General features: G+C 38.1%; 5 protein-coding genes across 7 annotated transcripts; all 5 read left to right on the top strand.

The window, feature by feature from the left end:
- Positions 1-64,896: 64,896 nt before the first annotated feature.
- On the top strand, positions 64,897-103,748 carry kcng1 (potassium voltage-gated channel, subfamily G, member 1). Its single transcript, XM_036592503.1, has 3 exons — positions 64,897-65,049; positions 94,258-95,096; positions 102,019-103,748. The coding sequence occupies exons 2-3, from the start codon at positions 94,320-94,322 to the stop codon at positions 102,796-102,798; spliced, it is 1,557 nt and encodes a 518-aa protein (XP_036448396.1). The 5' UTR covers positions 64,897-65,049; positions 94,258-94,319; the 3' UTR covers positions 102,799-103,748.
- An 8,285-nt stretch (positions 103,749-112,033) lies between these two features.
- Positions 112,034-177,175, top strand: src (v-src avian sarcoma (Schmidt-Ruppin A-2) viral oncogene homolog). Its single transcript, XM_036591038.1, has 12 exons — positions 112,034-112,469; positions 149,994-150,258; positions 150,873-150,972; positions 158,712-158,810; positions 161,778-161,881; positions 165,080-165,229; positions 167,758-167,913; positions 169,420-169,599; positions 170,075-170,151; positions 170,355-170,508; positions 171,011-171,142; positions 173,205-177,175. The coding sequence occupies exons 2-12, from the start codon at positions 150,003-150,005 to the stop codon at positions 173,411-173,413; spliced, it is 1,617 nt and encodes a 538-aa protein (XP_036446931.1). The 5' UTR covers positions 112,034-112,469; positions 149,994-150,002; the 3' UTR covers positions 173,414-177,175.
- Positions 177,176-189,879: 12,704 nt separating this feature from the next.
- On the top strand, positions 189,880-225,506 carry mical1 (microtubule associated monooxygenase, calponin and LIM domain containing 1). The gene is given in 26 exon segments (XM_036591037.1): positions 189,880-190,074; positions 193,640-193,747; positions 200,725-201,027; positions 201,108-201,315; positions 202,406-202,519; positions 202,603-202,622; positions 202,624-202,699; positions 202,941-203,096; positions 203,252-203,352; positions 204,090-204,347; positions 204,431-204,546; positions 205,023-205,149; positions 205,259-205,331; positions 206,269-206,416; positions 207,476-207,672; positions 211,623-211,717; positions 212,060-212,125; positions 213,099-213,282; positions 214,173-214,264; positions 216,236-217,145; positions 217,262-217,380; positions 217,636-217,743; positions 218,018-218,111; positions 222,192-222,285; positions 222,808-222,881; positions 224,171-225,506. Coding segments are annotated over 24 exon segments (3,891 nt in total). The 5' UTR covers positions 189,880-190,074; positions 193,640-193,747; positions 200,725-200,766; the 3' UTR covers positions 224,371-225,506.
- Positions 225,507-236,664: 11,158 nt separating this feature from the next.
- Positions 236,665-249,584, top strand: LOC118822546 (calcium/calmodulin-dependent protein kinase type 1G-like). Its single transcript, XM_036591664.1, has 10 exons — positions 236,665-236,895; positions 237,020-237,131; positions 240,330-240,452; positions 240,713-240,787; positions 241,314-241,452; positions 241,535-241,658; positions 241,823-241,898; positions 243,572-243,684; positions 243,830-243,908; positions 248,652-249,584. The coding sequence occupies exons 1-10, from the start codon at positions 236,853-236,855 to the stop codon at positions 248,815-248,817; spliced, it is 1,050 nt and encodes a 349-aa protein (XP_036447557.1). The 5' UTR covers positions 236,665-236,852; the 3' UTR covers positions 248,818-249,584.
- Positions 249,585-270,489: 20,905 nt separating this feature from the next.
- Positions 270,490-287,066, top strand: LOC118822545 (calcium/calmodulin-dependent protein kinase type 1D-like). Of its 3 annotated transcripts, none has more exons than XM_036591662.1 (13): positions 270,490-270,732; positions 273,965-274,076; positions 281,494-281,619; positions 281,707-281,781; positions 281,864-282,002; positions 282,118-282,241; positions 282,641-282,716; positions 283,206-283,318; positions 283,463-283,541; positions 283,948-284,035; positions 284,772-285,115; positions 285,465-285,566; positions 286,457-287,066. In XM_036591662.1, the coding sequence occupies exons 1-12, from the start codon at positions 270,609-270,611 to the stop codon at positions 285,529-285,531; spliced, it is 1,467 nt and encodes a 488-aa protein (XP_036447555.1). In that variant the 5' UTR covers positions 270,490-270,608; the 3' UTR covers positions 285,532-285,566; positions 286,457-287,066. The 3 variants fall into 3 exon arrangements, with proteins under 3 accessions (XP_036447555.1, XP_036447554.1, XP_036447556.1); XM_036591661.1 differs by lacking the exon at positions 270,490-270,732 and adding an exon at positions 270,741-271,109; XM_036591663.1 differs by lacking the exon at positions 270,490-270,732 and adding an exon at positions 273,647-273,855.
- The last annotated feature ends 1,292 nt before the right edge of the window (positions 287,067-288,358 follow it).

Here is a 288,358-nt window from a genome sequence, read left to right as displayed (position 1 = left end):
TGAATGAGAGCCTTCCAGTTCACTTGCCAAACCACTTCCATGTGTTTAATTAATACAACATATTGGAAGTAAATTCATTATGAACTACTACAAATACTTTGCTTTAAAAGGACAAAGTTGTCACACAGTGAAAAAAAGAAATCCTGTATAGAAAAAAAGATGCATCAAGATGCATCGATAATCGTTTTATAATTGCATCACAGCCCTCTGAATCGTAATCGAATCGAATCGTGAGGTGCCTAGAGATTCCCACCCCTAACAGAAACTAAAAGCAAGCAGTGGACACAATAGGACAATATGGTCTCTCTACAGTCTGTTTTACAAAGAAAATCACAGTATGAACATGTATACCTCGCTATTCTATGCAGTCAAACAGAGTAAAGTGGGCATAGACAGACTTTGTTAGCAAATGTCGTTCTTTTTCGCTTTGTTATGCTGGCCTACGCGTCACCACCTATAGATATACATACCTATGCTGCGTTGCCTGTTGTTCTCTATCTGAGGCGATACGTCTGCGCGGTCAAGATCTGCTTGTGAACAAATTCAAATGTATTGAGAGATGATGAGTTCTCAGGATTAAATCAGTCACAACTTCCTTACCACTCAGTCGTTTTTCACCAAATTTGTTTTGTTATATTCCTCAGACATAGATTAATCTAGGTTGCATGGGCTGCTCTTGGTAACTTTTATTTCTTTAATAACTTTTTGAGTTTAGCATGAGCTCCGGTAGCAACATCTTACAATCAGCAAATCCATCAATGTGTAAATCACTTCTAATCTTAATACACAGAAAAATGAAATAAACCTCCCAAAACACAGTAAAAAGGACCAAAAACCATAAAACCAGAGGAAAAACAATCACATCAACAGGGTTCTTTGTGCATCATCAACCATACGGCCATATCTACACATAAACATCACACAGACAATACACATCACACAAACATCAGCGTGGATCGCTGCATTCCAATCCTATCCCACTTTCTGAGTGCAAAATTCTTGAAATAGCATAATTTTGGACAGTATCTTAACTGTCGCTCTGTAATTGTACTGTATGAAGTCCAGCAGCGATGTTGACCGCCCAGGCGCCACTGATGTGCCTGGCTGGACCCAACGCGGCATCTAGTTATGTATATCTATGTCTCCACGTGTATTGTAGAAGTGGTTATGACTGTGATTTTAAAACAAGCTAAATTTACACAGTGCACTCCTGGTGGTAAATACTGAGGCAGAACGTTTAAAGTGACTTTTACCTTTGTGTTAGACTGTCACAGAGTCAGTGACACTCTCTGTGTGAGCGGAGCCTCCTTCACTATATTTGTTCATTAGCGTGGTACTCGTCTTATGATGGCATTGACACATTTTTATGAGTAAATGAGTATGGTATTGGCCCATACTCACTACCAGCATTGTATTCATGCATCTGTAGTACTCTTAATAGATATCTCTGGCACCTTTCTCCAGTAATCTATTCAGCATCATAGCTTATGTGGTAACCACACTACCTTCTGTGCCTCCTTAAACCAGAGAAAATAAACATGCTCTCTCATCAGAAACTTGTCATTTTGTTTTTGGTGTGGTTCGGTGTTTTTGGCTAAACGTTTAATAAAACTGTGTGTTCACAGCCTTCAAACTGCTTCTTGTTAAAATAAAACAGCTGAAGCTTAACTATGTGAAAAAGCCTCTTGGCTTGACTGTAGCTATGTGTTGCCTTTTTAATAAGTGCTGTTTTTAACAACTGATATAATCACAACATAAAAATCTTTTAAGTCCCCATTCATGTTTCTGGGCATTTTACTGTATATTTTACTGTATAACAAGCATGACAACAGGGGAAAAAAAGATCTACCTCGCTGTGCTATAAAATGTTCTAAAGCCAGGCAACACATTAGGGCTGATTCAGGACATGGATTAATGTAACACATTGAAAGAAAAGTCATTGTAAGAAAACGGACAGCGTGTTTTCAAACATTTAAATCATCAAACGATTGACAATCGCAATAGAACAGAATACAATCGCCGATCGACTCTAGCCTAAGCCCTAAATAATGTAAAAACTCTACATTTCTTTTGATATTTCACAACATATCGTGAACATTCTAAAATGAAACGTTCACTCACAAGTCCATACAGTTCACAGTAAAGAAATTAAGCGTAAATTAAACTTTTGGAGACTACTGTTTTTGTGATGTCACATATACATCTACATATACAGCGGTTTAGCCCTGTCTATTCACGGTGAAGTTATAAGGAATGTTTTAGCTGGGACTGCTTTCTGAATGAGGCATAAATCAGGGAAGCCAATACATTAAGACTGTTTTTGGTACACCAACACACATATACACCTTATAAGTGAACCTCAAGGAAAAAATAAATAAATAAATATATATATATACATACATATATGTATATATATATATATATATATATATATATATATATATATATATATATATACGTTAGCAATATTAGTTTATTCCCCTTGACATGAAAAGACGCAATAACACTGCCTTACTTGTAATGTAAGTGATATAAGTGGAATGTTAGGTTATTATATGCATGGAAATGGACAGCTAGAGTGCTGCTCCTCTAAATAGCAACCTGGGATCAAACTGAGATATCATTATACTTTGCACTCTGTAATCATCTACTACGTCATAATGATAGGTGAACGTAATTGGCAAAAACCTTAGCAATTGGATTACTGAATGAACCACTCATGCCTTCACGCAAATCTGATATACTGGCATATACAGAAATGGATCATAAGGCTTAGGCACATATTTCAAAACATATACATATATACATACATATATGTACTATTGAATATATATATACATAATATGTAAATCATACATATATGTCTGATACATGGTTAAATACATATCAGTGCAGTTGTAATTCTTACTATATCTAAATATTGTGCTAAATTATTGAAATCTGTCAGGAAACAATATTTTCATTCATTTCATATTTTAATGCTTTTACTACATAACTTATAATGTGCATGTATTTAGAGTTTAGTTTAGAGTTTAGGCTAGTATACAAATGTTCACTTCATTAAGACATACGTGGAAGAAACAAAGAAGATGCATACAACACAATTATTATCATACATTTGAAAACCATATATTGCCATATATCGTATTTCTGTATGGGAGCCGATGGCATTTTTAGCACTTAGAGCCTCCTAACCAATCAGATAGCAGGCAAATACACAATGACACCAGACTATGAGAGAGAAATCTGCCTCAAGCTAAAAAAAAAAGAAGCAGCTGAGAATGAGATGATGCCCCCTGGTGGACTCAGCATATTCATCTGCCACTGTCAGTGTAATTACTACTGTTGCCATTCAGTCATTCCCCACTTCTAAACACCACTGTTCAGCATCAGCACTCTTTCTCTAGTGTTAATGAAAGCCTGGCTACACTGGAAAAAGGCAGAGGGTGGCCGTGAAAAGAAAGATACAAGGATTTGTGCTCTGTTTTATGGCACAAAATGAATGGAGCATTATTACTCACCCATTCCACTGTGTTTCTCTGACAAAATAAATATGTGCTCTTCTTGCTGCTAGCAAGATCACCCCATGCTGTGAGCATGTGGACAAAACTGTCCAATTAGTCCCCAAGAGAGAGGAAGTAGAGAAAGCCTTGTATTCACCCAATTCAAAAGCAGCCTGTAATATCTGTAAAGGCTCCAGCTGAGTTATTCATGTCATAGTCTTTTCACTGGGTTAAAAGAGTTGCGAACCTTACTGATCTATGTAATACACAAGTTTAAGTTAGGTTTTGTAAATGTTTCTGGAATGTACAAATTTGGCCAGTGGAATCACAATTAGAACCTTTATTTACCAAGGACAGATGTACAAGGATTCTAGTATGAGCAGCTACATTATAGATACATGCATGTATATACAGTACTGTGCATGAGAGGTAGGCACCTGATCACATTGTTTAAGCCATTTATCTGGGCAATAAGTGTGTGTTTGCTTGTACAGTCCCCATATGTCATTAAAATAAATAAAACAATCACAAACATTTTTTAAATAAAACTTTCTCAGGTGCTGTGAACTTTTGCACAGTAATGTTTGTGTCTAAATTTGCATTATAAATAGTATACGCTTGGAATTGTGTATACAGTCGCAGGACTGGCACCAGCTATAGAAGGTGTAGGTAATTGTGCTTCAAAGAAAAGAGTAGATAGGTATTCATTTTCTTATAGGATATGGTTGGTTAGGATATGGATTGGTTGGTTATTATTGGGCCCCCCTCCTAATGTATGAAGAGATCTTGTAGGCCTACATAGAGCGTTTGCAAGCAAGTCAACAGATGTTCATGAGATCCTGCTGGTATGGGCTTTCTCTATTTCAATAATCCACACAAGGCCTACTTTAGCCTAAGTCACTTCTGGAGTTACTTTGTTCACCTTATGGGCCCAGAACATAATAAGAAAGGGACTTTTTTGTACATGCTTAAGCAAGACAGGCAATTAGGTACGATGTGGATGAGCGTATGTGGCCAAATAATGCACAACAGGTAAAATACACATTTATAGTATATGTGACTTTTTTCTTTGCTAGATAATGTAGAATACTGGATTTTTCAGTTTCTTTTATTTTCCTATGCAATAGAAATAGATCATTCCATATAATAATATACACAGTCGAGTCACATTATTATGACCACTTCATGTCCGCAAGCTGGTTTTGGCAGTGTTATGGTCTGGGGAATGTTTTTGTGGCATTCTCTGGGCCCAGTCATCCATGTGGAAGGCACTCTCAACTGATTTGGGAATGAATCCATCCTTGCAGATCACGTACACCCAGCCCGTCTAGCTGCTGTCCATGCTGCACACGACGGTTACCCTGGATATTAGCTGGTGATCATAATAATGTGACTATGTATATCTATATAAATATATATTTCTGATGTAATGCTTTTTCTTTATTAAATGTAAAAAACGGTTTGTCAGTTCAAAAATGTTCATGTGGTTACAAGCAATTTAAGTGGTTTAATTCAACTCAAATAAATACAGTACTTTCAATTAAACAATGCAAAGCAAAATTTTAGTTTAGATGAACAAAATGAATATTGTATGTCAATTTAAACCTCAAAAACACTTCAAATCAACTTCTATCCTCTTCCACTTTTTACACTGCGCAAATAAATCTTTACTATTCATATATTTACATACAGCAGTGGATCTACCTTAATGCCAACAATTATCAGTCATGCTAATATTTAATGGGTTTTTGTGCACGTTTGGAGAGAATGAGACAACACAATTACAGGTACAGCTGGACACTACGTGTGAACTGGAGGTTCTCATGAACTCAGATAGACATCCTTCTTTTTGTATATAAAAATGAATACACACATATATGAACAGAATGAAGTTGTGCTTTTTAAGAACTTCCTAGGTTGTCATCACCAGTGGCCTCTGCTGTCACTGTGGTAGACAAGATGAGTAACGTGAGAAAAGAAGGTCACAGAGGTGTTTAGAAGACATTAAACATATAACGACAGACCTTATGACACTTCATATTGATCTTTCTGTAGCCTACCTCCTGCAATCCCTGGAAATCGGAAAGATAATAAATATAATTTGGCAGTAAAAGGTGTTCCTGCAGCAATCCACCATGCTCTATGTGCAACTGTGTTTAGGCTCTGGTTTGTAGTAATTTGATTGGCCTGCTTTCTCTTGAAGCATCATAGATGAGCTCTGAATGGATCTGTCAGCATAGTTGTCCTGGCATTTTGCCTGTACGGATTATAATTTAAACTTTATGCTTTTAAAAAAATGTGTGCAAATCTTTGTTGCCATCATTTTTTACCATATTAGCAAAAATATTTCAAACGTAAAAACAAAAAATACATAGTTCCTCACCAGGGATCAATGAAATGAACGTTTTTGAGGCCTATATGGCCTGGGGAAAAAAGCTTTGAAAGGTTGGTCCAAGTCTTCAGGTCTCTCACTGTTAGGCTCCACTGAGAGGGAACCATGTGACTGTTAGCATGACTTTATCATGACATTCAAATATACCACAAACATATAGACCAGAAAGGAGACGCTCTGTGTTCTGATCAATAGTGTAAACATTTCAGACTCTTGGGAGAGGAGAACTGGCGATCTTTACACACTTTCCATGTGCTGCCATGCCAGAGCCATCTGTGCTGTCATCACCAAACCCTACCACCCACCTCCAGAGCCACACGCACTCATTTGGATGATGAATTTCTATTAAGTCATTCGAAAATGTGAGATCATTTGAAATTCATACAAAGTTGTGAGAATGAACTAAAACCAAACTCCCTCTGATAGAACGATGTTTTTGAATGTACTGATCAGAATCAGAATCAGGCTTGACAATGAATTTGTCTTAGGTAACGTAGTTGCTCAGGTTTACACAGTAACTGACAATAGAATTATCTCACTGATAGTAACACAGACATCCATACATCCATACCTGATACCACACAAACACTGTCACACATACATACATGCATTTATATGTAAATGTGTGTGGTGACTGTACATATAAACACATACATGTGTATGTATGTAAATACATGTGTGTGTATATGTATATATATAGAGAGAGAGAGAGAGAGAGAGAGAGAGAGAAAGCAAATTAGAGAAAGCATAATAATAAGTACAATGTTCAGTAATTGTTTAAATAAATCAAGTTACCTTATTTAAACAATACAATTATGCAGGCCAATGGGGCTCGAGCCGAGGCACCACGCAGTCGTCGTTCAGTGTTGGCAAAGGAACAGTAGAGGATAAATCTGTATTGTCCATAGATTTGTTTGATAATTCATTTTATAATTGTGACATGGTATGTGTCACAAACTACCTTTTACTGGGCCACCACCCACTCCTCGACTATACACACCTGTGGTTCATAATAGGACTAATTAGTACTGCAATTTATATCCCTTTCATTTACCTGTTTGTGGTAAAGTCTCTGTGTTTCTAAACTGTGTTATGTGTAGTTTTTTTCCCTTAAATTGCCTGCCTGTATGGTCAGTCAGTACTGGACGGCCTTGCCCATTGAAGCCTGCCCTCAAGGCCCCGCCCAGTGCTACGGAGAGCACTATCCCATTGATGCCTGCCCGAAAGGCTCTGCCCAGTGCAGGGATGGGGGAGTAGCTAAGTGGCGCGCTACTTTTGTAGCTAACTACAAACCTTTGTAGCTAATAGCTGTAGCCACTACAGTTTTATAAAATGTAGCTAATAGCTGTATCGCCTACAAATTTTTATGTAGCTATAGTGATAGTTTTTGCTTCAATTTCGCTACAGACTTCAGGAAATCCACACAAAATTTGAACCATGGAACACAGTCGTTAACTGGGCTACTGCCGATTGTGCAATCCTGACTGAGCCGCAGACAGTTCAAGTGAACGGTCACGCGCCTGCCCCACTTTCTACTAGTAGGCTTTGCTCAGGGCTCGGCAATCGAAATGTTAAGAAAAGCCATTCTGTTCTTTTAACAAAAGTGAGACCGCCTTTGGAGCCACAACATTTTGTGTCTGTTTGACCATCTTGGCTGTAAATATGTCCCAGTATGTGCTGATGTACTAGAATAGGCTAAAAATATAAACGAGAATGCAGACTAACTTTGCTCTGCTTTAACCTTTAGGTCAACTATAGCCGTTTCTCTTGCATCTCAGTCAAGAAACTTTTCTGCAGAAATAGCTAGAGTTTCTTGTGAAATGTCTCTCAACGCTTGACTTTTTATGACGCTGAAGTCACTTCTCATTCGCCCGCTTCTTGTTCAAATGTTCAAATTCGAACAAGAAGCTGGCAAATGAGGAAATCTCTCTCTTTGCATTTTTATTAGCTACAAACTAGGCGAGATTGTTATTATCTTCATTTTGATGTGACCAGCAGTCTGCACGTTAAGCAGCTTCAGCATTGAAGATTGGTGAATTAGACGTTATGTGTTAACTCTGGCGTTTAAGAACATTTGTCTTTTAAAATGTGTTAGAACTGTGTGTTATAACAATCAGCAGAGCTTTATTTTACAGCAAAGAAGGATTATGTTACTTTACCTAAAAATCTAGTTCTGCTGTGGAGCCGCATCAGGGCAGTAAAACAGCCGTGTGTTGCCGACCCCTGGCTTAGCTAAAGCGGAAAAAACATTTTCGTAATAGGCTATTACTAATAGTACTGCTCAGAGCCAGGGTCACTGACGAGAATTTTGAGGCTAAAGTGTTGCTGAAGTTTAACAAAGGACTCTGAATGTCATGTCTGTACACATCTTTGCCTTTACTTAGTCTAAATTTTTGTTGGATATCACGCCTTTGGTTGTGTAGGTTTGATTGTTGGTTACACTTAAGCTTACTTTTTGGTGATCTTTTTGTATATTTGCAGCTTTTCAATTGTATGTTTCCTTCTGGCACATGATTAAATGCAGTGTCTTGTTCACACTATCAGTTGAGCTTGTTTGATGTGTCAGGTGGAGATACACAAACATTCTGACAATCATGCTTTGAAAATAGCTAAAACGTTGTGCACTACTTTTTAAAAAGTAGCTAAAAAGTAAGTTTTCTGGAAAAGTAACTAAATTTCAGTACCAGTGGTGTCTTCCTGAGCTGCTTCTCCTCCTGTGGTGGGCCCCTGTGCAGCTCCTGTGCCGGCTCCCTGTCATTTTCCGGAACCAGCTTCCTGAGCTCTTCCCAAGCCTGCTTCCAGTACTGCTCCCCTGCCGGCTGTTAGGACTGCTCCTTCTGTGCTGACTCTTAGGGCTGCTCCTTCTGTTCCAGCCCTACAGACGACTCCACAGCCAGCTTCCCAGTACCCCTCTCAGCCAGCCAACAATGTTGGTCCTGTCCCCTCTGTTGACTGGGTTGATGAACTGCTCTCCCTTCTGGACTTTCTGCTTGTTTTAGCTGTGCCTCCTCATGGTCCGAGCCTGCGCTGTCATGTGCTTCTGGAGCCGTACCTTAAGGGGGGGTCCTTCGGTAGTGCACATGGCTAGGCTATGTGCTTCAGTTTTTCTTTTCCAAAAACCCATTCCTCTACTACACACATCTGTGACCCATTCCTCTACTACACACATCTGTGACCCATTCCTCCACTACACACATCTGTGACCCATTCCTCCACTACACACATCTGTGACCCATTCCTCCACTACACACATCTGTGACCCATTCTAGGACTATTTAAGACTGCCACATATACCCCTTTGTTTTACCTGTTAGTGGCAAAGTCTCTGTGTTGACAGTGAATATTGGATTGCCCAGAATAAAGCCATTTCACACTTACAACTGACCTAGCTATGCTGCCAGTGTTACAATATGTCCAATGCTATGTCTTCAATGAATCCTTCTCCAGCTAGGTCTAAATTATTACAAGCATAGTTATTAACATAGTTAATGCATGCTAGTACATGCTAATAGTGGTGGTATTATAGCTTCCAAGCTACCTAAAGTTACCTTGGTGCACAAATGTACCTTACAAAAGGAATAATTCTAAAAATAGTGATCGACACATTTAAATATAGTTTTGGTTAACATTTTGGTGCACTTATTGATCATGTACTGTTGCTTGGTGACTATTCTCTCCTGGAACAATAAAAACAATAAAAATCTGTTGGGCTTTCTTTGTGATGGAGTTGATGTTGGTGTTCCACTACAGGTCCCAAGTGATTGTTGTTCCTAAGAAGTTGAAGGACTCCACAGGCGTCACAGTCTTGTCGCTGCGGGGGACTACTCCTGAAGTCCTCTGTCATCTCCATGTTCTAAGTGTGTTCAGCCCCAAGTTGTTGTGACTGCTCCAGAGAACCAGCTGTTAAGCAACTTCCTATGATGGTATTATTATAAGATTGTGGAGTACAGACAGATGCACACTGATATTTGAGGCTTCATGTGGACTGAAGGTCATGCAGCTGCACTGAGATGCCCAAATCATATGTTGTCATGCTGTTCAAATTGTGCTCTGTCCCCAGTCATCTACAGTTCTGGACCTTTTACAGCTACCAGTGAACACACACAGACACTGATTAGACTCAGTTAAGTAAGATGGAACCTTAATTACACACTCCCTTATCTCAATTTTTTACTCGCTTCTTTAATGTGTATATTTAGTGGTGTCCCAAATCATTTGGAGCTGGTCTCTCAGTAGCCCACAATCAATAAGCTCTTAATAAGTAAAGATGCAGAATACCAGGAAGGCGAAAATGAATTATGTTTTTAAAAGGACCTCTAAATATTTCATAGACGGCATATCAAGTACATATTATTGACCAGACCCAGGTATCATATATCTTCACTTGCTAAACCGTAGAGCTCAGAATCAATATTTCTTCACCAATTAAATACAAGACACATTGAGATAAATATAAGATACATCACTATTATTGTGCAGTATGTCTGAAATGTTCACAAATAATATGTATTTTTCTCATTAGTTGTCAGTTTAGTAGACACACCCCAACCTTCACGCAAACTGTACACACCAACAAATCATGTGTTGTGTGTCGTATAGCATCAGTTAGTATTTATCTGATAGTTTGGGTGGAACAAAATACCTTGGTGGCTCTGAGCATAGTATAAATGTTCCTCCAAATGTTCCTGCCATCTTGAGGTGTAGGAGTGATTTGGAAAATAAGGGTGACGCTTTAATGCTGGGGGGTCTGGGAGCAAGGTATGTGTGGGATATAGTAGTTGATTGCTCTATTTTGAGTAATTTTGGTTGAACAGTTTATTCAAGGATTAAAAATGAACTGTTTGACATGTGCGTTCAATTTATAGAGTGCTTTAGTTACAGCACCAATTTAATTACAGAAACAGAACTTTTCTTTTTTATTAGGCAAATTAGGGAAGTACTAATAAATGAACAATCTGCAGTGTACAATATCTTGAAAACAGCTTATGTTTATCCAACTAAATGCTAATTGCCTGCTCTACTGACAGCAGTAAGCCCAATAGCTGCTAGAGGAAAAAGGGTTTTGAAGTTTAGTCACAGGTCACAGTTTAGTCAAACTCTGCTTCTGTGGTGCAAAGGGCCTGGCATGTGGCAAACTCTACTACCACAGTGAGAAGAGACCTGGCCCACAGCATAGTCAAACTGTGAAAAGTGTCCTGGCTCAAGACCTAATCAAATTCTGCTACCATGCTTTGCTTTGCTGTGCTTTGGAAATTGGTCTATTGCCTTTTTTGTTGTTGCTAACTGTGTAACTGTTATTTTGGTAACTAGTAAGGTAGCACATGCAAACCTTGTAATGCGAAATGTTTTTTGAGAAGTCTGAACGTAATGTACATAAATTTTGTATTTAATTGCTTTGCCTTAAAAGAGGGTGTAATGCCTTATTTTTTTGTTGTTGCTAGCTATGTAGCCATAGCTTGCTAACAATTAAGCTAGCATATGTAAATTTTATATAAAATGTCTGAACATAATGTACATAACTATTGTGATTAACTGCTTTGTCTGCCTATAATCTTTGCTTTAGAAGTGGGTGTAATGCCTTGTTTTTGTTGTTGCTAGCTGCACAGCCATCATGATAATTATCAAGCTAGCATATCGCTGCTAGTTTTTGACATAATTTGAAAATGCCTGTTGTCCTTTACATTGTGTATGAATTTCATAAGGAATGGACCAAAAGAAACAGCCCAAAATGATTTGGAAAATCATCGTTTTTTCCTTCTCCTTCAAAGTTCTCATTTCTGAGATATGAGGTTTTCTTCCGACAGCGATGCCTTTAAAACTATGGTGTATTACCTTATTTTTTTTGTTGCTAGCTGTGTAGCCATTAGTAAAGAATGTATCAGTAGTCTTGTATAACAGGTTTGCTACCTAGTCTAAACATAGCAAATTGAATATGAAAGTTTTGAAATATTAAGCACTTTAAAGTATTAAGTATTTTACTGCCATTTTTTTCTCAGATTTAAAGAGGGAAGAACATCAGGTTTCAATAACTTCTGCTGTTCTGCTGCCAAAGTACTCATCTAGTGAACTTCACATGTGCTAATATAGTAATGGAACAGTCCTTAAGATGGTATCTGAGCTTCCACTGAAGGGCACATGATGAGGCCAAGCTGACAAAAGCTTAGTAAATATATAACAAAATGGCTGGCAAATAGATGTACTAATAAAACAGCTACTGAGGGTTTTCAAATATAGCCAAGAACTAGAGATCAGAGATGATCCGGTTCACGTTAACGCCAATGCTCAGAATTTAGTCTTGGTATTCTCAGTGGAGCCCTTTGTTACAGGTCAGTTCTTCAGAGCCTCTGACTACAGCATGGAGATGCTTTACCCTTTCACTCTCATCTTCATCAATCATTCTTCCAAATTTGGCTCAGCTCTTGGAGTCTGTCTGTGATCCCTACTTTATTAGAAAGGAGAAAACGTCTATCTGCCAAGTCCAATGTGGCTATCAGTGGCTCTTTGTTTTTCAAGGCTCCTGACAAACTCACGTCAAGAAGATGCAATTTACTCAGAGGAAATGGCATGTTTTTGTGTTTGTGTGTGAGAAGGAGAGGTGGACAGAGGAAGACAGAGAAGGAATTGAGCAAATAACCTTGGATATTATGGATAATAAGGTTTTAATGATGATCTACTTTTTTTTTCTTTCTCTCTGTCTATCTCTAGCTATCTACAGCATCCTCAGTGCTTGTTTCTCAGTGGGAGATCTGTCAATCACGGATGATAACTTGCCAAAGAAGGCCATTAGTTCTAAAGAAGGAACCTGGCGCCGATTGACTCATTATGCTAGGCATCACTGCCATGATTTGTTATGTGATAATCAAGCTGCTGTCTGATATGATTATGACAGGTTACAGTATGCTTTGAGTGTCTGTGTCAGTATAACTCTGTACTAGGAACATTGCAGCACTGTTTTTGCATAGAAATCTGGACAAGAAACAAAGGCAGTTCCCATAATGCAGTTGTTGTACTGCCAAGAAAGCGGTTGCTCACATTTAAGCTGGCATTCGCAATGAGCTTCAGGAGCCAGTGAAAGTTGGTTCTGAGCTGCCACACTTTTCTGGCTTTAGTTTGTGGTCTGGGAGAGAATGCGCAGATTGCTCAAGGGGAGGGGAAGATTGCATACCAATGACCAGCCATACTGATCAACAGACTGTGTGCTCTCTCTCTCTCTTTCTCTCTCTCAGTCTCTCTCTTTTCTGAAGGCAAATTTTGATGATCATCCAGGCTTGTCATAGCAGGGCTGCACAAACATGAGGTAACTGATGCATTTCTACATTAATTATCAATGTTCGTTCAAGTGCAAGGCTGACAACTATGGAAGACGGATGAGCTTAGATTGAACTAAGAACTACAGATAAATGTCAAGAGCCCTACTTTTTTCATAGGTGCCAATAAAGTTGGAAAAATATGGTTCAATGTATTATTTAATATATGTTAAGTGTTTCCTATAGTTTCGAAATATACTTTGGTGCTGAAGTGGAGAAACATTGACTATAAAGAATAAATAAATGAAAAAATTCACACTAATAGCACATTTTTAACACTAATGTCTTATACTTGAATATCGACGACTGAAATGACCAAAGTGGGCTTCTCTAAGATATAGCCATTTCTGCTAACTGTATTTCATTAAGGTTTAAGCTAGCATAATGACTGCAAACCAACGTGAATGTGCATACATCAGGGCACCTGAGCTATGAGTGTCTTCTCCTACTCCTGTGACTTCTTGTTGAAATATTTCTTAGTATTTATCTGTTAAATGAATTTTGAGTCAGTAGTGTAACCGCAACTAGGCATTCTTTCAAACAAAGAGAAAACACATTCTAGCCAGGACAACTTTACTAGTTACATTTAATAGCTAGCTTATGCTCTTACTTATTCTCTCCCTCCCCTGACCCGAGCTGTGTTCATTTAGATTAGATTTTACATTGTTTTTACATTGTTTTTTCAAAACTGAATAATTAAAAATGCTAAACATTTTTTTTTTTAATTGTTGAAATCTTCTTCAGTGCATGTCCATACGCATGTGTGGGAGTTCCATTGTAATGAAACTGGCAAAATAGTTTTCTCTTGCTATCCATATCTATCTCACAACTAGCTGATGAATTCAGATGTAATTAAGAAGATCTTTCATACAATATTAGCTAGCTAACAAGACACAGCCTGACTGACAGCTTGATTAAAACACTGAAGGCCTAATGCTGTTTGAAAACCTAGAAAATAGTCTGTAGAAACAGGTCAAAAACAGCTACCTTAAAATAAAAGCTTTATGAATAAAACACAAGCTTACAAATTTGTTCTTGGCTTGTGTGGGTTAGCTTGGGGGATGCTTTTTCCATGTGCATCAAATTAGCATGCTTTGACATTCAGTGGTGGGAAGTTGCTGTCCGCGTTTGTTCTACGCTGGTCGCTCTCCATAATTGCAAGTATCTCCATTATCTCTGTTTTTCATTTTTTGATATCATTTGAGAAAAACAGCTGCCCTGTACATTGGTTGAAATTTTCATGATGAATGGACTGGCAGGAAAAACCCCTTAAGAGAATAAGGATGAAACACTGAGAGGAACCAAAAACTCAAAAGGACAACCCATTCATCTGTGTGCTAATAAATGCCTTTAGCCTAAATATAGAGAGTAGGCAAAGACATGTTTGGACACACTGTTACCTCTAACAAATGAGAATAATACATGGCATAGCTAAAAACAATGAAGTTGTCTGTACATTTTAATAGACAGTATCAATCATATCAAGTCTTAAATATTCCACACAGTTTGAATTAAGTGTGTGATGATTAAAGCATGCAGTCTACACAATGCTAAAGGGTGAGTATAAGGTTCCATTACCTGTTAGCTTTGATAGCCTCATAACTCCAGTACAAAACTAAAGAGGAAAACGTGAGACAAACATGTCTTGGTTGATTAACTGGCTTTGGGGTAAGTGGGAAAATTGTGTACATTTCTTTCCCCAGTATATGGCTTTAAATCTGCACTATGTTCAATTTTTGGTTAAAATTGAAAGAAGTGAGAACATCCTGAAATATTGTGTCTATGCGCTGCTGCGAGTCACAGTGTAAAGCTTTCAATCTTTCTCATCATCTAAGCCGCTTATCCTCCTGCTCGCAGGCGGTGCTGGAGCCTATCCCAGTGCTCATAGGGTAGAAGGCTGGACACATCCTGGTCAGATTGCCAGTGCACCACAGGGCAGAAGTGTAAAGCTTGAAATAGTAATTTAAGTCAGAAATGTGGGGTTGGAGTTAGTGGGAGTTTTTGGACCACGTCATACTCTTTACATATTTACACACACAGGCTTAAAAAGAATGTTAAGCTTTGAAAAGCCAAAGTAATATTACATATTGATATGATGACAACAGTAGATCATTTACTTACATCACTGGAAGACATGTTGTTCACCGTGTTTTGACGGAGTTCTCTTTGAATACTTGCAATCGTCAGCTCAGGAAAGGGATCAATGGTACAAAATGTGCTTTCCTATATGCATGTAATTACACTTTTCACCATAGAGGTCTCCAAATCCCCAAAACTCTCACAGTTCAGTTGCAAATAGTACAAGTTTAAGAGTAAGGTTAAAGTGACACCCAGCTCAAACAGAAGAAAATTAATAAAGTTAAAAGTCCATGACAAAAGTGTCAGATCTGCAGATCTGCTACTGATTGTGCCAGACAAACCATATTGGGGCTCCCAAGTGACACAGTCATCAAAGCCACCAATCTTATCCACGAAGGGCTGGCGTGGCACAACTCATATTACTAACCAGTTGTTTGAAAACTGAGACCTACTGATTACTGAAGTGGAATCAGGTATTGATTGCTTGATTGAACTGAAAACCTGCAGCCACACTAGCCCTTTGTGGATAAGATTGATCTCTGGTCTAATGCTGCCTTCAGGTCACATCAGAAACATCATATTTATGACATAAGCGCACATGAATGTCACCACAGTGTAGTAATAACTAGTGAGAAACTAGTTGGCGGTATGTGAAAAAAAAAGCTGCTCATTTTTTTTATTGTAAACTTGGAGTACTTTAGTTATTCAGCAGCCACACATGCAGGCTAAAACCTCACCAGGCTAAAAGACTTACTCTCATCCACATGTGAAAAATGGATTTGAGACTATGCCATGCCATACTTCTAACTAGACAAAACGTTACTCATCTAATGTGCATCATTTGGTCTTTATTTTGTTGCAGTAACTTATAATAAACTTACTCTTTTTGATAACAGAAAAACAAAAGTAAACAAAAAAGCATTTTTTCCAGCACATCCATCTTGTTTTAGAAGGAAGCCATGACTTCAGAAACGAGGAACTTCTGCGGAGCACTTGAAAGCAGGCTCTGGGTTTCTCTCTGCCCCATCTATTAGAGCTATACTAGCCAATGTGGGCATCTGATAGCTGACATAATAGAATGTACAGTTAGCATTCTCCTCCAAGCGTGTTGAGCTGTCTAATAACGCTGCATTAACTGGTATTTGAAATGATGTGGTGGTGCTTCACAAGAATCAGAGGAAGCCCATGCTAGCCTTTACCTTCATCTTGGTAGCATTGTGTGACAGGGGAAGACCTACTGGTGATTGGCCATGACTAAAAAGGGGGAAAAACTGAAAAAAAAAAAGTTAATTAACCCCTTAAATGGCCAGGGCCCACCGGCAGGCCCACCATTTTATTACACACTTCTATAATCTATGCCTAGCTCTGCCAGTTTGCACTGAGGTCCCTGTAGTTACTGAATAATAAGCCTTAGTATATACTAAGCCTAGGATTTTGAGGGGTTAAGGAAGTTTTGTCTTAGAAGTGACATTCTGAAATTTAAACTGAAGCTTTAATTGAATCCTAGTAAAAAATTCAGCCAAAATTAAAGTGTCTAGTGTAATACAGGAGGTCAGAGCAAAACAGCAGCCTGGTGAGAAGGAAGTGGACAACTGTAATTATGCTAGTGATGGACACAGCTGTGCAAGTGGGAGATTCCAGTGCAGATTTAGAAGCAGAGGGATGTACATCTCATTCTCAAGCTATCATTCCTATCATCACACCAGAACTACATTTACTACCCCACAACTACTCAGAAGCCTAAAAGATTCTACATACATGTACATACCTTCAGATCAGTATTACTCAGTGCAAGTTGTAAAAGAAACAGCTTTTCTACTAGTGAGAGCTGCTTTCCACTGATATGGAGTCATGCGGTCTTGTGGCTTTGGACATTTCACAGATAGCAATATTGCTGGGAGGGGTGATTGTGGGTATGATACTGTAATCAGATGGACCACAGCTTGAGACTCATTTTGCAAGTGTCAAACGCATGTGCCGTACAAAGTCCGTACCACATGCCACATGATTTTTCCACTCTCTCTGTCACATAGCAACAATCCTGTGTCCATAGAAACGGTGTTAAACTTAAAACAGAGTGTATTTATATCCGTTTCCTTGCTAAGCCAAACAACAATTCTCTAATTAAGAATCGAAGACCTTTTTATATCTGTTATGTCTTGTAGTGTGTGTGCATGCAGTCCCTTCACTGTAGCATGTAACTGAAAAAATATAGCTTTTCAGTGGACCCATCATTTGAAACATCAGCATTTGTCAATATAGCCCATATGAAAACTGAAGATGCAATATTGCAATTTTCTGCATATATTTACAAGGTAATAAATTATTCTGTAATAATATATATATAATATTTCAGTATTAACAGCAATAAAGAATTAAGCCACAAGAGGCTGTGTGTTATATTAATTTTACAATAGTTACTCCAATTTAAGTCACATTTGACCATTTAATACCTTGTTAGTTCATATCCTTGGTTGTATAAAGAGGATTAATCATATCACTTTAAATGCAAAATTCTTGTAACTTCCATAACCTTGAATCAAAAATTTCCCAATCTCTGAAACAACCTCTGATGTCACCATGCGCCAGTGGGTGGGTAAAAATGAATAATAATTTTATAATATCATGTTCCACTTCACACTCCCACCACCATGCCTACCCTTGGGAAAATTCTAGTGAAATACCAGTTGGTAAATCATATTGGTTCCAGTAGGGACCAGCTGACTCATACCAGTAGAAAATTGAACTGTTGCCAGAAATTTAAACATTTCTACTTTTACTGGTGTAGCAATTCCAGTAGACACCAGTCAGGTCCAACTGAAAATGAAAATTCAACTGTTTTTTTTTTTACCTGTAAATTGGAATGTATCTACTGGTGACATATCCTGGTTTCACCTGTATTTGATAAGTGGTGTTAGATCAAAAAGAATTTCCTGTAGTGATTCACCACTGGAATTGCAGTTTAAGCCAATACTAGGGTTAATCCATGTGTGGTAAACTTTATTTATATTGTTATTATTACTAAACACAATCACAATGAACAGTTCTTTATTCAAGCAGTATACTTAAGTGGTCCATGGTTCCCAACCAATATAATAACTTTGCATTAATACAGAGTTCAATTGTGCAGCGTATCAATTGTGTCTTTAGTAAGTATTTTAGAATAGCTTTGAATGTGGCTCAGCCAATCAGATTTTAGAACTATCAATTTTAAAACTACATTTTTGAATGTCATTTTTGAATTCCTCAGCATTTGCCACAAATAAAACCTGGTCACTATTAGGCCTGGGCAATAGGGCGATGTAATTGGATATTGCCGATGATGGACGAGTAACCTGATGACGACGTGTAAATTATTATTTTTAGATATCACCCAGGCCTAGTCACTAAAGCATTCCTTATAATTATATAATAATGTAATGGCATGTTTTAATAACATGCCAATGCACAAGGCAGCTGATAAATAAATCGAGTGTCCAAGCTGACATATTACACCACTGTCCTCTGTAACTCCACTATGGAAACTCTGTTGGTAAAATTACATTTGCCTTGCAATTTGACTCCAGGCTGTTCAATTTATCTTTTTTGTCCTCAGAACCAAGACAAAATCCACCCAGCATCAGTGGTGCATCTATAGGGACACCCACCGTAGTCTTTATGATCCCCCCTTCTGTCTCAATTAGATATCAGAATGAAAACATATTGCCCGTTATGGACGCATTACCTCTTCTAGATTCCTTTTATAACCTCCACTAATTATAAATTTTTTCTGCATAAATACCACACATCACTTAAAGAGAGATTTCATATAAATGAGTTTCATAAGCCATTTCCTCCTGAATAGTGTTATTCATGACTGTGGTACATTTTCAGTTTTCTTTGACCATAGTACCAGAGTAATTGATCCTGGCAGTAGTAACTCTAAAACAGAGGGTGGTCTTATCTGCTGCAGTCTACGGGTCTAATAGAAACTCATCCACCTAATCAAAGTCTTCATATAGTCAGGTGTGTTTGATTAGATTGGAATTGTATAGTAGGAGGAATGGGGGCATAACCTATTTCATTTTGGTTGCTGCTTTTTGTTAAATCATTTTTTTTAATATTTGAGTAAAACTAATGCTCTTTTATACAAGCTATACATTTTTGCTAAACAAATGGAAACATCATTTATTTAGTTATGGATCACCCTCCTTGATTATTTGTAACAGCGTGTTAAACTAGTGGTGATACTAGAATTTTATTTTTTTCTTTTTGGTAGGGCTGTTCAGGGGCCATAGAAATGCTTTCAAATTCAAAGAACTCCATATTGATCTTGTTGTAAAGAGAACACTATGATTCTTCAACCACGCCATATTGTTGTAGCTCATTCTATGTATTATTCAGTGTGTTTTACATTCAGATTTAGATATGTTTGTGAAATTTGATAGTCAATCGCCTTTGAAACCTTTCATCAACAATTATTATAAACAGAGGCCTTTTAAAAAAAATCCAATCATTTGTGTTCTACATGCTGAAATGTTCATATTAAATCCATAAGCTGTGAGGTGCTTGGACCCCAATGATTGCCACTTGCAGTGTAATTTGTGGTCACTTCACTGTCATAAAAGTTACAAAGTCGAGGTGCTGTACATTAATTTCAGACAAAAATGGTCATATGATTGGTTATAAACACTGACAATTTACACATATAAGTCTTTTTGTGCCTATCGTTCAAAAGTTGCTGAATATATGCTGAAACCAACTTCAACCTCTTGGTATTTTGCTTTCTTTTTATGTTTCACATCCTGTGTATTCCTCAAAGCTTTTAGTTAAGGCACCAAATTCCAGTAACTTTAGCTATTAAGCCTTAGCAGCAGTCCTGAAACTTTTAAATGTGTACAATTTTATGAAAAATAAATAAATAAATAAAATACTATTAATTTGTATATACATGACCATGACCTGCTGGTGGGGAAAGGGAGGTCTGTCCTCAGAATTAGCCCTTTTAGCAGTAGCTTGCGATTAATGACATATCCCTCAATTAAACTGGTGAATTTCGCCTACAGACGAGAATCTTGCCTCATATATCAGTCAATAATGTATGTGCTCAGTGACAGGAGAGGAGCACTTAATGGGCCAATCAGATTTTTACTGGGGCCAGAGCCCCAAAGGACCAAACCCTAGATCAGCCCCTGGTTAAAACTAGGCCCACCATGTGACGGCTGAACTGTAGTCTGGCTAGCTCTCACAGGCTGTGTTTATATTCAAAGTTTTTTTGACAATCCAATTTAATGCATTCCAATTATAGATTAAGACAGAGGTGTTTATATTCACACTCTCCTGAACTATCTGATGGAAAGTGTATGTTTACATGAACACTACAAGTAATCCAAAATTATGCGCATGCGCAGAGCACCACTTAGTGTAGACTTTACCAAGACAAAGAGCACCGCCTGAGTCCAGTCAGCGTGAGATGAGTAGCAGTGTGTTACAGAGTTTTCAGCTGGCATGCTTGTGTTTCTAATGACTGTAAATTTATGGCAGACTCAGGAAAACATACTTCACATGTATTTATTAAAGAATGGGCAGAGGAAGACGTCATATTCTGATACACATGAGCAGTCCCACCACTGTCTTTTAAAGTTTAAAGCTATAAACTTTGTCTCCTCTGCAGACCAGTTTTCGCTATGACATGAATGCACATCCGCAGAAGGTACTTATACTTTCTAATTGGGAGTGTAATCAGGTACAGGTGTTTACATGGTTATTATTCTTCTATTTAACAGATTATTTACTCACCTTGTTCAATCAGATAGAAATTGTATACAATTGGCCTCAATTGGACCAGACTATTCCGACTGAGGTGTTTACATGGACGTATTCTATTCTGATTGAGCTATTAACTACATTATTAAAGGATTACCAGGCTGCATGTAAACGTGGTTACTGTGAGAAGCCTATGTGCTTTAAAATGATGTTATAATAACAGCTACCAGGAACATGATTAATGTAATATAGGTGTGAATTCTGTGACTTCTGTGAAAACTGCTATATAAATAATTGTGTTTAACTATTTTTTTCATTGTTTTCAGCAATTAAAGTAGCCAGATTAGCTGAATAGCTACCTTGCTTCCTAGCTGACATTACTTAGTAGCTCCCAACTGATGGCCGACACAACCTGAGCTCAAATAAACAAACATTACTCACTGCTGCCCTCTAACTGTGTTAAATATATAATAAAATAACAATAAAAATTTGACCTTTTGTTGTGTTCATAAGACCCCTGCCATGTCTCAATAAACATGTTTTCTGTTTTCCTTAATTTATATGTATTTCTTTTATCCCAACTGATGAAAATGCACCTAGTTTACATTCTGTTTGTTACAATGCAAACATATGATTGTGAAAGCCATCAACTAAGGAAAATAAGCCTGAATAATTGGGATTGGCGCAAATAAATGTGATTAGACCATAATTACGACCTAATATGGCCTAATTTTACTCAGTGTAAGGTTGCATTAGGTGCATTTGATTAGACTGGAATTGTATAGCGTAAGAGATATTTTGTTTGGCTACCACTGAGAAATTTAGTCCATATTTAAAGTGAGTTTTCTCAGCGAGCCTTTACCACAGCCCTGTCAGAACCTGTTCCCTGCAGTGCAATCAGCCGTGTTGACGAGGCTTTCACAACAGGCGCAAGCACAGAATCACAGATGTGCTCAGCTGTGACTGAACCATTGTCTGTCTCACCTGTGAAGCCCCAAACAGAACATTCTCAGGCTTTCTTACACACTCTCTCTATGTCTCTCTCTCTCTCTCTCTCTCCTCTCTCTCTCCTCTCTCTCTCTCTCTGTCTCTTTGAGAAAAAAATTCTCTTGTTGGATGGCGCCATCATCCATCTCCACAGGAGAACAAAACCCCTGATTCCCTCAGTGGGCAGCGGAGATGACCCCAATAAAAAGGTGAGGCTCAGAGTGCCAGAGAAAGGCCATCGGAGTGACCTCAAACCACAACCGACAAACCAAGACTTTAAAAACCCCTCAGAAACCCTGCAGAGTCTTGAGCTTCACAGTAGTACCTTTTTTAACACCTGTAGCCTGGCATGTGTTTGCTGTTCCTTTACGGAGGTTGAAATCTATAAACTGTCTTTACTTTCTCAACATCAAGTGAGGTGTGAGCTGTGTGTGAAGAAGTAGCACTGCTGGTCATTTCTTAAAGCATGTAGCTGTCAAAAATGAGATTGATGTGGTGGATTGAACTTCAAGAGTGTAAAGCTAGCTAGCCAGCAAATTGATCATTTACCAACCACTCTCCAGACACAACAGCTAAAGCGATAATAATGTGTTATGTGAAATAATGAATGTAAGCATCAGGGTCAGATACTGAGCTAGCTAATAGTTTGAAGAGCAACTTTGTGGCTATTTTTCTGCTTGCTAGGAGTGGCAAATCTTTACTGTTAGAGTTAGGCCTTTAGTTCGGGTTGTAAATGTCAAAACTCTGTGGAAAAAAAGGAAAAAAATCACCTATAAAATAGTGACAATTTCTGCTAGCACCCCATTGGAATCTAGTAGTATTTAGTATCACAATACTTGAAGGCATTGTCATGATAGATGATACAGAGCTTGATAAGTTGGAGCAGGCAAAATAGAAGCAGTAGTGCTACATTTAAAAATACTGTAAAATTGCAAATCAGTACCCAGTAATTGACTGTAAAATTAAATATTAAAAAACACTCAATTTTACTCAATTTTATATTACATATTATGTATTATATTTATACTGTGTTTTGCACCATATATGCACAGAATATGTCAAGTTTGAATTTTTACATTTATAAACAAAATTTTAGACAGCTTATCTTTGGTTGTACTTTCCACAAACATGAACAAAAAATCTTGCCAATATCAATAAACACCAACATTCATAACAGTCAACACCTCAGAGTTCCAACAAAAAGTTTTAAAAGTTATTAAAACACCAACATCTGAATAGTCACAATACATAAATGTTGTTATTTATGTTTGTATTAATGTTTTATTCAGTTGCTGTCATGTCCCATAATGCTGTGTGGTACAGCTGAATGTCAACCTCACAGTGAATTTCTGTTATTACAGATAATCTCTGAATATCTGAATGATGAATACACTGTTCTCCTGTGGAGAGTGTTAAATATTGTGAAATCTTTAATAATAAGTTACAGTGATCTTTTTGTAATGAAGCATGTGGTCGTTCAGTGTTCTTTAAGGACTGACGATATCCACAATATGTTTATTGAAAACATATTGTGATCTCATTTATCAGGGTGCTGTAAAATATTTTCACGTTACCCAGCCCTATCTTTATTGGGTAACTATCTTCCGGATGTTCTAGTGATGAGTAATTTTGTTTTGTGTCACTGATTATGAAGGGGATTGGCACATGCTCACTGCATGGCTAATGATGGATTTGGTGGATTTCTTTTGGCATTTGTGGTTCGGAATTTACTGAACTTCTGTCCACAAAGAATTGCATGCATGCAGACACAGCTCTCTGCAGCATCATCTGGTAAACTGCAAGCTTCCTCAGCACAATTAATCCCAACATAATTGAATATTATGACTTCTTGAAAGAACATCTGGAATCAGACTTTAATTACATAACGCCATCTCTACAGTTAGGATTTGGTAGCAGTTGTTAAGCTCACAAGAGAAAAAAATGTTTTGTGGAGGTTGGGTCTTAACAGCATATCAGTTTGCTAATATTAGCATACTGGCTGTGAGGAGGAGAGTAGCGAGGTCAACCTGCTATTGTTTCTCCAGGGGCACAGTGAGGAAGAGACTGGCCACCAGTCCATAGCAACAACACAATTAACAACTCTGGGTAGAAAATAGAATCAGCTCATGCTTCTTTCTCAGCATATCCCTACTAGCTGCCTGCAGTTGAGACATGGCTAGCAAAGGAATATGCATTTCAGTACACAGTGCGCTGTTTTACATTGTTGAAAACAAGTTATATTAATTATCATCTATGCTATTACAGTAAAGAGTGATGTAAGCTAAAATATATCGTCTAAACTAGGTTTTGGCTCAGCTGCATGTAGGCTGACCACTGCATGCAGAGTATTGTGAACAGTTTGCAGTGAGACTGGTGCATCTATGCACAGTAACATCGTTAGTATGCCAACTAGTAATATTCCAGATTGGGGCCACCAATAATTGACCATCTGCACATTTCTGACAATTTCTGCCTCCATTACTTACTGTTTCTACCAAATGAGTTCAAACAGTAGTACCATAGTAAATAAGACTATTTAAAAAAAAAAAAAGTATTCGGACGTTAGATATTTACAAGGATTATCTGTTTAGACCCATTAGTACTCTCTGTTGGGAGGTGGCTCTCTTTGCATTTTCATCTTTTTCATCTCTTATTTATTATTTAATTATGTTCATGTCATTAAAAGTGACATAATCATGACAGTCAATATGCTACAAACTAATGCCAGCTAAGTAAGGTAAGGTCAGTATTTCTCTGCTCCTCCTTCTCATTAAGTAACTTTTTTATTCTTGTCTTCTCTATGCCACCTTTTTTTCTGCTGCTGCTGTCCATCTTCACATGATTCACATTTGAAAATTACTACATCAGTAATGGAGCAAATGAGTACCGCCTGTTCATGTGCCTGTGTCACCCGGTACCAGATTCACAATGTCACACTGAATCTGATATGATGATCTCTCAAGGTTCATGTAAGATTCTTATTTGAATTTCTGTTCCATCCCTAAATAGTGCAGCAGTTACCTGCTAGCACCTGTGCAGGTGTCTGAATGTAACTGCGAAAACATGGGAAATGAGAATAAGAAGCTAAAATCTAATCTCTATTCACTGTATGAGACTCATTTACAGTCAGCAAACCGGGGATGAACCACTTGAGGTGGGTGTCACTGGTTTACTGGTGTCACCCTAAATTATTAGATATGCACTTAGATGTGACATTTTTAGCTTGTCTGAGCATTCTTGTGCTTATATGTGTGAAGTTATACATTAGCCCACAGTAACACCGCCTCAAAATGCCTTTGGCCCACCGAGAATACTCCAGAGTCTCCCGATTACCCATTCCAGCATTGAAAATGGCCACCACTGCCAACCTTTGACTTTTATAAAGATTTATTTACAGCATTTCAGATGGTTTTTCTCCTGATTGTTGGAAGTTGATGTAAAGAACCACCATGAGAGATGTAGCAACAGAAAAGAAGCGACACGATAGATTTCCGAGATTCCTCTGAAAACCCAGAGGACCACAGCATGTGCTATTTATGTTCATTTCACCAAACCACCATATCGATGAGCCATCACAATCTCACTGTTCAATGAGATTACATCAAACAGATTTTCAAACTGATTACATTACGGGAAGTGTATAACCCATTTTTTTCATTTTGGCCCCTGGAGGAAAAAAAAGAAACCCTGTCTGACTATTTTTCGACTTGTTTCTCCAAAATCAATCTCCTTGCAAAAGAAAAAAAATGGCAGCCTTACAGCAGGTTGTAATTACGACCTTCCAATCTGTGATTGCTATAGCCTCGGAGCGCTAATTGATTCTGACACGCCATTTTGTTCTGTTAAAATCCTCTCTGAATATCAAGTGTGCTCTCAGCTTTGGAATTCAACAGATGCTACATACGCTCATCCACAGACAACTTTTCAATACTAGATGTTTTCCTGTTGTCCATGTTTTCATTTCATTTTCATGTGCAAAGTTGTATCTTTGGCAACAGAGTAAACATGGCAAACAAGGCAAGAAGCCACATCCCCTATTTCTCAGTGCTTTATAGGGTTCAAAAGGTGACTAAAAGCATGAAATGTTTTATGCTCCAGTGCATCAGTAAATGTTTGACATGACTAGTTGTTTACATTCATACTGAAAGTGATTACCTCTCATTAAAATCTTTATGCATAAATTACTGAAAAATAAAGCCAGAGGATATGTTACATTCAAATATCACTTCACGCTTTCAGTAACATACAGTGGATGTTTGCTTTTAAGGCTGAAATTAGTATTCTGGAAGGGTTTCGTGCTGTGATTGACTTTCTATAAACTGCATTTAGAGTCCAAACACTGGTACTGCCATTAGCATGAAAATGACAAGTGACTTCACAAAGGATTGAGTGCAGTAACAGAAAGTGTAGCTTTTCTCTTTTCATTCCCAGAAGTCCAATGAAATGCTCTCAACTTTTAAGAATCACAAGCTTTTTTATACAAGTACAGACTTTCTAACCTTGCATGATAGTGTTCAAAATAGGGCCACTGCAAAAATAGCTAGCCTTCTCCATTAGCTGGAGATGCATTTCTGACCTGTATCTGCTGGAGGATAACAGATACATGATGACAGAAAATGTGTCTGTATCTGACAGATTTGTTCAAGGAAGGCTATGCTGAACCGGTCAGAATGAATTCTCTTAAAAATTAAAGTTTCTTTAATTTTTGGCAGAAAACTTTTTTGTTTGGACTTCATATATATATATATATATATATATATATATATATATATATATATATATATATACACACATCGATCAGGCACAACATTATGACCGCCTACTTGTTTCTATGCTCATTGTCCATTTTATCAGCTCCACTTACTATATAGGTGCACTTTGAAGTTCCTGTTATATATATTTGAAGGGATATATCTGTCTTAAAAGCACAGTAACAAAAACAGCCTGTTTAATTCTAAGGTATAAAAAAAGAGGTTGGAAAATGGCCTGTATGACTGTTTTTGGTACATAAAAACCAACACAAGGGGCTCCCAAGTGGCGCAACCATCTAAGCGTTGGCCCTATCATCAGGAGATGGCGAGTTCGGTCCCTGGTGATGCTACAGCCATCCGTAGCCGGGAGTCCAAGAGAGCACAATTGGCCTCGCTCTCTCTGGGTGGGTAGGATGGCCCCTCCTTCTCCCCCCATCACTTAACGCGATGCTAGTCAGTGCAGCTGACGTAACAGATCTGGCGGTTGGCGCTTTCCTCTGAGCGTGTTCAGCTGTCCAATGACGTTGTGTGAGCAGCAGTTCGAAAAGATGCTCTTCACAGGTCTCGGAGGAAGCCTGTACTAGCCTTCGCCCTCCTAGCCTTGATGGTATCGTGCAATTGGGGGAGTCCTAACTAGCAGATGGAATTGGAGACACCTAAATTTGGGGAGAAAATTGGGTAAAAATCCTAAACATTGTAAGTGGACCTTATCTATTTACAGCCATTTCATGTATAAAGTTGTATAATACTAGCATTGTAACAAACAGGGCTGAAGTGGGAACTAAATTTGAGCACTGCACTTTTGTCTAGACCAGCCCACTACAACCACAGTGACCCACCCCCAACATGACCCCCTAAAACTGCAATGAGACTAAGCTTGCTATAGTTATAGTGAGTGGACCCATATTTTCGAACAATAAACATGGTTTATATCTATAAAATATATAATCATGAACATATCAGAGACATTCCAGAAACATGCTAATGGAATAAAATAATTTCACCAGATAAAATGACTGAAAACAAATACCATTTACCATTTAAGTGCGGCCAGTAGCTAGCTAGATACCTTTTTCATTGTTTCACTGATGTAGCTAGGAAAAGGCTCTCAAATGTGGTGCTACAGTGAGAATGTGAGTTATTGATCAGTGTTGTTTTTATCCATCCCAACCAATATTATGACCAGCCGTCACTGTTATGAGACGTCTGTAAGAATGTAACAAGAATGTTCAACTTATTTTAAGAAGCAATCTAAAATTATCTGCCAATAGAATAAGATACAATTATTGAAAACATATACAAAATATCTAGAAATAGGTTGAAGAGGCTTACAATGGTCTTGCAACAGTCTCCTAATGAGACATATTACATACAGTCATATGCAAAAGTTCAGATACCCCTGGTCAAATGATGTTTCTTTTTTTTTTTAAGTAAAAACATTTTAATATGTCTTCTACAGCAAACAAACTTAAATGCGGCATTTTTGTGCAAATTATAGAGCACGATTTCTGTTTATTTGCTGCAAGTTACATATTGGAAACATATTAAATGTGTCATTCATTTTGCACAGGATATTTTTTTTTCTAATTTGTTAAATTTAGCAAAAAAAACAGTAATTGTGCATTAAAATGTACAGAAGTGTTTTCTCTGTAGAGAATGTTTACTTATTTCCACTTGAACACAGGGAGCCCAAACCGTTGCATATGACTGTACATTGACTATATTTAAGATGCTTTCACTTGCTGAGATATCATTTTTGTAGTGCACACGTTTTTCCCATTTTTCCTATTATCCATTCCTGGTAGTCACCCCATCTTACAATAATGCACAATGTGATTATATCAACACACACACACACACACACACATACACACACACACACACACACACACACACCTCCTAAGGGCTTCCTCTCTTCTGCTACAAAATACACTAATGTGAACTCTAATCTAATAGCATGCATTCTCTCCCCTTTGGCAGAAGTCATTGTAAAACTCCTCCCTGGGCAGCTAACTAGCTCCTGCAAGCAAAACAGCCCTCCTCATTTAGGCCTGTCATACAAAGTTGCAGCCTCTTTGTTTGTCTTTAAATGTGCGAATCATGTCTTTAAACATGCCATCAGGAGTACTCTTAAAAGAAGGAACATAGAGAACACATTGCCTCAGTCTAATTTTGATGCAGAAGTGAACATGTCAATATCCCGCTTTGAAAGCGCTCAGCGAAATTATTTCCACATCAGCCTCTCTCAGTCAGTCCTGATCAATAGTGAGAGATGTGCTGAGACACAGCCTGCCCTGTCTCACCGCACATGCAATCGTTTATCATTTTAGGGCCCATTAAACACAATCGTATTTCCCAAGTCATCATTGGGCTAAGCTGTAGGGGTTTTGTTTATTCCTATTCTGCTTGCATGAACCAACAATGAAAACAAGGGCGCAAAAGTTGAATTGATGGGAACTTAATGGCTTAATCTGTTCTCCACACTGTAAAATGTAAAATTCACCACGTGAGGAACATTTCAGTCCTGCTGGAGATGTTCACTCTTGGCTTACTAAGCCTTTTGTGGCAGTTTCAGGTACAAATCGAGTCACTGTGTTATGTAGGAAACTGGCGCACAAGCCTAAACGTGCTGTTCATGGGTCATGTGCATGGAAAAATTTTAAATGTGCTTCTTTTCCTCATGCATACGCATTTGAGGGTGGGCTGTGAACAACGTGGGAGAATTGTTTAAAAAGTGGGTGGAGATATTACAAATGTGGCTGGCTGATTACGTATTCCACTCAATCTACTAAAATTTGATCAACTCATGGCAGTTTTGTGTTGTTTTTATATCTTTTGAAACCAGGTGTATACTTGATTTATGTCTCAAAAACGTGTTGTAGAAAAATTTCCTTGAACAATTGCAAAACACAGTGGTCAGAAGGAGGCATGAGCCTCAAACAGGTGCTGAAAGAATGTTTACCATCAGAATGAAACAGTTCAAACTCAAGACTAGATAAACGTATGTAGGACGATGCTAATGTTGTAATCAAGACTTCTAGACGCGCGTCAGCGTCAAAACCAAGGCCTGGACACATTGAATCCGAGTCAAGACCAAGACCAGGACAACATGTTTTATATAAACATGTAGAGCAAGGACTGATTTATTCTAAGGTGTTGTTAATATTCAATAATGATAGCAAACAAATCCAAACCAATCACCTCAGAGAGAGGCACTGTACTTGGGTGGTCTCTGAAACAGTTTCTGAGTCTAGCTTACCCTGAAATGAACTCGTAACACTTTACAATACTACTACTACTAATACTACTACTACAGGGAGATTCACTTGAAAGAGGCCCCGAATATTCTGTTGTAACTCCTATTAGGACAAAGCAATCTGAACCAAAAAATACGCTGCATGCCTTGACGTATGTGTAATCGATTGCATTACATGTGATGCTAAAAGTGATCTCTGTTTTCTGCAAGAAGTTGCGGAGTGATGGAGGTTAAATGTTGCGACAGCTGTCCAGCGCCTACCTCATCGCTCCAACGTAGGGGCATCCCAGCTTGTTCAACGCTCCATATACTGAGGAGCACATTGCACGTTATTTCCTAATTTGCAGGAAAATCAATGGCTTGTATGCAACAATATATCGTTGTTGAACAAAGGTTTTTGGTTTGGGTTTATTTTTAGTTTTATTTTTTATTTATTCAAAAAAATGCAGTATTAAAAAACAAAAAATTACATGACAAGGGCTGAGCTCAGTTTCAAGATATTGCAGTGATGTTGATTTACTTATTCAGTAAGGATATGCCAGGAAAAATATGCTTACAAATAGCTTTTTCCCAAAAGCATCCAAATGTTGAGATCATCTTAACTGGTAGAAAGAGTGTTCAGTGTGATGCTCGCTTTAACATTTAAGAATCATCTTTGTTCTAAGATTCTTGTAGTAAAAATCCAGCTCTGCTCAGTAAGTGAGTTGAGTTGAAGTGGGTGTATTAGATCAGGAGAAAGACCGAAATGTGCAGGGTTGGAGAACTCCAGAACCAGTTACAACATTGATCACCAACCCTCCTCCTGGAGATCTACTTTCCTGCAGAATTTAGTTCCAATCTGCAACCAACATGCTGCTCCTCCTTACCTTACACTAATGTAGTTGATCCAGCCAATCAAGAACTTCTGAAGAAGTGGAGGGTGGTGGCTGATTGTGTGGCTGATTGTGGTTGAAACTAGACTCTGAAGGAAGGTAGATCTCCAGGAACAGGGTTGGTGTCCACTGCTTTAAAAGAGCTTGAAAATTGTGCTTTTCAAAATTTCTACTGATCCATGCATCATGAAAAATGTAAAGGGCAAAAAAAAAGGTCTTCTTACAGCAATGATAACATAAAATATAACAAGCAACACTATGATAACAAAGTGCTGTGTAGACTCTCTGGTGGAAATTGCACACAACGTGCAAAAGAACATTTTGTAATGATGCTTGTGCTTTGGATCTCTTCCTCTAGGCCATGGGTCACAGCCCAAAATGTTAAAAAGAGCCATTTTGTCCTTCTAACAAAAATCAAACCATCTTGGGAGCCACAACATTTTATGTCCATTTTACCGTCTTAGCTGTAAATATGTCTCAGTATGTGTTCATGTACTAGTATAGGCTAAAAATATAATAGAAACGAAAACACAGACTTTACTTTGCTCTGCTTTAAGCTTTAGCTCAGCTATAGCTGCTTTTCTCACATCTCCAGCAGGACATTTTTCTGCAAATGTAGAACAGTTTCTTGTAAAACGTCCCTCAACATTCGACTTTTTACGAGGCTGAATCAGCTTCTTTTTTTAATTTTCCCATTCCACTTTAAATGGTGCCCAAGGGGCCAGACTGTAACTGCTGTACCATTTAAGGTGGAACGGGAAAATTTGAACAAGGAGCTGGCAAACGAGAAGCTGACTTCAGCTTTGCAACTTTTTAGTGTTTGACAGTTTCTCGTTGCAGATTAAACGTATTAAGTAACCAGCTGGAGTGATTATAAATGCAAAAATATCTGTTTGTCTCCAAATTATTGATGTTTGTCTTACATTTCTCTCTTTGCCGTTTTGTTAGCTATTAGCTAGGTGAGATTGTTGTCTGCATTGCTATGGTGACCAGCAGTCTGTGCACCAACCTTCAGGGTTAAATGGTGAATGAGCAGTTATACATTAACTCCAACGTTTAAGAACGTTTATTGTTAAAACTGTGTTAGAATGATCAGCAGAGCTTTATTTTACTACAAAGGAGGATTATTTTATTTTTACCTAAAATCTAATTCTGCTGTGGAGCTGCAACAGGGCAGTAAAAGAGCTGCATGCTGCCAACCCCTGTTCAAACAGTCAAAGCTTAGTCAAAACTTAATGAAGGACTATGATTGTAAGTGAATTATGTTCTATTGTCATCATATCTTCATCAGTATAATGTCGAATTTGGATTTGAGACCTAAACATTGAGTTGGATATTCTTTCTGAGCCTGTTCATGTCATTAATATGTAAAGACATATGATGTGGTCCTTTATTATGGTCCTCCCATCAAATCTGGCCTGACATCTGTGGCTTTAAAATTACTATTTTAACTCGTAGTAGTTCACAAACACCATATTTTATTATATTTTTCATTTTTGTCTCATGACTCAGTAATACTACTTCTTTCAGTTTTACCAAAAAAATCTTAGAAGTGCAGCTTTAAAGACATTGAAATGAAAAATAATGTTCTTTGGCTGAGGCTGTGCACAAGAGTACATGATGTTGACTTTAATCAACCAGCAACCCCCACTATGCACACCTGTTGTACCCTCTGAGCAATTTTACAAAATAACACGCTGTTACATAATCAAGGCTAATCAATGAAGGATCAGAAGAATGACATTTACAACAGATAGCTGCGTGTGCAATAATCTAGAAACTTCCCTACACAAGTGTGAATGTCTCTGTTGAAACCATCTATTATCTATTAGATCTATTATCTTAATAAACACTGCAAAACAAGTCCTGCGGAAATACCCTGCAATAACAAAATAACAGATGATCCGTTTAATCTAGTGTTGTGGGAAATGGTCAGTGTTTTGGAAACCGTACATCTGCCTTCTCTCAGCGATAGTGCCCAAGTGGTGACACCCCAATGGTTTCAGGGTTGTAAACAGTAATGACAGCACTTCCAAACAGTTCATGCACATCACAATGACCACTAATGTCCCAACCTTATTACAATGTCCTTACTATTGGTCTCGGTAGAGTTCATTTATTGTCACTGTTGATGTACAGGGGACCTAATTGTCCATAAAGATTTACCACAGGTAACAAACATACTGTACTGATGTTAGAATATGCTTTGCATTCTCTTAAATGTAAAAACTGCTGTACTCTTCTCTTATTTTTTCTTCTCCCCTTTCCCTCAAATAAAAGTAAGAGTAAAATAAGCAATGTAAGAGTAGTTGGAATCATGATAGAGGTAAAGGGCCTTGAAGAGAAGTGTCAAATTAAGTCAAATTTGTCAAGTTTAAATGAAAGAAAGTGTATATTTCATCCATTATGCATGAGGGACTTGGCAACCAGTCATCTTCAGCAGTGTTTAAAAATGAAATATGAGAGTCTTCGTTAACAGGCTGTGACCACCAGAAATAAATACATTCAGTGGATATGATTTTATGGTGCCTTTTACGTTCAGCTCAGCTTTTAGGAGGTTGTAGATATGGTCTGAGGAGAGTGCTTTTGAGGAAGGATTTCATCTTGGTATGAATAAAATGTTGTGTATAAAGAATGCTTTTGCATTTACAAATCATAGGTGATGATGTTTCACTATATGGCAAACATATATTTAAAACCAGAAGGGTGGACAAGGTTGAAAGAGTACAGAAAATCCCCTTTAGTAAAGGCATTTTCACACTCAATATTTGAGTCTGCACTCAGGACCAATTTGGGCTTGTTTGGGGGAGGGGTGCATTATTGCTGGTTTGCAGAATTCTATCTGAACCATGGACTGATTACACAATTCCATATGTCATTTCTCTGCACACAGGTTTGTCACATAGTAGGCACTAGCTTCACTAGCTCAGTAGGCATTCCATCTCCTCCGCTGTCCACAACAATCCTTTCTCTACCATCACGAATATGCTCTCCTCGAAAAACTCCAGTATCTACAGTTACCATCCAAAACCTAGTTTGTTATCAGTCCCTTATTATACTAAATCAGGTAATGCTGATGGAATTTAACAAATCCATAAAGTGGCTGGAAAGCACAGAACAGTAAAGAACTATGTTCTTCTAACTGTATTCTTCTAACTGTATATATCTAGTAAATAACTGACAAACACCACATTCTTTTTACTGTATTTTACTGTATTTATGTTTATTTACAAAATATTTAACATTAGAGGCTGGTGGGTGTGGTGGCACACCTTGAGAGCATCAACTTCATAAATGAAGAAACATGCAAGTTACATTGTCCCTTTTTTATTAATTAATTTTCATATGGGGGGTCCTATTAATAGAGCCCATTAGATTCTAGTTACTCCACTGCCTATTGTGCTAATTATTCTAAAACAACAAATTAAAAAGAAAATATCAAAAGAACGTAATAGTTACCTAGCTAAGATTAGTTAGCCAGTGGTTCTATAATCCATTACAAATTACAAAATTCTAGCCAGACCAGATAATATTGGGATACTCTCTCCTTCATCACGGGGATTTTTAGCATATTAGCATGGGGGTAATTAGCACATTAGCATTATCATGACACTACCATCGACAGATTGCTCATTGAGTTTAACACTATGAGCTAGCCGCATGAGAGAGATCTGAATTTATCACATTCCACCTCTGAGGGTGGGAGACATGTTCCTGTGCTGTTGTTTCAAACATCCTTTGGATATGTAGTATAAAAGTATGCTTCAAGCCTCTTTGTTGCTTTCCTATTTGGTGTGATTTGTACGCTTTGGAATATCTTGGCCTTGTTGTGGAATGAGCTGTAATGAGAAACACTGAGGATACACTGGAGTGGAGAAGCATTACTATTGTTAGACACCATCAGTGTGGGAGACACATGACGCGGTGGGGTTTTTTCACGGACAATTCCTTAAATGGCCCCCTCTGACAGGCACACACAATAAGCCTGTCATGTGCAGCATGAATAAATTGAGTTTGCCTCTATTCATGTTCCCACTTTGAGCCATCATTTCCTGAGATGGAATATCAACAGGGTTGATGACAGGGGCAGCAGAAGAGAGGGCATATGTATGGTGGTCTTTTCACTGGGCTTCAATTGCCTTATGTATTTGTCTATGGTGAAAAGTGTGGACATATCCTTCTTTTTTGTGTTTGTGTGTTTTGTATGTTTTCCCAGTACAATGCAGGTCAGAGACTATACTTTTGTTTACTTAATCTCCAATGAAAATCAGGAAAAAGCTGAAAACAAATACATGACAGAAAATGACACAGGAGCCTCAACATCGACATATCGCTTTTTTCAGTATGTAGTGTGTTCACCCTTGTTACAGCTTCCATTGTTTTCAGACAACTTGCTTTCAGTTAAAGAAACCTGCATGGATTTTTTTCACTCCAAAGTTCAGTCCTACAAGTTGGTTGCATTTTCTGCTTCACATGATCCAAATAATCCCAAACACATTTAATGATGTTAAAGCCTGGACACTGGGGTGGCCAGTCCACTGTTCTAAGAACACCAGCAGTTTCTTTATTTGATAAAGTACTTCTTAATATTCTCAGCAGTGTGCTTGGGGTCGTTATCTTGCTGTAGAATGTATTTTATGTCAATTCTGGAGAGTATTACATGATGTAATACATATATTTTTTGTACTTGTCAGCATTTATCACCATCTCCAGATAATGTTATACATACCTGAACGTCCACTGATCCTCCTCCATGCTTAACTGATAGCTGTGGACATAGTTTAAAGAGTCTTTCATCGTATTGACAGCATGCTTACTTATTACATGTTGCTTTCAGTTACTTCAAGAGATTTTGAATTTAGACTCATCAGTCCATAAAACCTTACTCCCAGTCTAGTCATGTTTAGTTTTGGTGCTCTAGTGCATTTCTTTCAGTGCTAAGTCTGTCAAAAATGAAAGCTTTGAGTACTGTTTATCTGATGGTGTCAGTTTTGATGGTCTACCAAGTTTTGCATGGTCAGGAGTCCAATTTCAATTTACTGCTTTCAGTAGGTTTTTTAACTCCAGTTCTTTATAGCTAAGTTGTGTTTGTATAGCTTGTGTAGTTTTGTATAGCTTTGTATAGCTTGTCTGAATGTTAGGAACACCTTTAAGAACCGCTTTTATTGAGAGGACACAGGTGTAACTCATTGGATTTAAGACTAGGAAGATGGAAGAGTTAAAGATGCAGCAGCGTGCACAAAAGTAAAGAGTGGACAAATTAAATGTTGAGAGATTTGATACTTTGATACTTATACTTAGTGTTGGAGGCTTTGTAGAATAATTTCCATTACTATTTCATCTTTATTGCTATTATAATTTCCCAATAATGTAATAACCCCAACAATGCAGTAAAAAATTGCACTTAATTTGGTGAGAATTGTAATAAAACCAAATAATTTAACTTGCCCAATAATGTAATACAGTGTCCTTGCTGATGTGTTATTACATTATTAAGGTTACTGTTCCATTTTCAGTTTGACCGTGTTTAATACTCCTTATACATTATTGGAAATGCGTTATATTTGTAAGTTAATATTTTTTTTCCTCAAGTTTGTTTTTAAAATGGGTGATTTAATACTTTTAAGAGCAGGTGCCAAAGGGTTCCCACCATGCTTTTGTGCTGTACTCAGTGGCCAATCCAGCCCTGAATGAGCATCAATGAGACAGCGTTAGAAGAGTTCAGTCTTCCTTCAGAAAGGGCCTCCAGTTTTAAGACTTCTTGTAAGACTAGTTCTGCTGTGTAACTAGTGTAACTTCTCTAGTCTGAACAAAGTAATGTAGTCTTATTAAAATCATTTGTGATAGAGAAAAACAGTAAATCAGTCAAATGAACACAACCAGATGGCTAACAGTGGAACCTTCTGTTCTTCTCCATAATGTAATAAGGTATTACATATGGTCAACCTGAAAATGAAATAAACTCCCAGTATTGTAATAAGGTATGACCTTATTATTATTACATAGTATTACATTTTCAGTTAAAACACTGTACTACGTGTACTAAGTGCAAAATCTTCTTACATTTCTGGAAGTTGTTACATTATTGGGGAATTACTGAATTATTGGGTTCCACAGCTTTTTTGTAATGTCTTGTAATAATTTGAATACTTGAATAATCATCCATTATGTTGTTTCTTGCTTTCTTGTTTAATATTTGGGAGCTTCCTTTTTTGTTACCACTCTAAGCCCAACAATAATTCTAGAACACTCTTTTTCAGAGTCGTAGGCTTATTTATCACTGGCTCAAAACATTTTCTCATAAATTAGGAAAACAATGGTACTTACTTAACAATGTATGTGATATTAGACTATGAAAAAAAATAGCTGATCCTCAATCCTAAAAAGAAATTTATGTTCGCCTATCAGGTATTTCATCTGTTTGTGCTATTAAAAGCTGGAACATTTAAACACAATGACCATACTTAACATTATGGTTGACTATGAAATATTACATATTGTTCTTATGGGTAGGATTGAAAATGAGTATTTGAGTACTCATTCAGAAACACCAACAAGTATTCAAAGGCTGTAAATTGCTGCTTCAACCAGATCTACATATGTTTTCTTTTTTGCCACTGAGAAGTGATTAAATTGATCTTTATGGCAATTTTGAGTGGAAACGCAATAAACGAATAGGTGGTCTGACTTTTGCACAGTGCTGCATAATAAAATGTGTGTATACGTGTGTGTATATGTGATTTTCATTAGACATGAACGGCAGCAAATGCTGTCCGCCTGGGCCGCATGTGGTCGGCAGTGGAGAGAGCACTTGATGGAATGACCCTGTTGCGCTGGGAGAGTGGTGGTGCTCTGCCATCTCATCTCCACTGACATTTCGAGCATGCTAAAATAAAGAGCGCACAGGGAACTTGGCCTCTGTAATAATGTCATTTGGTCCTCTGCCAAAGGCATAGTCATCATTAGGTCACTCAGAGCGTGATTTGAGAGCTCCCTTTGAGAACACTACGGCCCTTTGTTCTCAGCCCATCAGAGGGTGGACATCAGTGTTTCCTCACTATACAGTGTTCAGATGATTGTGACCTAAATTGGACATTTATGTTTGAAATACATCGAGAAGTCATAACACATAACGCTGGAATGGTAACATCACTGGCTGTCATTTATCAATACAGAATTTATCAATACAGCTTGTATTGTAATTTTTATCCATGCTTTTTAAACGGCTCTTGACTAATTTGTAAACATGCTGCAAAAACAGACAAACAAACATCGAGCTGTGTTTGTAAATAGGGCCGTCAGTATTGAGTGCATTAATAATAATTATTATTAATGATTATTAATAATTAAAGACTTTGAGCTTTTGAGCTAAAGCCACAAAACTTTGCAGGACTGTAGAGCTTATGCGGAATTAGTGCACTTGTCCTTTTGGGACCGATCACATGTGCGGTTGTGGTACAACATTCATTCAAATGATTTTTTTCACTATGATAAATGCACACATATAAGCAACCACCTGGGTTTCCATGGCAATGGCCTAGCAACAGCTTAGCAACTACCTGGGATACCATAACAAAGGCCTAACAACACCTAGCACCAACATGGGCTAACATAGTAACAGCCGAGCAGCACCTTATCAACCACCTGGAATTCCATAGCAATGGCCCAGCAACACCTTAGCAACCACCTAGGATTGTATAGCAATGGCCCAGCAACACCTTAGCAACCACCTGGGATTCCATAGAAATGGCTCCACAACACCTTAGAAACCACCTGGGATTCCATAGAAATGGCTCCACAACACCTTGGCAACCACCTAGGATTTCATAACGGCAAACCAACTTTCCCCTTCTAGTTACCTTCAGTAACTTAATGACATTACTTTTATAGCGTGAATGCATAAAATACAGTGAATGGTTCCAAGTCCTCATGATTGTAGCCATGTAGTCTGAGCAGCCTAAATGAATAATGTTTTTCTGAAAAAAAAACATTGTAATTTTTAAAAAATGTTAAAATATGTTGTGTCTGAAAGTTTGCTTTCAGCAATAGCTGTATTGATGTAATATTTTATTGATGTGGAAACCATTGACAGAATTAGTGATGTACAGAATAAAAAACAATGCAACACTTCTTACATTATTTAAATATAGCAACACTATTTTATTTTTTTTCAAGCAGCGTGCCACCCCAATAAAATGAAAAAGCTACTTAACATATACACACATATATATAATATATATATACATATATATATATATATATATATATATAATATGCTTTATCAATATGGAGCTTAATAATTAAATGTTCAAAATCATGATTCATTGAAAAGGTACATTTTAATCTTTTTTATTTGAATTTAACTGAGCTATCATGACAGCCCTAAAACAGCACCTAAAACAGCACCTAAATTGAGGCAGTACTTTCTACTTTTAAAAGTAATGACCACTTCCTTCACCTTGTGAATATGACATGCATTTCATTCCATTCAATTATTCTGACAGCAGTTCATTCAGCTCTTTATAGTCTCAGAGAGCTGATCTGCCGTGCAGCCTGAAACCTCCAGCAGCTCCATTGATTTCTTCCCGAAAAGCCCATCAAAGGGAGCGCGTGGCTGTGCTCTCTGCAGGACGATGTCTGTCACATGCCGAATATCTGCAGCCACAGCTTGCTTCACTGCCAGAGGGGAAGAGCAACCTCTGCACCCTGCAGCCGCACATACCAGCAGTGAGAAAGCCCCGCGCTCAGTCTCAATATTTACAAGCCAAATCAGCGCTGGTGTCGTTTTTCACAAGTGTGTTGAGGAGATTTTTAAACAGACAATTTCTTTCCAGCACTGATAAAGTAAATATTGGGAGAGGTACATATTAGGGGATGTGTTGAAGGGTTAGGAGTGGACTGTGAAGTAAATAGATAGTACACTCTGAAAGAGGACTTCCACCAATTTTTAAAAATTAAAATAGATAAGATATAAGCAACGTCTTCGAGGTCCCTCACATCAATAGCATACTTAGTAGCAAATGGACCATTCTATTGAATTAGTTCAAATTGCAGGTGTCACAGGAAAAAAAAGCCATTATGTATTCAGACCAAGTTTTTAAATGAGATAGTAACAAGCTAAATATACAATGTTATCATTAGAGGATACTTTCTATTGGGAGGTAGATGTCCTATACCCTAACCCCTAAATTTTTTGTGAAGATCTATTGATTTCTTTTAAAGTGAAGCTTTACTGAAACACAAATAGTTTTAGTTGCATTTTAGAGCAGGAAGTGAGACTGCATCCCTGTCCCTCATAGCCACATGGTAAGCAATTAGATCTCATTGTTTTGAAGTAAATGTGTCCCAAAGTCTGGAAATTGGTGTGTGACCTTAAGAATTGTCACTACAGAAACATATTTCTGCAATTAAATAAACCTTTTTGAGTTTTAATGAAAAATATTATGATTTTATGTGTGCACAACTGTTCAAAGCTATGCTTGCTAGTCATGTACTGACAAACATTATTGAGTTCTGCTCAAAATCGGCTTAAATTGTCACTACTGAAAAAGTCACTACTGAAACAGTTTCAGTAGTGTTATGATTGTTTTGGTAGTGACAAATTTATTTCTTAACACACTGAAGTGAAATTAACTGTCAACTTAAGAGTATTATGTAGAAGTACACTTTAAAGCAAAGACCTTTAAGATATGCTTTAATACATTGTAGTGGCATCTTAGTAGCAATATAACCCAAACTCAAATGTAATAGAGTTTGTTTGTTAACTCCAGTGCAGTATATGTACTAAATTGTTCCAGTTTAGAGCAGAAAAGCATTTGTAAGCGAAGAAAATGTACAACCTCATTTCCAAGAAAGCTGGAACGCTGTGCAAAATGTAAATAAAAGCAAAATGCAATGATGTGCAAATCATTTAAACTCTATATTTCATTGAAAATAGTACAAAGACAACAACTCAAATGTTGAAACTGAGAAACTTTGATGCCAACAACACGTTTCAAAAAAGTTGGGACAGGGCAACAAAAGCCTGGTAAAGTTGTGTAATGCTAAAAAAACACCTGTGTGGTTGATTGGCAACAGGTCAGTAACATGATTGGGTATAAAATGAGCATCCCAGAGATGCTGAGCATCCCAGAGGGGCTGCACTGCATTAAAATCGGACATGATTCTGTAGAGGAAATCACTGCATGGGCTCAGAAACACTTCTGAAAAACGCTGTCTGTGAACACAGTTCATCACTGCATCCACAAATGCAAATTAAAACTCTAAAACACACTGTATCCTCTGGGCTAAAGACCACTCAGCTTGTTATCAGTGCACAGTTCGAAAGCCAGTATTCATGATGGTTTAGGGGTGCATTAGTGCACATTGCATTGGTGACCTGTACATCTGTGAAGGCTCCATTAATGCTAAACAATATATGCATGTTTTGGCAACATACGCTGCCATCCAGACTACATCTTTTTCAGGGAAGGCCTTGCTTTTTTCATCAAGACAATGTCAAACCACATTCTGCATGCATTACAACAGCACGGGTCCATGTAAAAAGAGTCCGGGTGCTAAACTGACCTGCCTGCAGTCCAGACCTGTCACTATTGATAACATTTGTGAAATGAAAATACAATAAAGGAGACCCCGAACTGCTGAGCAGCTGAAATCCTGTATCAAACAAGAACAGGAAAACATTTCACTTTCAAAACTACAGGAGTGTCTCCTCAGTTCCCAAACACTTACAGAGTGTTGTTAAAAGAACAGGTGATGAAACACAGTGGTAAACATGCCCCCATCCCACCTTTTTTGGAACATTTTGTTGGCATCAAATTAAAAATGGGCACATATTTTTCAAAAAACAAAAACATTTCTCAGTTTCAACATTTGATATGTTGTCTTTGTAGAATTTTCCTTTAAAAATATGGCTTACATGATTTGCATATCATTGCTTTCTGTTTTTATTCATATTTTTATTCATATGCACAGCATCCCAACTTTTTTGGAAATGGGGTTGTACTTCAACATCACATGAATATAATTTAAGTATATGCAAGCTGTAGGTAGATATTCATAATAATATATTTAAGCATATATTTAATGACATTTTCTAAATGTAAATGTAATAGAATTTAAAATGCATTGAAATGCACTCTAGGTGCAGTATAACTCAGAAAGTACCTGCATATGATATTGTCCAAGTAACAGCTAACAGTTATTTCTATAAATTACATACTTAAATCATTACGAACACTGCATATAAAAACACAGAAGACACATGTCAGTAAGTTTCTCTACAATTAACCATTTCATATCAAACCTCCTCGACTAACTGTTTACGTTTCAACGACTGAATAATGCAGACATGTGGAATTCTTCTTTAAACGTGCCAAACATGGTTCTTTGGAGTGATGACATTAAAGAGCCATTTTTGATGGACTTTCTTGGATCCTTAAGGAACTACATTTGTAAATCAGATGTGCACAAGTGAAGAACCTCTTTGAAGTCCAGAGAACCTCCCCACAATGTAAAGCTTCTATACCTATTAAGTGTTTTTCCTAGAACTGTACATCCAAGTCAAGATCCATTTAGAAATCTTTATTTTTAGAAATTTACAATTAAATGACACTTCCTAATTTCATTACTCTTGCGGCAGTGAAATTCACCGTGTATTTTATTCAAAAATGTTTTCTCGAGTAAAAGCTTTCCTACATTCATGCATTCAACTCAGAAAGTGAAAACAATTTACGGATTGTTTGCTGGTGCCTCTGTGGTGCCAGGTTTGTTAAGCCCACATTATGATAATTTCTGTTTTGGTCTTGTTTCAAAATAGCAGTTTACCATGTTTGAAAGGAGGCCCAGAGCTGGAGGGCTGTCATGCATAATGCATAAGCCCAGTAATAGCACTTTTTTCCTGGGCAAAACAGCAGCTATTCACTCAACGATGTAATGTAAAGTATGTCTATAGAGTGTCTGAAATTAATAAAACAGTGCAAATATGTTATAGGCTATACATTCACACAGCACCCGCCACCATGTTGGTATCACTGCTGTGTGTTCTTTTTTCATGTCTTTGTTATTTAGTCATAGTTAAAGTCAGGACAGAGCTTGACTAGATTAGTTGAGGACAGTGCTTGACTAGACTAGTTAGGGTCAGGGCTGGACTAGACTAGTTGAGGACAGTGCTTGACTAGACTAGTTGAAGACAGTGCTTGACTAGACTAGTTGAGGACAGTTCTTGACTAGACTAGTTGAGGACAGTGCTTGACTAGACTAGTTGAGGAGAGTGCTTGGCTAGACTAGTTAGGGACAGGACTGGACTAGACTAGTTGAGGACAGTGCTTGAGTAGGCTTGTTGGGGAGAGTGCTTGACTAGACTAGTTAAGGACAGGGCTTGACTAGACTAGTTGAGGAAAGGGCTGGACTAGACTAGTTAAGGAAAGGGCTGGACTATACTAGTTGTGGAGGGTGCTTCATTTTTTTGCAAATGCACAAGGAGATCTCGCTAACTTGCTACCCACAGCTTCAAATAAAATTCAGCAATGATTCCTTAAAAGAGAAAAAGTTAAATCTTTTCAGGTTTAGCAGCTACGCCTATATCTCAATCTGAAATGTTTGTTGGTATGTAGAGATGCAACTGCTTACTATTAGCATTTAGCTTAATGAACAGTTGATTGTTTTCCATCTGACTGATAAAACTAGTGCACAGAAGTGCAGACAGACAGAGCTGGTTTAAATTGTCTGTGAGAAATGAGATTTTAAGAGCTGTGGTGATTTTAGTGTACAGGTTAAATGAGTCTCTAGAACTGAGGCTGAAACTGACAAAAATAGAACAGAATACTCCCTTATTAATAAGCTACTAACAAAATACTTTCACTGATGTCCTTTACAGTGATGCACTTTTTAAGTATGGTAAAGAAGACTTTTTTGAATGAGTATTTGACTGGTAAAAATGAATAGTTAAGCAATTCCTAATATTGTATGGCAAAAAATGAAGAAAAATATATTTTTATTTTAAACAAAATGACAATGCATATATAGTACTTTCTTTTTTTTTTACATGTTCTTGTTAGAATCTGGATGACAATAAGAGTGGCCTCGAACTAATCCACATGAGACAAAGTTGAGATGACATTAACATGAATGCTGTAGTGAATGTACGGCAGGGCTATAACCAGGATCAAAGTTTTAGAGGTTCATTTTGCAGAAAAGTGACCTGCACTGCATAGTGGATAAACTGTTACAACAACAGTAAATTTTTCCTTTAGGTTTTTCACCAATACATTGCTGCCTTGTTTCCCATCCATTATTGTGTACCTCTTCCTTTCATTTGTTCATTTTCAATCTCTCAATTCTTATGTAAACTGCTATCACTGTTTCAGAAACTGATTCATAAACTGATTTTTTGCTAAAATTGGATTTACTGATATAATAAATGCTAGCATGAAAATACTATTGTACTGATATGATAACTCATATATATATATATATACATATATATATGTATATATGTATATATATATATGTATATATATATATATATATATATATATATATATATATATATATATATATGTGTGTGTGTGTGTGTGTTTGTGTGTATATTAAGATTAATTGACCCTTATTAGTCCCACAATGAGGAAATTTCACCTCTGCATTCTAACCCATGCATGAAGTGAAACACAACACATACACACTAGTGAACACACACACTAGGGTGCAGTGAGCACATTTGCCCGGAGTGGTGGGCAGCCCTATCCACGGCACCCAGGGAGCAGTTGGGGGTGAGGTGCCTTGCTCAAGGGCACCTCAGTCACATACTGTCCTCTCTGGGAATCGAATCTGGTCACAAGGCTGGTTCCCTAACCTCCAGCCCATGTATGTATATATACAGTTTATTAAACATCCAAACTTGCACTACATCTCATTTGTATTTTCCTGGGGCAATTGACTCATGGGGTCCCTAGGCAGTTGCCTACATTTGCCTAGTGCAGACCACCCCTCTTCACATACATTGAGAGTTCCATAAATGTTTAATAAATGTGATATTTAGATAAGGCACTGGTTCCCAACCCTGCTCCTGCCCTGCACACTTACATTTTCTTGCTCTAAAAACACACTTCAATCAAAGAAGGGCTTGTTAATTATCTGGTTAGTCAGATCAGGTATGCTGGGAAAATGTTAAAGTGTGCAGGGCAGGGGCACTCCAGGACCAGGGCTGGGGAAAAAAAATGATGAGCTGTTATATTCTCAGAAGAAGAACATTTTAATAACATGGGATATTTTTAGTAATTTATATATAAGCATTAATATCTACAACTTGTCAAACCCAATTGAAAGGACTGACCATTGTTGGATCTCTGACTAGTGTTAATTCACCCTCCTTTATCACTTAAGAAGAGTTTTACTCTAACTGTGTGCACCATCCATTAAAAATATTTCAGATTCAGGTTGGAATTCTTGTGATGATATTAGATTCATATATTTTTGTATATCTCCAAAAGTTGTTTAATAGCTATTGCAATTTCTTTCCCGTGGCTGTATGTGAAGGTCCTGTACAACCCCTCCAATATTCATCCCAAAGTTATGCCCTTGCTTATGGCCATGATGTACAGTAAGACTTACCCTATGTTTCTTGTGGCCTTGACTGCTAACGCTGTGCTGGTATAGTGGTACGAAGAGTGGTGGCGACAAAACAAGATTTACTGGATTTCATCACAAACAGAACTTGAACCAATCCCTAACGTAATCTAGCAAGCAATTGCTGCATTTTCATTCAGTGCTGCACTCAGGCATAGACATCAATCAATACCTGAAGGCCGTCATTTCATCCTCTCCAACATTGCTGTCCAACAGCACACCATATTACCTGCATTTCAGTGAACCTTTTAATGATGGGAACTGAAGCGTTTAATGAACGCCGTTTTCTTTTTACTGCAAAATGAAAGGTGTGAAATTAGAATGGGGTGGGGAGGACATGCTGAAGTGTGATGCCCATGAACAGCTTCAAAGCTTTACTTTGTTCTCCTTAACAAGTTTAGACTTCCAAAGTGTATTTGTGGTGTTCAGAAGGGGCCTGAATGAGAAATGCCAAAGCTGGCTAGCCCAGACAGCTGTTTCTCCACCTCCCCCAACTTCAGATCCTCCTGGAATTGGCAGTCACATTCCTCTCCACCATGCCAATGTGCTCCCTCGTAGTTGAGATTTGGCACCACCCTGTTTATGAAGCCACAGCAGAGGTTTCCATTGCCTGCTAATCGCATCATTAAAACTGCAGCTAGGAGGAAGCAGGAGGCGGCCAAAGTACAGATAAATCACAAACGCAGCCTTTCATCCCAACACGCCAGTAATAGATCTGATGTGTTTCGATCTCATTTTATAGTTTGAGAATATGGCTCAAGACAGCATGAAGCCTATTTTTGTTTGCAAGCCCATGGCAGTCAAAACAGCAGCCTAAGGAAGAAGTTATTGGGTTCAAAAAGAATGAACTTAACCCCTTACATGGCCAAGGTTTTATTACACACTGCTGTAATCTAAGAACAGCTCAACAACCAGTTTGCACTGAAGTCCCTGTAGTTACTGAATAATAAGCCTTAGTATGTAATAAGCCTGGGATTTTAAGGGGTTAACAGAATCTAAATTCAGCTAATAATAATTGTAGTCATTATTTTATATGATCTATATTTCAAGCTGCATGTCGTCACTGTCATGATAAAACCTATGCAGTTTACAAACTATTTATACTGGTCCCTTCATCACAATGCAAAGGCAACGATATGCGAAAGCCTGTACTTCTAGCAAAAGTCTCTCCAACTGCATAGATTTATTCATTGTGGTCACTACTGAGGCTTTCGTACACCATATCCTACAAATTATTGACATGCGTAATGAGTTAATAAATGTAATTTCCTAAATGAATCATTTCCTAATGTCATTTAGATGAAACTGCTCAGAATGCTTTGGCCACAGAGTTGACTCTTAGGCCATAACAGTTATTACTCTCAGAGTGTGCATTTATTCAGGAGAGCTAATATTTTGAAGCTGCCCTCCAGTAAGTGCACACAACAGATGGGTTATTTAATGCAGTTTGCCAGGAACCAGTTTGAAGTTGCGCTGGAGTGGGCTGCTTTACGGCCATCCAGGTGAATGGCTTATGGTGATTAATAAGGTGTGACAACTGCTGTGTGGAATACCAAATCCACCTGAATGGCTCATTTAAATAGATAAATTCTGTGGTATTTCATATGTTATGTAAACGTACATTACTGTGGAAAAGTCAGACAATCCTTCATTTATTTTATTTCCAGTCAAAATGGCTGTTAAGTACAGTAAGTTATTCATTTTTCAGCATCAAAGAAGAAAAGCAGAGAACATATATTAAACAGAAAATGACATAGAAGAGTCAACATAGAACAGTCAATATAAATTTTTTACTAAGTAATCTGTCCACTCTTTACCTTCATTACAGCTTCCATTCTTTTCAGGAGACTTGCTTTCAGTGTTCCTGCAGGGATTCCAAAGTTCAGTCCTAGATGTTGGTTGCATTATCTGCCTCTCACAATCCAAATAATCCCAAACACAATAAGTGATTTTGAGGTCTGGACTTGTGGATTTGTTCAGATCTGAAGAAAGAATAGAGCTTAAGTTTCTCCTCTCTCTCAAAGATGAAAGCTTTATGGACTGTTCTTTCACTTTAAGCTCCTGTTTTTTCCCTTCTCTTAATTTTCATTGGACTTTCCCCTTCTTTATGCAAGTGGATTCTCTTATCTCATCAGAAACATCTCCTGAAAAATTAATATCATTATGGTGTTATGACAGAAAATGAAATAAATAAAGGTGGTCCATGACTTTTGTACAGTACTTTATGTATGTCAGTATGTATGTGTAATATAAAACAATAGGTCATGAGAGGCTGTGTGTTATAGTGATTTTACCAGTGTTAAGGGGTATTGTCGATTAAAAATGATTAAAAGTTAGTATATAAAGTATTATACAACAGCTTTAAACATGGCTCAGCCAAATTGGATTTTAGTACTGGGACTATCTATTGTATAATTGGAATATATAAAAATTAAAGCGCTTGAATGATCTCCTGTTAAAACATTTTGTCATTTTTGTCCAACATCTGTAATTTACAAAAGTCTTTAGTTCTTAGCAATGTATTCATTCTGTCATATGTATAAAATGGATACACTGAATGTGTAGAAAACTTCCCGAGGGAAGCATTCCAGTGTATAATTGTTCATCATATTAAACTAATTGTTTTCTCAGCAATCGTTATTTTACTAACATTTGCTCCCTGGACAGAAAAATCTTTATCCTTGATCTGTCATGCTTTAATGCAGAATAATTTGCATACAGATTTGCAAACCTGCTTTTCAACCTCATTTTACATTGAGAGTCATGTGGAAAAGCAGTTATTATACAGCCTTCTGGGAAGTTTGTCATTGCTGTGGTCATTGCTGTCCTCTGAGGAATATGTCTGACTGTAATACAAACTGACTTTCATACACCGTGAGATCATGTTGCAGCAATTTTTTAATTAACTGCTGTCAGTCTCAGATTATATGCTTTTAAAAGTCCATTACACATATTGATTACAGCGGGGAAAAAATAGCAAATTTTAATCTTACACTGAGATCTAAACTGACTCAGTGTCTCCAGTGGGAGTTCTCTGACTAGGCTGTGGTTTTGAACTTTGTGCCATTTATGGATTGTCACTCTTCATGTTTCTCATGCTTATTACATACAATGGAGGAATGCTCCTTTAATGTAATGGCCTGACCCTGAGTAGGAGCATCCTTGTAATGACCCACTTAATGGGAGCCCTCTGGAGGCACACTGCAAAGCAATGGAAGCCAATTGCATAAAGATTCAGAGGAGGGAAACTAGAGACCTGCATATACTTTTAGTCTTGGCATGTACAGTCAAAGTTTCGGGCACCCCTGTTTTGTTGATTTTCTAAGTAAAAATGAGTTAATGCACAATTAAAGTTTACTGAATTCAACATATTGAAAAAAACATGCTCGGCTCGGTGCTAGGTCCTATTTTCTCTTTATACTCACTCTCTTGGTGAAGCAATACCCTCTCATGGCTTCTCCTACCACTGCTATGCTGATGACACTTGACTAATCCTTTCCTTTCCACCTTCTGACACTCAGGTTTCCAGTCGCATTTCGGCATGTCTGGCTGACTTCTCTCCTTGAATGACAGACCGCGCTGCTATACATTCTTGGATCTACAGGTCCTCACCTTGATCCATGATTCAAGAATTCCTTGGTCATTCCTTCTGAAGATACACTAAGCCTTGGTGTGATTCTGGATTCAGTTATTATTCTCGACTCATAATACAAACCTGACTTGGTCATGCAGGTTTCTCCTCTACAACTTCTGGAGGATTCGACCCTTTCTTTCGAGAGAGGCTACTCAGGTGCTTGTTCTCTTGTAATCTCAAGGCTCAGCTTGTCTTCAGTCTTCCTAAGCTCACTCATGTCACTCCACTGATGCATTCCCTTTACTGGCTTCTGGTAGCTGGGGCAAAGTTCCACTGGTTGTCCGAACGTTAGAGTCCCTGACATATTCATTACAGTGGGGAAAGTTCTATCAACTGAAGATCCATCTCTTTATGAAGCATTTAAAAAAACACTAATCTAACTGATTGAAATGTCTTTTACTGCACTTATGTCTTAGTTCTTCATTCTATATCTTTCCTCTTGCTATCTATGCTGAGTGTTGTTTTTGGCCTCCTATTTGCAACAAAGCACTTTTGTAAGTTGTTCTGAAAAAGAGCATCTGCTAAACACTGTAAATGTCAATTTAAATAACAAAAGGCACATTTATGATTCATGTTTTCATTTTTTTCAATATGTTAAGCTCAGCAAATAAATAGAAATTGTGCATTAAAGCGCCTGTTTATCCTATTATCAACAAAACATGTCATTTGATCGAAGGGGTTCAAACTTTTGCATACGACTGTAGCCTATAGCATTAGCATTACAGTCTGAAGTATTAGGTGTACTATGACTAGCTGACCGGGCTTAGCTAGCTACATTAATGAGTTATAGGTATTTATGTAGCTAGCTAAGCCAGCTCAGCTTGTCTTTTTTACATGTGACCAGGTCAGCTATAGTATATGCTCTTTATAGACTCTAATGTAAGTACTTTTACTAAGGTATCAATTGACATTTATTATGGGGCAAATTTAGCTACAGCCTACAAGGCTAGGTAAAACTTCTATTACTAGCTAACATTAACATTAACTTACCAGGTTCCATGAGGGGCATGTAAGCATACGAACGAGTGTCTCGTGCATAGATTTTCTCAGAACTGTGGTGGAGAGAGAACATGTTTTTTCTGAGCATTTTTTCCCTGAATCTTTTTCATGATAAGGTGACCACAATTCTAAATGGCTGTTGGCAAAACCATTGTAATGCTTGCAACCACTTTGACAAGGAGTGATGGGGAATTTTATTTAGATGGCTGTTCAAGATTGGGATCTCTACACTGGACCTCTCTATCACTATTAGCGCCTTCACTGTCCATCCTTCATGCAGGGCTAAAAACCTCTGGTGGCAACATCTGCCATCATATCCTACCGATTTCTACTTCACAATATCAGAAGAATATGACTGTTCCTGGCTGCAGAGACTGTTAAAGTTCTTGTTTGCTCCTGTTTGTTTGTCATTTCCTGACATTGACTACTGCAATTCCCTCCGTGCAGGCCTTGCATCATATGCCATTACTCTTCTACAAAGCATTCAAAATGCTGCGGCTTGTCTAGTCCATAATCTCCCAGAGTTCTCCTATGTGACTCCTCTGCTGATATTGCTTATCTAGCTTCCTGTGGAAGCAAGAATCAGATATAAAACTCTGGTTCTCACATTCCAGGTTTCAAAATATTCAGGTCCTCACTAACTTGGTTCACAACACACCTGCAAGCCAGCTTAGGTGTTCGACTTCAGGGCTCTTGACACATCCATCTTTAAAGGAATAGTTTGCTGAAAAATCAGATTTCCACAATTTTCCACTTGCCCCAAATGTAGTCGATCAGCTAAGATATGTTTGGTTTGGTATGTTCAGTGCCAACAAACACTTGAAGTCAGTGGCCACCCTAACTGGTTCCACACATACATGCCAAAATCCAAATAATTTAATAAAATGGCATGGATAGACCTTATATATAAATTTAAGCTAAAATTGTAACTACAATATAATCGGCATGATTATACAGCTTTCCTGTACTTTTCTGCCTTCAGACTCTGGGGGGCTGCAGCACAGGAGCATGTTGTAAAATGTCACTATGCAGGCACAGAGCATTAGCATAAAGCTTACTTACTGTATAAGAGTTTGAAGTTGCAATCAAATAATGAGAAACCTACGAAAATTAGGTTTTGCCTTCTATTCCAACAGAGAATGGAAATCTATGGAAAGTCTGGTACATTACCACTGACTTCCTACTGATGCAGACACATGCGTTACTCTACCCTACCTTACCCTACAGTGCAGTGAATTCCCTTAGTCCAGTCTTTGGTCATCTTGCATGGAATGACACCAGATTGATCTCAAGAAGCAATTCCAGTTATCCAAAATGGCTGCCCCTTCTTTTAGCTACACAAACCTACACATTTATTTTCATTTTTATAGTTCATAGTGAGTCATACTGTGTTGCAAACTAGAATGACTGTCCTGTGCGAACTGAATTAAGACCTGGACATGGTTTGAGCAAGTTGAGGGATGTTTTGGGCTTATATTTACAGAAACAGTTAGGGTGACTACTGACTTCCTGTGTTTGTTAGCAACATTAGCCTTTAAGTCACTTAATTAATTCCACTTAGTTAATTCCACTGTGGTCTGAGGACTTACCTCTGGAGGAAGTAGGTCAGTTCTCTTCAGTCTTTTAGACTTTGTCTAAGTGTTTTATTATTTTATTAAAAATGTAATTAATTGTCCTCAGTGTCTACTTATATTTATCTATTTAACTTTATCAAGCCGTGTTATGGCTTGTGTCTCTTAGGTAAATTCATGCAGTATCCTTAGGTATTTAGCACTGCTTTGGCCTCTGTGGTTTGCACGTTTTGTCGGTCACTCTAGATAAGATGATCTGCGAAATAACTATAAATACATCCCATAGTTTTCTTCATTTGAGCAAATATTTGACATACAGTGGTAGTGACGGCCAAATATGTCACTCTCTTATGTATTATTGTGTTTTTTTTTTAAGCGTGTTTATGCAAAATGCTTTCCTAGTGGGTGTACAGTGTATACCAATGTATCATGTAGATAACACCTGGCATTATGTTTAGTTTGACTATTCAATGAAGCATGTATATCAGGCTAGGTTCTCCACCTATGTGACATAGTTAAGAGTGCAATAAGCTGAGAGAGAAAACCTTACATTTTCTGATATAGTAAAGTTGTACAGCACTTGAAGGTTTGCGTATACAGTATATCCCAACTGAATAATGCCATGGCAGTTTTTGTCGACTGATTCTGTAGATGTGCTTCATTAGCAGAAAATGTGGAGCTGCCATTGAAAGGCTCCCTATAACAACAGCTTTATTAAACATTAATGATATACTGCAACATGTAACACTGAGGAAAACTCAGACACAGGTAGGATCCACCCACACAATAGAGATCCAGATGGCACCAACAAGAATACACAAAGCTGGTACCAACAAGGATACACAAAGACGGTGACTGACGTAAATCACAGAACACTCAACAAGACAATGACTAGGAATGCAAGTTAACATGCAAGCCTTCACAAAAAGACAATAAGCAAACACCAGGCCTATATCCAGGTAATGATTAATGGGAAAACAAGACACAGATGCCTAATGTCAAGGAGAGGCAGAGCCAGGGACAATAACGTGGTAACCATGACACAATAGCTGTGTCTTATATCAAGTAATTGACGTCTGGAAAATTATGAATGACACACCTCTCAGCCAATCACAGTTGTCTCTAAACACTACAGTGTCAATGAAAAAGTATTTGCCCCCACCCAATTTCTTCTATTTTTGCTAATTTGTCACATTTAAATGTTCACAGTTAAATGATCATCCAACTGATTTTAATAAAAGATAAAGACAACACATTTAAATGCAAAATGCAGGTTTTAAATGATAATTCCATTTATTGAAAATAGAGATTTATTCAAAACTTATATCATCCATCTGAAAAAGTAATTGCCCCTAAGCCTAATAACTGGTTGTGCCACCCTTGGCAGTTACAACTGCAATCAGACGTTTGAGATAACTTGCAATTAATTTTACATCACTGTGGAGGAATTTTGGCCCACTCTTCTTTGCAATGTTAGTGTACATTGGGGGTTTTTCGAGCACACACTGCCTGTTTAAGGTCTTGCCACAGCATCTCAATGGGATTTAAGTCAGGACTTTGACTCGGCCACTCAAAACCCTAATTTTATTTCTTTTAAGCCATTCAGAAGTGGACTTGCTTGTGCACTTGAGATCAATGTCCTGCTGCATAATCTAACTGCGCTTCAGCCTTAGGTTACAAATTGACGGACAGACTTTGGCCCTAAGGATTTTCTGATAGCACAATTCATGGTTCCATCAATTATGACAAGACGTCCAGGTCCTGCAGAAGCAAAGCAGCCCCAGACTATCACACTACCACCACCATGTTTGACTGTTGGTATGATGTTCTTCCAAAAAGTTCCCCCTTTGACACATCAGTCCACAGACAATTATCCCAAAACCCTTGGGGCTCATCTAGAGTGGTTTGCGCCTTGAATCTCTCTCATGGATGCTATTTTTGCCCAGTGTCTTTCTTATTGTCTGACACATGTGGTTGTGCTGTTTTTATTTTGTTTCATTACTGAAGCTGAAACATTTTGGATTAAAGAAGACTTTTAGTCTGTTAGCCTGTTAGCCTGACCTGAAAGTTTAATAGATGTGGCAGCGATAACTATGAGAGGTGTAACTTGTACATTTTGTAAATGGTCAGTTCTGCAGTGTACTGTTAATACCTGGATAATGTACTACAATAAATGAAAAATGTGGCACACTTTTTTGCACCCAGTGGCTACAGGCTGGCATACCTAGTTTCAGGGGCTGCTGCACTTGTAAATGTTCAACACATTAGCAGTGCTTGGATTGCAAATATGGTTCTAGACCAAATCTAATTGATATAGACCTTAAAGCTTTAAAACTTTATTTTTAAGAGTATAGTTTAGGAGCTCTGAAAGTAGAAGGTGGTACACAGGCCATTTAAGTGTGTAGCAACGAAAGGATATGCTGCATGGTAATTTGTCAGTTGTGTTTAGTGCACAATGTTAGTGTCTGATTTGAGATGATGCTACTCTACAAAAGACAGATGACTAAATAGTACATAGTATGTAGAATGAGAATATAGTGCACACAGAGAATGCTTCTCAATTTTTACGGTATAAAGCCTGAAATTTAGAGACATTCTTACAACCTTGCAAACAACAAAATCAAAGAAAAAAACAAATAGATAATTCTTTGAAAAAAAAATAGGAATAAAAACCTGCCTTATCTTTGCTGCATAAGTGTGCACAGCCTTTAAAAACAGGGACTGTAGCTGTGCTCAAAATTAAAAAACAAATTTACAATTCATTTTTAAAAATAAGCAGCGCACACCTGCCATTAACTTACATGGTCAGGGCCTGTCGGCAGGCCCAAAGTTTTAGAACACACTTCTATAACATAAGAATAGCTTAGCCAGCTTGCACTAAAGATCTGGTGGTTAATGAATAATAAGACTTAATATCTAATAAGCCTGGGATTTTAAGGGGTTAATGAAAGTAATTCTGATAAACACTTAAATAAAAAACAGCAGTTCCAGTTTTTATGATTGCAGTCCTATCCTGGGATAGCTATGGCCCATCAGGAGCATTCACAGAATCTTACTTTTAGGAGGTACAGGTCAGAAGAGTGGTATTAGAGAATACACAGTGGATCAACTAAAGACCACCATACCTACTGTGAAGCATGGTGGTGGCAGCATCAGGTTTTGCTTCTCTTCAGCAGAGATTCTAGTCAGGATACATGGAATACTGGCTCCAGATATCAAGATATTTTGGCACACAACCTGCTGGCCACTTTCAAAAAGCTGAAGATGAAGAACGGTTTACCCTTCCAACACAGAAATGATCAAAAGCCCACATCCAAGTCAAAAAAGAGACCAGTTTCTTAGGGCCCAAAACTAAATCTTATAGAAAACTTGTGAAATAACCTAAATCAGCCTGTGCACAGATCACCCTGCAGTTTGAATGAGCTTCAAGGAAGAGGGGGAAGTCCAGGTATAAAGACTTATTTGCTTAAAGATTTATTGCTTTAATAAATGCAAAAAGGTGCTTTAACCGACAAAGACTTTAACATTTATTTGGTTTTCTCTTGAATTTTGTTGGTTGCAAGGTTACAATAAAGATGGATTAAAGATGGAAAAATGACATGATTTGTCTCTCTGGCTTTACCTGAAATGTCTACTTTATGTTCACCTTATATTCCTGGTTTAACATTGTTGATTATATTTAGAAAAGGCTTGATTATTCATTGACGAGCTGTGTTATTACAGGGAAAATATTCAACTCAGCAGTGCAGGGAAGCACCAGGACTGAGATTGAGAGCCATTGTTGTAGAGTAGGGTCCTCCAAATCCAGCCCTACAGAGCACCATGGTCCATTTACCCTGCTCACACATGCCTGATTCACCTCATCAGCAAATTATCAAGCTCTTCATAGAGTTGAATCAGGTGTTTTAGAGCAGGAACTCTAAATTAAGCTCTGCGGTGCTGTAGCTCTTCAGGGCTAGAATTGGAGTACTTTAGACTTTCATCCGAAACATTATCCTGGCTCTGCATAATATGCAGATTTTCATATTTACTAGTCTGAAAAATGAAATCATAAAAAAACGAAGCACCCGTTGTACCCAAGCTTTCCCAGCAAAGTGTCTGACTTGAAAATGTATTGGCCATAATGTGCAGTCATAAACACTAAGAAAGACAAATGGGAGCATTATTTGCTGAACAACTGGTTCTTGTTCCACATTATGAGTAATTTTTTGTCTTTGCATCCAAAACGTAGGAGCAGTGATGAATTTTTAGATGTCTGCCTCATGAGGCCAATCAAAGCTCTCTGATTTGCTGGAGTCATATCAGCCGTGCAGGCTGCTAGCAGAGAAGAGAACAACTGCTTGTGAAGCAATCAATTAGAAAAGGGCATGACATTTACGTGGAATCAGTGGCTGGATGATGACGAGATCTTGCTTTTGCGTCCTCGAGATCCTCTTGCAGCGTTGGTCCTAATTTCAGGCCTTGGGGGGGCGACGGACACTTGTCAGCGTGTCCCTTTCACTTCAGCATCACATTTTCGCTCAGGGACAGCATGCTGTGCGGGAACAGAAGGTATTTGAAGCACTGAAATTGTGATTCAATTGAGGTCACTCTTCTCATTTTGCTAAGCATACTGTGCATGCTAGGAATTCAGAATTAGCAGGGTCACATCATTCTAGTTGTCCACGTGTGAAATCATGGTCTTTTAACATAAGCCAAGGAGCTTCATTAGCCTGTGGCAGGAAATCCAGATCTATCCTGCACTAACAGTACATGTGCAAAAGTTTCAGGCACCTGAGAAAAGTAGCTCTTTGTCTAAACAGTAAGCATTTATGTGTTCAGAAAAACAATAATATTAGAATTAAGACAAATTACATTGATACAGTAAGTAGAGATTCATTTCCGAACTTCTTCTCATTGAAGCCCAGTGTAAACTGTGATTATTGCCCAATATCTGATTTGGCTAATCAATGCTTCATTATGTTAAATCAAGTGTGCTGGTAATGGAATTTCATAAATCCATGTGATGGTGAGGGACATCAAAGAGGACCAATTTTGTTCTTCAAACTAGCTTATTTCCATCTATTCTAATAATATCTGGTGTTTCTATAAGCACACTATTTACTGCCAAGATAGATGGTTTTAAACAATGTGCTTAGATGCCCTTTGCTCCGTTCTGTATATCCTTAATATGGAGACTTTATGATCCCCATTCTGTTGCATCAACATAGAGATGTCTGACATGTTAGACTTTGAAAAAGTATTCAAGGCTAAATGCTACAATGGGCTATATTCAATTAAAGGGAAATTTTGCCAATTATTAAAAATTTCTGCAATATTAAATTTTTGAGATACAACCAAAGTCACTCAGTGTGATTTGATTTGAAAGCTATTACATAAAATGGTTCTGAATACGCTGCCTGATGTCTGAGCCATTATTTTTCTAGTAAAGTTTGGACCAAAATAATTTATTAAAACACTTTCATGGTGAAGAGGTACATAAGGGACATTGTGAGGCAAAATAGTCTCCAAAAGCCTTTTTTCATATTTACCACTATTTTGCCAACTTATAAAAACTAAAAAGACAGGTAGGTGCACTAGTGGTTTTGGACAGTAAATGAAACGGCTATATTCCACCACTGTGAAGAAATCTGAATCAGTAGGTCTCTCTACAATGAACCATTACACATCAAACCACTCTGTATGACTTCTCTCAACCAGTCAATTATGCAGAAATGTTGAAAAATCAGTGAAATTCCCCTTTAAAGCACACAAAAGAGTAACTCATTCATGTAAAGTATATTTAGAGTACATTTATGTTGCATTTTTATATTCTGTATCATCATTCCTGAACCATTCTTCCGTATTACTGGTTAATTTTTCTTTCTACAATTATTCTGCATATATGTTTAATGAAAAGAATGCATATCATTTGCATAAAGTTTTAAAGCTCTCATTACCTGCTTAGTTTTGCTGCTCTTTCTGCAATCCTCTACTCAGGACTGCCACTGTCTCCACACTAGAACATGGAAAAGGCTTCAGTATTTGATTGTTTAGTGTAGATCAGGAGTCACTAATCTTCTCCAAAATTGGCTGGTGTGTCCACAGTGTTTCATTCCAATCAAGCAGAAGCTCACCTGATTCCACTTGTAATCAGTTGATCTCAGTCTTGGAACAATTGATTAGTTATATGAGGTGTACTCCTCTTTCACTGGAATGAACATAGCCTCCCCTTTCTGGAGTAGGCCTTCTGATTTCTGTGAAATCAAAAAATACACGTCTATAATTTTAGTTTATTTTATTTTAATATAATGATGTGTTTAAATTGAAGTATTGTAGTAATACTCTTATTTCACTTTAAGGTTTTGTTGGCAATAAAAGAAAATTTAAATGACCAGTGGAAAATGATCCAATCAGTGTTTGTTTTTTCTGTGCTATGTAGCTGGATATATCCAAGTAAGCTTTCTTATTGGTTAGACCTTCGGAAGCTGAACTGAAGTCACCATAACAGATTAACCACTAACATAATTAGGAACTTACAGTGGAATCAGCCAATGATGTTTTGATGTAAAGTGGGTGGGACCAACTTTGTGAGAATTAATTTCACCTAAGATCTTCTGCAAGTCATAGATGTGTCAAATCATAGCCCAATGCATATCAGTCAGTTGTTAAAAATGGAAAAGAGCAGAAGCTCAGTGCCAGGGGCTCCTTATTGAACTGCTACAAGGTAAAACTGTATGTTAATATGTCTGTTACAAGTTTGAGATGTGAAATGTCTTCTACAAGCTTCATATCACTAACATATGCTAACATATCACTAGAATATCATAGGGATATAGGGACACTAGTAGCAATTTTCACATCTACTACAAGATGTAACATTTATGGCTGAAAGTCTTAGTTTTAATAGTCATGGTTCGCTGAAGACTGTTGAGCACTGGTTTAGATCATTTGTTATTGTCCAGTAAAAGTCAAGAAAACTTTGAGCAAACAGAAAGCACTGTGGAGAAACACCATGATGTTAAAAGAATGCAGGAAAGCTGAATGTAAGTAGAGAAAAACAAGTTCAAATTCACTATCCACTAGACAGCTACATTTCTCTAAAATTATTAACAAGAACATCAATAACACCTGCACTCTATTTGTCATGTTTGATAAGCTTACAAGCTTCCCAAAACAGATGCTTTTCTCAGAGAAATGTAATGAATTTCACTGCTATTTTAGTGAATAAAATCTGTACTATTAGACTGACCATCAACACCACACAGTCAAATAATAAACCTATGCTGTCTCTATGACCACCTACGAATAACTTGATTATCTTGTTTCTTACATCTTAAATCATTGATATGTTGTCTCGACACACTGCGTTCACCTTCACCAGCCATATCAAAGCAATCACCAAAACAGCCTTTTATCATCTTAATATTATAGCCAGATTCAAGTGTTTGGTGTCCGCATGCTTTTATCTCCAGTAGTGTGGACTACTGTAATGTTCTTTTAACCAGACTTCCCTAAAAGACCGTTAAACAGCTGCAGCTCATTCAGAATGCTGCTGCTAGAGTTTTAACCAGGACCAAGAGAACAGAACACATTACTCCAGTTGTAAAAGCACCGAATGGTTTAGGCCCAGAATAAATCTCTAACATGTTTAAAGAATTTAAACTGAGTAGCCCCCCTACATCCATGGACTCAGGTCAGCCAGTAGAGCCCAGAGTCCAAACTAAACATGGTGAAGCAGCATGTAGCTGTTATGCTGCATATACCTGAAACTAACTCCCCAAAGGTCTTAGATGTACGTAAAATGTAGCAATTTTTAAATCCAGGTTTAAAACATTTCCCCTTCCATGTGCTAATTTTAATCTGTCTTTGGTCTGTTTTGCGTTCATATTTCAAACGAACTGCAGAGTTTGTAGAGAAGTGGACCGAGACTGACCTCCTCAGGGGGTCTTGGTCCACTTTCGGCGCACACCAGGGTTCACATGGCAGTGTTCTCACTTCTAGCGAACCACAATAACATTTGCACCAGGGTTATCATAGACCGCATACAGATGCTTCATTTTTGTATTCTGAATCGACTTCTGAAGTCGTACATTATTCTGCAGTCAGCATCATGCCCATGGCAAAAATGAATGGGATTTTTGAAAACTGCTGCTATCTTGCCTGTGTGGTACACTAACATGATATGTTTTCCATTGATTGTCACTGGATCCTCTGAATTGTGAGATGATTAAGAAGTCAAAATGTGAACATTGCTACATCTGTGCAATGATTACATTGTAGGTTGCTCTGGATAAAAGCATCTGTCAAAATGCTGTAAATGTCATGAAAATGTCATAATAGCAAGCTACCACTCCTTTGCACTGAATTGCATGAAAGCAAGTCTACTATTAAACTTTTGACACTACTATGTGATAACACCAGCTACTCCTAATGTACTTTACTACTGCCAAAGCATCTTAACTACCATACTCGACAAAGTTTGGTGGTTTGTTTGGGGTATTTTTGTGTACTTGCCTGTCTTTTGATGCCAGAAGAAATTTAGGAGAATTCAATGATAGTGTGTCCCTGCTTGCAGAGAGTGGCATGAATGGTTACATCCGAAATGGTGTGGAATGAACCAATCAGTCATAAACAATCAGAGGAGAAGTACTCTTAACTTTATTGTCTTTATTTTACAAGAGAATTATCCTAAACGGCCCAGAGGATTGGACTGTAACAGAATATAATATAATATAATATAATAATAGCCGTACAAATGACCACTGAAGTCGTGTCGTCTTTCTGCAGTCAGCGTCATGCCCATATTAGAGTCTGTGTTCTCTTCGACTCCTTAATAACCTTGAAATTCAGACACAGCAGTGCTGCTGGAGTTTTTAAACACTGTGTCCACTGACTATCCTCTCTTTTAGACACATCTATCTCTTTGGTGCACCTTGTAGATGTAAAGTTAGAGACGATAGCTCATCTGCTGCTGCACAGTATGTGTTGGTCATCCTCTAGTCCTTCATCAGTGGTCACAGGACGCTGCCCACAGGACGTTGTTGGCTGGATATTTTTGTTTGGTGGACTATTCTCAGTCCAGTAGTGACACTGAGGTGTTTAAAAACTCCACCAGCACTGCTTTGTCTGATCCATTCGTACCAGCACAACATACACTAACACACTGCCATTACGTCAGCGTCACTGCAGTGCTGAGAACGATCCACCATCCAAATAATCTCAAATAATCTGTGGTGTTTTGGATCTAACCATTTAAGCCACTCTCTGCAGATTTAACACACTTTTTTCTTGATACAGCCACATGGACTTCAATGAGGGGAAGTGAAATTCTATGTGTGAAACTGGATGCCCTATGTGTGAAATTCTCTAATGGAGGATGTTGTAGACTGCTGAGTGATGGTAAACCTTTGGCCTCTTCATGAACTTTGTGGAGTTACAGCTACCACAGCAAAGGGTTGATGTCAGTGACAGTTCACCACCAGAGATGCATTTAGAGTAGAGAGAGTGCAGACCACTAGCTTGATTGTCCTTGATGCATCTTCATTCAGGAAACCCTTGGGATCACGCTTCTCCACATCAATGGTAGAAAAGCAAACTGCATCAGCTCTGCATATCAACAACTGCGGATTAACTTTAGAGAGCCAGACTCAAAGAGAGAGCTAAAGCCTCAGATGGTACAGAATAACAAGTAGCTGGAAACAATTAGAATGATCAGAACATCTCTCTTTAGCTCTCCCCTTTCCCTTTGTCAAGACAGATATCTCAACAGGTTCTGCCACTGTTTCCATTTCATTCCATGATGGACTACACTGTAGGCTATTGATCAGGGTAAAACCTCCTTAGTGTCACTGCTAAATGATAATGTTCAGAAGATAGATATTGATCAAATTACTGTTAGTTTTAAAGGCAATTGCACTGAGATTTACAAAGTAAGGAATGATTGATGTGTATGTTCAGTCCAGTATAGTGTAGTATATTTGAATGTGAAATGTTTCTGTTTGATTTTTATTGCTTTATGTGATCTGATGCACTGATTTCTTAAAAGCACTGTAAAAAGTGCCACATAAAATGGTTAAAAAGTCATTTTTAAAGAACTTACTTTTTATTAATACAAGTAAATTCTGCTTTAGAATTATTAACACCCTTGTTAATGAGGGGGAAGAAGTCATATAAAATGTCTTATTGGTACAAACCTTTATCAAAAATATTTTTAACTAAACTATGTGTATCACAATCACATAACATCCAGATCTTTATTTAAAATCTCCTGGTATGTCATGGAGTCCATGGTGGCATGCATTTCAAAAGGCACCCACAGCACTTGGAAAAAAAAAAAACAGCCACACAAAACCTGACAGATATTCCACAGTACCACTTTATTTTATTTATTTATTTAGTTATTTATTAATTTATTTGTTGCCAAAAGCTCATTTTTTTGTCTCACCTAATCATAGAACCCAGTTCCAGTTGGATGTAGCAAACTTCAGGCATTTACTTGAGGCTTTCTCCTGGCATGCTTTCAAAATAGTTTGTTGGCATGGAGGTGGCATTTAATTGTAGTTTTGGAGACTTATGACCTAAAATACTGCCATCCTTAGCAAATCTCCTACCGTGATCCTTGGAGAAATCTTTGTTTCTCTAACTGAATTCCTCACTGCATGCTACGGTGAAATAAACACAGTCATTGAAACATATTCATTTTTGCCCCAACAGTGGATATGAATATTTCCAGGCATCTGACTATAGCCATTGCCTGAGTTATGAATGTCAGCACACTTTTGTGTTCATTTATCTATGCAGTAGGGATGCCAGATGATATTGGAAATAATTGCTTAAAAAATTTACATTGGACAGATGTTTAGATTTGACCAAAATCTCACATTTAGGCAGCATTGTTTAACCTTTTAGAAATAAATGTTATATGCATCTACCTTGATCTGTAGGCAGATCAAAGTGGTATCAATCTCTACATTTTAGAAATGTTTCTGTACCAGCATTGGAAGATATGGACATGAAAAATACTGGATATTGGCATCAGCTCATAACTTCTATTGGTATTGTGTGTTCTGTTGTCTTACCTGTGTTTTTGAATGAATTAGGGAATTTAGCCTCTGTCATGGATGACTGCTTAGAAGCTACTGAACACTTAAGTGGACTTACAAAACTGAAACATAAATGGGATCATCTGTGTTTGTGTTTTCTTAAATATAATTTATTGCATTTAAAGGTTACATTTTTCTCTTTTTTCAGTGTGTGATCACCTATTTATGTCCATCTCTGAGCTTGCCTGAGCACAAATCTAAAGAAATTTAAAAAAAAAAACTTTTTTAATAAATTAAAGCTGCACTATGTAAGTTTTGGGGATGTGGTGACCTCTCTGGTGGAAATGTATAATTACACACAATGAACATTTTGTAACATCATTTGTACTTCAGACCCCTTCCTTGAGGGGATGAGCCTGTTGAAAGAGCATTCAAAGAGAACCTCAAACCTTGGAGAAGGATGTGTCTTCTGAGTAAGTAAATTATCTAATATTGTCATCATATCTTCATCAGTATAATGTTTATTTTGCACTTAAGACCTGAGCACTGAGCTGGAACTTTCTTTTTGAGCCTGTGTCTTTAACATGGTTTGAAAAACATAATAAAAATCAAGTGAGTACTATAAGATGCTCATCTTAAGTATAATTATTCAAAGGTTCATCACTGGACCAATCAGAACATCCTCATGATTTTGAATGTAGTATAAGACATAAATAGGTTAAACACTGTATTTAGTTAAAACTATGATGTTTTGTCCCACATGCATAGCCTTCATCAGGTGCAGCAGATGAAACTAGTTCTGCAAGTCTGTTTGCCCTGCATCAGCACACACTGAATTGCCTTTGGTCTGGTATTACAATTAATGACTAACAGTGTAATAAATTTAAACACTGCCGTTAGTACTGTGGAGGTATTTATCTTGAAGTCCAGTGCAGACATTTTACCAATCAGCACAATGGCCAGAGGCAAGCAAAGTTAGGCTTGCATAACTCACTGCAATATATTGACTCAAAACTAAGCTTTTTCCTTCTCGAACTGGCCGTCACCCAGCTATCGCACCTTTCCTCGTCTTTATTCTTGACAGGAGACATTTGTGGGCAAAACTACTATGTGTGTGTTTTTATGGTCTGCCACTGAAAGACTTGTTAGCCCTGAAGTAAATGTAATTGGTGCCAATTGACTTTCCAAGTCCACAGTCTGTAGGCACACAAATACTGTTTAAGGCAGGTGAATCAATAGGAAATAATGGCAGCTAATGCAGACGGCACTGTATTCGGGAGATAATGCCTGGTGGCAAATCACTGTACGTGCTGAGCATACTAAAGATCATTAAGCTACAAGTGCTAGTGTGTCGTCCTTCTGTCATTTTGTCAGGCAAAGCAAGCTGAGCTCTAAAGATAAAGATAAACTTATGTGCAAATTTGTTGCGTTCAGCTCATCTTCAACGTGATATGAGTGAAAAATCACTGCCAGGCAAAATAATTGAAAGGATAATGTTTATTTTGATCAGAAATTATGCAGAAATGATGCAAAGACTTTTCAGAAAAAGCATTGTAAACCACAGATTGTCTTTCAGATTCCTGTTTACATTCCTGTTTAATTGTGTCACACTTGAATCAGTGCACTACTTTTTCAGTGTACATCAAACATATCTAACATCTCACATGTTAAGCTATACTTGATGGAGATCTCTGGTAGTAAGTAAAGGTTTTTTTTTGTTTTTTTTTTTTAATTAAGTGTTTCTCCCTTTCCAGTACAACAAATCAAACCTCATTCAGCTTCCTCTGCCATCCTGCTGCAGTCTAATTCTGGATGGAAATGGATGGTGATGAACTGAAATGGTGGAGAAACATAAGGAAACATCTCATCGAGCTAGAAGAAAACAATCCGTATGGCAACATATACCAACCTGCTGTTCACAGCAGTGATTATTCCCATTTGAAGGAGGGGAATCCACCTCTCGCTACAGGCTGGTTGCTATGGATTTTTCTCAAAAGCTCTTAGAATAATGGCACATCCCACCTCTGATGTCACAGCTTGGAGCTGTGTATGTGTGTCTGTGAGTGAGGGAGTGAGGGAGGGAGGGCTGTAGCCTGTTGCTCATGTTCATCAAATGTGCCGCTAGCACTCCACAAGCGCTTGCTTTGCTCACAGATGAGGCAGAGTTGGAGTGAAGAACAGATCGTACTTCTCTTGCTCTTCTACTGACTTCAGTTTTTTCTCATCCTTCCACAGCAGCCTCTACTACCTTTTTCTGAACATCATGAATGCACTCAGCTGTGGATGAACTGAATCCAAACTGCGGTAAGTAAATCAAACTATTGTGTTTTTCTTTTGCGGGTCTTTAATTTCAAAAATCACAAGTGCACTCTGTGGTGTAAACATACTACTCTACAGAATCTGAGATAGGCATAGATGTGTTGCTCATCTTCACAGTATGCTGTAAAGTGCTGTTTATAATGTGTCCATGAGTGCAAAAGAGCTGCAGTATTAATAGTGTGACCACTTGACCCTTTCATTACACCCCACACGAGCGCCACAACGAACTTCACCTGATGCCAAATATGAACATACAATTATCTGCCAACTGAATTCACCCTTATAATTATGATCCTTCATGTACTAATCAATGTGAAGTGCAAACTCTTTCTGTATAGAAATGAGCTTTGCATATTTGAACATTATACATCATCTAAGACTACTGACTTAGTCATCTAATATAAGAAAATGTGCTTGTTTTAGAAATCTTAAGACATTAGGAGATGTTATGATATGAAATCTCAAGGCTTCCGAAGTGACATAAATCTTACGTATCAGGTGTATTTATTGATTTTCTACTCCACATTGTAGTAATGTAATATAACATATACAACATGTCATAACTGTCGGGACACAACCTTGTATCTCAATTTTTGTTTTTTTGGTTTTTTTTTTCTAAAAATTGAAAACACCAGCTGTCCTTTACAGTGTGTGAACATTTCATGATGAATGGACCAAAATAACATATTGGCCTACTTTAATCCCATGGATATTAGTAGATCAGCAAATACACATGGGATTAGCATAACATATGCCACATATTGTCATATATATATATATATATATATATATATATATATACATATATATATATATATATATATATATATATATATATATATATAGTTCAAATATATCAAAAATGGACACTTTACATGACACTTTACACTTTACAAATGTTCTTTAGTTTTAATGTAAGTTTATGTAGAGTTCAAATCACTTTAGGATATATTGGTTCAATTTTCACAAAATGTAAAGGCTGCTTTGCTCAAATGATGACACACATATATATATATATATACACACACACACACACACACCACACACACACACACACATATATATATATATATATATATATATATATATATATATATATATATATATATAAATATGTATATACACCCATATACATCATGATAAGTCCCATATAACACAAGGTATATATATTTGATGCATATTGCAAATAATATTCTGTGTTCTTGTTCAATAACCACTTTGCATTTCCAAATAATACAGAAACACCATAAGAGTGTGATTAATAGCAGACATTTGTTGCAACTGCTTATGTAGATTCTCTCTATTACATCATTATGACTCACATTTTTTGTTCATTGATTTCATAAAAACACTCAGGACTGAAATGGAGACAGTGCTAGTGATTTATGAGTATAATTTTGGCTGGTATTTTGGATATTTCTGCGTGATGTAGCTAATCTTGTTGACAAAAGACAAATACACTGCTACTACTACCACTGACAGCAGTGATAATATGAACCAACAATGGATCAATAACTATCAGACCGCTTTGTTGTTTGATACATTACTATAGTTCATGGTGTTATGTGACAAGTTTACAGAGAATAGAAAATCACTAACTTTTCAACAGTTTAGCATCATATACCACTGTTCTCAAACAAGAGGTGCTAGCATCATTTTTCCTGTCACATGCAGTTGTAGTGCTTTCTGTCTAGAACAGTCCCTTTGATCAGTTGAAAAGAGGAACCGAGTCAGGCTTGTTCAGTGAAAGTTCCAGAACAGCACTGAGTTAGCATTCTTTAACATTGTTCTATTTGCAAATAAATGGTTTTCTCTGGTGTCATGCATATTTATTACCTATTTTGCATATTTTGACATATGCGGTATACAAATTTTCATCTAATCATGGTCTTTCTGAGTTACTGAATGTTAAAGTAAAATGAAATCTAATGTCTGTCCGTCGCAAACAGTCAATTAGCACAGACATTAATTAGTACAAACAATAAATCTGTACTTAGAAAAGAGCAAAAAAGCAGATGATTTAAGACACATTCATAATAGAAACCAATGGGCAGATGCTTCCATTACAGAAATGTTCGAAGTCGACATTTTTTCTGTTCTTGGAATTCCTTGTCCATGGTAATCGACTGTAATCTACAGATGTATAAGATCCGTATCCCTTTAATTTTATGCTGAGTCTGATTGAGCCAAATGTAGTTTATATAAATGTCACCACAGGTGGCTCAGAATATTCGGCCTACATGTCATAATAAACATTATGAGTTGCTTTTATTAAATAGCACCATGTCATTACTATTTTTCGGGCAGCGGCAGGTTTAAAGTCTGTGTCTCAACTGTGAGGAAGTATATGTCGTCAGCAGGTTTTCTACCTGGGTGGGCAGGGTTGTATACATCAGTGAGAGAGACATCGTCTGTCAATGTTGCTCTTGCTTTACATTTGTCTGAAGAGGGAGAGAACTTTGGGGGCATCAATCTGAAAGCCCCTTGAGTGCAATATTGCCATAATATGGCTATAGCTCTAATGGCTAGCTTGAGGTTAGGAAAGCTTCACATTTGCATGTCATGAATTTCAAGTATGGAAATAAGTGAGATGAAAATGAGGCTAGCCAAAATGGATGAGAGTGATTCATGGTATCGATAGCAGTATGTGCAAACTTTCTCTTTCAACTGAGTCACTGGCATGGAGAGAAGTGCTATCAGTCTGTCAGTGTACTGATCATAGATCACAGAAGCAGAACAGGTAAAGCTGGACATTTGTTAGTATTTGGCACATGCATACAGCACCAGTCATCTTCTGTAGCCATATGGACTCTATCATCACCTAAAGATAGAAACCAGCATTCAAAATTGTAGTCTAGTATACTGTGCAGCTTCACAGGTCTGAAATAATGAGGAAGAAGAAGAAGTAAAACAAACAAACAAATCAATCAAACAAACAAACAAACAAATCAATCAATCAATCAATCAATAAAGGATGTGTCCAGAATGATGACCAGAGCTAGAGACGTCTTTAAAAGGCCTGAGAATGCTGTATAACTTCAAGAAAGTATGCATGTATGAATATATACAGTAAGTATATATATATAACTAAAAGTATGCAGCATGCTTTGTATTTCAAAATTGGTGAGCAGGTCAACTAGACAGATAACTTGACAAAATTACTGTACATTAGATCAAATTAAATAATACAATTATAAATAAATGTCATGAAATTAAGCATATCAAAAAATAAAATCACAGTATATTATTCATCATTTAACATAAGTTATAATATAAGTCATATCGTTTAATATAAGTTATTATTGTATATAAAGTAACAAAAATGATTAATATGACAGGATGGGAAAGGATTCCAAACATTTTAGTGGTACACTGTAAACCTGCCTATGTTGGCAGAGCTCAAAATAACTAATGTAATCAGTTTCCTTAAACAGGTTTAGGGTTAATTACACACATGTTTTAATTGCATAATTACTTCAATTACTGTGTAAGGCAAACATTTTCACTAGATGCAACTCAAAATATCTATTCCCATCTCTAAATGTAATAACATTACATTGACTGTAATTAAATCTTCAAAGTAGTTATAACTCAAAATTGCATGAGTGACTACTTAAGTACTTCATGGCAGCTAATTGCCTCAGATGATAAGTCATGAATGGAAATACAGCAGCTATTCAAAACAGTTAAGCTACATTGACTTTCTGCAAGCACATTTGATAATAGCACTATGTGAACATCGGTATCAAAGATAATTTATGAATGGATTACTCCATAAAGTAACAAAATGACTTGACCAAAATGCTTTCAAAATGACCAGAATCACCTGTTTCAGGGGACTATTGATTTTGTGTACTTGTGCCAGTCTAATCAGAAGCTGTTCTGACTTTTAGCATGAAGATTACATGATAACCGAAACCAACAAATTCACTACAAATGCTGGAAAACGCTGCCTTCCAATTGGCTTCACGTCTGCTAATATGACATCAGACATAATGTCAGTCGTGTCAGTGAATCTATCGCAGGCAGCTTCAAACTCCACTAAATCACTTTCACCAGCTTAGAAAGACGAATCCATTGAACTCATTCAGTATGTTTATAACTGGGGAATATATTTTAAGTGTTTTCTACTCAATCCAATGAATTAACTTCAACACTGGGACTTGTGTAGTATTATCATCAGAGAAAGTGGTACTGGCTCTTGCATCTTGCTCTTGATCTTTGTACTATGACACTTTTGAAAAACTCCCTGGATCCATACCCTAGATCTTTTAATGGCCATTTTCAGCCAGAAGATGATTTTGGTTTTCAATCAATAATGACCAACTCATTTGTGCTTTTACTGCAAGCTTTCAAAGGTCTATCTCCACAGGAGTGATGTAAGCTGATTATTAGGCCATGGCATTCTTTTCAAGAACAGTGTGAGGGCCAGCTTTAATGAGTTTAGTTAATTACTTTTTATACATTTATGTCCAGTGTAATAGTGTGCAGTAGAGCATGGGAGTAATTATTGCTCAGCATTCCCAGTCGTCTTAGATCTTCACAGCTCATCATGGGGGGTCTTGACATCCTGTTCAAATAGTGCATTGACCTGCAGTTAAAAAATGCTCAATTATACCTTAGCGGTTCACTGTTTCCAAGTGTTTGGGCACACTTTTCCACATTATGTTGACTTAGTCAAGTTTAATATTTCACAAAACCACCAATTTTCTTCAGTTGTATGCTCTAAAAACTGAAAACACACATTGTGTGATTGTTTAACACGTCTATGTGTCTAGAAACAATGCATTTTATTTTATTTTTAACATAACCAGTGTGTTATTTCCATTAACACAGGCTTTTTTACTTTGGCATGTAAATTCATGACATCTAACTGGCCAATGTTTGCTAACTAGCTAGCCTAGAGCACTCAGGCTAGGATGGTCACAACTCACAACAACACTGCTTTCCTCGCGAACATTTGCTGACAACTTGACACTCTTGTGATATATTTTTCAACAGTTATCAACAAAACAGCCAATTTTTTCACTAGCTAGCTAGTTGGCTAGTAAAACTAGTTAACTAGTTAGCTATGTAGTGTAATTTTGAACAAAAATATAAGAGCCAGGATTGTGTTAACTTTACCACAGGTTAATCCCTTAAATGGCCAGGGCACACCGGCAGGCCCAAAGTTTTATTACACATTTTTATAACCTAAGAATAGCTCAACCAGTTTGCACTGATGTCCTTGCAGTTACTGAATAATAAGCCTAAGTATGTAATAAGCCTGGGATTATAAGGGGTTATAGTCAACTTTTGAGGGAATATCTACCTTTATTGTCTCAATGCACAGCAAACATAAATTATAAACCTACAAAGTTATTGCAGGACAAGCCACAGCAAACCTTTTGAGAGAAGAAAATGTACTGATGTGTGACTTTAACCTGAGATAAATTCATCTACAGCCTTGTTTAACAGAAATCATAGTAATCTCTTGACATCACACAATCAGAAGAAAAGTTGGAAGTGCAATTGGATTGAAGATGTTCAGTTAAGTCCAATTAATTGTGTAACTGACAATGTCATTAAGTATGTAATGCAATGCAATTACACTGAATAGTAAAACCACCGTAATACCTCTTGACTTTAAGGGTTAAGTGAAGCAAAGCAGACATATGGGAGAGGAATACATGTCGCTATTTTGTGTGCTGTTATGTCACTGATGCATTACCTTTTCAGGCATAATGCTTTAGCTCCTAGTGAATGGTCAGTGAAATAAGATTGATTTATTAAATATGTTTGGCTGTGCATAAGCCCATGGCAGGGCGGGAAGACTGCATAAATGCCTCTGCAGGTTTGCAGTGGTAACAAATCCATCACCTTGCCTCTCACTCAAAACATTAGCTGTTCACCACTCACAAAGCACTCACCCATTCTTCACCCGTTTGAAGTTTGGCCATTTTAATCCATCCTATCAACTAAAGTACCCTTCTGTCTTCTTAAAGGTCACTGACACTATCCAATAATGTGGATGCTGCCCTCCTGTACACCCCACCCAAACCCAGAGTCTTCTCAGAACCTGCCTTCTGTTTTTTTTTGATGTTCTATCCATTTCTATACCACATTACTCCATCCCACAGATGCCTGTTGGGGGGTGGGTGGGGGTTATGGGCTGTTGGGAAGTTCCATTCAAACACTCTGTCAGTGTCAACGGCAACTCTCAAGGCAGTGTTTTCCACCACAGACTGCTAGAGTCTCAATTCCTGGAAATGCTTTGCCATAATGGAGCCTCTCCGCACAGAAAGCAATGAGCTCACTGTGCCTGTGCCTGTTGTACAATGGAGATGGACGCTAACTGGATAATAACGTGCGGTAATGCATACAGTCTTATGGAGCCTTATGTAATCCTTATGTAATTCAAGTTAAGACCAGGGTGAGTGCAACCTTATGATCTAGATTTGAAAATTATGCAGAATCAGCACAGAGAGAGAGAATGAGAGAGAGAGACAGACAGAGAGAGAGAGGGAGAGAGAGAGAGAGAGAGAGAGAGAGAGAGGACAAGTCATGCTTAATAAAATGCCATTGAGTCATTAATATATATGCCCTCCACAAATATTGGCACCCCTGGTAGTCGTGAGCAAAATGAGCTTACTTGTTCTTTTTTGATAGTTTAAGTAAAATATTACCAACAATCTAACATTTATTTAAAGAATGATTGAAAAAAACTAAACCTTGTAATTAAAAAATCTTTTTCTTAAATTGTGCACCACAATTATTAACACCCCTAGAAATTCTTATACGTGAAATGTAATTGAGGTATATTCCCACTTATATTTTATATATGTATTTAAGTTCACCTGATTTATTAGGAACACTTAAATGGTCAGCCATGACATCCTGTTTCACTGGGGAATATAAATGAAATGAAACACAGGCCAAATTCCCTCATCCATCACTATGAGAAAGACCGGAGATACAGCAAAGATGTACAACAAAAGGTTGTTGAGGTGCAGAAATCAGGAAATGGCTGCAAGAAAATAACAGTAGAAAATGCCTATTTACACTCTCAGGGCAATAATTAAGAAGTTTAAAACAACATGAAGAAGATGTATGTCTATACTGACCCCATACACAGTGAGGTGGATAGTTCAAGTGGACAAAGAATCTCCAAGGATCACAGATGGGGAACTGTAGACATTAGTTATGTCTTGGGGTCAGAACATCTCCCAAACTTCAATCAGACACCACCTATATATCTACAAGTTGTTTGGGTGGGGGTAACCAGAAGAAAGCCTCTGTTATCAAGGACTGACAAACTCAGGCTCCTACAGTTTGCCAGACATTACCGGAACTTCAGTGGGACCGTGTCCTAGGGTCAGATGAGACCAAAATAGAGGTTTCTGAGAACAACAAACAACAGAAGTGAGTTTGGCATGTACACAAAGACAGCCATGCAGAAAAGTGCTTCATCCCCACTGTGAAGTATGGTGGTGGATCTGTGATACTGTGGAGCTGTTCTTCACAGGCCCTGGACAATGTATTTGGATACATGGTATCACAGACTCCATCAAGTACCAGCAGAAATAAAATCAAAACTTGCCTGTCTCAGCCAGGAAGCTCAAACCGGGCCGTAGTTTGGATCTTCCTGCAGGACAATGATCCAAAGCATGCTTCAAAATCAACACAAAAATAGTTCACTGACAACAGAATTAAGGTTTTGCCATGGCCACCCCAGTCCCCTAACCTAAACCCCATAGAAAACCTTTGGGATGAGCTGAAGAGGAGAGTCCTCAGAATCTGATGGATCTGGAGAGGTTCTGTATTGAGGAGAGGTCTCAGATTCTTTGCGGTGTGTTCTCCAGTCATATTAAGCATTATAGGAGAAGACTCAGAGTTGTTATCTTTGTAAAGGGAGACTGCACCAAGTTTTAAATGAAGAGGTGCCAACAATTACGGCACACACGGATTTGAGAAAAATATTTATGTCCTGATAAAATTTAGTTTTTCTCAATCATTGTACGATAAAAATGGTTTAATTGTTGTTAATATTTTGAATGGAAGATCAAAAGGATGAGCAATAATGAATGTTTTTGCTCATGTTTACCAGGGGTGCCAATATTTGTGGAGGGCACTTTATACATGGCAGCAGTGTTGCTGGAGTTTTTAAACACTATGTCCACTGACTGTCCACTCTATTAGACACACCTACCTTGTTGGTCCACCTTATAGATGTAAAGTCAGAGACAATAGCTCATCTGTTTCTGCATAGTTTGCGTCAGTCATCTTCTGGTCCTTCATGGTCACAGGACACTGCCCACCGAACGCTGTTGGCTGGATAGTTTTGTTTGGTGCACTATTCTCAGTCCAGCAGTGACACTGAAGTTTAAAACCTCCAGCAGCACTGCTGTGTCTGATCCACTCGTACCAGCACAACAAACATTAACACGCCACTACCACATCAGTGTCACTGCAGTGCTGAGAATGATCCAACACCCAAATAAAACCTGCTCTGTGGTGGTCCTGTGGGGGTCCTGACCCCTGAAAAATAGGGAAGAAGGGGCAAACAAATTATGCAGAGAAATAGTTGGACTACAGTCTGTAACTGTAGAACTACAATAAATATATTATGTTGCTAGTTTATTAGGCAACCTTGTAGCTATACTCTTTGGCCATTTCATCAGATACACCTATAATACAAATGCAAATGCAACTGTGCTGAATGTTGTTTCACATCCAAATTCCTTAAATCATTTCTCTAATATTTACGTCCTGCACTCACGCTTACATCTCCGAGCATCAGTTTCTGCTGGAGTTTAGTAAATATTACAGTTATTCATGATGGCCACGAGACAGAAATGCACCGCAAGTCTAGCCCAGCCATCAGGCTACTATGCTTAAGGCTAAACCAAGGCTAAAGGCTTTCATTACCCCGGCAGTTCCTTCTATATGTCTCTCTAACATCTCTCAATTACAACCTAACTAACTGGACTAACATTATCTCAGACTGTAAGTGACTACATAGCAGGAGCTAAGTGATTACTGAAAAAAATCTGGTGCAGCCATTCAAGTAATTTTAAAGGGCTCCCATTAGCATGTTGTACACTATTTGTACATTGTTAACTGGCTTATTTGCAGAGTACCGGTGAAACTAATACCCTAGGAAGAATTCCAACTGGTCTGTCGCCCACTATTACTGCCTTCCCAGGAAATTTGGCCAAGAGCATTTTTACTGCTGCTTGTCAACCCACACCGCCGACATTGCTAAGTACCGTCTGCTGGTGCACATGCACATGTCAGTGCACATGCACGTCAGAAATTGCTTTGTGGTGTCAGTCATAGGTATTAGTTTCCCCATCATCAGTACCAATTCTGTGTTTAAGTGTGAGTATCGGCGCCGATATCAATGCAGTATTGGTGCAACACTAAATAAATGATTCAAACATCTATCTTGCGTATATTAGATTGCAGTATATTCTAGTAACTATAAATTCATCTGTTTGGTATAAATACATGCTGGTGAGCAACAGCAAACAACCTGGCGCAAGGAATACTTTCTGAAAACAAAACAAAAAAACCTGTTGAACAGTTCAAGAACGCTATTCAGGATGTAGGCTTAGATGTGTCAAAGGATACTATAAAGAGAAGAAAACACCAACACGACCTCAGAGGGTTTACTAGAAGATGCATTCCACTGGTAAGCCTCAAGAATAGAAAAGTCAGGTTACAGCTTGCAAAAAAACATACAAAAACCCTGCAGAGCTCCAGAACTAAGTCTTATGAACAGATGAGATGTCGATTAACCAGTGTCAGAAAGAGTAAAAATATAGTAAAGCACCTGTAGAGTTTTGGAGCTCTTTAAGGCTAAAAAGTGGAGAGTTCCTGACTGGTCAAGTCGATCACCCAACCTGTATGCCACTGAGCTTTTCACTCATGGAAGGCAAGACTATAAAGCACTTTAAAAGAAGCAGGTGCTGAGACATGGCCTGGAGTTCAAGCCTGGGAGAACTTCACTATGGAAGATATCCAGCTTCTGATGATGTTTGTGAGTTGCGGCTTTCAGGCAGTCATATAAAGTAATGACTAAGTAATTGTCCAATTACTTATGGACCCATGAAATAGCTGTATATGTAAACTCCTGTGATTCGTACCTGGTTTGCACAGTATGGTTATACATACCAGTAGAAGTTTTTTGAACCCTTAACATCATTGTCATTGTTTCATTGTAAGTGTGCTAGACTACAGAGCCATATCTGCTCCATACTGCACTATATATAAACTTTTTTATATTGAGTTTTTTGAATGAAGCAGAATATCTATTTATAATTTGCTAATATTACATTACTAGATTTATAATAACTCATTTATCTAGCACTTTTCATTTTAGTTTTAAAATCTCAAAGGGAAGCAAAATATTGATAAGACTAAACAGTTATACTATAGAAAACAAATAGAGAGCCAATACACTAGCCATAGACTACAAATGTGTTTTAATCTGGATTTTAGAAACTATGAAACTCACATTTCAAATTTCTACCAGGTGGGAGGTGGTCCTAGGAATTTACAAATATTGCAATTATAAATGTGTCAATCAAAACATGTCATTTGACCAGGGGTGTTTAAACTTTTGCACATGATTGTTGTTCCAGCGTGAGGCCCAGCTACTCTCACACTGTACATTGCAATGATGAGAAGCCATGATTGTAGCTCTCTCATTCAAATATAGCTTTTAAATGACTTCTAAAGCTATACCTTTGGCAGACTATGCCAGACAGTGCTTGCTGGAACTATGAATACATCAGTGGGCAACAAACTAACAAAAGCAACATTTAAATGGAAAGCTAGAGTTCCCTTGGAGGGCCTCCATCATAACAGGAATCCATGAACTACATGAACTATATAAGAGCGAAAGGCTACAATCATGGAGGAGTTTAATATGACTTAAATATGAAATACAGTTCTTTTCAAAATTTTGAGCCACAATTACTTTTTTAAGTTAATCAAATATAAAGTAACTGTGCATTAACATTTGCAGAAAACTGTACTGCAGAGGTTTGTATTTACTTCTTTGAACTTCAAAAACCAACAAAATATGTAATCTGGCCAGGGGTACTCAAACTTTTGCATACAACTGTTTATGAAATATACACTCATTGGTTGGAACATGCAGCCACTGTTGCTCTCACTGGACATCAGTGAAGAAATTTAGAAACTGATATTCATGTTTGGTTCATGTGAACCCTGCGTTCACACGATAATAATAATGTTATCATTATTTAATGCTGTTGAAAGTAATAAACTTATTTTGTCCACTCATGTAACTACTGAAAATGCACTGCTTTTAAAATATAAACGTATTTCTTTAGGGTTCAATCTGAGCAAATAACAATACAAAAATGCAGTTAATCACATTTCAACCTAATAAAAAAACGTATGATTAATTATTTTAATTGACAGCCCTGATATATTAGTATAACATATAATATAAAATAAGTCAATTAAACCATTCTGCATGTCAATCTTGGAATGTTAGCTAATCAGTGCATGCTGATAAACTGGGTAGCGCAGGAGACGTATGACCATACACAGAAACTCAGCAGTGTGCTTCCTCTGTGGATGATTCAGTCTGAAGTCAGCCTGGAACACATGCAGCACTGTGGCAAAGGTTAAGCACAGTTTGGAGAGGAACACAACTCCAAAGAATCTCAACTACTTCTTCATCTCTGATGGACCATGGTGATGCCTGGAATGCAATTATAGCCCCGATAGCATGTTTCTTGTTTCAATATATTCAGTGATTTATTAAATCCACCCACAAACATCCAAAAAAAGTGTTTGTTTTTTTATTTTTCTTTCTCTCCTCCCTGCCGGAGCTAGTACAAGCAAAGGTCTTACGACGCGATGTTGCCTGCAGGCCTTTTTGCCCTGAACGTTTTCACGTTTGAAAGTTGTTTCGACATGTATTGTGTATATATAGAGAATAAAAGAGTATAAGAGGAGAAATAGCTGAAGAGATGTCAGTGCCCTGAAGTCCAGTTCTGAAAATGCTCCTTGCGTATTTGACGTGTCTTAGTTGTAGATGGGCTCTGAAGGACTGCGCTTTTGTTATCAGCAGAGTAGATGGAGAGTAATTGTACTGTCTAGTGGTTTTCTATTCCCTTGTGAGCTATTGCTTCCATCTTGTTTGTATTGCAGAGGTTAATTAAACAATTCATTTTTAGGTTTCATTGCATTTGTGGTGATTTTGCAGAATGATAGCATAAGAAGACCTGCATCTATCATGCTGCCCCAACATAAATCTAACATAATGCATCTGATCCACATACACCATGTGGCCAAAAGTATGTGGACACCCCTCCTAATTATAGAGTTCAGGCATTTTAGTCACACCCATTGCTAAAAAGTGTATAAAATCACATCATCATGTAACTTTCCTAGACAAACATTGGCAGTAAAAAGGGTTGTACAGAAGAGCTCAGTGACTTTAAAGGTAACACTGTGATAGGGTGCCACAAGTTAAGATGTTAAATTTCTTCCCTGCTAGATCTGCTGTCAACTGCAAAGGCTATTATTGTGAAATGGAAGCATCTAGGAACAACAACAGCTCAGCCACCAGTGTTGGGAGGGTTTTTAAAAGTTGTAATTGTAACCTAATAGAAAGGATTACTATATTAAAGTAATGTAATCTGATTACTTTGGATTAAACGTAACTTTTAATTTAATTTCTACAAGACGTCTTAACAAGAATTTTACTTAATACATGGCAAACACAAAAACTGCACTGTTTTATGAAACAGAATGATAACTTAAATATTATGCCTCACAGAAACAGTCACTGATCTCACTTTTACCAAAATGGTCAAATCTATTTGGAGCAATATATGTAAATATTTAAAACATGAAGATGACACATTTGTATAACAGTATAATTAGTTTGAGTTTAGATATCTATACTCAAACCGTTAAGTTCAGAAATCAAGCGTTGCTCCCCAGGAAAAAATTAGTGATTTTAACAGAAAAATAATTTAAAAATTGGTACACTAAATAATAATCTGTTGTTTAACATGGAAAAATCAAAAGATCAATCTGGTAGAAACCTTCTTTTGAGACATCTCATTGACAAAAATCGTAAGGAGAGGTATGTGTGTTCTATCTGGCTCATGAGGCTTTGTGTTTGGTGCGTCATGCTTAAACTTTGATGATGGTAATTTGTAGACATGCCCTGATTTTTTAGCCATTAAAGACATTAATTTCGCACGAATACTAAGAGGGAGCTGATCATTTACACAAAATAACATTTTGTACCCATCATTCTAAAACTATCAGATAAAGAACTCATATATGGGAAAACAAAACAAACTTTGCGCTTACAAGACTTAATTCACTCTCAGGTTAAGGTTAGCAAGAGTTTGATTCATATCCAGTCAAACAAGAGGATTTTACGGAGCAAGAAATGAGGATAAAGAGTTCACTGCCTGATCAGATCAGATCTGTCTGCTGTTGTAGAATCTGGTGATGTGGAAAATCAGAGTAATCACCTGATTCAGATTCAGGAAGACAGGAAAACACTGCAGATCTCAGTTCTGACAATAAAAAAATACTTAGTAAGATTTCTATGGACTAGTTGAATAAAAAAAACAGGTACTGCTGCTTTTTAGGGGGATTTTTCAGAAATCTCTCCTGGCAGCAGCCCACCGACACTGATCTCTCATATATATCTATACAGCTATATATATCTATACAGCTATATATATATATGTGACCATTACAAAATAAGATATATTTGTGGTGCCAACTGTCCAAAAGGGTAAATCTGATGAAAAGTACTTATAGGGATGACAGACTCCAGTACACAGTCCAGCATGTGGAAAAGGCAAAGTCCTCCAGCAAGAGCCCCCAGAGGACATGCTAGAGGGGAAGAGTGCCTGGGTGGGTGGGAGAGCAAAGAGCAGAAGTCATGCAAAGAGAAGAAATAAAAGATCCAGGATGCAAACAAGGCATGTAGACGGATGGGTGGGAGGCACCCGATGAGAGCATGAGATGCGTGGGAGGGGGTGGACAAGGGTTGCCAAGCGTTCACACCGAGCAGAAACAGGAGGGTGCTTTCATCGTCGCCAAACGGATTGAGTTTCAGCCTCAAATATGGCAACTAAAACAGTACATTAGACATAAAAGATGGTTTGGATTGCAGTGTCTAACTCAATAAGCTAATGCATGATTTGAGTTGAAGGCTCAATTTATCTGGGGATGCTGTGTGGAAAGTATTGTTTTCAGAGAAGATGTTATGTGCTTTAGATACTTTAATATGCCTTAGAGCTGGATAATCTGCAATACATATAAATCAGTCAGAAGTGATTCCACATATCATCCATAGCTGTAACTAGCTGCATCATATGGCCCTGTACTGTAGACATAAGGCCAAACATGGGTGTGCAGATGCACATTTCTGATGGAATTTGAGTGATCATAAACATTTGGTGCAATTCCAGTATAACAATATATTAGTCAAATTAATATGCATTGATATTAACCAAACAGTATGTTGGTTTGTTATGAATTATTCATCCTGCATGTTACTACCTTAGAGCATTCGTCCTGTTCATTAGAATATGTTTAGCATTCAGAGAATCAGAGAACATAGTACGCTCTGAATTCTACTGAAACAGGTTTTACTTCACCATGCATACAACGACAAAGCTAGTGGGCAAGCAAACCAAGCAACTGCTTGTAGCTGCAGTCAAAGGGAGCCCCAAGGCAACAGACATCAAACTAAGAATGTTGTTTATAATTAATTTGCATTGATGAATCTTATCATACACTCTTAACATTGTGGTTCTTCAGGGTTTAGTAAAGACAATTAAACAGAGCCATGACAAAGAACTATTTGAATGCTTAAATGGTTCTTGACAGTTTAAAAAAGTTATGGTTATGATGATGAGTGATTGTTATATTGTCTATTGCACCAACTTAATATCATACGAATCATAAAAAGAACCTTTTAAGCATGGTCCAGTATAATCATTGCTTTTAGTAAAGAAGCCCGTAAGAATGCATTGTATACATTGTATGAAAATTTCATGATAGTGGACCAATAAAAATCCTCCAAAATTGTTTGGAATAAAATCTCTTTGCATTAACTTACATTAAAAGTAACAGCAGCAATATACACAGCACTGTGTAAACGTTAAAGACCACTCTTTATTTATTTAATTTCCAGTCAAAACAGATATTAAGAACAATATATTTATTTTTCAGGTGATATTTCTGAAAAGATTAGATATAAGATAATATATTTGTGTAAGAAAGAGGAAAGTCAAAGGAAAACAAGTGAAAAATCAGGAGTTTCCAAATGTAAGAGTTCAAACCAGGGCTGTGAGGAGCAGAGATTGCAACCAACTTCTAAGACTGAATTTTGGAGGCATGGAAAAGTATCCCAGGCAAAGGGTGGACACGCTAAGTACATATTGTAGCGACCCGATACTGGCTGGCGCTGGCTACGAGAGACTCGGGAGGCGTGGTCATGTGAGCTGCCATGCATGGAGGCTCATGGTGGATGTGTGCCCTCCTAAAAAGGGGCTTATTGTTGTCGTTAATGTTGTTGTTTATTAGTCTAGAGTGTGTAAATGGTTTGTTTGGTGTCAGGATGTAAGTTTAGTTAATGCGGGTTGTTTGTGTTGTGGATTGGTCACCATAAGGGTGAATCCTGTGGCTAGTTGTAACTTCCCCCACGAGAGGCTTAGTATGCGCCTTTCTGCCCTGGTTTTAAATAAAGAGCACTTCTTGTAGTGGAATCATGGCCTCCCCTGTATCTTACGCTACATCGATGTTACAATATGTATACTGCAATTACATTTCACTGATGAGGCTTCCATGTAATTTTCGTTTAAATATATTTTAATATGTTTTATATGTTTTATATATGACTTTAGTCAACTACTCTATAGGACTGTGATATGAGTTTACAACAAGATGGGTAAGAGCAGGAAAGGTGGAGCTGAGGGGAGAGAATAGGAAACAGGAAAACTCTTGAGGAAGAAGCTGCAATGTGCTCAGAAATTACTGATATTTTTAGTAAAGGAGCAGTAGGTCAGTAAGAAAAAAAATTATTAAAAAATTATTCTCTCATGATCACTCTGACATACGGCTAGCTAACTACGGCTGTAGGCTATTTCCCTCTGTCAGGAAGCATCAAATAAATCCACTACCAATGGGGGACCCAAAAGGCCTGCAAAAGTTAGATTCATGGGTAAATCACATGATCCTTAACGAATTTCTAACAACACTGACATTTTCATCCCTGCAGAGTTACAAAACAAATCTAGCTGATGATCAATTATGCCTGTAACCACTTCATCCTCTTCTCGCTGAATGTCAAAATGCTAGACCTCCAAAAACTCGCACTGGCCAGTCTACATTTACATATGATTGGAATATTGACCAGATTGGACTGTGGGAAGCTACAGCTTCTCGGAATATTTTTTACAGCGGCTGCTAAAGCTGCAGCTTTCAATAACCACACATTTTGGAAAGCAGCAGTTGCTGTAAATAACCTGGAGCATGTTTGAGGTGGTACCACGAATCCTTGAGGTACATGTGTGCTTTATAGAGTATCAGAAGTTAGCGGTGTTGGGTTGGAAGGTATGTTTGTCCTGCTTCTGACAGAATCTGAGTTCTCTGAGTCATAGGCAATCTGGAGAATAAGCCCTGGAGCAAAGCTGTGATCACACTGTTGCAGAGAGAGCCATAGAGAGGTCTTCAATCTGCGTCAGAAACATCTATCCATAGCTTGTGCTTTTACCAACGCCCTCGAAATTACCTCATAGCCTACTCAAGCCACATGAAGGATGTATCATACAAAATGTGTAAGCAATATCAAAATAACCAGTGGTACAGCTGACACAGTATCACACACAGTACTGATATTAAGTGTAGCATCACAAAGCTTGATACTAGAACCAGAAACACAGCACCAAATTTTAGTCCCTCGGCACAGTAATGTGCCTAGCCCCCCCCCCCCTTCCTTTGGCACCTTAGGTTCACCTCTTTTCTGAAAGAAATGGATCAGAATTTGCATGCCCTCTTTTTTTGCCTTCTGATTTTGGTTTCATTTTAAACACGTCAGAACTTAGAAACAGCCACAAACTGACATCTAGAGCCAACAACATACAAGTCACACAAAAGATGCATGCCAGAGATTCAAACCACTTTTATTTCTGAGGTGGAGGGTGAGGGGGATAAGAGAAAAAGGTAGATCAATTTATTTCCCAGCCTTTTGGAGGGCCCCCTATTCCCTGGTTAGTCAGGTCTATCATAACCCATGGTCCAATGCCCCTGACCAGAACAATACTATGACAAAATATTAAAAGCACTTGTCATTGTCTCAACACCTAATATTTACTGGATTAAACACCAATACCGACATTAAACACAATATCGCAGAAATGCAGATTGGTAGTTAAAGTGTGTTGAGCTATCCATTGACATCAGTTTAGCTACAGTTTGATTGATTTGATAGTGCTTCACATTTCTCAGAGGAAGCACAAGCTAGCCTTCACCCACCCAGCATGGTAGCATTGTGTGGTGTGTATATATATATATATATATATATATATATATATATATACAAACAAAAAAACAAACACACAATATGCCCCCCACAAATATTGGCATCCCTGGTAATCATGTGTGGAATGAGCTGTAAAAAATTCTTAATTATTCTTTTTAATTCTGTTAAATCTATCTAAAAATTCTTAGAAGTGAAATGTAACTGGCGTATATTCCCATTCATGTTTTATGATTTTAAGTTTACCTGAGCAATTACGGACACTTAAATGGTCAGCCATGACTTCCTGTTTCACTGGGGAATAAATATGAGATGAAACACAGACAAAATTCCCTCAGTCATCCATCACTATGAGAAAGACCAGAGATACAGCAATGATGTACAACAAAAGGTTGTTGAGCTGTACAATTTAGGAAATGGCTACAAGAAAATATCTAAACAGTAGAAAATGCCCACTTCCTCTGTCAGGGCAACAATTAAACAATTAAAAGCAACTGGAGATGTTAAGAATCTGCTGGGAAGAGCACATATGTCTATACTGACCCCATGCATGGTGAGGAGAATGGTTCGAGTGGACAAAAAATCTCCAAGGATCACAGATGGGGAATTGCTGACATTAGTGATCAAACTGTAAGTCGTAAGTAACTCTGGATAAGAGTGTCTGCCAAATGCCACAAATGTAGTGGTTTTTGGTAACAAACACCAGAAGTGAGTTTGGCATGGACACAAAGACAGCCATGCAGAAAAGTACCTCATCCCCACTGTGAAGTATAGTGGTGGATCTGTAAAACTGTGGGGCCGTGAACAATTTATTCAGATACATGGTATCACAGATTCCATCAAGTACCAGCAGAAATAAAATCAAAACCTGACTGTCTCAGCCGGTCAGCTTAAACTGGGCTGTAGTTTGGATCTTTCAGCAGGACAATGATCCAAAGCAGACCTCAAAATCAACACAAATTTGGTTCACTGACCCCAGAATTAAGGTTTTGCCATGGCCACCCCAGTCCCCAGACCTAAACCCCTTTGAAAACCTGTGGGATGAGCTGGAGAGTCCACAGTGTGGACCTCAGAATATGAAGGATCTGGAGAGTACCTGTATGGAGGAACAGTCTCAGATCCTTTGCCATGTGTTCTCCAATCTCATTAAGTATTATAGGAGAAGACTCAGAGCTGTTATCTTTGCAAAGGGAGGCTACAAAAGGATTTAATGAAGGGACACCAACAATTGTGACAAACACAGATTTGAGAAAAATATTTATTTCCTGATTTTTTTAAAATAAAATTAAAAAACAAATAAATAAATAAAAATAAAAAAAGTTAAGTTCACTTAAAGTGAAGCTGAAAGATTTAGATTTATCAAAAGATTAATTTAAATAAAAAAAAACTTCATTCAAAAAAAAAAATACTGTCCCACATTTTCATGTCATAGGTGGAGATTTATTTTAACCACACCCCTGAATTTTAGAGCAGGAAGTGAGAGTGCATTTCAGTCCCTCATGTGTCTGCAAATCAGTGTTTAACACATATGTTCTGCAATTAAGTAAACTTGCTATTATGATGTTATGATACTGTTTAAAGCTGTGTTTGTTAGTCATGTACTAGCAAGCGTTTTTGAGTTCTGCTCAAATTTTGCTAATATCGTCACTACCAAAACTTCACCAAATGTTATGATTGTTTCATTAGTGACAAAATGGAATGTTCAATTATGTAATAAACATAATTAATGTATAGGGTCACTCTAAGCAAAAGGATTTTAGTTTCAAGTCCAAGTCATGTAAAGTCTGTATTGTGTTTTGAACTGACTTTGAACCAATTCTGTAGGATGATCCACATACCAATTATACAGCTGTTGCCCTGAGAGTCATTTTCTGTTTTATTGTATTTATGATGTGCTCACAATGTGGGTGTTGGCATACTGATTTACAGTGCTTAAAACTAGTAATAGGACAGTCTCTGAATACAATGTAAGTATACAATACAAGGTATGTGTTTGTTCATTATCCTCCGAAATAAATGTATCATTTATTCATTTGTGTGCGTCAGAAAAGTTAGGACAACCAGCAATAACAACCAGATTTATTAACTGAAACTCAAAATGATCCTAATAACTGAAAACTTAAGTAGGGCAAGTAAAAGTATGCAAACATCAGGGTCTCTTTTCTTTTGTGTAGCTCAGTAATTGGTATTTTATTTAAGTCAGATTTTTGTTGCATATCTCTTCTTTTGAATGGCAGATTAAAGTCTTCTAGGCTTGTAGTGCATGACAACGGATGCCAGGCCAGGCTTGTTGGATTTTCTCTTTTGAATAGTCAGAGTGTGACACGTTCTGTCTGCAACTTTAGCACATTTTTCTCTCTTGATTTTGGAATTATCAGCATATCTGTCATCTTTCTCACAGACATTTTATTACTAAGAGGCAATTATTTTTTGTCAGTTTAATTCAACTCAACATTAATTTAGTTTTTTTTTAATGTAGAGTCTGGTGTGCTGGATGGTGCATTGGAGATCTCTGGTTTCAACATGTGCGCATTTGGACTAGTGTCCCAACATTTTGTTTCGAAGTAGAATGTGGGGTTAGTTGAAAGTTTTCTAGTTTGTCATTTTTCAATTGGACCCAAAGCATTGACTGATAAGCTATTATATAGCTGAAATTATGTACTTCTGAATATTTCCACAATTTCCACAGTACATTAGCAAATCAAATCATTCTAAAAACACAAATGATGATAGAAGTGTCCCAAAACAAAAAAAGACATCACCACATGTAAGAAACAAGCCAAGTCATGAATGCATTACTCAGTGCCAGAATTTGAAAAGAGCTGTGGTGTAATAATTTTTGCACATAACAATTTGTGTGCATAATTAATGCCAGTTTTGATGCATTATCAAATATACATTTACTCCTCGATCTCAAAGGACACTTTTTGTTCTGTCAGCTCATTGCAGAACACAACCAGACTCCTCCCTCTCTCTCTTTCTCTCTCTCTCTCTCTCTCTCTCTCTCTCTCTCTCTCTCTCTCTCTCTCTGACTGCCTTTGGCTATGTTTAACTGTGTGAGCAAGACTGTTTAGCTGTTTAACTTTGGTTCTGTAATTAGTACTTAGTATGATTACCAGAGGAATATCAGTAAAGAAAATCAAAACAGGTTAAATCGCTGCTGTTGCTGCTAATGATTTTAACCTTAAACATGTACTATATGTGTATCAGTGAATTTATATAGTTTGAAGGCTGTAAACATGAAGGTTGCTTGCTCTAAAGGTTGACACCAATGCGAATAGAAAACGGTAGCTTAATATGAGCTTATTTAAATATAGAATTAAGGGTATTGAAAGTTACAGTATTGAATTGTTCACCATGTGTTATTGAAAAAACACTGAACTTTCAATAAATCATACAAGAGTAGCCAGCAGCAGTACATGTGTTAGCTTCATCAACGTCTAGGCTATTTTGGTTCTCTTAATCAAGATGCCAAAGGAGATCCTCCACTGAGACCTCCTTCTAGGCTAATTCTCGGCATGCCGCTCTGCTGTGTATCATGACCACTGTGTTTTTGTGCCTCCTTCCCATCTAATTATTCTTGTCTCATCGCCATGCACATGTACAACCCTCCGTAGGACGGAAGCTAGTGCAAGCAGTGAGCAGTGGGGGCTGATTGAGCCAGCAGACCCTCCCCAACAGCGTGGGGCTTAATTTGACAGGCCGGAAACAAAAGGCCAAGTGTAATCATTATCTGCTACTGACTGACAGCGCAGGTGCCTAATAAGCATCTGGTGACGCACTTGCACCCTGGCTTTAGCCAGCTGAAGGCCCCTATCTTAATCCCTGATTGGAGCGCGCTGGAGCGCAGACACTAATTTGCGACTTGTGATCCTACTGCGTCCTAATCACAGTAATTGATTTAATTAGTTTGGACACAGGCCATAGAAATCGTGGAGCTACCGGGGTGTGAAATGGCTTTTCTTCTTTTGCTGGTCAAATGTTGAGGACGTGTAGGCCTGCACATTAATTTGAATCTGTTTATGATTAGCACGAGAGCCTGATTTCTGTTGTGGTGCCAAGAAAGGCATGCATGTAAACAGAAATAGCGCATAGCAATTAATTACAATTGCAGAAATATTATTTAAATATAATCTAAATTAAACACAAACCTCAGATCCCTAGCTACATGAAACCTCACCCCTCCCCTCTGCAGCTTTTTCATTTAAGTAGGAAAAAGGCCCAATAAAACAAAACTTATTTAATTAAGTTTAATTAAGTTTTAAATATTTTGACAGTTTTATACTATTATGGCCATTGCTGGGTCGTTAATAGAGACGTGCATGGGTAATAGAGTACTAGGTCAACCATGCTGGTGCCAGTATTTGATTACTGAAAGAGAACATATACAGACAACAAATCCGTGAAACACGATGGTTTATGTTATTTTATACTTTGCTACTCATAAACATGAGTACCTGAACATGACTACATTGCCAAGGATGTATTGTTAAGTAAGTGGCTGAGAGGGCAGAGATAGTGAGGCTATCACTAACTAGGCTAGCTACTCTAGCTTATGTTAGTTAGGTCAAAAACGAAAAAAAAAAGTGAAAACATATTTCTCTGACAAATAACACTGTGGTACATTGTCCACTGAGGAGGAAATACCTGTAGAAGACAGCAAGTCCTCATTAGCATATGACAGTTAGCAAGTTAGCTCTGTTAGCTCATTAGCCCATCTGAAGAGGCAGTCTCCATTACTCAACATGAAAACCTACCAATGTGCCTTGGCTGTGTTTGATTAAGAAAATTTGTTCCTCTGTGTGGTGCTATATTTTTGTTTGTTTTTTGTAACTCCAGTGTTGTCACCTAAAAAACTACAGCTCTACATTATCTTCGGTAACTGGATATGCCTTCATGAACTCTTACAGATACTCGAATAGGCACATCCTTAGCCGCTAACGACTGAAGGTATGTAAGAACAGTTGGGGAAACACCCATGCGTTCAAGAGTTTTAGCTTGTTTTGCTAGCAGCACCACATTTGCTAGTTATTAGCAAATCACTTTCTAAAAGGAAAAGCTCCAGAGCTTTCTTCTCGTCAATACTGAAATGATAGCTAACTAGCACAACTGACTGACTTTGTGAACCCCCAAGGAAAAAGATGACGCAGTGTGCCTTGCATTTTTCTGCCTTTAGAGAAAAAACTCGGGCTGCAACGAATATTCAATAAAATGTGCTGATTAACATATTCATAAGAAGTGAATAACTAGTTCTTTTATCCACTTCATGAGTTCACTTCCGTGCACCGTTATCAGTCAGATGGGTAACAAACTTTTGGTTATCAAGCTAAATGCTAGCAAATCACCAGTAAGGCACAATAGCAGCACATCTTCAAGAGAACAAGAGAAAAGTTGCTGTTTTCTCCCCTGAATCTAATTGCTGACACATTCAATCAGCTTCAGCAGCCTGTTCAGTGTTGCCAGATTGGGCATAATACATCTGATTAGCATTTTAGAATATTTGCTGTGTCAAAAATTGTGTATCTGTTTTTTTTTGCAATGTGAACCATGCCCTGAGTCACTGCATCTGAGCCAACACTTCAGTTCTGCACACAACTACATAACTAGCATATTAGTTTCATTGCAATTATTATTTTACTAAATGGTTCACATTTCAAAATGCAGATATTACCATGTTCAGTGCTTCATGTAAGGCCTGGTCTTGATAGTGTCATGATCCTGATAACTGTAACACTGAAACACTTTCTTCTTGTTAGGAACTACTCCCTGTGGAACACAACCAGCAAGCACAGCTAACAACACTACTCTATAAGTGTGTGAGTGCACACACCTTTATATGAGAGAGACAAGGGGGGGTTCTTGAAATAGAGGAAATTGTTTTCTGGCTGATCTCGAACTGAGTCACCTCATCATCCTCTTTGTAAGCCTTGTGGCAACAACTGATACAGTAAACACTCTCACAACATGTTGACCTGCTGGCTCATTGGGCATAACCTCTAAAAGCTAATAGTCATAAAATAATAATCAAAATACCAGTGAACCGAGGAAACACCCAAAAAAAGAGAAAAGATCAAGGTTGTTCTAGTCTGAGGACTAGTCGGTAGAACTGCTGAGTCACAGTCCACTCCCCAAAAAAGCCATCAGCGTCTCTGTTGGTAAGTTGAAGGGCAGTGGCGCCCATTAGAGAAGTGTTTCTTGGTGCATTACCGAGGAAGCGGTTCACTACATTAGTGGAGCAGCCAGTCGTCTGGGGCCAAGCACTCATTGTAATACCATTAGGTGTTTGTTCCACAGGCTCTTTTGGGTGGGTAATTAACGTTTCAATGGCCAAGTAAGACAGCTGCACTCATTCCTCTGCAATGGAAATGTATTGGGTGACTGTTGCAAACCTCAAAATGTCAATAGTCCTTTAAAGATCTTATGTATAAGGACATTATACATTATATAAAGTTCTGTCTTGGCTATGAACTAAAGAGGAATTCCACTAAATCTTGCCTAATCGAATGGTTAGGATGCAAACAGAGTCATTCAGAACAGTTTGATGTGAAATGCAAATGAGAATTGTTCACAGTGATTGTGACAGAAACCTCCTCTACTGCCTCAAAGACAGTTTTTACATGAAATGGCTATGCATATGCTGACTGATGCCTGAGACAACATGAGTTTTAGGAATGTTTTGGCATAAAAGTTATTTTTTTAATTAATTCATGGTAGAGAGGCACATGCAGGGCATTTTCCACTATTTTACGATTATAAACATTACATGTTACAAACTTTAGATGACACATGTAGACTCACTGGTCATTTAGGATAGATTAAAAAGGTTGTATTTGCAGTGGCGATATTGCGACTTCCTGTTCCAATCACTGGCTTCGTTTCTCAAAACCATTTTAATGAAAAGATGATCCTTAAATGGAAGCGCAAGCCTCTTCAAGCTTATATGATCTTAACACTAAGATGCTTTTGGGAAACTGGGACTTGAATGATGTTTACAACTCAATGATTAAATAATGCAGAAATTTTTAACAAATGTGATGGAATTCCCCTTTAACATCCGATTTAATCATGATTTGGTCCAGACACTCAATCTGAAGATGTCCCTGGGCAATGGGGAAATCTTTAAATTCAAGCAAGTTAAAGTATCATAAAACTTTATCCTATATCTGAATGTATTCCAAACCAGCACTGGCATGGCTAACCTTGCCCTGCATATTTTGTTTTCCCTGGTTTAACCAATCTGACCCAACTTCTCAGCTAATTAACAAGCCTGAGGTGAAGTGCATGTTAGACTATGTTCACCTTACCAGGTTGAAGTGGCACTAAAGATGGGAATCAATCCCAAAAAGTGAATTTTACGATTCCAGGCATTTGGGAATTGAGGTCAACTCATGTTTGCACACACATGGAGTATGAGATTATCTACTGTACTGTCTAATCATCCTGTCTAAAAAATGCATCCTTCTACAACACACATCTATAGATTGGACATGTTTTACTTTAGACCAACTGGATAACCAACTAAAAATTCAAATTTTTAACTGAATGTGGTCAGTTTTGCTGGTCAAGCTGGTCATTTTTGAACAGTAGCACGCACACTCAAGAGGCAGATTTTGTCGCTTCTCTTTAGTGGTATGCCGCAGTACAGAATCATGTACTTCTGTAAAAACAAAAGCGTTATAGAAACAATGGTCCTTGGTCATCAAAGTTGCGTAAACAGAGTACAGTCTGACTGTCTGTAATAACGTATGAACTGCTCTGGGTCTGATTCATGAAATTTTCATATAATGCGAAAACAAACAGAGATTTAAACGCAAATGATGAATCAGCTTCAGTGCATGAAATCAAGCGCCAGCCTACCAGCACCTCATTTACATGTCATTTACATTAAGCATGCCCTAATTCATGTAGATGTTTCAGGAGTGAGCCAATAAAACGTCAGCCTTCAGCGGCTCATGAGCGGCCAATAGCTGTACATGTAGGCGGAGTTTGAGGTCCCATTTGCTTCCCGTAGTGACCAAACTTTACAGTGTTAATATTACAAAGACTATAAGGAATAAAATGTGTAATAAACAAAACCTCTTCTTTTTTTAAGACCTTAGAGTGATGTTATTGTGAGAGTAATATTTTCCTTAAATAACATTTTTAAATGCTGTATTATTATGGTATATGAGATGCTTCTGCACCAGCTTTGTCTGTACTGTTTATTTTTTATGGGTGGGGTCAACAGTATGAAACAAAAGCACAATGTAATATGTCTTTAAATGCAATATAGAATAGTTGTTTATACCAGTGTTCATATAAAATAAGTACATCCACTTTTGTACTGGATTGCCACGTGCAGAAATTATTAGTAGTATTATTGTTATTTCTATTTTATTCTTATTATTGGTATTACAGATAATATTGTTAATAGTTTTGGTTAGTTAACTGCAAATCATGGATTTTTTTTCAGGTTGTTAAACATTTATGCTGCAATTTACATGCATTCCTATGGGATGTGAGTTTGATCATACAGATAGGCCAAAGATAAAATGATAAATACAAAATGTCAGTGAAATTTGCGTTTACTTATTTTACAATCAGATTTCACCATAAGCAATTAATGAATAAGGGACAAAGAGCTTTGCTAGCCATTTTCTTGCTTCTGTTTACACATGATCCCTCCCATTAATTCTGTGGTAAATATAGCAGGTCTTGTGCAGATAAACTGTTACATTAATCTTACCAGGATTTCAACTCTCGCATATGTTTACACTTAACCCCTTCCTGTTCAATTGCCACTTCATGGTCACATGAGAATGCAAAAGTGCAATAGAAATGCTTTTTTATTTAAAAGTCAGTGAAATTATTGTATGGAAACCATTCTTAAGATCGACTCCATTAATTCCCATGACTTTGAATCAGAATTGGAGTCAACTCCACAATGTTTGGAATCAAACAGATCTGATTGTTTGTGTTAATATGACAGTGTTCTGCTGTTGTCATGTAAAAATCAGATCTTCTCAAATCTGTACATGCACATATTCCATCATCAACCTGTGTTTAAAGGCTTGGCAGTAGCATGAGTTTCTCAGAGCTAACAATGTCTGTTATGAAGGCTTGTGATGCCATAGGTCATTCATTTGTTTGTTTTTGATTCATGAACATTAATCAGTCATGTGATGTTATTTATTAGGAACAGTTATCTCAGGTTTTCTGTACAAGCTTTAATTTTGTAATACATCCTAACCCCTAAGCCATAACTCTAGCCCCCCTAACACTCTAACCTTAAACCCTAACCCTAAACCCCAACTTCCTAAATGAACTTGAGCCAGAGCAGCAAAAGACCTACATATCTGTTACATATCACAGTATAGTATAGTGTAGTGTTAGGATATCTTATGAACTGTTATGCTCAGGACAAACAGATATAATCGCATGGTCACACATACATCTTCTTTTCATATTAGTTAAAATAAAATGCCTTCACCTGCTGGCAAACAGGCAGTGGCTCATTCAGAAGTTCTTTCTAAGTTCAGCTATAAAAATAGAAAAATGAATGAATTCCACACATGATGAATTGCTACTGAGTAATCATTAATTGGTCATTCACATGAATCACTTTGATTTCATACCAACCAGAAACACATCTCTCTATTCTATAACCAAAAAATGTGTTCTTTTATCTTGCAGCTCTTTTCACACTCATACTTTGATGTTAAGCGAAAGTAGGCTAATGGAGTCAGTTCTATAGCTGTAAGCAAATGTGTAACTCTAACACACACAATGCCACTGAACCACTTTCATACAGCACCCTTTGTGCTTTAGTTTTCTCATACTTTTACTTATCTTGCATGGCAGACAGACCACCATTCTACCAAATTAGCTCAAACTGCGGCCCCTCAGTATAAATAAAATAAACTATTTTAAAAAAATCAAGTACTCCAACATTACATAATTACTAAGATTGTTATGAGCTATTTAAACCCAATGCATTATTTGAGATTTTAATAAGCTAAATATATGCAAAATCATCATACACAGCAGGGGTGGGAACCTGAGAGCCAGAGTTCAGCACAGTTTAGTGATTTCCATTCTATAGCACAGCAAAAAATGCTGGTAATTAGCTGATGAGTTAAGTCAGATGTGCTTCAGTAGGAAAATCACTGAACTGTATAGGAATCCAGCCCTACAGGACTGGAGAACTTTCTATATAAATATATTTTTAAAAAAACCTTAAGGATAGTAACGATTTTAAAGTAAACTTGAAAGATTTAGATTTACCATTTTTTATTTTCCATTTTTTATATTTACGAATTTTCATTTCTAAATAAGAAAAACTTAATTGAGAAAACGCTGTTCCATGTTTTCATGTCAATACAGAAACACAAAAAGTTTTAGTCCATGGGGGAGGCTTACTGTAACCACACCCCTGCATTTTAGAGCAGGAAGTATAAGACTGCATCCCTGTCCCTCATGGCCACATGGTGAGCAGTTAGATCCCACTGTTTTGAAGTAAATGTGTCCCAAAGAAAATCAGAAAATCAGCTGTTCAAAGCTGTGTTTACCAGAAATGTACTGGCTAAAGTCTTTTAGTTATCTTCTCAGTGATTACTTCCCAGTGATATTGCATGTTCCTTCTAAGCTAAAACAGAGCAGCTGCATGAATGATGATGCACTACACACACACACACAACGGTGTGCTTCAGCTAGCTTAACAGCTAACCCCACCTTTTACTTCTATCAACATTTCTTATTAAATGTCTAGCTGTGCTACAAAACGTCTGTGTTTGGAGCGCTGGTTTGTCAGTAAAGGCTGTTCATATCAGAAGGCATTTCTGCCTCTCATTGCCTTTATTCATCACTTTATTCAGAATGTTGTCGAATGTTTAAATACACACAACAAAACTCGAATTAAGGCCAAACAAAAATAGTTGTGGTTTGGTTTCATTGTAGTCAGCAATGTCCTGTTTCTCTATGCTTTCCATCATTTCTTTTTCAGACTCTTTTTTTTACATGGCTTATTTTTTTACAGTGGTGGTGGTGGAAATCAGGGGTCACAATGTCTGCAATACAAATTTGTCATTTTATTTACAATCCAAAATGACCAGTTAATCCGAGTTTTTATGTCATGTTGATAATGCTAAAAAGAGGTAAATCTGGAAAAATACGTTTTCTTTGGGGACTGTTTTACCTTACAATACCCTGCTTGTACCTCTCTACCATGAATTTATGTAAAATCATCTATGTTTAAAGACAAAACTTTCGCTCAAATCTATCATAAAACAATGCCTCAGGCACTGTGCAATGTACTTTGGTGATGCACCTTTTTGAGGCATTACATGTTTGGTTCTTATCACCTCCAGTTTCTCTGGAGTGGTGCATTTCACATCAGATCATTCTGAATGATTATGATTACATCTTATCCAAGTAAATGTGCAAAAGTTAAGAAAAATCTGTGTACTTTCTTACCTAGTTCCACGTTCGAATGGCTGTCTTTAGGCTTTAGCCTCCCAAAGTCCCCCCACCCCCGACTTGTTAACCCAGGGCCCCAGAATGCCTTTAATACAGCTCTGTTCATGAGGTATTTCACATCTAAAAACGTAAAAGCTTTCTATCTTTCCGCTCACAGCATTCTCCTGACTGTCATCACTCATGAAATTCTTGTTGCGCAGGTGAGGGCCAGCGAGCGAGTGCCAGCCTCCAGGCATGTGAGCCGGAGCTGGCCGGGTGAAAGATGACTTTGCTGGCTGGGGATGGCTCCGACTATGACTACAGTGCCCTGAGCTGCGCCTCAGACACCTCCCTGAACCCGCCGCCTGTCCAGGAGCGTGAAGCCCTCAAGGGTGTTTACTACAAGCGGGCCCAGTGTCTCCTCTCGCCTGATACTGCCGATGTTGCGGCCTGTCCGGCCGATGGCCAGCGGCTACACGTCATCATCAACGTGGGTGGCTTGCGCTACCAGCTGCCGTGGACCACGCTGGAGGACTTCCCGTTGTCGCGCTTGGGCCAGCTGCGCCTGTGCAGCAGCTTCGACGAGATCATGCGCGTGTGCGACGACTACGACGTGGCGCGCAATGAGTTCTTCTTTGACCGCAGCCCATGCGCCTTCCGCACTATCCTGACCTTCCTACGTGCCGGCAAGCTTCGTTCACTGCGAGAGATGTGCGCCCTCTCCTTCCGCGAGGAGCTCCTCTACTGGGGTGTGCCAGAGGAGAGCCTGGAGTGGTGCTGCCGGAGGCGCCTGCTGCAGCGCGCTGAGGAGTGTGATGAGCTGGAAAGGGCGGCCGAAGAAGAGGAGGAAGAGGACGAGGACGATGAGGAGAGTGAAGGTGGCCTGGCGGGACAGTCCCGGCTGGGCCGCTGCATGGGCAAGCTGAGGGACATGGTGGAGAAGCCCCACTCGGGACTTCCTGGCAAAATATTCGCCTGTCTCTCGGTGCTTTTTGTCACCATCACGGCCATCAACCTGTCCATAAGCACCATGCCTGCTATGAGAGAGGAGGAGGAGGATGTGAGTGCCCAAATTTTTGTTCTAACGGTGCATTCAGCTGGTCCTTAAACTCGTACACTCATGAAATTCTGAGTTTGCCAAAAGGTACAGAATGACCTGCAAAGTTGTAAGGTGGTAAACACAGGCAAATTCCATGCTACTTGAGTTTAGATGAGTTGGGACATTACCAGTTTGTACGTTAACTCACTACATGAACACAACAGACCAAGCTGGCAGCAGTCCATTCTGGATTACTAGATGAATCATGATTCTTAAGGAATCAAAGATTCTGAATCTGTTGACAGAACAAAAGGTTTCAACTGCTGTAAAAGAAACCCAAAATTACCACAAAACACAAACCTGGTTCATCAAGGGTTCTTTAGTAAAGACAGAGGTTCTATATAGAGCCATGAACAAAGAATCATTTGCATGCTTAAATGGTCCTTTGCGTGGAGTAATTGTTCTTCAGATTAAGGGAGAATATGTTAATTATGGTTCTATATAGAACCTTTTTTAGAAAGCGTTCTCGTTTTGTTGACAAGCTTGACATCATAACAATAGCAGGCCTATTTTGAAACCATATGCAACACATTCTCTATCAATCAGAAAAAACCCTTTCTCCATGCAAAGACCCATTTAAGCATGCAAATGATTCTTTGAATGTTCATTGTTCTATATAGAACCATTGTCTTTACTAAAGAACACTTGAAGAACCACCTTGTTTAAGAGTGTAGGCTATTTTAGCACAGAACAGCTTGGAGGATGAAAGAAAACGCAAGATCTCTCTATTGCACACATGTTTGCTGTCACAAATTCACATGCTTTCTAAAGAGAAGAAACAGCCATGAATGGAGAGGTGAAATAGTTTTTATCTAAACACACCATAATGCACCATGTCCACCCCCAGTCGTGGAGGGCCTTTAGCGAATTCACGTCCAAAACTGGAATTGGACACTCTGATTAAACATCTGCTTCAGTCTGACCTCAGAAAACTCAAAGCATAGTTTCTACTTTAGGTGATTTTTGTGTATTTCATATGTAAGCCAGTGAGATTTGATCCACAGTCGAGATCAAATTAAAGGCACTTCATGCCGTCAGCTTTAAACTATGCAAACAAAGATAATACAATGTATTAATACAAAGAAGACTTATATCATGATTTGCACAGTACAGAACACAATGGTTTTCCAGGCATGCTTCTACAGGGCAGGTGATCTAAAACCAGAAATAATCAATTTCAGTTACACACTGACTCACTCATTTAGAAACCTCTTTTGCTAATTGAATTAAAGCGCTTGTTATCCAGTCTGGCATCAGTCGGAGGAGTAATTAACATGGCTGCCCTCAGCGAAGAAAGAGAAGCGGGACATGTAATTTTCAATTATGAATTACAGCAGCATTGTAGTGCCTTAAAAGAACCTCTTTACATTTTACAACATAAAATATGAGCTCTTTGTCTACATCAAAGTCTGCCTGTGTGCAGCAACATATCCAAGCCACTGCTTTATCATTCAGATATGGATTCTGATGCACACTTCTTAAGATGTAGCTTAGCAGGGATTTGAATGCTAATTGCTACTATCCACACTCCACCTTGTATCCACACTCACTGTCCATTTTATCAGCTCCACTTAACATATAGGTGCACTTTGTTAGTTCTACAATTACAGACTGTAGTCCAGGTGTGTCCAATCTTATCCACAAAGGGTTGCCATGGTGTGGCTGCAGATTTTCATTCCAGCAAAGCAGGAGGTCGATCAACTGTTTGAAGACTGAAACCAACTGATTAAAAAAGTAGAATCAGGTGTGCTCCAGCTTGTTTGGAATTGAAAATGTGCAGTCACACCGGCCCTTTGTGGATAAGATTGGACGCCCCTGCTGTAGTCCATCGGTTTCTTTGCATAATTTGTTGCCTCACCTTTACCTCGTTCCTCAATGGTCAGGAGCAGGTATTATTTGGGTGGTGGATCATTCTCAGCACTGCAGTGACACTGAAATGTTGGTGGCGTGTAGTGTGTGTTGTGCTAGTACAAATATTTCAGACACAGCAGTGCTGCTGGAGTTTTTAAACACTGTGTCCACTCACTGTCCAGTCTGACACACCTACCTTGTTAGTCCACCTTATAGATGTAAAGTCATAGGTGATAGCTCATCTGTTGCTGCACAGTTTGTGCTAGTCATCCTCTGTTCCTTCTTCAGTGGTCACAGGATGCTGGCCACAAGACACTGTTGCCTGGATATTTTTGGTTGGTGGACTATTCTCAGTTCAGCAGTGACACTGAGGTGTTTAAACACTACAGCAGCACTGCTGTGTCTGATCCACTCGTACCAGTGCAACACACCTTAACACTCCACCACCACATCAGTGTCACTGCAGAGCTGAGAATGATCCACCTCCCAAATAATACCTACTCTGAGGTGGTCCTGTGGGGGTCCTGACCATTGATGAATGAGGTAAAAGTGGGATAACCAATTGGACTACAGAAAAGAAATGGACAATCTGTAATTGTAGAACTACAAAGTGCACCTATATGGTAAGTGATGCTGATAATATGGACAGTGAGGTGTACCTAATAAAGTGCTCAGTGAGTGTATAACCAGCACTAAGTTTGGACAACTGATTGAAAGCATGGTTTTCATAATCTTAAAGAAAGTTTACTCTAAATGCTTATGCTTAAATGCTTGAAATTTGTCCAAGACCATTATAAACAGCGATATTGATACCAACAGATGGGTGACAAAGGAAAGACCTGAATAAATAAATGGAGAAAAATAACACATGCAAATGCGTCCAGACAGGTGTGCTCCATGATACCTTAAAGCAATTAACATACTACAACGCTCCATGGCATGTATAAATGTGAATTTCCCCGTTGTGGTACTAATTAAGGAGTATCTTATCTTATTTACCCGCTGAACAGGCCCAGTTGACCTTGATTTTGGATCAAGATGGCAAAAGATCTTAATCACTTTGAAAGAGTGTTCATTGCTGAGGTGTAAGGCATTAGCAAATAGGGCCGTAAATTGTGGCCGAAAGCACACATTCAATGACCGTGATGCTCCTGTATTGGTGTGATTTGTAAGGAAAAACAGAAGAGCAACTGTTCCTCAGGTAACCAAGAGTGTCAATGCAGGATATAATTAGACTATGTGATGAGAACAGTCTGTCCACAACAACATAGAGAGGGATATTATAGTAGGGTTGCTGTGCAAAAACCCCTCATTACAAGAGACGAATGCATATTTGAGAGTTCACTCTCAATGGGCCTCATTCACCAGCTATTCTTAAGAAGAAATTTCTTCTTAAAATGCACTTATGCAGTTTTCCTGAAGATTCTGACATTCACCAATGTTTCTTATTTGGGGTTTGTTCTTAGCTAAAAAAGAATCTATACACACTCAAAAGCACAAAGATGCAAACAATTCTGTGGTTTAAGAAAACATCATGAATCTGACGTAGATTTTTTCTTGGGACGTTTCTCAAGTCAAATTTAAGAAAAAAACTTAGGAAGATATTGGTGAATGAGATCCATTATTCTTAACTTGATCTTAATTGTGTGTAAAGGATTTCCAAACAGCTAATTGTTTTTCTTTTCTTTCAAAATAACGCAATTTTGTTGATCCAACATATTTTACTCAAATTGATTAAAATTTAATCTGCTATCACATTTACAATCAACTCATTTGCATTCATAAGTGAAGTGCATTCATTGCACCTCACTTATTGTTGATTTAACTTATGTGGGTCCAACATACTAGAATAGGTTTAAAAGTGGTCACTGTGCTGCCCAGTCAGTTTAGAACTCCACTGAACAATAGAGAAAATGGTAATGCACCAGTGTAACAAAGTTAGGCGATTAACCAAAAAATAGAATGTACAGGAAAATGGCCTAGAAGGAAAGACAACACAGAAATGGCAAGTAAAACAAAGGACATGTCCAATATGCAAATAGATGGAGTCAGCAGCCAATAAAATCTTGCCTCCTGTGCCAGTCTCTCCAGCTGTTAATGGCAACAGACTAAACAAAATTTAATACACAGATTCAAATCCAAGATCCCATTTGAATACATGAAATATGAAATAGTTGTAGCTGTTCTGGTGGCCCAACACCTTACAAAGCCACTTTATCTGGCTTTTTATTTTCATTTGTCACCCAATTGTATGTATTAATGCATTTCCAAAACTCCAAAAAGTAAGGAGTATTAGTTTCCACCTGCCACTTACTGCTCCTAGTAAGTGGAAATTTCTTCAAGACTGCTGAAAAAGCATGAAAAGCATCCCACTTGGTTTCTGGAGTTGAAGGTGGTTGAGAGAATGCTAATACTGTGCGAAGCTGCATCAAAGCAAAAGAGATGAAAATAATGGAAAATCTAAAATGTTTTAACTTGTTTAACACTTTGGTCAGTGCATAATTCCATATTTGTTATTGCAAAGATTTAATGTCTTCAACATTATTCTAAAATGTGGAATGTAGTACAAATAAGGAAAACCCTTCTATGAGAACTTTTGACTGGGACTACATGAACGCATTTATTATATGCGTACAGTATAAATTATGTTTAAAATGTGGGCGTAAAATGCACAACTCTGGGCTCCAGAAGAACATTTGACCCAGAGTTTTATATTTGCTTGCAGCCACTGAAACTTGCAGACCATTTATCCAATATTTTCAAACATGTCCTAGAATGTTCAATGCCTGTGTAATTTTGTGCTTGATCTTTCCACAGCTATTCTGACAAATGCATGTAATTTATGCATAACTCTGTCACTTCAGGACCACTTAAGCTATTTCCACCTTTGTGGGTGTTTGTTTCATAATACTGAGGGTTTTGTCTGTAGAGGAAATAAAAGGCAGTGCTGGAACATAGTGGCTTTGTCGAGGTAGGCTAGTCGCAATGCACTGCAGGACAGGGAGGCCAATGGATCAGCATGGTCTGTTTTGGCCTGAAGGCATGTAATAACAACACTCACCTTCGGAAACCTTGTTAGAATTTCAATATGCATTCTCATTGCAAACTTTTGCAAAGCAATAACAATCACATTTTCAGTCGCTGAAATAAATCAACACGTTTGTTAACGCTTTCTTGATAAGCAGGATTTTTGGTGGCAGTCTGCAACGTGCAATAGCATTTAATGAGAATGTAGATAAAAAGTGAGCATGGTGATGGACCCTGAGGGGAATACAGTTAGCACTGGTTCAGACAAATGGAGAGAGCACTTTGAAATTGAATTTGAAGTCAGTAAGAGGTAGATTGTGGGTTGCTGTATTCACATTTGGTAGCTCATGCTTCCCCCTACTGTTCTCTGGTTAGCACTGCAACTGAAGACATTCAAGGTCAAGGGTGTCAAACATATGGCCCAATTATGCTTTTTAGCCGGCCCATCAGATGAATTTAGTATTTGTGTTTATATTAAAATCATCTTGTTGACTGTAATTTATCACAAAATAATGATTGATACGATGTTCAACCGATCACTGCTTAGCAACTGCCTCTAAACATTACTTCTTCTGACAAGTCAATGAAAAACTCAGAGCTAACCTGCAGTGAGAATAGTGATGTAAGTAAACATATTCAAGCTTTAACAACTATATTCACTAACATTCGCCATTTACTACAGTGTCTAAGAATACATAACCTTTCAAAACAATGTCATTTTGCAAGCTAATTTAGTTTTGCTTAGTATGTGTAACTTCTTTTGCATTGTTTGAGTTTTGCTACAAGATCTTGTGTAAAAGATTATATATTTTTTGCATCTAATGTTTCACCAACTAGTTTCAGTTTGACCATCTAATCAGTTTTGTAAATTATATTTAATGTGATAAACACAATTATTTTGTGATGTGTAATGGGCCTACTAAACTTTTTTTTAAAATGTGTAATGATACCTGATCCAGCATTTCAGCTAAATATTTACTCCTAAGTTGTGTCAGGTGTGTTGGGTGACTGGACCCCAAGGATTGGAGTTGAGGACCCCTGCCAAAAAGCTCCACAGTGTGAGAGTGTTGATCTACAACAGTGGTCATCAGTTCTGACCTGGCCAGCACAGTTTGATGATTTCTATCATGTTACACACCAACTAAACATGGTAATTAACTGATGACTTGAATCAGGTATTGTTGAGCAAGTACAGTCGCTAATCTGCACTGAACTCCAGCAGGACTGGACTAGATGAACATATGCTTTTCTCTTTAGCTCGTTGAATTACAAGGATGTAAAGCCAAGATCAACAGTTTTACTTTGAGAAGGTTGAAGGAGAATGATTCTCTGATTCAAAATTTCAACATAATTTAGTCAACAAGATGTAAGCAGTGTGGTTTAATGTGAAATGGTTTATTACAGAGAAACTTACCAGCTTGGATCAAGGCAAATATCGACATTTTATTAACTGTACAAAATGACTAGTTAACCTACATGTAACCTACGAGTTTTATATGTAATGTTAATAATGGTAAAATAGTGGTGAATCTGAAAAAATGTTTTCTTTGGGTAATATTTTGCTGCATGTACTTCTCAACCTTGCATGTATTTAAAAAATGCTTCGGGCCACAACCTCTCAAAACTAATCCCTCTCGTAAAACAATGTCTCAGGAATGAGGCAACATATCCATAACCATTTCATGAATTAACTTTCTTAACTTTCTAATGTATGGTTTGTATCACCACCACTATGAACAATTCTGACTTGGTAAATTTCTCAAGAATGGTGCGTTTCACATCCAACTGGTCTGAATTACTTTGTTCAATGATTCTTAATGATTGAATTATACAGAAAGTTTGAAAAATTCCCCTTGAATGCATTCTAGTGTCTATGATACTGTGATTTATGAGGATCACTTAAAATGTTTGTGGTATGTTTGTGTATGCATTGAGAAACTGATGAGCATAGCCTATGGTAACTTGCTGTCTTAAAGTAATGTGCTAATCATCTTGTATGTCTTAGGGTAAGTGCTCTCAGATGTGCTACAACATCTTCATCGTGGAGACAGTGTGCGTGGCCTGGTTCTCCCTGGAGTTCACACTGCGCTTCATCCAGGACCGAAGCAAGCTGGCCTTCCTCCGTCGCCCACTCAACCTCATTGACGTCGTGGCCATTCTTCCCTACTACATCACGCTTGTGGTGGACAGCACCTCCGCAGGAGAGAAGCGTCTAGGCTCTGGTAGCACTTACCTGGACAAAGTGGGCCTCGTGCTGCGCGTCCTTCGTGCCCTGCGCATCCTCTATGTGATGCGGCTGGCCAGGCACTCGCTTGGCCTCCAGACTCTGGGCCTGACAGCTCGCAGGTGCACGCGCGAGTTTGGCCTTCTGCTGCTCTTCCTTTGTGTGGCCATTGCGCTCTTCTCACCACTCCTCTACCTTATTGAGAACGAGGTGGCTGCCACGCAGGAGTTCAGCAGCATCCCTGCCACTTACTGGTGGGCAGTCATCACCATGACCACTGTAGGTTATGGTGACATGGTTCCACGCAGCATTCCTGGCCAGGTGGTGGCGCTCAGCAGCATCCTCAGCGGTATCCTGCTCATGGCCTTCCCCGTCACGTCCATCTTCCACACATTTTCACGCTCATACGTTGAACTGAAGCAGGAGCAGCAGCGACTGCTCCAGCGGCGGACTCACTTCTTGCTGCGCAGCCGAATGGCGGGCCTGGGCAGCAACATGTCACTGGAGAGCGACGTCCTCTTCCCCAGCGCCTCGTCTGATCCGAGAGACACGGACGACTGAAATGGAAATTACATGGCTGAGGTTAGCTATGTCAGTCGGGAGACACTGTTTCCAGTCTAAATTGGGTCATCCCTTCTGAAGCTTGATGCATCACGACATTAGCTCAGGAGCTGGAGATCAGCTAAAGTCCCAACCAGCAGGGGGACACAAGAGCAGATAGTCTTTTTCCTATGAAAGCTAGCTAGCTGGTTATAAAACCCAGCTAGTTAGACAATTATTGCCGTTTGCTGCATTGGCTAAGTATTCTTGGGCAGGAACATGTCCCTGGAGAGCAACATCCTCCTCCTCAGTGCCACATCTGATCTGCGAAACCCTGATGCCTGAAATGAAAATACTGTGGGCAAGTTTAGAGACGTTGTTTACCAGTTTAAATTGGGTCATCCCTTTTGAGACTTGACTCATCAGGACATTATGAAAGTGTGCTCAGTCTTTTCAGTGCTCACTTCAGAAGGCCGTTCAGTGAAGCAGAACTCACTCACCATAATGCATGTTCTATACAATGGCACTTTGTGTCTCCTTTACTACCCTTTGTAATTCCAGTGGTACAAAAAGAAAGAGGGTCCCATCTTAAAGTATTGATAAAACTAAACATTTCTTAAGTGGTTACATCACAGAAGTTGTAATGAAATCCAAAATGTATGTATGTTTTCATTCAACAGCATATTTTTGAATGATGATGCATGAGTTGAAATGGAACACCTGATCTAGACTATATCTGAGCACAAGACACTTCACATTAAGCACATCTGACATGTAAAGGCCCAGAACATTGTAAGTCTTTTGTATTACGTTTCCAAAATGTCGTAATTCACAACATTTTGTACAATGACTTGAAGATATCTTGAATGTCTCTTGTGCCCGTAATTATGTGTTGCCACACTCTTTTAGAATTATTTCTTAAGTACACATTAAACATGCGGTGAATGGATAATAAATTTGTTTTGATTATCCTTGCTGTTTTCCATGTATTTTAGTTATTACAAGCAAAAACATGTTTTGTATGTCAGAAACAACAAACATTTTATTAGGAACACCTGCTCAGTCATGCAATTATCCAGTCAGCCAATCATGTGGCAGCAGCACAGTGAATAAAACCATGCAGCAAGTGCTTCAGTGTTTCAGTTAATGTTTACATCAAACATCAGAATGGCTGTGAGCTAAGTGACTTTGACCATGGCTTGGTTGTTGGTGCCATACGTCAAACTAGATAGATGAAGATTGGAAAAAAACATTGCCTTGTCTGATGAATGTCGATTTCTGTTGGTAGGGTCTGAGTTTGGCATAAACAGCAAGAATTCAGGAACCTAACCTTCCTTGTATCAACAGTTCAAGCTAGTAGTGGTGGGGTAATGGTATGGGTAATGCTTCACAGCACACATGGGCCATGTAATAACAAATGTAGCATCGTTTAAATGCCACCACCTGTCTGAGCATTGTTGCTGACCATGGGCATCTCTTTTTACCCACAATTAATTAATCTCCTAATGGCTATTTCCAGCGTAATAAAGCACCTTGTCATGTGTAGTACCCCTGAAGCGCACCTTTGCAATGTGGTAGAGCAGGAAATTTGCAGCATAAATGTGCAACTGACAAATCTGCAGCAATTACGCAATGCAGTCATGTCAACACAGACCACAATCTCCCAAGAAATGTTTCCAGCACCTTGTGGAATCTATAACATAAAGTATTCAGACTGAGAGCAGTTTTAGAATGATGTTCCGAATAAAGTGTCCATTGTGGCTAAAGTTTATAAAATCTCAAAATAGCTTAAGCAACATTTTATAGCTTCTGTGTTCCAAGATCACGGTCCAAGCAGTCGAATGCAAAAGTTTGGCTTCCCCCTGGTTCAAAATAATCTTTTACGAAAGCCCTGGAGGCTCTTATAATCACTTGTACAAAAAAACTAAGCAAAAAAAAATCTCCCTCACATTCCAACAACTGTATGAAATATATACATACACCGATCAGGCATTACATTATGACCACCTCCTTGTTTCTACGCTCATTGTCCATTTTATCAGCTCCACTTACCATATAGGTGCACTTTGTAGTTCTACAATTACAGTCTGTAGTCCATCTGTTTCTCTGCATACTTTGTTAGCCCCCTTTTACCCTGTTCTTAAGTGGTCAGGCCCCCAATGGACCCTCACAGAGCAGGTACTATTTGGATGGTGGATCATTCTCAGCACTGCAGTAACACTGATGTGGTGGTGGTGGTGTGTTAGTGTGTGTTGCACTGGTCTGAGTGGATCAGACACAGCAGTGCTGCTGGAGTTTTTAAATACCTCAGTGTCGCTGCTGGACTGAGAATAGTTCACCAACCAAAAATATCCAGGCAACAGCGTCCTGTGGCAGCATCCTGTGACCACTGATGAAGGACTAGAGGATGACCAACACTGTGCAGTGTGCAGATGAGCTATCGTCTCTGACTTTACATCTACAAGGTGGACTGACAAGGTAGGAGTGTAATAGAGTGGACAGTGAGTGGAAACAGTGTTTAAAAACTCCAGCAGCACTGCGGTGTCTGATCCACTCGTATTAGCACAACACACACTAACACACCACCACCACGTCAGTAGAAACAAGGATGTGGTCATAATGTCGGTGTCTATATTTGCTATATCACACTACAGCTTTGACTAACAGGGGGCGGCTGTTTTTTTTTCCTTAACCTTCAGGGACCAGGTAAAAAAAATACTTAGCATTAGTATGCTAACTGTTAGCTCCCCAGTATTTTTTTTAAAGTAAGACACTTTATGAGAAGGGTCAAACTTTACTTTGTAAGTCAAGTTAATTTCATTTAGCTTCTTTAAACAGCAGGGGGCAGCACAGTGATACATTTTGCTGTAGTACTGCTTTCATTGACCTCTAAGGCATTTTACGTTTGACAGAATCACAAAGAGGCTCCAGAAAAGTGGTGTTTTTCAATCCAGTCCCTAATCCCTATCTGCTGCATCTGTAGCAGGCAATCAATTACCACAGGCAGTAATTACAGTCCATCATTCTGTACTTAAAAAAAAGAACAGAAATCCTATTTGCTCAAAAAACACTTATAATACCTTATAATTACCATCGGCTTCTATTATAAAATGCATTTCAAGTCTATAAGTTTTCTAGTCTTTTGCCAATTACTAGTAATTGATTGTGTGCTACAGATGCAGCAGATAGAGAGCAGATTTTAAAATGCTGGGAAAAAATGCTGGAATATTTCTTTAACTTTTAATTTCTTTTATTTGAACTGGTGAAGTGCATATTCTACACTGCATTTGTAGTGGGTCTTTCCAGTTCTAGAGAACCAGACTGAGAAGACAAGACACTGGATCATCTTCATTTTTCTACTACACAAAAGGAATATTACAATGAAATGTCAAAGTCCTTTCATAACTACATAAGACGTCTTTAACAGACCTTTATCTCTACAAACAAATTTCTCTCTAAATTTCAAAGCAGGTGGTGAAGGATATCACTGAACTTCAGCTTATTCTTCTGAATCCCATGGATATACTTCTGTTTAGGCCAGAAGCAGAGTGATATTTCCCCCATCACATTCCTTGTTTTTCTTTCCACTCTCCTTCCCCGCTATATACACTCCAGGGAATTCATCCGCACTGTGTGCCTGGGAGATAAAGGCCTGAACAGCTGAAGTATCATATGAGTGGTGAATATCGACAGCTCCTGCTGTGTATGCAGGGCCAGACGCGGCGGCATGCAGACTAGAAAGATAATGAACATGATCTGGTCTGCTGGTCTGATGTGTGTAGACAGAATGAGCTGGAAAAGGCTGAGACTGGAGGTACATACTCACTCTAATGAATGAAAGCTCTGCCGTCAACCTGCTGACATTTCTATCCCATCATTCTTAGAATAATATAAAGGGACTCCATCATGGCTTTGGTATGCCTTGTAGCCAAGAGAAACCAGAAATATAAAGCGCTGCGCATAAAATGTACGTAAAAGGAATGACGTATCAGCAGAATGATTCATTTCGATAGAGATTAGAGACATTAATTTATTCATGAATAATAAAACGCATGTAAAATTAAACTCATTTAACATGAGGAGGCTATATTTAATGTTACCTTTGTCTTTGGATAGTCAGCATTACGTTAGAGTGCCCCAGTTACATCAATAGGTGGCCCAGTTACCTTAAATTTCTGCTGGAGTCATGGATGTTTCATCCAAAGCCACCGTTTAACAGACTGTCCTTGCTCACCAAAGAGAGGACAGACGGTGTCCTCCAGCAGCTGCTCTAGATCTGGTCCCTATCAGCAGGGGGAGTGAGAGCAAATAGTCTCTTTCCTATGAAGGCTACATTATGTCCAAAACTTTGCAGACACCTGTTCATCCTACATTTCTTCTGAAATCAATGGCATTAATAGGGAATTGGTTCCCATTTACTGTATTAACAGCCTCTATTCTTCTGAGAAGACTTTCCATTAGATGTTGGAACATTGCTGTGAGGATCTCTGTCACTCCAAAGAATGCAGCTCCACTGCTCCACAGCAGTTTTGTACCAAAGTCCTTTGGGAAAGTCTGTCCACTCAACAGGCATCCTGGCAAAGCACCCAGGCAGTTTTTAGAGTCATACAAAACCTGACTCCTGTCTCTTGGAATGAAGAGAGACTTGTAAACCTGAAACTGAAAGCCACATTAACATTTCAAAAATATATTAAAATATATGAGCATATATCTTTACATACTGGCTCTTTTTATTGAAGGGAGGGACTTTCCCAATAAACACACACCATTTTCCCATTTGTTTATCAATCAGTGAACTGTCTCCTCCTCCTTTGCAATAAGTGTTTCAACCCCTATAGCTGATGCTTGGTATTGGGCATGGTGACCAATACTTTTCTATGGAAATTATACAAGTTGCTTGTGCACAACTGAACACAGTAAGCAGTAGGTGCACCTTAAAGTAGCTGAATTCACTAGCCACGACACTACAGCAATCGATGCCATACTGTCATTAGGTTTGCTATTTCTGACTTTTTCATTTGCATGAAAAACAACAGGTATGATCAAGCTAGCTAAGCATTTTGTCAAATTTATGTCTCAGACTGCTCAGCATGTTCAAATCACATTCTTTTGAACAGTCTTCACCTTCAAAAGGGCAGTTTACAGTAGTCTGTTGCTCATTCTACCTTCCAACAACCTCTCACCTTAATTCTGGAGGCAATGGAGCAACTGTTCTCTATCCTATGAGAAGCAGCCAGGGCTTTGTTTGATCTGTGTTAGCCAAATACACATTGACCAGTTGTAGGAGAAACATACCGTCATCTGAGATAGGCAAACATCTGTGGCCCTGGTTCCTGATCCTGGTCCTGGATAACAAACTCTTCCTGACTTGGACCATGTGTAAGAACAGAAAAAACAATAAAATGTATAGGTCTGGATTAGTAACCACTGATCTGTGGAGACAAAGACCTTGACGTTACTGGAAGATAGTAAAGGTCAATGGACCAGTGATATTTCTTTTGTGCTTTTGTTACTAGCCATCAGTTAATGACCTAAACCACAGCTGACTGAAAAGCTGGCTCATTTGCACTGACCTGCCTGATAGAGTCCAGCTGTTCCAGCACCATCTGTCAGTAAGGGTCAGTATAGTACAACCCCATTTCCAAAGAAGTTGGGATGCCGTGCAGAATGTAAATAAAAAAAGAATGTAGTGATGTGCAAATAATAAAAAATATATGCCCATTTTGAATTTGATACCAACAAAACATTCCAAAAAAGTTGGGACGGGGCATGTTTACCACTGTGTTTCATCACTCACAATCCTCTGTAAGCATTTGGGAACTCAAGAGATACTGCTGTAGTTCTGGAAGTGAATTGTTTTCTTGTTCTTGTTTGATATAGGATTTCAGCTGCTCAACAGTTTGGGGCTCATTTGTTGTATTTTTCATTTCATAACCCTCCAAATGTTTTCAGTTGTGACAGGTCTGGACTGCAGGCAGGTCAGTTTAGCACCCAGACTCTTTTAATACGGAGCAATGCTGTTGTAATACATGCAGAATGTGGTTTGACGTTGTCTTGCTGAAATAAGCAAGGCCTTCCCTAAAAAAGACGTCATCTGGATGGCAGCATATGTTGCCTAAACATGTATATATCGTTCAGCATTAATGGAGCCTTCACAGATGTGCACGTCACCCATGCCATGTGCACTAATGCACCCCTATCCCATCATGAATACTGGCTTTCGAACTGTGCCCTGATAAGAAGCTGAGTGGCCTTTAGCCGGAGAACACAGTGTCCATGATTTCCAAAAAGAATTTCAAATGTTGATTCGTCAGACCACAGGACATTTTTCGATTTCCCCTCAGTCCATTTTAAATGAGCTTGGGCCCAGAGAAGGTGGCAGCATTTCCGGATCATGTACGTTTATGATTTCTTCTTTGCATTTTAGAGTTTTAACTTGCATTTGTGGATGCAGTGATGAACTGTTTTCACAGACAGTGGTTTTCAGAAGTGTTTCTGAGCCCATGCAGTGATTTCCACAACAGAATCATGTCTGTTTTTCATGCAGTGCCGCCTGAGGGCCCAAAGATCATGCCCAGCATATACTGTTTTTTGGCCTTATCCCTTGCATACAGAGATGTCTCCAGATTCTCTGAATCTTTTGATGATATTATGTACCATAGATAATGAAAAGCAAGAGTTATTTGCTATTTTACATTAAGAAACGTTATTCTTGAATTGTAGCACCATTTGATCATGTAGTCTTTCATAGAGTGGTAAACCCCTCCCCATCTTTACTTCTGAAAGACTCAGCCTCTCTGGGACACTCTTTTTATACCCAATCATGTTATTGACCTGTTGCAAATCAACTACTAGTGGTTTTTTTTTAGCATTAGACAACTTTACCAGATTTCAAATTTCTCAGTTTGAACATTTGACATGTTGTCTTTGTACTATTTTCAATCAAATATAGGGTTTAAATGATTTGCACATTGTTGCATTTAGTTTTCATTTATATTTTGCACAGCGTCCCAACTTTTTTGGAAATGGGGTTGTAGTTAAAAAAGGCTCAGCAAACAAGTGCACAAATCTGTGGTTACTTGCATAAAACATCTTAAGTGAAATTTGGCCTTAAGTTTCCCTTTACCTTAAGTGAGCTGCATAAAATCTCGTTAGTGAAATGTTTAATTGGAAATTGTCTAAATCTACGTTTCACCGCTCAGGTTTTTGACTGCAAGAAATTTGAACACCTGTATTACGCAAGTGGCCAATGGACTCAATGGACAATGACCATTTGTATATATCTCATACACAGACAGTATATGAAAGCCCATTTCTGCCACAAAAAAGCCATTTAGTAAGTCATAATAATGAGCAAATTCCCCATAATTATAACTTCATATCTCCTAATTATGACATAGCATCTCACAATTATGACTTGCTAACTCATAATAATAAGATATCTCATAATAATGAGATATCTCATTATTAAGACTCAGTATCTTATAATTAATTAAGATAATTATAATGTCTTATAATTGTGCCTATGATCTTATAATAACGCCCTGTGATGGACTGGCGATCTGTCCAGGGTGTTTCCTGCCCCACCCCCATCGACCCAGAAGGATAAGCGGTTTAGATAATGTGTGTGTGTGTGTGTGTGCGCGCGCGTGCGTGTGTGTGTGTGTGTGTTTTATAATAACGAGACCTCATAATATGGACAAAGTTCCCCATATTTCTGACTTAGTATCTCACAATTATGACTTACTATGCCAGAATTGTGACTTAGTATCTCTTAATAATAACTTACTATCTCATAATGAGATACTAAATCGTAAGTAAGAAGTAGGAAGTCACAATTATGATACAGTACATTATTGTCTGAAACGTAATAAACACTGCCTACTCAGTCGGTATTCTGAAGCAGGAAGGCACAGGATGTCGGTTAAGAGAACTGCAGTTGATAAAAACCTTCATTCGGAACGTCCTACAGCGTTATAATCGAACACGCATCTTTACGAGACCTGCAATGACTGATGGGTCAGCTTTCCTACAGCTTCCTCTGAAGTGATGGAAAGGTGGAAGAAAGAGACTGATTTATGCACAAATACAGTGTTTTTTTTTTACTTTGGTTATAAAAAGTTAAACATGCTGGCCTTCTTAAAATACTTTTTCCTAGGTAAAAGTTGCTAGCGTCTAACGCTAACAGCTAGCAGTAAGCTATCGTATTTTGCCAACGGCGTGACGTATCACTGCCTTCGAAGCGCGTATCAAACGCGTTCCGGTTGCAGATACCTTGATCACCATAAGGCACCGAGGCAGCTGCCTTCAGTTTCGGACACAGCCAAAGTCATTATTCTGACTTACTTCATATGCATGACTTCCCTGCTAAAAACGCACCATTAGAACCATAAGGATTAAAACCTTATGGTTTTGGCTAATGGCAATTACTATTAGAGACCACTAGTTTTCTGTACAACACCTTTAGATTCCATTAGGAAACCATCAGATGCGTCTGGAATCAGTCCCAGAACGAACACAAGTTAAACCACTAGAGTCCTTTACACTGGGATATCAACCCTTCAGGAAAACACAGAACACCATTACTGATTGGACACCACCAGGAACCAACAGAAACTTTTATTGGTTTCTATGATTTTTTTTTCTTCAGCAGTTAGTATCTCAAAATTATTACCTAGAATCTCAAAGATAGTCATTATTATGAGCTCTTAAGTATCATGAGATAGTAAGTCATAATTTTATGAGAAACTTGAGGCTTCCATGACTGAAACGGTAATGAAAAAAAAAAAAGTTTACTGAAAACGGCTTTAGAAAAGGCTATTAAATATGTGGCCTTGAATGAACCCCAGATGGCTCCCTTTTCGACTATAGTGCACCAGTTTCTGTGTAGTAACGTACTGCACTATCTGAGTAGTAGGGATGGGATTCAGCCACTAACATGTTAGAATTAAAGAAAAAATTAAAGAAACTAGCGACAGGATTAAACCTCGTCTGTTTCATTTCACTCAGCTTCCAGTACATTCAGCACCTTCCAGACCAGAACACAGTTACAGAAAGTAATCTCAAAAGTGGCACAGATTGAACATCCTATCGCTCCTCTCTGGTGGTGCTCGTGCGCCCCCTGCTGGGAGCTGTCAGGAGCACCCGCCGGTCGGCGAACACACCAATGGGCTCCGAGCCTTCTCTCTGTTCTGTTCATGTCAAGGCACCAAACACACCCTCCTCCCCTCTTCTCCTTCCTTTCAGTTTCCTCACAGCCAGTGTGGCTTTCATTCCCAGTCGCCTCAATGTTGTTTCTCAGCAACGGAGGCGAGGCGAGGCAGCTGCGCTCAGACCCCTCACTGTAACAGCAGGCGACGTTTATTCACACTGTGTGTTGTGGTCAGGCCGGCTAACCCTTCGTTACAGATATTTTAGTCGCATTCAGGGATGGTTCCTCCTGCTGCTGCTGCTGCTGCTGCGCGGATTCTCAGGCAATCCCCGTCATGACCTCACTAACTAACTAACCCGCCCCTCCGGAACGCTGAATGGATTTCTCTCTCACAGCCTCGCTAACCCTCCTGTGAGATCGCTGTTTAATAGCTGCTGTCGGTGTACATTTTTTGACAATGGGAATCTGAGTTCGGCTCGTTTTTTTTTCTCTCGGCTCGGCACTGAAACGACAAACCAGTTCTACAAAGGAGAAGCGCAGGGTGAGTACACTGAGCAGACGCTGCTGCCCTCGCTGTTTTGGGTCGTGGAAGTGCTGTTTTGGCTCTTTTGGTATTTTAGTGGTGGGGCGTCGAGATTGTTTGGCTTTTTTCAAAATAGCGGCTGAAATTTCTGACTGAAACGGCTGACTGTATTACTTTTTATTTCCTCACTGTCCTCCCGAAGGAGAACTAGGTTACTCTCGACTCAGTCACTCCTCGTGTTTCAGGCTTTCGTGAGAAAATCACAGCGTTCATGCTGATGCTAACGTCTGCACCAGAAGGCTGCGTGTCTGTCTGCTTCATATTTACATTAATATACAGAAGGGAACGGGTATAGTTTGGTTCACTCGTGTGGCTCCTCAGCCTTAACTGAGATAGTATTCTTACTGAGGAGTTGTGTGGCTCTTCACGCTTTCAGTAAGTCTGTCAGCCTCCTCCTCAGTCTCAGGCTCCTCGGTCAACTTCTCTGCATTGTTGGTGTGTCACATGCTCAGGATTACAGGTCTCCCACTCAGAATGACTCAAAACACTAAATATTGCTCTTGCACGAGGCGTTAGCCTGACTTCTTTGTTTTAAACATCCTTAAAAGCTAAACATAAGGGAATATGCATCTGTTTATGTCACCAACCAACACTTTAGGTTTTGCCTGAGACTTAAGGACAAGATATATTGGTTCAGAAAGGCTTTTTATGGCTACATAATCAGGCGTTTCGTACACTTTTGTATTTAATGAGCAGGAGCTGCTCTGAAGGGTTAAGGAAAACACCTTGAATGACTTCACTGGGCTTTTTTAGTACACCTTCATTACTGAGGGATTTTCCGCCATGCACAGCTTTATATCCACACTGAAACACCTTAGTTAGTCATTGGTTTGAGTGAACAGTTGGTTTGGTTTGTCTTGATTTGTTAAGCTGGTCATTTAATTAAATCATGATGTTTTTAGACTCGCCTGTACCGCAGCTGGAGAGTTTTTTAAGTGCTGGTGGATACAATTAATGCTAATTACAGCATTTAGAACACACTTTAATGTGTTACCTTTAAATGACGAGGTCAGCTGCATAACCGCTCTTTTCATTTTCTGTCATCTTTCTGAACCTGGGGAACTTTGCACGCAGCTGTGTACTGTCATAGATCAGATGTTTATCTTTGGTTATTATTATTCAGGATATTCTCCCTGTGTCTCCTTTTCACAGCTCTCTCTCTCTCTCTCTCTCTCTCTCTCTCTCTCTCTCTCTCTCTGTCTTTAAGAGACAGTTTTATTATTGGTCAGCCTAAAATGGCAATATACATTAGCTGGAAAAGCAAGGTGGCCGAAGTACAGACTGCGAGGCTTACAATAATGACTCTCTCTAGACTGATGAGATGAAGAAAGTGATTATAATTTTTATTGGAGAATGAAAGACCTGGACTCTTTTAAAGAAATATGGTGCTATGAGGAGGCAGTGTGCTCTGTAACTGATAATAAGCTTTGCACCAGAGTTCAGTTAATATACACCGTTGAACTAAAGGCTTGTATGTTGTATTTACTCATATCGCTGTCGTTGTCAGAAGCAAACCTTGTATCTCCATTTTTGACGTTTTTCAGTTCATGACATAATTTGAAAATACCTGTTACCTTTTATATTGTGTGTAAATTTCATGATGAATGGACTAAAAGAAATGACCCAAAATGCCTTGGGGGTGGGGGTGGGGGGGGGGCGGGTCTGGTTCCATTGACTTGCAATAAAGTAGATTTTTTCCTTGTCTTATACAGTTACCATTTTGGAGATGCGAGGTTTTCTTCCAACAAAGGTGATATATATATATATATATATATATATATATATATATATATATATATATATATATATATATATATATACACACGTTTTATTATTTAGTTTATTGGCTGAGATTACCCAGTGTGACTGCTGAGTGCTCCCACAGCACTACTTATTCAAAATAAAGGACCGTCAGAAAGTCTGTCTTACTCACAGTCTCTCTCCCCTCTCTCACATTCTCTCTTCCTCTACCACACTCTCTCTCTCTCTCTGTCTTTTTCTCTGTCTTACTCAGTCTCTCTCTTCACTCTCACGCTCTCTCCCTCTATCACAGTCTCTGTCGCTCAGTCTCTCTCCTCTCACACTCTCTCTCTCCCTCTTTCACAGTCTGTCTCACTCACAGTCTCTCTCTTCCCTCTCACACTCTCTCTCTATCACAGTCTCTTTCTCTCTCACACTCTCTCTTTCCCTCGATCACAGTCTCTCTTTGTCTTTCTCTCTCTCTGTCTCTCTCTCTCTCCCTCTCTCTCTCATGCACATGTACACTTGTGCGCATCATTGCCCCAGATGCTGTGTATTGTCTTGCATCTTTTGATCTCCCTCTAGGCTGGTTTGTTGAGTGTAGACATACGCACTGCTGCACTGTAGATACAGCAGAAAGAGGCGCTTTATTGTTGCTGGCCTGACTCCACTCCTCTTTGTCTGACTCTCTCTCTTTGCTTATTTGATGTGATTGGTGTCAGTCCTTGTCTTCATGTGCCCTTTGCTGGGTCATGCGAGTGGCTGAATGTCATCTTTAATCAAACATGACCTCTGGCCAGATTTTAACTGCATAAATTAGCTTGTGTGAGAGTGTGTGTGCTTGTGTGTGTGCTTGTATGAGTGTATATGCATGAGTGAGTGTCTGTGTGTGTGTGTGTGAGTGAGTGTATGTGTTCAGCTCTCTGTGGGAACAAAATATCCCCATCATGACACAAAAACATGACAATTTTGACCATGAAGGGACATTTTAACATATGATACTGTCTTCTGTGTGTAACCATAAATGCCAAAACATTTCATAACTGAGGGTATGGTTACAGTTAGGTTTAGGTGTAAGTATAGCATTATTAAGATACAATATTACATTAATTGATGTAAAACAGAGGTCTTACCGATGTGTGCATGTATGTACGGTGTGTAGACACCAGAGACCACCTTCATTTATTTAATTTCCAGTCAAAATACTATGAAGTCATTTTTCAGGCGATATTCCTCAGGAGACTAGATATAAAAAAGAGTGCTTTTGCATGAGGAAAGGAAACATTAAAGAACATGAGAAGGGAAAAAAACAGGAGTTTGCAAAACTGAAGGTAATTTTCAAAAGATATAGAGAAAATGGCACTCCTAACAACCATGCAAGACCACCAAAGTGTCACCATCAGAGCATCGGAAGCTTTTAACTGAGAGAACAGTACAAAATCAAAATCAAGCTCCGCTCTTTCTCAGATTTGAAAAATAAATACGGAAAATACGGTGTGTCACATTTATTTGTTGAGGTTTAATTTTCTGCGAGATATATATATATATATATATATATATATATATATATATATATATATATACACATATAATCACAAGAAATACTCTTACTCATTGGCCATTGTGTTTGGTACACTACTAGTATAAATGTACTAATTGTAGCCCATCTATGCTGCACAGTTTATCAATACAAATACAGTGTCACCACTGGGATAGGAGTAGACCAACGCTGAAAACATCCAGCCAATTGTGGCCCTGTGGTAAGAGACTGTCCAATGATGAAGGGCTAGAAGATGACTGACACACATCGTGCATGGAAAAAATTCAACAACAGCATCTAACTTTACACTTTAACTTTAACTTTAGGAGCTTGTTAACATGCTGCTATTTATAACTTGTGCTGAGAATAGTCAACCAGATAAATGATATCTGGTCAGTGGTGATCCTATAGTGGTCCTTTTCCATTAATGGACAGGTAAGATGGGCTACGGTGAGCATTTGTCAACCTACAAAATGTACCAATATAGTACGAATATCTGACAAAATGAACTGTGAGTATTAGTATTTTGGGAGGTGTTTCTGTTATTTAGTATACCCCCTGCATATTCACATGATAGAATGAGGAAACATTAGCATGCTTAGATTCTTTTACTCAACAGAGAAAATTAGCATGGACATGTGCGCTGTCTAAAATGGGAATTTCCAGCAGCCAGCCACTTCCAATCACTTTCTGCTACATCTGGGAGTCCCTTCACATCTGTGCTCATATCACACTGACTGCAAGCCTAAAAAGGTCAGCCTTTTAACTTTTCTATCCATTAGAATCAGGGGTTTCACAACCAAGGTTGGGGAATTAAAAGAATATTTAATGCTTCTAGCGCATGTAAATTTCATATCCAGTCATTTGTTTTAAAGCAAGAGAATTTGTTTTAAATATATACTTCCTAAACATATTATCATCACATGGAGTAATTTACTAAGACACCGTGTGTATAAAGTCCTTGGATTGGCCTATTTATGTTTTCCTACCCCCTGGTCATTTTGGAAGGCACTGCTATGCAGTTCTGAAACGTATTTAATAGTCCGCTATTAGATCTTTTCATTGCAAAATTACAAAGCAGAAAGCTCATCGAGTGGACATTAAGCCTTTTGGAATTCTATGAATGCCTCAGATTGAAAGCTGTGCATGTTTAAAGCAGCCTTGAATGAGATCAGTGGAAAAAAAGCAGCTCTTGAAGGCGAGATTCTTGTTAATTGGTGGCGTGCCGATGCACTGGAGCCTTTGTCCACAACACACTGGAACTCTATGTCCATGTAGACTGATACACTAGGCTTTGGGTTTCACCATCAATGACTTTGTTGTTTCCCCAAAACTGGTTTGAGATCTGGCATGCCATTAAAAGTGGCTTCATCTTTTCAGATGTGTATGTGAGGAAGGAGGGAGGGAGGGAGGCAGAGAGAGAGAGAGAGAAATCAGAGCCCCAGGAGAACCCCTTTGAGATGAGCTAGATGAAATTTATTAACTAGGCTGTATGGCCAAAGTGTGTACTTTTAAAGGCACTTTAATGGTGTAGACTAGAGCCGTTTACTTGGTTCATTAATAAAGTTCTAACAGGTTTAGTGTCTTGAATGTGACATGATTAGGCTTCCTATTAATGCCCTTTATTAAAATTTAAAATTTGTTTGTGCTTGTAAAACCACTATATATCATTAAAACAAACAGAGATAAACACAAATACAGTGGGAAGTAACAAGAATTTCTTGTTTTTAAATAAGTAGTTGATATCTGCTTATCTAGTTTGCAGAACAAAGTTTGATTCCATATTTTCTCTTGATGCAAATGCATATCGCCTAGATTTGTTAAATTCAGTCACCAGCGCACTTGAGTTAACATCATGAAGTACTGAGTAGCCAAACCAGGTGTTGGATGCTAACTACAAATACACTGAGGAAATTATTTGGAAATGAACACAATCACTACTTATCATATTAATCTTATTTGTATTTGTTGTAGTGTTGTACAATGGTTTTCTGAGCAAATTAATGTTTAGTGACAAGTAAATAGGATTTTAACCTCTTTCTACAGGCCTCTAGTAGAAATTGGCACATCAGATAATTTTATTCATATAATCAAAAAAAAAATCAAAATTTACTTTTTATGTTTTTTAATTAAAAATTTAATAAAAGTCTCAATGCTGAACTGAGTGACCTCCAAAAACTGAAATTGCATTTTAGATTTGCATTCTACTGTGAAAAAGGGTTAAATCTACATTTCATTTCAGGTGCCCAAAGCTTAAACAGTACTGTATAGTCTATACCGGTTTATAGATATGTTCATTTTTAGCTTCAGCGATATTGATGGTTGTCAAACATCATGTCCACATGATAGTATTTGATATGGCATCATGGTTACCATTGCAGTAGAAACAGACTGTAAGATTAACTTTAATAATTATATAATAATATAATTAAATAATTTTAAGAGCCAACAAAACAGTCCAGTCAATACAAGCTGTTTCAAGTTTGTAGGACAATCCTTCAGCACACGCAGTAGTTAGGAAGTAAAACCAAATAAACACAAAGTGTACATTTTGGTCTAAACTACACAGCTGAATTGTACTTATTCGTTGCTAGTGCACTAATGCACACAGACCACAGACCCCTTTTAAAGCAAAAAAAAAAGAAAACGATGCTTTAGAAACTTTCGGAAAGTGCTTTCCGTTGATGAGACTTCAGAAACTTTTTAAAAAGTTTTATGTTTTCGTGTGGGTGGATGTTTTTGAAAACGTTGACGTTGAATTGGTATTGATATCGTCTGCAAAATGTTCATATAGGTTGTGCCCTTATTGCAATAAATTGTGATATATAATCACATAGGTGTGCCCTGGATGTGACATGGTTAAAGACTGGCTTGCATTTATTTTGAGTAAAATTCTTTCAGTTCTTTGAATTGTGCCTTGATTTCTTCAGAAAAAAATACTCACTTGGAACATGTGATCATCCTGACCAAATCTCAGAACATCAGGTCCCTGTTATTTGTTAGAGGACTCATTTGTACATTGTGTCCTTCTGCAATAACAGTATTACAAAAGTGGATATTCTGATAATGATTTACAAACCATTTTAAATTCTGCTTCTCTCAGTGTCATGCTAATATGAAAGCATTTGAATTGGCTCTGTACAGGGGTGTGGCATTGAGTAGCATAATTGCCTACTGATTAACAGCTTGGTTACTATGTGAGTAAGTGCTATGCTTACACTGGTCCCTCATGTGAAGGGTACTTAACAAACAAAGCCTTTAACTATCCTAACACTCATGTAATGCCTGAATGGCGTTTGTTTTGGCCATGAATTTCACATTTCCAAATGTGACGCCCAATTTCAAACTACACTGGTAAGAATTGCCATCGCCTCCCTCGGAACTCATTAAATATTTCATGCTGCAGACGGCTCACTTTTGGCGCCGTGCGTAACCGCCTCATTGTTTTCTGTCACACTGGCCCACTTATGTTCCTAATTAGTTTCCAGTGATTTTCAAGGACGCCTATCTGACTGGGGGAATGCCACCTGTTTCATGGTGGTGATGCTGTTTTTTTTTCTTTTTTTCCTTTCCTCCACGATGTTGTGTGGCTACTAATTACAGTATGTTTGCTGTTCAAAATCTTGTATGAGCTAAGGCAGTTGGTTCTACAAAAAAAGGCCACAGTGACCTGTTTGGGGTAGTGATGTGCATGGGTACTCAAATACTTAGGTAACCCTTCGAGGTGGCACTATTTGAAAACTGAAATGACTTGTCAGCATTCATTTTTTTTCCATCATGGGAAGATGGGGAGGATATACAGGCCAACAATTCAGTGAAATATTATTTTAACAGGACTGTTAAAAGTGACAATTATGCTCGTATTTGTGGTTAAATATGCCTGGGATTTTTGCAACTATAGGCACGTTCAGGTGCCGACAGTGAATTTTTTGATATGATAACCTTTTTTGGACAACGCATAGCGGTTTAGTAATGTCATAACACACTTTCATTGGTTGCTGAATGTCCTGAGCTAATTCAGTTTGTGAAGCATATTTTGGGTTTCTGTCTTCACATGCACAAAAATACAAAAGCCAATTACAAAATTATAACTTGTCAGTTGAAACTGCACTATATAAATGTTAAATCAAAAGATTAATGCTTTTCTGAACATATCGTGGATATCGTCTGTACTTAAGGAACACTGACCAACTGCATGTATATTTGGAAAAAGAGCATAAGTAGGCTTATTTAATGGGATTTAGTGTAGCACAGTATGTGAAATGTTGAAAAAAAAATTGATGCCAGTTTTCAAATGTGGCACAACGTTGTACCAAAATATTGTATAATGTATTCTGAAAATGTCATTAAGTATCGTGATGATATAGCAATAAATATATCACCCACCCCTACCTAAAGTCCTGCATTAAAGCTGTAAGACTTGTTTTGGTAAAATTGAAAGAAGTAGAATTACTGAGTTAGGAGAAAAAAACATGTTAAAATATAGTATGCTGCTGTGTGTCTCCCTGTTAAACCTGTCAGAGGTCAGAGGTAAGGGGTCAGATTTTGCAGGAGTTTTCTGGGCCATGTCGTATGTCTTTACATACTAACACCACAAGCACAGGCTTAAACTTAGGTGTCACATGCAAAATCAACATGATACTGGTGAAGACATGATGACACTAGTGGATAATTCACTTGCACTATATGCCAAAAGTATGTGGTCACCCCTTCTAATTATTGAGTTCAGGCATTTTAGTCACACCCACTGCTAACCGCTGTATAAAATCAAGCACCTAGCCGTGCAGTCTCCATAGACAGTCATTGGCAGTAGAATGGGACATGCTGAAGAGCTGTGACTTTAAACATGACGGTCATAGGATGCCACTTTTGCCACAATTCGGATTGTGAAATTTCTGGCTTGCTAGATCTGCCCTGGTCAACTGTAAGTGCTATCATTGTGAAATGGAAATTTATAGGAGCAACAACAGCTCAGCTACAGTGCAAACTCACAGAGTGGGACTGCTGAGTTGTAAAGCGTGTAGCGTGTAAAATCGCCAATCCTCTGTTGCATCACTCACTAGAGTTCCTCTGGAATCAACATCAGCTCAGGTTTCCACGGCAGAGAAGCTGCACACAAGCCTAAGATCAACAAGCCTAAGCCAACCAACACATAGGTTAGCCAAGACATATTGGTCCTTTATGAAAAATTTAGGTATTAGTGAAAATCCCTCTGATAATCCACCAATAATTTGTGGCTTTTTTATGTTGTTTAAATGGGTGCCTTTAATGTGAGGGGAAAACAACTTGAAGAAAACTGATGAAAAGTAGCTAATTCAGAGAAACTAATAAAATTGCAAGGAATTCTGGGACGCTCCATCCCAGCAACAAAACATTTGTATTGTTTATGATTTTGCATGTTTCTGCTGTTTATTTGAGGTTACGAAATGTGACAGCTGAGAACTGACACTCATATTTAACAGCTCACAGTTGACAGTAAAGCACTATTTAAATAAAACTATTGGTTTATTGTTTTAACATATTATATCTGCTTATGTTATTGGTTACTGGAGTTTTAAACTCATTAAAAATCCATGTTGGTCTTTGCCTCTTACTATGCTTCTTCTGTGGACTTTAACAAGTTTGATCATTGCATTCCTCACCACAGGAACTCTCTGTCTGTTCAAAAAGTTCATGTGCCTGGTTAATTACAAATTGGAAACCAGCATGAACGTGCTTGCCTCTGCAGAATGAGAGGTCGTTTTAGTTAGCTAGCTTAGGGTATGCTTAAAAAATCCTTCTTCAGTCACATGGACTAAGTGGATGACCACACAGAGCTCTTATCTGATGTGCTGCATCTATAGTCATGTTTGGGGCCATTTGAATGGAGGATGTGATGTTGATTCATTGGGAGGAACACAGGGCCACTCTGTCCTCCTCGAGTTCAGGCCACTTCCCGTCAGCTCGGCGGAGGAGAAGGGCCACAGATGCTGTACGTCTCCTCTCAATTCCTCCTCTGTTCTCTCTTTTCTTTCAGCATGGATTTTTCCCACCTCTCTTGCCCCGGGGGGTCGTGAAAAAGAGGCAAATTGGCATTTAGTGTGACAAGGATGTTTTCTTCTTGTTTTCCAGCTCTGTGGGTGCCCGAATTAGTCATTGTGCACTTATTTAGAGAAATGCTAGGCTAAATGCTCATGTTTGAATGCAGACAGACTTGTGGTGTCTTCCTCATGAGAACCACAATAAACAAGCCCTGATAAATTCAGAGTGGGGCAAGATGAGTAATCCACTGATTATTTTGAAGATTAATCGAGTAATCAGATTTCTTTCAGAAAAGGCCAACAGTAAAAATAGATTGATATGAACAATAACAGAACATGCATAACTTTTTTTGAAAGATTCAATAGTACTTTACTGGAAAAAGATAAAGAGGGAAGCCTTTTTTTCATGACCTTGTAGTATTTCAGTTAAGTGTGGTCTAAGAAGCATGGTAACACTTTATTGGATATACCATTGTAGATGCTTTGTAGATATTTACCTTGCATTTAACGTATTAATCTAAACTAAATTTCCATTAAATTCCCCTTAACCCTGGTACTAATATTTAAACTTAACTTAACCCTGGTACTAATATTGTAGCCCTAATATTGGTCCTAATCATAATCCTAACCTTAGTCTCAGCCCAAAACCTAAATTAACTCTAACCTTGGTCTTAATTCTAGCCCCGGCCCTATTCCTAACTTAACACTGTGGAGAGAGTGCTGAGTTTTATCAGATAGTTTGTTAGCAATATGAACATCAGTAAATAATCTTTTGGGGGCTATCCAAATAAAGTGAGACCAAAAGCACAAATAACATCAACAATAATAATAATAAATTATTATAATTTATAAACAATATAAATAATAATGATAAATATTATTAATAATAATAAATGACAATTACAATACTTGCAATATAAAAACAAATAAAAACAATAGGTATAATATATAAAATTGTATATAAGTAATATTTGTAATATATAAAAAAGAATATAAAAGGCTGGTGCAGTCATCTGACAGTGGGAGACCAGAAGGAAAATTTTAAATATCTATTAGCATTACTCAAATTGCCATCTAACCATTGCCAATTCACAAAGTAAATGTTTTTTAAAAATCAGTTAAGTATGTGGTGACCCTAACTGTAAACATTAAATTCATGATGTTGCGTCATGTCAGTAGGCGTCCAAAAGTGGATTCTGACAGTCCACATTTTGGGACATTGTTTGGTCTAAAAAATGGCTTAGCTATCAGATTATGGCTGCAGCTCAGTATGCTCCCAGCCTGAAAGCTTTCACGTTATTAAGGGCTACTGTCAAAATATATGATCAGTGATCAGTGTGATCCGAGTGTTGAGTTCAGAGAACAAGAAACATGTTTGTTAGACTTCATGGAAAGGACAGTGTTGTTCATTCTTGAGGGCGGTCAACCCCTTTTAAAGTCTGCATCAGGAATTTCCAATCCCCACATTATGCACATTTTTGTGCTTTCCCTCATCTAGCACACCCGCTTCAACTCATTAACTAATTAACAAGTTCTTTATGTGTTACAAGCTCAGGTGTGTTACAGTTGGGAAAGCATAAAAAGAGTATTGGGTTGCCAGGACTGGAATTAGGAACTTTTGCTGGTTCACATAAATACTAGTGGTCAGGAAACCAGTTAAACTCCTTCTCAGGTATGAGTTTTGTCAGAAATGTTATACCAGTATGCTACAAGTAAGCACAGAGGCGACGAAAAACAGTGCAAACCACGCTTGTGTTAGCCCCATCAGCTGAATGGTTGAGCCAGGGATGTTTTTCACGTTTCAAATGAAAATAAAATTGTAGCCAACCCTCAATCACATCCTGCTGTCTAGTCAGTTAAATTGGAAGTAGTCTGCTTTGTTTTTCAAGGTGGACGTAAAGGAATGGCTGTGTTTTTTTTTTTTTTTGGGCTTACCACCTAAGGAGCAGCCAGACTTGGTCAGCTGCCTCAGACCGCAGTGTGGTCTCGGGGACTTGTCCGCACAACAAGCCTAGACAAGCTGGTACTGATAGTGGGAATGATTGCAATATTCCAGCAGTGTCTGATGGTTAAAGGCACGAGTGTGTGGGATGTATTTATGAAACAAATGACTTGAGAAATTCAGCTGAAGTAGGCAATATTGAGGTAGGCAATATTGTCATAGTTTTTTATATATTGTTCAGTTTTGTATATTGTTTACTATTTTGCACAATGGGAATAGATTTACTTTGGTTTTAAAAATGGTTCTTATTGAAAAGCAAAATTACATCACAGAATAATAAGCCTTTTACTTAAGGTTTACTTAAGCATCTAAAATGGTGTGTATATATATATATATATATATATATGTGTGTGTGTGTGTGTATGTGTATATGGATATATAGAATATATGAACTTTATGTTGAGCTTCTATGCCAGACAATTTGTACTTTAAACATTAAAAAATGTAATAAATAGTTTCTGTAAATTATTTTCTATGATAGTAGTAGTGTGGTGTGTGCATGTACTTCACTATGCTGCTAGAAATGTTTTGAAAAAACATTTGCCAGGATTTGCTTGTTGATCAGTTCTGTTTGGCTTCCAAAAGCTGATTTCAGTGATTTGGTAGTTCAGTTTGATGGTTCAATCTGATTAAGCTTAGATATGAACATGTAGTAACCTTTGGCATTCTGTAGCTTTCATTTGCTTAAATCCTACATAATACTGCTATACGTCCTCCCTTCTGAAAGCAGTTTGCCTTTTCTCTTGTAAGAATATGTCACGTCTTGTTTGTTTTGTTTGTGAAACACATGCTGTGCAAAAGCTGTGAGGAACTGATGAATCAAGCAAGGTGTTAATTGAACAGAGAATGGAACGTGTGAAACTGTTGGCCTTCACAGTGCACACGGACATTTGTCCAGTTCAAGCCTGCATTTCACTTGAAGATCAATGTATTTACCTTTTTATTTTTCTGGTTTTGTTTGTTTGTTTTTAGCTTCCCATTCTTCACCTTCATGTTTATATGATCCTCACTTGAGAATGCTGAATACCTTTTGTAGTAGTAGTTGTAGAGTCTATATGAAGCTGGTCCCTTCTTGATTAGGATAGACCTTCTCAGCAACTTCTCAGCAACCATGTTCGTTCACGCAGTTGCGTTTCTGTTCGTGAGTACAGAGTAGGGATTTGAAAGGCTTGTATATTTTCACATCCCCAGCATGGGAGGCAGAACTAGTTTCTAAAACCGCCTGCGGTGAATGAGAGACCATGCTCAGTCAGTTTTTCCTCTGGAGGTTCAAGCCTTAGAGCTCAGCCAAAGACACCACTGCTGTGTGCCTCTCATTTTATCACCTTATTAATATTAATTGTGTTATTAATATAAACCGCTGCATTGGTCAATCCTCTGCCAAGGGAGCCGTCTTAATCCTCTCTCCACAGATTATTAGCCAGCCCTAAATCCTCTAGGATTAGACTTGAAATCACAAATTGATCAGATTAATAGTAAGACAGTTTGATCTACAGCATGAAGAAATACCAGCATGGTTTCAAACTTAGCGAAGCTACAGATCAGTGAGGCAGTGCTCAGTAAATCACTTCCCGAAGTGGGTTTGAACAAGACTGTCAATTGTTCGCCCCTTAAACTTCCTGGTGTTTTTTTTTTTTAATTCTGACGTTGTCAGAAGTTATGTGGCAGTACGAAGGCCACAGTGTTCAATTGACTCTTGCATTCATTTATGTCCACCTGTATAGAAACGTGAACTGTAGCTAAATTCAACACAGGAGATGTTAATTCAATACAGTAGCACACATTGTCACTGAAAACATGAATCTTTTTTTTGCATAAAATTGCATTATGTACACGTTCTTTCCCTTTGTGTTGTCTCTAAAACTTGTTGCAGTTTAATGTCAGTGTTGTCAAAGTCTTGATGGTGTTTTTGTGACATGAAATTTATTGTTATTCCACATAGTGTTTTTTGCCGTTTTTTGAAAGTCTACGTGATTTGAAAATTATAACACATTTTCCTTCTGTATCTTGACCTATTTCCTGGTAAAATGCTGTTTCAGGGAGTCTTTGCACTGGCAGAGCCTTTTTTGCTCGATGATTCTGTTGCCATGGTAGGGGGAGGAGGTCAAACATCATATTACTGGTTAATGTTATTATTTCCTGTCCACCGGTGCACGGTATCATGATCAGCACTCAGAAGAGTCATTACATCATAATGGAAGAGATTTGTCTTGTAAATGATATGTGATGAATTGTCTTTAATATGACCAATGAAAAAAAGGTCAAGTTGACCCTGGGCCTCTGCCATGTTGGATGTCGGGTTACTCTAATACAGCAGCACACTGCCAGCTGACTTTTAATAGCAAAGCTTTTTGCTAACGTTTTGCCATGTTGCCCATCCCTTGATTGTGTAAGGATGAATGTACTAGCAGAACATCAGCTTGAAGGAAGCTGGCCTGTCCATGGTGAATGGCAGGGTCATTTGTATATTGAAATATTAGTCTGAACGATGATGGAAATCAAGTCTTTGTTTGGTCGTTGGCTTGAAATCTGGTATGGAAATGCTGAGGGCATGAGCCAGTTAAGTTTGATGACTGTGCGTGACAGGGTATGTTACAAGAGAGAATCTCATCATTTGGGTATTTGGCTGCCGGCCCCTCTTGATGCTGTGGCATTACTGATACACCATTGTGTTGTGCCTTTGTTTAAATGGAATGATGGATTATTGCTATGGCAGGAGGAGGAATTGTGGCATTGTATGTGCCCTTCCTTTTGCAGCCGCCTCCTGCTTGCTTTGGCAACACTGCCAGGTGCGTCCTAGTAGTGCTGCATGTTCCTTGCATGTTGGGGCAGCTAGCGCATTCAAATTCGCCTGCTGCATGACTTGCTGTACTGTACTGAACTTTCCACAGGTAACCATTTCTGCCACCCAACCACACCCCCCATCCTGTTTCAATGGAATGCAGTTACCATGCCAAAAATGTCTGCTAAACTCAAATATGTTCAGCTAAGACATCTTTATTTTTGCCCAGTGTCTGTGACGTAGCTAAGCAGTAATGGAAGGTTAGCCCTGCCAATTAGCATTAAATGGACTACATGTCTAAATCATCACACTGTTGCCTCAAACTGTGTTGAGTTGTTAAGCAATCTCAACTAGATTTGCCTAAGTGGTTTCTGCCTTGGTATAATATACTGTTATCTATAAAAATGGACAAAAATAGGTTACATAGCTATAAACAGTAGTAGCTGCAAGGGCTGAATGATTTGGAGAAAATATCTAATTGCAGTTTTTCCTGACAAACATTTATTTTCTAATATTTCAGCAATTATTTTCTAAAAATTAAGCACTGGCCTTTTTTCTCATCAAGAAGACCAGCACACTCCTTGTTTCATATTTGAGGCTTGAAAGCTGAATATAGTGTGCCAGGCTGCTAGTTCACAGCTCTGTATTATTCGGTGACATTTCCCCACTTAAAAGTATTAGCATTAAATAATGTAGAATAATTGACATTGCAGCACTTACAATTTGAAAATTGCAGTCTCATTCAGTCCTTGCTCAGCCACTTTGAGACCTAAAGTTTGTCATAATTTTATTTTCAGCCAGATCTAATCATACCATACAGCTTGCCCAAGGCAAGTTAGTTGATGGGTCTAAACATGTATTCAACATGGACGCTATACTTTACACCTCAAACTTGCTGGTTATTTCCCAATCTGAGAGACATGCCTGTCGTGTCCCAGCAGGTTAAAAGCAAAACTAGATAAATTCCCTGCATTTGATCTACCATTTTCTGCCTCCTGATTGGTGTTTTTTTTCCCCTGTATGTTTTCTCACATTGTGTGCTGGTGTGTAGTAGCTTGGATCCCAGTAGGATCATTTTAATGTCCTCTACTACTCTGAGGAAGTCCATAGGTCACAGACTGATATTGTTTCCTACACAGTGACCACCAGTCAGCTGATTGTCAGCCTACGCCTCAGCGAACATTTATGTGGTTTAGCTCAGTACAGGAACTTAAATGCTAATAGGGCAACCATAGCATTACTGAGCAACCTGTTCATATGCTTCAAGGCTCAGACCCATCAGATCCTTCAAACAACAGTTTTTTTTTTTTTCATTTTTACTTAGTTTTCCCTTGACCTCAAATTTAGTTGATCAGCCATGACCTGTTTAGTGTCTGAATTTGCTTTGTGAGTTTTGCATTGCACATACAAGGCTAATATAGCTATCTAGCTTATGGCCTAGAATTAGCATTGTGCAAACTGCATACTTAAATCATCATTCTGCAAATTGTGTCAAGTTAAATGATCTCAGATAGATATGCTTTGCTACATTAGCCTCATAGCTCCAGTGCAAAACTAACAAAGCACACTTCTGAGACCAAACTTGCCTTGGCTGATCGGCTATGTTTTGTGGCAAGGGGAAAAGTGTGTAAATTTGAATTTACCCTGTACTATTGCCTCAAGTGAAATGTGGGCTTTGTTTGGTTTGTTGTTTGTTGACAGGAGATTTCAAGCTGGAAACGCACTGGGAGATGTGATGAGGAATGTTCAAGGGGAAGAATGTATGCCCTGTAGGCCTGTCTCTGTGTAGTTACTGGGTGTGAGTTACCTCAGCCTACTGCTAGCACATCCCTAGGTGTGTGAGCGAGATGTCAGGGCTCGTCTTTTCAGCCAGCTCTGCATTCCTAAGCTGGGACAAGAATGAGTCATTTACCGTTTCAGTGAACCTGGCCTACACTTACATAAACTACAGGTCAAAAGTTTGGAATCACCTTGAAAATCAAAATACGGTGATTGGTTTTGACATTTAACATACTGCATAGCATTAAATCCAATGAAATAAGGATAATTGTGCTCTCTTTTTAATGAAACATGGTGTTAAGTACTGACCATATCCACAGTGGGCTCAGAAAAGCATATTATGACAGAATTTGTCACTATAACTATCATATTGATTACCCCTACATAAATGTGCAAATGTTGTTATAAACCAGGTACCAAAAATGTGTTTATAGATGTTCCTTTAATACTTCTAGTATTTTTGAAACAAGAACATTTAATAAATGATTACTAATATGCGGTAATTCTTATATAACATAGTTTGTAATTACAGTATTTTTTGGGGAACACTGTAATTCTACAGCTTTCAAAATGAACTGAACTGACAATATCAAGTTAACCTTAGATGACAGACATATAGCAGTAGAATTGGAGTACAGAAGGGCCAAAAGTATGATACAGAAATACACATGCCTTGTAGGTTTAACTTGTTTAAAGCAGTAGCCGAATAATTTTTGGCTGTGAACTGCATGTTTCTTGTGTTCCGTTCCTCTGAGAAATCTTCAGCAGGGATTCGGTGAGAACTTGAGCACAGGAGAAAGCAAAACCTTGGGGATTATCCTCCTCCCTCCCTTGTCCTCTCTATCATTTCTCAGCTTCTCAGCTCACCCCCCCTTTCCCTCTCTTCAATACACATGACCACAGATCATCAGTCTTTGAACACGGCATGACCATATTTAGACGAAGAAGAGGAACAGTGGTAGTATGATTGTTTACAGATGATGGCTGGGAGGAGGGGGGGCCTTAAGAGCACGTCTGACTAACAACGCTTTTCTGGTTGGAGAAAGAACCGCTTGCAATAAACCAGGCCATTTATTATTAGCAACAGTGCAGCATGGCATAACACTGTGGTGCCAAGTGCAGTCTTGTATTGGTCGCACAGGTAAGTAATTCACAGTGAGCCTAAGGCCATGAAGATCCGTCCCTGCTCACATCTTGCATACTGCATGTTTTTTTCCCTCTCCAAGATAAAGCCATGGAGAGAATAGCCTTTGGAATGTGAAAACAACCATACATGCTTAATGACACCTATTTGTTAGATGTCTGGCTGTAACCAAGATAGATTTTATGCTTTGTGCTATTTTTTTTCCTTTGACCTCTCAATTTAATCCTAGATTCCACAGTGTCTCAATATATAGACTTCCAGCAGCTGGTGTGGTGAATGAGTCTTTTGCAGGGCATGAATCATGAGTCCATATCCATTTTTTCACAGCAGTGGCAGGACATTGTCCAAACAGATCTCTGGAATCATGCTGGTCCTCAATGTCATTTTAAGGTTACACTGTATCTGTCAACACTGCCTGTGTTTTTATTTGCTACCATGCTAATCTCATATCGAAAACCTGAAACGTGTGACCGTGAACAGACGAATGCAACATCAGCACTCAGGAATTTCCTTTTGTTTGTGGTCTAAGCATAAGTCAAGGAAAAAAGTCTTTGCATATGTTGCAGCATAACCTCTTGCAAGGTGTACAGTGAATTGTGGACAGATAGATAACTAAACCCGTAATGCACACTTATTCGATACAGTTTCCCATAGGGCTGAACAAAATGGGCAAAATATAAGTTAAAATACTATTGTTACATAATGTGATTGTGATATAGCTTGCGATGCTTAAAAACACATTGGTGAATGTGTAATGGTTAGACTGGCCTTATTTTGACCAAAATAATTTTACTTTTGTTGAATTCCATGAAAATCCTGATTTTTCAAACACCCACAGAAGCACATAAGCTGGGCGCACACTACTCACTTTTACAGCCAAATTTTACCCATTATTGGCCTTTTCTGACAAGTTTTCAAAGTCAGAAATGGATTTCATGGTCTGGTAGTTTGAGGGGGAAAAGAGGATCAATGGAGTGATCAGCAGCCTGTCCATGCTTTCATGTTTCATTTTCAAACTGTCTTGTATTGTGAGATAGACAGCAGTGTAATTGAACGAGTGATACAGTCAATAGCCAGTGAAAGAGAAGCTTAGAGAGGAAAAAAGTGAAGACCCCTTGTGTGCAGTAGACCACAGAGATGGAGGAGTGGTTGTTGAACATTAACATGCTGAGAGTCCCTTTATAGTGTATGGACCACAACTTCAATGCACACATTTTACAATTTTGGCATGCTTTTTTTGTGTGCTTGCACTGTCTTTGATACTGACATTTCTGCTTGTTTTAGTGTACAATAATTAGTTGCTGAATGTAACATAATTTGGTGGGGGGGGGGGGGGGCATAAAATGTGATGGGTGCATACGTTTAGACACCGTAGGACACTACTAAGGCTCAGAACTTATTTGGCTCATTAGGCCTTAATCCAGGTCCGGTGTACACAATTTCAGAGCTTTATAATTTCTGTGACCCTTTGAAACTTTTCAAGATGTTTTGCTTACACACAACAGCTCTGGGCTCATTAAGCAGTTGACTTAGGATCTGAAACTAAAGATAATTCACTCTTACAAAGCAAAATAAGACTACAAAAGATATCTGAACAATTTCTGCTTATATTTTTCTGTCCAAAATGTTGTTAAGCAGAACCGTTGAAGTCAGACTTTGAGGATCCTTTGAAGATTCTTTGATAGAACTGCTCATAGATGGTCAAGTATACAAAGCAAAACCCACACATCACCGCCAAGGACATACAGGTGGATTTAGCTGACTCAGGAATAGTGATGCACTGGCCCACTGCACAGTGTTGTTGCACAAATATCAAATGTGAAAGTGTCATCATAAGGTAACCTTAAAGGTGATTTCATCACACTGTGTCTGAAGTATGAAAAACAGCATCTTGATAAGCCAGAGGCATTTTAGAATCAAGTTCTGTGGTCTGATCAAACTAATATTGGCTGCAGTCACCACCTATGTTTCCTGGAGTCCTGAAGACAATGATCCAAAACACTCCTCAAAATCAACCTTCAACTACATCAAGAAACAAAAGAATAATGTTTTAAAATGGCCTTCACTGTCCCCAGACTTGAATATTAATGAAAATCTGTGGGCCCTACATGCTGTCCATGCAAGATTATTGGCTTTAGTAAACATTTGGAGGCTGTAATTTCAGCTAAAAAGGTTCTTAGTACTGACTAAAAGAGTGTCTCACATGCCACAATTTTTTTTCCAACATCTTAAATTCAGCAAATAAATAATAATTGTGCATTAAAATATGTTGAAACTATTTCATATTGTAGTTTGTTCTATGCGGGGGGTGGTGTACTTCTTTTCACAAAATCAAGAAAATGCATAATTACCAGAGGTGCCCAAACTATTGCATAGCTGTATTGTGCAACTCTAGTTTCCCAATATCTAGTTTCTAGTTTTAACAACAGCATAACAATGTTAAAAAATAAAAGTGCCATTTTTGCTTGCTTCATTTGCTAAGTTTGAAGCAGCTGTTGAGTTTGATCTGTTGTAAAATGGATGCAGACAGATGCCCTATCACGTTGTAATCTGTATCACCCAGACCTTTTTCTCCGTATAGTCCCTGACTGTTGCAGGATTTAACCTCGTACTGCTCCCAGGATTACAGGATTTAGCTGTAGGTCTTGTTTGTCTTTAGAACCCTTAATGTGAAAGGCTGAATTCTGTGCCTGTAATCAAACCATGCCATTTGCTGAGGAGACACACATTACAGCCCTCACTGATCAAATTGATCGATTAGATTAGATTATTGATTCTTGCTGTAAAATCCATTTATCCTGCACTTTCACTACTGATAGCTGAGTAAGGTTCTTCTTGATGAGCTCTGCAGAGATTTCTCCCAGGGCTCAGGCATGGGGGGAGGGTAAGAACAAACTTGGATGTAATGAGTAAGTGAAAGAGTGATTGAATTTCACATTCATTTACTTGCAAATGTATTAATGCATGCTGTTGGCTCGCTGGGTTGAGGCGTACTGGGTGGAACATGTGGAATATAAGCCACATGCTTGAGCTGCAGCGTTGGCACGTGCCCGGTTATGAACACGCTGTAGAGAACTGCATCTCCTTATGGGGTCACGGGGTTGCTGCAGAGTAAGTGGCCCAGATATTTCTTGTAAAGCTTACATGATTTCAAGTGTGTCAGGGGCCGAATGAGTATTTGGGATAACATGCCTGTAGGAAGTCCATAAACCTGGAACCATCTACAGATATGATTTCTGTCAGAAGTCATACAAAAACAAATGTGAGGAGTCAAAATGCATGGCACATCAACTATGTAGGGACAACAGAGACAGTGTTTGGTATGTGTGGGACTCAGTATTATAAGTTGTGTTGTGGCTCGCTGCCTTGTTTTGTAAGTCCAAGACTACCTTGACTACAAAGACATAAATCTACAAGAGAAGCCTCTTTCTGCAACTCCCCTAGTGGCCAATCATATAAATATTTGTCCCCATATCCTTATCAGATTAATTGGGACACTATCAGCTCTCTGTATGTGAAATGTTGAGACTGTGTTGAGCTGCTAGTGAGCAAGGAGGACTAAAAGAGGAGTAGTGAGAACATGTTGCTGTGAAAACAGTTCAGACTTCATAGATGGATGGTCATGCCGAGATAAAACGACAGCACAACTGCAGTTTTCTTTATCAAAAAATATTGTGCAACTGCTACAGACAAATCCAGTTTATTTCCAAACATTTAAATCCTGGGTGCCCAATCTTATCCACAAAGGGCTCTTGTGGCTGCAGGTTTTCATTCCAACAAAGCAGAACATCACCTGATCAGAAGTTTGAAGACTAAAACCAGGTGATTAAAAGTAGAATCAGGTGTGGTCCAGCTTGTTTAGAGCGAAAACCTGCAGCCACACCGGCCCTTTGTGGATAAGATTGGGCACCCCAGATGTAAATCATACACCATATTTCCATTGAAATAAATTCCAATGACAGCATTAAAGAAAAAATGCATAGTTCAACTCTGCAACCTTCTCCAAAATAGGCAGAAAAATGTAATTGTATGGCTACTGTGGGGGAAAAAAAAGTTTTGAAAAAAAACTGTCTTCATAATGCCTTAGGAATGCAATGACCCAAGATTGTGTGCAGCAAAGGAATGTGCATTGTGAGACCTCCCAGGTCTTGAAGTGTTGGATAGCTATGTCCCTTTCTTTTGTGCACATCCAAACCATAATGGAGCTATCCGTGCTCTGCGAAAGAACAAATGTGCTCTTCTTTAGCAAATGTTGCCAAAAATCCAATGGAACATATGCATATAAAAAGAAAAAAATAAATGTGAATTTCCAGGTTAGACCATGTTTGGATTTTGTTTGTGTAATTAAAGTTTTTAGGGATAAATTTTGGTAGTCTAAGTAGAAAGCTACAACTGTAGATTTGATCATTAGCTTCTCTAGCTTTGCCTTTTTCCCCCCATACATCTTCCTGAGCATTTTTGTTGTACTTGCCACATATAGCAGCATTATGGCAAAACCAAAAAGCGTGCACTATTGCCTTGAGCCATATCAGTACAGTCAAGCTGCTCAGGTCCAACAAAGGAGAGGGATAAAGTAGAAATCTTGATAGAATAAAGGTGAAATCCAGTTGGAAATCTTACTAACACACACACGCACGCACGCATGCACACACAAGAAAAAACAACGTACTCTCAGTCTATCACAAACACTGTGACCTTTCAAATGCATATTGAATACATATAACTGTAAATTTTAACTGTTGTGACTGTTTAACCACAGTGTAAATACTGACACTGCAGATATTGCAAGGCTTTTGGGCTGATTACTTTGCCCACTGTTGTACACTGCAGGCATTTAAATAGCATGTTAACTCTGTTTACATCACCTCCATGACAGTGGTGAGAGTAGAGCACAGTAGGGTGAAACAAGACATTTGATCAGAGAGCTGATACCTCTCCACTGAAATGTGCTTTAAGTGGCTCCGATATCAATCTTTCAGAACACACTAAGACACCCCTACACAATGCTCAGTCCTCATCAGAGAGGCTGTATGTTTACTGTGATTCTCTGTCTCCCTCTCAAAGATCAGATCCTCCCTCCACTACTCAGCTCCAGGAATGCAAAGAATCGCCTCCATGGCAACCTCTGACCTGCTTCTGTCGGACGGAGTAAATATTGACTCCAACGCCCCTCATCCCTGTGTTTCAAACTGATCTCTTTTGGCCTTCACACGGACACTTTTGTAGAAAGCACCAGGCTATCTGTAGATGTTTTTACCTTTTGGTACACCAAAAACATACTGTCCTCCTTTCCTCTTGGTGGGTGATTTTAATTTAGTCTGCCCCAATGCTAATCCTCTGCAAATCACCAAAATTTATATTCTCTATGGTACTGAAAGATACTTAAAATTGAGATTCAAAGAGATTAATATTACAGGACAGCCAACATCATTTCCCAACGCGTCCACTTTTGGAAGAGCAGATTTATGCACCACTCACAACATTTCCCCGCTTTAACAACTGAATTTCAAGTCCACCTAAACCCGTTCTCATTGCTGTGGTGTAGGTGAATTCGTTGAAGAGGGATGCTATGTAAACATATAGATGGAGCCTTATACTCTGCCCTTTCTCCCTGGGTAATAGTGTAAATACACTTTGAGCTGGGCATGGCCTTCTCTTGCTTTCTGTACAGAACACCTGCCCAGAGTGTGTGGGAGTTGGGATGCATTTGTCAACAGCGGAGTCTCTGTTTACACCGCTGTTTGGCTGAGTGTTACCAGACAGTACGTGATCAAGTGGGAGTGAATAGGTAGTATGTATTTATTGAGATATATCATGTACAAGTTTGTACCAGTATAATTCTGTCCAGAGGTGCTGCCAGCAGTGATCCCTGCAACAAGTACAATGTACTTCCACGTTTTTTTACTCGTGACTGTCTGTCAAATCAAAAGCATCACAGGAACATTCCACTTTGAAAGTCGCTTCCGGTAAAGGCATGACCTAACAGCTTCATTTTATGATGTTGATATTTTATACTGAGTGGTATATATCACTCACTATAAATTCCAAACAACATCCAGCTATGCTGGGTCAGAACTACAGTGGTCAGGGCTGGTGCCAGACTACTAGATCCCATCCTTCAATTTTTGCTCACGCGTTGCGTGGTGAGCCGCAGTTGGAATGTCATCATGACATAGTTGAATGTGATTAGGGAATTGATGTTGATAATCTCGCAGCAGAACAAGCGTTTGGATTAGGCCACGATTGGTGTGCGGTGACGTAGGACCAAAGCCTCCTACTTTCCCTCCAGTAATTACATCCAGCACATCAAGACGAAAGAACACACATCATACATCAGCTCAGTGTCAACGCACTTAACGCATGGTGTGTAACTTCCGTGCAAGAAACAACTTGACTACATCTGATGCCTCTTGAGTTTGGCTTTCTTGGAAAGTTTCCCAAATAGTTCATTCCGTGAGCCTCTGTGTTTGTATAGGCTGTACTATTGGCCCTGATGTGCGTAAAGCTGATTACAGTAAGCTGAAGTCCAAACTGCTGGCTAAACATTGAGTAATGTGGCACAAACCTTTATACTTTACTATTACTATACTTTTTTCCACTGTCAGAATCGAAATTGAGTGTCATGGTATTTCCCAAATATATCTTGGTATCAGACGATAGTTAAGTTTACGTTTTTAAGTTTTTTAATAAAGTTAACTAGGGCTGGGAACACTTATCGATTTATCCCCATTTCCTTTTTGCATGCACGGGCACTATCCATTATCCGACGCTCTTGTGTGCCATGATATGAGTAAGTGTTACACTGGCATGCTGCCACAGTGTAAGGTGAGGGGAGAACCCCATCATAAGCAGTATTTTTCGTGCATCATGTTTAAAGTCATTGTGTTTTTTCGCATGTAGATTTTTTCTTATTTAACGTGCTGGAAGCTGCATAGCAAGTCCAATATGCTTTTTTGAGAATATAATAACATGCAGAAGAAGAAGAAATTGATTTAAGTAGTTATTCAAGTAGAAGTGTTTTATTAGCCAGCTTGACTCAAAACCACAGAACACACATCCAAGGAGATCCACCAACACACAAGCTGAGGCTTTGCATTCAAATGGGCGAACAAAGTACAGAACCAGACATGAACTGATGTAAAAGCTGTGTTTACATTTTTAAAATTTTAAAAGGACATAAGTTTGCATGAATTGAAATACATGAATTTGTAAGTGTAAAATATCTTTAGTTTTAAATAATAGAGGCAATATTTAGCAGTGGCAAACCGTGACTATTTGAGCTAGGCCTTAAATTGAGGCCATAAATGTCAAAACCCAATCAAAACATAAGGAAAAAACCCACTTCTGCAATAACACCAAATTCTGCCAGCATCCTAACCAAGAGAAGAGCTCGCTTGGCTGTATGTGCGTATCACGGAGAAAATCAACCACTGAGTGTTTCAAGAATTTAACTCCTTTTTTCCTTTCCAAACTTAACGATGAATCAAGAGTAGTGCTGCAATGCTTGCAGAGTTTAAATACAAACATGAGTCTAAATAAAAGTGAACTAATAATTAGACATATATTTTTGATCTGAAATTGTGTATCATCCCTGCCCTAAAGTTAATAATCTCTGCTGGTACGCTGTGCTCAGATAATGTCATACATACCCTGCATAGCTTGTTTTGAATAGACCTTTTTTATTCTGTTAAAATTACTCCAGGAGAACCTTGCACAGTATTTTAAATATATCCAGATTTCCAGAAAGAAAACTCTCTCTTTCTTACATTTGTGTATTTTGACTTTTTTTTTTCCCAAACTTGTCAGCACATCATTGTGAACCCGCTAAGGCTTTTATATTTTAGAATAGTTACATATGGTAAGTGCAAATGTAAGTATAACTGTTGCATGTTGCCACTGCTTAAACTAAAAATAAATAGTGTTTTTTTAATACTTGAGATGCCATTGATCTGATATCAGCAGAAAATGCTGGATTCCTTGTTGGAGTGGCATAAAGAATGAATCCGATCCAATCCTGTAACAAATCTAGCCTGAAATAGCACCTAGTCACACTGTGTGATGTGAGTTGGTAGCTGTATTTCTTCCTGTAGGGTAGTGAGGAGTGTTTTGAATAGCTTGAGTTTGATAGCCTAATTTTAGATGCTCATCTTAAGTGACGTGCCTCAGTTGAAAATGACTCAGAAGATGGACGGAACAAGTTTTTAAGGGAAAAACACTGGTTTGGTATCACATAATTAAGGATGTGAGGAAAAAGTAGCCTAACCACTACCTATATACCAGTATAGATGATATTGCCCAGCACATCTACCTGACTCTGTATGCAGACAGATCCTGCTCTAGAATTTTCACCCCGGCATGGTACTACACTCTCAGAAGTAAAGGTATGAAACTGTCACTGGGGCAGTACCCCTCTTGTCAACGAGGTACCTCTCAGTACCTTTAGTCAGGGAACATAAATGTACTATAATCATGAAATAATATTTTCTAAGTTGTATTGACTCCACACACCCTGTCCCGTCTCCAGGCTTTTTATTTTATTGTTCTGTTTTAAAACATTAGGTTATGAAACGGTACAAATATGTACTTTTCACCTGGAAAAACTTTTTTATGGTACACAATTGGACCTTAAAACCACTGTTGTACCTTTGAGGGAACATTTAAGTTGTTTGTACCTTGAACAAAAAATGTACCTGCACGTAACCTTTGTAGGGGAGACATTTTCATCTACGTGTTTTTTCTGTGTTGAACAAATTGTGCCACGGGAGCTTATCCTCGGTCAGTAAAATGTTTGATGTCGGCCAATGCAAATGCAGGAGAGGCGAGATGGCTATCTGTGGCCTGGCAGGGACGACCAAGAAGGAGAGAGTAAAGGTAGCATTTTGCCCTGCTGTAAATGTCACAGATGCTGCTTTCATATACCTCACAAACTGCATTTACCACAGCAAGAAGTACCATCTTAAGATGTGTTTTGGTGGATAAGCTCTTTCCACTTTATATTAATGTGTGCATAAGTATCAAGGCCTGTCAGCCAGCTCACTTCTAAGTGATCGCTTGAAATCTTGGGAAACCAACTAAGAAAAGAGCGTGCAGCCGTCGCCTGCGCAGTGTCAAACATCAAAGAGGTGCCCTGACATACAGGCAGAATGTGACGGTCTATCAGCTGAACACTTGTTTTATCTAGGTATAAAAGAACTGTTTGAGAAAATACAATACAGGCTACAAGTATGGGAGCAGTTGTACATTTTTTTTTTTACAATTAAGCCAATTTACCAAGAACTAATGATATAAAAGATGTTATAAAATCGAAGAGCCACACTCTGTATAGAAACACAAGATCTGATTGTAAATGAACTGTAATGCTGAGCCATAATAACACACATGCAGCATGTCCATCTTACATTTTTATTAATACTATATTTATTTATTTATTTTATGTATTCTAAGATGACTGGTGTCAGTTATACTTTCAACAAGATACCAATAACAATACCAAAAAATCTATACAGAAGTAACATCAGCGTTTCTTTTCTAATTATGTATCGAAAATGTATTGTGTCATGATGCAAATATGGCAATGGCAACATTACTGAAAATGAGGAAACCCACACCAGCAGGACCTCACAACTGCATGCAAGTGTGTAATTGTAAATTTCATGTATATGAAGCAAAATGAAATGTATGCAGTTATAAACTGCATGTAAATGATTGCTTGACTAATCATTGAAATAACCTCTAGATTACTCCTCTTCAGAAGTTCTTGATTAGGTGAGTGGGGGTCAGCATGTTAGATGCAGGCTGAAACTAAACTCTACAGAAAAGTCTCCAGGAAGAGAGTTGGTGACCACTGTTGTAGTGCATGTTATGTTAGTGCATGTATATTAACACCTATGTGAATGAAGACGCACATGAACAAATCATCACCTGTCTGCTTGCATCATAAATTGCAGACATAGAAGAAGCTGCCAAAAAAAACTCCAACAAAACAGAGGCGATTTCTATTCAGCTGAAGCCCAAAGGAATTATAGGGGGATTTATGATGCTCTGGCTTTTCTCTTGCATAATTAAGCAAACCCACACACTTCCCTGGCCTGCAGGCTCCACCTGTAACTGCTTCATCGTAAGCAGGTGCTTGCTTCAGGCGGCTTTGGTGAACATTGTGTGTTTGAGTTGAGCATATACCTTTGTCTTTCTTTATTATTCTGTATGCAGTGTGTGTGTGTGTGTGTGTGTGTGTGTGTGTGTGTGTGTGTGTGTGTGTGGTGAGAATTTTGATTCAGGATCTCTTTGACGGTCAGCTGAGCTACAAGTTAAAGAGCAGAGCGGTCCCATGTGCCAGCGCAGAAGAAGAGGAAGAGTGTCATAGTTGTATCACCCAGCCTGATCTCATGGCTTGTTTTGAAAGAGGACAATGGAGATTTTTGTTTTAGTTGATGCCAGCCAGAGTTTAGACGATCAGGCTACAGCAAATGACGCATTTTGGAGAGAGCCAAAACTGTCTTGGCCTTAAAAGTGAAAATAAAGAAAGGAATATTCCACTTTTTAAGAGACGTCATGTTTTAGAACTTCATTTAACATTTGTCATTTTGACATTCTTTATACAGGATGCTAATACACAAAACTGTAGCTGTTTTCTTAGCTTTTCCAAATCTACTCTATGTAGATAAGGTCTTATAACAGAAGACAGGAAATATAACAAGAAAAATACAGATGACTTGGAACATACTGTTAATTCCACCATGAATGCTTAAGATTGATATTGTTGATTGGAGATCAACATGATATGGACAAAATACTTGTATTGTGATTATACTGCTATGTATTGTGATTGTGATATGCCTTGCAATACATCATAAAAAACTGGTGAAATAATGTGACCCTCAGAAGCACTCCAGCATGCAATAAAAAAACCCTGTAATTTGTTAGAGGGTTCATTTGCTTATTGCAGCATTCTGCATCGTAAATATTGCAAAGGCCTATTGCAGTACCGTGAAAATGTGCATAATCAAATCAATATCCTAAATTTTATTTATTTAAATTTAATTATTTTAATGTTACTTTACATTGTTTAGCAGACACTCTTATCTAAAACCATTCACAATGAGAGGTGATTAAAAAATAAGAATTTCTAAAAATAAAACATGGAGGAACTCCAGTGGCCTGCACAGAGCCCTGACCTCAGCCCTACTGAACACCTCTGGGACGAAATAGAATGTTGATCGCGAGCCAGGGCTTTTCATCCAACTTCAGTGCCAATTCCTACGGACACACTCTAAAATCTTGTGGAAAGCCTTCTCTGAAAAGTAGAGGCTGGTACAGGTGCAATGAGGGAGCCAAGTTCATGTTACTGCCCATGGTTTTGGAAGGAAATGTCCATTAAGTTCATATAGGTGTGATGATCAGGTGTCCACATACTTTTGTATCAGCCAGCCCTATTTAAGGGATGCATAGCAACCCTGACATGTCGAGGAAGTGGTAACTTCAGCCCCCGAAAGGTGTACATAATGATGTTTGTGTGTAAAATATAGAAGACCACAGCTTGTGTGTGGGTGGGTGTGTTTGTGAGTGGGTATGCATGCACATGCCATTCCGCAATTACATACGTAGATGCACTGAAAGTGCGTAAGTGCCTTCGCATGTTCATAAAGGAATCAAAATGCAGAAGCTAGTCTGGCGAAGCCACTCCAGCTGCTCCCTGCTGCACTGACAAGCCCTAGGGAGGGGTTCTTTCTAGCCCCTGTCCTCAAACTGACCCCTTTTTAGCGCCCACTCCCGTTTCACCATTACGGCTGCCTATCACGGCCCAAGAGTAATGCCATGCTGCTACTCGAATTCCTCCCTTCAGAAATTTGTTCGGAGTTTGAAGCTTGGAGCCATGAAGCTCAGACTGGCTGACAGACGATCCGCTTCAGCAGCACGTCTGATCCACAGGAATCTTCAGCCGCTAGATAAGAGAGAAGAGGCCCCATGCTCTCAACTGCAGTGCTTTCACGTACGACAGGGGCTTTTCCTTCTGACAGATGAGAAGAAGCAGTGGCTCAGAGTCCCTCATTGATTTCCCACTATTTTTTGTGCGTTACTCGTGTGCAAGACTGGCAGTTTTGCAGCTGCCCACGCTTTAGCATCGTAAAAAAATATGAGCCAGATGTCTATTAAAGCTGAGACGAGGCAGTTATGGCTGGCAACAGGAAAAGCATGTTGTGAGTTTGTTGATTAGGCCTATTTCACATTCATAACTTAAGCAGAGAAATTCTGTCAGAAGTGTGGATTCTACAATTTCAGTTTATAGCATATTCATGTTCATAGTAGAAAAGGATAATTTATGACTTAAATTTTATTAAAAGCTATTGTTGTGCCTAGCTGCAGTCTTGTATTGCTGTAAGGAAAAACATCCTTTTTTGACTTAAACCTGACGTATATTGAATCTAAATGTAAATAATTTTGTAATTATGCACCCCTGTTGGATTCTAAAGGCACATTAGCACTAAGCTCAGCACTATGTTCATTCACATTAAAACTTTTTTATGGGTCTGTTCTAGATTAAACACACTTAAAGCTTTAAGAGACTTTTCATGCTTTATTCAAAGCTTATAACGGACATATTAACACATTTTTTACCTTGTGTGTTGCAATTTTATAATGACTCTTTCAACGAAGAGTCCTGGCATAGAGCTGCCGCCGTTGTTTTACATTTCTAACTACTGACTGAAACCTGGTTAGACTACCACTCGTATTAAGTCAGTGATGTGTATAGGAGTTCCAGAAGGGGACCCCCCCCTCTCAAAATTCGTCCCACTGTAAATCAAACCATGATTGGTTGATTCTACTCTCAGCTGCTACATATGTTAGTGGTTTATCTGACGTGTTTGAAGTGGTTAATCCACCTGTGGTGACTTCTGCAAAGCACAGAAGAAGCGGATCTTTGCTTTGTGTTAGGGGTGGAAAGTTCAACACCACATCACACATTTCACTATATGGATAAACTAAAGAAACTAGCTTTTTCTTGCTCTTCCACCAGGTTTAATTCTTCATAATCAGCCCATGTAAACATTAGCAAATGTTAGCAAGTGTCTTGAACATCACAACTAGCAAAGAGTTTTATATTAAACTACTCACCAAGCTACGGTACTGAGGGATGCTCGTCTTATGTTTCTCAAGGTTTTCTTATCAAACCTCTGTGATAACAGTGTAGGGGGTTTTACATGTGCTGGTGAATTTATATTTGTCTTCAGGCTGAGCATTTTTGAAATTGCAAATGCGCACAGCCTTGCGTTTGCTCTCCAGTTCCGTTTTACCTGCCCTCTTTTTTGATTGGTTACCTTGAGAAAAGTGACACATGATGAGCAGAGCTTTTCCACTGAAGTTAAACATTTTTTAATTTGAATATTTAAACAAGCAGAGGCTGTCGAATACTCATCATGCTATAGGATTAAATGGCAGAATGCACTCCGCCGTCTGAACACAGCCTTATGCTTTCCACTGATATGTTTTTGTATTTGCATTGGTGAGAAAGTGTGCCCAGAGCTTACTTAGAATAAAATATATTTTTCTTTAAAGTTCCCTAAAAATACTGGAACAGTAAGGTGTTTCTTGTGCAGGAGTGCTCTCTGTACCAGTAAGCAATTTAGCCGAAACCCTGAAAGACCCCTGCACGTTGCTGTCAAATAACTAACCTTGTTAATTAAAGCTGGCGCTTGGTTGCCAAAGGCCTACTGAAAACATGAGCATGGGAGGCCACTGCATCTTGTCCCCAAATTAGTGCCACACAAATCTGCCGTCCTATCTGTGCGCAGTGGGAGATTGCTCAGTCCCTAATTTGTGCCTGGATTAAAGTAATGATTCCTCCATCTAATCTGAGATTTTAAAGTAGGCTTAGATGCATTTGCTCTGCAGGAGAACTCCCCAGGAAAGCTTAATGCTAAAACTGTCTCTATCTGAGTGCTCCTTCCAAATGTAGTGGCCACTTTTTGCCATCATTTTGATGCTGTGTGGTGGAGTTTTTCCACTTTGTCAGTCAACTTGAACTCAAAATGGACTTTTTGACCATGTTAGTTTGTGTACATGGTCATATTAAGCACAATGCATCAAATTTAAAGGACAGTGTGATTGTTTAAATGGAAAAAAGATATGTCACAAAATGGAATTAACATGAGTTATGATTTCAGATTGACCTTAAATCTGCAGTTGTAATAATCGTGATCTGAATAACCCATTTCAAATTAGGAAACACTGTAAACACTTTTGCTGTCTGAGTGAATACATTTTTCAGGGGTTAGTGTTTAATTTTCCCAGTGAGAAAATATTTTATATTGTTTTGAATTGGGGGAAAAAAAGAAAACATGGGTTTAACATTTTGTTTATTGTGTGTAGCTAGCATAATAGCAGATCCATATGTGACATTTTGGATGATTGAGTGGTTTATCTTTGTGTTATTAGCCATATATGATTAAGCAGACTTCCACTTGACCCACAAATTGATAATTAGATGTTACACAGCTAACACTGTACAATTTTTTTTTTTTTGTCATTTAAATCTTTTTCTGAAAAAACTACGACTGCTATAGGGTGGATTTCTAGGGATGGGCTGTTTTTGAAATGTCTTAATTTATTTATTTATTTATTTTTTTTGTTAGCTTTAGCTAGTTATATGCAGAATGAAGGCAGATAGTTGGTGTTAGAACTAGGAAGCTCAATATCTAAATTCAGACATATTACTTGTAGTTAGGTTAGGGTTAGGGTCTTCAGAAAATTATTACAATGGAGAGAATGGATTACTCAAATGAAAAAAGGACTCATCAAATGAGAACAACAAACTAAAAGCTAAAATTAGCAAGGTAGCTTCCTGGCGATCTCGATCATTTACCATTTTTGATTCATTTTCTGTTGCTGAAAGTGTAAAAATGTTGCCTCTGGCATCCAGTTTGTGCAGAATTAAAATAGAACTGCTGTTTTCTTTACAGTTTTGTTTGTCAGCTGATATAAGGTGTACACTAATAAAAATTGGAGTGCATGCTGGGTAATGTAGTGAGACAACTCTGATGAACAAAAATATGAACATGATCTAAAGTTTTATATCTAGTTTTAAACTAGAATGCCTGTGGAAATAGCATCTACTTGAAATTTTTCCTTTCCTTACAGCTGCTTTAATTTCGTGGCTTTGCCTGCTGTTTTTCAGTAAACTTGACCTAGATAGCAAGAGTAACTAAGTGCAGGTAAGGCTTGGGGTCGGTCAATTGGCATTAGTGCTTGCATGATGTTGTTCCCTCTGCAAAAGCATACTGTAGCATTCTGCCTTACAATGTGTTTGCCTGTTAACTCATTTGGTCCAAGCCTAGTAGCTACTACTATGGTCAATGTCTTATCGCATTCATGGCATGCACATTGAAAGGTCTGTTCTGGACAGTGACTATAGCCAAGGGCACTGCAGACAAACAGGGCCAAACATGTACTGATTACAAAAAAAGCCACACTCTTTTTCCATTTAATGACTGCTGTAATCGTGACTGGAAATTTGCCAGACATGGACTGCTCTTCGATTAGCCACTGCTTGCCCTGGCTAATCTAGACCTGGTCCAGTGGAGTCAACTGATGACAGCAGCATCACTAGTTTCACTGTTGCTACTTTGTGATTTATTGTTGCATTTATTGTAGAAGCTGGTAGTATTTTTCCCTCAATATAGTGCACATGCAAATGTTCCAGAGGGACCATATAGCCCATGAATTATGAATTACTAAGATTTTTTGAGCATATGGCTGAGGGAATGCTAATTAGCTGTTGTCTCTTTTTTTTTTTTCTCCAGTGGGTTTATGTTTTACTGTCCTTGCATATTCATACAGAAAGAGTCAATTGCAGTTTTGCAGTAATCCACAGATTAAAGCTTTCAGGAATGATAAGGTAATAAAAGGGGAATTGCCCCCTTAAGCTATTCGGTGTCCCAGATTGTTATGGTTTAAAGTAGTTTCATGCTTTATACTGGGGACAGTGCTCTAAAAATATACTAAAGTAAACTCCAATTTGCTCTCCAGTGAAAAGCTAAAAGGCTACCAGTGAGCTTTAGATACCTGACTTCCATGAAGATGCTTAATGAGAAATAATAATTATCTAACTAGATCTCTGGCCCTGTAATCTAAGGGGCGTTCTGCATTTGTTCTGTTCAATAATTAACAATAAGTCTACTGTTGGCTGGATGTCATTGACCCAGGATATCTATTTTGATGTTTACAACAATACAGTTGCATAGAGGCCAGCATACCGGTTCATCCAGTTCATTCAGTATACCTGTTAAAATACTTATGTTTTGTCGTAACCTTTACTGGTATACCACAAAACAAGCACAGATAATGCAACGTACAGAACATGCAAAACACGCTTATCCTGTTTAGCTGAAGGCTAAATGAGACATGTTGTCTTTGTGGTTTGAGCCATGCCTCAGTGAAAATAACACAGCAGCCCCTTGATCACCTCTTACTCCCAGACCTCAGCATCATTGATTTGGGATTAATTGGGTTATGAAAAACAGAAAATGCAACCAACTTCTGAGACTGAATGTTGGAGGTGTGCACAAATGCCTCTGCAGATAGCAGTGGACAGTATACAGGCCAAAATTTTTCAGGTATGAGCTTTGACAGAACTGTGATACCGGTATGCCACAAATAAGCACAGATGTAAATAAATGATGCTGTTGTCAGATGAAAACCTTGTATCTCCAATGGTAACTTTTCAGGAGAAGGAAAAAACATACTTTACTTTTAATGTAAGTCAATGGAACCGGACCTTTTCAAAGTCATTTTGAGCTGTTTCTTTTGGTCCATTCTTAATGAAATGTGCATACAATGTAAAGAGCAACAGGCATTTTGAAATTATGTCAGAAACTGAAAAATGAAAAAAATGGAGATACAAGATTTTCTTCCGACAACAGCGATAAGCACCTTTGTCTGGTGGCTAAGCCAGGGATGTTTCAGTCATGTTTCAAATAAAAATAAACACAGCAGCCTCTTAATCACCTCCCGCTGTGTAGTCCATTGCATCTGAAGTAGTCCACTTTGTTTTCGAGGCAGCGGACATAAAGGAATTGCCGGTCAACCAGCTTCATCGGATGGAGTTGTAGTCTCCCGGTGTTGTTCGCACAACAAGCTGTGGACCAGCTGCTACTGATACCGTGAATGACTGTAATATTTTCCAAATTCCAGCAGTGTCCAACTGTCAGAAGCACGAGTATACAGGAGACATATATTGACACAAATGACTTGAGAAATTCAATGAAGCTGAAGTTGGCTGCTTTTTCATATTTCCTGTTCCGCCTTAAATGGTGCAGCAGGTAAAGGTGCAGTTTAAGAACTGTAAAAATTTAAACCAAAAGCTGATGTATGTACTGTGATATATACCAAAACCATATTTTTTTTATTATACCATGATATAAATTTTGCTCCATCCATTGAAAAACTGAATGCAAGTCTCATTTGCCATCATTTTTGCACTGGGCTCAGAATACGCTTACTCATCTGGTTAGAGTTAGAAAGCAGTATTGACATGGGTTCTGCTTTTATTGTTTTGCAGTAAAAATATTTCATTGTTAAATGTGATTAAAATGTGGTTCTTATTAAAAGTGAAGGGACATCACAGAATAATACACCACTGTTAACCTACGAAAATAGGTTTACTTAAACATCATTATCCAATATATTATTTCCATAATTTGCAATATGAACAGTATTCATGACTGGCAGTTATTTACATCATATCAGGCAATAAAAAGCAGCTGATTTGACTGTAAAGAAATTGGAATTGGCCATAAAAATCCATCAGTGCATTTCTTGTGCATACAATCAAGTGAAACAGTGAATCTGAAGCCTGCAGCTCTATTCACCCATATGAGATCTGCCTTGAGGTAGAAGCTCTGGTTCAGTAACGGCTGGGCCCATTGCCCGCACACTGACCCCGCAGTCACACTGCTTTGCTGGGATTAGTTCCAGTCGGCTGGGCCTGGAGCAGTTCCTGTAAGAGCTGAAGGAATGCATGGAGCACAGAGCTGTCACTCTTGCAGTGTATCTGGAGGAAAAATCTCCCACCTCCAAGACCTTCCAGTCCCACTGGCAAGCAGAGACTTGAGCTGAGAGGCAGTGAGGAACACTGCGGGAGAGAAGAGGCAGAGGGAAGTTTGTGTGTGTGTCTGCCTGTAAATGTGTCTGTGTTTTTTGTGACTCTGAGGTGAAAGCAGGGTTATTAGAGTTAACGAAAACTGCTTTTTTTCATTTTAGTAACAGTGTGCTTTTTAACTATAATAAAAAAGAAAATGACCACGAATGAAATGGAATGACTGAGAAAAATACCTTTTAATTTTTATTTTTTCACTGTGTGAAAAACAGTGTACTGCTGTGTTTATTTTATTCTACACTTACTCAAATACCTACTATCACAGTGTTGATCATAAAACTAAAAAGTAGAATAAATCAAACTAAATAAAAAACTAAACTAAAACTATTAGCACACCCTTAAAAAGTACCTCAAACTAAACTGAATAAAAATAAAAACTAATGAAAATTTCAAAACTGTTATGACCTTGAATTAAGGTTAGGGTTATGTTTAAGGATGTGGATTCTGACTCATATTGATATTTAAGTATCCATTACAGGTCATGAGCCTGAGGGAAGTTGGTAGGGTTTGGTGTTGGATGAGTAACAGTGGCTGCCTTTTCAGAGTAATTGGGCTCACAGGTGTCACATTAGATGCTGATATTTAGTGATAAAGGCACGTTATTTCTCTCTTCTTAGCCACATCCTTAACAATGTGTTTTTGGTGATGTGGTTGTTTTTATGAGTAGCAAAGTATAACATGTATATTTTATATATTATATATTAAATATTATATATATTTACTTGCAAACATGAGAAAAAACGCATTTCACATATTTCACTAATTTGTCGTCCTGTATAGTTTCTCTGTCTTCCTACAATAAAACGTAACAAAAACCTGAATTGTGATTTCATTATTCCAATAAAGGCACCGACACTGTGCAGAGCCTATCATTTATTTTTACAGAACTGTCTCCTGATACTAATATAATATTCTAATATCATTGTGAACCCGATAAGTAATTTTTTGGATCACAGAGTAGAATGGCAAATGCCAGAAGATCAGACAGAAACCTCAAAAACTAAATATAATATAATTTTTAAAGTATTCAGTATTACAGAACACCAGCAGATTTCTATCTGTTTTTTTTTTTCTTTTTTCAGTAACGACTTCTTGACAGCCGCACATCCTTCAGACTCATAGTGTTGAGTTGTCTTCTCACAGTGGAAGGATGGACGGAAACATCTGTGGATTTTTTTCTGATCTGAAGCAAGAGTGGAACTTGATTTTCTATTGTCTTTCAAAGATAAAAGCTTTAAGCACTGTTTATCTGATGGTGGCAGTTTGTGGTAGTCTTGCACAGTTCTTAGGAGACCCATTTTCTCTGTATCTTGTAATCATTTCTAACTCTAGTTTTGGAAATTCACTTATTTTCCTGTGACTTTCCCCTGCCTTATATAAGCGGAGACTAATCTCTCAGAAATATCTCATGAAAAATGAATAACTTGAACTTAATAGCATTCCTTTCCATTGAAACTGGAAATTAAATTATGGTGACCAAAAAGAGTGACCTCTGACTTTTTTGCACAGTAGCCCAAGTCCAAGTCCTACTGAGGTATAAAAACAAGTGTTTGTGTGTGTGTCCCTGTGGCTGCCAGTATTTTAACGTGAAGGAATGTGTGTGTGAGATGTCTTAGTGAGGTGGAGGAAAACAGTGTAAGGATCTGATTGCAGCAGCTGTCAGAAGTGTTGAGGGGGGCAGCAGCTGGGAGAGTGTAAAGTACAGTATAGCAAAGCTCACTATAGAGTGAATTGTGGGTGACCCTTAAAATACTGTAGGGCTCACACATCATGGCAGTTACTTCCTTAACATTGTCTTTTCCGTGTTGCTGTCTTAGCCTCGCTTGCTGTGTGCGCATGAAGTGTTCATTCTGAGTTGTATCTGTTCTGCTTGAAATTACATGTACTGTATCATAAGGGATATCGTTATTCTTGTTATTTGTCATTGGGCTGATTTAATCTTGTTCCCCACAGATGACATTTCAAAGTACACAATATTATTTCAAAGCACTATCAATATTCATTTGTGTAACTTTAAAGGCATGGCTTATAATTTTCATATAACACATATATATATAAATAATTGATGGGGTCATGCATAAATCATGCGCATCATATCTTGCAGTGACAGTGTTGGAATCAGATTAGGTCAAATGTGTATTTGAAGACTTTCACTTAAACAGAATGTTTGTATAGCATGTAATAGGTTAGTTAAATAAAGGACTGCTTAAATAATAACCTCATGTAAACATATATTTGTATAAAGATTCAAACCCATGCCTCTTTTTTGACATGTTATTCAGTGCCATTTAGTGCTGGAATTAATGGCATCTTTTTTTTTGTAGGCCTAGGTCATGGGGGGAACTAAGAGCAAGCCCAAAGAACCAGGCCAGCGTTCCCGCAGCCTAGACGGTACCATAGGCACAGGGAGTGGGGGTGGCAGTGGGGGAGGGCATCCGCACCAGACCCTCACACCCAGCCGAAGCCCAACAGTAGATGGCATGCGAGCTGGTGTCCAGCCAATCCACAACAACGCTGAGCGGGCCCTGTTTGGGGGTGTGGACTCCACCAACAGCATCACCTCCCCTCACCGCAGCATACTGGCAGCAGGTACAAGCCGCTCTGCATGCTTAAGCTAACACACACACCTGTAGCAGGGGTTAAGCAGTTTGAATTTGGGTTTTATACAATATGTAGTTTCAGTTCTAAAATTTGCAGTCAGTTCACTCCTAAAATCTGGGTAGAGTTTAGTTTTAAAATCTTGCTTGGAGTTCAGTTTTAAAATCTGGAGAGAGATCAAAGTTCAGTTCAAAAATCTGGGTGGAGTTTAGTTCTAAAATCTGGGGTTGAGTTTAGTTCTAAAATCTGGGGTTGAGTTTAGTTCTAAAATCTGGGGTTGAGTTTAGTTCTAAAATTGTAATGCACAATTACTGTTTAACATAAACATAAAACACATTATGGCACATTTTATATGTTATGTTTTTTTTGGGGTTTTTTTTGTTTGTTTTTTAAGTATGCTAAACATAGCAAATACATAGAAATTGTGGACTAAAATTTGCAGAAAATGACATGTTTTAAGTGTGTTCCCTGTAGAGGATGTGCCAAATTTTCACAAAACCTGTGAGGGTATTCAAACTTTTACATACGACCTTATGATTAAGCTATGAAAAGACGTACAATTGATAAAACATAATTTGTAATTTGTTCATTCTTTTTTTGTGTAGGAGGCGTGACTACATTTGTGGCTTTGTATGACTACGAGTCACGCACCGCCTCAGATTTATCATTTAGAAAAGGAGAGCGGCTTCAGATCGTCAACAACACGTGAGAAACCACACACACACACTCACTCAGCAATGTTAACACAAACGTGTACATATGTATACACACACCACAGAAACACTAAACAGTTGAAATCATAAGACAGTTACTCATACTCTAGTTCATTGGGTACGTCAGGAATACAGGAAGGTGTTTTAAGTTGCTGTGGAAATTTTAAGTGGCATACAAGTGACATGACGATGTGATGACATGCTAGAATAATCAAAAAGAAGTGTTTTCTTCTTTTGAGTCTTTTAGATCTTTTACATCAAACATTATGTATCATAATGTACTATAATGTGCCAAGAGACGACAGTATAGGCATAAAAACGACCCATCTAACTACCGATGCACACGCAGCTCATCAAAGGAGCTGAGCTCCAACCAATCAGATCATTGATATGTGGCATGATAACCGTTTGTGTCATGCCCGTAGTCAAGCTAAATGCTTGAGAATCAATACAAGAACTGAGCGATAGATGATATTTTACCCTTTAGGGTACACCTACATAATTGGACCACATTCCATTGCTGTAATATATTGTACTCCACACTCTATGTTGTCTCCTGGATTTTTATTTTATTTTTCTGTTTTTTCATAACTAGTTAAGTTATGAAAGTACAAATATGCACGTTTCTCATTGTGAAGTGAAATGTTTTGTACCTCTTACAACTCATTTAAGGTGCACAATTAGACTTTACTTGCTGTACCTTGGAGAGTATGTTACATTTGTTTTGACTATCAAGGACTAAAATGTACTTGAACAGTACCCTTTTTCTAATAGTGTATTGAAAATGCAGCATTACCTTAAATCAGGAGTATCCAGTCTTCTCCACACTTTAGAAATAATGCAGTGCTGTTTGAAGGTTTAGCATTATGTGTATTTCTACATAAGTTTGACCTAAAATGCGATCAGATATTTATTTCAAGGCATAACAGTAGATAAACAGAATCTAATAAAACAAGTAACACAGAGAATTATATAGTTTTCATTAGTTTACTGAAGAAAGTCATCTGACATTACATATTTTGGTTGGCAAAGGTATGTGAACTATAGGTCAGTGATCTCCAATCCTGGACCTGGAGATCTACCTTCATGCAGAGTTTAGTTCCAACCTGTATCCAATAAGCTGCCCCATCCCTTACTTCATTCCAATACATCTGATCCAGCCAATCAGGGACTTGGAACAAAGTTAAGGAGCTAATGTAGGTGTGGCAAATTGTGGTTGGAATTAGGGTCTGTAGGAAGGTAGCTCACCAGGACTGGGGTTACTGGAGACTACTGATATAGGTGATAATTAGGGTCAGGAGGTTCTGATTATCTATTGATATGACTTAAATGAAGATCTAATCATATTTTCGTTCATATTTATGTAACAATTCAGATAATGCTAAAGGGTTTACAAGCTTTCAAGCAGCACTGTGTGTGTGTGTGTGTGTGTGTGTGTGTGTGTGTGTGTGTACGTGTGTGTGTGTGTGTGTGTGTGTGTGTGTTTGTGTGTATATACACACAGCCACAAGGTACATTACAGGGCAGCCAGTCGGAGTGGAGATCTTTTACCTATATCAGTCTTAAAGACACAGTAACAAAAACTGCCTGTTTAATTCTAAGGAATAAAGACAGGTTGAAAAATGGTCATATAAAAATGTAATTATGACTGTTTTTTGGTACACAAATCCACACAGGGTCATAAGTAGACCTCAAAGGAAAAACGTAATTCAAGGCAAATGTAGGATATGGGTCCTTTAAATTATTTTTAGCAGATGCACTAAAACAATCCTGAAATCTTGGGGTGCTGCAGTCTCCTCAGCTTCCACAGTTCCCATGCCCAAGAGACACGCCCTCTGAGGCAGACATTAACACACCCACTTGTTCTCCCTCATGCAAGCACTTTTACACTCACACACTCTCGTCTGTCTGCTCTGGCTGCTGTGCCACCAAAGTGCATGTAGCCCCTCCTCGTTCCCCCACTGGTAACCATAGGAACAAGCTTTCCTCTGAAGGCTCTGGATTTGCGAGAGATGACTGTTTTTGTGTGTGTGTGTCTGTGTGTGTCTGTGTGTGTCTGTGTGTGTCTGTGTGTCCTTTTTTGGGCTTTCCCAGCTCACAAAAGCTCAGCTGCACGTCTTTGCCTCCGCTTCCTCTCTCTCTCTTTGTGCTCCCGATGATCACTTCCTTAGACCGGTGTGTATGGTATCATTAGAAAAAGAACAAACAGCATCCCCTGCTTCCATGTGTACGATGAAACGACTCAGAGATGCTTTTAAAAAAATGAATGTAGCGCTGCTTACAGTGGAATCAATACAAAGGCAGTGGACCATACTCTGAGCACCCCCCCCACCCCAAATTACACCCCACCCCACTGCTATTACACACACTGTCCTAAAGCCACCCCAGGATTCTTCGATAACACATTAATCAGATTGTTAATGATGTCCCTTCCGCCTCAAAAAGCACATTGTTGGGTTAAAGGGGAATTCCACGTATTTTTCAAAATTTCTGTGTAGTTCAATTATTCTGATGTAAACAGATTCCACTCACATCAAGTGAATTCTCTAATAATGTGCAGAGATTTGTTTATAATTTTGGTGATACGAACCCAAAAATAACCATTGTATTTACTATCCAAAGCAACCGGTGACCCTGTGCGTATCTTCTGTGTATGTAAAATCGTGGTAAACCAAAAAAAAAATAAAAAAATTTTCTTTGGAGACTATTTTGCATTACAACAGTCTGCGTGTACTTAAAAAGATACATTTTATGTTGAAACCTTCTTAAAACTATCATAAAGCAATGTTTCAGGCATAAGGTAATGCATTTGTAACCATTTCTTGTAATAATTTTCTGTGAGGTAGCTTTTAGAGGTATTGAACACTTCAGGCATCTGGTTTCTATCACCACCACTGTAAACAACTCTGACCCTCCCTTTCTCTAAAATGGTGCATTTCACATCACATCACTCTGAATGCCTTTCTTTATATCTTAACGGTTTAATTATTCCTTATTAAAAACAAACTAGGGATATAATCATAAACACATTTCACTATGTAATTTGTGTGGATATACAATTTCCATACAAAAGTGAAAGAGAAATGCTAACTTTTAAAACTTTTTTGGGGGGGGGTCAAAATTGAATTGCCAAAACATGGCCACTAGGTCAAGTGAAAAAGTGAAAGTGTAATGTTAACAAACTAGTAAATGGTTTCGTTGCAGCACATTTGAGGGTTTTGAGGTATTTTATGGTTTCTTTTAAGGGATATCATGGAATGATTTTAATAGAACATTAGAAACCCTCCCAATTTATTTTAGTGTATCTATCACAAATATGGTTTCTCATAGCATTAATTTGAACTGTATTCAATTCACAGTGCATATTGAGATAAATGAATATTATGTGTAATACCCCTTGAAAAACCATACTGAGCTAATCAAATTGTACATGTATAAATGAACTGGAGATGAAAACATTTATACATTTTGTATGGATTAAATTAAATCACGTTCAAATGATTTTGTCAATGGTTTTTGCTCTAATCTGTTTTTTTGTTTTGTTTTTTTTGTTTTTTTTAAATACTGAATCCTTTTCACGCTTACTCCCTCTCTCTCACATGCGGTCACTGTTTAATCTAGGAGAAAGCTGAACTGCAGGTTAGTAACAGCTGCTTTGCTTTTGCCTGCGCCGTCCTTGCCTGCTTCACGCGTGAGTCTTCCACGTCATTCCTCCACGTCCACCAGAGATATGTCTAGGCTTCTGGAGACTGTCGGAGAACGACAAAAATAGTCTCACGTCTCCTCAAAATTGGACCAGAGGCTGCCATCTTAGTTTTGTCCTTCACATCACATCTATGTTCAGAACTTTGTGCTAGTTTCATTTTCATTTGCTTGCCTGTAGTTGCCTGCAGAAGACACTTCTTTTTCCCCTCCATTTATATTCCATTATCATTCACTACCATCATCCATTAAAAACCCATCATTGGACTTCAGAGTTGTCTTGCACCAACATGTAGTAGGGCTGCACAATCAGAGCTGGAACGTAATAGAATACAAGTATTGTGAAACCTAATTCATAATACAGAAATGAATGCCCTGTTTACACCTTGCATCAGCGTTTCTGGTTACGGGATCACAATCGGATTTCACTTGATCGCGTGAAAAGCCAGGTGTAGACACCCCTGGGATGCATTGTGTTCGGATTATGATTGGAACACTCAAACTATATTCAGAGGTGGTCAAAAAGAGATCTTGACAACATTTAACACAAGTGTAAATGGAATACGTTTTTGTTATTTGTATACAATTACATGAATAGCATCTGACGAATGCTGAGTAGCAGGAGAGAGGATAAAAAATTAAAGATAGAGGATATGTGAGACTGGATTTCAGCAAGCCAATAGCCTTCATGCACTCTGGGCTAATGAGTGTCCAAGCCAAGCTTGTTGACTTGTATTGTAATGGGGGGAAAAGTAAACAAAAGTAAAACAACATCACGCAAGTTAAAATCAGGTTACAAAGATTCATTTTAGTGTAAAAATGAAGTGTGGCCTCAGGTTTATCTTCCCATGATAAACCTGAATAGTGATTGCTCGAGGTGCCAGTAATTGAAGTCAGTAGAGAGTACTCAAGTATCTGTGCACATTCCTAGTATTCAGTCCTCATTACATTTGAAAAAAAGGCAGTATTCAGAATACAATTACTTTTTACATTTTTGGGAGAATACTTGACTTATGTATTTGGCAGATGCTCTTATCCAGAGTGACTTGAGACTTAATCATGTTACAGAAGTAGGCAAATGTAGTGTTAGGAGTCTTGCCCAAAGACTCTTATCAGGTTAATGTAGTGTGTTTTCCTGGGCTGGGAGACGAAACCCAGTTACATGGATGGCTGCAGTGTTACCCACTGTGCCGTATCATCTCAACTGCTATACCTCTAGAACTTACCTAATAAATAAGTAAACAAAATCCTTAAAAGGATCACCATCAATGCTTATTTATTAACTGTTTTAAAAACAGCAGAAGGTGTATAGCAAACACTTGTTAGATGGTCTCTAAAGCGAAACTCAACAAATGGCTTTTTTACAAACACTGAAATTCATGCTAAAGCCTGAGTAGACTGATAAATCGATGTGATGAGCCAGTTATTTATCTCAGTGTTACTGCACTCTTTTGAGGGATTGAAATGAACTTTCTCATCTTCTCAGTAGTGTAGTTCGCAAGCGACATGCTTAGCATTGATTGTGTACTGTACATGGCGTCATGTCCGCTTGCTATTAACTGAAACTCGCATAGCCGCCCTTTTAAACCAGTTCAGATCACCATTGTAATTTAGTCACATGTTGTAAAAAAAAATAAATAAATCGCAGTGGTAATTTAAGTATAAATTACAACAGCTGGGTGTTCTCATGTGCCATATTGAGTACATTTAGAATCTTAATATGTGTGTTACATATGTTTCATGTATTGTAATGAATATATTACTGAATACAATTAGGACAGTATATTCAGTATTTAGCCTTCACTGCTTTTTGTCAAAGTATTGTGCCCAACTCAATCAGCATTATCAGTCAGCCTTATCAATCAGCCATATTGGCCTGTAATGATTTGTTAGAGGCTTGAAAATGCAAATGGGCTTCTAATAAATCATTATTTATCACAGGGTGTGAGCATTAGCCTTAGAATAGCCTTAGACATTCCCAGTGAGTGTTCTTGTGGATGTTGTGTATTCATGTGATCTGTAGGTTATTTTGGTCCTAGCATGCATGTGAATATATATATATATATATATATATATATATATATATATATATATATATATATATATATATATATATATATATATATATATATGCTGAGTATACTCTTTTCTCCATATTGTGCAGCCCTAACATCTAGTAAATATAAACTGGTTCTGTATCATCTCTTACCTAAATAATACATGTACTCATGCATTTTGAATGGCATACTGTAGCTGAATAATGCATGCGGTTTATGAGTAAGTATACAGACCTGAAGGTGTCATGGTGTGTGTATAGCCCTTACTGTTTGTGGAAACGGCTGGGATGTAATGAGTTTGGAGGCCGTGGGAGCTAGCTCATACAGTTTGGGAGGCTGTGTGTTGAGTCAGCAAGCAGCAGTGTTATTACTTCAGCAGGGGGAGGAGGGATAGAGTCAGTAACTTCAACTCAATGAGGCTGTCAATAATTCGTAGCCTGTCTGTCTGGACAGAACCACAGCAGAGACACAGATGAGATGCTGGCATTAATATCAAATGAATTGATAGACAATCATCATCACTGTCGTCATCAGTTTACAAAGTGCCTTTTCCAAGGTAAAGGTTGCTGCACAATAAATGTGGATAGTTATCATAATAAAACAAAATTAGATACAGTATCTGCTACTGCTGCACAATATGGATAAAATATAACATTTTGATTAATAATTACATATGATAAACTCTTTCAACTTTTTCAACATATTAAAAATGCATTGGTGAATCCTAGATGTGATATGAAGCTGCTTTACCTTTGACTAACAAATATTAATTTCAAAAACAGTTAGGACAAAATGTGAAATGCAAACAAAAGCATGCACTGATCTGTAAATCTTTGATCTGTATTTAATCGACAATAGTACAAAGGAAAGATGTTTAATGTTTTACCTTATCAACTTAATTGCTTTTTGGAAATATGCACTTTTTTGACCGCAGCAATTTAAAACTAGGAACCTTATGAAAGGGTTATACAGTCCTTCATGAGCAAGGATATGTTGAGGCTCGCCACTTTGCCAAAAATGCATCAGCAAATAGTCCAACAGTTTAAGAACAACATTCTTCCACAAGCGATTACAGGGAATCTAGGTTTCACCCTCTATGGTGCGTAATATCACATGATTCAAGGAAATCCAGAGAAATCTCTGTGGGAAAGGGCAAGGCTGAAAAAAACTCTGTGTTGGATATCACCACATCGGCTTAGGAATACTTTGACAAACCGTTGTCAAATGCTGTTCACCGCTGCGTACACAAATGGGCCAAAGAAGAAAGGTCTATCTGGATTGTTGCTAGCGCCAAGTTAAAAGCCAGGATCTATCACAGTATGGGGGTTTACTAGTGCACATGCATGAGTAACTTGTTTGTCTGTGAAGGCACCGTTAACGCTAAAAGATATTTACAAATTTTGGAGCAACATATGCTGCCTCCTAAATGACTTCTTTTCAGGGACGTCCATGCTTTCAACATGACACCAAGCTGCATATTGCACATTACAGCAGCATGGCTGTGTAATCAGAGAGTATGAGTGCTAGAATGGCCAGCCTGCTGTCCAGACCCATAATGCACCTTGTGCTGCATTATGTTACAGCAATGAAGGCCCTGTTGGCACAGTTGTGCAGCTGAAGACTTGTATAATGAAAAAATGGCAAAAATCCTGCTTTCAAAATGCATCAGTGGGTGTCTTCAGTCCCCAAATGATTTGTGTTGCTGAAAGGAAATGTAACACAGGGGTAAACATGCCCCCTTCACAACAATTTTGCAACAGTTTGCAGGTATCATTGTATGATAATAAATTAAATATTGTTTTTTACTGTTTTTAATACAGTCCAAACTAAATTTACTAATCACTGCTTTTGTTTTACTACCATTTCACACACTGTCCAACTTTTTAAGAGTTTAGATTTGTGTACATCTGATGCACCCAAACACTTTAACATGCTGTCCGACATACTATAATGTGTGTGTTTTGTGTTTCAGAGAAGGGGATTGGTGGCTGGCACGCTCACTCACAACAGGAGAAAGTGGCTACATCCCCAGCAACTACGTTGCTCCCTCAGATTCCATCCAGGCTGAAGAGTAAATCCCTTTTTTTGCACATTTTCTCTTCCTCTTTGCTCCTCTCCTGTGATGCTCCCTTGTTTTAGTAGTTAGTCCTTCTTCTCTGCCTGCATTACTTTAGTTCTGAATGCTCCCTAGCATTCTTCCCTAAACCTTCCCTCTAGCCTCGCACACCATATTCCACCAAATAGTTTCATTTATTCTGTACAGGAATGCTCCTGCTCCTCCTCAATAAGGCCTGTCTTTTTCCCTTTTTTCTTCTTTTTTTCCATCATTTTATTCCCGAGTTATGTCCTCCTTACTCTGATTAGGTTGTAAGAGTTTTCCCTGAAGGTCTTCCCTCTTCCTAGCATTTCCCATGTGCATCGATTTTAGCCACCCACTCGTCCACTACTCGGTTCTCCGAACTTACTTGCCTGCCCCCCGCCCCCCCCAAGTCCACCCACACACATACATATACACATACACACATACATACATGTCAAGTCTGATTTTCTGCATTTTTGCAGAAGATTTAACATAAAATGCAGTCAACCAGAACTTTATTTAAGCAAACGCTTAGAACTAAAAAGGGAAATACAGATTTTTTTCACTGAAATGTCTGCTTGATTCAATAATTATAATGTAAACAAAGTCAATCAGAGTGTTTTAATGTAAAATATGTCATTGTAGAGAAACTATGCTTCCTGACATCAGAGGCATTATTGTACAGTAGTTTTGTGATAAGATTTGGCCTAAAACATATTTAAAATGCCTTTAACCAGCCCAGTGCACGCCAACACATCCTGCACATGAGAGAATAGCCTAAGTAAAATATAATTTCATAATATATAGCATATATAAATTATATCTAACAGTAAAATAATGACAATGAATAAACTCATTCTAAATAGTTGTAAAGTCTATCATGTGAATAACACATTTTTGGCATTCTTGTAGACTACAGAAATGGCAGAGCCTCCAGTCACAGATGTGGAAAGTGCTCTTAAGAAAGGAAAATGCACAACAATAAAGCAGAGTAAAGGCAAGTCTATCGTGACAGTCATTTTCAATCATGACTAACGCAGATTGAAACCAGCTATACAGGGCTGTGGGCGGGAGCGGGACAAACTTTTAGGTTGCTGGTGGGAGCAGGACAAACTGCGCCGATTCTCTGTGGGAATGGGATGAAATTTTGCAAGAGCAGAACTAAAAAATCTGTCCTGCACAGACCTCCAATATGTTTATACATCAGTTTGGATAGTAAATAAAATAACTGTATTTGCACTGTATATATCATGACCCCTGGTTTCTAAGACCACCACAATAAAGAAACCCAAGTTGGTCATTTTCTCTACAAGTTCAAATCAAATCACTCTAAACGACTCTTCATATAATTCAATAATGATTGAACTATGAAGAAAATCTGAAAAACTCCATTTTAAGGGTACTCTAGCATATAATAGTAATACAAGGGAAACTTGTAAGAACACTACAGGGTGCCTACAGGGCAACAACACTACAGGGCAGCTTCAATTAGAAGCTTTCTTGTCAACATTATCATGCGTTTTGCTGCACAAGCCTGTTACACTCAAAGGTGCAAAAGTGCAGAAAATCAGATGTATGACTCACACACCTAGACACTCGCTTGATATCAGTCACCCAGTCACATGAACATGCATATGCAGACACCACTTTTTAATGGTTATGATGTCTCACTTTTCCGCCTCTGTCCTGCCAGTCATCTCAGATTGACTCTGGAGAAGAGGTAAGGCTTAGTAACCGTACAGTCCTTGACCAAAAGCAGCAAAGAGTGCTTTCTTCTGTTTTTACCCTAGCAAACTTTTCTGATGTCAGAATATTGCAAGGTTGTGCGTGAAACTACAGCACCGAGACTGGTCTGCTGTGTTATATTACACTAGGGCTGGCCTGAACAGCATTTTATAGACTTTGAATGCTCTATTCATTTTCAAAATCACACTTAGGAATATTTATTGAGGCATTTTTAGTCATCCATATGAGGAAAATGATGTGGTTTCATTTTAATTAATGTTGCAGTTCACACTGTCTGCACTAGACCCACATCTAATATGAGCCCTTCAGACCTCTTTCTTTTTTTTCCCACTCGTGCATGAATGAAGATTGAACTCCAGATAGAAATCTATTTTCTATACATTTCTATACCCTGGTCCTGAAGGCCCCTGTGCTTTTCCTGCTTTAACACAACCACCTTAACTTAATAATGGGCCATTCACGAGCTGATCAGTTAGATCAGGTGTGTTGGGAGCAGGGAGAACTCTGAAAAGTGTATGGCAGTGGGCTTCCAGGACCAGAATTGAGAAACACTGCTGTATAGGATACAGGACGGTTCTGTAAAGGGGAGGGATGGATCCCTGACATGAATTTTTGATACATTCAATTAAACCAGCAATAATTTTATCTATTTTTAATGCTGCACTATGTATGTTTTGGGGATTTGGAGACTGCTTCAGTGGAAACTTGTAATTGTACTTGAAAAATAATAGTTTGTAACATCGGTTGTGCTTCTGACCCCTTGCCTGAGTGGATGAATCTGATGATTGCAAGCATGTTGAAAGAGTATTCATATAGAACTCAGCCAAATCTTGGTGAAGAATGTGTCTTCAGAAGATTTAAGTAAATTACCTACTATTCATCATATCTTCTTCAGTATAACATTGAATTTGCACATAACATGAGTACGTGGGTATTCAGATTATTCAGGCCAGCCCTATTTTTCACTTGGTAAAACTGTACTTTTCGGTTTCTCAGACTTTATCAAGCTGATTTGTTTCAGAGAAATGTTCAATAATTCAGGCAACTCTTACAGTATTAATGACTAACAAGCTATGGTGAAGGAGGCAGTTAATAGTGCTGTAGTTTTATATACAATTCATGGCTGAGATTTATTTCTGCACTGACTGTGTTTTCTCTCTCTCTCTCTCTCTCTCTCTCTCTCTCTCTCTCTCTACCTCTCTCTCCCTGCAGGTGGTACTTTGGGAAAATCACTCGCAGAGACTCAGAGCGGTTGTTGCTAAGTCTCGAGAACAGAAGGGGGACTTTCCTAGTCCGTGAGAGTGAGACCACCAAAGGTGATTTAACCTTTACCCCCATTAAAGAACGTCTACCCACATATCTGTGCTAAATTTCTTACTCCTTCATCTTGACAGTAATCAGCTGGTTTAACTGTGGCAGCACTTTTACCCCTTGAACCATAGTAATTTAGATGTGTTTCCAAGTTTTCAGTAACAGAAAACATGTTGGAGAAAAGTGAATGGATAGTTACTGAAGCAACATGCCAAAGTTATTGTCTCTGGTAATCAACTGTAAACTGCAGAAGCAGCAGGTAAAGATTAGGCTGAAAAATACTGGAGTATTCCTTTGAGACTTTCTTCAGGAACTGCTATGGATTATTCCGTAAGTACTATGAAACTAACGTGGAAGTTGTAGTAAAACCGGAATGAAGAAGAAGCACAGCTTGTTAGGCGTTTATATATAGACTGATTGAGGAAGTGTGTCACATAGAGCACATGTTAAAACACAGCTCTGTTCTTGTTTTTAAGTAGTATCAGATACCTAATAGTCTGCAAAAAATAAACGCAACAGGGCGGATGCAAGATTCCAATTGCATATTCAAATAAGGATGTGTGTACCTGTGTGTGTGTGTGTGTGTGTGTGTGTGTGTGTGTGTGTGTGTGTGTGTGTGTGTGTGTACACACTACTCAGTGCAAGTCAGGAACCACCCTATATTTTTTCATTTCCAGTGTAAACAGCCATTAAGTGCAAGTTATTAAATTTCAGCATCAGGAAAAAAGACATGAAGCTTATCGTCGCTGTCCAAAGAAAAACAAATATCCCCAAAATGGCAGCTTTACAGCAGAGGGAAAACGTTCTTTACTTTTAATATAAGTTAATGCAAGGAGATTTTATTCCAAACTTTTCTGAAAGCATTTCTGTTGGTCTATTCATCATGACATTTTCACACAATGTAAAGGCAGCTGTCGTCTTCAAAATATGTAGAAAAAAAAATTGGAGATACATGACGAGTGCCGATATACAGGAACAGATAATAGAAAATGACATAGATGCCAGTAATAACAGCATTTTTTGGTGATGTAGAGGTCTGGGCTTTGGGATCATTGTTTGATTTCTTGATTAGTTTGATATCTTGATGTCTTGATTAGTGTGCTTAGGGTTGTCTTGCTTTAGAATGGATGTCTTCCCAGTAAAATGCTTTCCAGAGGGTAGAGCATGATATATTAAAATTAGGTTGTACTTAGCTTTCAAAACCAAAATCATCACCATGCTTGACTGGTGGTTGTAGATATAGTTTGAAGTGTCTTTTATTGCTTTGACAGCATACATACTACCCTCTGTTACTTCCAGAGATCTTAACTTTAGGCTCATGAGTCCATAAAACCTTACTACTTTTCCTTTTTCCTTTTCTCGCTAAGGACCTCCTGACAGCTACACATCTTTTGAGACCCATAGTGGTAAAAACGCATAGATTTTTTCAGATCTGAAGTAAGAGTGGAGCTTGATTTTCTCCTCTCTCTCAAAGATGAAAACTTTAAGTACTGTTTATTTGATAGTGACATTTTTGATGGTCTACCAGGTCTCGTACGGTCATTAGGAGTCTCATTTTCTCTATAGTTTTAATCATTTTTAGCTCTAGTTTCAGAAGCTCACTCATTTTCCTTTGACTTTGCCCTTCCTTATGCAAGTGGGGACCAATCTCTCAGAAATATCTACTGAAAAATTAATAACTTGTACCTAATGGTCATTTAAAGTGGAAATTAAATAAAAAAAAAGGGAGCCATAAAGAGTTATTGCACTATTGCACTTTGACTTTCCGCCCTTTCTTATGCATCTGTTTTAGCTATTTTAGATGCACATGAGAAAGCAGCTAAGGTGTGTGTGGTTGGCTGCTTGTGTGAATGTTAAAGTCTATTTAAAGGAAAACATAATGACACAATTTCAGAATGACATACTGATAATGGTATTATGTCACTGATGTGGTATTGCTAGAAGGACATAGCTATAACTCTCTAGTTGTAAGAATGGATGAACATAGGGTGGACAAATGAACTACTGAAATACTGTTAAATCTCTTGTGCTGAGAAATGAATAGCCTTTACTTAATAGCTGTTTTGACTGGAAATGAATAAACAAAGGGGTGATCTCTGACTTTGCTCAGTACTCTGTATGGGTGTCTGTGCATGTGTGTACACAGACATAGATGTATATCAGTGCATGTCTGTTTGTGAGTGAGTGTATCACTGCATGTGTGTGTGTGTGTTGTGTTTGAGCTTTGTTAGTTGTAGAGGTTACAGAAATGGGGGTAGGTGGGGGATTGCTGAGGGTGAAGGAAGGAGGGGGTGCTCACAGGAACCGAGAAATAGAAGTAGGTCATCATGAAATGCCACTGTTACCAAGAGCCTTATAACCCTATTCATACAGAGAAAGAGCGAGAGAGAGAGAGCACATGACAATGATTCAGGAGTCGACGGGGAAAGAAATAAAAGGAGAGAATTAAAAGAGACATCAGAGCGTAAGACAGTGAAGTGCATGGTTTAAGCCAGCATGTGTGGTCTGCTACACAAAGATATGCATGTTAATGTTGGAAGACTGCCTCCTAGTGACTGTCTTGGAGAGATGCAGAGATTTATTGCATGCGTTAGGGGTGCCTAAACTTTTGGCTTGTTTTTGCTTGCACAATGCAATTGTTGATATGTAAATAGTAATTTAGTGAAGTTTGATGTGCAAATCCTCTTTGTAGAGAAACTTACAGACTTTTTTTTTTACAATGGTGGTGATAGGAACTAGAAGGTACAATATCTACAATACAAACATAGCCATTTTATTCAATTTCCAAAATGACCAGTGATCCTACACGTCTTCTGAGGAACTATTTTGCTTTACAATAACCCTGCATGCACATCTCCACCATGAATAGATTTTAAAAACACGTACCAGAGACAATGTCTCGTTGTTGGGCAACTATTACATGTAATATAGAAAAATCTAATTTTAAAGGGAAAAATTAGAGGCTAATCATTGGCTGAGACTGTGGGAGGTTACTTTCTAGCAGGCCAAATGTCCAGGTTTGGTCCATGGTATAGATGTATTGTACAATTGGCCTTTCAGTGCTATCGTTTTATTAATGCTACAACTTTCATTAAATTCCTCAACAGTGGCATTAGAATATTTTCATAAGAATCCATGTGCTGCTGTAACTCAGTTGTAACAATATTGACACTCTCTTTACGCTGTCTGTCTACCTCCTTCAGGTGCCTACTGTCTGTCTGTGCTGGACTACGACAATGTGAAAGGGCTGAATGTGAAACATTATAAGATCCGGAAGCTGGACAGCGGTGGCTTCTACATCACATCTCGCACACAGTTCAGTAACCTGCAGCAGCTGGTCAGCCACTACCGCAGTGAGTCATTTACTGTCTGAACACTGCATGTGCGTTTGTGTTGAAAAGGAAGTGATAACACTGTTTCTTTCCCAGGCCTGCAGTACCTGACAGAAATATGGCAGTACAAACAAAAAGCCAAATAGTTTTGAAATGTCAGATGCTAGTGAACAGTAGACCTCGATGTGGTACAAAAGATATTTGTGTTACTGCTATTCTATAACTAGAAAAACTGAGCACAGTGCTTATGTTAACATGTGATTGTCTTTGGACACTAAATTACTGTTCAGACATTATTAATTTGAAATGGGGACGTGAGGTAGTTTAAGTGTACCACAGGATGTCTGTAACATTCATGACTGATTCACACATGATATGAAATTCTGGTGTAACTTTCAGAGATGGGAAATAGATTTACGCATTGCTGTCACCCCAAAAACGTTTAGTATGCAGTATGTTTAGCTGCTAGTTGGAAGTGGAAAACATATCCAAACTTTTTTGTCATTTTACACTTTTTAGTGTTCAAGTCGTACACTGCAGAGAAAACATGTTATTGCTTATTAAGTGATACGAACACTGTTAAAAAATGACTGTGGTAAAAGCTAAGTAACCTGGTTGCCTTAATAGTAAGTTAACAGAACAAAAATCTGTTAACTTATTTTTTGAAGTTCACTGAACTCCAAATTTTAGGGCAACCAGGTTACCCACTTTTTAAAATGAAAACATTGAATCATTTTTTTTTATAGCAAAGAGGCCATTTCTGGCTCATGCTACCCAGTAATGCCAGAGGATGGAACTTAATTGAAGCAAGCCACATATAGGCGTTGTGGAATTATTTGACACTTGACACAACCGGTGCTAATAATATTTATTGCAAAATCTGTATTAGCAATATTTTCAGGGGTGGCATGACCAGGAAGGATTTCACTAGATCAGATTTAATTAAGTATTTTAAGAAAAACCATTGCCAAGAGCATAGCAATTTTACATACTTTCAAACTTAGTATATTTTACACTGATAAGCCAAGACATTATGACCAGTCACGGATGAGGCAAATAACATTGATTATCTTACTTGTCAAGGTCTGGGATATATTAGATGGTAAAAGAACAGTTGGTTCTCGAAGTGTTGGATGTGGGAGAGATAGACAGGCATGAAGACTCGAGTGACTTTGACTTTGTTATGACCAGACGACTAGGTCAGAGCATCTCCGAAACAGCGCTTTACCTGTTTCAGGTGATGTGATGAAAAGTGTGATGGGAAGTGATGATGCCAGGATGCACTGTGGGATAAAGTACATGCCAGTGGACCGAGTGTGATACTCTGGGTAATGTTCTACTGGGGAAACTTGGGTCTGGGCATTCATGTCATTCATGTCAGTTTGACACGTGCCACCTACTTAAATATCATTGTGGACCAGGTACACTCCTTCATGCAGTGGTGTTCCCCAATGGCAGTGGCTTCTTTCATCAAGATAAAGCACCATGCCACTCTGCAAATGTTGCTCAGGAATGGTTTGAGGAACATGACGAACAATTCAAGGAGTTGTGCTGGTTTACAAATTCCCCAGATCTCAACCCAATCGAGCACCTGTGGGACACCTCGCAGTGTTCAGGACTTGATAACATTTTGGTGCCTCAGCTTCGTCAGGTTGGAGCTGTTTAGGACCAACGGCATATTAGGCAGGTGGTTGTAATGTTTTGGCTCACTGGCATATTTGTGACACAGACCACTGCTTAAATAAAAACAAAATATAATATTTTTTAAAAATAAAATATTAAACAACAAAAAAAAAAAGTGGAATGGTATATCAGTATTTAGAGGCACCTGTTGAGTATTTAGGTTAGTTATAGTCTCAGTTGCTTAATCACTTGGCTTGCTTTGGCTTGCTGGCCAGAATAATACATTTTCTTTGCAAAGTAGATGGACCCCCACAGTACACTAAACACATGCCACAAAAGCAAACTATTCCATCAAACACTGCATCTGACAATCATGAGCATCAGTTCATTCAATCACTTACTAAACAACAACCAAATATACCCAAACCGGTTTTAATTTCAACTTATTCAGTCTTCATTAGTGCTGTATGTCTGTGCTGTACTATCTGCTATGTTACTGTAAATAATGCCATCCGTAGTCCTGAGTATTTGTCACTAGAGGGATAGATTGTGTCAGAGGAGCCCAAACAGAAGCCTTTGCATATTCTGCGTAGAGGAGGGGGCAAAACCTCTCCCAGTGGATGTCAGAAACTGGTAGACAGTTATAGGAAATGTCTACTTAAAGTACCAGGTACTGAAGCCAGGGGTGTACTTCACAGAGAGTACAGAGAAAAACTGTATTGTCAGTATCAGTGCTCTGTATCGGCAGAAACTTGGTCAAGTAAAGGTAACAGAAATAAAAAAGTAGTGTCAGTGCATCCCTATTTGCAGGCATGTTTATTCGCAGGGGACTAATATAATTTGGTGTTATTTCTACAGCTTATACAGTTCATAAAATGTAATTAACTTCAACCAAACTCTTGTTCTGTCTCTCCTCTCTCTTTCAGAGCATGCTGATGGTTTGTGCCACTGTCTGACGGATGTGTGTCCTGTGCTCAAGCCGCAGACTCAGGGTTTGGCTCGGGATGCCTGGGAGATCCCTCGTGAGTCTTTACGTCTAGATGTTAAACTGGGACAGGGCTGCTTCGGAGAGGTCTGGATGGGTAAGAACCACCATATTCACTGACTGTGATCAAATGTTAGAATAGATTCCAACCAGTATAGCAGTTATATTGACAGGCCTGCTTTTTATAAGTATCTGCGAAAATATCGCAGACAGCATGCCAAGAATTAGCGATTTTTTTGGAAAGATTTGAACTTGCGATCTCCTGAAAACAGGGCAAAAACTTAAAAACAGTTGTGCCACTTGAAAACCCACTGGGAATTACCCACTCTTTCAGTGATAGCATTACAGAACTGGTAAACATACTAAACATAATGGTTAAAATAAAATAAAAAGAAAAGGTAAAATCTAAACCTAATCTTCAGCACAAGAATAACATGTTTAACACTTTATGAAGAGGACTGATGGAGAAATAAGAGGTAATTAACAGAAACCAAAAGTGCAAAGACTTCTCAGTTGCTCTGCCCCCACTGCAGCAATGTTTTATTTTCAAAGGAACACAAGTTTACATAACTTAAAAACATACTCTTGTTAGCCGTGTAGCCTTTAGGGCTCATCTAACACACTTCACTTGAGCTAACAAAATAATGGAACAGCCCTTAAGATGGCGCAGGGATTTCCCCCGGGCGGAAATGACAAGGCCAAGAGGACGAGGGCTTGTTAAAACCGGTATTGAAACAGGTACAAGTACACAGTCTCCCAAACTGGTTTCACAAATACATTCTCAAAACTTCTCTTAACCCACTCAAACCACATTCAGGCTAAATCAGGTTGTGCAGACAAGTCAATGTGGTTTAGAACATAGTATGACTTCCTATGAACTATAAAAATGTAAGCTTCTCCATGTAGTTAAAAGAAGGGGCAGTCATGTAGGATAACTGGAACTAATTCGCTGAGCACAGTTTGGTACCATTCTGCACAAGATGACCACAGATGAACACAGACACACTGTAGGGTAATATGTGTTAATCAATACGATGTTTGATTACGGATTTTAGGGCCACATTTTTTTTCTGCACAAATGAACCTCAGCTGTATATGTTTTGAACACATGAAGAAATGTGTCAGTTGGATGCCAGACCCACCAGTGAACCCTCGAACTGAGCTTTTAGCACAAAGTTAGCTTCTTATTTGAATTTTCCATTCTACCTTAAGTGGTGCAGCAGTTACAAATATAAATATATCAGATATTTTCACCAAAATTTTTCACCCTTAAAATCATTGGCAACAGAATTTTATATCAGTCAGGCCCTAGTTGAAACCCTGACCAAGAGTAAAAATCCTCAACACATTTCCTAATTATTCATTCTCAGAAACTGATTTGATTTTTAAACTATCATGTTCAGTATTATATTCAGGACTGTTCAATACTAGAATATTTTGTACTGTTTCTATGTGAACAAGTTAGTATTAGCATGCAAATACATCTGTTTTACTTGATCATCTGAGAATTCTTTGTAGTTCTAGTTCTAGTCATTTATTCAGAAACAAATGACCCTCAGCTACAATACTAATAAAAGTGCTAAATGTCCCCTGCTCTGGTCAGGCACGTGGAACGGGACAACACGTGTGGCCATAAAGACTCTGAAGCCGGGCACCATGTCTCCAGAAGCCTTTTTACAGGAAGCTCAGGTCATGAAGAAGCTGCGGCATGAGAAACTGGTGCAGCTGTACGCTGTGGTGTCTGAGGAGCCCATCTATATTGTGACGGAGTACATGGGGCAAGGTCAGCATTGCCGAGGGTCTACTGTTAAGTAGTATAGCAGTCTGGACAGTGTCATTTAATGAATTGTATGTTTTTTAAACTAAATTATGCACTGCCTGTCAAAGGTTTGGTGATATCTAGCTTTTCATATTAGACATATGAAGGAGTAAACAGGTTACTTTTTGAGAAAAACAACAACACCCATGTTTATCAGTTACTAAACAAACTATACACTAAGAAAACTCCTCACTTAGCAGTTGTAACTGCTTCACATGCTTATCATAAAAACAAGTTTTTCCAGACATTTCAGTTTGTTTATTTTTGTCACAAATATTTGAATATGTGATTTTGTTTTGTTTAACTTAACTTGTTATATGTTAGAAACATGTGCTCCTTTATTAAATAACTTCTTGAAAAGCTAAGTATGTCCAAACTTTTGATGCTGAGCCTATCTATAAAGAGGACTGAGGTCATGATTTGATGTGGTGTCACACAGGAAGTCTACTTGACTTCTTAAAAGGGGACATGGGGAAGATGCTGCGGTTGCCCCAGCTTGTAGACATGGCCTCCCAGGTGAGTGACTTATTAATTAGACTCATTGCAATCACATCAGCAAGGTATAAGAGCCACCACTGCTGCAGATGATAAAAGCTAGTAATAAAAATTTGAATGCACTGAGCATTTTTATCTTGTGCAGTGAACCGTGAGGTTAGTGTAGGACATCAGGACTGCACTGTGTGCTCAGTGTGGCATGTTTGGGTTTGTGTTGTCCTCAGATTGCGTCTGGCATGGCGTACGTGGAGAGAATGAACTACGTGCACAGAGACCTCAGAGCTGCCAACATCCTGGTGGGAGATAACTTGGTGTGTAAAGTAGCAGACTTTGGCCTTGCTCGCCTCATAGAGGACAACGAATACACAGCCAGACAGGGTAGGACAAGCACTGTCTATCTGTGTGTCTGTCTGTCTGTCTGATTATCTCTCACTGTCTCTGTCTATCTCTCTGTGTCTGTATATATATCTCTCTCTCTTCTGTTTTCTCTGCTCTTTTCTATCTCTCTTTTTTGTCTCTCTTCTCTCTCATTTTCATGAAATTTCATGAAATTCCTCTCTCTCTCACACACTCACACTCACACACACACACACACACACACACACACACACACTCACACAAACACTCACTCACACACACGCCTTTCTCCCCCACCCCCTCTCTGTTCCTGTATATCTGTTCAATTTCTGGAAAGCTTGATATCTTTCTCTTCCTCTGAACTATGTTATGTCCGTTTCATTTTCGTTTCCGTTTCTTTTAAAATATCATCATTCATTGTTTTCATTCATTCATTATCATTACTCAATTGTTAAAACATTGAACAAAAGCATTCCACCTAGTGTGTATCCTCATAACATGCCTCATCTCCTTTTAACCACAGGAGCAAAGTTTCCTATAAAGTGGACTGCACCAGAGGCTGCCCTGTATGGACGCTTCACCATCAAATCTGACGTTTGGTCATTTGGGGTTTTACTGACTGAACTGGCAACTAAAGGCAGGGTGCCATATCCAGGTAAACGTGGGGAATAAACCAGTTTCATTCATTCAGCAGCATTTGCGTCATTGCATAAATGACCAATGACTTGTAACAGATCAAGTTTAATTGCTGTTTGTTTCATTGACTGCTGTAGCACCCAAGTATTCAAATCTATATACCAGGGCTGGACACGGCTATTCAGATTTACAGATATCTGCACTCATTTTAATATTACCATTATTGAGTTATTAGTTATTCAGCGTTCAATTAAAAAGTGTAGTTTTGAATTTAAAAAATGTGTATTATCTTGTCATTTTAAATACAATGTTGACTGTGCAGCTGATATTGTCACATTGAGTGAAATGAAGTGAAATTGCAACATCTAAGTAGAGATTCGTATTGAAATATTTCAAACAAAATGACATATGATGTGTACATATTTGTACAGTTTAGTACAAGTTGGTTGACTTGGTTTACTTATTACCTGAAAAAAAAAAATCTCACTACTCATTTTACCTCTGTGTTACTTTCTAAAACTCATACACATGCCTAACAAGACACAGCTAGTTGTGCACGATTTAAAATTGCAAGTGCCTGATGCTGTTTAAAAACCCAGAAACTAGTTAGTATAAACAATTTAAAAACAGCTTCCACAAAATAAAATCCTCATGAATAAAATCTACAGCTTGCAAAGATATTCCTGAATGACAATCAAGTCTGGCCTAGGTGAGTTTGGGATCTCTCTTCTTTAGCATGGGGGTCTTTATCCATTAGTTTCCTAATAGTGTGATTAGATGGTTTGACAGACTGTTTTAGCATGTTTACAGTGCTGCTGGTGCTTAGACAGGAACAGATAATCTCCATAGAGGAAATTTGTTTGAAATGCATTGCACGTAATTAATATTGCTCATTTGAGTAACGCAAGAAACAGCATTCTTTTTGGTCAGTAACTGTAACAACTGTGTTACACTAGTTGTCACTACTACACTACACTACTAGTCACAAGAAAAAGAATTACATTACTGTAACAAGTTTGTACTATGATACCCCAACACATGTGACTCTATCTCTAGGTTCTCTAGGTTAACTGGTAACATGTTAACTCATATTTGCATAAAACACATGAACTAAACAATTAGGTACATACTTAAATGTTATGTGTTTAAAAATAAGGATATTAGAATAGGAACTTAAGATTAAAATTAGGGATGCGCATGGGTACTCGAGTACTTCTTTTAACCATTCAGTGTACTAGTATGCCAATACTGAAATGACTGTTCCGGTACTTGTTCTGTTTAATCACAGGAAGACTAGCAATTCCATGAAACGCTACTTTTATGTTTTAGTAAGACTGTAAAATATTACAGTTTTGCTTGTATTTGTAAGTGTGTTCGTATATTGCACTATGCCACTCCGAAATGTGACATACACTTTAATACGTGATTGAGAAGGCATGTGTAGCATGACTTTATTGTTGACTTGCTTAACTAGTATAGCTTATGTTAGCTAGGTCCAGAAAATCATCCACTGAGGAGAAAAACAATCTGGATCAGCATCCAGTGCTTCACCAGTTAGCTGTGTTTTTAGCTCACATCTGAAGAAGCCTTCATTAATCATCCAACACAAAAACTACCAATTTTTCTCAGCTTTTTTAAAATGATAAAACATGTTTTAAAATGTATTCCTCTGCTAAATGTTTGTGCTCCTGATTTTTTTGCCTCTTAACACCAGAGTTATCACCTAAACAAGTAAAAGCCTCTGGACGTACATAATGTTTTTTATTTCCTACCTGCTGGTAACCGGATATCTGTTCGTTAATTCTTGCGCATACCAAAGTCCTTATAGGAAAGTCTGTGAGCCATCTTGTCAACGCCACCAGTCAGTAATTTCAAGTCATGCAAGACCAGGCTCCTTTCTCTTTGACACATACTTACATGAAAACATTATTGAAGTCACCAGTAAAATCTGACAGAACTAGCATAAAGAGTATGTAGTGTTTGGCTCAAATATCTTGCATAAAATCACCACAGTTAATGGACCTCTCATAATAACAAGTTCTTGCTTATGATTACACTAACCTCTTTGATGTCATGCTCAGGGATGGTGAACCGCGAGGTGCTGGACCAGGTGGAGCGCGGCTACAGGATGCCCTGCCCAGCTGAATGCCCTGAATCCTTGCACGAGCTCATGCTGAGCTGTTGGAGGAAGGAGCCTGAGGAGCGACCCACGTTTGAATACCTGCAGGGCTTCCTTGAGGACTACTTCACCTCCACTGAGCCGCAATATCAGCCAGGGGAGAACCTGTAGAGAATGCCCTGAAGAGCAGCTTTGGAGAGAAGCTTGGATGAGGCTGTGCTGCACTATGCTCCTTACAAAGAGTATGAGTGTTAAATGACAGCTAACTTGCACAGTGAAAGGAGAAAGCAAACACCTCTTTTTGTATTAGCCACAAAAACTGGTGCTAGAGAATACCTCTTAACCTCCTACAAAAGAACATAAATGGATGGAACTCATAGAGGTATTAGAGGTATTGTTTGAACTCGTTTTCTCCAGCTCTTTTTTTTGTAGGTCAGTAACGATCGATCTTTAGCTGCTTTTCTGACCTCATTGTGTTTCCACCTCGCCTTTCTTAAGCTCCTTTAGAGGATGCTCCAGATCTGTCACTCATCCTCTGTAACACCCCCCCATCCTTTGCTCCAGTCTTCTTCCGAGTCCTCCCCCTCCCCCTGCTTTGCCCCAGTTGCACCCAGGCTCCAGAAGATAGGGATAGGCCTGGAGTTCTCCATAGAGGCCCAGAAAGCTATGGTTCTCTTCAAGAAACAAAGCCGGTGGATGAGACTCGAATGCCACCATCAGACACTGAGAGGACATGATTTTGAGGGGAAATGTTTTGATTTGGTCAGATGTTGGTGTGTAGTCCTTTTCCTGGTAAGCAACTTCTTACTGTCTTACCCTGTCCATCCAAGACCATAAGTATCTTCTCCTGAAAATGATGTTCCATAGTTTCCTTTCTTAAACCTGGATCACCTGGAGAACAGTTGAAATATGAATTTTTTTTTTTTTTTTTACTTTGAAATGATATTACGTCATGCTTGCTTCATGCTAACAAAGTCATGAGGCAGATCGGACACGGTCACGTGAAGTCGGCAAACTGAACATCCTAGTCAAACTATCAAAGACCAAACTCATGGAAAATAGTTTTTTCATTTACTTTTATTATATCACATGACTTTTTCTGATATGACCCAAAACAACTACTGATAAAGTCTCTTGTTAACACAGAGACAGCTGTATAGTCTTGTGATTATGTGCCAATGGGGGGGGGGCAGGTTTTGTACTGTTATATAAAAAAATGTATTTTTATTATGTAATCTTTTGGTATCATCAAAAAAGAAACGGATGGGTGAGCTTTGCAATCAGATTTGATTTGTGAGGTATGAATATCAGCCTGATGCATTTGAAAGAACTCCTCTAATCTCCAAATGATTTTGCTTTGGGCATTCTTCTTTTAGTGTTGATCATTTTCGGTGTTTAGAAAGATCCTTTGTCATGAGCCTGCAGTTTTAAGAACCAGTCGATATTTTAACCTAACTTTGTTTTCATCTAGTACCATCGTGCACTATGCTGCTCTGCCATTGAAAACCTTTTATGAATGCTTTGCAAAGGCAACAAAGGGCAACTAGTATCAGACATGTGGCAGGATCTTATCATATATAGGCCAAAACATAGGAAATGTTTTGTTGGGTGTTATGTTTATCCCTCGTCCTGAAGTCTTTGATCAAGGCACATTCTGTCTGGTTTGTTGTAAAAGGTGAATTACTGTAAACCTGCTGAGACAATATAGAGTTAAAAGGTTTGTAGGAACTGTAGGGTATTTTTAATGAGTGATGATGGTGACTGGAACTGTGAATAGTAGATGAATTAGCATAAATAGGTGCTCTCTGATGCACTGATGTTTCCAACAGCCTGCCTTTACTTTAGAGTGGTACTGTTGCAGGTAGATGAGATGTCCCATGTCACTGGTCAATTATGGCTGTAAATACCGTCCTTTGGTCATGCTTAATGTAAATATTCTATTTATTCATATTGTTTAGTTACAATCATCTGGCTTGCTCTTAAACTGAACATTATGGAGTGGTCTTCCACACACTGTTTATTTGCATTGCATTGCTGTCTCATGAAAACCTCCTAACTCCATTTTTTCCCTCTTTTTGTGAACGTTATTTGAAATAATTTGAAAATGCCACCTGCCCTTTACTTTTTGTGACGATCAGGCCAATAGAAGTTTTGAAAAGCAATCCTTTCAAAAGTCATTCCTTACATTATCATACATTAAGTTAAGAATGTGTTTTTCCTTCTCCTATAAAGTTATCATTTCAGGAATACAAGGTTTTTTTTTACAACAGCGATGATGAGATCATTTTGAGTGTAGGGTTGGATGAAATGTGGAACAAAATCTAATTGAGTTTATGAATATTCAGTATACACTTCTCCCACAACTATCATCAATTCACCTTCACACAAAAAAGTGTTCTTTTGTAGCAACTGTTGCAAAGTTGAACTCTTTATAGAAAGTTGGCAAAAATCTTGCATTATTAGTTTTGGTTTCAGACCTGCCTGATTTCTATTAGCTACAACATAGTCCAGCTTAGTAGCGTCACATTTAAAACTAAAAACATTACAGTACTGTGCAGAAGTGTTTAAAGGGCCCATATCACGGAAACAGAATTTATCCCTTTTTAAAAAATAAAGCTGTGAAGCCTGTTTCGAATTTGCTCTTTTTGTGATGTCACACAAAACAACTTATTTGCATATGTCTACCTGTTCAGCCTGCAGCAGTTTAGCCATTTCACGCTGAAATTCCAGTGAGTGGACAGCCCGGACTGTTTTGGAATTATGCAAAATACAGGGAAGCAAATTATAACAGAGATGATTTACATATATCAGTCTTAAAGGCAAAGTAACAAAATTTCATTTGAATGCATAGAGGTCGCAAAATGGTCATGTAATTTTTTTTTTCTATTATTTATCTGTTATTTGCATTTATTCTTATATTAATTAATATATTAATTTTCCAAGGTAAATTACAGTCCGAATTTTTTTTCGATTGTCTTTGCATTGTACTTTCTATAGTGAATCTAAATGTAGTGCATTACAATTGAATAACATTTTTTCTAACGTTCTATAAAATTTAGCCAACTGTTGCTATAAAAGTACACATTCATAGGAGAAGCATGGATTGATCAATTTTACTCCGTAGCTCTATTTTTTACTGAATTTCTCGAACGGCACTGGCATTGAAATTGAATTAAACCATGAGAAGATGCTAATATATGCATTCCAGATGTACTAAGTTATTTGACAGTAGCTGATATTACTTATACCGTACGGCTAGCCATCCTCCAATTCAGCCTTTTTACTAATTAACTATATTCCTGCATTAATGGTCATTGTTCATGTACATATGCTTCTTTACTACTACTATTTTGTCTAAATTAATTTTTTAAAACAGTGGGTATTGTTTGGGTTTGGCTCTTGTGGTGGATTCCTGCAAAACATTCCCACGTAAGTGCTCTGTTTTCTCGCAATAAAACTGCTGAAGGTATTGATCACGTAGTTTCGCACCGTATGTGTTGCTGTGGATTATGGTCTCTCTCCTGGAGGACAGGTGTACTGTAGACATTATTAGGTTAGAAACTGTGGTTTGATTTAAGGTGGAAATAATGACTTAAGTGACATGCTTGTTTACGATGAGGAACTGGAAAACAGCATTTTTTTATTACAATATGCTATTGTTGTACCAAATAAGTCACATTCTTTCCCCTTTTTAAATTTATTGACACCTTATTAGTGTACTCAGCCTATGCAGGGTTTTTTCTCGTTATAAAGTCTTTGCTTTTCTTTTATACTCCATTTTCTCTTGCTTACAGTATATTGTACAGTTCTGCAATGTTATGACATGTTTCAAATGTAGAAGAGAACTTTGCAATGAGAGTTGTATACTTTAAAAAAATTATGATACATTGTTATCTTTTGTAAGTGCAATAAACTACATTTCTAAAGTTTGGATTTAAGAGTGAATTTTATTGTGTTGTCTTTTTTCTCTTTTTTTTGACAGCTTGTGCGTATAGTAAGAAGGAAACCACAACAATAACAAAACTGCTGTGGAGGGCAAAACTCCAAGTTTCTCTTATTCAGTGGTCACCAAAACTAATATGGTCAGAGGTTGAGATACTGAAGGCTGAATTAATTATACTCTTAGAGGGAAGTAAATCATAAAAATGTAAACAGTCATTCAGAGTGGTTTGTGGGAAATGTGCCAAACTTATCAAGTCAGAATTGTTCACAGTGGTGATAGATGTCCAGATGTCTGAAGTGTTCAATGGCTCTGAAAGCCAACTCACATAAAGTTATTATACAAAGTGGTTATAAATATGTTGCGAGATGCCCGAGACATTGTTTTATCCACCATTATCAACACTACATATAAAAACTCAGGAAACACATGTAGGTTTGCTGGTCATTTTTGGACAGTAAATAAAATTGCTATATTTGGGTTGTGGACATCACAACCCCTGGTTCCTATTACCAATACTGTAAAGAAATCAGAGTCAATAGGCCTACCTTTCTCTACAATGACAATTTCCTATCAAACCACCCTGAATTACTTTGTTTTTATATCTTAACAACTGAATTCTGCAACAAAAAAAAATAATAAAATCTGAAAACGGAGGTTTTTCAGATTCACACTCCAAACAGAGTTTAATGAGGAAAAAAAAGAAAAAACTGGCAATGTGAGTATTTTCTCTGTTAAAAATGCAATAACCATTGTATTATCTTCCCAGCTGACACATGACCGACCTTCAAAGTTGAAATGTGGTTGAAATAATGTCAGCTGTTTTTTTGGCATTGAAACAACTGTTAAGATTAAATGGTTGTGAAAAGGTTAACAAAATACTAATAAATCAACGTTGAAAGTTCAAATTTAAATCATCAAATAATGTCTTAAGCATCCTGCTTTATTAATATGATCATTATTATTATCGTTTTATTAGCATTTTTTATGTTTTGATCATAAGACCACTTCAAAAATCTAAATTTATGTGTTAAAAATAGCAACAATTTATGTGTTAACATCAGCAACAATAATAGTAACAGGCAAATAAAGTTCGGGGAAAAACCCTTGCTTGCTAACTATGTTAGCTGACAATCAGCACCCGTACTGAAGCGGGCTGAGTACACCCGTTTTGAGGCTGCCCGAGTGCCCCCTACACTGCGGCGACACGCCAGAGTCACCAACGTTCAGCTGAGCGGGAACAGCATTTAGAGCTGCTTCTGGAAACTTCAGAAGGCTTCGAAACGCGTTTCGTGAGTAATACTTCATTTATTTGACGTACCAGCAGTTTTAATCGGACATTTACTTAGACTTAATCCTATAATCCAATAATGTTTAACTTTTTACACAATAAATCGAAAATTAGCGTCACTTGCTAAGTTAGCCGGTGTCTGCTATGATGAACTAGCTGGATTAGTCACCTTGACTTTGATTGTTTGCTCTCACAATGTAAGAAATTACAGTGGTGTGAAAAAGTGTTTGCCCCCTTCCTGATTTCTTATTCTTTTGCATGTTTGTCACACTTAAATGTTTCAGATCACCGAACAAATTTAAATATTAAACAAAGATAACACAAGTAAACACAAAATGCAGTTTATAAATGAAGATCTTTATTATTAAGGGAAAAAGAAATCCAAACAGTGGTGAACCTTCCCAGGAGTGGTCACCGAAATTACCCCAAGATCGCAGCGATGACTCATCCAAGAGGTCATAAAAGACCCCACAACAACATCCAAAGAACTGCAGGCCTCACTTGCCTCAGTTAATGTCAGTGTTCAGGACTCCACCATAAGAAAGAGACTGGGCAAAAATGGCCTGCATGGCAGAGTTCCAAGACGAAAACCACTGCTGAGCAAAAAGAACATAAAGGCTCGTCTCAGTTTTGCCAGAAAACATCTTGATGATCCCCAAGACTTTTGGGAGAATACTCTGTGGACTGACAAGACAAAAGTAGAACTTTTTGGAAGGTGTATGTCCCATTACATCTGGCGTAGAAGTAACACAGCATTTCAGAAAAGGAACATCATACCAACAGTAAAATATGGTGGTGGTAGTGTGATGGTCTGGGGCTGTTTTGCTGCTTCAGGACCTGGAAGACTTGCTGTGGTAAATGGAGCCATGAATTCTGCTGTCTACCAAAAAATCCTGAAGGAGAATGTCCGACCATCTGTTTGTGACCTCACGCTGACGCGCACTTGGGTTCTGCAGCAGGACAATGGTCCAAAACACACCAGCAAGTCCACCTCTGAATGGCTTAAGAAAAACAAAATTAAGACTTTGGAGTGGCCTAGTCAAAGTCCTGACCTGAATCCGATTGAGATGCTGTGGCATGACCTTAAAAAGGCGGTTCATGCTCGGAAACTCTCCAATGTGGCTGAATTAAAACAATTCTGCAAAGATGAGTGGGCCAACATTCCTCCACAGCGCTGTAAAAGACTCATTGCCAGTTATCGCAAACGCTTGATTGCAGTTGTTGCTGCTAAGGGTGGCCCAACCAGTTATAAGGTTTAGGGGGCAATTATTTTTTCACACAGGGCACTGTAGGTTTGGATTTCTTTTTCCCTTAATAATAAAGATCTTCATTTATAAACTGCATTTTGTGTTTACTTGTGTTATCTTTGTCTAATATTTAAATTTGTTTGGTGATCTGAAACGTAAGTGTGGCAAGCATGCAAAAGAATAAGAAATCAGGAAGGGGCAAACACTTTTTCACACCACTGTATGAAGTTGAAATGTAATTTTTTTAATTACTATTTTAAAATTGGGACGACATTGTCGATTTCATGTCAGTAGTAGTTGGATCTCTGTGTGCCAGGTGACGGGCGTTAGTGGCTGCTCTTGTGGCCGCAGGAACACAAGAGCGGACACCATTGATCATCCACATCGCGGACACCACTGAGCAGCCACATCGCGGCCACTTTTATTAGCGGACGCCATTAATCATCCACATCGCGGCCACTTTTATTAGAGAACGCCATTGAGCGGCCACTTTTATGAGCGGACATCATTGAGCAGCCACATCGCGGCCACACGATAAATACACGATACCTGTAAAAAGACATCGTAAGGAAATGTTGAATTTGCGTTATAGTTCTTAAACTTTAAATATTAAATGAAATAATAAATATTAACTATATACAAGTGTATTGAGTAATTGACAAATTAATAAAACCAGATTTAAACAAGAAAAAAAAGTAAAAAATAGTCATAGATAGAATAAACTTGAGGTGTTCTTTATTTGACACCAACAAACATAATTTAATACATAATTTAATAAAGTGTTAAATACTTTGTAAACATTACTTATGTCTTAGTAATGTTAATGTTCATGGTTTATTAATGTTAATAAATGTAGTAAATAATTTTCACCAAAGTATTACCAAAACAATTACAGCAAAAGAAGAAAGAAAGTAGGAAAAGAAGTGCAAAAAACTTGGACTCTTAATTTATAGGACAGGGACCACAAGCATCTAGAAGGCGAAATGTTCATCACACAATTAAATATTTAATCTTGTTATTTCTACATTAAAACTGAACTGCTTTCCATATTATTTCCATACACATTTTAAGTTTGTCCTTTATTATTATTTAAATACCAAATACCCATTGATTTGCAATAAGCCTACAAAACAGAACATCAGTGTTTAATTATCCTTGCTTGTCAAGTTGAACAAAATGTGTTGTGTAGTTCAGCTTACCTTAAATAGAGTGTGAGTGGTGTTAAACAGAAGCAGACATCAGCCTATCAGGGAGTTACAGCAATATTAAGATTAGTCTCCCATAAGGAGAAAATATATATATTTCAAATATATTTGTGAAATATATTTTTGCAATATATGAAAATGGCCAAAAACGTATTTCTTAAATCTATATTTAAAATGCATTTATTTGTATTTGTTATTATATTTTTCAATTGTATGTAATTTTAATAAAGGTTAAAGATGTAACTAAATATATATGAACTGAATGAACGGTACTGACTGCTGTGTTTTGCATTGTGCTTTGCGTTAAGACACTCACACAAAATGTATGCCAAATAAACAAGATATGAAATCGTCAAACTACATTTTCACAGTGTATCTATATCCACAGCACTTGCTTTTGTCCAGTTAAAGGTCCATTTACCAACATTTACAATTAAGATACTGGAGCACAAATTCATTTCAAAAGATACAAATTCACTTCAAAAGGCGACCTTAATAAAATGTGGCTGCTCTACGGTAGCCACATCACGGCCACTTTTATTAGCGGACCCCATTGATCATCTACATCACGGCCACTTTTATAAACGGCCGCCTTTTGAAGTGAATTATATAATATATAATATAATATAATACAAATAAATGCATTTTAAATATAGATTTAAGAAATACGTTTTTGGCCATTTTCATATATTGCAAAAATATATTTCACAAATATATTTGAAATATATATATTTTCTCCTTATGGGAGACTAATCTTAATATTGCTGTAACTCCCTGATAGGCTGATGTCTGCTTCTGTTTAACACTACTCACACTCTATTTAAGGTAAGCTGAACTACACAACACATTTTGTTCAACTTGACAAGCAAGGATAATTAAACACTGATGTTCTGTTTTGTAGGCTTATTGCAAATCAATGGGTATTTGGTATTTAAATAATAATAAAGGACAAACTTAAAATGTGTATGGAAATAATATGGAAAGCAGTTCAGTTTTAATGTAGAAATAACAAGATTAAATATTTAATTGTGTGATGAACATTTCGCCTTCTAGATGCTTGCGGTTTTTTGCCTACCTTTTTTCTTCTTTTGCTGTAATTGTTTTGGTAATACTTTGGTGAAAATTATTTACTACTTTTATTAACATTAATAAACCATGAACATTAACATTATTAAGACATAAGTAAGACAAAGTATTTAACACTTTATTAAATTATGTATTAAATTATGTTTGTTGGTGTCAAATAAAGAACACCTCAAGTTTATTCTATCTATGATTATTTTTTTACTTTTTACTTTTTTTTTACTTGTTCTTGTTTAAATCTTTGGATTTATTAATTTGTCGATTACTCAATACACTTGTAAATACATACATACATACATCATCTAAACCGCTTATCCTTCTGGGTCGCGGTGGGGTCACTTGTAAATAGTTAATATTTATTATTTCATTTAATATTTAAAGTTTAAGAACTATAACGCAAATCCAACATTTCCTTGCGATGTCTTTTTACAGGTATTTTTTCATGCCTTTAAATCTCTCACTTCATTCTCTTTCTCAGCCTTTTGAGAATGAGGCTTCTGACTCATTGCTAAATATTATCTTTACAAAACCAAAATAACACGGCTAACATAATTACACAACAATTTAATGAGGCTATAAATTCATGTGTGATGGGTTAATATTTACTTATTAAAAATAGACATTTTTTTCCTATTTACTTCATAAAAAAGTTATAGAAAAAAGCTAATAAAAGTGGCCTTGATGTGGCTGCTCAATCGCGGCCGCTAATAAAAGAGGCCGCGAAGTGGCCGCTTCTTGCAGCCACAAGAGCGTCCACTTCCGCCCATCACCCGGCACGCAGAGATCCAACCCCCTCTCATTCATGTTCTAAATCGAGCTAGTAAACTGTGAGTTGCTATCTAAGTTGGCTCAAGTTTAGCTAATGTTAGCAGGCTATCTAACAACTCTGCTGGAAGACAGGTTTGATTCCGGCTAACTTGTGCTAAACTGTGACGATTTTCAAGAAAAATGACTCAGATTTGAGCGAGTGAAGTCGAGTGAATGGTGCTGGAGTGTCCGATAAGCAGAATCTAATCAGGTTTTGTGGTGTGTGGGACAGTTAGTTTGCTAGCTTGCAGGTAACGGCTTCAGAGCACACACCAGGTTTGATGCTTCACTCACGAGATAAAGCAGCAATCTTTAGAGGGAGAGACATCTAGTGACTGGTGCTGGAGTTAAAACTTAAAGGGGAACTCCACAGATTTTCAAAAATTCTGCATAATTAAATGGTTGTTTACAGTCATTCACAGTGGTTTGGCGTGAAACGCCGTGCTGTAGTGAAACCTACGACTGAGGAAATGTTCAAAGTGGGACCAGACGTCTGAAGGATTCAGTGCTCCCTCTCAGAAAGTTGTTATATGAAATGGGTAGATATATACTGTGTGATGCCTGAAACTTTGTTTTATGGTAGTTTGTAGTTAAAATTTTAACTTAATGTTTTTTAATCCATTTATTTCAATTCATTTATGGCGGAGGGGTACATGCAGGGCAAATAGTCTCCAAAGTGAACTATTTTTTCCAGATTTATGACTATTTTTCTACCATCACCATTACACAAAAACACATGTAGGTTTACTGGTGGTTTCAGATAGTAAATAAAATGGCTATATTTGTGTTGTAGTCATGGTGACCCCTGACCTCTATCACCACCACTGTAAAGAAACCTGAGTCGGTACATTTATTTACAATAAACCCTTTTATATCAAACCACTCTGAATGACTCTGCAGCCACATGTTTACATCTCATTGGACAGAATTATTCAGGAATTTTGAATTGGTAGAACTTTGCTAATTATCCTAACTGAACTGAGCTATAACTTGGTTACTTTCTGTCCGATGGTTTTACTTGCTTGAATTCGAATATCTAAAACAATTAACGTTAGGTCAGTGTTCAGCTTTTGGATATTCAGTATCTGTTGTATAAACTGAAGTTTGAGCATCCACTTTATGAAAATATTAATTTATGTATGGTAAGTGGAATAAAACCAAGTACAAGAAATCACTGCGTCACTTACTAGAGGTTAGTCAGAATAATGTTTCTGAAATCTCCTTGTTTTCTTGCTGCAGTCACCTGCACGTCCTTCATATACCAACAGCATCTTTCAGGTATGGAACCACCCTTTATTTACCTTTCTTTTTCTGCTGGGTTACCGGTTTGATTTCACTCATTTTCTGTCCGTGTAATCACCCAAAATAAGTATGTCTGTCTGCGTTTGACTATTTTATATCTTAATCATACGTCAACACAAGTATATCTTTTCCTTTCTCATGGTTGACTATTGACTGACTGTAATAATGATTGGGAAAAAAATTGTGACAATTTTATACAGTCCCAGTTATAATTAGTACAAAGTACAAAACTTCTGAACCTGAGTAAAAGTAGAAATTCTTAAAATACGAATATTCTATTTGTTTTTTACTTGAGTTAAAGTACAAAAGTACTTGTTTTTAAGTTGTGAATTGGAACTCATAGTGCACTATATATTCATTTAATTTTTGCAAAAGTAAGTACACCTTTATGGAAGTTTATGGTAAAATAAGAATTGTTATGTGATGAATTAATATGACCATGGTGACTAATAAAGTAAACATGAACTAACAAAGGGTAAAGTTCCATTTTGATTTCAGATTGACTTCAAATGTATTTCATCAAATTATCATAAGTAAAAGTACTGAATTATTGCAGTTCTGTTTTAATTAATACTTTCTGTTCCTGAAGGCTGTGTGGCTGCAGGCATTAGAGTTAATTGTTCCTGTCTGTAGCCACACAGGTCTTTTCATTGGAAAGTACTCATCAGAATTATAGAACTTCTATAATAACTTACAGTTCCTTTACTTCTGATACAAAGTCATTTAAAAGCAAGCACAAATATTGATCTACTTTTGGTCAAGTAATATTTTACCAAGAGCATTTCTACTTTTACTCAAGTACAGAAATTGTGTACTTTGTCCACCCTGCTGCTGGCTTACAAGCAGAGTTTAGGAAACAAACCCTGTCTGCATAAACAGGTATTTCTCAGATCTGCTCAGAAACAATGTCTTGACTGGATTTGGGAAGCTTGTCTGCTTATACAAATGCAGTTTGTCAACATAAACATGCCAATGACTGTTTGTTATTAAATTTAGTATTTTAAACTTTGATTAAATGTGATCTCTTCCTACAGCCATCCATCTGCTGCTTCTAGTTCTTGACTCTTAAGGACTTACAGCTTGTCCTGGGTACTTTTATTTATAGTAATGTTATAGTGTAGCTCTTTGTAATGTTAGTATATGTTTCTTTACGTATTGCTGTTGTATAAATGCAATAGGACTTTGAATGTAAAGTGTCACTGTGAAAACCAGTGCATTGTTATTCACAGTAACACTCTCCTTCTTGTATGCTATTGCATCCACAACCCCTTTTTTCTTGTTTCTTTGTAGATTTTATTTCTCATAATGCCTGCTGGCTGCTATCTGGTGAGGGTTTTATTCATTTTGCTTAGTTTTTTCTTTATTTTCGATGCAGCCATGAAGAATCCACAGTAACAATCATGCTGCAGGTGACAAAGAAATCGACCAGAGACCTCCACATCTGTTAAGAGCCGAGTATATTTAACATTATTGGGTAGGGTTCAGATGTTCATTCACTGTCTGCCTCTCTCTCTCTTCCACACATGCTCTATATATACATTCACTGACCACTTTATGTACACCTTACTTAAGCCTGTTTGCAAATTACATCACGTCACTGCGTTGCTGTGGCACATGCTGGAGGGCAGGAAGTGATTTTCATAGAAGGCACTGTCACAAGTTTTCAAAATGCCTATGATTTATGTTGTTTATGGTTGCTAAATTAGTTCTAACTGAGAAATTACAAGGAGCTTTTATCAGGTACCAAAGCTTGTTGTTTATTAGGGGAAAAATGCAAGAAATTGCCAAAACACCAGCAAAAAAATGCAAAAACACCAGCAAAAAATATATTTTGCACAGTTCATCTGTGGGTGTGCATAGGTGATAGATTTAAAAGGTACAAGCAACACCACTTACACTAAAATTAGTGTTAACAGTTAAACAAAAGACAGGTGAACATACAAGTTGCTTATATCTGCTGCCTCAATAGCAGGGAAGTCTTTCAATTCAGTTGGGAAAAAACGCTCCTCTTGAAAACATAAGGATTACACCCAACATATGTTGTAATTTTCTCTTGTAATATACTCTAAACTAGCATAGTATGGGCTTGCCTCCATCTTGTTTTCTGCTTTACACGTCCTGCCATCCATCCGGAATTTGCACGTCAACTCAAACCATGTGACTGTAGAGAGTGTTAGAGATTGTAGTCCATCTGTTTCTCTGCATAATTTGTTGACATTTATCAGACACAGCAGTGCTGCTGGAGTTTTTAAACACTGTGTCCACTCACTGTCCACTCTATTAGACACTCCTACCTTGCTAGTCCTTGTAGATATAAAGTCAGAGATGATAGCTCATCTGCTGCTGCACAGTTTGTGTTGGTCATCTTCTAGTCCTCCATCAGTGGTCACAGGACGCTGCCCACAGGACGCTGTTGGCTGGATGTTTTTGGTTTGTGGACTATTCTCAGTCCAGCAGTGACACTGAGGTGTTTAAAAACTCCAGCAGCACTGCTGTGTCTGATCCACTCAGACCAGTGCAACACCCTAACACACCACCACCACATCAGTGTTACTACAGTGCTGAGAATGACCCATGACTCAAATAGTACCTGCTCTGTGGTGGTCCTGACCATTGAAGAACAGAGTGAAAGTGGGCTAACAAAATATGCAAAGAAACGGATGGACTGCAGTCTGTAATTGTAGATCTACAAAGTACTCCCATATAGGTGGACCTGATTAAATGGAAAATGAGTAAATACAAGGTAGCTGTAAATGATAGTGGCTGTGTGTGTGTGTATGTATATAAAACAGCACAGTGGTGTACTGCACATTTCAGTTTTGTGTGTATTTTTCTTTAACACCTGTTTATAGTAACTTTATTTACCTATGTACTGACTATTCCATTTCGTCTGTGTTGTAGGCAAGTGCTATGTAAGACAATTAAAGCAATTGTTTCCAAATGATTTCTAGTGTTGTCATTGAAATTCATGCATGCATACAGGTGAAAACAGATGAGCTTTAAGAATTTGTTACTTTACATGGCATGATAGTATGCATACTAGCTTAATAGATGATGATGCACATTAAAACTGGCAGACTACTGATTGTTCAGCTGTGTTCACCTGTGCTGTACTGTATTCATTGGGGTTTGGGTCAATTGGTTTTCTTTTTATTGTTGTCTGGATTCTGTTATGCTATTTCAGAATTAAAGTGAATGTTAGTCTACATGTGAGCAAATGCTATGCTTTTGATTGAGGTACATGTAGTTAATAAATAGTGATTTACGCAGAAACTATATGGAAGTAAATTAGGTGAGTATATTTTTCTAGCTGGGAGTGTTAATATCACGACGTATCCGGATGTGAGCCGAGTATTTAGGCAGAATTGGCTTGAATCTCGGCCATTGAGGTTCAAGCTCAGTGTGCAGTATTCGGCCTAGATGTGGCCCAACTGATTTTTGCTATCTGGGAGACTAAACGTTGAAAGGTAAGACGTTGAAACAACGTCGCGATATCAACGTTGATTCATCTTTCAAAATCGAAACACAATCCAACGTTGTTTCAACCTTGATCTACGACGTTGATTCAACCGTGAATAAACGTTGAAATGCCCGCTGGGTTAGTTTAACGTAGTTTCAATGTATTATGGCCCTTTTCTTCATAACAACCATAAAAAATCGCTAGTAGTATGCTGATGTCGTAGCTAGCTAGCTAAATTTCCCGTTCCACCTTAAATGGTACAGCAGTTACACCTTTTAAGGTGGAACATGAAACTTCGAACAAGAAGCTAGCGAACTGATGACTTCAGCTTTATATCACCGAAGAATTATGGGCTGGGCGATAATAAATACGTGTCGCATCCCCCTTTCTGAAGGCATGTGATTCCCTAAACTGAACTAAGGACCAGCAGCAATGTTGCTGAACATTACCCTCCTCTACTATCACTGCAGACCGGCAGGGTCGCCTGAGCACCGCAAGCCTGTTAACGTAGTAATGTTATTCTTTATTGTCCCAATATGGTTGTCCCATTTCATAGGGGAAGATTTCAACCACCACCACTTGTAACTCAGTTTCAAGGGGCAAGGTGACACTCGAAAACCAGGGGTAGAGGTAAAAATAATAAATTGGATTGGGCTTTAGTCGCACATTCTGTACTGCAAACTCTAATGTAGATCAATAGTACAGTCATAGTGCAAAAACTCTGTTTGGCACTAGAGGGCGCTGCTTCCTTTTGTTTAATTATTGATGACTAAAACTTGGTGAACCCTCTCAGATCTACAAAAGTCAGCGGCGTAATGTGATTCCTTCTCACAAATCTCTTGTAATTCATTAATCAACCAGTTGATGTATTCACTCAGGAATAACCCTACAGAACCCTTCAGAAACACTGTTAAACAGCTACAGCTCAGTCAGACTGCTGCTGCGAGAGTTTTACCAAGAGAACAGAGCACATTACTCCAGTTCTGAAATCTGTACCCTGGCTTCTCCACTGATTAGTTACATGAGAGATTTTAAAGTGGCGCTACTAGCCTATAAATCACTGAATGGTTTATGCCTATAATAAATCTCTTATGTGTTTAAAGAATAGAAACCAAATAGGTCTCTTAGGTCCGTAGATACAGCTCAGCTAGTAGAGCCCTGCTGAACAAAAGAGAACCATTTAGAATTGAAACCTGGTTAACATTAGAGACCACTAGTTTCTTGTTAGAATTATTCACACTGTGATATCAACCCATCAGGAAGAAACAACCCTCAGTGACTATTAGACTCCACCAGGAACCAACAGAACCTTTTAATGGGTTGTATGATGTTTTTTTTAGCAGGAAGCCCAAACTAAGCTTGATGAAGCAGGGTGTGGCTGTTATGCTGCAAACACCTGAAACAAACTCCTAGAAGATCTTAGATGTGCACCAAATCTACCTTTTTTAAAATCCAGGTTAAAACACTTCCCTTTTCATGTGCCTATAATTGAATTCTAGACTTGCATTTTATTACAGCACTTTAGCATTGCATCTTTAGGCAGCTACTATTATTAACATATAGGCCCTTAGCCTTTCATTTCTATTGTTTTTTTTATTATTATTTTGCTTTTGTGTACTTTGTAGCTACTTCCTATTATTTGTTTTCTTTCTTCCAGCTATTGCACTTTGTTTCTTTTTACCACTTTATTTTTTTATTTGTATTTTTTTTCATTCTTAAGCACTTTTTTCTTTATTGTTCCTTTTGCTGTTCTTTTCGCTTTTATTTATGTAAAGCACATTTAACTGCCTTTGTGTATGAAATGTCCTATATAAATAAACTTGCCTTACATGATCCGCAATCTAGGTATTCGCAGCCTAAAGACTGTAAAAAAATAATTGACCATGACTCAGTTTATCTTCGTATTGTGTAAGAGGAATATCCAGTCAGTCTGCTTTGCGCTGTAAAGGGACGCGTACAAGCAGGACTCCCCTCAGCTTTAGTTACTGAAAAATGTCTCGTCTTCGATGTTTTATTAGGGCTTGTGGGCACTATAAATAGTGTACCTACAAAAAGCGCTATAGTCATTTAAATAGTAGTACTTCTCTCTTCAGACGACGTGTTGACTGTACACGAAACGCCGCCAGCAGCGATGTTCCAAAAGCTACAGTTGTGATTAGTCGCACAAGAAGGAATTTTCGCACCCGTATTCCGACAAGCCCCGCCTCCGGCACGACAATTGACTAGTAGTCTGTCCTCACGAGCGGCTTGCGTTCTGCCTTCTGGGCTATGAATGGTCAGAAGTTCAGGCAGCCCGCCTGTGAGTATTAGATTCTGCCCAATCCTAGCGCAGGAGGCAGGGCTTGTCCGAAAACGGGCGGGAAAATTATCTCGCATAGGTAGGTTGGAAGAGTTCTAAACCACCGGAGTTTCACGAAATGCCATGATGCCAGGGTAAGAGGAGAGAGCGAGTCTGTGAGTTTATAAGGCTCTGCTGACCTGTGAGAGAAAAAGTCAGGTAGGTGTACGACTCGACGTTTCTAAGACTTCCCCTGCAGCTTCTGTCAGGGACTAACATTAGGCTTTTGTGTAAAGTCTGTTGTGACATTTCGGCGGCGAGTTTCTGTTTTCTGTCGAGACCGAGAGAAAAGCGAATTTCCCACCACAGCGTGTTTGTCCGTTCCGTTGGCGTTTGCTTGTCTCGTCTTGTTGCATTTGCTTGACGTTTATTTAACGTTGTTTGACGTTATCTGACTGTCCGTGTCATAGAAAGTGACAGCCATTCGAATGAATGAATAGCCTGATTTATATTACTTTGTGTGGTGTTGGCGTTGAGATAAGTTACCTTCATGCTGTTAGAAACAAGTCAGAAGTCCGTCCGCCGTCATGGGCTCAGTCTCAAATGACTCCGTACTCCTTACCTAGTGCACTTTGTTGGTCTGAAAATAATGCTGCATCTACATAGTACAAAACGAAGAGAAGAGTCATTTGAGACGGAGCCACTTGAGACTTACACATAGTGCACCCTTTGAGTGAAGGAGCCAGAAGTTCATAACTCACGGGGCGTAGGGAGCTAATTGAGATACAGCCAAAATATTGACTGTTTTGGGTGGAGTTCATTTTATGTCCCCTTTTTCCTGCTTGTAACAAGTTTATCGCTCACCCGGATGCTAGAGCAGTTTCATGGGCAGGCTAAAGGCTAACGAAAGTAGATTACAAGTTTAAAAAATCTCACGTAACAGGTACGAAGACGGAACTGTTACCTTTAGGCTACTTTTCTTGTCTTGGTAGCAGCCTTTCCACCTGTTTCCTTTTTCGAGTCTTTTTCCGTTTACAGACACTGTTTATCCGCAGTCACCGAATATACATTTCAGTTCACGTCTAGCTAGCCAGTGGCCTTAAGTAGAAAAACAAATGAGAATTTTGAAAATGTGCTGTTTATTCGAATAAAGGCAGAAAAAGCATCTCTCCTTTGTGCATTTGGCCAGTTCTTGTCACAGGGGCTCTGTTCAGAGCGCGGTTATGTCATTACTTTAATACAGGGTGCAGGTGATGTGTGGGCTGTTGTTCGCAGGGTGTTAGCTAGTTAACCTAGCTGTTGCCTTTCTGTCGTTATACAGAGCTCAAAAAGAAACCGTTAACTGCTTGCAAGCAGAAGTTAACAAACAGGCTACTGCAGTGAAATTGACACTTTTGTAATGCCATAGCTTCTACACTTGCTTTGCAACAAGTGGGAAATTTGTGGTTCTTAGTGTGAGAGAGCTTATGTCTATCGCATGTGTATCTTGGACGAAACGACTGTCTTGAAGATACGCAGGGCGTTGAGGCTTGTAGGATGTTGCAGCACCCTTTTTGCAGAAGTTTGTCAGGGCTTGCCAAAGAGGTTTGGCTTATTTGGTTTCAGAAGAAAGTGACAGATCACCTCAGTCTCTTAGCAGTCAAACTGCACATTTTGTGGAAAGATAGATGTTTCAACCTTTTGACTCTTCAAAAAAGTTTTGTAACATGAAACAATGACCTTTTTCTGCTATATATAGACACCTTTTTTAAAGGTTTTGGTTAATGGTTCTTCAAAGACTGCATTAAATCGTGTTCTCCTTTAGGTTCTAAGAAGAGCCTGGGACAATTATAATAACTATAGGCTTTACACTAGATGTTGGAACATTTCTATGAGAATTGCATTCAGCCACAAGAGCATTAATGCGGTCAGGGAATGATGTTGAATGATCGATTTTGCTAATATTTTTAAATATGGCACTTTTTTTTTTCGGTCCAATGCATCAAACCTCAGAAAAACTGAATAGGCATGCATATTGTGTATGGTGAGAATGTCTTAAAGTATCATGATGTTATATATCTGCCGTCCCTAGATAGAACACCATTCATTGTTCCAAAAGGATTTCCTTCAGTTGGTGTTTTGATGAATATTCTACAGATGATCAGCCTAACAAAGCCACCGGTCCCCCTCACTGTGAGGCTTAAGTATTCAGGGCTGCGCTGATCTCTTGGTGTATGCCATGCATGTACTCGCTCACATGTGAAGAATGTGGTGAAGGATGACTCATCTGACCATATCACTTTTTTCCCACATCTGCATAGACGAGTGCCTATGGTACTTATTTTGCCCCACTGAACTCTTAAATGTGCATTTGTCTTAATGAAAGTGTCCTATAGTCCTACTATAGTATCCCTTTCTGTGTAGTTGTCGACAGACTGTTGTTCACACAGTCCGCATTGACATTCTCAGTCACCTGAGGAACTGTTGCTCTTCTGTTTTTTTTTTACATATATAGCATTGAAAGTGCACTTTCAACTACAATTTCTACTATTTACTGATGTCTTTCACACAGATCTAAATGCAGGTGTCACTTTAGTCACTGTTTTTATTGAAACTCTAGGCAGTTGAGCAATACTTGTGACTGGAGCCATCCACGCCCCAATAATGAACCCATTTTCAAAGTCTAAAATCAAGGTCAGCTGGGCCTGCTTATCATATTTATACATTTTATGCTCCCCATTTTGAGAGTATACAATAGACAAGATCAAGAAAATTATATACACCACACTGTTCACTCTTTACTGAATATTGAGTCTGTTTTATTGTCCTGTTTTTCTGTAGCTTTCTTGGCCATCACTCTCTTAAAAAGAGATGTAAATCTTACTTTAAATAAGTGGAAGTTAAATAAAACAGCAAATAATGTGTCTGTGCTGTTGAAGTTCTTTTAGTTTTGTTCCGATCGTTTGACTTTGGTATTTGTTAAGTGCTTAAGTTCTTCAAGACTGAAAGGAGAACTCCTCCTGACACAGGAGCACTTCCTTCACATAATCACCTCAAAAAGGACCAGTCTTGCAAACCTGCCCACTGGCACCTTTTAAAAAGTCAACATCAGCTTGTTACGTCTGCTATATTTTGCAATTTTGCACCTGCTCTTTATGATGTTGACAGTCAGATGGAATTCTCTGAGGGCCTGCAGGTCCTGACTCATCTCAGCAGAGAAATTCCGAAGTCTACTCTTCTTCAACTTTACCTGGTTTAGCATGAGCATTGTTGAAATCATGATCTTTGCCTCAACTTGGGCAACTACCTCCCTGTCCATTTGTTGGAACTCTATCAAGCATACTGTAATGCAGTTTCTGTAATGCAGTCCTGGTTTCTAGCCTTTCAGGTATAACTAAAATATCTCACAGGCTTGCCTTGCTGCCCTGACTATCTTCAGTTTCTCTTTTCACAGCTTTTGATCGTCCTGTTATCAGTCTTTAGCTCTTGTTTAGGTTATGTGCTTTTTGTCAACAATTGAAAGATTCTGCCTTTTCATGAAGAAGTATGAAAATCAGTGGGTTAATGTGATATGATGGAGGGATGAAAGAAAGCATAATAAGGTTAGGCGGTAATAAATTAATGAGTGTTATCGCTATGAAATGTGAACTGTGAACTGCTGTTGTCTTTGTTGTATCAGTTGTATCGTTCTACAAAGTTTGATGGCTCTAGTTTCTGTTGGTGTTTATGGGAGCAAATGATTATTTCATATTGACCGCACTCATCTGTCTAACCCTGCTATTCTTTCTTTCCAAATCTTCCGTAGGATTTCTGTGGGATTTCTAAGGAACTAGAAGAGAGCTGACAGGAGCTTAAGCACACTTCTGGGAAACTGCAGATTAGAAAAGTGGGTTAATGTGAGTGTGGTGAATGTGTAAGTAGTGGTAAACTTTACATTCCAAGTGAGCTATCAGTGTCTCAGTTAAGAGTAAAGATCTGAGTTATTATGATCTTGTAAATGGTTTTTGTGATATGCCACGCGCAGATTTTATCTGAACACTGGTGTGCAGGGCATCTGGAGAGAACAAGCATGCCTGTGATTCAAATCTACTCTTCTCTCAGACACTGAATCCAAAAATTGAAATTTTCTCCTAAACTGCTTGTTTAAAAAAAAAAACAGTTGAGGTAGTATTTGAAATATTGTTTTTAAAATTTTGAAAGTAGAATGAATAAATCTGGCTTTTGACCATATTTTTACTGAGCTTATGTTCTTGACATTGTGAAAGAAAACATAAGAATGTGCATTACGTGAGCTGTGAAACCAAAAGAAAGTTAGAGCTAACTTATCTCCTTCAGGCAGTTTAAACATGAAACAAAAGCCAAACGTCATTATGGCAGGAAACTAATCACCTCACCTGATTAGTTTCCTGTTTCTTTCTCTTCAATAAAAAGTCTGTTGTTTTTGTTAGCAGTATTGTTTTAGCATTATTTTTATTCTGTTAAGTTCTGTTTAAGCTAGTTTTATACATTCTTCTTTTAATGATTCAGATACTTGTGGCGCACTTTTTCTATTCAGTAAGCAGTTCACAGAATTCAACGGAATAGTAATGACGCTCATAATACGCAGAATACTACACTATACTGTAATTTATGCTAATAGTAATCAGGACTATGTTAATCCACAAATCAGTGAAGAGATTTTGCAGAAATGCTTTGCTGAGCCAGTTAATTACAGGTCACAATGTTGCAGGTTGTTTGACCAGGGTTGCTATGATATGTGCATGCAGCTGTACTGGTTTACAGTGTGAGTAAACAGCATGCCACGTAACTGATTTGAAGTGAAAAGTAATAGGCAAACAGCACACTCCCTGCTTTGTTAAATCAGTGAACTGTACTGAGCTGTTATTGAAGCCTCTGGGCACACATGGCACAAAGCCAGGCACAAAGCAAAACACAATGAAGAGCATAGTAGTGACCCAGAGCTTCAATTTATAGATGCCAGGGTACATTATTGACCTTTATCAGCTCCATTACCAAGCAAGAGTGCGGTGTGTCACTGTTTTGAAACTTGCTGTATGTGCATCAGAGCAGATAAGCTGAAACAGTTGTGTATCTTTAGATAGTGTTAGATCGTGTTTTGTTCATGCATAATGTTTCAGCACAGTTCATGGCAGTAATTAAGTCCTTGTTATAGTGTTTGTGTACATTCTCACATTTAAAGCATTTAGAGTCTTATATGTTTCTTTTGGTCTTCTTGCTTGTCTTTGTTCTTGTTATTTTTGATTTTACCCTTTCTTAAGACTAAATGTTTAGTCCTGAGACCATTAGAAGTACATTTTAAAAAATACTTTTGCAACAAGAGAAGTTCAGTTTCAAGCTCAACGGTAGCTGTTTGGGTTGTCCTGATGTCATCCAGTGGATCAGAATCTGAGCTGATCGTGGAACATTTGAATGGATTGTCTATTGACTGTTACATTTTAATGGATTGTCTGACTATGTTAAATCCAATCTTCTGCCAATTCTTTGCTCCTGTTTATGCTTTAATTAATATTTTCGATGAGGCGCCATAAACAAACATTATCCACAGCCTACAGAAGTGAGTCACATTTTCAGTAGCTAACAAAACAGTCCAAATGTCTACAGTGTAGAACTATTTTGAAGAAGAAGATCAAAACTTTTAATATCGGCACTGTCCGTGTTTTCGACTGCAGTCAAGTCAGCCACCATATGTTAAAATAGACACGTACACTTGCCAAGAGTGGCATGCCACTAGAAGCACATACAAACTACACTCCCACCACATTTTTCAGTTGCGAGTCGCAGCTGGTTAAAAACGAAAGTATCTAGAAAAATGTCCTGCTTTACCGGCCATGCCACTTCTGATTTTAAACTGCTGTCTTTAAACGAAGAGAAAGGGACAGACAACTAGGGATGCACAATGACATCAGAATCATGTACTTATTGGCAGATATTTGCTTAAAAAAATCAGCATGTTTAGATTTGACTGACCTTTGATGATGTATTTATTATAGTTCAGAAGAGTTTGTTTAGGTGATGCTGGGCTACTGCACTGAACCGTCTGCATTTTATTAATAATAATTTTACTGCTTTTGTAATTTTAAAGAAATAAATGTAGGCTGTGTTCCTCTCATAAATCTGGGTAGATTTAGGCTTGGTTTTCTAGATTTTACGAATTTTTATGTATAAATGTATATAGATATTGGCATCGGCAGATGTGTACATACAAAAATATTCTATATCAGCATCTGCCCACAATTCCTATGGGTGCATCCTTACAGACTGCTGCACATATGTTTGAGCAATATGTAATTGTAGCTCATTCACAACACTGTGAAATGGGCATTTCATTGGGACATCCCAAGATAGATATTTTTTACAATACATTTTATGATTATTTCATTTTTCTTTAGACTAGCGTTCTGCACTGGCAAAACAGTAGTACCTTATTTATTTGTTTATTTATTCATTTACTTATTGTTTTAAAATAAATCGTTTCACATGCTACACACCACATCCTGTAATGCAGGGTCAGTTATTCTCTTATGGACTCCTAGCATTGTCAGAATATGAACCAGATGTAAGTACAAAATGCATCGCCACATTTTTCACTTGCGAGTCACAACTGGTTAAAAACGAAAGCATTTAATAAAATGTCCTGGGGCATGTCTCACAAAGCACATTCAACTTAGACAGGATTCCTGATTTAGTTTCAGCTTCACAAAGCATAGCAAATCCACACAACAGTGGTTTCACAACCGCAGTAAAGAGCTTTCTCTGTTAGCCCCGTTGTACCCAAGTTTAGATACTCAGACTGTGATAAATGGCCATGAAAACATAAGGAGGACTCAAGCTGCATATGTTTGAAAGAAGGAAAAAGAAATCATACTATGTAAACATATATAAAATACCTTGTAACAGTAAATGGCATTGCTGTCACCATTGTTGGAATAATTGGAGTAACAAGAATAATACTTGCTTTATATACATGATAATTATTTAGTATGATTGTTTCTTCTGTTGAAAAGCGATATCTGTCACGAGATGCCACAAACGTATCAAAGAAAAAAAAAATTGACCACCAAGAAGACCTTAACTTACCTTGCCCCAGAGCATGTTAGGCATGCAGCATAAGTTGCCATGGATGTAGCCTGGCAGAAAGTGATGTGACATTGTGAGAGAAAAAATCTAGGATGAGATGAGTGCCTGCTTTTCTGGCTGTGCAACTTCTTTTATACTGCCGGATCAAGACGTCCCTAGTAGCTGTATGTTGTCACTGACAGATACAAACCTTGTATCTCCAAATGATAAGAGGAGAATGGAAGTAAATATAAAAAGATCTTATTGCAGATATTTTTGGATGAACTCTATTTTTCCATTCATCATGAAACTTCCATACAATGTAAAGGGCCACTGGTGTTCAAATAATGTCAAAAAATTAAAGATGGATATATAAGGTTTTGTTCCAACAGTGGTGATGATATGATGTCAATATATCATGCTTTTTGTCAGAATCTTGAAGGGGGTTTGCATTAGAGGTCGGAAATATGGCAGAGCTCTTTATCTCAGAACTTCATCTTATGATATTTAATTTTTAGAACAGACACAAGAGTATTACTACGTTTAGAAATGCTAAAATGTTTCACTTACTACATACTACATCCTATTAAGCAGGTTCAGTTAAGCTGTCATGGACTCCTGGCAGCCCTGGATAAATATTTCACTGACACTCTGGTCAGTGTTCTGAGTGATTACAGTATCCACAGTATGCTCAGAAAAGCTTAGGCTTAGCGTTCTAACTTTCGTTTTTGTTTTTTTTTTCTTTTTTCTTTGTCTTACATCAGCTTGAAATTGAACCCCCGTTGTTTTGAACCCAACCTATCTATACTTGACCCTCACCTGTTTTTCGGTGACAACTTCTCAGGGTCATTGCTTACTTCATAACTAAATATGTAAGAGAAATAGAAACAGAGGAAACCCTCTCACTCTGGTGTCTTATCTCTCTGTCATTGCTCTTGCGTATATTCAAGCTTCCTTATGCTTATCTGTTCTGTACATGTGAAGCTTTAATTTCAGTCATGCCATGACAAATATTCTCATGATGCCTTATTACCTTCACCACAGAGTGATCAGTAATAATTTACATACAAGTAATAAGTTATGTGTCTGCTGTACAGGCTATGCTTGTGCGCCTGAGGTTAGGAGGGGCTTTTGCACGAACAGGACGCATGTGTGAATACTGTCTGCTCTGTGATCTCTGAGTTTCAGGAAGTGGTGAAGGTTTATTTGAAGAATAGCATTCTGTGGGTGAACGAACAAGCTAATTAAAGGTTTTAAATTTACATATTGCCTTATACTGTCTGTTGTGGCACATCCTATGATTGTAATACCCAAATGTCACCATAGAACCAGTATTTTGTAAGTCAGAGTTTCACCTTTGCACTTTGAAGAGTTTTTTTTCCCTTTTTTTCCACTTTTTGTTATCTAAGTAGATGAGTGTAGACATAAGAGTAAGTAATATGACAGATATAAATTCTTGATACTTCAAGAAATTTTCATGATACATGATGTTACGATATTTAGTTTTTCTAAAACTATGAGTGCAAATGACTTTTATTTTACATACTGCAATGCATTAAATCCAATGAAACAGGCTGAATTATATTCTCTCTGTAATGAAACATGCAGTTGAACAGTGTTCTAGAAGTACCACAATAATATCCACAGTATGCTCAGAAAAGCATATTGTGACATAGTTCGACATAATTTTTCACAGTAACCTAATAAATATCATCATCTTGCCCCGCCAAACACTAGTATTCCTGAATGTGAACATAATAGAACACAAACATTTTGGGTGATGTGATATCCTATATTAATTCCAGATTTACTGTACCTAATATAGATGAGATTGCTGAAGAAACATGGCTGTTGAGCTGTGCTGGTTGAACATGCTTAGTGTGGCCAGCAGATATCACGTCTGTACAAATGGTATGGTGAACGATTTAGGAAGTCTTCAGAACACATCGTCAGGTTTTAGATATCAGACAAAAGATCTTCAAAATATTTTGGACAAAACGTTGTGCATTCACATGATAATCATTATTGGATTTCAGCAGTTATCTGATTATTCAAGTGATCATATAAACGGTCCGTGCTGGTAACAGAATAACCGTGTGGGGAAAAAAACTGCTGTAAACGGTTCAGGTTGTATTTTTTCCCTCTGATTTAACTATTATTTGATGTAAATGTGGGAGCAAACACAGTAATAGTGTGCAGTTTGAAACTTAGACTCAATTTAAACCCAATACTTACATTTAAAAGTGTACTCCTCAGGCGCCATTCGCTCGGCACGCCGTGAACCTCGGGATATGTTGGCTTGCCATAGAAACGAAGGACACATTTCTCGGCCGTATTTGAAGGAGCCTTCGAAATAGCACGGCCTAGTCGCGCCACTGTGACGCAGTCGGCCTTCAAATGCGGCCTCCGAAGGACACAGCCCCTGAATTGGGACACAGCGACAGTGATAACTGAATGAGCTAAAGCTTAATCTTTGTCAAATAAAAGGTAAATCGGAGGGAAAAACACCCCCCTATACATTTACAGCAGTTTTTTCCCCACACAGTTATTCTGTTACCAGCACAGGCCTACTGTCTTCCATTACATTTAATCACAACAGCGTTAATTGGATAAATATTGTTTCTGTTGCAGTGTAAAAGAGGTGGCCTACTCTGATATATTACTCATAAAATCCCCTAGCTCTCTTATCTAGATCCCCCCTACTGTTTATTTCCAGTCTCAGCTAACTTAATGTAACAATAAACCAACATCCTTGGAGTTCATGCTGTTTTATACCAGGCTATTTCCTAAGCTATTCATGGAGGGGAAGTTGCAGTTTAAGCAGTAAGATTTCATGAATCACAGATTTGCCTCTCCTTCCTTGTATGGTGTAGGTGCCAGTCTACAGTCCGTAACATCACATGCTAATTTGTCATTTATCATATATAAACATCGTTAGTGCTGGAGACCTTTGGTCATGAAAATGACTCAAGCTGTAACTCAGATCTCTGATAATAAGTGCCTCAGCTGTAACATCTCTGATAATGGGCATCACAAAAGGAAGAAAGCTAGGCACCCTACATTTTTTAGTGGTGGTTTTCCAGTTCAAGTTCTAACATGCCTTTTGCAATAGGGAGGTGATCCCTATGAGTATACCAACCAAGTGCTAACTAGCTGTGGGCTTTTTGCAGATTCACTGTTGTTGTTGAAGGTTGTCTTTAACTCGCTGGGTGACGCTTTTGCTGATCAATGTGACATGGTGTGTTTACAAATCACATTTAGGAGAAGAAAGGTTTTTGATGACCAACAGTCACATATGGGAACCTACTCCTGATGGTTCTACTAAATGGCTGTACAAGTAAATAGAGCTTTATTTAAAGTCTGTTATGATTTGTTTGACATACATCTTTCAGAGGTCAATGTCAGAGTGCTAGATTTACTCTGAACGATGTGGAACTTGGTTTCATTATGTTGATGTCCCTTTTGTGCACTTGCTCAAAGAGACTATTGTAATGCTGTTGTATGAATGAAAATGACCTTTGGTAACTTTAATAATAATGTGCCTGGAGACAATGGTGTTGGTGTGTAATGGTGTTTAAAAGAGTTTTGAAATTCTACTGGTGTTTGTTACTTGAAATAAATTCCTGGGCTGTAAGACTGAAATTAATTAGTGGCTATGCATTTACAGTCCATAGTCTGTCCATAGTCAAGTGTAAAAAAAAAAAATCATTTTGTACTTACAAACTGGCCACCAGTTCATCAGTTAATTGTAAATTAACTTTCTAAATAATTATCTACTCATGTAAACTCTTCCGCCTTGGTCTTCTTCACCAGATAGTCTACCCGGTAGAAGCCTGCAACCCCTGACTGCTCAGTATGGCTGATAAGCAGGAGCTTGGTAACCAAGCTCACGCTCTGTTTGACCGCTTTGTGGCCTCCCAGACATGCAAAGAAGTTCAGCAGAATTTTGCTGAGCTTTGTCGCCACCTACAGTTGGACTCTCAGGACTACCACCACTTCTATAACAAGCTGAAGGAAAGACTCAACTACTGGAAAGCTAAAGAACTCTGGCAAAAGATTGACAAGAGAGCCTCCCACCCAGACTATGAGCAGGGCAAACCCTGTGCTAACACTAAGGTATTATTATGTCTAAGCTTGCTCAAATTATGTGTTGGTACATTAAGTATACCAGTCATCACGTTTCTCCCTCTTTTCAGTGTTTAGTACTGGGAGCAGGTCCATGTGGGCTGAGAACTGCTGTAGAGTTGGCTCTGTTGGGTGCACAAGTGGTCGTGTTAGAGAAGAGAACGTCTTTCTCCAGGAACAATGTCCTGCACCTGTGGCCCTATACTATTCGAGACTTGCGCAACCTTGGTGCAAAGAAGTTCTATGGCAGATTCTGCTCTGGCTCTCTTGACCACATAAGTAAGTGTCATAGTAAAGTTCATTTAAGTTCATTAAAATTGCACATATATACAGTATATACTGTGGCACATAAATTTGTGTGTTACTTGGATTTGGCTTGGGCAATTTGATGATATCATCATTATGGTTTCCACAGATTTAATAAAAGATGTTAAATGTGTGCTTGACACAGTGATCAGCAGCTTTGTTTTACAGCGTGAAAGAATCTGTCCATGAGTATATTTGATACAGTCAACTATTTTTGGGGCGTTTGCAAAAGGAAAAAGTGCAAATGACGGAAAGGAGGTTTTTTGTTTGTTTGTTTTGTTTTGTTTTGTGTTTTGCAATTGAAAGAGTTTCTTTCAAAGATACACATGCATTTTTTTTGTATGCATGAACGTTCTGCACTTCAATCTACTCTCTAAAACTCATCAACTCTCTCAAACTTCATTTACAGTGAGTTGCCCTGTGAGTGAACTGTCACACTGACGCGCTGCTACATGCCTCAAAAACTGAAATGAAAAATACTGTTTCTAATGTTTAGTTATCATCAGGTCTTTCCAACCAAGTTGATTTTTACAGATGAAAAATCAGATACAATTTTTAGTGCACTGAAACATTTGCCCTGATGCAAAGAAGATACTGATTTATTAAGGAGTAACAGCAAGTATCATTTTTTGTTTAGCCAGTGTGACTCAAAACCAGACAACAGGTCCTATTCTGCTAAAACGTTCATCACATCAGCATTAAAAGGAGTGACCAAAACACATGACCTCTGACATAAGACAGGTTCAAAACTTGACTTTTAAATCAGTAAAACATGGTGTGAAAAGGTCTGAAGCAGCTGGAAACCATCCTGGATGTAGTGAATGTTACTGTAAAATACTCCTGGTTTTAAGTAATTTTAAAAATGTATCAGTTTTTCAGAGTTACTTATTGTCCTCTGTTAATGACAATTTTATCAGAGTATTATTTATTTATTTATTTAGAAAAATGAGAATTACCCGACCCTACCTTGAATGTGGCTGTGAGGCCATTTATGAAAGGTGGTTGCTTAATTGTAAGTCATTTTTGAGGGTTACTTGATTGGAAAACATGTTTATATATGTAGGCATCCGTCAGCTGCAGTTGATTCTGCTGAAGCTGGTTCTGCTGTTGGGGGTTGAAGTTCACACAGGAGTGAACTTCAAAGGTCTGTTGGAGCCTCAAGCGTCAGGATCAACAGGTATGCAATTAATTTCTGTCTGTCTGTGTTGTAACTCAGATCTGAGATAGGACTTAAGCTGGTTATTTCTGGTTCTCTTTCAGGCTGGAGAGCCTTGGTACATCCCTGAGCCTCACCCTGCTGCTTCCTACCAGTTTGATGTCTTTATCTCAGCTGGAGGAGGAAGATTCATACCTGATGGTAAGCTGTTCACACACAAAACGAAAATTTTCATATTAAGAAAGATACAGGCAAATTACTATTTTGAGAGGACAGCACTGTAGACTAACAGTCAAACAACCATCTAAAGCAGAACAGAAATGGAAAGGACATGATTTAACATTTGTTACGAGGTGAAAATACATTAACAAGTATGTAAGTGGATTACTTATATGATTAACTAAATCAAATATTAGATGAAAGGTCTCTGTCTCTGCATCAGGCTTTAAGATAAAGGAGCTGAGAGGGAAGCTGGCCATTGGGATCACTGCTAACTTTGCAAATCGGCATACTGCGGCCGAGGCCCAGGTGCCAGAGATCAGTGGCGTGGCTCGCATCTACAACCAGAAATTCTTCCAGCAGCTCCATACAGAGATGGGTATGGAGAAAGGATACTGGGAGGATATGGACTTATTAATAGATGTGCACACATGCATATACACTCACATTATTACACACATAAAAATATAAAGAACACTGATCATTTTTTAAGTATCCTCCATTTTCTCATTTCTCTCCTCCTGTCTTTTTCAGGTATTGATCTGGAGAACATAGTGTACTATAAAGATGACACTCACTATTTTGTCATGACTGCCAAGAAAAACAGTCTGTTGAAGAAAGGGGTTATTAAGCAAGTAAGACCAGCACACTGAACCTGTAGATCATTATAGTCAGCAAATTATTTACCTACGTTGGAAAGAGACACAGACCGACCCAGTATTGTCCCCGTTCCTTTATGCGGATGCTTCAGATAGAGCTCTTTTAAGTCATGAACCTCTGGAATTGGTCCATGCTAAACCTCTGCTAATGGATCTCTGGGTGGACCCATATTCACATTGTCTGAATGTTCCTTTGTAGCAAGTACAGCCCACTCTAGATCTCTCTAATTTTGGTAAGGGGCTTTCAGAAACGTTTAGAAATACCAGGACCATAGTACTGTAAGAGCTGTACGAACTGTAAGAACCCGTATTGTGTTGCATTGTGTGTTTATTTTTGCTTTGATTTCTTGTTGTGTAAGAGTTAGAATGTAATGTTTGTGATGGAAAGCTGCCTTGAGCTGCACTGCCACCTGGTGGCTAGCTAGGGTAGCACAACATTAGTGACAAACTGTTCAGTCTTACAGTATTTAGAAATGCAGTGTTATCTCTTAGGGCATTAGGCTGCGTACTTGTTTCTGTTTTATTTACTCTTTTCTTCAATAAAACGTGCTGAAGCATTTCTCTGCTCATTTATGAACCTGTATATTTAGTGACTGTCTCCAAAGAAGCCACACATGTGTAGAGATAAAGTGAGTTTGTTTTTGCTTAAAACAGGTGGTCATTAGGAATCAGTTCAGTGTGTTCTCTACCAATTACCACTCTCTTTTTTTCAGGACAGCAGTGATGCAGAGCAGCTGTTGGCGCAGGCTAACGTTGACCAGGAGGCTTTGTTGCAGTACGCGTATGATGCCGCTCAGTTCTCCACTGGCCACAAGCTGCCTGATCTGGAGTTTGCACTGAACCATGTGGGTAAACCAGATGTGGCCATGTTTGACTTCACCAGCATGCACCGTGCTGAGTATGCTTCACTGGTGAGGGAGAGGAGAGGCCAGAAACTCCTCATCGGCCTGGTTGGAGACTGTCTGGTGGAAGTGAGTACATAGCTTAAGTGAATCCCTGCAGCTGTAGTTAAAGTTTGCTGCGTTGCTTTTAATCCAATTCTTTATGTGCACAGCCTTTTTGGCCTTTGGGGACTGGCATTGCCCGAGGATTCCTGGCTGCCTTTGACACAGCATGGATGGTGAGGAACTGGGGAAAAAGAGTGACTCACCTGCAGGTCCTGGCTGAGAGGTATTGACTATCATTAATATTTATTGATTTAATGAGGCATTTTTTAATGAGACACTTTGATGTTTAAATGTTTCCAGTTGTTTATTGTTATGATGAGCAAGTCCTTTGCTAAATCAGGCATCCCCTCACCCACATCCCTCATTACCTTAAGGTTCAGCTCTCCCCCTTACACTCCTTGATCTATGAACATTTACTACTTAAGGATTGTTTATTAGGTTACTAGTATTTATTATTATTATTATTTTTAGTAGTAGTAGTTGTAGGAGGAGGAGGAGGAGGAGGAGGGATTGGACAGTAAGCAGCTTTGAAAAATGTATATATTAAGGCACATATTGTCTGGTTAGCCACTATGACAAAAAGTTTGTGAATAACTACTTTGTCTGGCTATAAGCCTTGGTTAACAGCTTTGGTAACAGGCTTCACTAGGAAAGAAAAGTCTGGCCTCTTATCTGTTTGTTCATCTTTGAATGAAACAGGGAAAGTGTTTATCAGTTGCTGTCGCAGACCACTCCTGAGAACACCAGCAAAAACTACTCTGCCTACAGCATCGATCCCAGCACTCGTTACCCCAACGTCAACCTGTCCTCCATCAAGCCTAAACAAGTAAGAACTATATAGCCACAACACACTTTTAATTTCATGGTTTCAACACAGTCACATGTACTAACAGCAGTTTAAATAGTTTATGATTTGTACTTTGTTTATTTTTTAGGTGCAGCATCTGTATGATGTTGAGGACAAGAGCAATAAAAAGAAAAAAGTTCCATTACCAAATAGAGGCCAAGGTGAGAGATCAGCTGCACTAATTAATACCACTCTATCACGTTTATGAAAGATGAAAGAGATCATTTTTACGCTTAACTTTACACAACTTTACTTCAAGGGCCCATATCATGGGAAATGAATGTTCCCTCACTTTTTTTTTTAAATAAATGATTTGAAGTAATATTGTTGAAGTGATATTGTTAAATTTGTTGTTTCTGCGATTCTCACAAGAACCAATTCATGTACAAGTATCCACCTATTCAGCCAACAGTTTAGCTAAACTGCTTCAACCCTTTACACTGAAGTTATATGGAGTGTTTCAGCTCTGATTGCTTTTTGATTTAGGCACAATACAGGACAGTCAAACAGAACAGATATCCTTTACATATCAATCTCAAAGGCACAGTAGTAAAAACAACTTGTTTAATACTACGAGCTAAAGAGAGGTTACAAAATAGTCTTTTAAAAATAATTCATGACCATTGTTAGTACATAAATGGTCTACTTATTAGACAAATGTAGTAAGTAGACCATAAGAGAAAAAATACAAGTACAATAACAGTGTAAAATATGGGCCCTTTAAAATGGCATTAAAATAGATTTTTTGTATTTTCTTGTAAAAAGTGCAAGTATTTGAAGATAATCTTATTCTTCCTTATTCTGTGTTGTAATTAAGTACAATTAAAAAGTTTTAAGGTAGCTGAGGTTTGCATCTGCAGTGTTTGTTCAGTGTTTTTTTTTGTTTTTTTTTACCTTAAAACACAACTGCACAACTTTGCATTTTGTTTATTTTCTCAGATGACTCATAACTTAAATACATTTGCCTGGTTGCATTACTGGCAGAATTATACTATACCATCTATCAATGCATCATTGATGTTGCTACTATATTTTAATTCCTTAACCACTTTTTCCCAAGAGATCTGTTGAGTGATTGTGCTTGTACATTGTGTGCAGACTCACTGAGACGCATGGTAGACCTGCTGAGTTGGTGTCAGAAACACACAGCCTGGTTTGAGCGAGTCCAGGTCAAAGACTTGAGTCAGTCCTGGAGGTCTGGCCTGGCACTGTGTGCCCTGATTCACCACTTCAGACCCAAACTCATGTAAGACTCCTGTTTTCACCAGGTGACATTTGAAATCACATTCTACTGATCCAGCCGTGGGTCAAGATGATATTGATGTCAAAAAATATTAATGAAAAATGCAATATGGATTGTGGTCCCACAGGTTTTTATTTACTTATATCGCTGCTGTTGGAACAAAACCTTTTATCTCCATTTTTGTCATTTTTCAGTTTTTAACATAATTTGAAAATGCCTGTTGCCCATTACACACACACACACACAATTAAGTATTACACATAATTAAGTATTCAGAGCTTAGACATTTTTATGTGTGTGTGTGTGTGTGTGTGTGTGTGTATATATATATATATATATATATATATATATATATATATATATATACACACACATACATGGTGGAGCCATATTTTAGCTGTGCCCCTCTGTTTTAGAGCAGGAAGTGAGAATGCATCCCTGTCCCTCATGGCCACATGATGAGCAGTAGTTAGATTTCATTGTTTTGATGTGTCCCAAAGTCTGAAAATCAGTATGTAACATTTAGAATAGTCACTATCGAAACACAATTTTTTCTGCAGTTAAGCAAATTCTTTTGTGTTTTAATGAAAATGTTCAAAACTATAATTAATAAAATAATCATAATTAAGATATAGGGGCACTCAAAGCAAAAGGATTTTAATCTAAAATGACAGCATTTTTAACAGTATACGACATCTATGTAAGCCTTTCATGACAACTGAGATGAAGCCTACTTCTAAACAGTCATGAAGGCTGCTTTTCATCCATTTCTTTGTCATTTGACTTCAGCACGCAAGCAACTGCCACTTGTTGTAATAAATGTTTATACAGGTTTATGTCATGAAAGGCTTATGTAGGTATCGTAACATTAGGAACACTGCGCTTCAGTAAAACATTTTGCTGTGTCATCTCCAGTTAAGTACAACACACACATGCGCACATATTGCCACAATATGTGTGCATTATTTAATGCAGTATTTTGTGTTGTTTAAGAGGCCCGAGTTTCACCATTTGGTGCCAATTTTTTTTTGACTAATGCATACCATCTGTCTTCTTTCACAGAGATATGTCCTCACTAGATGAAAATGATGCAGTGCACAATAACCAGCTGGCCTTTGACATTCTCCAGAGAGAGTTTGGCATTGAGCCCATCATGTCTGCTGGTGACATGGCCTCTAGCAAGGAGATTGACCAGCTGTCTGTGGTGCTCTACCTCACGCAGGTCCACAACGTTTTTACTGAGGCACCTTTGCCAAAAGGTAAATGTCTAAACACACCTAGAAAAAACCTGCCAGCTTAAAATCAGTGCCCATCTGGTTAAAGTCTAAAAAGCCTCTGAAGTTGAAGAGATTCAGTGATTTTTCTCACAAGCATATATGATAAACCATAGAGTCATTATCTACTTTAGTTCCATCATGTTGAATAACTTGCATAATTTGATTTGCTCGGTTGTGAGTTTGCACATAGTACACAGTAGCACACTGATGTATTTGCATAATTCAATTCAAACAGTAGTGGTTTACAGTGATTATTATGTTATACATCTACATCTCTTAGGTCATTAGCATATGTGGTGTTTCTGTCTTTCTGTTTTGCACCTATTGGCTTATACATGAAAGAGGCACAAAAACACATGCAAATTAGAGCATGCTGATTGACCTATGAACTACTCTGCATCTGATTCACAAATGACATCAAAGTATGTCATCAAAAACTGTGTGTGGAAACAATCGCTCATGCACAGCTTCCTCATCAATCAACATCATATCATTTGCATATGTCCTGCCCCAGTTTGCCATCATACATGCATCATTTATGTGAACCACCCCATATTCAATGCAGTCGTTGTGAAAGTGAACTAATAAAAGGAGAACAGTAGCTGTCTGCTTATACGGAAGGGGGAAAGTAACAGAGTAGTAGAATTTAAAAGAGTAAAAGAAATAAAATTTCTAATTCTAGTGTCTCATTTCTATTTAAAGTGATAGAGTGGTATTATGTTGGTGTAGTATGATTGTTTCCCTAAAACTGGCTGCTTGGGCTATATAATTACAGTGAAAGAGCTGTCATGTATTGCACTAGGTAAGTTTTGGTAGTTTGGGTTGGTAGTTCATCATATAGGTAGTAGCAAAACAGTGCAATACAACTTAAAACGAAATGTTAATAGTCTTAGCATTTGTTCATATCAGTGTGCATATTAATACAAAAAACTTTTGTTGCACTCCAGCACAAAACCCAAACTCCGCCGCTGCCCTTCATTATACAGTCCACCCAGTCACAGAATAGGTTACTCATATTCTTTCATGTTCAAACACAGCATGGGTCTCTCCTCGTACTGCTAAATCTGCCATGATTGCGTATCCCTCTTTGCACATTATTACTGAGCTAAAGACCTAATGAGCTAATAAAGCTCAAAGTCAGTTTCCTAAGTTCTTTATTACATCCCTAATATTTATAAATTATGTGTCGACAATGGCAAACTGAATTGCCATTTAATTACAAGGATTCTTTTGTGTGCAGTTATTCTAATCGTTGTTATTTTATATTTTTATTGAAATTCTTAATGATATTGATCATTTGCGTTGATAAATTTGGGCTTGCTATACTGTTCTGCCTAAATTTACATGCATGTAGTCCAGACATGAATTTAATCTTACATAAACACCAAAGATGAAAATGAATAACAAAACTGTCTGTGAAATTTGTTTATGTTTATTGTACAATGACACTTGACTATACATAACTTAATGTATAATAAAACTTAATGAATAAGCGCCTTATCTTGCCATTCTGCTTTACATACATCTTGAGTCTTGAATGATGTACCTCATGGCTGAGTAGTGCAACAGTGGCATTACCCCTTTTGGTTGGAAATGCCTGGTCATAGTGGCACTGTGTCTTTAAGAGGCTTTTCCCAGCATGCTTTGCGGTGAATGGGCAGTGCTTTGCTCTTGGCTGTGCTGCATGTAGCTTGGGAGCTGCTGCAGCACACAGAGCAGAAGGCAGCACGAAGCTAAGGAGAGAAATGGCTCATCGGGGCTAGGGTGGGACTCCCCCAACCCTGCTACAGCCGACGCATAAACGATCCAGCTGCAGGGGAGGGAAGGCAGATACTGTCTAAGGAAAAGGTATTAGTGGATTCAGTGGGCTGGGTCCAGCATTCAGGCTTTGACGCTGTTATTTGTTAGGGAGGGAACCTCAACCAGCTGTGCAGATGTGCAGGCAGGTAGAGCTGTCGCTCAGATACAGCTCTGGATGTGTGGATGTGTGTATTGTGGGAAGGGGGATGGCGTCTGCCATAGGGGCTTATTTTCCCAGTCATCGCAAGTGCGTTATTAAATGAGACCGTCTGATTCGTGGCTTGTTCCCTTGGTAGACATGTTGATTTAGAACTGAATTATTTAAACATCAGGAAAAATTTGTTAAGGTGGAGAAAAAGGCATATTTGAATGCTTAAATAATGAACGGTTCCTGTAAGGGAGACATCATGAGTCATAAGTGATGCACTGTGAATATAGCAGCTCTCATGTACCTTGTTAACCACTTCTCATTCCCTATATTTCTGTGTATTTTATATTATTTAATTACTCCTACTACCACTCCTTCACCCACCACACCATTTGTTTCTATATTTATTTATATTTTTGGTTGTTTGTTTATTTACATTGGTAATTGAATGTTTTCATGTTATTCACAACCAATATTCTTGATGTGAAGGATAAAATCGTTAACTTTCAAGCTCCATCACACTGAAAAATATCATATGTTACTAATCAAAATGTTTCCCTGAATTGGTTTAGCTTTGCTGTGCACATTCATGATAAGCTTTTAACTGAACATTTGAAAAATAAAGATGCCAAAAAGTGTTCTTTGGATTGATGCAACAGATAAACCATTTTGGTTCCTATAGAACCTTTCAGTGGATGGTTCTCTGAACAACCATCTTTGTAAATGAGATGTGTGAGTGTGAAGAACCTCTTTAAAGTTTAAAGCGGTGGGTCTCAAACCATTCCTCAGGGAACCTCCAGACAGTCGAGATTTTTGCTCCAACCTAACTTATAGCACATTGGGATAGAGCAAAAAATGTAGATTGTTTGGTGTCCTAAGGAACCGTTTGAGCACCACTTATTTAAAGAACCTTTCACATTCTAAGTTCTGAGGTATTTACTGGAACTGTACATCCAAGCCAAGAGCCATTTTTAAAGTGTACCCTCTTAAAAAAGAAAGGTGCCAAAAAAGGTTCTTTGTGCGATGCTACAGTAGTTCCATGTAGAACCCAAGAACCCAAGATGTGTGAGTGTGAAGAAACTTTTTAATGAATCTCCACATAATTTAAATCTTCTAGGAAGAACCCTTGAATTGGTAAAGAGCCTTTACATTAGGTGATTTAATTACAGTTATTCCTGGGTGTGCAGAAATTAGAACCACTGGGCTTCATTCACCAATATCTTCCTAAGTTTTCTTTTAAATTTGTTCTTGAGAAAGGTCCTAAGAAAAAATCTACATCAGATACATTGTTTTTTTAAACTGTGGAATTTTTCACGTCTTTGTGCTCTCGAGTTTGTGTAGATTCTGTTCTTAAGTAAGAACAAATCCCAAACAATAAAACATTGGTGAATGTCAGCATCTTTGTGAAAACTGTCTAAGTGGATTTTCAGAAGAAATTTCTTGTTAATAACTGTTGGTAAATGAGGCCCATTGTTATTTTGTATTTTTAATGTCAAATTATTGATGGTATTGATATTTTTGATTATTTAGGTTGTTAAATTGTTACGTCTAAATTTACACACACTTTGGCCAGATGTGATCATGCAGCAAAGATAAAAGTAGTGATTAACAAAACTGTCTGTAAAATTTGCGTATGCTTAATTTACAGTAAGACTTAACTGTAAGCAGCTTAAATGAATGAGGGCCCTTATCTCCCAAAAAGGGTTCTTTGGGTGATGCCACAGAAGAACAATTTTTGGTTCCCTAAAGAAGCTTTCAATGGCTGGTTCCTTAGAGAACCATTTTTGTAAATGAGACGTGTGCATGTGAAGAACCTTTTTAAAGAACCTCCACATAATGTGAAGCTTCTATGAAGAACCCTTCAATTGGCATAGAACCATTTTGTGAAGGTTCTTTGTACCTTTAAAAGGTTATTCACAAGTCATTGGAAAAATGGTCTTCAAAGAAGGAAGTTCTTGTGACCGTGTTATACTTCGCTCCACAGACCAGTCCAGCTTCAAGTCACTTTCCCTCTCCAGGACCCGCTCTGCCGTCTTCTTCCTGAACAAGCTCAAACATAACTCCCTTCAGAGGCGCAAGGTAGGCGTCGACACAACCTCACACAAGCAGGTCGAGCACACACAGCCCTGTTCACACTGTAGACTGCAGCCTTTCGATCCCGATAGCTGTGGCTTGTGTGAATTAACTAGAGCATGAAGTTCTTATTCAGCCAGCAGTATTGTAATAAACTATCAGCATGCAGCCACTGTTCAAGAGACTCATTGAACGCATGAATTTCACCAGTGCTCGTTACCTCATAACTGAACCATGCAACCAGTTTCTCAACAACAGTCGCAGATAACGATAAAACCATTGTTTATTTTTGGGGGCCAGTTATGTAACATGAGCTGTAAACGAGGTCATGTGACTTGTGCCCCTTAGGAGCGTCTGACAGCAAAGCGAGAGGAAAGAGAGCAAGATATGAGGGAGGAGGAGAAGAAGAAAGACGTGAGTAGTGCAACAGCATTTCTCTCTGAAATGCGGAACACGTGTGCATGTGTGTTGTCAAACATTTGTTACCCATCTGTGAGAAGATTCTCGCAGCCGCAACGTGGCTATGAAGCCTCTTCATGACGCATTGTTTACTTGCTTGTTTACATTACTTGCTAAGCTGCACAAACAGAAATGACATATTGGAGGCTTATGATGGATCCCGTGACCTCTTTTGCACAAATAATTTGTGAAATTTATATGGGCGTGGTTCACATGACAAAGAATATTGTGGCTGCTCTGACAAAATGATTTATGTTTCTTTTTGTACGGCATTCGAAAAGGACAGCTGTGTGGAAGCCTTTTTTCCTTCTCCTTATTTCTCCTGTTTCTGGCTGCAGTATATCAAAACATTGAATTATTTTCTCAAAATACTGAAGTTCAGAATTATTTTTTTCCTTGAAATACTGGCTCAGGATCTTGTAACTGTTCTCGCAATTTTGTCTTGCTAATTTGTCAAAATATCAAGTTAAATTATCTTAATTTTAAGATAGTATGTCATTATCTGATCATATTAAGTTAGTATTTAGAAAAATAGGTTGTTACATAGAGATCCAGAGTCATGATTTTGAGCTAATGTTTCAATATTTTGAGAAAAAGTCATTATTTCAAGGTTTGTTAATAAGTAAAACAAAATAAACAAATTCTGAGTCTATATTTTGACATACTGCTTCCAGAAACAGAGAAGGAGAAAAAAGGAGGCAATTTTTTTCTCCTCTACCTGCTGGGAACAGGTTTCTTTACAGTGACCCTTTACGTTGTGTGAACGTTTAAAGACAAACAGACCAAGAATGGTCCAGAATTACTCGGAATACAAAATCATTACATTAACATAAAAGTTAAGAGTATTTCTGTCTTCCTTCTAATTGCTCTTTTTACCTCTCATACTGTGCCAGTAGGTGACTGTTACTGTTTTTGTCCTGTCTCATAGCCTGTGTCTGCAGTGCCAGCCACAGATCTGGGCAGCAGTGAGCTGTGTTACTTCTGCCACCAGCAGCTCTATGTGCTGGAGAGGGGCAGCGCTGAGGGCAAATTCTTCCATCGTAGTTGCTTCATATGCCAGCAGTGTGGTACCACGCTGCGCCAGGGAGGATATACCTTCTATCCTGACACAGGTAAGCCCCCACCTGGCCTGCAGAGCAATATGAAGAATGAATTTTACTGCACTGCAAGACTGAATTGCTCATGCAGTATGCATAGGAAGTACTGTATGTTTTTCGTTGCTGGCCTTGAACCAGGCTTACGCAGCCATATGAAGGAAAAAATTCTGTCAAAACACTATGCCAAGCATGATGTTAAACTATGTTTTGCATGCAATATTTATGAATGCTCCAATGCTGGACCTCAACTTGGCCTATGTTACAATGTTATTGGGTATTTCAATGTCATGCAAGGCAGGAAGCAGTAGGCAGATTTGGCCAAGAGACAAATATGGATGGTGGGAGAAGCTAAGCTTACTGAGATTACAGAGAAGCAGCAGCCTTCCCATATGTGCTTATGTAAAATAAATCACCTATTTTTGTAGGCTATTTTTATTGTGGTCATTAACTGGCTGTTTATGTTAAAATACATTCTGACTACTTTGCCTCTAGGGAAATTTATATGTTTATTCTTTTATTATTGGATTTTATAATAGTGGAAGTAGTATTTTGCAGATGGCAGTGAATGCTGGACAATGAAAAAATAGTAGTAAATATAGGAGTAAATGGTAGTAAATATATTGTCAGTGCATACCAAGAGCCCATGACTCCCTTTATTTTGTAGACATCCTTGTAGACAACCTTTCCATTGTACCATAACAGCTGTTTTATCTGTAGTCTCTGTTTCTATATTCTGGAATGAAACAGCACTGGCTAAATTATTCACCATTAAGATTAAAAATACATGCATATTCCTCCACTATGCGTGCCAGCACCCTGCAATCCACAGCAAAGGAGCATGATTGCATGCCAGTGCACACCTTCTGCTGTGCCAGCTTAAGCTGTACTGTCTGATATGTCCACAGGGAGGTTCTACTGCGAGGATCATTCAGAGCCTGTGGAGGAGAAGGGGGGGGAGGGAGAGTTGGCACAAGCAGATTTATCCACAGGGGTGCAGGTATGGACTATATCAGAGCTAATTCTGCTTTGTATTAACGTGCCCATCCTTTTCAATCTGTTGTATTAATGTCACAGTGTTGTTTTTAGTAATATAAATGTGTGTTCTGTAGAGCTGGTCCAAACAGCATTTAACAGGAATGCTCGTTCTCAATACTGCGCTCAAAAACAATAATATTTACATTTCATATTTTACCATAGCAAGTACGTTCGTTTTGTTTTTTTTGTTGTTGTTTTTCTTGTTTTGTTTTTTTTGCTTTGTAACAAATAGTTTTATACATTCGTACATCCATTTTTATGACTGACACACCAAAGATGCTGAATGCTATGTCAGATGTGCTGTAATGTAACATCAGATTTTTGCTTACCTTGATAGCAGCAGTGATACAGAAGCAAGTTCAAGAAGTCTGTGAATCTTTTAAAATGTGTTTAGTGATGTGTTTTTAGATGTGAAGCATCTCTTGGATGTAGCTTGTAACTCACCCACTCACTCACTCACATCACAAGATGTCCACAAGGGGGAGCTACTCATACTGTAGGGAGAATTCCCAGTGGGCTGCTGAAAGAGCAAGAAAGAGAAAAATGCATGGCCGCAAGGGACAAACGGCATGTACCAGATGAAAATTGGAGCGCACATGTGTGGACACATTAGTAGCCCATTGTATGCTCCACGGCTAAAGGCGGTTAACTTAATGTTATGTATTGTACTCTCACACACTGGCTAATTAACTAGCTATCTTAACTAGCAGTCACGTCAACTCTTCAGTCGACTGCAGCATCTTTGACATGTTCACGCTCATGTATTTTAAAGCAATAAACCGTGTTTATTCTTGTTTAAGGATGTGTGTCTAAATACTGTGATAGTAGGCTTAGTCCCAGGGGAGGTAGTGTCATAGTCTCAGCTTGGTCTGTTTGTCTTAGCATGGTGCTACTTCCACCCGTTACCCAGGCACATGGTGATCCAGCTCCTACAGCAGAATGTCATTCAACATTTAAAACTATAGCTAAACAAATTAATGTGTATGAACTCTTAGTTTAAACATTGTTTGCCACAGTGTTACTTGTGAAATCATAGCAGGGATTAGGCTGGGTTCATCATAATATAACATCGGTATAATTTATAGCCTAATATCACATCCATTGCTAAGTAACTGCTATTTTTCTAGATTTATGATAAAATGTTTTGTTTAAAAGAGTCATAAGTCTCTGACTTTGAACATCATCAGAAATCCATTAGAGTGTTGTGAGAGTGTTGTGAAAACATCTGAATACTAAGAGAAACAAATACCAACATAAAGTATTCTAATATTCAGGCCAGCTCTAGTGTTCTGTGTTGCTCAGGGAGAGTTACTCCATCTTAGCTAGGCATAAAGGTGTAGTTCCTCTTACATTAAGAAATGGCTTGATGTTGCACCAGGGCTGTGTTACTGTGACAGTGGCGGAAATGTTGAGTTGAGCCATTTATGCACCGTTGGGTTGTATTTTGCTGATTACAGTGTAATCCAGCACCCACAGAGAGCACTTCAGTGTAAATGTAACATGGTGTGTGTGTGTGTGTGTGTGTGTGTGTGTGTGTGTGTGTGTGTGTGTGTGGAGTGGCTTGGCACAAAGCAGAACTATTGCCTGTGGGACTGAATTTCCACTGTTTTATCACAAGACTCTTCAGAGCTGAAGCAGTATTTTGTGTGTATGTGTGTATGTGTATGTGTATGTGTATGTATGTATGTGTGTGTGTGTGTGTGTGTGTGTGTGTGTGTGCGTGCGTGCGTGTGTGTGTGTGTGTGTGTGTGTGTGTGTGTGTGTTTGTGTGCACATATTTTTACAAGCATGCGTTTTACAGCACATTGTCACTGTTATTTAACAGATGAATCATGCAGTTGACCTCCTAACTGTGAAATTGATAGACTTATTTAAGGCATATTATCATATTATGATATAAAATCAAGTATGTGTTTATTCACCATTTATCCAGGATCATATCCAGGCCACTGAGAATGAGCAGAGTGGGGAAGAGAATGGAAAAATTGAAGAGAATAAAAAGGAATCTAACAAAGAGAGCCAGTCAAATGAGCCTCCTTCGTCATTCCGCTCTGTGAGGAGAAAAAGCTCCTACAAGATCTCAACAGACCCTCACTGTGATGAAACCACAGAATCCAACACCCTTGAAGACCAGGAGGACCAGCTGGCAACCAGAGCTGCCAAGGACTCTGATAAACCTGGCATACCTGCAGAACTGATGTCAGAAAGCCAGCCACAAACAAAGGAAGCAGATCACCATCAAAATGGGGCGGAGCCTTCTCTCCCTGTTGCTGTCCCAGTGCCAGCCCCACGCAGCTCCCGAACATCTGCCCCAGCTCCAGTCCCTAAACCCCGCACTATCCATAACGTAGTGCCCTCACCCACACATAGTGAGGAGAACCAAGACTTCACCACTAAAACGTCAATGCCAGAAACCATCGTAGAAAATGAGGAGGAGCCTAAAACTTCCCCATTCCACACAGAAAGCGGCCATCCTGCAGGGACGGCCGATTCCAGACCCAAGCAGTCCCTGAAAAAGCTGCAACTTACAGACGAAGAGAAGACCCAGCTGGTGAACCTGAGCTTGAGCCAGGACTCAGACTCGGAGACACCAGCGTCTTCGTCCGCCGCTTCTACTTCCTCGTCCTCCAAACCCCATGACGGAGGTGAGGAGGAGGGCTACTGGAGTGGGGGAACATCGCAGAGCCACGTTCGGGAGAAGAAGAATCGCCGGTGTTTTAGAAAGAAGGGAGAGCCCCAGAGAGCTGTGCAGATGCAGCAGGGCAGGATCAGGTCCAAGTTCTCCCCCTGGAATCTGTCTTCGCCCCGGCTACAGCAGCGCTTCAGTGTGCTGCAGCCTGCAGGTAGGACAACCACCTTTGATCTGTTGTTTTCTTTGTTGACTGACTGTCTACTCTCCAGGACTGACGTCCAAGACCCCTGTTCTCAGCTGATATTTACAATTTGATTTCACTGCCAGTGCAAGTTCAGCCAGATTCGGAGGATGATGTTTATGCTGATGCTATTGATGATGATGATGAGGATGATGAAGAGAACGAAGAGGCTCTTATGACGGAGGCTCATTCTTTGGATGGCCAGGTTAGATGCTGGAATAAAACAGTAGTCATATTCATCTTCCCCTGAGCAGGTGCTGGCTAGAAATCTGACCTTGAGGAAAGAATGCAGTTTTATTTGCGTAAACATTTCTCATGATTGCATATTAAAGTGTTCATTTTCCTTCAAGGTGAAATGTTGTCTCTTTAAGGCCACCACCTGAGTGTGAAAAAACTTAGAGATTTTTTTTTTGTTTAGGTTCTTTTGCTTAGGACTCATTACACTGTTTCCTGTATTCAGGCAGGAACAATGAACCTGTCTGAGGGAGAGAAGCAGGAGCTGATGAAGATGAGGACTCTGGAGCGAAGAGCCAAGATGAGCGAACTGCAGCGCTTTCACAAAGCTCAGGTTAGAAATAACTGCCTGTGTAAATGACATTGAATATACTTTCACATCTATTTAGCTTCTGCTGAACTAATTTTTTCTGATCCATAATAGCTGTAGGCAATTCTGTCGGCAGTACTAACAAGTTAAGAATAGATTTACACTGCAGCAGTATTCAGTCACCCTTGCAAGAATATGTGCCAAAGACTGAATTTAGATCGGTGAGCTAACATTACCTATGTAAAATTCTGTGCTGGTTATGCCACTACTAATGGTGTTCTTGGTGTCTGATGTACAGTCTATCCAGAGGAGGCTTGAAGAGATTGAGGTGACGTTTAAGGACCTGGAGGAGAAGGGGGTGGTGCTGGAGAGATCACTCAGAGGACAGCCTGGTATGAACCTTCATATTCTAACCCGTGCACAGTTTAAATATTTTTTGCAGCAATAACTTTATATTAAGTGATTGAGCACTTAAAAGATGGTCGGATGTTGTGAATCATTTCATGGGCTTTTTTTTTATTAAATTATGGGCTTTAGACATCAACATCACAGCATAATTGTATCTGGAACAACTTATCAAAAGCATTGATAACATTGTTAAATTGTTGTCAACTCACGTCCTTATTAGTTAGTTAGGACGCCACATAGCCCGGAAAGCCATTTCATTGAAGAGCAAAAGTCTGAAAGATGATGAGGGCTATCCTTCTGCAAAATACTGCATTATAGAAATCTTCTAAAGAACAGTTGTATGCAAAAGTTTGGTTTTCTAAGTGTGCTTAAATGCACTAAACTTGTAGTGCACAATTTAAGTGTATTTGTGAAGTCACACAATAAAATATAAAAAGTGCCATAACTTTTGCATGCTCCAAATTGTGTTTTATTTCTTTCCCCAAACTGTAACAAAAGGTTAACAGTAATTGTGAATTAAAATGTCATTTGACCAGGGGTGGCCAAACTTTACTTAATGTAAACTTTACACTTAAGTCTTTTAGGAAGACAAATTAAAGTCCTGGGCCACCACAAACTGCCAGAACAGTGTCAGTGTACCTCGGCCTAGTCTCTACAAGTCTCTGGAACTGTACTGGAGGAATGGATACCATTCTTCTAAAGGATTTTGATGATGATGGTGGAGAGGGCTGTCTAACAGCTTGGTCCTAAATCTCTCATAAGTTTTGCTTGGGTTGAGATCTGGTAACTGCGAAGACCATAGCATATTTCCATCATTTTCATTAAGGCTAGGACCGTTTATCAATTTATAAGTTATACGACTATCGATCATGGCCATGAAATCAATACATAAATAAAGGTAAATGTAAATGAGCACTGCAGAAACTAAAATTTCAGTCTTGGCGTGCTGCTACATGGGGACATGGCATCATCAGAAGCAGTATCTTTCATTCTTAATTATATAATTATAATTCATTGTTTAGTCATCATGAGGGTTTTTTTTCACACAAAGTATTTTTTTAGAGATTTAACGCTTAGAAACCTCCACATCAACCTGATGCTCTTTTTTTAAAGAGCAGAAAGAAGGCGAAGAGAAAGAAATGGATAGCTTGAGTGACAAATTTGGCATTTTTCTTTTAGCCAGTGTGACCCAAATTCGCAGACTTGTTAATAGCCTATTCTGCAAAACAAAAAAGAATATACAGCACAAGGAGAACTACCAACTCATTGGAGCTGAAGCTCTTCAGCAGCACAGTCTGCCTGAGCATTAAAAAGAGTGAACAAACTACAGGAGCAACCATGAGCCCTGATGTGAAAGGCAGAATTAGGCCCAGTCCCATTTCACCCCTTGCCCCTACCACTTAGCCCTTATCCCTTTGTTTTGCACATTCACGTCTAGGGGTAAGGTGTCCTGTTTTTTGTTGAGATAAAGGGGTAGGGTAAAGTGTTAGGGCTACATGGCCCTCCAAACAGAGGTTTTTCAGAGGCACACTCCAAACGGAGTTTTATGAGAGAAAAAGAAAAACTGGCAAGATGGCTGCACGAGCGACCAAAGACACAAATGTGAATATTTTCTCTGTTAGAAAATACAGTAACCATTGTATTGTCTTAGTTTAATGTTGTTTCAATGTATTATGACCCTTTTCTTCATAATAAACATTAAAAAATCGCTAGTAGTATGCTGATGTCTCGGTACCTAGCTAGCTAAATTTCTTGTTCCACCTTAAATGGTACAGCAGTTACACCTTTTAAAGGAACAGGAAAATTCGAACAAGAAGCCAGCAAATAGATGACTTCAGCTTAATATCACCGAAGAATTATGGGCTGGGCGATAATAAATAATTGCATCTGCCATCCCCTCTGGGATATGATTCCCTAAATTTAACTAAAGACCAGCAGCGAGGTTGCTGAACTTTACCCTCCTTTGCTATCACTGCAGACTGGTAGAGTCGCCTACAGAGCACCACTAGGTTGTCCCATTTCATAAGGGAAGATTTCAACTGCTACCACTTATAACTCAGTTCCAAGGGGCAAGGTGACACTCGAAAACAAGGGGTAGGGGTAAAAATAAGAAATGGGATTGGGCTTTAGTATCAATGTGTCGTCTTCCTTTTGTGAACACAAACCATATTAAAATGCTTCCCACAACATAAAGCTGAAGTCTTAAGACCCCTTTACTGTAATTCATTAATTCAAAACCATCAGCCAACTGTGTTTTTGCACACTGTGGAATTAGACCGCCGCATTTAACCCATCCGTGCAGTGAAACGCCCACATACATGCACACTAGTGACCACACACACTGGGGGGCAGTGAGCACACTTGCTTGGAGCGGTGGACAGCCCTATCCACGGCGCCCAGGGAGCGATTGGGGGTTAGGCGCCTTGCTCAAGGGCACTTCAGTCATGGACTGTTAGCCGAGGGGATTGAACCGGCAACCTTCCGGTCACAGGGCTGGTTCCCTAACCTCCAGCCCACGACTGCCCCCTGGTCATCCATTTCTACAGGTCATCCATTTGTTGAGAATATGGTGAAGGATGACGCGTTACTTTTTCTGTAGACCAGTGCCTTTGTCTCTGTAAACCATCAGTGTTTTTTACGCCAGTAAACTTTCAAATGTGCATTCATCTTGATAATGAGGGTTTATGTTATGCAACCCTACTGTAACATCTCTCTATGACAAAATGCACTGACATTCTCAGTCATCTGGGGAAAAAAGTTGCTTTTCTCTTTTTCCTTACATATCGCACTAATGCATGAACATCACAGTCACTGAATGTACACTTTCAACTGGTTTCAGGCCCTGTTTACTGATGTCTTTCCCATAAATCTAAATACAGTCTGCTCTTAGATGCATGTGCACTTTTGTCATTGTCCTTATTGAAACATTAGTCAGTTGAGCAGTATTTGACTGAATCTTCTGCCATCTGTGCCCCAATAATGAATCCTCATAGATCTTTTAACCCACTTAGAACTTTACTGCTTGTCATCTTAGACTGGACCTACGCTACATGACTAAAATCTTAACAGATTTCTAAACCAGAGAGTATCACAAACTTAACGTCAGTTTGTCACAGATTTTCTTTTTTTTTGTGTTATGTGTATAACACACATAACGACTTTGGCTCTGAATAAGAAGTCAAACTCCCAGATCTCCTCCGATATGACATGACACAAACAAAGCTAAACGTACTGGACCAGACCTGTTTGTGCTTTTATGCATAGCAAAAACACAAACTGGGGATTAATATGGAGTTGAGAAACGCTGATATCAGAGAGAGCTGAATGTTTCACTACAAACTGGCAGCTGAGCTGAAATTGTAAAGAGAGTGACTTGATGTTTGGATTATAAACATGATAACGGTTTTTAACTGCATGTGTTTGGAATGCAGCTCCTCTGTCTGCACGCTCCACTGTTCAGGTGGTGTGCATGCACATCTCTTTGCATTTTCTTTTCTCTTCAAGCTCTCTGATTGGCTGTTGTTTGAATCACTCACTGAGTACATCTCAGACCTTCTCACGTTACAGGACTCTTCAAACATATTGATAATAATGGAAGGATTCCGATCTCATCAGAGTTTGATTGAAAGGCTAAAGATTCACTTGTTTCTCTTCTCTTTAATTGACATAAATTCAGATCATGCGCACTGTGAGTCCGATCACAGTGTCCAAAAATGTGTCCAAGGGGACAAATCGGGGTTAAAATTGGGCAGAAAATTGTGTAGTGTAGGCCCAGATTAAATCCAAAATCCATGTCAGCTGCCTCAGTACTTTTATACATGCCGCAGAGCATGGTATGATGTACGAACACACTAAACTGTATCATCATCTTTGTATCAGCTTAATTGTGCCTGTCTGAAAGGATCTGGCCTTGTTATCTTTCATATTTACTACTCATTTATTTAGGTCTTTCCTTTTATTTGTTACCTCTCTGTAGTTTGCAGGACAAACAGAATATGTGTCATATATTTCCATTAGTAAGAATGACTAGGCTAAATTCACTTAAATCTGTGCTTCTCCCTAAGGCTCTGATGGATCATCTGGTATGATAGACCAGTGGATTGAGCTGGTCCAGCAGAAGAATGCTCTGGTTTCAGAGGAGTCTGATCTCATGGTGGCGTAAGTATTAAGCCTGGGTATCCTTCCACCAAGGACTCTTTTTATTCCTCCAAATTGGAAAAAGACCATCTGAACCAATGTAGTAGTTATTTACATTGGCCATTATTAATGTTTACTCAGTTCTTACTTGTATGGCATTTAATTTACATAAATTCTTTACTCTGGAAAAAGTTCACCGTTCAAGATATTGGTTTTGCATGAAGGGGGAAAAAAGTCATTTCTCCAGTAATGAAGGCCTTTCAGAAAACCACTTCCCCTGTCTTGTTGCTCTGGCAACCTGTATTCTGACTGTCCCTGAATATACGTGCTAATGCTTATTAAGCTGAACGTGAAGGCTGATAGGCTATATTTAAACCCTCCTTAGCATGCAGTGTATTTAGCATATATTTACATTTCATAACACTCCTCCACTGCAGCCCCCCCTCTCAAATTCATCCAGGCTGATTATCACAGTGATGTGACACCATATGCAGTGCTAGTGTATTATCTGTTTCATTTTCCTGTTCATGCTCAACTCCATAGGTCTCGGCAGCTGGAACTGGAGGATAAGCAGAGCATGCTGGAGATGGAGCTACGACGCTATATGGAGATAGACGGTATTTACAAAACCCTCCATTCTTGCAGCTTTCAATAAGAATTTTGCAGCTTTATGCATTGCTTGTTTTTGTTGCTCAGTTCAGTTGCCATTTGGACCATTTGGGCACTAACGCATATTTCTTAAGCTGCATGGCTTATGCTGTGAAAATGCTTCTAATGAGGTGTTTATAGTTTGTGTTATAATATTCTGCAGACAAAGGTTTAATGAGTGCTCTGCATTTCAGTCTCCCATTAAATAATGTGGATTAGAATACAGAAGCATTACTTATTAAATAACATATTCTGATATGTTGAATAAATGTTACCCTATAATTCTGAGCTAAAAGTTGTTCTAATAAGTTGCAAATTTTAAATTACAGACAACGTTCTCAGCATTCTGGTTCCAGGGGTCTGTCACAATGCAATATGTTTTGCTTACCCAGCTAGATTTAGGCTTAGTTTGATCTAACCTTAGTGGCAGTGGCGACAGCGTTACTGTTACTTTTTTTTTTTTACCATAATAAATTATTTTTTACCATTCAAAATGATATACTGTTTACATATTTCGGTAGTAGGATTTCATTTTCCTTCTTTGGCAAATGCTCCTTATATTTCACACAACTGGCTCTTCATCATAAACATCATGCCTGAGTATCTAAACCTGGGTTAACAGAGAAAGTTGTTAACCACTGTTGTAAAACAACTTAACCATGTTTGTTTCTTAGATTTTGTGAAGCTGAAATCCACTACTTCTTGTTGTCCAAGTACAAACCAAAATAAATGGCATAATGTGAACACTACCAAAAAAAAAAAAAACCCTTTATGTTTAAGCTTTTTCACCTCATTTTTCTTCTCCTAATGCGCACATTAATTTTTTGAGACATGATTTTTCCCTTTCACTCAAGCATGTTAAACAACATAATACACCACAAGCTGTTAGGGTGGGACCCTGGTGGCTGTGGGACACTAAAAAGCTGCTTCTGCCTGCTTCTTATTAGGAGGAGTAGTTACTGAGCGCCAATCGGAAAGTGATCAACACATTCAGTTCTGATAGTGTACATTAGCATGTAGCTGGATAACAGCAGCTAGAATTATATGTATATATATATATATATATATCGGCTTTATTTTCCAATAGCACTATATTATAGGCTCATGTCTGACTCTCACTTTACCATGTTTGGATGAACTATTACAGTAGTTTGCACCCATGTGCTGGAAAGGCAATGTGATAACATTATTTGTTGTCTGCCTGTGTGTGTGTGTGTGTGTGTGTGTGTTTGTGTTTGTGTGTGTGTGTGTGTTTTAGACTCTGAAAAGACCGCAGAGCAGCAGGAGGAGGAGGAGCAAATCTTACAGCAGATGCTGGAGGTGGTGGATACGAGGAATTCTCTTGTGGCCTTCCTAGAGGAAAAGAGACTTAAGGAGATCAATGAGGAACAGCTGGGCTCCTCACTGCTGGAGACCAAAAGACTCTCTACTGCTTCAGCCCAGGTACACTGGGCGTGAAAGAATACCCCCACACTCATGCACAAATGGACTTTACATGCCGCCTTCTGCCCTCGTGCTGAAACTTTCACATTTCAAACCAAAGACTTGAAAGCCTATGAGATCAGACTCATAACTGTGTGCAGTTAGGCACACTCAGGTTCAAGCACCGGATATTTATAGAGATGTTGGCGGGATGTACAGGGGTTTAAACCATTCAAAACTGAGGCTACCTATGAAGAACACCTCAGATTGTTCCAGAAAAATCTGAAGTTTGTAATAACACCACTGCAGCCTTCACTGCCCTGTCACAGCCTTGGGAGAGATCAATGGAGTCTCCCTTTCGTAGCTACACGCCTACGCACATTGTGTGTACCAGACACTGTATCTGAGAGCTGGAATTGGGACATTGCTATTGCTAACCTCCTTCAACATTATACTGTATAAAGTATGAAAAAGGGGGTTTTGAATGTGTATTCTTCTCTTATATCTCTGTCATATTTATCAGGGTTGTCTGCCAAGCACATAAATATTCTGAAAGATAAATGTTCATAGTGTTATTATAAAAATATATGTGTTATTTGTTAGAGATGGTATTTCAGTCTCTTTGCTGCTGCTTATTAATACCATGCCATAATCACAAAATTTTAATGCCAATGCTTAAAAGTATAGATTCAATATGTTCTTTCTTTGCCACAGCAAAGTATTTTAACAATCACATTGGACTCTTGTGTAATGTACAATTAATTTGTTTGTCTATTATTACTACTATTATTATTATTATTATTATCATTATTATTATTATTATTATTATTACAAATTCTGTAGAAAACATGTTAAGTGATGGGGTCTTGAAACTCAGGGTTTGGTAGTATGACGTACTGATATACTATATCAGCATCAACATTATTTCTGAAAGGGCAGTTTAAAAGGTTTGGATTTAATAATGGAATTTGTGTTGCATTTGTATGTTGCAGATGAAAGAGTGAGACATTGTTGAGACGGTTGTAGAACGATCAGTCATGGAGCATTGTGAGAATATGCGGTTGTGGTTTTCTTTTTTCCCCACTGTGTTTCTTTTCTTTACTGTTTCCTTTTCTTTCAACTGTGACGGTACACAGTATTCGATTATAATAAATACAGTATATGAAACCTTTTTTTGGGGGATTTCTCTAATGGATTCACTGATGATAGTGATACTGCTGTTCATTTTGTGGTGTTTGTTGTGTGCTGAGGGCAGAGTTGCAGAATGCTGAGAGGAAATGCTGTTCATAATTTATAAAACATGGCGCGATGCAGATCATAAAGCTGTATTATTGCGGGTGAAGTCTCAAGCAAGGTTGGCTTTCACACCGACTCAAAGCTGACAGTGGCGATGAAGGTTAGAGGAGCAAAGGGATTGTAAATGAAGTGGCCGGCACCACTGGAGTACAAAGGATGGCAGTGGTCTGGTTGGCATTTCACTTTATTGCAAGGGCTCTTTCCAAAGTTTTATGTAAATTAGGCTATTCCTGTCAGCTTTGTATGACAAGCTGAGAAAGATAGATTGTATTCAGTTATTTCTCTTAAAAGGTGTCTGGCGGTTATAGCTGCTGGCTCAGATAAGTAGCCTTTATCTGAAGCAGTCCACAATACCACTAGAGGGTGTGCCACATATGTAGCAAAGGGAGAAAGTAAGAAGTGTAGGGGATAATGTTGGGATTATACAGAGATAAGATGATTAATTAGGTCCAGAACAACATGTGTTGTGTTGTTATGAATTTGTAAAAATCTTGCACATAGTAAACCTGGAACATGTCAGGATGCAAAACAAGTTTACAGGCAGCAATGTATAAAACAATTAAAGGTGTTGGGTGTGCAAACGTAGCACATCTTACTGGTGCACAGGCTCCAAAACATTGTGCGGTTGTCGTTGTTATTATGACTGGTTTCTCTTTGGACACACTTAGAAAAATGAAAAGGTGGGACGGAATATTGGCCGGTAGTTTGATAAATTGGATCCTGGCTAGAAATCAGCTCTCTCTTCCAGTTAAAGCTCTAGTGAGCTCTGGTGAGCCGGACTGACTCACGCCGTAGACTCTTCACAGCGGATGCTGCATGACTGACTCACCCATTAGTGATTAGTGCAGGCTGTAGATCTGTGAGCCAGTTGATGCACAACATTACAAGTAATTCACTTAATATTCGGCAAAGGTGCATTATTGGTCTGCTCAGCAAATTAGTTTATAAGCTTCTTATTGATATCCACTGCTATGTATTGCTAACCAGTGCAGGATGCTTTGCTAATGCAAGGTATGGTATTGGTACTAATCTGAAATAAGCTTTGTTGTAACAACGAGAGAATACTTGGTGTGCAGTCCAGGGCGTCCTTCCTCTTATGTTTCCTGGGTTTGTTAACAAAACATACAAGTCAGCAGAGATTAGCACATTTTCTGTGGCTTATACACAAATTCAGTTACCAGAGGCATTAATTCCAATTCAGTTCAATGTAAAATTATCTCTTCAGTGATAAACAATGGTAAAATTAGCAGTCTTACCAACAGAAGACATGCCAATATGGAGTTGTAGGCCAATGTCAATATCTAAGACTTGAAACATCAGCCTGATGCCGATCATTTTGTTTTTAAGCAATCATTTGCAGATTTGAGTATGATTCCGATTTCTCTGTGCATTCCTGCTGACCTAATTAAGAATTAATACCAAAGTATTTTAGTCATTGCCTAACCTACCAAAACCAGTTCAGTCAGATTGAATACTTAAATGTATTTTAGCTTATCCTATTAAGCTCATGATGACCTGTTCCAGCTCCCAGCAGCAGCAGCACATTAATTAGCCTGTAGTCTCCCAACTCGTTTAGAATATTAAAGTTTACAGTCGCTACGTGTGTGTGTGTGTGTGTGTTTGCAGTATCTGCACACAACAAATCATATGCTGTAATAGTGGCTGAATAAAACAAAGCAGCACCATCTGGGAGCTCTACAAATGGGAACAGTGAAAGAGCTATGGATGCTCTGCATTACTGGCCCATCAGTAATCATCTGTTTTTGTGCTTTGCTGATGGAACTGTAGAGTTTCTGTTCTTGGGTATTGTCAATTGCATTTTTGAATGTATGTGTATCATCTTGCTGAAAACCTTATGTCCAGCCTAGGAGTACACATGGCTTACCTTGATTGATCCGAGGGTTATTGTCAAGCTGACTAATCCCCCGCCAAGGGTAATCACATTCGTGCAGTGTTAATATGATATTGATGGACACTGGATTTGGAGATTAGATTGCGGCCATGTAGGGACACATGGATTCAACCATTTCCATCTGCCCTACAAATAAGGGTTTGCATCAATTGGGCACAAAACAGTCTTTATAATGATTTCATTGTTGTAAGACTAAGGTTTAGACTAAACTTTGGCAAGCTAAGCTCTGCTTGCTGAAAAAATTTGTCAAGCCATGCTGTGCTGAGTCCTGAGTGCCGGTACACTGAATCTCCTGCAAGGTAAGCTAATACTGTAATTAATCCGACATTTATTCTCAATCAAGGACATTTTTTCCTGACTTTCCTGACTGACCTTCGCACTCATCTGCCATCTGTCTTGAGTACATGTTTTTCAAGATGTCTTAACACACGTCAAGACATATTTTGACGATACGTGTTGAGCATGGTTTCTGAGACAGGACTCAAGACACTTTTGGCCATGTCTTAAGAAAACAGAAAGGAGAAAACTGAATTTTATCTTTGCTTCAAAAAATCCACAGGTGTTCCTGTCCATCCTTCCACTGTGAGAAGACAAATCAATGCTATGTGTCTGAAAGGATGTGTAGCTGTCAAGAGGCTGATACTGAGAAAAGGAAACAGACAAAAAAGAAAATTTGCAAAATCGGACCAAAAAGCTGCTGAACAATGACCACCCCAGAGTCCAGACTTCAACATCACTGAATGTATTTGGGATTATTTGGATCGTGAAAAGCAAAAAAAAAACGTAACCAACTTCTAAGACTGAACTTTGGAGATGTGGGAAAATGTTCCTGCAGATTTCTTTGAAAACTGAAAGCAAGTCTACCAAAAAGAATGGAAGCTGTAAAATTTTTACACACTAAAAACTGAACATTTTGATATTATATTTAGTTGGTGAGGCTTTTGTGTAGTTTTCTGTTAAATATGTTGTCTGTTTTTTTCCTGTTAATGAAAACTGAATAACTTGAATTAATTCACTTAAGACATTAAAGAAAGTACTGTACATTGTTCAGGAGAGAGGGTTAATAGTTATAGCCATTTTAATTTTTTGAAGAGATGACAGCCCTCCAGAATCTACACACCTGAGCCAGCTAAACTTGAGTGAATTACAAGCAAGCCTCAGTAGATGCTTCATAACAAAAACTTTCAAACAACTGAAGTAGTCTTTTTCATTGCAACTAGTCATCTTTGCGTTAAAAGCACACTGGCAGCCAAAAAGAACTGCTCAAACTTTTTCAAGGATCACTGATATATACAAAATTAGGTACATATAGAAATATGCATATAAAACTTCCACTAGCTTTAAGGATCCCCTCACTCTGCATTGACATACTTTCATAATGGTTAATTTTTTTTTTTTTAATTGTCCAAAGAAAGTGCTTCCCATGCATTCTTCACTGCTGTTTACAGAACATCTATAGTAGGTTTTCTCCAAACAATTTCCACCAAATTCTCCATGGAATTTAAATTTGGTGATTGTACTGCATTTTCATCACTTGAGTTGAACTATTCTCTTACTTGACAGGTGGTAATGCACCTTCCATTGCAACTCATTTTTTTAAAGCTTTTATGTGAACAGAAGGGATAAATCCATTTAAACCCACCAAAGATAGCTGACAAACATCAGTGGATGTCATATGTGCATCTGAACCATTTATGGGTGCCAGTGTGGTTAGACTAACTGTAACATGATTATTTAGGCTAAATTTTAATAATTTAGATTTAATAATTTCTCAAGTGCACACATTGGAATTCATTATCTTAAAGGAATAGTTAAATAAAGGTTTTTGAGATCAGGCTAACACATGCCTAATACTACGTAGGATTACAGAGTGGAGGATATTTCTGCGTCTGCTACAAGGTTACTTTTGCCCATGTTTTTCTGACCTGATGAGCAATGTGTTTACATTTTCTATTACATTCTATTTCAGGATATCAAAGGTAAAGCAAGCTTTGTTATTGGTGTTCACACTCTGAATAGCTATAAATCACAAATAAATGTCTTAAGATTTATGTCTGCTATAATTGGCAATACTGCAATAATGCATGATTGAAGTCACTTTCTTGCAGCAGTTACAAATTAATGGCACTTAAGATCCTCATTGATTAAATTTGAGTGAAATATATTGCGTTGTACAGTTTACTGTTGTCTCTGCTTACAGCAGATTCATCTACCGTTTTATTAAGCTGTTCATTAGCAGAATCAGGGGTGGTGGAGCCTTTAACTGGATTCTGGATACCCTTGATATATAATAATCTGTTCCCTAACCTGTTGTTAGATTCAGTAAATAATATATTTAGTGATTTGTTTGCTTGCTTTTGAAATGTTTAAGTTGGTGAATCACTTGTATGATTTTGCAAAAATGATGAATAAATATTTAATTTAATTATTAAAAAACCCTTTTTTGTCTTTCACACACACACACCACCCCACATACCCACAACCTGTCACAGTTGGAAAAGAGCTGAACTTTCTTGTGTTTAGTAACAGGTTGGGGTCATTACACATCTGTAAAATCAGTATGCACTCACTGGATATCTACACTCATTGTCCATTTTATTTGTTCCAATTAGCATACAGGTGCACTTCGTAGTTTTACAATTACAAACTGTAGCCCATCTGTTTCTGTGCATAATCTGTTAGCCCCCCTTAATCCAACGGTCAGGACCCCCACAGGACCACCACTAAGCAGGTATTATTTAGGTGGTGGATCATTCTCAGCACTGAAACTGACTACCAGTGAAGAAATAGCAACAGATGAGCTATTGTCTCAAACTTTACATCTACAATTGGGTAACATAAGTGTAAGTGTATCTAATAGAGAGGACAGTATGCATATGCAGTAACTTAAACTCCAGCAATGCTGCTGTGTCTGATCCATTTGTACCACTGTGGTCTCCAACCCTGGTCCTGGAGAGCTACCTTCCTGCAGAGCCTTGTTCCAACTACAATTTGCTCCAGCTAATCAACCTGTTCCCAAGTCCTTGATTGGATGGATAGGATGTATTAAAGTTAAGTAAGGGGTGGTCAGCTTATTTAGATACAGGTTTTAACTAAACTCTGCAGGAAGGCAGCTCTCCAGGACCTCGGTTGGAGATCATAGCATTAGCACATCCGATTTAGATTCCATCATGACATAATGTTAGCAAAAATGGGTGCTCTGGGGGCAGGGACTCTAAATCTTTATCTTTTCGGAGGGCTCATTCAAAATTAGGCCAAAACTGGAATCAGCCAGTCTTATTTCACTCATAACATGCAGTCGCCAATCTGCTAATTTATTTTTATTTTCCAGTTTTATGACAGACATAACGTGAGCTAGCTCTCGTGAGCTAAGTACTCGCATGCAGCATTTACTTGTTTTTTACAGCATAGAAAATCAGAGATGGGCATCTTACCTATTGCTATTAGAATATCCCAACGAGAAATTATTTTCTCACATGAAGTATCGCTCTTCTACACAATTTAGTGCTTCTCTTGAGGCTAGCACATTCCAAACCAATATAAAATAAAGCACAGGATATTCCAGGAGGTTTGTGGTTCGGAGGTGTATGGCCATATAAGGCTTGGATACAGGAAGTCTAGTGTAATACGGATTAGGCCATAAACATCAGGCAATTAACATCAATTATTGCATTCAGATTTGTTTTTCCTATTTTGTTTTATTACACTTAGTAATGTGCACAGAATGTGGGTTTTGGTGTTCTGATTTATATAAAATGAATGTACGCAAAGAAAACATGTTGACTCGTGAGAAACAAGACAGCCGGCAGAGCATCACTCACCAGAATTGAAAAAAATGTTGAAAAAAATTAGATCATTGTGAGTGGGATGAGAGTTTAGTTTCTGCATACTTTGAAACAAGAACATGCAATAGCAATAATACATTTACTCCTCGATCTCAGCTTGCAGATTATGCTACGTATTTTGTCAGCTCATCACAGAACACAGCCTCACTCACACTCTCTCTCTCTCTGCTCTGATTGTATTTGTATGTGCAACTGTGTGGGAAAGAGCTGTATATCTGTCATATATTACCTGGGGAGTATATTACAGTAAAAATGCTATAATGATTTTAACAATAGAAATATTGTATATGGGTATAAGGAGTTTGACAACTCACAAATACTATGATGCAATACATATGTTCATTTTTTTGTCATGCTGCGATATTTTTCAATACAGAATTAGAAAAGTAATTGGTAATTCCCTTTTTTTGTTCATTTGAAGGGATAACTGGCACAAGTCATTTTCTTGGAAGACAACAACAGTGCAACATCTATATAAAACTAAAAATAAAATAAAATCAGCAATTCAGTAGCTATTAACAGTCCTATTTATTTATTTTGGCTATTCAGAATCAGCACTTAGCAGCTGCTTGAATCCTGTTCAGAGACGCTGCTGAGACTCGGGTTCCTTGCCAGCTTCTTATCAAAATTTTTTGTTCCATGTTAAATGGAACAACAACAATATGCAGTCTTACAGGTATGAGTGATTATAAGGGTTACTGTATCTAGAGGTTTACATCTATGATATAAATTCATGCACATTATTATAGCGCTGTACTAAATGTAAAATCTTTGACTTTGTAAGTAGCCTGTTGCAAAGTGGTATGTTTTGATAAGGATACTAACACTGCTAATATAACATTGCTCATGGGATTTGCAATGTTACGTTAGCTCTGCTTTGTCTGTAGTCCGTGTATGTGTTAGGCTTATCCATCAGCATACATGTTACATATTTAGTGTTTAGTATTCATATTTAGCATTTGATGTTTTTGTCTTTGTTACTTGATGCCTCAAAAAAAAAGAAAATAAGCCTGGCCATCAGCCAATTTGACCTAAAAGGAATCTGAATGGGCCATAAGAATTTAGAGACAATGCACCCAATGCAAAAAAAATCTTATTTTAAATTACAGTAAAATAGGACATCTTCAGGCCTTCAAAAACCAAACCTTCAAGCATACATACTTTATATGCTGATTCTGCTGACAGACACTCAATAGTTGTGTTGTTAATTTTATTACAAAACGTAACTTATTAACAGCCGCCTCCTGGTTAACTGTGAGCTGTGGGTGATTTACAGTCATTCAGAGCTATTAGATTTGGCGGCGACTAATCCACTGGCAGAGAGGACATACGAAACAGAGATGTGTGAAGTCCTGCCAAAGAGAGGGAGGAATCCAGCCAGCAAAATCGTTCAAGAGAGAAATTGACTCATTTAAAACTGCTAAGAGAGGGAGATGGCTATAAGTCAGTGGAATATCTCATAAAGACGAGTCATGACTGATTTCAGCAGTAATCCATGGCTACATGAGAATGCTCTACTGCCAGGGACCAGGTTCAAATGTGTTCCCCTGGCATGATTCACCAAAGTCGTGACTTGATGGTGGTGTTATTTGGTTTATATCCTAGTGATATGCTCCACTGTTTAAAAGTTTGGAATTCATATTTACAATAGAATTAAAACCAATTTCGTTGCAGAAAAAATGTATAAAAATATGTTAGTCCTGTGCAACTTCACAGCTCCAAATAACTAGCAAGAACCTACAATAAAAAGATGTGTTAGATGTACACAGAATAATGAACAGAGTAGTCGATGACTGAAATGACTCCAAGTGATTCCAAACATTGAAATGGTAGCATACAGGGGACATACAGTTGTCAAGTCAAAGTTTATTTATATAGTGCTTTTTGCAACAGGTGTTGTCACAAAGCAGCTTTACAGAAAAATCTGGGTCCAAGCCCCCATGAGGAAGCCAATGGCGACAGTGGCAAGGAAAAACTCCCTAAGAGCAAGAAGAAGAAACCTTGAGAGGAACCAAGACTCAAAAGGAGAACCCATCCACCTCTGGTCAACACCGGATAGCAAACAGCATTAGTATAAAATATTAGAATATAAAACGGGGAAAACAGGTGGAGCAATGGTTAGTTAGATATTTTGAGTTTATGCAGCAGCAGCATCAGCAGAAGGGTCAGTTCATGCAGGTGAGGTTTGCACAGCTTTGTACAAGATGAAACTCTATGGTGGTCAAAACGGTGCAGATCAGCCAACAAAGATGGAGCTCTGGTGACTCTAGCAGCTCTGGTGGCTCACATGTGGCGACTCGCTCAGGGGCTCAAAGGGAGGGAGAGCGAGAGAGAGAGAGACAGGTCCGTTTATGGAGAGATATTAGTGAGTTAATAGTGCAACAACTGATATTAGCAAAATGCTTGTGCAAACAGATCAGTTTTGAGTCTAGTTTTAAATGGGAGTGTGTCTGAGTCCCGAATAGAGGTCGGGAGATGATTCCACAATTTTGAGGATACGTAGGAAAATGCTCGACCGCCTGCTGTGGTTTTTCTAGTTCTAGGAACTGTCAGCAAGCCGTTATTTTGTGAGCGAAGCATGCATGTGGGGAAGATACTGCGGGGCCAGGCCATTTAATGATTTATATATTAAGAGAAGGATCTCATACTCTGCACGAAATTTAACAGGTAGCCAGTGTAATGATTACAGGATTGGGGATATATGGTCAAATTTTTTGGTCCTTGTAAGGACTCTAGCAGCTCCGTTCTGGACCAGTTGGAGCTTATTTAGGAAAGTATTGGAGCATCCGGCTAAAATGGTGTTAGAGAAGTCCAGCCTGGAAGTTATAAAGGCATGCACCAGCTTTTCCTCACCGTTTAGGGCTAGAATATTGCATTGTTTAGTAATGTTATGCAAGTGAAAGAATGCGGTTCTAACAATGTTGTATCAAAAGAGAGACTGGAATCGAAAATGACGCCTAGATTTTTTACAGTAGTGCTTGGAATGACCGTATGGCCATCTAAATTTAGTTCAATTTGGAGAGTTGAGATCTATCATTTGGGTCCAAGTAGTAGGACCTCAGTTCTATTAGGATTAAGAAGAAGGAAATTGTTGGTCATCCAGCTTTTGATATTTTTAACACATTCTTTAAGATTATTTAGATTCAGAGCCTCATTTGATTTAGCAGATATGTAAAGTTGTGTGTCGTCCGCATAGCAGTGAAAACTAACGCCGAACCTGCAAATTAGGTTACCAAGAGGTTGCATGTACAGAGAGAAAAGCACTGATCCTTGGGGGACACCATATTGTACTAGCATACGAGTGTTTATTGTTAACACTGACAAATTGATAACAGTCTGTCAGATAAGATCGGAACCAGGACAAAGTCTGTACTGTGCAAAAGTCAGAGACAACTCGTCATTTTTTTTTTTTTTCAGTCAAAAGGCCAGGAAGGTCATTTCCTTTTTCATATACATTGTGACAGATATTCATTTTCCATCATCAGGAAAAAAGCAGAAAACCTATTTAACAGGAAATTGCACAAAAGCCTCAAAAAATGCATACTAGATATTTTAAAGATTTTACTAGGCAGTTCTTTGCCAGCTTCTATTGCCCTAAGAGATCTGGGTTTTGAGATTTCGAAATAAATGTGCAGGGAGGTTTTTCTGCACCAATTTCAGTCTTTGAAGTTGGTTGCATTTTCTGCTTTTCATGATTCAAACACACAATGTTAATCTCAAAAAGATAAGAGCTTTAAGCACTGTTTATCTGATGGTGACAGTTTGGGTGGTCTACATTGTTGTTAGAAGACTCATTTTTCTATATTTTTTAATCAATTTGTTGACCTCCAATTTTGTAAACTACCATTCTTCTCCCTATATTTTTTTGTCTTTCCCCTTTTAAAAGTGGATTATCTTACATCTCATCAAAAATAAATAACTTGTGCTTAATGGCTGCTTTGACTGATTAAAAATGAAGTGTGGTCTCTGACTTTTGTGCAGTACTGTAAGAGGGAATAGACAGGTCAGGACAAAGGGTTAAGAAATGGTTTAAGGTTGTACTAAAACAACAATCCATTCGTTAAATATTAAGACTGTTTTCGTTACAACAAACACAATGAGACTTTATTAACCAAAAGCCACACTTGTATATGTGCTTATGCTGCTCAGTAATCGTCTTCCATCACAAGGAAATGTCATCTCCAGCCTTGGTTATTTAGGTGCCACCCAAATAATCTGTCCAGGCCTCTGTGGACTACCATTTGGACTGTCAGTGAATCTTGTAGGAGCACACAGTCCTTTTTCAGTGTTTTAAGCATATTCAAATGTGATTGATGTGCTTTTCCCGCTAGCCCCTCCTCTTCCACTGTGAGGATGTGTAATCTCCAACCTTGCTGCACGTCTCCCGACAAGCTAATCTGTCGAGGCCACAACGTGCTTTTGGGCGGAGGGTAAGTGAAGAGCATCTTGTAGAACACTTGTCACTGTTTAAACCCTTTAAAATGACTGACAAAGCAATCCTCACTCAAATGGACTGCATTTAATAGGCCACAGTCTTCTCTCGCACTAATGTAATCAGGTAAGTCCAGAATATGGGAGAAGAATAGGCAGAATGTCCTTACTCTGCTTATCTCATCAGTTGCTTTCAAATTGTTATTCATATAAATACATGAATCATTTAATATTTCCTATTAAATCAATCCTCCTACAGAATCCCAGATGTTCCCAGCTTTCTATTCTGGAATTCTAAAAATACAGTCTTTAATACAGTTTCTATTTATTTGCTATAAGGCATATATATGCATGTGTGTATATATACACACACACACACACACACACACACACACACACAAACCTTTGTATAAGACTGCACATTTTAAAGCGCATCATTAAATATGAAGAGTGAGGATTAACAATGTAGTAATACAATATAGTCCTGTTCTTAGAAGATATATTTAGAAGTAATACATATATATAAAGTGTCTTTAATCAATCAATCAATCAATTGATTAATTGGTGGCTGTCAATTGTGTATATTTCTAAATTGTTTTTATTTCTATTTCTATTCTATAGATGTTTAGCTCAAAATATTAGATCTGGCCTGATGCCAAAGGGCTTAATCTTCTTCTGCACCAAACCAGTCCAGTGTTTACTATCTATAAACCAACCAACCAGCGAATTAGGAGACGTTTCTAGTAATTGTCAAGGTAATGTAGGTTAGTCTGAAGGACTGTTGTCATTGCTTATTGGCTGCTCGTGACTAGGAGAGGTATTAGCACACATACATAGGTACGAGTCAGTCACGAGTGCCCTAGAAGTGACAGACAACTAGCTGGTGAGGAGCAGCCTGACCTTTATCACTTGTTTTAAGCCTCGCAGCAGAGAGTGGCTACACACGTGCATTCATTAAGCCTGCGGGGAGCACAGTGGAAACCGCTTCTAAGTGCTTTTAACTTGCTTATGACCGGTTTTGTGTAACAAACCCAATGGCTCCTGGAATATTTGGAAATTTGTTGCCTCCCAACAAAGGTACAACTGATATGTTTTGTTCTCTGTAAATTAACCTTACATGGACTGGTTAGAAAACATAATTTTTCATATTTTTAACTGAATAATTGTAAGTTATAAGACCTTTTTTTCTACGGTGGAATAGAAGTCCTTGCAGAAACTAGTGGTGAAATGGGTCACAAAGAAGCTGACAATTGCTGGAAGAGGAACATTGATAATATTCGAGAGGTTTTTGACTTCATGGAGGTGCTGGGATCGTGAGTACATTGTGTTTTTTTCTCTTTTTTTGCACTGATTTTTTCTTTTTCTTATTTTGTAGGGTTTGCATGACAATGCCACTACTACTAATATTATAGATGCTAAATTACAGAAGTTCATGTGTGGTTAGTTTATTCCTGGTCTTACTATGGCTAGCAATAAGGCTGGGCTGTGAGTGACCAGTACAGTAAAAGTCTCAAATTATGTGTTTCACCTGAACAAACTTCAATAATGTCTATAGCACTACTGTTTTGTCGACGTGGTACAAGTCACAAAGGGAAAGATCTTATGTAATTGCTGATTAAACATGAGGTTTTATTAAGCATCACTGATTCTGGAGGAACATCTAAAACAGTTGGGGAAGTGCATAGTGTAGATCTAAATGACTTGAAGAAGCTTGCTTCTGATTGGCAAGAATAAAATGACTGAACTGTGAAGTGTTTGAAACAGGAATGCACCGATATGAGAATTGTGGGCCAAAGCTAGTATCAGATATCTTTAATGTATATATCTGCTAATGCAGACGCCAATACATAAACATTTATAAAGTGTTGAAATTGGGACTGTATCTACTTGAATTAGCATTACAGAGGAATATAACATTTCTGTTGTGTTACAAATGCAATTAAATGAATAAAGTGTAGATATTTTAGCCCACCACTGCCTAAACATTCTGCTCTTCTGAAGTACAATATGTGACAAAATATTGGTTTGAAATATCCATCAAATCTAAAACTCTGTCCAGTGTAGATCATTTTTTAAAGCAGTTATCTGCCGATACTGATATGATTCCAAAATCATTGTGCATCCCTAATCTGAAACATGCTCTTCCTTCCCCAAGACCCTTTGCAGTATTGCTGTCCTGCTGAAAAAAGACTAAAATCTTACAAAAACTGTAGTTTTCAGCTGTTCCTGTTGAGCACTGTTTTCTAGTGCCAAGATCCTCATCCTCATCATTAAGTTAATCAAGCCAAGCATTGTGCTATCATAATGTATGTGTACATATATGAACTAATATATCCACATTGCAAAGTGTAGTTACTAGATGGTACACCTAAGCTTTGTAAAATATGTTCTTTAACATCGTTCATGGCATGTATAGGTCAGTGTAACAGTGTGGATCTAGACCAGAGATTAGCCTACTTCAGAGGCACCATACTGTAAACAATGCCTAGTCCCAACACCAGCCGATTTTCTTCCTATCACAGCTGATCAATGTTGGCCTATTTTCAACCTCTAAAGCAGACAGAGACCGACTGACACACATGATGGGATTTGAATGAGGCCTACTTTTACAGATTGAAAGCCCGGATAGGCTAGGCTAGGCCTCAATCTTGTCCAGTTTGGAAACACTGTCTGAATATGTGCTTCAAATTCTTAATGTTCCTTCCTTTTTAGTGATCATTTTTCATTCATTCATTATTCATTGTTTAGTAACCTTGATCTCTAGTATGCTCTGCTAAAACTGTCTAATGTAAAATATAGAACTATATACTCTGCCAGAACTGTGTAATGTAAAATATAGAACCATATACCCTGCCAGAACTATGTTTAATGTAAAATATAGAACTATATACTCTGCCAGAACTGTGTAATGTAAAATAGAGAACTATATATTCTGCCAGAACTATGTCTCTCCTCAATGAATGGTGGGAGCTTTAGGGTTAGACAGGGTTTAGACTATGACACATGCGTGGGCAGTCAGTCTGAGAGCGTTAATCAGTCTAGCAGACAGGAATATGCATCACCATATTGATACTGGCTCACATGGTGAAGAAAGCTTTAGGAATTACATGCCCAGTAGATCAGGGGTCACCAGCCCTCCTGGAGATCTACCTTCCTGCAGGTTTCAACTCCAACCCAAATCTAACAAGGACTTTCAGGGAGGGTTTGATTATGGTTGGAGCTAAAGTCTACAGAAAGGTAGACCTCCAGTAGCAGGGTTGTTGACTACTGCAGTAGATGAACTTGCTGCCTGATCATATACAATCAAAATGGACTTCATGCACTCAAAAAACGTATATAATGTAAAACGGTTTCCTAAAAACAAACCAGTGTTTTAAGACTACCTTTTTCAAGGCTAATAATAACTTGAGTAGTGCTGGGCAATGCAGTAAAATTGGCAATATCATTATCTTTTCTAAATATATTACAGCATCAGACAATATGTAAATTTACATTATTAAAGTTAATAATAATACTTTGCAAACCTGACAGTGTTTGATTGGTCTGTTTTGTTCTATTTTCTTCAGTTACAATAAACAAAATAGCTTGTTTTGACTGGACTGTTTGTTCCATGATTTGATGTTATTAGTATTTTGGTATTTTATGGCATATTTTCAATTATTGTTTCTATTTCTATTCTAAAATATTACCCAGTACCCAGTAACTGACACATTGCAGTTAACCGTCAGGGTCTGGGTACTATGTGAATTGCAAAAAAACAAACAAGCAAAAAAAATTAAAAAGTTACAAAAAAACGATATGAAATATAAATAAAATAAGCTTACAGATCATCATGGATACAAGTTCATTATTTAGCAAAAATGCTAAAAGTGAAAAGCAAGATTATGGTATGTCAATATTACTGTATATGTGTATAAACAATATATCATCGTTTATACTTTTTAGAGATACACCATGGGTGTTTTTATTCACTGTCTGATAACCTTGATTTCTTTTTGAACGTGAATGAAGTGTCACTCCTCACTGAATAACAAGAGTCTTCAGGTTAGACAAGGTTTAGACTATGACACGCACTCAGTCAGTCTGAGAGTCTTAATCAGTCTGGCAGACAGGAATATGCATCACCGCATTGAGCCCAGCTCCCCAGTTGAGAAGAGCTGTGTCATAAGCTACAGAGAATCTGAATGAACACTGACCATAGCTGTTAACATATTTACTGTTGCTAACATGAGTGAGGCAGACATTAGTATATAACAGTATCTTACTTCTTAGACTGGTATAAATTAGTAGTTTCTATTAGCGATTAACGTGTTTGTATGAGTTGTTTAGAGAACATCATAGTGAGAGTTTCCTTACATTACTGAGGCTTTTGTCTGAATGATATTGGTATAAATAAACTTAATGGATTGTCTGATTTAGGATGTCTGCAGTACAAGGTAAACTCTCCAGTTTTATGCATGTAAACTTATGCTACCTTAATCAACTCTCTCTCTCACTCTCTCTCTTTCTAGGGGAGCGTCTTCTGAAGTCTTCATGGTAAAGGAGATAAAGACAGGAAAAAAGTATGCCATGAAGTGTGTGGTAAAGAAGAACAGAAATACCAGCTTGGAGAATGAAATTGCAGTTCTGAAGAGGTGAAAGTTCTTATTAGAGATGACATGAAACCGCATTTTCTTTACTGATACCAATACCTTAAACCTTGAGGCTAGATTTGTCACAGGATTGGATTCATTCTTTTCCCCCACTGATATCTAATCCAGCATTTTCTGCTGATATTGCACAGATACTGATGCTTATCGATAACAATATGCCATCTCTAATTATAATGCAGCTGATTAAGGGCTGTAATATATAACATTACAATATGTTTACCTCTCCATTTTGTCTTTTTTAGGATCAAACATGAGAACATTGTGGCTTTGGAAGATTTCTATGAAAGTCACACCCATTACTACCTTGTCATGCAACTGTAGGTATCTTGCACTGTACTGATATTATGAAAAAACATTGGTTAACAGGTTCAATTTAGACTCCAAAAAGAGGGCTGCACAGATATCATATTTTTTTTTATCTTTTTCATGATATGAATTTCCATGATAAATACATCATTCAGAGCTGTGCTGATGGGTCAAATTACAGCACACATACAACAACAGACTAGCAGTAATGTAGTGCTAAGAGTGGAGCCTTTCCCTGGAGGCAGCTTGAACTGTGCACTTAACCACTATAAAGTCAAGCACATAGCATGCATGTGCACAGCTTAACTCCTTAACTACTAGTTTGTACAAGTACACTGATGATTATTCTTACTCTCATTGTTGTGTGTAAAATGCGTAATTCGGAAATGGCTACTGTTTCAACAAACCCACATCACCATTCAGATCTTTTTAAGGAATTAAATATATACCTCATTATTTTTGTGTGCTTTACAATGCACTGAACCTTCTCTTGTAATTGTGATGTTTTAGTTTTTCTTCTTTATTCTTACCTTGTAGAGTTTCAGGTGGTGAGCTGTTCGACCGGCTCTTGAACCAGGGCATGTTCTCAGAGAAGGATGCTAGTCTGGTGATCAGACAAGTTTTGGAGGGAGTCAATTACCTGCATAAGAATGGGATAGTACACCGTGATCTGAAGGTATGGAGCACACGAAGGTCAACACGTACATGCACACATACATGGATCAAAAGGTTGAAAATCTTTCTTTTTTTCCCCACAGCTAGAGAACTTGCTTTATTACAGCCAAGATGACAATTCCAAGATAATGATCAGTGACTTCGGTCTTTCCAAGATAGAGGACAATGGCATAATGTCTACAACCTGTGGAACTCCTGGCTATGTGGGTAAGGAGGCCTGGGTGAGGGCTTTGAAAGAGATCAGCGAGATCAACCTTACGACATTTGATTACTTATAAACAGACCTGCACTCCAGCAATATATTGACTTTTGTGGAATACAACTTAATTGGAATCCATTTCAATGAAATAATGGTGTTTCTTTGCCTACAGCTCCTGAAGTGTTGGGTCAAAAGCCCTACAGTAAAGCAGTGGACTGCTGGTCTATTGGAGTCATCACTTACATCCTGTGAGGACTCTTGCTACTGCTGACTTAAGCGATCCTATAGCAACCTCCATTGCACCATCTGCCACACACCTATTGCACACATATTGCATAAAAGTCAACATTGATGACTACCAACGGGCATCTAAGAAGAGCCATACATCAAAACAAAAGGGTCTGATAGGATTTGGAAATAGACTTCCGAGCATTAGTCACTTTAATCACTCAGTAGTCAGCTTAATCCATGTTGTTGTCGCAGTGACAGTGTAGTCAGTGAATAGGTTCCCCCTAGTGGCTGTAAACACACACATGGACTTAGGTACCACCCACATACATGCTACCTCTTGTATACTGTTAAATTAGCCAGGTCCACTTTAAATTTGGGGAATGGAGAATTTCACCAATTTCTCAGTATTTCTGCACAATTCAAAGTCATCCAGAGTGGTTTGAAGTTTGCACTGCATGGATTTCTTTACAGTGGTAGTGACAGTAACCATTGGTCATGATTATATATTTTTTTTAAAGTCAGTGTCTCTAAGTGTCATTTTTTTAAAGTCCCCTCTAAGGCAACCACCTGAGGAGCTTTTCTGAGTTCCCAACTTGACCAAAGCTTAATTTATTTAAAAGGCCTCCTAACTTTTGTCTCAGGTAAAAAAAAGTGAATGTGGTGTCCTTGTTATAAGCTGAAATTGCTTAAATTTTTCCCACTCCCTCCAGTTTGTTCACTGATGATTTCCACCTGCAGGCTAGATCTCTCCCAAATCAAATAGTGCCCCTAGGTTGGGGGAATAAAAGCTGAGTGCTTTTTCCTCTCAGGCTGCTCATGAAAGAGAGCTGCAAAGTCACTGAGATTCAAACTCATGATCTCCTGATAAGCACTTAGTCGAATCACGATATTATGGGGAAAAAAAAATGAAATGGTAACAAAAGGTTTAATAACATCAAATAAGGAGTGATTTTTGACACTCTTCTTTTTGAGCAAATTCATCTAAGCACAGGTAACTGTCCTTTATTTAAGCACAGGCAGTTGTCAGAGCAAAAGGATCTTGAGTGCTCTGAATTAATTCACATTTTCTAGTCTTTTTGGACCAATTTAAGCAAATTTGTGGCTCCAGAGTGTGGATCTCAACTGTCTGGCTTCCTTATCATCAGTAGGTCATGAGTTCAAATCCCAGTGTCGCCACAGCTTTCTTAGAAGAGAAAGCTCTCAGTTCTGACTGCATATATATATTTCCATATGACTAATGTTCACTCCCTCAATAACAACCTGGACTAACATTAACTGTAACACACTGGTTACACAGTGGTTGAAGAGGGAATACTGAAAGAAGCCTGATATATATATAAAATCATCATTCAAGCTTGATATATTTTATTATGCAAAAAAGTGGAGCTGTATAAATAAGGATTTATAAGCTATTTAGGATAGACAGAGTTAGTATTGGTACTCAGCATCGGCCAATACTGTGTGCATCCCTAACAGAAAACTCACCCTCAGCAACCAAAGCAAAATGCATTTTTTGTGTAGAAATGTATTTTTCCTCAAGGGGTCCACCAAAATGTCTTTGTAATCTCAGAATTTTTTATATTACTCATATTTAAATGTTCTCCCTGAGTGTTTTGTGAGCATTCTGAAGCATTCATTATGTTTTGAAGTGTGGAGAATGAAAAACATGATGTATGATTTGTCGCTGCAGTCTTTGTGGATATCCCCCTTTCTATGAAGAGAGTGAGAGTCTTCTTTTCTCTAAGATCAAGAAAGCAGAGTATGAGTTTGACTCTCCCTTCTGGGATGACATCTCAGAGTCTGGTAAGAGTTCTGCCTTCTCTCCAATCTGTGTACAGACTCAGCAACCTTGCATATCATCCTTTAGTGTGTGGATGCAATTCAGTTCTAACAAGTCAACCATTTCATTCAAGTCATTTAATGATAACTTTATGTGTCACATTTTTAGCAAAAGATTTTGTTCGTAACCTGATACAGAAGGACCCTGAGCTGCGCTACACAACAGAGCAAGCTCTAAAACATCCCTGGTAAGAAAGTTTTTCCCCAATTTTCTCCACAATTTTGTTGTATCCAATTCCACCCACCAGTTAGGCCTCCCCAGTCACATGATACCAAGCGAAGACAAACACAAGCTTCCTCTGACTCATCTAACTTGAGCTGCCGCTAACACAATGTCACAGGACAGCTGAATGTACTTGGAGGAGTTTGCTAACTGCCAGTTTTGTTGTGTCTGCTAACAGACGCCTGCGCTGGCTAGCACTGTGCTGAATGATAGGGGAGAGTGAGGACTATCCGTCCCACCCAGACAGACAGAGGCTAATTGTGCTCTATAGGACTCCTCACCCCAGATAGATGTAGCATTACTGGGGATCGAACCCACAGTCTCCTGATGATAGGGTCAATGTTTAGACAGTTCCCAAGCAATACCAAAAAGGGTTGTTTGGAGCAATGAAGAAACACCTTTAATTTCCTATAGAATCTCTCAATGGATGGTTCTTTAAAGAACTCTTTTTAGCTGGTGCTGCATTTTTCTTTCCACAGACACCTCTTAAAAAGTTCTTAAAAGAACTCCTAAGGATTCTTCTTTTTCAAAAATTGTTGTTTGTAGAACTTTTGCTTAAAAGGTTCTTCTGGATCCATAACTGGTTCCTACAAGAACCAAAATCTTCAGATTCAGTTCTTCAAAGCTTTGTTATGAAACCAAGCCAGGGGTAACCAAACTAAACAGGGGCTCTTTATAAGGTCAAATTAGTCTTTATAAGCTCAAAAGAAAAAAGTTTAAGGTTATCAAACATTAGCTAGCTTACTAGCCAGCGCATGCTAGACCATTATATCTTGCATTAGCTCATTAATTGTTTAATTACACTTGTATGTTTTTGAGACAAGTATAGACACAGTGCCAGTAACTTGTTATATGTTTGTAAATGTTAGGAATAGTTTATGAAACCCCACCGATATATATTTTCACTGACGTTTCACACAGTCTATGAAGATCCACAAAAACTAACTGTAACGCACCCGCATGGAGTGAGGCTAAAGATAACTAAAGCAGGATGATGCATGAAACTACAGAAAGACAAATGATAATATTAGAGCCCCCTCAATATATTTCAGTTATGTTGTGAATACACAGTTAGGCCTAATTCTTAAGCTTTAAATGGCGAATTGATGGTTATACACTGACAGATTTGCACACCAGCCGACTTACTTACTCCTATCTTACTTCTGGTTTCTATAAAATAACATTCCACGTAACAGTAGAGTTTATCCAAATTAAAGCCTATTTTTTTTGTTTTTGTTTATTTTGATATATTTTAAGGAAACGTGGGGTGTGTATTCACCAGCCACGTTATTAGAAATACTTAGCTAGCTTGTTAGCTAACTTTGGTGGTATACAGACTGCGACTGCTACTGCAGACAATTTCATCAGTGATGAGTTTCATCCCACACTTTTGGCTGGATATTTTTAGGCAGTGAACCACTTTCCACCAAGCAGCGACACCACTACCATGCCAGATTCACTAGGGGCAGCCTGCCCACTCAAAACGCTAGAGTATTCAATGAAAGTGAGTGAATGGAGCTAAACATCTAAAAATGCTAATTTTGTTTTTAGTCATTCACATGGGAATTTCCTTTAATTTTGAGACCATAAATGAATGCATTACACTAAAAATCAATTAAACCTTACCAATATCCTTACATTTTGCCATAGCAAACAGGTGTTGAGCAGTAGGACGCCAGTGTTAATGTACAGAGGGCTTAGTTCACGAGCTGACTCGTTCATTGGCTAAGAAAAGTGTTTCGCACTCACTGACAATCGATATAAAAGGGGACTGTTGCTGGAGCAGGGGCGAGATTTATGGATAGGCTAAACCTTTACTAGGGGGGTCCTGCTCCCCCAGGAGGATTTATTTTTTAGTGTGTGTACAGTGCATTATGCAAAGATCTTTTACGCCTTAAATACTACATCTGTCCACCTACACAGATAAAAGAAAGGTATTGAAGTCAGACAGTGGTATCTCCCCTCTTAGATAAGATGCAGGTCCTAAATATGTTATTCAAATACACAGATTACAGATTGGTATAGGTTCAAGTTATGCAACCAGATAAGAGTGTGATTTGACAGCACAAAAATAATATTTTCTCTAGTCTCACAAATTTGGATATATTCAGGGAATAACATTTCAGATTCAGATTCAGTAATAATTAACTGAAAGCTTAAACCACACTCACTTGTATTGTTCTTGATCACAACCCTTTATCAGACTTACTTCTTCAGCTTGGTTTTCTCTCACTCCTTGCCTGTTTAGTAACATGTAATTGATTTAGTAACATGTTAATGTTTAATTGAACTCAGATTTACAAGACCTAAAAGACAAATGAGTTCTTTTTTTTAAACTGGCAAAAATGTTTTCACCTGACTGGTAGGTTACTGACCTGCCCCCTTTTAATTATCATCTACAGACTGAGAGATTATGTATAAACATGCATTATCATCAACACATCAACAGAATTAGCTATATGAAGTAAAAACAATATATAACTTATATTGTATATTGTAGAGAGGGGACTTACAACTCTGTAATGTCCTCCGGGTTTCTCATATGCTAGAGGGTGGTTTATAAATGCTTAAAGACTTTTAATATAAAAGAATACCAGAATCATTTCCTGAACACAGAGCAGCAAAAACATTTTGACACCTTGTTATATTTTTAAAATACAAAATACAAATACAAGGTGAAATACAAACGTCTACTTTCTAAAGGAAAGTTTTGGGCAAGTGATTCGAAACTATTTTAAAGTTTCATTTTTAGCCATTTAGTTCCTATTTGTTGGGTACTCACTCGCAGGTGCCCTCTGGTGTAGTAGCATGGCTCTGATATAATGGACCACTGTAGTCGTGCGTCATTCTGTAGTCCTCGTTATGTCCATATTAGGAACTCCGGGTCTAAGCTCCATTTCTCTATGTCCAGAATGAATAGGGTTTTCGAAAAATCGCCTCTATCGCCCCCTGTGTTAAATAAAAATGTTCAGAACCCGATACGTTTTGTCCTGTGTACATTTTTCTTCCAAATACCACTGGATCCTCCGAATTACGAGGTCGTTAAAGAGCTATAATACAAATATTGCCACATGGGAGCTAAAGCTACCATTACTGCGCATCAATTTGATGTCACTAAGCTACACGAAACTAAGGCGGGCTGTGATGGTGCTCTGACGAGCTGTGCTACCTTATCGAAATGTTCTACTGTAGCGCATAATTACAAGTATACCTGTAAATAAAACCTCTGGGTGGGATATTTTGATGGGCTTCTTATCAAAGAAAAGGTACGTTTGTAGATCTTTTCAAATCAAGGTAAAAGGACAGATCTATACCGACAGATCTGTACCTGCTTAAGGAGGCGGCCAGTCTAATGATGTCAATTCAATGTGCAGTAGCTTTAGCTCACCTTTAGCAATATTCATATTTCAACTCTTTAACGACATCATAATTCGGAGGATCCAGTGGTATTCGAGAGAAGAATGATTGGCTTATAAATTACAAGGTTTGAAATAATTGGCTTACAACTTACGATGTCTGATACGATTGGCTGAACTAATGTTCTAGGTTTCCCCAATGCCAAACAGAGGACGATTGTCATCTTTTGTTATGTTAGAAAATCTCTGGAGGCACCACCGAGTCTTCTGTGGATTAGAGCAGCAGCAGCAACCCCCACGCTATCACAGTATATATTGTGAATTTGGAGACACAATAGCACAGTTTGATAATGAAGAATAAATGCAAAATACTGTCGATGATTTGAACTAACGATGTACATTCATTTGGGGGCGTGGACTACATAATATTTACAACTGGCCTAGGGACGCCCCTGTACTGGAGTAACAGTGTCGAAACATTTATGCTATAGAGACACATTTTATGCTGTATGTCTATATATTATTTCCCATTTACAAATGCCAGTTTTGCTCAAAAGCCCCGTAGGATCATATGCCTTTTATTTTGGACTCTCTCGCGAGAATGAAATGGTCTGTCATACAAATAAAACTTGCTCAACAGCACTTTTGTGGTCAGAAACTTAGCAATGATGGGTAGTGTAGAAGAGAGCTGACAAATTATGCATGACAACAGATGGGCTACAGTCTGTAGCTGTAAACCTAAAATCCTAAAAATAAAGATTCCTAAATGGTTCTTGCTTTGGATGTATTGTTCTAGAGGGAACAACATGGTACAAAGCCTTGATATTATGTGGCGGTTCTTAAACTTTCAAACAAAAATGGATCCTTAAAAATAAGCATCTATTGAAGGTGATTATCTCATCAAGTCCTTTTTGGCATCTGCATATATATTATACTACTGTTGTAACATCTAGCAGGTATTAAAGCTTGAGTGAGAATCCTTCCTCTCCCCCTAAACACAGCACAGCATCAGTTCATAGTCATTATCCAGCCAACCCATCGATGTAGTGCTCATTTTTCAATGCATCAAAATGTCTAGAAGGTGGTTCAAGGTTTGGAAATGGTAAAGTCAATGAACAAAATAATTCCATAGCACCTACCTCTCTGTTTTAGTCTCTGATTGCACCAGAATGCACTAGAATTTCCATATTATCTGTACGAGAGCACTTGCCCCCCTTCTCAACTTTTTCATTCCTCATGAGTTTTCGTGTCTGCACTTTATTGCCACTGCATGAGACTCTGCGTAGGAGGAGATTTAGAGCAAAATCCAGAATTCTGCAGTGCTTCACAGTTTCTCTGTTTTTTCTCTTCAGGATCATGGGGAAGACTGCCCGGAGCATGAACATCCTCCGCTCTGTCAGCGTGCACATTCAGAAGAACCCACAAACAAACTCTCACACACACGCTATGCATTCAGGCTTTTGGAAAGATACTCTCTTTTCTATAAGCCAGAGGAAGATCACTGTAGATGTGCAGTAAGGTGTGCTGCAGATGTGCAGTGCTGATTGAAAAGTTTCAACTCATCAAAAAGGTGTTTGAAATGTGTATTTAAGCAACTCAAGAACACGAGAAGCAGTATGTTATCATGAATATCACCAAGGCTGTGATTTGGTCACAGCTGCAGCTTGATGGGAAGCGTTGTATTGCTTTTATACAATTGTTTTAGAAAGAAAAGAAAACAAGAGACACCAAGACACCCCAAATATATGTTTCATATTGACAGTTTCTTCTGCCAAAAAAGGCAGGCCCAGCATTTTGAAGTAAAGACACTGTTATTGTTACTTACTGACCATTGGTCAGCAAAATGATACAGGTATGGTGGGAAAACATGCTGTTATCAGATATAACAGCAACATTTTTTGGCTAGTCAGGTTGTGTCGCCTGAACTAACTGTTGTGTATATATTGTTGATAATATTATTATATACTATTTTTTCAATTTAGATTATTATTATTTTCATACAGGGAGATTCACTCAAAATAGGCCCCAAACATTCTGTTTTAACTCCCATTAGGATGAAACAATCTGAACCAAAAAAAATATGCTACATACCTTGACGTATGTGTAATCGATTGCATTACATGCGATGCTGGAAGTGATATCCGTTTTCCTGCCAGACACATGAAGGGGCACGGAGGTATGCACCTGGGAGTTGCAAATGGAGGTTAAATGTTGCAACGGCTGCCCAGTGCCTACCTTATCGCTTTGACGCAGGGGCATCCCAACTTGTTCAAAGCTCCATATACTGAGGAGCACATTGAACGTTGTTTTGTTCAGATTGCTTCGTCCTAGTAAGAGTTATTACAAAATATTCAGGGCCTCTTTCGAGTGAATCTCCCTGTATTATTATGTTTATAATTATACTCCATTTGATTTTATTTTAGACTAGAAAAGAATACTTATATTGTATACAATAAAATTTTTGTATGTTGCATTTGTTTTACTTACTAGTTACAAATGATGCATTTTTTAAGGATTTTTACTTCTTGAGTATTTTTATTTGAAAAATAAAATATTTAATGTTGTCTTACTGAGTTCAGTTATCGTCTTGCATGACACATACCAGGCTTAGTGTTGTATATACAGTATTTTTTCTACTGCTTATGTTATATAATATAGTGTCAGAAATAATAAAAGCAAGTCTATTAAAGATTACCAGCACTGCAATCTGAGAAAAATGTGGCACATTTTAGGAAATGCAATTTCCAGTCAAGCCACATCTACACGTTCATATCTCTGTTCAGTCATTAATGATCAGAGTAAAGGACATGACTGCAGAATGTTGATAGAAGACTTTGCTGGAGATCATGCAGGGGATGCAGTAAACTGATATGGTGCCACAGAGGACACTGTTTTTCTCTCAGAATAACTCCCAATGGACAACCAGGCCACAGTTTGGAGAAGCAAAGCTAAAAGTGGCATGCACTGTTAGAAGGTTTAACAAGATTTGATTAGAACTGTTGTTGTGAACATGTTAGCATTTGGTCTAATGTTTAGTATTTTAGGGTTATTTAAGTCTATACCCTGCTGGAAAAAACAGCACAGACCAGCATGCATTCCATGCTGGTCTAAGCAGGTTTATGCTGATCTGGTGCTGGTTTAGCTGGTCACCCAACATGGTCATGCTGGTTGACTGGCATACCAGCATCCAAAACTCAACATTTGCTGGTCTGTGCTGGTTTTTCTAGCAGTGTAGTTTCTCCCCTGTGCTTTTTTTTGCACTTCATTTTTGCTGACCTATACAGACTCCAGGTTTCACTTATTCACTCTAACACTCTTCCATTTTACATCATTTGCTTCGTGGAAAATAACCACCTGTAAAGGATATAAAAAAACAAAGAAAGATGGAGTCAAAAATACCACCAAAGTACCGCAATAAAGGAAACTATTTCCTTTGAAACGTAAAAGAGTAACTGTTTTAAAAGATAAATTAAAAGTTCTTTGTTTGGTGGGATGTGGTGCAGTGGTACTGGTCGTTGCACACAAGACAAATAGAATTAGTTGTTGGCAGTTATATTTTACAATGATGTGAGATTAGTTTGATGTTTTAATAAAAACAATACATTCAAATGCACAGGATTTTAAAACTATTTTTATATGTAAAAAATTACTTACTCAAGTACAGATCTTCCAAAATAATGTTAAGGAATAGTAATCAAGTTACAGAGCCCAGCTAGGGCGTCCTTTCTTAATAAAAATAATGCTTACCAATGCAATCAGGGATTCTTACACATTACTATGAGCTGTGGCCATGCATGATTTTTATTTAGCCATTCAAAGAGGTTTGGTGTGAAATGCTCTGTTCTAGAGAAACTTACAGAGTCAGAATTGTTCACAGTGGCGGTGATAGGAACCAGACATCTGACATGCCTCTGAAAACTACCTCACAAAAAGAAATGGTTATGAATATTAATATGTTGCCTGATGCCTGAGGCATTGTTTTACAATAGTTCTGAGAGAACATTTTGGCCTAAAGTGTATTCCCACATCACCAAAGCAAATTCAATAATACAGCCAAAAATATCCAAAAAGCATTATTTCTGTTTGAATTGGGTACAGTGACGTCTGTGGAACGGTTTTCAGTGTGGCATCTTATATGACGTGCATTATGATATTAATGATTTGTGAACTGATGCCCTCTTAATGGCATAATAACCAACTGATCTTCAGCAAAACCATCCTAAGACCTTTTCAGCAATAATATTCATTATTAATTATTATTAAAATGTTATTATCAGTGGGTTTATAGGGATAGGGCACTGTAGTGTTACTGTCCAGGAGCACCAAAGGATCTTAATCTCGCCCTGGTTGTAAGATAAACTAGTCCCCAAAGCAAACTTGTTTTTTCAGATTTACCACAATTTTACCATTAGCATCATTACAAATACAAAACTCACAAGACACATGTAAATTAACTGGACATTTTGGATAGTAAATAAAATGGTTATATTTGTGTTGTAGACATCACTACCCCTGGTTCCTATCACCACCACTGTAAAGCAGTCTGAGTTGGTAAGTTTCTCTACAATGAACCATTTTACATCAAATCACTCTGAATAACTTTGTTTACATCTCAACTACTGAATTATGCAGAATTCCTGAATAAACTGTGGACTTGTACTTCCCCACCACCAGAGAACTGTAAAGAAGAAGAAGAAACAGAGTAAAATAGAGCTCAAACAGTACTGACATTCTTCATTGCTTTTTTGTGCCTTTCTGTAACTGTTGAACACAGAGCATTTAAAGCTGCATTGTACCACTAGAGGGCGCACTAAGACAAAGTATTAAAGGGATAAGTAAGTCTGTAAGATAGTACGTTACAGTACATGCACTCTATGGCCACTAAAAGGACCAGTTTAAAATGTCAACAAATCCCCCATGTTTTAGTTCATTTTTAAATAACATTTTGTTATAACCTGAACTGGTCGGCAAAACGTTAACAGAAAAAATATAGGCACTTGTAGTTGAAATATTATATGAGTAATATTACAATTTTTACAAAGCATTACAATAGTTAAAATATTTTTGAAAATGTCCTAAGGAGCTATGTCTTTTAAATTTATCTTTTTGCGTGAACTAGACACCTGATATCTTTTTATTGATATCTATTTATTAAGTCCCATAGACTGTTGTAGCGAGAGGGAGGTGGAAGCGCATAACACATTGCAGTGCATGCTGGGAATTGTAGTACAGCGCATTGTGAAACGGGCTAATATTATTAAAAAAATTTAATAATTTCGAGGCCCTAATAGGATCGTGTCGCGAGCCTGATGTGACTCTCGGGCCTTGTGTTTGACATATGGGATGCAGAGCATGTACTGCTACGACTGAGTCATTTTACTCTGTCTATGTGCTATCGTGTATACGGTAATATTGCAAGCTGCAAAGCTTCACGGTTCTTGTCCAGTGACTTTAGGACACAGGCGGTCAGGACTGCTGTAACTGCATCCCAGTGTTAGCACAACCAGCAGGTGTTGTGCACTGAGGTCTGGTGTTTGGAGTAGGTTTGGAGTGCTGGTTATGTAAGGGCTTAAGTAATGGAATCACCTCCACACCACATGCCATTAGCGCAAGTCAGTCTAGCAGTGTTTATGTAAGTCAAATGACCAACACTTTTGCTGATTACTGAACTAGATGAACGATGATTAATCAGGACCATATTAATATGAGTACTAAGAGTGAAGCTTTTTAATTTGTGTGTAATCTAGGTTTTTGTGACATAATCTCAAATGTACAAAGGTGTGTCTGTGTTGGTGAGCATGCAAGGTCACTACTTTTTTGTCTTATTTTCAATAAACTTTTGACAGGTTATGTTCAGATGAAGTAGTTCTAATTAACATAGATAAAAAAAATGCACAAGTTATGGAGGATGAATTACATTAAAGAGTAATTCCATATTTTTTTCAAAATGTATGCATCATTAAATGGCCAAGATGTCAACAAAGTCATAAAGAGCGGTATGATGTGAAATGTTAGAGCAGTGGTGCTTCTAAAAGTTTTCATGTAAGTTATTACATGAAATGGTTATAAATATGCTGACTGATGCCTGAGGCTTTGTTTTACAATAGTTTTTTTTTTTATCCATTCATGGTGGAGAGGTATATGTAGGGTGTTATAAGGTTATATAGTCATTTATTTTATTATCAGATTTGTCACTATTTTATCATTTTCAGCTTTACATATAAAAAGTCTAAAGATACATACAGGTTCACTGGTTATTTTGGCAAAATAAATGGCTTTATTTGTGCTATATCACCACCCCTGCAAAGAAATTTGAATCGGTAAGTTTCTCTACAGTGAGCCGCTTCACATTAAACCACTATGTTTCCATCTCAGCCACTGAATTATGCAGACATTCTGTCAATAAAATTCCCCCTTTGAAGCAATGGTTTAGCAAAAATTCTAATTTACACATTTTCCCCTCTTACTTTAAACATAGTTGACCAGCCCAGACATGTTTTTAGCTAATGCACAATGGAAGCCACTCTACCAGTTAGCACTGTGCTACATGCATGCCTATATCATCACACGTTTACCTCAAACCATGTCAAGTTCCTGAAGGAGGATTGTGGCCAAAAAAATAGTTTAATAACTTTTAAAAGTCATGTTTCATTAGTACTCTGTATCGGAGCACCCTCAGCCTCATTGGTTTGTTCATCGTTCATCAATGTTCCCTCACTACAATACCCAGCATGCATTACGCAAATACATCATATAACCATTGGGAATCCTTGTGGTGTCAACAAGTCCTGACTGCCAGGCTAGCCACTGAACTACAGGCTAATAAATACAACCAACCTAGCATTAGTGTAACTCTTACCTCAGTCATTGAAGAAAATTGTAAAAAAAAACATGGATTCTATCTCCATTCAGCACAAAACAGATGCAATCTGCCTTCCTCCCCCAAACATCCACACCAAAGCATTTGTTCCTCTTCCCTTCGAGGTACATTATCATAAAGGATATTTCCTGTTATTTAAACCATAAATGTCACTATTGAGTCTATTGCAGCACTGTTGTAGAATGTGAGTAAGCATGTTTTGAACAGACTCTATCTCCTCAATAAAGACCACTTGACCTGACTCCAGTGTTTCAAGGGTATTAAGAGGGAGTTTCTTCCCGCTTTTGCTAGAGTCTCTACTCTAGAGTCTAAGTCTCTACTCTAGCCTTAACCCTAGATGTTAAAACATTGTTGTGAGGTTTTGATTGCTTTCAGCCACAAGAGTATTAGTAAGGTTAGGTACTGACGTTGGACTATTAGTTCTGGATCACAAACACCACTCTAACTCCTGCTGTAGATGAATTCACTAATTAATAGCATTATCTGGATATTTTACTTTTTGTACGACTTGACTAAGCATTTTTTTAACATTTTTTGAGCTGTTGTTCTTTTTTTACATTATCATTACAGCAAACACTGGCCATCATTTGTGTCTTGGCTGACCAACTTCATTTGGGGTAAGGAGTGAAATTGTGTAAATTTGTGAGCCGTTACTTAAAATTATACAATAATTTGGTTGGCACTTATCCGCTTATCCAGAATGACATACAGTTCAGTCATGTTGCAGATTACATAATTAATAAATAAAGTACTGTGCAAAGGTCAGAAACCCTTTACTTAATTTCCAGTGAAACTGGCTATGAAGTTATTCACTGTTCAGCATCAGGAAAAAAGTAGAATCCATATATTTAACAGAAAACGACACAGAAGCTTCAACAACCTAATATAATATATATTTTTTCAGTATTTAGTGTGTCAATTCTTTGCCTTTATCACAGCTTTCATTCTTCTCAGGAGAGAAAAACTGGAGGAATATTTTAGCACATCTCAAAAGTTCAGTCATAGAAGTTTGTTGCATTTTCTCCTTCTCACAATGCAGTGATGCACAGCTAACACTTTCAGTGATGTCTGGATTCTGGGCTGGTCAGTCCATTATTCTGAGAACACTGGAGACTTCTTTGTTTTTTTTCTGATCTGAAACCAGAGTGGAGCTTGACTTTCTCTCAAAGCTGAAATCTTTAAGTACTGTTTATCTGATAGTGACAGTTTTGGTCGTCTACTAGGTCTCGCATGATTGTTAGGAGTCTAACTCTACATTTTAAAATGATTTTTTAACTCTATTTGCTTATTTTCCATTGATTTTCCTCATCCTTATGCAAGTGGATTATTTTATTTCCAATCTACTCAGACATATCTCCTGTAAAAATGAATAGCTAGCATTTTATAGCCACATTAACTGGAAACTAAATAAATGAATGTTGGTCAATGATTTAGGTGATAATAAAAATTGTCAATGTTTTTTTTTTCTATATTTTTGCTTCCTTTACTGTAAGCTCACTCAGAAAGACTGTTCAGCTCCCACCAGCAGCAAATTAATTAGCCTGCAGTCTGCCCACCCAGCCTCACTCTCAGAATATTAAAGCCTACTGTACAGAAGCAGTCTGTGTGTGTGTGTGACAAAGTATATGTGTTTGAGAGATGTGCAAACCACTAATCACATGCTGTAATAGTGGCTGAACAAAACAAAGCAGCACCATCTGGGAGCTCTGCGAATGGGAACAGTGAAAGAGCACAATGGATGTTCGGATGTATTATTGGCCTATCCATAATGTGCCTTCTTTAATTGCGAAACTGTGTTCAGTTATAATTGCGGTTCTCCATGAGACCCTTTTTTGTTACAGTACAATAGAAAAATGGAGAGAGAAGTAGAGAGAAATATCTTTCACAGTCTGTCGTATTTGTAATGGGTAAGCTCTCTGATTTAAATGAATTCTATCACATCATTTCTTTCAAAATGTTACAGTCTGTATCGCACTGTGTCCATCTTATCACAGTTGGCTGCAGCTTTATCGCCTTGCTGACTAATCCTACACCAAGGATAATCACATTGACTTTGTATTAGTATGATATAGCTGGACACGACTTTGGAGATTAGAACACCAGCATGTGGTGAAGACATGTGGATTCAACATGTATCAACTGTATAAACCTTTGATCAGGCCTACAAATTGGGATGATACATCTGTTGTGTACACAAATGTTGTGTACTTACTTATAACCTAAATAATCATGCATACGATGAATATAATAAACCTTACCACCTTTTCAGTTTGGAAAACTTGGACCAAGAACAACACATTACCTTTGTTTACAGGCACACAATAACCTGACTTAGTTAGTAGTGAACCGTGGCCATCAGAGCTAGGCCTTCAGTTCAGGCATAAATATCAAAACTCTGTTAAAAAAGTGGACAAAAAACATCTCTCTGTAACTAGCTATCCGGATAATTATTCATTTATTTTTATTGTATCTCCAGTCATGAGATTCAATGTGGAAACACTGATGACCTCAAAATGCTGGACTTACTATAAATATTCTAAAGTTTTTCATGCTGACTGACTTTGACTTTTTAAGATGTACAGGTATGCAGTACACATTCTAGACTAACACAGCCATGATATAAAAGTGAACGTTTGTGCAAGAACATACAATATAAACCAACAGCCCTTTAAATTAGTAAATTCAGCTACTTTAAGGTGCACCCACTGTGTACACAGGTGTTCAATTGTGTGCACACAGCTTGTATAATCTCCATAGAGAAGCACTGCTAACATAATGAGATGCTCTGGAGCAGCTGCACATGAGCCTAAGGTCATCATGCCCAATGCCAAGTATAGGATTGAGGGGTAAAGCCCCCCCGCATTGGGCTGTGGAGCAGTGGAAGTGTGTTCTCTGGAGTGATGGAACTCCATCCGGTACTGTTGGGATCATTTGTGATCCAGAGCTAATAATCCAAAATAAAGTACTTGACCTCACAAATGCCCTTGTAGCTGAAAGCCATCAAATCCTCACAGCAATGTTCCAAAATCTACCAGAAGAGTAGAGGCAGTAAATTACCCTTGTAAAATACCCTTGATTTCAAAAGAAATGAGGAGGTGTCTACAAACGTTTGGACATACAGTATATGTGAGTGTTGAGTGTTGATATAGTAGACTATATCAGCAATCAAATAAGTATGAGGGAAAATTAGTGTTGTAAAAATGTACTAGTGTAAATCAAAACCAGTATTACTTGATTTAGTATATAGGATTCAACACGTATTTAAAGCTGTGAATAAATGAGTAAATAAGTGGTAAATAATTTACCAAACAAAATCAAACTGCAAAATCAAACTGTATAAAACTGGAGTCAATAGTATTAGCAGGAAGCTATTACGGAAGAATGCACGGATGGAAATTGAGCAGGTGGAAATTGAAAGGAAAAGGCACATAACAAACATTATGGTTGAGAAATAAACAAAGCAATGAATGGGTGAAAAACATAAAGGACACTAGAAATGGGTTAGTGTAATAAACTCACTACAGTGCCCTCCACAAATATTGGCATCAAGGTAATCATGAGCAAAATGAGCTGTAAAAAAATATTCTTAATTATTAGTTTTCCTTTTGATCTTTCATTCTAAATATTAACAAAAATCTAACCTTTATTTAAGGTACAATGATTGAAGGAAAAAAACTAAATCTTGTAAGGAAATGAATACTTTTCTTAAATCTATATGTGCCACAATTGTTGGCACCCCTAGAAATTTATAAGAGTGAAAGTATATGCCCATTCCTATTTTGTGTTCATTCTTGTTTTTAGGTTTACCTGAGCAATTAGTAATTAACAATTAACACTTCAATTACATTTTTAATTTGCAATTAACACTTAAATGGTCATTCATAGATTCCTGTTTTACTGGAGAATATATATGAGATGAAACACAGGCCAAACCCCCTCAGTCATCCATTACTATGAGAAAGAAAAGAGATACAGCAGTGACGTGTGACAAAAGGTTGTTGAGCTGCACAAATCAGGATATGGCTACAAGAAAATATCTAAACAATTGAAAATGCCCATTTCCACTTTCAGTGCAGTAATTAAGAAGTTTAAAACAACAAAAGATGTGAAGAATCTGCCAGAAAGAAGACATATGTCTATACTGACCCCACACACAGTGAGGAGGATGGTTCGAGTGGACAAAGAATCTCCAAGGATTACAGATGAGACCTGCAGAAATTGGTTAGGTAATGTCAGAACATCTCCCAAACCACAATCAAACACCACCCATATAACCACAAGTTGTTTGGCGGGTTGCCAGAAGAAAGCATCTGCTAATCAAGGGCCAACAAAATTCAGCTCCCACAGCTTGCCAAACATTATTGAAACTTTCAGTGGGACTGTGTTTTTTGGTCGAATGAGACCAAAATGGAGGTTTTTGGCAACAAACACCAGAAGTGAGTTTGGCATGGACACAAAGACAGCCACGCAGAAAAGTACCTCATCCCCACTGTGAAGTATGGTGGTGGATCTGTAAAACTGTGGGGCTTTTTGTTCTTCTAAAGGCTGCCTCAGCCAGGAAGCTTAAACAGGGCCATAGTTTGGATCTTCCAAAAGGACAACTGTCCAAAGCACACCTCAAAATTAACACAAAGATGGTTCACTGACCACAGAATTAAGGTTCAATCATTGTACTTCAAATAAAGGTTTGTTTTTTGTTAATATTTTGAATGAAGGATAAAAAGTAAAGAAAATTGTTTAACAGCCTGTTTTGCTCATGTTTACCAGGGGTGCCAATATTTGTGTGGGACACTTTATGTAACACACATTTATGTAAAATGGACCTCTCTAAAATGTTGTGTAAATATGATCCTGTTTAAGGCCCTGTATATGATAATGCTAATTTCTGCTAGCACTAAGCTAATGGTGATTAACATGAACATTTCTAGATATTTATATTGAGCATTTAAAGAATTTTTCACTTTCTTTGTGTTTCCAAACAAAGCTAAATAATGAAATAAGAGTATTACTACAATACTTGCAGTTGAAACGCAACTAGCATGATTATTATACTGCCTAAAAATGAGCTTTATATAAACTTTAAATTATAAGAGTGTAAAATGATCTTGAGCTTGATGTTTTTTGCTGCTCTCACTGTGATGCATTCCAGCTGCTTTGTACTATTTGCTACGAGCCACGTTGCTATGTTACATACTGTGTAGCACATCTGGTAGCTTTTTGCTGAGGACCACACCGTTGCAGACTCAGTAGCAGCCTCTTATACCAAATTCCTTGATATATGAGTAAAGACCAGTCAGAGTGGATTGGTTTGTTAAAAGCTGTTTGACCAGCATGACAGTGAAGTACCTATTCAGGCCCTGTCTGAAAGAGCAGCCTAAGCTCTGTGGTCCTCCGTGAAGGCCACACTTTGGCAACATTAACAAGATGTGGGTGTAGAGGGCAAAAAACCTCAGGCCTTCGGAGTTTAAAAGGTTTAAAATTTTCTATTTGGGACAGACTCATGCTTTAGAACTGGCTATGCATATGTTACCCAGCAAAATCATCAGTCATGCTGCTCTTTTAATTTACTTATCTACAGTGGCTTGATACACATTACAAGTATGATGTAACTCAATGGCAAGTTAAATTAATAAACAAATTCATTTTAGCTCACACCTGAAAATCTTCTTGTCCAACATGTTGGCCAGCTATAGACAAAGCCACACTCTGATTTTAATTTTGGGTAACAGTCCTTGTAATTACGTTCTTGCAAAGGTCACACAAAAAGCGCACAGACAGCATTTGTGAACACCCTTTAGAACAGCAAAATGAGAAATGGAACACCCTTGCGGCAACACACAAATGAGCACTGCAGGACTACAAGTGCACTAAATAGGGCAGAGCTTCAGATGTGAGTTAACGCTCATTTGTTCATTAATTTAACTTGTCATTAAGCTGCACTTGTGCTCTTTTTTTTAACTATGAAGAAATTTTGAAACATAGATGGAATTCCCCTTTAATGTTTCTGAACTACCTCACAGGCATTTTATGGTTATGAATAAGTTGCCTGTGACATTGCTTTAGTTAATAGTTTTGGTCTAAAACTTACTTTTTAAAATCCATCCATGGCAGAGAGGTACATGCAGGCCATTCTAAGGCAAAATAGTCCACAATTTACAATTAACATAATTATTATTTTTTTTTCATATTTAGCAGTATTCTGCAATTATCAGCCCATATAAAAATGCAGAAGGCACTTGTGCATTCATTGGTGCTTCTGGATAGTAAGTAAAATGGTTACATTTGCATTGGAGACATTGTAACCCCTGGTATCACTTCCACTGTAAACAGTCAGTAAGTTTATCTACAATTAAATATTACACACAAAACCACTCTCAATGACTTTGTTTATATCTCATTAATTGATTCCTAAAGACATTTTTCAAGTTAGTTAGGCTATGTTAGGCTATGCTGCCATACCAGCGATTACACACACACATTTTCTAAGCTTATCCTTCTGGGTGGTGGGGGGAGCTGAAGCCTATCCCAGCGGTCATTGGGCAAAAGGTAGGAAACACCGTGGACAGGTCGCCAGTCCATCGCAGGGCTACCTGCGTTTACTTCCATGTAAAGGTCTTGTTTTTTTATGCTAATAAAAATCTTCACAACAGCAAATCTACAGTGTTCAATAGGCTAAGTCTGCAAACTCATTAGCATCACTGACTTTCTAAAATGTTTATATTGAATGCTCAGTTCAGTAATACATGTTACAAGCTGGTGCACATATGAAATTATTGCTAAATTACTTTTGTAATTATGATAATTATTATAATTATGAGTGTGCTTTTTTTATCAGTTCAATTCCTTTTCTAGTTTACTGAACAAGACTTGTAGGCCTATTGTAGGCTTTATAACCTTCAACAAGGCTTTAACCTCATGATAATTTGATGTAAAAGTTTAAATGAGTCAGTACTCCTAATAAAATTCTAGTATTTTTTTTTTTCTCATCACTTTTTCTCTGCCCCTCTCTCCCTCCCTTTGCCCCTCCCTTCCTCCACCTGTGTTAGTTATATAAGACATTAACGCATCACTGGGCGGACTAATCCTCGGCCCCAATGACATATGCTTCATTGTTGCATTGTTTTTGACTATAGGGGTGAGAAGTGTTTTAAATAAGTACTGTAGGCCAGTGACATCATTACCAGATCGATGGTATCACTAACAGGTGGCTGTCCTTCAGGAGCAAAAGTCTTGTTTTCAAGCGACTGCACTCCTAAAAATTTACTATAATAACTATAATCTTATAAACTTATAAACTTATTACCACTGGAGTCCTATTTACCAGCAAATTTTAGATTTTATCTATGCAGCATCTAAAATACTGTAGAGTTTCCGCTATTGAAAGAGGACATACAGCTTCTGCTCAAACTGTAGGCCTAATTTAAGTCGGTCTCTGGCTCCAGCCTTGGCTCACACATGGGATAGAATGCTAACATCTAGCTCTGCCCCAGCTCACGTCTGCACTCTCACACTTCTGAGCTCTGACTCCCTTCTTCTCTCCGTTGTACAGGTATAAACACAGTGAATAGGCTAACCCCACCCCTCAAAATAGGAGTCCTACTCAGAATAACCCAGAGTATAAACACTGTAAACACTTAACCCAGAATAAACATGTGAAACACATTTATGAAAATGCTACAATACCAGTAAAAGCACACAATACACAATAGAGGATATGGTCACAATATCAATGAAGCACATCATATGTTCCTAAGTTTGCAGAATCCTGCTCAGCCAATGTTTCTTCTGACACCAAGGGTTTAAATAGGGATTCCACACACTGCTTCAGTAACAGCTTCTACTCTTTTGCACTAGACTGTTTACTAGATGGAAGTAGATGCTGTGAGGATTTGAATACATTCAGCCACAAAAGCATAAGTGAGGTCAGGTCTTGGACGATTAGTTCTGGAAACGCCATACCAACTCATCCCAAAAGTATTAAATGATCATCCATAACTCTAGAGAATGCAGTTCCACTGCTTCTCAGCTCAATGCTGGGGAACTTTATACCTCTAACCAACGCTTGGCATTTTGTATGGGCACCTTAGGCTCATGTGCCTTAAGGTCATTAGGCTAATATTGACAATGCTTTTTTATTGAGACTGTACAGGCTATGTGTGCACAACTGAATACCTGTGTCAGTGGGGGCACTTTAAATTCACTAAGCCACTTCTTTATTTAAGAAGCCACCACCCAGAAGGATTTATTTAATTTCATGAGCACCTGAATATTTAAGCACCTAGCATATGATTGTCTACACTATATGTTGCATTATAATTGTGTTTCTCCTTAACTTATAAGGTGACAATATTGGTGCTCTTGTAACAAAAACTTTTATCTCCAGTTTTATCACAAAAAAAATTAAATAGTTAGCACAATTATTGGCACCCCTTAAGAGCATCTTAAGAGCAAAATTTTATTGATGTCTTTTCCCATATTTATTTTACCTACAAGATTTTAAGCACACTGGAGTCATACCTTTTTTTTTAATACACAATTCTCTACACAATTTAGTAATTTCCAATTACACATTCTTGATTGTTAGCACATGCTACCTCCACAACATCTTTTCAAACTTCCATCTACGCAGTGTCATTGGACAGCATTGCGCTGATCCAACCCACCCAGGGAAAACGAGGCTCTTCCTTTGTTAGTGCAGGTGTCAAATCTAACAGCTCTAACTGGCCAAATGCACAGCCCAGTCATTTCATTAGGAATGGAGTTGTGATGAACCTGACCGCTATTTAGGTGAGATGGCTATTTTGAGAGGAAAAACTTTTAAAACCATTGCAGTTGGACAGTTGCAGAAGCTATTTGAATCCTGTCAGCAAGTCTCCAAACCTACAATTAGACAGCACCTCCATGCATACAAACTATTGGAAAGGTTGGCCAGAGAAACCCTTTGCTGCTGTCAAACCACAAACATCAACATGATCAATCACAACAATCACTAAACACCAGAGGTGCATTGTGTTTGTACTGAGGTCTACTATTTGAGAAGAATTTGTTCTCCTGTCTTATCCAGCTTTGAAAAAGAAAAGATTGCTTTTTTTTACTAAAACTCTCCAACAACGTCATTCAAATCTAGAAAAAGGACAAGCTGAAGCATTGTAAAATGTTTTTGTGTGCTGGCTTCTCATAAAATTTTTTTGTGTGCTGGCTCCTCACAACAGTGGGTAGTTATGTGAGCCAAAAATATACTCAACTTCTACATAAGCAAAGTACAAATGCACTGTGCTGTAAGAAAAACTTAATACATACAGGCAAAATGCATTTCATTTCATAAAAGCTTAAGCTATTCATATTTTTCTAATAGTTGCGCTGTATTTTATCAATGAACACACTCTTATTAACAGTATCTTCCATTACTAACACTGGCATTTGGCCATTCAGAGCTGTTAGATTAGGCACTGACTCCTAACAAGTGACGAGCTGCCAAAGGAGGATGAAGAGGAATACAGCCAGCAAGATAGTTTAAAGTAGCCTAGACCTTATTTAAACCCTAAAGAGGAGGAGATGGTGGCAGGTCATCGGAAGGACTTGAGTAATGAATGATTTCATCACCCTCTGAGATGTGGCTCTTCTGCACTGTAACCCACAGTGCTGGTCTATGTCTGGTCTGTGACTTGAAGGCCAAAGTTAAGCATAAATACTGCAGTATCTCAGTATCTTGTGGTTATGAACATTTCATTAGTCTTATATATATATAAACATTTATATATATATATATATATATATATATATATATTGGTGTTTCCTTTGTCTCTGAGTGTTGTGGTGTGATATTGATATACACCGCAAGATGAACCATATAGAACCAAGAATTAATCCTTGATATCTTTGATTACAGGGAATTGGCAGAGACCATTGTTATGTCCTCTGGCGCTTGTTTCTTGTGTTTGGTGTGTGTTCCAGGCTCCAGGGTTTCCCTCCTCTTGCTCCCCGATCTGCTCCAAGGCTTCACTTCCTCTGATTACCTTTTAGAAGTTGCCATTGTGAACAAGCTGGAGGAAGTCTTGGTCACTTTGGTAAGCTAGAGTCTGAAAATCAATAACAGAGATCATCTTGGTCAGTGGTGGGCTGATATGATGTTTCCTGATGAAGGTAAACAGCCTACAGTGGTAGCCAGCTAGCTAGAGCGTTTAGGTGAGTAGAGGAGGCTAAAGACTGACCTATTGCTCTATTGCTAAATTAGTTACTCTGAGCACACTCTCTCCTCTCAGCTCCACCTTCTCTCCAATTCTGATCCATTTTGGGAAGTTGTGAACACAAACCACAACGCTGTTGTTTAGAAGACTGGCCAAGCTAGCTCGTCAGGTAGTTCTACTACATGTCTCTGATATAATACCATTTATTATGTGTATTTTGTCTATGTGCTTTAAGATTGGGTGCAGAAGAGGGGGTTTATTAATGGATGCTTCTTAATGAATGTGGCTGTGCTGTGCTTTAGTATAGATCATGTTCATGGCAACTGGCCTGGAAAGTTCAACTGACTGACCAGAAAATGTCCTTGTACTCCCCTTGGGCAGTCAGAACCTTGAGGGGCCCAGTAAAAGATTTGGGGGGACCAGTCGCCACGGGACCTCCTCTACCACGGGCCCCAGTGTGACTGCCCCCCCAGTGAACTCAACTCCCCCAGGCCCCAGAGTAGTTCGATTTAACCCTCATGACAGCAGATGACTTTTTACCAGGATACATTGGCATGATAACTTATGCTGCACACATCACCTGCTCTAGGGCAGGTTAAGTTTAGGATTTTGGATCATAAACAGATTCTGCAGGACAAGCTTCTGACCAGTCAGGGACTGACAGAGGTCAACACCTCCACTGACTTTTTCTTTTTTGACATTCCTGATGTCAATCATGTGAAGACTATTGCTTTTCTGCAAGAAACACTGAGACAATGGCAGTGGAGACTGTGCTGTTTTTTACCATTATATATGCTTTACTTTATACATATTTAAGTAGATCCTTTTTCTTCTTTGGAAAAGTCCTCAGCTTTCAGGCACATGCACAAGGATTCATCATAGCTTATGTATGTAAACCTGGACTATCAGAGAAAGTTGTCATCCATCTTCATAATACAAGTTAACCGCCTTTCCATTTGTTAGGTGAAGCTAAACTTAGTCAGTCAAAAAACTCTGTCTCTGTTGAACTTTGTGAGACAGGGCCTTGATGTCTTACGCTGGTTTAGGAATTCACGCTGTCGTATACAGAGCTGTACAAAATTCAGAGGCTTCGGTTCATTTCATTTCCAGTCAAAACTGCTATGAAATACACATTATTCATTTTTCAGGGGACATTTCTGAAAAATAATATAATCCACTTGCATAAAGAAGTGGAAAATCAAAGGAGTTCAAAAATGATTAAAGGATATAGAGAAAATAGTACTCCTAACAGGGGCATAGCCAGAACTTTTTCAAAGGAGTGGCAAGGTTAGACCGGGCAATTTTATTGAGGTGGCAAACTTCTATGGAAAAAGGTGTGCAAGAACATTATAAGAAAATATTTAACAGGGTAACAAGCTGATCTATTGCATTGGCAGGAACTTATACTCAGCAGTGGATTTGCCTCTGATGAGATCTAGACTGCATCATTAAACTTTTACTCAGCTGTAAAGAAGATTTAGCTTACATGATAAATGATAAACATTACTATATGATGGTAAATGTTAGTAGTTATAAATTTTTCATAGTTACCTCATCTTACTCTTATATAGCCTACTGCATATATTGTAGCTCATAGAGCAACACTACTGAAATGTACTGGGCAAATTTTCGTGTGTGGTCATAATTTGAAGAAGATTAACAAAATAATTAGTGTTTTTAATCGGTTAACCTAATTTTTGAATACACTCTGAAAAATCTGTTATTTTACACTTCTTGTGCTGAACATTATTTAGGCGCTTTTAGATGCTTTACTGATGATAGCTTACTCTCTTACACTTCACTGGAGGGTGGCATTGGCCACCCATTGCCACGTCTTGGCTACACCTCTGACTCCTAACAACCTTAGAAGACCTGGTAGACCCCCAAACCAGTCACTATCAGATAAACAGTATCTTTCAGAAAAAAACTTTGTCTGCCCATCCTTCCACTATGAGAAGACAGCTCAATACTATGGGTGAAAGATGTGTTGCTGTCAAGAAGCCCTTACTTACAAAAGGAAACAGATAGACTGGTGACCCCATAGTTCAGACCTCAACATCACTGAAAGTGTGAAGCAGAAAATGCATCCAACTTCTCAGACTGAACTTTTTAGGTGTGAAAAATATCCCAGCAGATTTCTTTGAAAGGCTACTAAAAACAAGTTATATCTATATAATCTTGTATAATGTATTATATATTGTTAATAATGATATATGTTGGAATTGTATTACTCGTTTGTGTTTTTATCTTGCTTTAAGCTCCACAACACACAACTATATTTTACATTCATTTTTAATTTTTCTCTCTATACAGCCCTCTAGACAGTCATGACAACCATATCTTATGGTCTAGATCTAGAATAATACAAACTACATATTAATATAGCACACACTAGAACATCACAAACCACATACTAGAAGATACCTAGGGTACCAAGTCTGTTAAAGAAGCTACATATTTGTATATGAAGAGAGGCTGTCTATGTACTAACTCAGTCAAAATGTAGAAAAAACATATGGCAGCCACATGCATTACAACTAATTCTAATGCATAAATGCTAATGTGGGTGTGATAAAACATTTGAAACATGTCTTCCTGAGCTTCTGAGTGTGTGATGGAGAAAATGACGTATCCCTCCATGGAGACACATATAGCATGTACTGTGTGTTTTCCAGTCAACCTGGAATATCCAGAACCATCTCTATTCCCACTTACGCATGAGACTACTGCTAAAACAGAAGTACCTGGAGATCTCACCGGCGACGTTTCTGGTCTCCCTTCCATGGCAACGTCAAACACAGGGGGGTGTAATTAACAAGGTGTCTGGTGCAGGTTCCATCCCATTCACTCCTAGAATCACCTCACCAGAGACTCTGCTTCTCCAGGATGTGAAAAGATAACAATGGAAATCCTACTGAGATCCTACTGAGCTGATTGTTGCTTGAGGGTATCAGCCGTATGCTTTTTTTTCAGAGATGGGGTCCTACATTGTTGAAACATGTGGAACATTGGTCAACAGAAGACATTATTATCCAGGTAAGTCTCTTTGTTCCAGTTTTCTAACCAGCACTTCACTATCAGCTCAGTATTAGGTAAACAATCCTTTAAAAACCTTACTGTATGACATTCATTGTTGAAGATTAGTAAGTATTTCTCTTTGTACTCCAACTCCCCATCACTTCTAACAGAACAGCTCGCAAATCAGCTGGTATGAAATGAAGACTGTACACTCTCTATTGCTCTACCATTCTGTTGTATCTGTCATGTTTAGGAGAAAAGATTGCAATACTGTGAAAAAATGAAATCTTAACAAGTCACAAAGTCTTGAAAATGAACAACAGACTTTGTTTTTAATTTAAAGGTTAACAGACAAAGATTAATGAGCTAGCTTTTAGATATATATATACATATATATATATATATATATATATATATATATATATATGTGTGTGTGTGTGTGTGTGTGTTTGTGTGTGTGTATACACATAACTACATACTTATATACTACGTATAATATACATAATAACTTTTCTTGAGAGAAAAGAAAAGCTCTTGACTATGAACGAAGATGTTAGTAATTTTAAGAATTTAAATGGAAAGATGTGATGAAATTTCATCCATCATAGTGAAGAGCTTCAGAGGTTTTCAAGCTAGCTGATTAATATTATACATACAAATCTAATCTAGTCTGTTAATACTAAAATAAAAAAGACTTATTCTTTATTTTCAAGATCTTCTGGCTTGATAAGATTTCATGTTTTGCAATGTTCTCAGTGTATTCATCTCTTTGGAGTTACTAAAGCAGGTTTTATCATAATTTGTGGCTTTTTGATTCCTTTTTAATATGTTTTTATTTTTTCTATTTTGACACTGATTTGTTCTGCAGGCTATTAAAGTTTATGAACAGGGTTGGGATGTAACTGAACACAAATATTTGGAATACATAGTATTTGTATTCAGTCCAAGTTATATTTTCAAAAAGCAGTATTTAGAATTACCTTTTAAATTTTAGGAGAATACTGTTAGAATACTTCCCCACTAAATTCAAAAATATATACCATGTTTAAAAGAAACACCATTAATGCTAGTTTTATTAGCTATTTTAAAATCAGTGTGCAGCGGGTGGTCTAAAGAAGAACTCAATTAACAGCTTATTTACAAACACTTAAGCCTGGGTAAGCCTGACAAATCAATGTGATTAGCCAGTTATTAATTTCAGTGTTACTGAGCTCTACTAAAGACTGATAAATCATTGTAGTGAGCCAGTTATTAATCACAGTGTTACTAAGCTCTGCTAAAGCTTAATAATTCAATGTGATGATCAGTTATTAATCTCAGTGTTGCTGAGCTCTGCTAAAGCCTGAGTAGACTGATAAAACAATGCCAGTTTGTGATGTGATGATCTCTGTGTTACTGAACTCCTTAGAGGGGTGATTGAACTGAATAGTCTCCTTAGGAATGACAGTTGCAAAATTTTTAAATTCATTTAAATGAGTTTTTCATGAAACATGTTAACAGAAGAATTACATCACTAAAACTGCCAACCAGTAACAGTGAGGAAGAGTGTGAATTAAGTGCATAGTTTTTCCCATGTGCCCTATCAATATGTATTCTATACATTCTGAGTTTGTTACTTGTCACGTATTGTAATAGAAAACGTTACTGAATACATTTAGGACAGTGTATTCAGGATTTAGCCATTGTTACTATTTCAGTGATGTATTCTGCCCAACACTGATGATAATTGCTATTTTAGTAGGAAGCCATGACAACTAACTGCAGACATTTACTGGCATACTATCTTCTATGCTACATAACAACTTAACTCCTATATGGCTTTACAGCAGGAAGCCAATGGTCAGAATTGGTTCTTTGGTTGAGACTAAACCAACGTTTTAAGCCCCAGATCCATAACATTCAAAGAATCTATGGAACAAGACCAATGAAATTTAGAGTCAAATGATATCTTTATTTCAGAAACTGAATTCATATTTTATTTATATGAGACATAAGATAATGAAACCTATTCCCTGAATGCCCATGTTCATTTCCTTTTATTGAAATGATGTGATTTGGGAAGCACTTTGTGGAGAGCTTTCAATGTTTGGTTGAAAGAACATTATGGCCGTAGTGGACACGATGTCAGTGAGAGTCAGAGGGGGGCAGAGGGTGGGTAATCGCACTGGTGTCCATGCAAACTAGACCCCCCCCAAATACGTTATTGGGCCACTCATGTAGATACTGACCTAACTGAACACTCATGACTCAGAGAAAGATCCCAATTCTAACCAACATACAGCAAAAATTGCTAAAGTTTGAATTGCCCTCTGTGAAATTACATCACACAATATGTTAATACGCCCTCTACAGAGAAGAATCTTAAATATGGCATTTTTCTGTAAAATTTAGAGCACAAAGTTTTGCAACTGTACCTCACCAGCTAGCTTACATCACCTGACGTCTATTTATCTTCCACTTATTCGTAGTGAATATTTCATCCATGATAACCATTTTCAAACAGATCAAACTGAACCTGCAACATGAAATTGCTGTTGTTGGAAGAAAACCTCATATCTCCAAAATGATAACTTTACAGAAAAAAGGAAAAAAAACTACTTTACTTTTAATGTAAGTCAATGGAACCAGACTTTTTTCCAAGTCATTCTGGGCCATTTCTTTTGGTCCATTCTTTATGAAATTTATATAATGTAAAGGACAACAGGCATTTTCAAATTATGTCAAAACAATGAAAAATGTAAAAAATGGAGATATGAGGTTTTCTTCTGACAACAGCGATACGTTCATTATTTATCACTTTAATATTTCAATAAGTATAATAAATATTCATGTTAATGTTAGATGCTAGTGGGTGGACTGGCCTTATGTGCACAAACTAATTTGAGACATAACAATCATGTGAAACAAACATTTACATTTACAATTTTTTATTAATTTAAAGTAATTTTCATAATTTTAAGAGCCATTATTTTTCCTAGTTGTGCCACTGCATCTAAAATGATGCCCCCAGATCATGAAGGACTCAGAAGGTGAACAGTGAGCTTTAATTCAGTGAGTAAATTCATACTGGCTGTGAAGAGCACTGAAACTTGCCTGAACAGCCACATTCACTAGTCAGTTGAACTGATGTGATCTGCGTTTGTTTAACGCAGCGGACACAATAATGAGAGTGTCTAGTGGAAGCCCACCTGAGAAAGTGATGCCCCTCCTCTCGCAGAGTGAGGATGTGTAATCTCCGTGCAGACGCGGTTATTTCTGTGCCTCAAGGCAAAGCTGATCTGTCCAGACGGCAGCGAGCTTTGGGCAGGAGAGTCAGAGCGGAGCAGCGAGAAGCGCACTTGGCTCTAGGTAAGTCACAGAGACAGACAGGCAGGCAGTACCGCGACCTGCAGCCCGACAGCACGAACCCCTCACACCAGACCAGCCGTTTCCATTTCCGCTTCTAACAGACGCGAGCGAGCGATGATTGATCTGAGTGGTCGTGGTGGGCTAGATTTGGCACTCTGTCCGGAGCGGATGGTGGCTATAGGGAGCTGGCAGCGGTAGAGTGTAGTGGTCGTGCAGGCATGTTCACTGTTCGCATTGGGTCTCTTTGCTCATGTCCGTGTCGCTGAGCTCTCCGCGTTCTCTCGCTCTCGCCCACACCGTCCTCTACCACTGCTGCCCCTGCCTCACTGTCCACCCGGAGAAACGGGGCGCGTGCTGGAAGTGTTACAGACCCGAAGGTAAGGTCGAGCATGAACGCATTTTCCAGGGAAATTCCAGGCTTTCTTCTTCTTCTGCTTCTTCTTCTTCTGTACATGTATTTATTCATTTAGCAACGCACTTCATGGAGACTTAAGACCTTATTACTTTGTGAGATCTTGCAATAAGCTATTTTTTTACCGATTGATTGTTTGATTGATTGATTGATTTGGCAATGCACTTCATGTGCAGACATGCATTGCACCAGGATGGTGCTTAAGGCTTTAGAGCTTTGTGTAAATCTTGCAAAAAGCATTTTTTGAAAATGTCTTAATAAATTAATTTAGCAATGCACTTTATGCAAACAGGCTTTGTTAATCTTGCAGAAAAAGCAATTTTTGAAAATGAATGAATGAATCAATTAAATAACTTATTTATTTATTTATTTATTTATTTATTTATTTATTTATTTAGCAATGCACTTTATGCAAACATTCTTTGCACAGGGATGTAAATCTTGCAAAAATAATTTTGAAAATTTCATCTATCTATCTATCTATCTATCTATCTATCTATCTATCTATCTATCTATCTATTTTATTTTATTATGTTTTAATTTAATTGTATGTTTATTGGGTTACATTTTCAATTTTATATATTTAACTTATTTTAATAAAAAAAAATATATATATATATATATATACATATATATATATATATATATATATATATATATATGTGTGTGTGTGTGTGTGTGTGTGTGTGTGTGTGTGTGTGTGTGTAATTAATTATATATATAAATTAATTGCATGCTCAGTGAGCTAGTTTGCATGAGTCCCCCTCGACCTTGGCTGACCTGGTTCTGGACAGGCTGCACCTGTGGACCTTGCTGATGATCCACGCTGATGTGCACAGTTTATGTTTATGCTACTGTAAGAACACAGTGAGCGAGTGCAGGAGAGTCCTGTATCGCATCAGAAGGGCGCATTAAAAGGTACACAGTGTTCTTACCTGAGAGTCAGACTACATGATTACTTTGATACTGTTTCACTTGTACGGTCCCCATATATGAACATCTAGACACTAATTGATGCACTAATCTAACTGCAGTAACTGATGTGAGATGGATAGTGCTTGTTCTTAAATGAAGGCCTGTAAAGGCATTTTCGTTTCTTGTAAGGTGGCTTTATGGCTTTCTGTAAATGTTGCAAGAAGCAATTTTGAACATTTCTTTTATTTATTTATTTGGCAGTGAGCTTCATGTGCAGACATGCATCACACTAGGATAGTGCATAAGGCTTTAGAGCTTTGTGTAAAGTAATTGATGTGAGTCTTGATGTGAATAAGACGGTAGTGCTTGTTCTGAGATGTACAAAGGCCTGTAAAGGCGTTTCAGTTTCTTGCAAATATATTCAGTCATGCACCTTCAAATGAAGTATAATGGTTAATAAGTGTTTAACCACCTTCTTTATTTCCAGTCATGTTATGACAGAAATGAGGAAAGGAATGATGCAGTGTCAAATGTAAATTGCTGTTACCCTTTGTTTGGCACACAGCCTGTGGATTTGTTCAGTATCCTTGTTGGTTAATTGGATGTTCTTTTTGTTTTCAGGCTACCCAATTCTTGTCTATTAAGTCAAGTACTCTTCAAACTGAAGTATAGTGTTCAGCAGAACATTTGTAAGGCATCCAAGCCCTCTGGCATCAGGATTGTGATTCATTTGCCAGCATTATATTATCAGATATCTTTGATCTTCTAAAACTGTAATTGACCTCTTGATCTTTGAGGGTTAATTCCTCTGGGGTTAAGGGAATAGATCACGATTCTTCAAACTGTTATATAAGAGGAAAGAGGTCAAGGCCTACAGACAGCCCAGGGCTATGTATTAACCTCTAATCCTTTTCAAATCTTTCAAAGTGATGCACTAACTCATGTCCATTTCCACAAACTCTTTTATTTATCTACACTTTTACACTTCACATTACTTTTGTACATCACACTGAAAGAAGTAGTTACAGTAAATGGAGGAGGATTGTTAAGAATGTTCCTGTAGTGGCTGCTGCTTTTGTGTTGGGTTTGGTTCAATCATTACTATTTCAGTATTCATCAATGCCACTTCGCAAATGGGGTGATTCCTTCAAAAATGTCTAAAACCGATGATATGCTCACCCATTCAAATGCGATGTGAGGATGAGTCCAATTTAATTCCCAGATTCTAAGGTGAAATAGCCCTATTTTTACGAGGATGTGAATTTCTAAATTTAGGATTAACCCAAGGCCATAAATATTGTTCATATACAGACATATTTGGCAATCTGACACAAAAAAGGCCACTCTTATGATTGCGAAAGTCCTGATATGCCCAGTCTACCTCAGTGCTTGACTCGCCAACAAATTAGAGTGGTTTGAGAACGTTGCCAAACCTGGAATTAGTGTTAGGCAATGTAGCACTGCAGTGGGATAACCATTAACCACTTTTGTCATTGGCTGTGGGTGTAGCCCTTGCCTAAGGCAGGTATTAGCAGACACGGTTGACCAGGCAAAGCCTCATACAGGCAGGAGCATCCTAGAGCTGACAGCTAGCTGATGATGAGTCTGAGGTCCTACCTTCATTACTTCTTTTACATCTCAGATTGTGAAACTGCTTCACGCTCCGACAACGTGGCATTAGAGAACTTCACAGGAATCCTTTACCTGGATTTAAGATTTTAAACTTTAATTGAAGTATTGTGCAGCAAGCCTCATGGCTCCTGGAATATTAGGAGTTGTCTTCCCTCCTGACAAAGGTGGCCATTATTCGGGATGTTTCAAACTATGATGTGTGCTCATCTGCCCCAAGTGGGTTTTAGTTAGCAGTGTAGTAATTCTTTTTGTCCTTTTTTTCTTGTGTTATAGAAATCCCTGTAGAAGCTAAAGCTGAAATGGGTCGCAAGGAGGCTGATTATGACTGGAAGAAGAGCACTGACAACATCCAAGATGTGTTCGACTTCATAGAAGTGTTGGGATCGTAAGTACATTTGTGAATTTTTAAAGCTATACTATGTAAATTTTAGGGATTAGGAACATTTTCTAACATCGCTTATGCTTCGCATCCCTTCACTGGTGATTGTGTCGAAAGAGGACTCAAACAAAACTTAGTGAATGACGTGTCTTCTGAGGATGCAAGTCAGTTATCTACCATCGTGCCAGACCTTCTTTTAGAACCTGCGTGTATGATGTTAATACATATTGTATGACGTGATCCCTGCAAAATTCAATCCGATGCCTGTGACTTTTAAAGTATTACTTTAGGCTTTACTTGGTGACTCCCAACTAGAATATATATTTTATATTTTATATTAGTGCTCCTTTAACATAACAATGTTCAACCTTCATTTTTTGATTGTTTTGTTTACAAAAATACTGTAACTCACAAGTGAGCAGACCTAAGCTTTACACTACACTGTTAAAAATAAACGTATTGTGCAGGTACATTTTTCATTCATCAAGGTACAATGGAATTGTACCATCAAAGGTACAGCAGTGGTTTTAAGGTCCAATTGTGTACCTTAAGTTTTTCTCAATGAAAACATACATATTTGTACCTTTTCATAGCCTATTGTTTTAAAAACAGATCAATGAAATAAAAAGCCTGGAGACGAGACGAGGTGTGTGGAGTTAATACAATTTAGAAGATATAATTTCAATGGATTAAGGTGCAATTATGTTCCCTCACTGAAGGTACAGAGATGTACCCTTGATGAAAGGGGCACTGCCACAGTGACAGTTTTATACCTTTTTTCTGAGAGTGTAGTAGTGCTTAATTCGTTAACAGCAAGAAAATATAGGTCTGGAGCTTGAGCGAGCCTGCCTTAACACCGATACCATAATTTCCTCCCATTAATGGTTTTGACCTCTAATGTACACTGACTGACAAACATGATAGGATTTGAATGTGGCCTACTTTGGCATGCTTGGTTAAGCAAGGATAGGTAGCTCTGCTTCCTTATCCAGAAGCTTTGCCTTCAGGCTTACACAGACTTTGGGAGATTAGTGTTTCATTCACAAATAGCTTAACAAACTCTTCAATGGAACCACTTCCAAACATTCTAGCTAGGATTACTAACAGTTCCTCTGTTGTAAAGACTTAGCAAACCTAGTGATATTGGGAACTGTTATTAGGTAGATTGATGGTAGGGTAGCATTATCATCACACAAGACTTATATAAGTCATTGATAACTTTAAATTAGGAAATACCTCCAAAAAAGAGAACGTTACAACATTATTCAGACTACTATAAATCAGAAAGATTAGCAATAAACAGCTAGCCTAAATCTTTATATCTTAAGTAAGTATTTTGCTTTCCAAAGCCAAGGCTCTGATTGGCTAAGTAGGTCAAAGATTCAAATCCAGTGGCCAATTATGTGTTACCTGTATCCTGTGGCTCAGGTTGCATTAGGCATAGCAAGACCAGGGTTGACGTCACAGCACACTGGGATCGTAGACACTTGACTAGACTGAGGATTCAGGGTAGCAGCCAGGTGTTTATTGTTTATGGTAGCTGGATATCAAGTATTGATACTAAGCTGTGTCTGTGATTTTCCAAAAGTGTTTAAGAGCTGAGACCTAATATTTTCTGAAGGCTCTTTAAAAATGAACATGCACAAGCTCCATTCACAGGATTGCACATCAGTCATTAATTATTCCAAGGGGTTGTGAGAAACAGTAGGTGTTTTTAACACTCTCTATTCTTAGAGAAAATCTGAGAGACATGGGAGGCTGTGATAAAGCTGTTTACTTAGAATAAAATCCTTGTTCCATTAACATACATTCAAGGTAAGAATGTTTGTCTGTTTGTTACGACAATGGTGAAATGTGGGTAAGGCGCAATTTAGTATGATCAGTGTCATGGACAACCAAATTTTCTTTGCTTTTTCTTAAACTAAAGAGGTTTTTGTAGTATTTAAACATTGTTTCAAAATACTGTTCAGCCCCCCATCCATGCAGTCCATATATGGAAACTAAACTGTCAAAACAGCCCATTTTAAATGTATTGTTTTTGTGATTTTTTTTTTTCATTTGTCATGAAAACAACAAAACGTTTGCAGTAATATGCACAAATCTGTTTTGGTGATTTTCTAAGTGAAAATAAGTTAACACCCCTTTATAAGTTTACCCCCCCCCCTTTTGGAATGAGGCACAGTACAGGGCAGCCAATAACAGAGCTCATTTACATACATTAGTCTTAGGCACAGTAACAAAAACAGCCTGTTTAATAAGGGATAAAGAGAAACGGTCATGTAAAAGTGAATTAATTAAGATCTAAGGGACAAAAATAATATAGAGTAAAAATGTAGGGTATGGATCCTTTAAAGTGTGTTGCTGGAGAAACTAAATAGATTTTCAACTGTAAAGTGGACAGTGTGCCCTCCTTGGCTGGTCAGGGGGTCTGGGAGTTAGGTAAGGTATGGTTAATGCTATGCTAGATACTAGGGCAGACTGAGTGTGTTAATCTCTCTGGCAGACAAGAATAAGTTTCACTTCCAGAACGCCTAACTGGATGAAGAGAGCTTTGCGATAATCTATAGGGACTCTGCATTAGCAGCCACAAACAGCTCTGTTTCCACAGTTGTTTTTAACTGTTATTTTTACCTTTTTTTCCAAGAGCAATTAAATGAAGGACAAAACTGCACTGATATATTGAATTCATTCTTTAAGTAAATTCAATTAAGTAAATTTAATACAGATGGCATGATACCACTTCATCTTTTTCAATACTGATACTGATATTAAATGTTTTGGCCGGTATAGACAGTGATCCTAAGCTTTAAAGTGAGCAAATTTTCATTGAAGCACTTCACTTAATATGAGCATCTAAAAGTAGGCCTTCACACTCAATGTAATCAAACAATTAATTTTAATTAAAGAGCCCATATCACAGGAAACTGAATTTCCTTCACTTTTTTAAATAAAGGAGTTTGAAGAAATATGTAAATATTGTTAAAGTTGCAGTGTGTCATTCAGGTCTCAGTCCATATGGTCCATATATGAAAAAAGCCCATTTTGAATTGAACTGTTTCTGTGGTGTCTCGAGAACCAATTCATTTAACTATTGAGCCAACAGCAGTATAGATCCACCCATGCACTTTGATGTTATAGGGAGTGTTTCAGCTCTGACTGATGTTTGAAAGAGGCACAATGCAGGACAGCCAGTCAGAACGGAGGATCTGTCTTAAAGGAACAGTAACAAAAACAACCTGTTTAATTCTAACTACGAAAGAGAGATCATGTAAAAATTAATTGTGACCATTCCTGGTACATAAAACCACACAAATGCTATAAGTGGACCGCAAGGGAAAAATAAAATACAACAAATGTAGAATAAGGGCCATTGCTTCAGTCTGCGATGTCCAAATATACCTAGTGGAACATAAGCAGTGTGCATGATGTGGCCTTCAAATACCCTTAATACAAACACTGAAATGCAGCATATCATGTAATTTGGCCTAACAGCGTTTGCTCCAGTTGTAGCCCGGACCTGGTGTCCTTGCTCTTTGTTATACAAGCGGAAGCATGGAGCAGTGGGAAAATGCTTTTCCTGGGGGAGGTGACCCAGTGGCTTCCTGTGGCAAAAACAACCTGAACCAAACCCCACTCTCCCTCAGCATAAACCTACAGGGGGAAAATGTAAAACTGCAAAACACAGCATCTAAAATTGGCATGTGTTAACTCCTTGAATCCTAAGCTTATAATTCAGTTATTAATCTAACAGCATCCATAGACTGAAAAAGTTAATTCTTTTTAAAGAATTAATTTAAAATGTAAGCATAGTTAACTTTTTAATGTGCCATTCACTTTCAAGTTCATATGGTCCATATATGGAAACTAAGCTGTCGTGTTATTGTTTTTCTACAGCAGTTTAGCCCCCCCCATTCACATTGAAGTTCTAAGAAGTGTTTCAGTCCAGGTTGTTTTTTAAAGCGGCATAATACAGGGCAGCCAATTAGAATAGAGGATCGGTCTTAAAGCCACAGTAACAAATAAGGCTGTTTAATTCTAACATCGATAAAGAGAGGCTGTTTTTTTTTGTTCATAAACCCATACAAATGACATAAGTGGATCTTAAAGGAAAAAATTCAAGGTAAAATTTAGCCTAACGACTCTTTAAGATTCAGTAACTAATCATCGCTGCTGGAACAAAACCTCATATATCCAAAACAGTGAAGGAAAAACCATCCTTCTGCTGCATTCTTAAATTATCAGCCTATACAGTGAGACAATTTAACTTAAAAAAAAAAACTTTACATTGATAAAAAAAATGGATTGCTGCCTGAAAAAAATCTTTAAAATGGTAACTTTACAGGAGATGAACAAAACACATTCTTAATTTATAAAGGAAGTTGATGTAGAAAGATTTTCTCCAAGTAATTTTAGACCATTTCTATCAGTCCATTATGAAATTTTAACACAATTCAGAGTAACTTGAGTTTTTAAATTCTGGGAAAAGGTAAAAAGTGAAAAAAGCAAAAAAGAGAGATGCTATGTTGTTTGTGTGAGAGCAACATACTAAGAATTTTTTGGTAACTACTCATATCTAAGTTATGTAGTTATAAGAGTAAGAAAATGTGGGCCATCAATCAGGCCCCTAAGGTTTAAGGGTTTGCAGTAATGGTTCAGGTTGGTGTTGGATGTGTTTGAGATATCATAATAAATGTTTACTCATATCATTGAGACATTTGTATGAATGCTGGTTGAGTCATAGCATTTCATATATGACCCTCTCAGTGGATTGCCTATTAAGCTGTCTTGGTGATCTATAGCTCTTTCTCTTATAAAGAATGGACACGTTCCAGCTACTGACTATGAACCAAGGTTAGCTAAAACCCTCTTTCGCAGCTTTTATATTCAGAGGGAGAAATGCAGAGGTAGCTTTTCAGTAACCGAGCATGTGCTGGACTCTGGGGAGGCTGGAGGCGGCAATGCAATTAAAAGCTATTCTGTGATTCTTGTCGTTCTTCGTGAATGTGTGTGCATGTGTGTGGAGGCGGGTGACACGCTATGTGTGATAGGGCATTGCGAGCAGGAGGTCTTACTACAAAGCCCAGCATAAATGAGTTTTCACCCGTGCGAATATGTCACACCAGTAATTTTAAGCATTGCCTTAAACAAAGTAGTGCTTAGGTTTTGATGAAATGAAAAGAAAAAAAATGTAAATGCAATACATTTAAATGCCTACAAATTCATGTCACAAAATTCATTTAAATGCATGTATTTATACAGAACAGGCCTGTAATTGACAATACGTTATCACATCTATTAGATTCACCACAAATAAAGCATCCTGGTAAGATATTTGTACTTGTTTTAAATAATCTGATCATGTCAAATTTTCAAGAAATAATGTTGACGGAAGTAAAATGATGAGCCTGTGCTTTCACTTAATAAGATCACTATTTATTCTTAAGTTAAAAAAAAAAAATTTAACTTGGAAATAAACAATGACGAGTTTAAATTTAAATTTGAAAAATTTAAAACAAAGAAAAGTCATTCAAGGTTAATTAATGTGTAACATTGACTATGTTAAGGCCTTTGTTCAAAAAGGTAATTTGACCCGAGGCTCCCAGACTTTTGCGTATGACTGTATCTTTGCAGTGTGGCCTATGAATCCCTAAGCAGGTTAATTTTCCCATAGTTTAAAACGAAGCCAATCCAACAGTCATTGCCAATTGGCCCAGTGTGCTGAGAAGGTTTGATCCTTCGTTCTGAGGCCATGGATTGCTCATTGACCTGGTTGTTTGGCTGGCCCGTCTCTGCTGGCTCCGGACTCCACAACTGGATACCTGAGCCACTACTGTTTCCGTTGCGTAAGGGATTTCAAGGCCTAATCCCCAGCCCAGGACATCTATTCCAAGTTGCAGCTTTAGATAGTGCGGAAAGTGCAGAGAACAGAAAATTAAGCTCTTACCATGACCGCTTAAGCCAAAAAGCCCCTTCCTCAGGTCACGAAAAGATTTCACCACTTTAGACCACTAACCATCTAATTAATTAGCTTCTTTTTCCAGAATTCTGATGTTCAAGCTAAATGGATGCAGTGTTCAATTATTATTTCACAAATAATTAGGACAAAGACTGGGATTCTGGTTTGATTCAAGCATTTTTCAAGCTAATCTCTACCTACCACATCTGTGGCATATGATCTATTAATCTCGACCATAATTTCCCTGAACAGAAACCCATTAACTCAAAACACATTTATAATAGAAGTCAATGGGAAGGTGTTTCAGCATCTGCTCATTGATTTCTAATAGAAATGTGTTTCAAGTCAACAGATTTTTCTGTTCTTTTGTCAATCACACAGAAATGCATCAGTATTATTGTCTGTGGTGACTGTACACTACAGATGCAATACATAAAAATTAGGTTGAAAAACGCTGGAGTATTCCTTCAATGAAGCGAAGACTGCACTGGTAAGGCTCTACATTTAAAGCTGCTCACAGACAGAATTATAGATTTTTTCACACCTGTAATAGTGTGAAGATTGAGACAGACCACAATCGCTCAAGATAATTGCACTGGGCATTTGTTTGCCACCTTACTCCTCATGCTCCAGTGGAGGTGCAGCTACAAGTGGCTCTAGGTGTTATAAAACAGATTGCATGCAGAGCTGCATGGCGTGCCAAAGAGCCATGCACAGGAAGTACAGGGGTTTAAAATGCCACATCCTCACCCTCATTAAAAAGTGCTTTACTCTCAGCAGGAGGCCTCACTCTGTTATTTAGCAAAAAGGAAAAAAAAAACAACAGACAGCCTACTGGTCCTTGAAAAGTCGTTGAATGTGTAACCAAAATCTCCATATCCAAATATAACATACTGCAATGTGTTGTCAATATATTCCAAAATGTAAATAGAACATTGTCTCACACTCTTTAAGACAGGAACATCATAGGAGAAAAAAAATGTTTATTTTAATGTAGCTTAATGTAGGGTGATTTTATTCTAAGTATTAATGTGCCAAATTTTATTGGACCATTTTTTGCTTTAAAAAGTTCAAACATTTTCAATGCAGTAACCCCAAAATGTTTTGGACACTTTAACCATTTAACCTTTGGTAAGTTTTTATAAAGTGCTTCAGAAGTGCTTCTAACCAGACTGGGTCCATCCTTTAAAAAAAGAAGTTCCTCAAAGGAATCGTTATATATATATAAAACACATAAATGGTTCTTTGCATGATTAAATGGTTGTTCTCTATGATGGAAAAACTTTAATATAAATCATGAACTCTTATGACATTCATTCATGAATTTGTTTCATGAATGAACTGAATCCATTTTTAGGTATAGCTCAAATGTCCAAATATTTTTGGGGTCACTGTATATTACAAGTTTGTATGGATCCAGCATTATCTAAAGTCCTCTCTATTTTTTTGTCCTCTCTAATACTTTAGGGGAGCATTCTCTGAGGTCTTCATGGTGAAGGAGAGAAAAACAGGCAAGCTTTTTGCCATGAAGTGTGTGAAAAAGAAGAACAAAAGGGACGTTAACTTGGAGAACGAGATTGCTGTGTTAAGGAGGTACAATTTGAATAATGAATCTACCAGATAGATAAATAAATAAATGATTTTAGTGCAATCTCTTACCTCTTTTTTATCCTATTTTAGGATCAAACATGAGAATGTTGTGGGGTTGGAGGATTTCTATGAAAGTCGAACCCATTACTACCTTGTAATGCAGCTGTAAGTACTTATTCATTTCTATCTGCTTTAGCCTATTAAGCTAACTGCGGCTATCAGCTGATTTTTCTCTTTTATCTTGCAGTGTTTCAGGTGGTGAACTGTTCGACCGGATTCTGGACCGGGGCATGTACTCAGAGAAGGATGCTAGCCTGGTGATCAGACAAGTCCTGGAAGCAGTGAATTACTTGCACAAGAATGGCATAGTTCACCGTGATCTCAAGGTATGTAGCTTTGAGTTTCTGCTTTCTGACTTTCACCTTTCAGGAAAACGGAGTTCATCCTCACTCAAATTTTGTCTGCTATCACTTGAAATAGAGTATCTGTTTTTCTCCACAGCCCGAGAACTTGCTGTACTACAGTCAAGATGAAAACTCCAAGATAATGATCAGCGACTTTGGTCTTTCCAAGATGGAGGACAACGGCATCATGTCCACTGCATGTGGTACTCCAGGCTACGTGGGTAAGCAGGTCTTTGAAATTGGACACGCAGAGTAAAAGTATCCAAATAATGAATGTTCTGTATACTGAGTTGCAATTCATTAGTTACACCTACCTTATACTTACCTTCTTTGGCCATTGTGCAAAGTACACTTAACGTAGAGGTTCTGTGCCAAGAATAGTCCACCACCCAATTTATAGCTGGTCAGCAGTGGTATTATGGTGGTCTCTTTCCAGGATAGACTGCATAGATGGTAGTAATTTGTGCAGTAACAGATGGGCTACAGTTCATAACCGTAAACATATAAAGTGATCCCATATGGTAGAAGTACCTAATAAACTAGCAGCTCAGTGTATTTTGATTCGCAGTAAAATGTACTCAGCTTGTTTAAAGTATTCTCTTATTTTATTTTGGCTACAGCTCCTGAAGTGTTGGCTCAGAAGCCCTACAGCAAAGCAGTAGACTGCTGGTCTATTGGAGTCATCACTTACATCCTGTAAGAAGGCTGTCTTTTACGTTTTATTGTTAACTTCACCCACTGCATAGCAAGTTCCCCTTTGCACTTAAGCAGCAAAACAACTGCTTAAGAGTTTGGCAGTGGCACAGCGCTGCCTTTAGTAACATGGGTTTTAAAACTTGAAGTTGAGATCATAATTGTAAGCCTGTGTGAGTGACTCATTACTCAATCACCAACTTTAGCCACGCTGTGTTGGATCCAGATTTAGCTTTGTTTACCACTATCCTGCTGTAGTTGCTTTGTATTGTAATGTGTGAAAAGGTTGCCCCCTAGTGGATAAAATAGGTACAATGGGACACTTTTAAGTGTACAGTGAAGCAGGAGTGCCCAAACTTTATGTCCTGGGGGGGTCAAAGAGCAATGTTTGTGATTGTTGTTACTAAAATACTTGAAAAGTACAATTTAAACAAAAAATAGGAATTTAATATGAATAAGCACAATAAAATGACCTCCTTTTATCTTTTTCAGTCTCTGTGGATATCCCCCTTTCTATGAAGAGACTGAGACTCGTCTTTTCTCTAAGATTATGAAAGCACAGTATGAATTTGACTCTCCCTTCTGGGATGACATCTCAGAGTCTGGTAAGAGTTCTCTCTCAACATACACACTCACCAGGATTCCATGAGTTTTTTTAGCATGTCACTCTAAAACAATTATAGCCTGAGTACTATAACTTATAAGGCAGCACCAACATCTAACATTACATGTGTTTGTTGTGTTCTTAGCAAAGGATTTCATCCGCAACATGATGCAGAAGAATCCTAAACTGCGCTATACATCAGATCAAGCCCTGAGACATCCTTGGTAAGAATTACATCAGGTTCTTCGCCTTGAAAGAAGTCTAGAATGTGTTCACTGTGATAACAAAACCTCCTCTCCAAATTGGCTACTTTATAATAATAAAATGTTATTCTGAGTAATTTTGGATGAATTTTATTAGTCCTTTAGACATAAAATGTTCAGGGCAGCTGGCGTTTTCAAATAGTGTGGAAAAAATGAGGTTTTGATATGCCAACAACGGTGTAATACTTGTTTGTTTACATATGCATTAGCTTAATAAGAATGTATCAACTTTTTATTGTCAGCGAATACAATTTGCGCGTCTTTCCTTCAGTTTGTGAGGTTTAAAAGGCTTAAATGAACATTTTGGCCACTGCCTGTTATAGATTAAAAGATTTGGAGAGAGATTTGTTTCTGGATTTGTCTTCAGGATCATTGGAAAGACTGCCCGGAGCCAGGACATCTACCAGTCCGTCAGTGTGCAGATCCAGAAGAACTTTGCCAAGTCCAAGTGGAAGGTAAACTAAGGCCTCCAAAGGCACCCAGTCTTAAGACTCTAAGACTATTTAAAGTTTGCCTCCTCTGCTATATTCTCACAGGGATCATTTATCCGATCTGTGGCCTGATTACACAACGGAGCTTCAGCAATGATCATTTCGTAGTAGCACTCTCTCAAATCTCCCCTCTGAGTGATTTATCCAGTCTAGACCTGATTATGTTAGTTTCAGACAAGTGTGGAAGGTTATCTGTTGGCAGATATACTGCAGGGGTGGATTTTTCAGTAAGCTGGGTAACTTAAGCCAAGAGTTGAGAATTGTCAAATAGGAATGTTCTTTATCTGCGCTCCTATTGGACATGCATGGTTTTTGTCAGGCTAACTGAGAAATTCTGGGAATATTTCATCGTTATCATGATATATCGCATTGCATACTGTCAGTGCTTCTAGAACACTGAACAACTGTATGTATCATAATTTTAATTAATTAAGGAAAATTTGTAAACAACCAGCATGTAGTAACTGCATAAACTGCATATTATACAACAGGTCCAGCTGACTGGCTGAGCAGCGTTCAAAGCCATTGCAAAATCTGCAATTTTTATTTTATCTTTAGTAAAATAAACAGAATTAAAGTATGCCTGAGGTGTGTTTTTTTAACTTTGACTTTGAACCATCCATATATCATTAGTCACAGTGTTAAATTTTTGCTATGTCACCAGCCCTTCATTTCTGACACAGTTATCTGTGTATTCCAGCAAGCCTTCAATGCTACAGTGGCCATCAACCACATGAAGAAGCTCCAGCTTGCTCATTATGAGGCCTCTGTCAAACAGAGCCAGGCTCCAACACAGCTGCCTGATATTACAGTCTCCTCCACATCCAGCCCTGAAGCAGTACGCAAGAGCTTGGTACCCGAGACCCCGGAGCCCAACGGCAACCTGCCCATCCACCACATGACTGTTCCAACTGTTCCCACGGACACAAAGTTTTTGTACCAGCCGCCCAAGGTCAGCCACAGGGAGACTGCCCATGCCGGAACACTCACAGTGGCTGAGAAGGGCAAGCATGTGTACCACTCCGAACCAGCTAATCTAAATGGGTATAGACTTTCATCAATTACCCCATACCAAAATCTGATATAGGGCCATATATGTTGTTATATTTGAACGAAGGAGCCATATATATTCATTATAAATGAAATTACTTACATGTTTATGTTAACTTGAATATACCCATTCATGAAACAAGTAAGGTTGAATGCTTTAATGCTTTTCATGGCAAAGATGTGCTATGAGTAAATTTTATTGAACTAGTAATCAAAAGAATACATATACAAATGCAATTTATATTTTCATTGTAACTCCTATTTGCAAACTGCACTGAATTCAACATTGCTAATTGCTAATAACAAATAATGAAACCACTCTTCTTATCTTCCAACTGTGCAGGTACGGAAAGAGAGGCACCAATCGCAACGGTGAGAAATTTCAGACTGGTGTCTGCTCTGTCATGTGACTGGCCATGGCAGCACTATGAGGCGAATTTAATAGGTAAAGTGAATGGATTTACTATACATTTTACAATTTTGAAACTTTTTTTGATACATGTTGTTGTTGTCAAAACATCACATCTCTGATAGTAATAGTAAATGAAACTTGTACGTTAATGTAGTGAAATTTTATTCAAAGCAATTTTGGGCCATGGTAAGAGCCTGGTAACAACAATTGTATAGTCACTGCATATGATTTATTTATTTTAATACAACCCCATTTCCAAAATAGTTGATGCTGTGCAAAATGAATAAAAACTGAATGCAATGATGTGCAAATCAAATAAATCTTACATTCAGTTGAAAATATATACACAAGACTGGTAAAGGACACCTGGTGGTTAATTGGCAACAGGTCAGTAACATGACTAGGTATAAAAAGAGCATCTCAGGAGTCTTTCAGAAGTAAAGATGAGGAGGGGTTCACCACTCTGTGAAAGGCAAATAGTGCAACAATTCAAGAATGACGTTTCTCAACACAAAATAGCAAGGAACTTGGGGAATTCATCATCTATGGTACATAATATCTTTAAAAGATTCAGAGAAATCTCTGTATGCAAGGGACAAGGAAAACCAATATTGTTTACCTGTGATCGTCGGGCTCTAAGGTGGCACTACATTAAAAACAGACACAATTCTGTAGTGGAATCACTGCATAGACTCAGAAACACTTTCGAAAACCACTGTCTGTGAACATGTTTTATTAAATTTGTCATTCGATTAAATTTAGGGTTATTAAATTTACATGATTTACGCATGATTGCATTCTGTTCTATATTTTGGAAACAGGGTTGCAATTTGAAAAAATGTAATAAAAATAACTGCACTACGTTTAAAGAAGGTCTGTAAATAACAACATGTTAACCTATGTGCTCCTATGTCTTTCTGCAGATCTGTGACCTTTGTCAGCCACTGGCTGCTTGGTATGGGCACCTACTGCTCTGAGCTCTAGAGGGCTATGATCCTTGACATGACAGCTGACCTGTTGCCTGTTGACTGCACCGTTCTGACAATACTGAGGTTCAGAGGAGTGCCTCCATATCTCTGCACAAACACACACACACATACACTTATTAATACTCAGTATCAACATTAAACACAACAAGGTGCTTAGGCATCTCTTGAACGTTTGTGTTTTACTATGAGCAGCCGGTTCCTTGTGGCTGATGTAACTGCAGCTCCCTGTATTATGTGTATGAATGTTATTCTGGTTTGTGTGATTCATATTACCTTGAGAGTATTGGTGACTTTAAATGATTTCCTCTTTAATATCCACTAGAGCCTGTGATGGTGTGCAGTGTACATGTTGCTATATTTTATCTTAAATGACTGAAGCACCCTCCTGGCTTGTACAGTCGTATGTAAAGGTTTGGGTGCCTCTGGTCTAATGACATTGTTTTGTACTGCACATTTTGCTTCTGCACATTTTGATACATAATTGCTGTTTATTTGCTGAATTGAACAAACTAAAACATAAAATGCGGCCTGTCCAAAAATAATGGCACATTTTATATTTTGTTTTATTTTTTCCAATATGTTAACTCAAAATCAATACAAGTTATGCACTGAAAAAAATACCACATTTGATTGTGTTCCCTGTAGAGAATGTGCTAACTCTTTTTCACATAGAAAATCAACAAAACATGTAATTTGACTCAGGGTGTTCAAACTTTTGCATACGACAGTATATGTAAAGCACTCAGTACTAGCTAAATTCAACTCAAGAGACTGAAAGGTTGGAATTCCATCAAATATTTAGGGTGACAGTTTGGACATTTTCTGTCTTTTATTTTACTTTAGAATCAAGGTTTATTTTTGTAATACATATATAAATATTATGCACAAGCAGACTGCTGTATTTTGTTTTACAAAATGTATATTTAAAAAAAAACATATCCAGCACCTCTTACCCACCACTATACAAGAATGTCTTTCCTTCTTTATTGTACTGATTTGCCAATGCACCTGACACTCCTAAAGTGTGGGTTTGTTGTAAATATGTTTGTTAATGATCATCTACTATCTTGTGTGAGATTACTATCAGTTATGAATAAGTGTCCTCTTTCTTGCAGATAAAGTTGTGTAGACTGCCGCAATCCATGTGCAATACATACTGTATAATCTTCACAAATAAAAAAAAAAACACATTTCCCACATCTGTGTCCTGACAAATTGAGAGATGTTTCTTAAACTGATTACTCCCAGTCATTTGGAAAGATGAAAGTTGGAATCACTACTCAAAAGTCTGAAATCTGTTTTTTTTTAATATATAAAACCAGTTTGTTGAAGACACAAGCAGACAAGTAGAAGTATACAATTATTTTAATATGATGCTAGATGTAAGAAATTTTAGATGTCTCCAAAGTGATGAACAGAGCTGTAGATGATTCCATAGCGACTGAGAATGTTGTATAACATTGAAAAGGAATTCATACTAAAGTTGACATCTTCAGTGTCTCATATTTGAAAAGTAATAAAATCTTGGGGTAGAAAAGAGTATGAAGAAAGGACACAGAGAGAATCCAAGACTTACAAGGCAATGAGATTGAATGAGACCAATAACCACACAAAATGGTGACCTATGTAAAAACATTACTGGGTAATCTGACCCGTGGGGCCTTCGGTTCAGCTCCTGAACCAAAGTACAAATGAATGTGGGTTCGGTATTTTTCGTGTTTATGACCTTATTAATAGCCATTTAAAGTCATTTTAAATACTTTGTGAGCCTTTTATTCTAAAGTGTCACCTCTGATTCTGTAAAAAAAAAGCATGTCTCTAATTTAGGTGTGAAAT

This window comes from Colossoma macropomum, unplaced genomic scaffold (assembly GCF_904425465.1).
Source record: "Colossoma macropomum unplaced genomic scaffold, Colossoma_macropomum, whole genome shotgun sequence".
In the NCBI taxonomy this organism is placed as follows: Eukaryota; Metazoa; Chordata; class Actinopteri; order Characiformes; family Serrasalmidae; genus Colossoma; species Colossoma macropomum.
Note: the sequence above shows the minus strand (reverse complement) of the source record. Positions and strands in the feature narration are given on the sequence as shown.

Coding starts and splice junctions, on each gene's coding strand:
- kcng1 (XM_036592503.1), top strand. CDS start 94,320: ATGACTTTGCTGGCTGGGGATGGCTCCGACTATGACTACAGTGCCCTG. Junction 95,097..102,018: donor TGAGAGAGGAGGAGGAGGAT/GTGAGTGCCCAA, acceptor TGTATGTCTTAG/GGTAAGTGCTCTCAGATGTG.
- src (XM_036591038.1), top strand. CDS start 150,003: ATGGGGGGAACTAAGAGCAAGCCCAAAGAACCAGGCCAGCGTTCCCGC. Junction 165,230..167,757: donor GCTGGTCAGCCACTACCGCA/GTGAGTCATTTA, acceptor TCTCTCTTTCAG/AGCATGCTGATGGTTTGTGC. Junction 170,152..170,354: donor TTGTAGACATGGCCTCCCAG/GTGAGTGACTTA, acceptor TGTTGTCCTCAG/ATTGCGTCTGGCATGGCGTA.
- LOC118822546 (XM_036591664.1), top strand. CDS start 236,853: ATGGCTCCTGGAATATTTGGAAATTTGTTGCCTCCCAACAAAG. Junction 237,132..240,329: donor TTCATGGAGGTGCTGGGATC/GTGAGTACATTG, acceptor CTCTCTTTCTAG/GGGAGCGTCTTCTGAAGTCT. Junction 240,788..241,313: donor TACTACCTTGTCATGCAACT/GTAGGTATCTTG, acceptor CTTACCTTGTAG/AGTTTCAGGTGGTGAGCTGT.
- LOC118822545 (XM_036591661.1), top strand. CDS start 270,983: ATGTCCGTGTCGCTGAGCTCTCCGCGTTCTCTCGCTCTCGCCCACACC. Junction 282,003..282,117: donor TAGTTCACCGTGATCTCAAG/GTATGTAGCTTT, acceptor TTTTCTCCACAG/CCCGAGAACTTGCTGTACTA. Junction 283,542..283,947: donor CAAGCCCTGAGACATCCTTG/GTAAGAATTACA, acceptor ATTTGTCTTCAG/GATCATTGGAAAGACTGCCC.